Source organism: Equus przewalskii, chromosome 22, assembly GCF_037783145.1.
Source record: "Equus przewalskii isolate Varuska chromosome 22, EquPr2, whole genome shotgun sequence".
Lineage (NCBI taxonomy): Eukaryota > Metazoa > Chordata > Mammalia > Perissodactyla > Equidae > Equus > Equus przewalskii.
Genome location: NC_091852.1, coordinates 30,082,189 through 30,370,546, shown reverse-complemented (window position 1 = coordinate 30,370,546; position 288,358 = coordinate 30,082,189). Strand labels below are relative to the sequence as shown.

The window sequence follows — 288,358 nt, the reverse complement described above, 5'->3', positions numbered from 1 at the left end:
GCTTCAAGGCTGAGAATGATTTTCTATTGTCTCATGAGCTCCTTGAAAAAGAAAATTCTTTTAGAGAGTCTAAATATAGACACACTCTGCAAGCAACAACACAGATGCATCTGTGAAGACATCATTTACCACTACAGCAATCAAACCCTTCCCAGAAACAAAACATGTACTAGATGAATTGTCAAGCCATGTGCATAAAAATCACTCAGTTCTATGAGAGAGTGGCACACAGACTCTCCCTTCAAACTGCTCCACACCTTTGTCTTTGAATTTCATCAAAGCGTGTGTGTGTGGTGTATATGTGTGTGTGTGTGTGTGTGTGTGTGAGAGAGAGCGCGTGTATTGAGGGACAGGGAAGGCAGGCTGGAATGAAGGGAAAGAAAAGCTAAGGAAAATATTTTTTCTCTTCTATAAGTAGTGATGATGCACTCCAGGAAATAAAAGGAGTTATTATTAAAAACTACAAGATAAGCAATTTTGATAACAAGCAGCTGTGTAAATGTTTAATGCTTTTCATCGCTATGCAAGGTAGTTCAGACTGCTTGGAGCAGTCTGCTAGCAGACTGATGGCCCAGATTCACTGCCTTTGTTCTCAATCTGCAGCTCGCTGAGCCTTCCCGTGCTGGAGACACTAAGCTGACAAGAAGCTTTATATATATATATATATATAATTCTTATGCCAAAAGGCCAAGTGTATTATCCGTGGTCATGAGGGAGTGGTTCACCTTTGTGAAATAAAGGTGCAGCAGGATGCTTTCACGAAATAGCACTGTGAGAGCATGAAGTGCCGGCTAAACTGAGGCTTGTATTCTGCTTTTGTGAGAACTCAAATTATTAATGTTTTTGCTGGAGAAGTGCAACCTCAATAGAACAATGCCTTCTCCTGTGCAGTTTTGAAAGTGAGCGTTTCTTTTCTACAATAGTCTCAGAGGGTTTATTTTTCTAGCTAATTCAGAAGTTGCTTTTGACAAGGTTGAATTGTACCTGAGCCCTGGAAAGCAGCAATATTAAGAAATCCCCCCTCAAAAATTTTGTGTTCAGGAAACGACTTAATGCAAGGAACCCCCTTCGCTAGATGACTAAGATAAGATTCATGATGTCCCTCTTGTTTAACTGTGACAAGGCCAGACATAAACCATTCAAATTCCCATTCTCTGCTTCGTAAAAATCAGCTAAACTCTGTCACAGCTGATCAAGCTGAACAAACGCTTGTTAAGTGATTGACCAAGTCAGGCTTCTCTCCTCCCTGGACTCTGGGACTTTGACCTCATCTCAGCCTAAACCAGCATACAATCCTTCCTTAAGTGTCCCTCCTGAGAATCAGTTGACCTCAAAGAAAGACATTTGCTGATCAACTGTTGGATCACACTGCCATCTCATCCCGCCCCCTCACACCCCACTGTCTGTCCCAGTTTATTCCTCTTCATAAAAGAAAAGTGCCTGTCTACTTAACCTCTGGGATGTTTGCAAATCTCTCTGTTATAATAGTCTCCCTCCCCACATTACCATTGTCCCCAGCTCCTTATTGCAGTAATTCTTTCCAATGAAGTCTCTCCTTACCTAAGACCAGATTTGTTATCATTTGACACTTCACATATGTAATTATTTCATTGAAATTTAGAATCGTAGAAGGTCAGAGCATGAAGGAGCCTCAGAGCCACTGTAGTCTAGGTTTTTCATATTTTAATATGCATAAGAATCATTTAGGGGCATGTTAGGATCAGATTCCAGATCCTGATGCAACAGAACTAGTACATATGTTAGATAATACCAAAGTTTCAGATCCGTTGTTCATTGAGCACAGATTGGGAGACACTGATTCTCAAATGCCTTCCTTTTGCAAATGAAAAAAATGGAGATTACATGACTTAACCAAAGAACATGCAGCTAATTGGTAAGCCAGGCTTGGACTATGATGCTTTGATACCCAAACCAGTGTGTGTCCCATTATACAATACTGTCTCTGCAATGTAAAAGAAATCATAACAGCATCATTTTCGAATGGAAACATAAAAGTAAGCCTATATGACAGGCATTTTCTTGGGGTGTATGAAACAAAGGAGAGCCCTCTGGACATTTTGATCCCCTGGTATTAATTATTAAGTGCTAATTAGTAGCATCACACATTGAATACTGTAGTGGATTACCTTCAGATTGATTGTTGAATATGTTACTAAGCCTTGATTTACATTCTTGGGACACGTGAAGGTATCAGCCATCTTATCCTTACTGAGGAAAACATATAGCACTGCACTAATGGTTACTGTTCTTTTCAATTAGTTTTAGAACAATTTATTATTTGAAATAATGCAGAAGGCAAAACTAAATTTAAAAACTCGGTTTCAAGATAAAAATAAGGTTATGCCCGCTATTGAAGAACAAAAGTGATAAATCCCTGGGGTCCAATTAGACACACATAATAACATTAAAAGACAGAGGGCACTCCAGTAGCATGAAATAATGAAGAAAACTACTATTTCAATGCACTGGATTTTCTTTCCTTCCTTTTTTTTTTCTTTTTAGTGAAAATCTTCCATATTCTTGCCTGATTTTACTTCTCTATTTCCCATTTATCTTTACTGTTTTTCAAAGATCAAAATGGGATATTTCGGTGGTCTCAGCTTTCCAACAAAATACAGTAATTTGTGAAGGATGTGTTTTGCAAATTGGTGCTGGCCAATCATTCATTTCGCAGTTGCTGTACTCCTTCACGAAGTTGAGGACAAAGGAGTGTCCCAAGAGCAGTGAGTCTACAGATAGACAGCATTTCAAGGGATAAATCTCTTATCTGGAAACCAAATTTTTGTAGTTTCTATTGTAATGCTTATGTACAAATAAAACAGGATAAAATCCCAGATATTAGAAATATTTTTTTCTAATATTACTTTGTAACGTGTGTGAATAACACGTGACCTCTGAGAGCTGACTGTAGGAAGGTCCAATTCTTTACTACCTGTCAGTTACTTTGTAATTAACCAAGTGTCTGGGGGAAATTGCATGAAAGTACACATTGTTGAAATTTACCCCTTCTACTGTGTCACATCCTTATAAATTATAATTTGACTATATTGCTTCTGTTTTGCTTACATGGGCCTATGTTTTGTGTATAATTATGAAGGGTGAATTCTCTATCTTACTTTTGAAATACTGTCTCATTTTTCAATTTATTTTTGGGTACTTGTGAACAAATATGTGTGTCTATATCCAAACAGCTAATGAAATGTCAAGTTTAAATTAGCTTTTTGTTGTCTGATTCTGTGAGTTACCTACCTTTGGCAGCGTTATCAACATGAAAACATTTAAAGTGAAATCTGAATAGTATCAAGGGAAAACAATAACTTCCAAGCTTTTGATCTGCCATTCAGATACATATAGCTTGAGGCAAAAGAGAAGAATCAAGTAGAGAAAAGGAAAAACACTTCCAAATGAAATAGATACATACACACACATCTACACATACACAGGCAGGATTTCTAGGTAGTTCACTAATGCGTGAAATAAGAGAATACATGCATTCTAAGATTATGATGTATATAGATACAGTCATTTAAAAAGTAGACTATAATATGTGGGGACAATTACACACATATTATAGCATTAATAGGGATCCCATTTTTGGTTTATGTTCTCTCTGTATAACTTAATTGCTGATATTTTCACATTAATGACATTTCACTGTAGATATAATTTTGCAGCACAATTCAAATGCTAGCTGAGGACATGTTATAATCAACCAACTCATTTATATGAAAATTTCAAAGCTCTCATGATATCTGGTCTTCTCACTTTTGCCCACGTAAAAGGGAAATCTTTTTCAAGACTTCGAAAAAACACAAAGGTTATGGATTTTGTTTTTTAAAAAATCAAGATTTTATTTCCCCTTCTTGGAAATACTGCTTGTGAGACCATGAGCACATCCTTTTCTCTCTTGGAGCTACAGTTCCTTCATCTATAAGATAATAATTCATCATTTCATGGAGAACTGAGCACAATAGGCTATGTGAGTTCTCAGTAAATGCGTGTTGAGTTGTTTACTATGGAAAAGCCTGTTCCTCGCTATTGAATGCTATCATAGGCATTCATTGCCTTTAAGCATCCCCCAAATTGTAACAACTTACTCCATAAAAATGCCACACGACTTTTTAAAATCTACTACACAAAGCTGTGATTTAATTTTTCATACCTAAAAGATGTTTCCTCTATGTAGTATTATTTTGGCGTCTCTAATCAACCACTTTTATTCTACTTACAGTTCTTAAATTATCAATTCAGAGAACTAGCAGGACTGAAATTCCAGCAGATGGTTCAGCTCTACAATTTCATCTGAGTCTGAGATTTTTAGGTTCCTTGGCAGAGTAAAAGGTAGAGCGGTTTGCTCCAAATTTAAACAGAATAATCCAAACGAAGGAAGAGAGACATAATTGGAGTGATTCTAAGAAGCAATTATAAAATACATTAAGCATTAAGAATACTTGATAATTGTCAGAATTTGTAAGTAAAATCAATAAACTAATGAGAATGTAAAATGAAAGAAAACTTATAAATTTCCTGACGTTAAAACAGCAGATGCTAGCGTGTGATGATTTTCCTGAATTATCGTATGATTGTCTCTGATCAATATCAAGGGAGTATAATAAGGAATAAGTTGAATTGGTCTTTGCTGCTGGAGCTGCGTGAGGCAACCAAAAAGAATTTATCAATGGTAAGGTTATATTTAAGAATCCAAGAGTTGTTTAATTTCTTAACGCATAAAAATAGGTAGAAAGAAAAATAGATTTTGTCATACACTTAGATTGATCAAACTTAAACGTACATTCCTGAGAATATCTTGAAAAATTTTGTCTGAAATTTAATAACCGATTTTTATTTATAAGGATGCTTCTCTTCCTACTAAGCCAAAAAATGAATTATAAAATATTTAATTATCCTTGCTGTAGGTGTGCTTCGTTACTAGGGCTACGTCCAAGACAACCTGGTATGAGTGTGAGAGCATTCATAGGTCTCCTAGCCAACCACTTTCCTTCCAAGACAAGGTCTGCCAGTCACTCCTGTCACCCTGGTGACTGGCATCTCTTCCTTACCCTTCTGTAGGAATCTAGACAGATAACAAAGGGCCACCATACTGCCTTTTCTTTTTAAATAGAGTGCATTTGTAGGAAAATCAGAAGGATTATAGAGTCTCTGTTACAAGCAATGTATTAGAACATTTCACAATCATACAATCACTCTCAACTTCCAGTGAGGAAAAGACTGACTAATTAAGAGGAATTCTATGTGATTGAAATGGCTTCAGATTGAGACCTTTCCAAAAACTCTTATGAGTCACAGGCCCGGCAAGAGCCTTCCTCAAGAGCCGGAAGCAACTTAGGAGAGAGTTGACGCTTTCCCCTAGAAGCATGGCTACATTAATGTCATCATTGTTCAGCCGATACATTAATAACCGAACGTGTCATGTATAGTTTATATGAGGAGTCAAAGTAATATGTGTAAAAAGACTAGGCTCTATAAAAAAAAATCAGGACTAGGTTATTGTTTGAATAAAGACAGTTGCAAAAAATCTAACTGAATGCATGTTCAGAATACCTGTGTTTATGAGTAACATGTCAAGCCCTTCCTTGTATGTGGTGTAATTATTTTCTTTTGAATTCTACCTTTGGTAATACTTGGTTTTGGATTTTAAAAATTATGGATTTCTTGATCATTTAATTTATTTCTTCCATATATTTTCTATTTTCTCCTTTCTAAAAGGCATCACTTCTCATGCTCTTATCATATTATGTCAGGACTATTGCAATACCCCAAAATATGACTTTTTTGTTTGCTTTCATAGCAGACTGTAAAAAGAGTAGACTTCATAAAACTGATTGTGGCCAAGTTGATTTTATGTCTATCCTCATAGAGTTGGAATAAGGTACACCCTTTGAAGTGTAATTTTACATTTTAGTATACATATATAGCATGACAGAGTTAGGCCTTTTCATTATAGGGTTACAACTATAACTTTGGTCACATCGAGCAATGATGAGAGTTGCACATTCTTCTTTATTAATAAAAAGCATGACTATGCAATGGAGAACTATCTGAATATCGGCTTTTTAGTAAATTTCATGTGATAAATTCCTCAGCATTATTTTGGGTTCATATTGCAGATATGTGTGCAATCTGCATATGTGAGTGCCTAAGATGGGCACAGGGGTGTAGTAACATTTTTTAGTGTTCCTAAATTGCAATAAACAAAAAAAGAATTGCAATGAACATTACAAACATCATTATTTCTTTCATAATCCATTTTTGTTTGTTCATTAATTCTGTATTTTGGGAGCCCCACTGGGGCCAGTATGGGGGAGGTGCATAGAAGAGCAATGGGCAGATATAGTCTGGAAAAAAATAAATCTTATTATAAAATTTTTGACTGGTTGGCTCTGAAATGTACATTTCACTGAAAATTCTAAATATGTCTATATACTTATCCCTTTATAAAGGTAACTCAATTTTGTTTAAGTCAAACTTAAAATGTTTCCTTTCTGACCTCATTCCCCACCTCCACCAAATATTAAGAGAATGATAATGACAAAAGAAAGACATGTTTTTGTTTGCTTGTTTGTTTTCTATGTGTGGTAATGGAAAAAGAAACGAAAGAACTGAGGTAATGGATGTCAAATTTCCTCAATGGAGAAATGAAGACAAAACTACGGATTATGGGGGAAATACCTCTACACACATACATACACATAGGCACACACACCTCCTGTCAAAAAAAGGAAAAAAAAAGACAACACCAATAACTAGATTTGGCTACTTTTCAAGAAAAACAAGTTGACGGCCTAGTGGTCAGATCTATAAGATGCTTCACAATGTAGGTCTTATTAAATATTGGGCTAATGTAGGTTATGAGGTTAAAACATTTAAAATCCATTTCTCTGGAAAGGGCTCACAGTGATTATGTATTTCCAAAAAAATTAAACAGCTGTTCTTTTTTATTATTCATAGTAAAGAGGATAAGTAAAACTTCTTACTAATATAGCTGAAAATATCAAATGGTTTTTAAAAACAGACAAAATGTCTTTAATTTAGAAATTCTAGTTATCGGTCAGGGCTACTATCTGCTGAAAGAATTTGGTAATGTCCACTAGAATGAGGTAATGAGGAAATTGTAAGACATTGAACTCTTTTCAGACACCTCAGAATAACAATTCACAAATAAACGGTTCATACTTCTTGCAGAATTACAAGGCTCTAGAGAAAGAGGCTGGTATTTTAATTTATCCATAATAAATCATAATTTTCTATGCATTAGGCCAGATCATTACTAGGCAATACTTTGCCTGTCTTAGTCCAACTTACTGCATATAGTCGAATGTGAAAAACTACATTTTATTTTAAAATTCCTCACATTAAATATTGTACTCATAGCCACTTGTTGACTTCCTCAATAACTGAGTTGTGAAATTATAAATTTTTTAAAGATTTTATTTTTTCCTTTTTCTCCCCAAAGCCCCCTGGTACATAGTTGTATATTCTTCATTGTGGGTCCTTCTAGTTGTGGCATGTGCGACGCTGCCTCAGTGTGGTTTGACAAGCAGTGCCATGTCTGCGCCCAGAACTCGAACCAATGAAACACTGGGCCGCCTGCAGCAGAGTGCGCGAACTTAACCACTCGGCCACGGGGCCAGACCCATGAGTTGTGAAATTTTGCTGCATAAAAATGCATTTATATACGTAAGTTTAAGAGCAGCACTCATCTGCTGAATAGTTTAAAATCATGTATTTTTAACCCAGAATTAAACCCACACATAAATGTTCAGCTAATCTTCTGCAACGGAACAAAGGACACACAATGGAGAAAAGATAGTCTCTTCAATGAATGGTGTTGGGGGAAAAAGTGGATATCCATATGGGAAAGAATGAACATGTATCTTATCTTAACCCATATACAAAAATAAACTCAAAATGGATTAACATCTGGACTTGAACGTAAGACCTGAAACCATAAAACTCATAGACTAAAACATAGGAGAAAAGCTTGTTGACATTGACCTTAGCAATAATTTATTGGATATGACACCAAAAGCACAAGGAACAAAAGAAAAATAGACAAGTGGGACTACATCAAACTAAAAAGCTTCTGCACAACAAAGGAGACAATCAACAAAAGAGAAAGACAACTTATGGAATTGGAGAAAATATTTGGAAGTCATATATCTGATAAGGTATTAATTTCCAAAATATATAAGGTAAGGAACTCATAAAAGGCACTTCCAAAAGCAAACAAAACAAAACAAATAACCCAATTAAAAAGTGGGCAAAGGACTTGAATAGACATTTCTCCAAAGAAGACATACAAATGGCTAACAGGTACATGAAAAAATACTTAACATCACTAATCATTAGGGAAATGCAAATCAAAACCACAATGAGATATCACCTCACACCTGTTAGAATGATTGTTGCTAAAAAGAAAAGATAAGTATTGGTGAGGATGTAGAAAAACTGTAACCCTTTTTAATATTGGTGGGAATGTAAAGTGACATGGCTTCTATGGAAAACAATATGGATGTTTCTCAAAAAAATAAACATAGGACTATGATATGATCCAGCAATCCCACCTCTGGATATTCATCCAAAAGAACTGAAATCAGGGGGCTGGCTCCATGGCCTAGTGGTTAAGTTCACACACTCTGCTGCAGTGGCCCAGGGTTCGGATCCTGGGTGCGGACATGGCACTGCTCGTCAGGCCACGCTGAGGTGGCGTCCCACATCCCACAACTAGAAGGACCTGCAACTAAGATATACAACTGTGTACAGGAGGAGTTTGGGGAGATAAAGCAGAAAAAAAAAAAGAAAAGGAAAAAGATTGGCAACAGTTGTTAGCCCAGGTGCAAATCTTTAAAAAAAAAAAAAGAATTGAAATCAGGAGCTCAAAGAGATATCTGCACTCTTGTATTAATTGCAACACTAGTCACAACAGCCAAGTTATGAAAACAACTTAAATGTCCATTGATGGATGAATGGATAAAGAAAATGTGGTGTATATATATATACTATGGAATATTAGTCAACCTTTAAAAAGAAGAAAATTCAGCCCTTTGTGACAACATGGTTGAACTTGGAGGACATTATGCTAAGTGAAATAAGCGAGTCACAGAAACACAAACATTGCATGATTCCACTTATATGAGGAATCTAAGAGTCAGTCTCATAGAAACAGAGAGTAGAATGGTGGTTGCCAGTGCCAGAGGGGAGAGGGAAATGGGAGTTGTTATTCAGTTGGTATAAAGTTTCAGTTATGCAAGAAGAATTAGATCTAGATATCTTCGGTACAGCATAGCTCCCGTAGTCAACAACACCGTAATGTGCACTTAAAAATTTAAGACAGTGAATCTCATGTTGTGTTCTCACCACCAAAAAAAAAGAAAAAAAGGGGCAGAAGGAAACTTTTGGAGGTGATCAGACGTCTATTATCTTGACTATGGTGATGGTTTCATGGGTGTATGTGTATGTCCAAACTCCTCAAATTGTATACATTAAACGTGCAGTTTTTGTATATCAATTATATTTTAATAAAGTTGTCTTTTAAAAAGAAATTATTGCCATATATGTCATGGTTAGAGTTGATATATGACATAAGGAAAGCAAGTTGAAAACATAAAAACATCTAAAAGAGAGAGAAGATATGAAGAGAACCTATAGGATATCATGTTACTTTTTGTGTTATTTCTTTATAATAGAGTTTTAATATGAATAGGTATTTTTAGTTGAAAGAAATTAATAAAACTACACTATTCACATCATTTATTTTAAAACTACTTATTAATGATACATATACAGCGTTGATATTTATTAATTTAGCAAATATTATTTGATTGCTTACTCTTTGACAAGCACTGTGTTAGGCATTGGGAATGATACAAATGACCTGGATTAGGACCCTTGTGCTTAATAAGTCTAATGGAGGATCTCCTTCGTTAAATGAAAGATCTATGCCATAATGTGGATAACCAAGATAGCACTATAATTGCAAACATGATATGTGCCACAAAGGATGTCTATACAGACAGGGACTATAGAAATTCAGATGAGAATGAGACTACTAAGAGCAGAGGGATAAAAGAAGGATGTCACTAATGTACTGAGCTGTTTGTTAAAGGTTAGATAGAATTTGAATACATGGATATTTGGGATAAAAACATAACATGTGGGAGAAACATCATGAACAAAGACACAGTAAGAGATGCTGACAGCAAAGAGGATGGTTAACTTTATCAGTGTAGGGAGATGGAAGGGTGATAATGAAGAAGAATGGAAAAATACTTTTAGGGGCTAGGTTACAGAAAACAAGGAAGGCTAAGATAAAAATATTAGGTGATATGTTTTGAATAATCATGAACAATCATGAAAGATTTCTCAGGAAAGTACTATGATTCACAAAATTAACTTTTAAGAAGTTTTTAAGACAGACCAAGGAAGAAAAAAAGAAAGATGAGAACACTAATTAGGAGTCTATTGTCATCCCACTATTAAATAGTGAATCTTGGAAAAAACAATGAAAGTGAAGAGACAAGGTCAGAATCCTGGTTTACTTACATAGAGTATTAGAAGAATTGGAAACTCAACTGAAGTGGATAAATAAAAGAAAACAAACATTTTGAAACATGTGCCTTGAATTTTGTAGTGCTTTGATTAATACAACAAATTCTTTTTATTTTTTCTCCCCATAGCCCAAGTACATAGTTGTATCTTCTAATTGTAGATCATTCTATCTCTTCTATGTGAGATGCCGCCACAGCATGGCTTGATGAGTAGTGTGTAGGTCTGCGCCCAGGATCCAAATTGCAGAACTCTAGGTCGCAGAAGTGGAGCACAGGAACTTAACCACTCAGGCACAGGGCCTGCCCCAATAGAACAAATTCTTAAAGTGATATTCAAAATACACGATAACTGCTGTGACGTGAATACTGATCATGTGGAATGGTCACTGGTTTGTGGGTTATACCGTTGAGTGCCAGCTCTGAATTTAACACAGAGAGGAGAATGATTGAAAAGGAAGAAAATGTGCTAAGTGTTCAAGACTATCTAGGCTTGAGTTGCTCATAGGGTATCTATTTGGAGATGTCCTGAAGTCACACACAAATGGAGGATAGTACTCTACTATGATATATTTCATTTAGATCTTATGTGGGAAAATTCCATTCAGTGACAGAAAGGGACAATTTGAACTCTAAGTTACAAAATACCCTCAAGCAATAATCATTGCCAGTAAACATTCCAGAAGTTTTCTCTGCTTGTATACACTAAGGAAGATAGCAACTGGTAATTTTTGGTGGATGAATAAAACATACCGTGTCCTTGCTCCACTAAAGAATTCATGGTATCTTAGGTGAAGTGTTTCTGAATACACCCTTTCATTAAGACAAGGAATGTAATGCAGTGCTGTACAATGGGAGAAGCACAAAATTTTAATTTATATGCATTTTTTGTACAAATTTTTAGATGCATAAACTGAGGTGAGATAATTAATGTTTAACTTTTCTAAGACACTCTTTCCTCCCATACAAGATATGGAGAGGAATATCTTAGGGTTTGTGGTTAAGGTTTAAACGGATAATAAATGTGAGGTACTTAATCAATAGAAAGTGCCAGAGTAGTTTCCTCACAAAATCCGATGTTTACTGGGTCATGCAAAAGCAACTGGATAGATTTCCATCATGGTATAGTATATGCTTGAGGATAATCTGATTTAAAGTATATTTTATAACACATGATCAATATCAATTTTGGTGGCCTTTGGAGTGAGGAGTACATCTCAAAAGGCACTTTTCTACCTGAATGGCTGAAATCAAGATGGTCTATACAGTTGGCATGACTATCAACTGGAAAAACACAAAATAAATCCTAAAACAATGTGGACCCACTAATCAACAGTTGTTTCAAAATCACCAATACAAAAGTCACAAGGGCACATGCACTAAATTCTAGACTTTAAAAATATAGTCAAGAATGACTTACTCCTCATATATCCCAGGATATTTAAATTTATGTTAAGCAATATTCTTTTAGATGCAATAATGAAAGTATTCTCTTAGTATTTATGCTACTATTTCATAGAAGTTAAGGGCCATAGAAAGCTTTCTTCTTTTTGCAGACAATCACATATGGTACTGATTTATGTGAAAGTAGCTTGCTGGAAATAACTCACCTCTTAAGGCAATAATCTTAGTGTTAAGAGAACAATTGAAAATAACAATGGGCATATTGGGCTTAAACAGTAATAAATATCACTGTTCTATTGTCAAACCAACAAAAATGTGACTAACTCCCTATCAATTTGAATGGTTTCAGTGGGCAAAAATTCTCTCTTTTTTGGGAACATTTGTGATTCAAGCCAATTTTTTTCCACTCATGAACTAATCTCATTGAAACACACTTACGGCAGGGAATCTCTTGTGGGAAATGTTCTGAATTCCAGGCTTAATGAAAGACCTGCAAACTTCTATGACTGCTCTTTATTGAATAAAACCTATTCTAAGTTTCGTTCATTCAATTCTCACCTGTGGAGCATACCTGATTATTTTAAATATCCTCTAAGGGTTGAAATATTTCAATATTTCGTTAACGATAGTCATACTCAAACTTCTTTGTTAAAGACATTTTCCATGCTTTTCTTAAGGATTTTGAAGAAATCCATAACCAATGACAGTATAGCAGAAATAGATTCAAGAAACTACATGGAAGAACAAGATACTTCTAACCTATTTTAGAAAGAACTGAAAATAACTAAAAAGTAGTTTGATTTGGTAGGATAATTTACAATGGCATATCTCTTGACAGCTGGCAAGTCTTTGAGTATACAGTCGTATGCCACGTAAGTATGTTTCGGTCAACGACAGACCACATGTACAACAGTGGTCCCATACGATTGGTACCACAGCCCCATCAGTAAGCCGTGCATGACTGTGCTCTAGTTCTGTGGAAGTACTAAGTCGACAAGAGCCTTAAGGTCTAAGACCTTCACGTGATTGAGGTCATAACGGCAAGGAAAACTGTGTGGACCAGTGAGGTAGATCACTAATTTTAAAAGATTGCTGGCATTTTTGTTTATTTTTCTTAACGACAAATACGCTATTCTTCCTGATGCAGAACAAATAGATTCACAATTCATGACTTTTTGTAGTGAAAATTATTATCTGATTTGATTTTTAGCACTTTTGCCAACTCTGATACATTTTCGATGAATGCAATCACACTCATTTACACACAAGGAAGCAGCAGGTTGGGGCTGGAGGTGACAGAGGGCTTCCTGGTAGTCTTTGACACATTGAATTGATTTGCCTAAGATCATAGAAATAGATAGAAAATTAGGACAGGACACTAGGTCGCCAAAGTCCCAACCTACTACTCTTTCCTTTGACCGTGGTCTTCTGAAAATACAGTCTAACTCAAAAGCTTGTGGAAAGCCGCCTAATTTATTTTTCTAAAATTCAGAATATCCATTGAATCTAGTCATTTTTTATCCAAAATTATTGTAGTAAAGCATCACAGTGTTCTATGTGCATTCTGAGATTCCATGGCAAATTTCTCTTTTTCACATATCCCTCATAATCTCAGTTATCATCTCAGAATTCTAAAATTATCACATATTCATTGAAAAAAATATCTTTTCAAGTGGCACTGTGTTTAACAACCACAACTGTTAAGCATCATTTCATGGCTTACACTGGGCATCTTTTTCTTATGTTTTTCATATCTCACTTAGGTTTTTCAGAGATACTCACCATTAAGGACACAATTATCAATTATTGCTGATAACAAGCAAATGCAATCTTAAACAATTCATAGGGCTCTTGCATTCCTTAGGTCCAGATATGACCAGTGTGATGTGTAATAACGGTTATTTTTACTTTCCTTCGTGGATCTAGATATTGCTTTAAGAAAGTGAAAATTGTGATATATGATATGAAAATGGTGAGTTAAACATAAAATTAAAATATTTAAATTTGTGACAATAATTTATTGCATTGGACCCCGTATTAAGTTGTACCTCAGATGGCGATTCTTGTTCAAGTGATACATTGAGGGTTATTTTCCAGAGGAGGGAAACATGATGAGGCAGGAGGTAAAAAGTTAGTAAGAACATGGTCTCATAGCTCAGACAGCACCACAGATTTAGCCCCACCTTGTGACAAGGCATTGGTCGTTTGTACAACCCCTAGTCCGTTGGCTGGTGGGGTGATGGTGGGGGAGTGAGTGTGTCCACCCAGGCAAGGTAGCTATCATTCTGTCAAGGGCAATTCACCAGAGAAGGGAGCGCCTGAGTTGTTACCAGATAGGTACAAAAAGCAGAAAAGGGGATCTAGCTGGCGTCAACAGCATCTCAGACAGATTCTGCTACAATGTGCTAACATGATTGTAAATTTCATTTCGGCTTCTCGGTATTGCTTTAAAATGTAATTAATATCAGTTGTTCCCACCTAAGTAGAATGAAATTTCTCCAAATTGAAATAATTATTTAAAAAGTACTATGTGAAAACTAGAAAGAATCAAAAACATGTGGTTTAATTCAGCATTACTCACAGCAGAACATTAGTTATATTAAAACCTCAATTAAAGTTACATCATTAGTGATTTTGCTCAAATAATTGGATGAAATTTTAGGAAGTAAACATATAACAATTTGTGAGTTATGTTTGTCTCTATTTTATTGCTCATCCAATATCGCTGACCCATCTACAGAACAACGAGACACACACAATAACAGGTAAGTTTATTGCTCGGTTAATTGCTGAATTTCAGCCATATAAAAATAAGACTTTTACACATGCTTTTTCTTTTTTTTCTTATGAAGGTGTATTAGTTAGTGTTGAAGAAAAGATCATGTCGGTGTCGCAATCCAATGTACACATCAGGATAGAGGCAGAGAGGGCTGATGGCCACTCTGAGTTTATTATAACCAGCGTTTCAATACATACATAGCTTACATCTGTTAAACATACACAGGTATTCTGGGTGAAGTAATTAGCGAATGCCAAGAATTCTTAGTGATTTCTCAAGGAGCCCTCCCTCGGCCTCAGTTTTGATATTATAACGTTATTGCTGTGCTGGTATATTTTTATCTCGGAGCAGGCAAGTTCTCCTAGGCAACCACCCCTCCTGCTCCCGATATCGATATGGTGTCTCCATCTGTGCCCCCCAGGTGACCGCGCCTGTCTTAGGTTGCCCCGCCCTGGAGGTCTTACCCGTCATTGGCTGACCGGCCTTCTCACCTCTGGGTCACAGTTTGTTGGCAAGCCTTTTCCAGTGATTATTAACCCTTCCTGCATTAGGGGTGGCTACAGATCATATTTTATTTAACAGTTTATCTTAATTTAATAAATTTAAAATATTTAAATACATGTTATAGGTCCTCTTGCCCTGGGCTTCTCAAAGTTTAGTTCTGGGCCTACCCAAAAATACCACTTATAAAGCTTTCTAGTTCTGCATTATCTGGAAGGCAACTTTGTATCAGTAAAAAAAAAAAAAAAAAAGTTATTTTCTGTTTCTTAATTTATCAGTTTTAGGCAGAATGTATTCTAGCACCACATTTAAAGATATGATGCTTAACTTTCATATGGCATCCAAAATTTTCCTCCTGTATTTATTACTCTTCCAAGTTTTCTTAATTAGAAGTTTATTTTTAGTTATTCTATTTGCTATTTTCATTTCTATGAATTACTTAAATTTCTATTTCTTTAGGTATAAGGTCTAGGGCATACCTTTTTCTTTATGTAAGACTAGGACATTTATGTCCTTTACCAGACCCTACCTTACCTCTCCCACTGTTTAACCTATACTTGTTATATTGTCACAATCATAATGTCAATGTGTGGAATATATACATTAGGTTTTATAAATGCAGTTGAGCCATCTGTTATTGGTACTTAAAATGACTGAAAATATAAAATAAAAAAATTTGCTTGTAAGATGGTTGTTACGTTAATGTAATTGTGACTCCTTGTTCAATTCCTACTTTGGGTGATGCGTAATCTCCCTGGGATGTTATGGAAGGAGGAAAATCATTTTAACAGCCTAGATTACTTCCAGTGGTGACCAACTTACCCAGGGTACCAGGAGAGTGGCTTTTCATTTCACTTTTTATCAGACAGTGATTTCTTCAAGGAAGGAATTGAAACAAAATAAAGCAAATTAGGCACATAGGTAATTTATTCATTCTATGAGCCTGTTCACAGTTGTGAAGTGGATTTGGGGCATCCAGGAAATTTTCAAATATACTGGCTTAAGTCTATAGATTTACATAAAACCAAAATTTCTTCTCAGTTCCCTCTCTTACCTATATTGTCTCCTGTTCACAACTTTCCAAGGAGTTCTTACTATACCTGCAATACAGTACAGAACCATAATTGGCATTTACTTCTGCTTTTTAAAAATTATCTCATTTTAATAAGGGGCACATTCTGCTTCTTTTCCATTATATTTTGCTGGTAGATAGCATAATTATTTTAAATTTTTTTAATTATTCCCATACGATTGGTTTTTCTTCTTTTTAGAAGTCCTTTTCTCTTAAATTACATTTAATTTTTGTTCAAATGTTTTTAAAACCCTGTGAGATCTAATTTTAAAATAATCCTCATCAGTTATCAATTTCAGTATAAAATAGTATAATTGGATTGAGGGAGGTAAATATAATCATTGTCACTAAAACTTTGCCGTTCAAAGGGCAAGCTTTATCATTCCCAAGTCAGTCAAATGGATTCTACTCTCTTATGGCACAGAGGGGTTCAAGAACTTGTTGAAGGACACACAATCCAACAGGTTGGTGCCAGAGTCTGGCTGTTCCACATATTCTCTAGCATCCAGCGCTACTGATGATATCTGATGTCAGTAGAATTTATATTTCTTTTAAGATAAATGAATCTTTCTTCCTGAAAATTTTAAGAATTATATCTATGCTTTTGATGTAAGGAAATTCCACAAGAATATTTCCAGGTGTGCAATTCTTCCATTCTGCTTCACATTCAGTAGGCACACACCTCTATAATCTATTCAATTTTCAAAAGTTTTTACTATTATTTTTGTGTTTAGCTCCCCCTGCCTCTGTCTCACCACCATTTTCTCTATTCTTCTCTTCTAGAAGGTCTGTTGTTTGGATATAGGGTATCCTGGACTGATTCCCTATGTCGGCTAACTTTTCTGGTTATTCTGATCTCTTCAGTTTCTTTCTTTTCTCTACACTCTTGAAATACATTTTAAATTTATGAAACAGGCATTACTTTGATTCTATTCCTGAAAAATATGTATTTTTAATAAATTCTAAGATATCTTCTGCATTCCCTTGAAAGATGATTCAATTTCTTAAAGAGCAGATTTCATTTTTGAGCTTGATTTCCCAGGTAATACTACTAACAATTTCTCTATGTGCACCGGAATGGAAGACTAAGTAATCTGCACCTCCCTTCCATATATAATTCACAAATTATTTAACCTCGTTATTAAACCACAGTCAACTCCTGCTGTTTACATTGTCTGATTTAGGCCCTAATCATTCTCAGGGACCTGCCAATAAGAAAAGGCCTACTTTTGAGTTTCCCTTATTCAGTGTAAATTTTAGCTGCAACGTTCCTCTATTTTGGCTTATCCTCTTTCCTTTTCTCTCTCTCCTACTCTCTTCTTAAGAAATATATCTGCTGCTGCTCCCTAATAACCCAACTTCCCTTCAGTTATCAGTTCTGTTATATATTTATTCCCCTTTGTAGATAATTAACATTATTTCAGTGAGATATTTTGGAAGAGAGGAAATGCAAATGCATACAGTCCACATTTTAAGCCATAAATTTGATGCCTGAGAACTTTTTTTTGTTATAAAAGCTGTATTTTTAAATTTATTTGAAAGTTGTAAAACTCGATGGCTTCCAGTTACAGGAAATGTTTGATTCATGAATATTATTAATCCAGCCTCAAAGTTTTAACACTATTTCCCTGATCTCTTTTTCCTGTAAGATCTAGCAAATATATAACCACTCTTATTCCCTTTTGCAAAATGTCTGTTCTCCCCACTCCTTTTTTCTACTATAACTGTTAGAAAGTACGTCTTCTCTACTTGTTTTTTTGTGACAAGTTCACTAGCCTAGAGTTCTCTGTTATATTTTTTCATCTTTCATTTCCATGGTAAGCAATATATGCTACCTCGAGCAGTCTTTTAATGGCTTCCATCTTTCCTTCTCTTTTTCATTGATATCCTTGTGATTGAAATATTATCATCCACCTCCAGGCCACTCCAGAGCAGTCACAGCTCTCATTCATCTCAAAACTCCAATAATTGAAGCTCTTTACCTGCTCACATCTTTCTGTTAGATGTAAGATTTGCCTCTTGCAAGAAATTTCCATTTTGTTTCCAGATTACAGATAGATGCTCAAGTGTATACTACATGTAAGAATAAGCTCTTCTCCCAAGATTCTAGAAATTTCTTTTCTCCACCACTGATGAGCATGCCCTTCAGATTATAGAAGGTGAAAAGCAGGTCATCATGAATAAATAATTGATCGAATCCTCCCCTCAAAAGAAAAGATCATACAAAATTGTAACTGAAGTTTTCAAAATGTCTTCACTAGATTCACATCTAAAAAGGGAGAATGAAAAAATCCCTAAGGACACAATGTATTTATCAAGATTTTTTTTACCCCCTAGACCTTCTAGGGAATGTCAAGCTATATTGTTATCTCCTGTCTGAGTTTCTTCTCTCTCTAATCGTTCTTCTCCCACCCCTCCCTTCTCTACTTGTTCTCACATGGAGAACTGGAAGAATCTCATACGAGAAATCTCAGGTCCTTTGGGGAAACATCTGACATTTTGTACATTCTTTTAAAACTTTCTAAGGTCACTTTATTTTGCCTAAGTAGTATCAACTACTGCGGGACAGGCTAGCAATAGGAGGAACCGCTCTTAAAGTGAGAATCATTTGTTTATGGATTTTTTTTGACCCTTCTCTTCTCAGGAAAGTATTGAAAATTGATTAGCATCACTTCTCAGACTTAAAGTGTTTTGAACAAGACGTCAGTCTTCTGGCAAAGATAAATCAAGAGTCTCTTGGAGGTAAGGAAGTAAAAATAAAGTTAAATGTTTTCTTTATGTTTCCATGTTAGAACTTTTAAAGCTTATGTAACAACTTATAATTGATCTTCTACAGAGAGATTACCTTTTAAAGGTTTCTCTAGTGAAATAAACTGTATGATTATTGTCTACATCATCGGTTTTTCTTAAAGATAAACAAGATTGAAATGAACATTCTACTGTTGAAAAATAATGATCAGCCATGTCACAGAAACTCAATACCTTGACATTTTTATGGAGAGACTACTCCCCATTCAAGAACATTTACGATTAAATTCATCTCTATTCTGCTGAGTGAGGCAGAAATGCGATTGGATAGAGAGAATGGAGGTTTATAGCAAAACTCTTTCATTCACCCTGACAGGGTGTTTGTGGGAAATGACTGCTAAGAATATATTGTGGAGCGCGATGATGCAAAATTAATTGCTTCACCTAACAGCCTTTCTGAATCCTTCTGATCAGATTTCCCTGGTTCTTCTAAAAACAATAGAGATTCATTCAAAAGGTCAGAGAAATTTAAGAGTCAGAAAAACGCCTGCCTCCCTTCCAACACACAAACTTCCTTACATTAGCAGGCCAGAGAACTGTCCTATGGACATAAGGAAATTGTTGGGATTCAGAGTGCAACATCCAGAAAGGACACAGGGTTTTACGCATTTATCAAATGGAAAACTTAATTAAAATGTCAAAAATCTCTGTTTAATAATTAGGAGGGCAACCCTATACTTTGATAAAATTTGTTCAACATGTACTGAAGAAACTAGGAGCATGTATTTAGAAATAGATTCTTGTTAAACTAATAAAATAAATAATGTTTTAGTTGTCCTACAGTCCATACCCATTGGATACATTATATCCCTTTTCCCTGGCCCCAACTTCTTAAAAAAAAGTGAGAACAGATAATTGTTTAATAATAGCTTTTATTGTGTTATGTTTAAAAGTTCAACCTCTATAGTCATGCAATGTAGTTTCAAATTCCATCTCCAGCTGGTATGACTGTGTGATCTTGGATAAACAATTTAACTTTTACCTCAATTTTCTTATCTTTAAAATGGGAATAATATTTATATCTATCTTAGAGTAGTTTCAAGGATTAAGTGAGAAAAATCATGTAAAGCGTTATCAACTGGCACATCAGAATCACTCATTAAATGTTATTGTCATTAGCATCAACTTCCTCTGATCTGGCAATGTATTAGTCAAATCACGTGATGCCTCCCCCAGCCCTTAAACTGCCGCTATGGAGATTTCTGATATTGTGAATGTTTTTCTTTTCTTTCTTTTGCTACCTCAGGAAATGACCTGCAAGCCAACGGTACAAGTCCCTTCTTTCCTAATTATCACTGCTATTTTTTTCTTTTGATTTGTTGGTTGGTTTGGGATTTTCTGTTTTGTTTTATTTTGGGAGGCTGTGGTCACTGAAAGACTTAGAGAACAGAGTTATTTCTTAGCAGTTTCAGTGCTACCGTGGCTGCTCCAATGTGTGGATGTCTCATTCTAAAGTAGTGGGGTCATCCACGTTCAGTCTTGTTCTGAGGTCCTGTTATATTCCCTCTATCTTACCCCAGGAAATGGAAAGCACTTCCTCTTCCCCTAGGGAAAGAAATGACCTGGTTTCCACTCTGCCACTAGCTCTTCCAACCTGGAGCCCCTCCTACTCCACAGGCTGCTTGTAATTCAGATTCAGATACATTTCCTGAAGTGGATTTACATGTACTATCTGCAATTCTCCCTATTTCCAATACCCATATAAATAATACATAACACCATTTAAAACCTTGAGCTTAGATTTATTTTAGCAGTCATCCTGATAAGTTTTAGAACTACTACCTATATATTTTCTCTTATTTTCGACAACCAATGTCTCTTATATTGACAACCACTTTCTTGTCCAATTTAGACTTCAATGATAATTTAACTATTACTTTACTATCTTCAAAAATCAGTTATTTTTATTCTTTCACTGAATTTCAAAGGATTATGGTTAAGGAAATATATGTAAAAAATTCTTCTGTGAACAATTAATGGTATTTTGTTTTTTATTCCTCATTCAAGTCTTCTCTCAACATCACTTTAAAATAGAAAAGATATGTTGCAGATCCAAAGATATGAGTCAACGTGACACCTTTTTTCGAACACATATGACTTTCTATTGTCAATATGAACTATGAGTTGACACATTTGACTCATGATCTTTGATAAAAAAATTTTAAATTTCTGAAACATTGTAGAGGTTACCAATAGACATATTTTTTTTTAATCCAACACACCTATTTTCTCTAGGGAATTTCCCCCCTAGTCTCCACGGCTGTATCAGAAAAAAATACTGTGTCCATAAATGGCTCTACCAGTACATTCATGTAAAAATATGCTGGTGCATGTATACAAAGGTGCCCCAAGGTACATATGCAGAGTAGAACTTCTGGGTCTTAGAGCATATGCGACTTTGCCTTTAGAAGCTAACGCTAAACTGTTTCCTAAAGGGATTGCACCCAGCAGCAGTGGAGTATACATTCATGCTAACATGTATATTGTCAAAGTTTTTACTTTTTTCTATTCTCTCCTTAGGTTCGCAGTATCTCATTTTAGTTTTAATTACATTTCTAAGATATCTATTAAGATTGAGCATCTTTTCTTTTTGTTATTGGTCATTCCTATTTCTTCTAGGAAAGTTGGTCCGTGTTTTTTGGCCATTTTACTTTGATCTATTTGAGTTCATTCCATAGATATTTTGAAATCCTTTATTGCCAGATGGAAATCCTTTGTCTTTTATATATGGTGGAATTCTTTTCTTAACTTGTATTTCGACTTTCTTCAAGGTGACTGCTGATGGACAGAATTTCTTAATGTATTTTGGTTTATCAATTTCTTTATAATTTTGGTTATAACAATGGATAGTGTCCTTGTATCTTCTTAAAAATCCCATCCATGGTGCAAGTTCATAAAGATTCTTCTTTTTAACTTTTTAAAAATTTATGACTTTGTTTTCACGTTAATCCAGAATAAAAATTAGTGAAATAAAGATTGCTTTAACATTCCTCTCATCTGAACAAAACCAAACTTTAGATGAACTTCTTCCTGACTCTAGGTCCCTGACTGCCTTTTCTTAGAGTTTTTACTTTAGAAAACTTGTCATTGTAAATTCGTCCTCTGTCCCCTTTGAGATGGAAAACTGTTTAAAGGCTATCTGCCAGTTTTACCACCCAGGACTGTCTTTTTTCAAGGACCTGGGAACTATCTCTTTGAAATATAATCGTCAAGGATAACCTCCAGGTTTCTGTGAGAGGGGAGCAACCTAACTTCAGCTGGGACATTGTTCCATTATAATACTACCTCCTATCAAACACAGACAGTCCAGAGGGGACCCCTCACCCCAGATCTTAAAAATGTATAGTGCCTTTTGTTTCATTGGAGTCAAGTTCAGACTGCATTCTGATCTCTCTCTCCTATTGAAATAGCCTTGAACAAAGTCTTCCTTACCTGTTCCATTTTGTCCTGAGCAATTTTTGTTTTGACATTAGCTATCAGGCTAAAAGTAATTTTTTAAAATTAATCTTTTTTCTTTTAAGCTGTTATGAACATCTTATCTTGCGTATTCTTTGCTGTTTTGAGTTTCACTGTTATGAGTGAAGTAGAATCACTATCATGCCTTGCTTAACATGATAGGGATATGTTCTGAGAAATGCATCATGAGGTGATTTCATCACTGTCCAAACATCATAGAAGGTACTTACACAAACCTAGATGGAAGAGCCTGCCACACACCTAGGCTATATGGTACTGATCTTATTGGACCACCATTATAGATGCCGTCTGTCCTTGACTGAAACATCATTAGGGGCTGCATGACTGTAGTTTGCTAATGTCTTCTACTTAAATTAATTCATCGGGCTTCTGCTATTTGAGAACTTTTGGCTTTCCCTAGGTTTGGAAGCTTCTCGGTCGTTATCTCATTAACTATTTCTCCTCTCTCATTGTCACTCTTCTCTCACTCCATAACTCTGATTACATGTATTTTAGAAATTTTAAGTCTTTGTTTTCTTTTTCCATCTTTTTGTCTTGCAGTTCATTCAGCTGTGTAAAACTCTCATTTGGTCTGTTAACTTTTAATTAAGAGATTTCTGGTTCTATTTTATTATTTTCTAAACTTCTTTATTAATGGCTGCAATTCCTTTCTCCTCACTTACATTTTAATCCTGATTTTTATTTCTTTAAATATTTGACTCACACTTTACATTCTATGTCTTATAATTAAAATATCTGAGATCTTGTTGATCTGATACTGCTTTCTGTTAGTTTTCGTATTTTAATTTAGAGTATTTTTTATTTTTTGTGTTGTGATGTTTTTGAAAGTGATTTCATATTCATTGAGGGGTGGGTTGGTGAGATTTATTAATCTTTGGCAAAGATGATATTTCCTGAAGATGTTAAAATTAGCTTGTGCTTGCTATGTGCAAGCATTACTAATCTTGATTCTAATTTAAAATAGGCTTTTGGCTTCAAATATTTTTGAGGTGCTTGTAATACCAAGGTACTATGAATTAACATTACTAATTTGTGTGTTCAAATGATGAGTAAACTGTAGGGGAGGAAGACATTTCCTCTACCCGCTCTGGGTTTTTCTGGCTGGAGAACAAATTCAATTCACATGAGACAGAATAACAGGAGAAAATTAAACAAAGCTTTATAACATGTATACATGGGAGAGGCTCAGACAACCTGAGCAACTCGCCAAAATGGCCAAAGCCACCATCTTAAATATCGTCTTCAGCTAAAGAAAAAGGAGGATGTTGGGGGTGGGGGGAGTCAGTTCTGGGAGATTACCAGACAAGTGCAGTAAACAAGGGCAGGTTATATGCAGATTTAAGTCCTTGCCTTCTGCATTGATAAGAGTTTCTAGAGATAAGGTCATCCCCCTTCTTCCTGTACAGAGAGGGACACACCTTTGCACATGGAGATTTCCTTTACAATGTAAATGTCTCTTAACAAAAGATAAGTAAATTCTACTTTTCAGAGTTTCTTTCCTGTCTGTAGTTTTTTAAAAGTAACCAGCCAAAAATAATTCTCATGCCAAAGAGACATATCTTGGGGTGGCCAATTCCACTCCTCCACAATACATTTTTAGAAGGAAAAAAAAAAAAAAAAATATATATATATATATATATATATATATATATATATATATGCCCTCTTAAATATGGCACTAGATAGATGTGAAACTATCGTTGTTCTTTCTTCATGGTGAAGAGTGAGTGGTAATTTAACTTACTTTAAAATTAGTCTCAACTGAATGCATAGTCCTTTGGGGACTCCATTTTATACAGACGTTTCCCTGACTGGACCTTAAGTGGGATCACAGCTTAATCCTCCTATCTTCTTTGGTCCTTAGTGTGTGAAAATTTAGTCATGTTCACTAGGGTCAGGTAAATATGTTAAAGGTGAAAAATGGTTTCAGTGCTCTGATTAAATGTCTGGATTCCTGCTTTATTTTATTTTTTGGAGTCAAGATTTCTGACTACCTTGCCAGAATATACACATTTAAAATGTCACTGTTGTGTTTTGTTTGTTTTATCCATCATTCTTAGTTATTTTCAATGACAGTGTTGGTAAGGCTATCTAGTCACTGGAAACAGACTATTCAAAGGCATAACATGTCCTCCTATGAGGAAACTAGAAACTTCAGGAAAGTCAATCCCTTGTGTATGCTCACTTAAAGAGCCATCAAATAAATTTGTATAACAATTTGAAGTACCATTTGGCAGTTTCTAGTAAAATTGAAAGTTGCATATCATACATCAGCAAGTCTACTTCTAACTATATACTCTTTTAAAAATGTACATAAGAAGATTTAGTTGAAATTATTTATTGCCAGGTTATCTGAACTATTAATCACTAGAAAACCTAAATAAGTATTCATTCTGGAAAAAATAAAAAATAGGAATATACCTTAACATAATTAGATCTTAAAAGCAACTGATACAGGTGAAGAAATTAAGTTGGAAAATAACTTGTGCTAAGTTTACCATTTATATAATTTTAAAAACATAGAACGCAGGGGTGGGCCAGTGGCATATTGATTAAGTTCACACACTCCATTTCAGCAGCCCAGGGTTCATGGGTTCAGATCACAGGTGTGGACCTACACACTGCTTATGAAGCCGTGCTGTGGTGGTATCCCAAATACAAAATAGAGGAAGATTGGCACAGATGTTAACTCAACAACAATCTTCCTCAAGCTAAAAGAGGAAGATTGGCAACAGATATTAGCTCAGGGCCAAACTTCCTCACCAAAAAACCAAAACCAAAAGCCAAAAATATAGAAACCCATAATATATATTGTTTGTAGAAACATGTATATATACGAAAATGTAATTAAAAATCACAATTGGTGAAATGATGCAGTACATAGGAAGCTCAAGCTGCTTCAGAGGAAATGTTTGGAAATGAGATAGGGCACTGGTGGGGAAAATGAACGTATATATTCATCGATTTTAAAACATAAAGAGTTATTTTAGATTGTTAATTATAAAATGACTTGCACTTTTTATATCATCATTTCCTCACAAAAATACCTCAAGCCTCAAGGGAAAATAGAAAGTAGATTTATATAGTGTCCACAGTATGGTGAAAAACAGGACCAGAGCATTGAATTACATAATTATAGAAGTGTTAACTGATAAACTAAAATGTATCACTTTGCATTAACAGATCATGGACTACCTTAAAATAAGTTTTGGACAAGGTGACTTCAGTGCATGCTTAGTGTTATGGATCCTAATACTGTTTATTTTTCTTTGCTTATCACAAGGAATAATAAACTTATTACATATTAAAAGGCATATAATTCAAATTTCTTGGTAAATTAGCAACAAGCATTTTAATTTTATAGACATGTCCTATTTTTCTCTTTCATTTCTCTGATCATCAGTTCAGACTTGACCTCATAATTTTAAGAACATTTTAAAATCTTATATTCTTTAAACTTGCAATTTGTTTATCCCAAACTTTCTTCATATACCAGATGCCTGCCAGAAGCGCAAAGTATAAAGAAGAGCTTTCAGAAACTCTTCAATTTACATTCTGTTTGTTTAAAACTTTGTTCTATTTTCAAAATATTTTATTTCCATCTTTTAATTTTTTTCCATTGTCAAAAGTCAGAGTCAAAGGCTCCAGGTCCCTTCAGTAAATGAAGTCATATCCTCATGCCAGAGGTAACGTTGTTACTCACTTATGCATTGAATAATTTATGCACTATTTCAACGCCCTAAAAACTGTTAAGGTGGCACTCTTAGGTCTATGTAGCAGTTACTACAAAAAATGTAAGTTCCATTAATGATGACAGTGATTATAACCATAAAGCATAGGCAAATTAGTTACAATAAAATTATTGAGTTGTTTTAGTGGGAAAAAAATGTTCTAAAACACTATCTATGGTGCCACTTTCAAAAGTATTTGCCAAACCTTCTGAGTTTATTATAAAGTGTCCTTAAGAATAAAATTTAAGCCAGTCAGTAATAGATGTTAAAGTAATTCAGATCAATCTTCTTCCTGGAAAAATGAGAAATGTTATTAAAATGTGTGTGAATATAAATATATTTAAATATATACATTTAGATACATATTTAAATATATAAAATTATGCACATATATTATATGCATATGAAAATTTAAACATATACATACATAAATTTTACATGCATGTATCAAAATCCAAGAGAAGACAAAAATCAAGAGGTGAGGCTAGTGTTTAAAGTTGCTTTTGCTCTGGGCTAAGAGACTGAGAAGCAATTTTGAGAGCCTTGAGATGAAAAGCAAAAGTTGAAATCTGGGATCATTGAAAGGTTGAGAATCTGGTAAACAGTCCTCTGCTTAGACTTAATTATATGTGTTCCCTACATGGCACAGCTGCTCCTTAGGAGTAAACTTGAATCAAAATTAAGCTAGGTCTTGCAGACAGAAAATTCTGGCTTCATGTCATTTTGATGGTCCAGAAAATTTCAGCTTGTGAAATTAGTTTAGAGTGATTTTAGATTGCTGGTTCCCTCACATGGCTGTAGTAGCAAAAGAAGATTCTCTCTGAGAGAATGTAATATTCTTTAGTTCTCATATTATGTCACAAAAATTTCTAAAATAAATTGCCTAGTACACATCTAAGCTATTCTAGGCATAGAATAAGGCAAATCAGTGTGACTGAGAACCCACAGAAATTACTGACAACAGATACAAGCCACTGAAATTCCATGATTAGAAGGACATTCTTTCTTTAGGGAGGAAAGCTAATCTTAAAAATGTCACAAAGGAACTGAAAAGTATAAACAGGACATTGTGGATTTACAAAAGGACCAACTAGATATTCTAGAATTAGAATACACAATAACAAAGATTAAGAATTTAATAGGTAGGATTAACAGCAGTAATAGAATTTAAAAAAAGCTTTTTTTGTGAGGGAAGAGGGACGAGTCATGGGAAATGTAGTGAAAAAAATATATTTAATTGGAGTCAGTGGAGATGAGAAAAAATATGGTAGAAACAATATATTTTTTTAATCATGAGAATTTCCTCTAATTAATAAAAGAGACCATCTGCAGACTCAAGAAGCCAAATAAATCCCAAAGAGGTAAATAAAAAAATCCATATCCACATCATTTGAACCTAAAGAAAATAAAACATAAAAAGACATCTTAAAACATTACATTTAAGTTAGCAATAGCTAGCAACTATTAGGCTTATAGATGACTTTTAACAGCAAAATGGAAGCAAGATAGCAGGAGAATGATATCTTAATATGTAGATTCAAAGTAATTTCCAACCATAAATCCTAAATACTGCAAAAAATATTATTCAAGAATGAATATGGAAGAAAAGGCCTTTCTAGACAATTCCTGATAAGATCCATCATCAGCAAACAGGGCATAAAGTGAATACTTAGAGCTTTCTTCAGGAAGAAGAAAAACTATCTCAATTGTCAGTTTGGAGGTGCAGAAAGGAAGGGAGAGCAATAGGAATGAAAATGTACATTCACCAAGCAGACCAAATTCTGGGGCATAAAACACATCTCAACAAATTTAAAATAATGAAATCATACAATGTCTGCTCTCGGACTACAATGAAATTTTAACTAAAAATCAATAACAGGAAAAAAAACTGGAAATTCCCAAAATACATGGAGATTAAACAACATGCTACTAAATAAAACATGAGTCAAAGAAGCAATCATGAAAGAAATTTCGAAATATTTTGAACGAAATAAAAATGAAAACACAACTTATCAATATTTGTGAGATGCAGTGAAAGCAGTGCTAGAAGGAAATTTATAGCAATGAAAGCATATATTAGAAAAAAAGAAAGACCTGAAATCAAAAATAAGTTCCCACTTTAGGAAACTAGAAAAAGAAAAGCAAAGTAACTTCAAGATAAGCAGAAGAAAATACATAAGGAGAGCAGAAATCAATGAAATTGTAAACAGGAAATCAATAGAGAAGATCAACAAAACTAAAACATGGTCCTTTGAAAAGATCAATGAAATTAATATGCTCTAACTAAGAAAAAAAGAGAGACAACACAAATTACTAAGATCAGCAATGAAAGAGGGGACATTACTACAGATTCTATGGATATTAAAAGAATAATAAAGGAATACTATGAACAACTGCACACCCAGAAATTTTTAACCTAGAAGAAATGGACCAATTCCTTGAAAGATACAATCTGCTAAAATTCATCCAAAAAGAAATAGACAATTAGAATAGGCCTATATCTTAAAAATGTCAAATTACTAATTAATAACCTTCCCAAGCAGAAAGCACCAGGCCCAGATAGGTTCATTGCTGAATTTTATCAATGATTTAAGGAAAAAATATGCTAATTTTCTACAATTACTTTCAGAGGATAGAAGTGGAGGGCATTCTTCCTAACTCATCCCATGAGGCCAGCATTACTCTAATAGAAACCAGACAAAAGCATTACAAGAAAAGAAAACTACAGACCAATATTTTTCATGAATATAGATGCAAAAATTCTCAAGAAAATATTATTAAGTTGAATCTATCAATGTATATAAAGAATTATAAACCAGGTCCAAGTAGGATTTATCCCAGGCACGCAAGTCTTGTCCATATTTGAAAATCAATTAACGTAACCCATCACATCAAAAGGCTAAAAAAGAAAGCTCATGTGATCTTATCAATAGATATAGAAAAGACATTTGACAAAATCCAACATCCGTTCTTTATAAAAACTCTCAGTAAACTAGGAATAGAGGGGAACTCCCTCAAATTGATAAAGAATATCTAAAAAGTGTACAGCAAACTTTATACTTAATGGTGAAACTTAAAGCGTTCCCACTAAGATCAGGAGCAAAGCAAAGATGTCTCCGATAACCACTGTTTTTCAACATCATACTAGATGTCCTTGCTAATGAAGTAAGGCAAAAAGATGAAATAAAAAGTATACAGATTAGGAAAGAAGACCCAACACTGTCTCTGTTCACAGATGACACAATTATCTATAGAAAATCCAAAAGAATCCACAGAAAGACTCCTGGTACTAAAAAGTGATTGTAGCAAGGTTGCAGGATACAGATTTAATATACAAATGTCTGTCACTTCCTCTGTATCAGTAATGAACAAATGGAATTTGTATTAAAAATGAAATATTGTTTACATTAGCACCTCCCCCAAATTAAATACTTAGGTACAAATCTAACAAAATACATACCAGATGTATATGAGGAAAACTACAAAACTCTGATGAATGCAATCAAAGAAGAACTAAATAAACAGCAAGAGATTCCATGTTAATGGATATGAAGACTCAATATTGCCACGAAATCGATTTTGTCCAACTTGATCTATAGATTCAAAGCAGTCCCAGTCAAAATGCCAGCAAGTTATCTTGTGGATATTGACCAACTCATTCTAAAGTTTATATGGACAGGCAAAAGACCCAAAACATACAGCACAATATTGAAGGAGAAGAATAAAGTTGGAGGATAGACACTGCCTGACTTTAAGACTTGCCCCTAAAGCTACAGTAATCAAGACAGTGTGGTATTGGCAAAAGAATACACAAATTGATCAATGGAATAGATTAGAGAGCCCAAAAATAGACTTCCATAAGAGATCAACATACGTAGCATAAAGGTTTTTTAGGTCAGTGAAAATAGTCTGTATGATACCACAATGGAAGACACATGTCATTATGCATCTGTCCAGACTTTGAATGATTATGTTGTGTCAACGTAGGTTCTTCAGTCTTAGATAATGTACCATTCTGGTGGAGGATGTTGATAATGGGGAAAGCTATGCATGCATCAGGGCGGGGGGTATATGGGAAATCTCTATACCGTCCCCTTAATTTTGCTGTGAACCTTAAACTACTCTAAAAAAAAGAGTCTCAATTAGAAAAAAAAGGCATATGGGAAAATCTAAATGAACATTAGCTACACAACTATAACAGCAGCGCATTATAGGATTTAAAAAGGATTAGAATAAAAAATAGGACAACAGCATTTAAATTGAGGGGAGGCACAAAGCCAGTAATGCTTGTCTTCCATTCAATCTCCCTGGATCCTTTTTCCCCCATTTCTTGTAGCCGCCCTTCTCAACTCCCTGAAAGCCTTAGCCAAATCTCTTGGTCACTGGAGCATAAGATCCTGTTTCCTTTCCATAGGTCAGGGTGACATTGAGGCATTGCTTAAACTCCAGAGTTACCAGGAGAGACTTTTCCCTTCCTCTTCCTTTCTGTTTCCTACTCTTCTTTGCTGCTTCTCCTGGTAGCATTTTAATACATCACCAACAGATGATACCTAATCTTAGAATCTGCTTCTGTAGAAACTACCTAAGGTAGTTTCCAGTTTCCAGTTTAGATAAACAGTTGAACTCTTCTGAAGTGTTTAAAAATGCATGGGAGGAGGTAAAAGAGCCGAATGACACTGACTCTGATAAGTCAAGCTTGCATGGCATAGTCCTTAGCCTGAGGACCAAATAATACAAAAAAGTGTATAACTTCTAAACTAATGGGAAAAAATGAATAATAAAAATAATCAAATAAAAAAAAGCAAGAGAGGAGGAGAAAAGAATCATAAAACAGGCAGGACAAATGAAAAGCTTATTGTAAGATGGCAAATTTAAAATAAAATACAACACTGTTTACATTACTAATCCCTCAAACATAGTGTTTAACAAGAGGAACAAGACACATGCTGCACTATTCCATTAATATTCAACTCAGAAACAGTCACACCTAAATCATAGTGTTTAGGGATTTATACTTAGGTAGTAAAATTATAGCAAAGGAAAGCAAGCAATCACTTCCTGGAGAAACGAGGAAGAAATGTCAGCACAGTGATTGCCTTGAGTGTGGAGGGGAGAACTTGTGATTCTTAAGGAGCATGGTGTGTGATGGTTAATTTTATGTGTCAACTTGGCTAGGCTATGGTGCCCAGTTGTTTGGTCACACTACTCTAAATGTTGCTGTGATGGTATTTTGTAGATGTAATTAACATTTACAATTAGTCAACTTAAGTAAAGTAGATTATCTCCCATAACACTGGTGGATCTTATTCAATTAGCTGAAGGCCTTAAGAACAAAAATAGATTTCTTGGAGAAGAAAGATTTCTGCCTGAAGATTGTAATATGGAAATCTTGACTGAGTTTCCAGACTTCCGGCCTGCCCTGTAGATTCTGGACTGAAGACAGCACTATCAACTCTTACCAGAATTTTCAACCTATTGATTGGCCCTACCATATTCAAACTTGACAGCTCCCCCAATTGTGTGAGCCAATTCCTTCAAATAAATCTCAATTTCAACTTTTCTGTGTGCGTGTGTGTGTGTGTATACACACACACATTTATATGGTATATCCTATCTCAATGTATGTATCCTATTGGTTTGGTTTCTCTGGAGAATGCTGACTAATAGAGGGCTTCTGGGTTACAGGCTACAGTTTACTTTGTCATCTGTGTGATGGTTACATGGGTATTTATTTTTTAATAATTCATCAAGTGTTATATTTATGTTTATGCCCTTTTCCATATGTTTTTATATTTCACAATAGAAAATGAAGCAAAAATAAGAAGGAACAAAAGGGTGAGGGAACCCTCCCTAGAGAGAGTTAGATTTGATCTTCTATGAGAGAATTGCCAATTTATATACTAGACTTCATTGTTTGCCCACATTCAGACTTTAAACAGCATAAGAGGCTTGTGAGGAGAAATGGCAGTAATGCAGTAAAATACACAAGTCCTAGTACACTGAACTCCTCTTCTCTTCATCAGTAAACGTAAAGACTTTCTAATCATGTTTCTCACTGCAGCTGTTACTCTATACCCTTACCTCCCCAGCCTTGACCTGGACTGAGTTTATGTTTCCTTGAACCTGAGGTATTTTCTTTCACTTCCTTTTCCCTAGGAGCACAGACCAGGTTACAACAGTGAGTGGTCCCATGGTTTCCACAGACAGAGCTCTTCAAGTCAGTCAGCCAAACTGAAGAATATGATTTAACCAAAACAAAATGGAAACCAATCATTAAAATAGCTTTGAGCTATATAGAAATTTAGAGGTTATCAACAGTTTAACAAACTCATTTCATTTAAAATCCAAAATGAACCATAAGAGCTCAGTATGATTGTCTTCATTTTATAGTTGAGGAAACTGAAATTCATAGAGTGTATTTGATGTTTCCATGTCACTCAGCTACCAACATGAGAGAGACAGACTAGGAATCCTAGGCTTTGGTCTTTCAGATCCAGCTGATTGCACTATGTCAGTGGTGTAGGCTTCAAATGGAGGGAGCCTACTTAAACGACTTTCACGACTCCTAAGGTGCATAAGCAAGTGAAAATCCCCCATTAGAAGCATGCTTGTATGGCCATTTACACTTCCAAAGTGTTTTACATTTGTATTTTTAGCCAGGCTTCAAAGTCTAAATATTGGTATTAACATTGCCTTACTTTTACATATATTAATACTAACGTTTTCCAGATGAAAGCACTGAGGTTCAAAAAGATTCAGTGAATTGTCCAAAGGATAACTTGGGGCTTAAATTGACATCACTTGAATTCTAAGCCTGTGCTCAGCCCACTATATCACATTATCCCTATCCAATCATGTTGTTAGAAATATCTTTCTGAACTTTGTATGCACCTCTGAAAATCACATTATTATGCTTGCATAGTTACAAGAGTATCAATTGTAGAAGCAGTATGATTTTTTAACAAGTTTGCACAGTGGATGCACATGTATTGTAACTAAGCGTAAAGTCCTGAAAACTAATGCTATAAATTTGGATGGGGGAGGTAAAGTTAGGTTGATGTTTATCTTTAGTTATAATAGTGCACTTTTGTTAATTTGAATTTCACTAATTTACACTTCACAATAATTCATTTAGGGCAGTTACTAAACTGTAATAAAATGGCCTGAGCTTTGACTTATCTATAATGAAAGGCTTAATAGGAAAATTAATACTTGCCCAAAGAATATTGAAATGACTGAAAAGAATGTAAGGACCATTTTCAGGTGTCCAAGCACTCTAGAAATCATTTACATACAGGCAATTGATGAGCCAATTTCAACTCATTCTTATCTATTTATTGAAGCTAGTCAGCTTCAGAACTCTAGTGCTTTGTTAGTCTAATTCCAATTATAGTACATAACAGAATATTGAAAATGCATTTTGGAAAAAAAGAAAATGCATTAAAAAAAAACCCCTACAATTTAGACCTTTTACTAAGGGAAACTAATCCAGATGGGAAACCAGATTAATGAGTTTTCTTTATTTATGACTAAAAACTTTATTCTCTCTGATATATTATACAAAGGAGAAACCAGGATCTAGGTTATAGTTTCTATTCTCCGGATTAATTGCTTTTTTAATTAAAAATTTTTGCGTTGGTTATAACTTTAATTATCCAATGAATATATATTTGCATTTCCAGAAGTATATAGGAATTTAATAAAAAATAAAATTTTTATTTTAAAACTTGAGAGTGAGTCAAAGAATATATAAAGTACCAACCAAGCCAGGATGTTTGGTTAAGCATTTCAAATAATCTAAGGAAAAATGAGCGAATAGTAGTACAAGTAAAATCGTGGGATTGAAACTATGTCTGGAAGACCACTGATGTAGCAAATGTGTCAGGAGTTATTACCACAGAAAAAGACAATGAATCAACACACAAAGTATTTACTAGTTCATTGAAGCCCGCTTGAGGTAGGTAGAAAGTATATGAATCACACAAAAATTGTTATGAAAAATTATGGGATAGAGGCAAGAAAAACATCTGGCTCAAGTTCTAACACTGCCACTTAAAAACTGTATGGTTTTCTGCAAATTTACTTTGTGGCACTTCCATTTCTTTCTCAGTAAAAATATTGAGAAAAATGCGTGCATTTCCCAATCTTATAAAGTTGCTGTGAGGACGAAAAATATCAGTGTCTTTAAAAAAGTCACTCTCTATAAATATAAGGTATAAATTAGTTTTAGGAATAGCCTACTACATGACTAATTTGACCTAGAAAAATTCTGGGTTTGGTGGCTTTAAGCAAGTTAAAAAAGATCACTTCATTTCTCCCACACTAGTTGAGAGCTCATTGTCCTGCACCAACTGAAAATCTGTCAGATGTGAGACTCTGACCAAGAGTGCTGGAAAAATGCATGATGAAGTGACACTGAAAATAGCAGAGCCAGAGGCAACAACACGATTGTATTAATTGTCAGCCTGCAGGACCCTAAAAATGTATTGCAGCGCCGAAGAGACAATTGTTAATACATAAGACTCCCATCATCATGATATAAGAGTTTATACACGATGTCATCTCAAAATTAATTTTGATTTTATCATTGAGCTTGTATTCTCTATGGTTTAAAGTACATTTATTCAATCCCTTTTGTTCTAGACCAAGCTGAGTGTCTAAGCCCCAAGTAGAAGTAACATCGGTTTGTTCCTTTTATGCTTTTTCAATAGAAGCTAGACAAGTTCCAGGAATGACACTAAGATAAATTATAAAAAATTACCAATAAAAAGTACCGGTGTCACATGGTTGTAAGTTTTTCTGACAGCCCAAGGCAACAAGCAGCACACAATTTGTACAGGAATATTTCAGGAAGGCATCACTCTCCAAACTCAGAGCTGAAGTTTCCAGGGAATGTTACTCATTTAAGTGGGCTTAGGTCATGAAAATTGTTCATCTGAGAACTGCAGCTGGCCACACAAACTCAAGGTGTAAATTAGATAAGTTTCCACGGAATCAGCATCTATCTAATAATATAGAGAATAGTGAACTCGTGCTTATCTTTTGGAAACTTCATGGGATTTAGGTTTCTGAGAAAATTTAGCCCAGTGGAAACTTGAGTTTCCATTAGACTCGAGTTGGAGGATAAATATTCTAATTCCAGTTCCATTAGTAAGTAGATATTTAATCTGGAGCAAATACAACAAATTCTCTAAGCTTTATTTTCCTTATCTATGAATAAGAGAGCAGATAAAGGGAAAAGTATTATTTATCAAATGGCTTTGATAAGATAATCACATGAAGCCGTATATCCCAAATAGTCAGAAGCTACTCAAGACTAAACAATGTTCATTAAACAGGAATTCTAAAAATTGCATTGTATTATTTTTATAGGTGAGATTTTCTTCTATTTAATTTTTCACAGTTACTGTGCTTTTATGATGACTGTGTTTCACATTGTTTTAATGGCCCATCCCAAAAAGAACATGGAAGTATCCTCTGCGGCAATTTCCTGGACCCCGTTTTCTTCTTTTGCCCTTGCATTTCTCCTGTCAGTCTTTCATCTCTCATTGCTGCCTTCCACAATAAAACATGCTGGACAGGCCTCTTCCTGGATCAGCACCAGTGTTCTAACTGAGGGAGCTGTCATTTTCTTTGTCTACACTTGTTAAACTTTAGAGATTTAAGCAAATGCTTCCTGGCTCAACTTCCCTGAGTTCAGCAAATATGTTTCTACTGCCCTTGTTATTTCTGCTCCTAATTGCTGATAGCGGAAAAAAAAAAAAACATCTAGGCAGTAGAAACTGCAGAAGGTGCTACTTCACTAAAAAGGCTTCCTATAGTCTTTCCAGAAAAATTGAATTTCCTTTGTTCTGTGTTACCTGTGTGAGATAGAATTAAGGAATTAGTTAAAAGAGCGGGAATTAATATGTTGAGATGAATATCTGAGAGTGTTTTCCCCTTATTCAAAAAGTCCTTTCTTCTATGGTTGTCTGCCTGGGTTTAAATCCTGACGCTAACACAAATTATGATCTTGGACATATTACATGAATTTTGAGCCTCTCAGTTTTTCCTTCTGTAAAATGGGAATACAAATATCATATGCATCATAAGATATTAGTTAGGATTAAATGAGTTATGGTTGCAATGCTTCAGAACAGTGTTCAACATGGTAAAACTATTACACAATAGCCATTATTATTGTTACTCTAGCTTCTACAACATATCATGCCACTTAAAAGGAATTATACCATTCTTTAGGGGGTATACTTACTATTTAACTCCTTCATATCCACTAAACATACTCTGTTTTAATATATAATATTAAATACCTTAAATTAAATTAAATATTAAATATAAATAATACCCTCTCTATACACATATACAACCAAAATCACACACAAATAATCATTAATATTCTTCTAAATATTTTGGTCAGCTGTCTCAGTTTTTTCAATTTAATTGGTAATTGGCTGGACTAAAGAGAAGGAAACAAGTCAAGGAAACTCGGACAACATACCAGGTCAACAGGCACTCTTAATGCTGCTACGATCTTTCTTTTTCAATAACTATAGGAACAATGTTTTTTTCCTACTATCTTCTTAGTCACCTCCTGCAACTGAAGACTTCCTGCTCATGGGCTGCACCACATCCTTGTAAATGTTAGAAACGAGGGTGGCGGATAGAGAATACAGCAAGAAGTCTAATTTTTAAAATTACTCAATTATAAAACTTATATATAAAACTCTATACTTGAATATGTTTGTCTGTAAAATAATAAAACTCTATTCTTGACCAGTAACCATCACAACTTCCTTTTGAGATTTCCATTATTTTGATATCCTGAGATACACTGCAAAAAATGCAGCTAAAACTATGTAAACTATTTAACTAAATATAATTTTATTAGTATAATTTAGTACCACAATCTAGGGTTAAGTATGATGACACTGATGTCATTTCTGCGACTGCTCTCCTAACAGTTTGGAAAGAATTATAGAGTTCCAACACAAAGGTCAGAGAAATCTGTGTTTGACTTCTCTCAACACCACCTACTTATCTGTGAGACTGGAGGAAAATTATTAGCCTTTCTGAGCCTCCCTTTCTTTTTCTGTAAAATGAGGATTATAATGCCTTCTACCTCAGAAAGTTGTTCTTAGAGGAAATAAAAGACAAGATGCACCGTTCAGCTCTGCTGTCCAAGGAGAGTAACTGACCAATGCCCCCAGTGGCTGCCCCTCCGAATGCACATGGTGTTTGTGTGAGGTCATGATTCCTGAGAGCTGCCCCAGACAATTCTAAGAACAGTGTGTGTTCACACCAAGGTGATCTCAGTCCCAAGAAAAACAAGACTCCTTCAGTGGAGACACTGGCCAGGAGACTCTCATGGGCATGACCAAATCTTCTTAGCACTGTGCTGCAGTGGAAGATTCTTCATACCCAGGCTTCCTCCTTTCCTCTCTCCTCCATAGTGTCTAATCTGAGAAAACAAACAAAAACCTTTATCATCTGCTCCTCACTCTAACCCCTTACCCTTCTTATACATTCCCCACAATAAATCTGTTCCCCTTAATCATGTCTTGGCATCTGCTTTTCTGAAAATCCAAACCAACAAATCATAAAACATAGTACATGGCACACAGTAAGCATTTTATAAAACGTATTTAATAACATTATAGGAATAGACACCTCATGAAAGAAAAAATTCTACAGACACTGTATGAAGTGAATAGACAGGAGTTTTTTCTACTATACAAAATTTTTATATGCTTCTAAATAAAATCTAAAAATAGACTTACTTTATTTGACTTTGTAGCAAAATAATCAGCACATTGTACTTTATTTCTATACAGATTTTCCCTAACACCTTCTTTAGCAGCATATTTCAATAATTCTGACTGTATTTTTTTATGTAAAATAGAGAGTTAAAAAATTCAGAACTTAACCTTATTCTGTCTAGATTACTTTAAAGGTATGGAGATCACATGAAAGGGACTTCTGAGCAAGAAGGAAAGGAAATATCTAAAGGAGTTTGAGTTAAATGACAGAGGAAAACCTGAATTGATTACACTTTTCTTTCTCACAGGCAACATTTCCCATGGAGCAATGTGTGTGTGTATGTGGGCGGGGGTGGTGTCAGAGTGTGCTATGGAAGAAGAGTGGAAAAAAGTAGAAAAGAATAAGAAAGAAAAACAAGAGCATAAGAACTCACAAGAAACGGAGAAGATTTAATTTCTTCAAGAGATGAAGCAGCTCTTTCTTGTTTTGCATCATTTCTCCTCTCTTCCCTACACCTGCACACTGGAAAACAGAAGTTTCACCATTGTTGCCCCGTAACTCCTGGATACCCACCTTTGATTCTGGAGTTACAGGTGCTATCAAAAAAAAAATTGCATGCTTATGTAATATTTTAATTTTACACACTTTATTGTGAACTTATGTGCTAAAAACTGTTCAGAGGATTCAAAAATAAATACATTATGTTCGCTGCTTTCCAAGGACTCTGAATGGAAGCGAAAGCATTAAAGAAAGTCTAATGCACTGTGCAAATTGCTTTATTAGAGGTCTGCACCAGGTGCCCTGGAATGATCCAAGGGAGTGCTTTGCTCTGCCTTTAGGAGTGGAAATACTCCATAAAATGGTGAAATTGCAGAATCTTGAAGAATAGACCATCTCCAGTGAGATGGGGTCAAGAAACATCTTTGAGGCAGAGCGAATAATAGCATCAATAAATTCATGGAATACTGTAAGACTGCCAGAAGACTCCTTGTGATTGGAGCTACGTTGACATAGCTGGGAGACAGCATGACAAGAGATGAAGCTGGACTGGTTGGAAGAGGTCAGATTACGAGAGCACCAGTGTGCCATGCTTTTATGACGGGGAAAAGACTGTTAATATCAAACTATTAAGGAGACTTGTGGATGCCTCTTTGTTTATTTAAAACTTCATCCCTCATTCTTATTTCCCAATTGTTTCCCAGAGCAAAATTGTTTTCTTAGCACCATTTTGGAATATGTAGGAAGTGATTTTAGATATGTAATTCAGTAAGACAAAAATATTAAAACCCGTTTAGTCTCTCACTTGTCCTGCAGGTCAGCATTCTGCAACTAATTTGGTTTTTATAGTATGCTTTTCCTTCATTCCAACTATTGCTGAAAATTATTCCTTGAAAAGAACAAAGATATGCCCATGTTCAGTTAAATGTTTTACCTAAGGGATTTGAAATCTATGAATAAAAGTAATTCTAAGAAAATGTAGTTTTTCTCATTGGTCTACATGTAAAGAAAAAATATTCACAAAGTGAACTACTCTTTTGTTACAGTGCAATATTATCAGAGTATTCCTTGGCAGAACCATCTAAATTGATGCTGATGCCTGCAGGGAACAGAACAGTACTTAATCTTTGCTTCTATATTCTGTCCATCTGGTAACTATAGAGAGAACATTCTAGCTCCAGTCTATATAGGAAAAAGAAAGAGAGAGACAGAAATTCTGCATTCTTATTGCCATAATTTTATTGCAATACTTCTCTAACTATTACTTTTGGGTCAACGATAATTGCAAAGTTAAGGTCAATTGTACTTGGAAAATTTGAAATCTTGATATCATATTAACAGTTAGGGCACAGATTTAGTTAGTCATGCAAATTTATTTTTCATCAGTAAAACAACTTTCACAAACTTTCAAAGTTTCTTTCCAAGCCAAGTTGGTTTTGTGTGCAAATTTCTTTTCCTCACTTGAGTTACAGCTTTCTTTTATTCAATACTAGAGTCAGATCCCTATTATTGAAAAATTGCACTCCTTTAGGACCTTTAAGTGAGCAGGCATAGCCTGAAAACATTAACCATAAAAGAAATCTTCAATCTAGAAAGGGAGAGTACAGCGCATCTGCACCTCCTGATGTGGAATTGTTTCATAATGAATCGGGAAATTCAATCCCTTTAAAGTAGGTCATGAGGACATGCTTCAAAAGTCTAGATCACAGATTTCCCGTTAGTAATTTGGTAACTTCTAAAGGTGTAAAATATATTTGAGAGAAAAATATTTTGAGGAATATTTTCTTTTCAAATTATATTGAAGTTTTTTTTTTCAGATAGTACTTTAAGTAAAGATGTGGAATGACTCAGTTCTAAATGGACTCCATGAATTTTTTTCAACGTTGGTTGTTTTGGGGGGCTGATACAGGGTTATGATTAAAAAAATAGGTATAGTAACTACTAGTAATGTAAATATAATATTTAAAATATGTGAATAATTCATCAATTACCTATGCATTAGAATAAACCTACTTAATATTATATTATAGCATTTTAAATAGCATGAAGTTATTTGAAAAATATAGTAATTATCATTGGTATTGCTCTTTCTCAAATGCCTTTTACTCTAGGACACCTCCTGCACTGTATTTTCTCTTTTCTCTGTATATGTGTTCCAGCACTAAAAGACTAAGGTGAGAACAGTAAAATTTTCATGACATGAAGATTTCTGTATAAAAATGTCAATATTTCAAATTGTCGAAATCCACAGTAATATAGACATGATATACTTGCATAGAGATACTTTTTTAGAAGACATACTATCCTTAAAATTACATATAATGGAAAACCCTATGTAAACATATGTTTATTCTCATCCTAGATATATTATATGCTCTTTGCTTAAATTTACATTATTATCAGTCTTAGAGTGAAAGTCTGTAGAATTTTTGACTAAGACGTGAAGCTTAACTGAGATATCATATTTAGACAGAGTATCCTATGTGTTTCATTTACTATTAGTTTGTTTCTTGTTCCCCTTTCCAGCATCTCTTTTGTAATCAACTTATCAATTTCTGCAAATGTTAGCCAGCATTTTGAAAGGGATTGCATCAGATCTGTATATCAACTCAGGAAATGTTCTCATCTTAACAAGATTGAGTCTTCCAATTCATGAACCTGGGATATCATTCTCTTTATTTAGATCTTCAATTCCTTAATCACATCCAGTAGTTTCCAGTGTACAAGTCTTATACTTCTTTTGGTAAATGTATTTCTAAGTAGTTTTTAAAATTATATTGTAAATGGAGTTATTTTCAGATTGTTCAGATTGTACAGAAATACAACTGCTATTTTGTATATTGATCTGTATCCTGCAAACCTCTTTTATATTTAAGAGAAGTCTGCTGGACAGAGAATTCTTGGTTGATTGTCTTATTTTCAGCACTTTTAATACGTTATGCTAATGCCTTTTGGCCTCCGTGGTCTCTGATGAGGAGTCAGCTGTCAATTGTGTTGGGATTTGCTTGTTTATGATGTTCTTGCTGCTTTCAAGATTCTTTCTTTCTCTTTGATTTTTGACAGTTTGTCTATGATGATATAGTTATGATTGGATCTCTGAGTTTATTGTACTGGAGTTCATTAAGGTTTTTATATGTGTAAATTAATGTTTTTCTTCAAATTTGATTTGGCCATTATTTCTTCAAATATTCCTTTGTGTGTTTTTTCACTCCGATTTCTGATACATATATTTGATAGCACCTCACATGTCTCTGAGGTTCTGTTAATTTTTCTTAATTCTCCTTTCTCTTCTTCAGACAGGATTATCTCAACTGATCTATCTTCAAGTTAGCTGATTTTTTCTTTTACCAGTTCAAATGTGCTTTTGAATACCTCCAGTGAGTTTTTCATTTCAGTTATTGTAGTTTTCAATACTAGAATTTTCATTTGGTTCTTTTTTTAAAATAATTTCTTTATCTTTATTGATACTCTTTATTTTGTGAGACTTTCCTTTAGATTTAGAAATGTTTTCCTTTAGCTGTTGAACTCATTTATAACAACTGATTTCAAACCTTTGTCTTCTAATATCTAGGCTCCCTAAGGGACAATTTCTATTATTTGTTTGTTTCCTCCATACATACAGGGCATTAATTTCTTTTTTCTTTGCATGTCTCATATTTTTTATTTATATGGGACATTTTAAATATTAAAATGTGGCAAATCTAGAAATCAGCTCTCCCTTCTCTCTAGGGTCTCTTGTTGCTTTTGTTGTTGCAGTTTGTTGTGGTTCTTTTTTCTCCGTTTGTTTAGTGACTTTCCTGAATTAATTTCCTAAAATATGTTTTCTTTGCTGTGAACAGCTAGTATAAAGCCTCTGATTGGTTAACTGAGTGGTCAGATAATGTTTGGACAGGGGTTTTCTTAAATTCCTTGAACCAGTAAACCTTCCACACTTTGCTGAAGGACTGTGTATGTGTGTTGGGGAACACCTTTAATGTTCCTCCAATTTACAACTCTGCCTTAGCCTTCACTTCCTGGTTACACAGTCTCAAGGTCAGAGTTGAGAGATTAAAGTTTTTCACATTTTTCCTGGGCATTCACAAAGCTCTACATATGCACATGTGCTTTTAGATTCCCAGAAATACTCCTTCGAATATCAGGGATCCTCAAAGACCCTTACTGACAACTTTTTCTTCATATTTTCCTTTCATGCTTTTCAGCCAGCTTCTTGTTTGCTCCTGCCGGTTATTGCTGCTTCAGGCAGCTGTGATGTTAAATTGTTGCCACTGAGCTTTTGACAAACACTCTGAAAATAAGCCTTCCCCTACTGAAGGAATTCAGGTAAAATACAGACAAAGCCCTGTGAATCAGGCTCATCCACAGAATCAGCTGATGTGAAATAGTGACACTTTTTGAGAATGGGACTTTTTGAAGAGCTATGAATTAATTCTGTCCTCCCCTAGTGTCTGCTAGACTTCTGATTTTCATAGCTACTAGGGCTATGAGGTTGCCGATTTTTAAATCTACTGCAGGACAGGAAAGAGAGTTATGGGGACAAGACAAGATAAAATGTCACAAAGCTTACTATTCTTACTGAAATTCAGCAGTTTCATTGAAAAAATACTCCTTGATTGCTGTGATCATTGGTTAATTTTGAGAGTTCGAAAAGGTTGTTTTTGACAATCTTTTCAGTGTTCTTCTTGCTTTTACTGAGGAAGAGACTTTTAAAGGTTTTCTCCTCTCCACCATTTAGGAAGTGCTTTCCTCCTTCACTATGATTTTTATAAACAGAATAAATGAAAACCTTAAATATTTTTATAGCTACCCAGTTCTTTGTTAGCCAAATGAATGTGTAAAGCAAAGAAAGGCATTTAATTGTTATCATATTTTTGTGTGAAACTATATTGCTATTTCCGAATGACAAGTTGCCACTCAAAAGTAGACCTGCTGAATCCCAAATAATACTGAACTTTGTGTAAAACCTTCCTTTTTTTTGTTTTTTGCTGAGAAAGATCTACCCTGAGCTAACATTTATGCCAAGCTTACTCTGTTTTTTTGGTATGTGTGCTGCCGGCACAGTATGACTGCTAATAGAGTGGTATAGGTTTGCCTGGGAACTGAACCTGCATCACTGGAGCGGAGCATGCTGAACTTAACCACTAGGGGCTGGCCCTAAAAACTTCATTTTTTAAAGACACTTAATACTTTGGTCTCATTTCTATCTCTATATCTTATGACTCTCCTATCAATATCTAATGCTCCATCATGATTAAGCTATATGCTAATTAAATTTACTTATTTATCTATATACGTATGTTTAAAAATAGCATATAGCCTAATAATAACGATGTCTTAGGTATCTATCAAAGATTTTAAATGTGTGTCTATGCTTTGTTCTTTTTGTTAAGTCTACCAAATTGGAAGCTGCCTGCTTATACGCTGAATGTGCATGATTGGATGTGGCCATATTTAACTCTCTTGGTATCCTTGCCAGGTTTTTCCATAGTACCTCATAATTAGCAGGTGCTCAATATTATTTATGAATAAAATAGAATTGCTAGTCATTATCCAATATCTAAGGGATCTGCTACATAAATAATAATTTCTCACAAGTGAATAAATAATTAATGTTCACCTATGTGTTTACCTTTACTATTTAATATTAGAGTAGTATACACCCACATGTTCAACACACCCCCTTCTATGAATATAGCAATTGTATCTCTGATTCTGCACCAAAAGTTTTATGAATATATATGCCATATATGTCTCAGTAGATGTGTTATGAATGTCATCATTTGCACAATTGTCTTTTTTTTTTAATTTTAAGGAAGATTAGCCCTGAGCCAACATCTGCTGCCAATCCTCCTCTTTTTTGCTGAGGAAGACTGGCCCTGAGCTAACATCCATGCCCTCCTCCTCAATTTTATATGTGGGACATCTAGCACAGGATGGCTTGTCAAGCGGTACCATGTCCGCACCCAGGATTTGAACTGGTTAACCCTGGGCCGCTGAAGCAGAACATGCGCACTTAACCACTGCACCACTGGGCCAGCCCGCACAATTGTCTTTAAGTATAAGGATGAGAATACAAAGTTCATATATATGAGAGGCACATAGTCATTTCTGGAAAAATTAATCTGGATCTTGGTTCCTATGTACTCTTGTACTGACCATCTGTATATATCTCTCTCCCTGTTTTGTTTATTCATTCCTCATTCATGTTTTAGCTGTAAGTTTGAATTTATGCATCTTGCTTTTAACCCAAACTACTTTCTGATTTTTATGTTGCTCTATAATAACAATTTTTTAATGAATCTATTCAACCATGCCAAGGTTCTTCCTATACACTGATAATAACCTTTTATGTGTTTAGCATTGTGATTTTCCATGAGATTCCTAACTTGGACACTAGGTTTATTCAGGTTTCTGGTGTAAACACTATCTAATCTTTTCTTTCTCAATTGACTCTCATTCCTCTGTGTCAGTTAAGGGGAAAAAGTCATACCTCTGTGGCCAGCCTGGTGGCGCAGCAGTTAAGCCTGCATGTTCCGCTTTGGCGGCCCGGGGTCCGCCGGTTCGGATCCCAGGTGCGGACATGGCACGGCTTGGCAAGTCATGGCTATAGTAGGCGTCCCACATATAAAGTAGAGGAAGTTGGGCACGGATGTTACCTCAGGACCAGTCTTCCTCAGCAAAAACAGGAGGATTGGCAGCAGATTTAGCTCAGGGCTAATCTTCCTAAAAAAAAAAGTCTTACCTCTGATACTCCTCCTAATGAGAGGTGTAATATATATCTTCTCCCTTGAATCTGGGAAGTCTGGTGCTTACTTTGGCCAGTTTAGTATAGCATACCTGACACTATGTGACTTCCAAGAACAGGCCATAAAATGCTATGTGACTCCCTGGTTCTCTTGGAACATTTGCTTTTAGGATGCTCCCTTTCAGAACCTAGCTGCCACAATGTGAGTCACTCAAGTCACAAGGAGAGGCCATGTGTAGGCATGCCAGTTGACAGATCCAGTTGAAACCAGACTTAATGTCATCACAACCCATTTACCAGGCATATGAGTGAAATATTATTCAGATACTTTCACTCCCAAAAGTTCACATCATCCCCAGTTAATTGAATCCTCTCAGCTGAGGCCCCAAATAAGTGCAGCAGAGACAGGGCATCCCGTTTGGCCATGCCTGAATTCCTGAGCCTCAGAATCTGTAAGCATAATAAACTGATTGTTGTTTTATGCCACTAAGTTGGGTTTTTTTGTTTTAGATCAATAGGACTAACGGATCTGCTTTAATCCCAAGCCCTCTCTACTACACACATGCTGCTCAGTGAGGTCCTGGCAAGCGGAGTCTGAAAATTATCATATCAACCTTCCAAGGAGATTTGAGACCGCTGTTTCTTAGAAATTCGCTGGTGACATATATTTTCTTTCTCTCTCTCTAATGTCCCTTTCTTTTGGAGATGGTATCATGGTTCAAGGACATAAATCAAAACACATCTCTAGACCCTTGGCTTTCTCATCGTGACATTGTATACCCTATATGTCTTGGGAAATGCAGAAAGTGTCTAAAGAAAGACTGAAACTTGAGCCATCCTCACCATCTCATTACATCACAGTTTTCACTAAAACTGGGGCACTAACCATTTTGAAAACTTATTGAATGGCTGGCCCATGAACTGGTAATAAATGTTCAGAAAGAACATTGGTTTTAAATTGAATCTGTCACCTAGATCTATTTGTAGCAGTAAAATGTGTATAAAAGAGACTGCCTCCCCACAATCATTTCTGTGCCTGCCATTTAATGTTGTTATACATATGCTTTATGTCACTATATTAGTTTAACTGCAGTTTGATCCACTCCACTAATGGAAATCTGCTACAATAAGTGATGAAAAATCCAATCCAAATCTGTAGACTCTGGTTCTGAGCCATCAGCACAAGGTATTATATAATCCTGTGCTATACGAATGAAAATGGAACCTATTTGGCCATGGAACACAATGGTGGAAATAAGCAAGAAGAATAAGAGCAACAGTATATAAACTGAACACAAAGAAAGGCTTCCTACTATGCTAATTGAGAGAGGCGGCCTGCAAAATAACAGTAACCATTTCTGTACATTGATGAATTATGCATCTAGGGTACATAATAGAAACTAAGTAGCATCTTAGTAAGCTTAGCAAAAATTAATTGAAAATTTTTATTTCTTTGGTTTAACTTAAGAAAAAATTATAAATTTTATTAATTTTTTTCTCTTTGGAAAACTATTATAAACGTTTCTCCAAAATAATGAATCAATATTTCTGAGTGTTAATTTCTAAAGATATAGTTTATAATTGAGGCATTTTCTGTTTCCTGAGGTTATTTGTAGTTGAAGAAATAAATCAACCAGACTGCACATTAATTTAACATTTTTTTTACAAAAATAAGATATATTAAGCATCTATTCTGTGTAAGGCATATTAAGAGATGTATGGATGGAAAGAGAAAATTAAAAAGTAAATTAAAGGTCACAATTAGCAAATAAGACAATAAATAAAATATTACAAATGTAGAGAGAAGGAGATATTAATTGATATTTTCAAGATAAGGATGATGTATATGGTTCTTACATACATTTTTTTCCTAGGAATTTCACTAAAAATCTTATGAAATAGATTGGTCAAATTATATGTCTCTAAAATTATAGGAAATTGTAAAGGTAAAGTAGAAAATTAATTTTGGGGGGAAAGCAGGATTACAAGAGTCAAGGAAATATGAGGATAACTTTGGGAAATTTTTGAAACAAAGTGTACTGAGATAACTGAAAATGAAGAGATCCATTTTCATAATTTGTATATTTCTGTAACAGTGCTATGCAATAGGTTATGGATTTAACAAATCTAAAGAAAGTCTTTCCTTTTAATTTTAGCTTTGACCAGATTCAAGCATGACACAGCCTCCTAAAAATCAGATTGAGAAAAGAATTTTCTTTTTAGAAATTGCCTTTTAAAGATCTGTGTTTTAAAACTTGCTTAGTTTCAATCCTCGCAAGTACATGGGGTACTAGAATTAGGCAAACTGCAATGAAAATAAATGCCTTGGTTTCTTGTTGGGTTGAACAAACAAAATGACCTAGATGTGGCAATATTTGCAAGTAAATTGATTATAAAATAACTGAATTATTTAAGAATGCTTAAAATCAATCATAAAAGAATGCTTTTCTTATTAGTTAAAACTATCTGGGGCTAATACTATAATAGTCTACATATTCCGATGGATAATTTAATGTATAACTTTAGAAGAGCTCCCTATTGGAAACAATAGAGAATTCTAACTTCTTGCACTTCAAATTAGGTTTTATTTTATTTTCCAATCAGTTGACTACTCATTATGAAAATTCACAAATCTGTTCATTTCAATAAATTGAATTCATTTCAATTAGATTGAATTCATTTCAATAAATGTGTGAGTCAGACACATCGCTGGATACTTGGAATACTGGGATGAATAGAAAAGTAATCCATTCTGTCAAGAAACCTAATATGTATTAGAGTGCAGAGATATAGAAAGAAGTAAATTACAGAACAATGTCAGAAGCTTAATGATCAAAGAATGTATTAGGTACAGAGATCACAAGATGAAGGAGCTATCAATTCTATTTGGAGAGAGGTCAGGGATGTCTTCCCAGGAGAAATTCTTTCTAATTTGTTTTTGAGAAATAATTGCTTCACTTTGTGGACATGGAAGGAATAGTTATTACAACTAAAAGGAACAACAGTGAGGGCGATATCAGTAAGCGTAGTGTGAGTTATTTGAAAACACACACACAGACACACACACACACATACACACACACACCTGGACTGCATCTAGATGCTGTGTATCATATAAACTGGAAGAGCAGCATCCGTGTCCCTAAGAACGGTCTCACAGTTCTGCTGTGATAATTTAATGGCTCCATAGCTTTCTTTGAATCTGTTCTTAACATTGAATTTCCACTTCTAGCTCTCTATAATATGATGGCAACCATTTTAATAGTGCTTTAATTAGGATGGCCAAAAAAATATCATTCACAGTGCTTCACTTTTTTAAGTGAAAGTAAATAGTCATATTGGGACAACAGGCACCAAATGAGACTGTCACAGGTCAGTGAGTGTAAGTAGCAACACCACTTCTACCCTCCTTCGTCTGTCAATCCTGCTTACTTTCTCTTCTAAACTGACCAGCGTTTAGTAGAAACTAATTGGATCTTTATCACTTCGGGAAACTTTTAACAATTCTCCAGTATCTGTTCCACAAGGGGAGATGAGCTTTTACTGAGGATTTTTCCTTCATAGCCTCAATTAACCATTCCAGGTTCAGTTGTTACTAGCTCTCTGTGTCTACTTAACAAGAGTCAAGCTATGTGACTCATTATGACTTAATGCATGTGTCAGGAAAATATTTTCACATTAAATCATCTGTGTTGTTTTACAACACAATTCTTCCTGTCTTTATTCTTTGTTCTTCTTTTCTTCTGCCCCACTACTTTGATTTAAGGAGCCATGAGGGCTTTCTATATGCATTGCCTTCAGTGTGAGTTTGTTATTACAGAAAGATAGGGGAGAGGAAAAATGGATAGCTCTGTTTTGAATTTTGGTTGAATTCTCAGTTTTGAGGACCTAGGGTAAAGACCATACGTTTGAAAGAAAAGGGTTTTGGGGTCAGAAAGGCATGAGAACTCCAAGATTTATACTAGGAACAATACACTTCCAGTAGAATAGAGGAAGATACAGATTGCTGTCCCCTTAGAAGGAAATACAAGAAATCCTGGGGCTGTTGTGGGGAGGGACCCAGGGTATAAAGGGAGAGGTTAACTAAGATAAGAGAATTGGTCTAGAGGGACTAATGAGCAAGAACAGAGTCGACAATATGGTTCCAAGAAGAATGAGCACTGTCTTTTCTTGGCTCCAAGCAGCTGAGGTGGGAGCCAAGTTCACACTATTTGTTATTAGAAACAGGGAGGTATCTTGCCTATGTTGACTGCAATGTTATCTGTGCTTATTATGGTCAAGTAGTGATGATCTCTCTGCTGCAGTAGCCCAAATGTTGTTGATCAATAACCCACGAAGCACAACAAAGAAATTTGTCTTATGTGACCTAACTTGTCTGGACATCTCCCTTTAAACAACACGGTGAGGTCTTGAAGACCTTGAATGCAGGAGGGGTAAACATGAAAGGAAAGGGGAGCTGTTCCCACTCCTTTCCTATAATCTCCCATCTGCTTGTGAACCTGGATAGGTTGGACTCATAGTCACCCCAGCACCTCTCAAGTCCCCTCCGAGAAGCGAAAGCCACCCCTGGCCACCACTTTTTGTGAATTCCATCTTCTACTTCTACTCATACTACTTCTTTGCTTGAATTATTATCCCTGGACCTCTTTCTTGCCACCATATCCTATTCATCAGCAAAGATGGAATTCAGATACAGGACATTTGAAAACCTAATTGTTAACAGGCTTCATTCTAGAAGTTGCAGTTTGAAGCACTATTATCTTTCAATGTCCATTTCGATTTCTTTTTGGTGAAGAATTCCTTAATAAAGCCCACCATATCTAATTATTTCTTCCATTAAAATTGCACCCCACCTCTTGTTTATAATAATCCTGCAAAGCATAAGTCAGAAATTTTGGACATGGTAAACCTCCCTCTGGCCCAGCTGCTAGTACCTGAACTGATGGTTCCAATATAATTTCTTTTCGCAGAAGAGATTCAATTGTCTTTATAACACCAAGTGAAAGATAAAGGCCTTAAAATTTTCTTTCAGCTCCTTCCCATTTCCCATCACACAGTTTTCTAGGTGTTCTTCTGGAACTCTTAATCTTGTCAACATTCTCCAACAAAGATGCATTCATTCTTCTCTCTTCCTTCTGGTAATTATCAGCCTTAGGATTTGAATTATTTTACAATATTCTTTTTGAACCTAGCATCATGATATTGCTGAAATCATCTTTGCTGTCTTAGATTCCACCTGTAGTTTTCTCATCAGTGTTCCTACAGGGCAGGGATGGGCAAACTACTGTGCAGTGGATCTGATCTGGCCCATTGGCCTGTTTTTACATGCAAAGGTAACAGTTATGGATTTTATATTTTCATGGGTTGTATAAAAAAGAAGACAATGCAATAGAGACTGTGTAGGGCTTGCAAAACCCAATATAGTTATTTTACACATTGCTGTTAACAATTAAGCACTTTAGAGAAAAAGTATGCTGACCCCTACTATCAGGTCATAGCCATTACAACAAAATATCTAGGATCCCAGTTTAGGATTTGTAATCAGTTTCCCATACCAATAAGTACCAAATGAGGATTCTTAAAAGTTTTGGAAGGACCTTAACTGTAGTGTATTAATCTCTGTAAACTCTAGAATCCTCAACAATGTCTTGGTTTTGTTTCACTCAAAGGAGGCCTTACCTATGGTCAATGTGCAAATATAAGCTTAGTATAAGTAGCTAAATTAATGCTGTTTACTATCCAATTGACTGCAGTTGAGACATAGTTCAGATAAAGTCAACTGCTTTCTTGCATTTGTCTGCCTCTTATCTAAGAATATCATTGTTCAGAATTAAATATCTACTTAAGATCTTTTTCTGATAAATAATAATCTGCATGAAATATGAATTTTAAAGATTTATTCATATTTGTTTTCAAATATATATTCATGCCATGAATTAGAGCGATGATTTACTCATTAGGTACACATGGACAAATATGCTTTAGAATTTGAATCTTCCTCTTTATATCATAGTTTGTACCTATGCGTATTTTAAAAGATGGTAAAGTGCAAAGAAGGGAGACAATTTCAATTTCAACATCTTCAGTGCTACAAAACTAACTTCTCTTCTGAAACAAAGAATAAAGTATTTTTATTCAAGCATATCACACAGTTATATTAATAAAATTGCCTTGAAAAGAGTTTAAAATACATTTTTAAAAGAAAGGTAGTTGTTTTCCTAGAAAGATTGGGTGACTATTTCTATTCTCTGACAGTACGGGAGGTTCCGTTATTCCAAAGGTTACATTATACCTCTGCTGAGAGAGTGAAATAAACAAACAGTCAATTCGCTGAGAATGAGAGCGACAGGAAGGCAGCTGCATTCATTTAAATCCAGAAAATTTATAGAGAGCATTTATCTCAAGGTGCAGTATATGGTTCTGTTGTAAGAGTGCATATTATCCAATGTCATTGGCATGTCCAAACAAACAAACAAACAAAAAGGATTAGAAAGATTCAGGAAAATTCTCTTTTTTTTTACATTTGGCATGCAAGAAATATGAGCTTGGTTCTCTATTGTGCCCAGAAGATGATCGGGAGGGTATCCTTAACAATGCAAAAATTAAATGCTTTTACTAATACACTCCTCCCATATTCATCAGTGTGGCAAATAGAAATACTGAACAATGACACACCTGCCACCTCCAAATCAACATGCAGATGTTTATCATTCAAGCGGTGGTTTATCTCCCTAGTGTGGATATACTAAGTGCTATCTGAGCCAAATTGTTAAGGAAGCAGATACGCCATCATTACTATCTCCTTTTCCTTTTCCTTTTCTCTGTTCACAGGAGCCCATACTTATTACTCCACAGGAAACTGTTATCCTCAACCTTGGGATGCTAAGGGCCATTAATTTGGGTGTTTCCAGTAGGGATACCTATGTTACCACTAATTCATTTCTTCACTCCATTCTATTCCTACATCATATGTTACCTGCATGGTTTTCTCTTATTGTTTCTCTGAAGGAGCTTGAAGCTACCAATTTAAATGAATCATTGATAAAAGCAGAAATGAGGTACAAGCTCTCTTCAGTGACTTCCACCAAACTGATTTTACAGATTAATTAATGGCCTCAATTCAATTTGTAAAACATATTGACTAAGGCATATACCAGTAGGCTAGTCTTTATTACATCTGCACTGATTGTTGACTCACCAAGGGTTTATTAGATTCGCACTCAAACTAGTTTAATTTAGATGTAATATTTTACTTAATTACATAATTTACTTAAACATTATGTATACCAGTAAAATGCACATATTAAAAGGTGACTATTTTAGAGCAATTATTGAATGGCTTAGATATTGCAAAGAAAACCACCAACTTAATGAACACATGTGAAAATAAATTTTTCTTCAGCAATATTGCCCAGTGTTTTTTTAAAAAGAGCTAAAGTCGTTTATTGACAAAATTAGCTTGAGAAATAATGGTACAGTACAGAGTTAGCTTCCATGTTATCTACCAAAAAATAACTCAGAAAGCATTATGTGCATTACAAAATATATAAAAAAGCCAAAGGAGGAGTAATAGTAACGGCTTGCAACAAGACTAGTGGAATTTTCATTTCCAGGTTTTTGTTACAGGAAAATTGGATATTTTAAAACTGTAAAAATTACAAATAATTTTCTACATGCTTAACATGACATAAAAATCAGCATGGACAGACTTTGAAATAAATATTCCAGAGATATTTTTTAAACAGGAATTTCTCCTTTCTATATATTTGAAGGAAATAGAATCATATTTTCAAATACAAATTACTGGAAATTAAAGAATGTGATGTTTTGGCCAGTGAAATGTCATCTTTAATCGAGTCTATGAAACAAGTGGATTTGCATGATAAGTGCAAAATTCTTTGAATTCCATTTTGGAAAAAATGGCAGACAATAATATATGTCTTATGGAATTGTTAAAAATTAGCAATATCAAACATACAGTTTACAAAATAGTATTCACAAATAACAGAATTCCAAGTTCAGTAATCACTAAATCTTGAAGAAATAATGGCTTGAATTTTTGACACCACCACCCAAAATTCCTGCACTAAAAGAAAACTATGAAGAAAATGTTTTGTGATATAAAACTAACTGGAAATTTGACAATATAAGGAAGACAACATTAAATTATGATGATTTGTTAGAAAAATTATATATCATATGACATCAGAATTGCCCTTCATAAAGCAGATATATCTTCATATGGAAAGGATAAAATAGACAAGTAAAAATAAAATTATTTTTATTTTTGCAGCAGCAAAGTCATCCCTTGGTATGGTTTTTTATAATGGTTTCTCTTAATACTCAATAATGTTATGATCAGAAGAATGAAATTATTATGCTGTGAAACTTATTTTCATTTTATCAAATTACTGGTTTTATTTTTTAAAATGGGTTTTTAAAACTTTTTTGTTAGAATGATGTATTTATTAACTGTTTTTATGATCAGTAGCTTCACAAATTTTTTCAAATTATTACTAACTACATGTACCAAAACAATTGATAAGACATTATCCATCATAAGGGTTTACAGTGTTAATGAAGTTAACAAGAAGACATTCTTGAAGCTATCCTCTCTGCAGCCTTTTTTCTCTGAGAATTTTAATTCACCTTTTCCAGAGCTTCTTCCAATGTTCTACATGATGTCAGCCTGGTTTTTCTATCCATAGGACCTGCACACAGCCATTGACGGCTTCAGCGGTGAGTGGATCACCATCCATGTTTCCATGCTTCCTTTTCTAACCTCTTCATACCTGCTTTTCTGTCTATTTTCTCAAAAGCACCACTTATACAAATGATTGACACAAAATTCTCTATGTCCAAATTAAAATTTAATTTATTCTCCTCTCAAGTTAACTTTTCCTTCTTTACTTCTTATTTAAATAATGGCATCACTATCTTACCAATAACTTGGACAAAAACACTCGGAATCACAATAGACTACTCCATGGGGCTGCCTCTTCTTCTGCCAATAACTAACTAGTCATCAGCCTCTTAGGCTACAAGGCCTTGCTTTTCATTTTATTTCTCTAGCTGAATTCTTCACTACTTAACTTACAAACTACAATAATAAATTTCTAAACAATTGTGTAAAGAAAAATAAAGGAATGTGCCATTTTTTCTTTCAAAATTCTTTGATGATTCTCTAGTAAATACACAGACAATTACAAATTTCTTCATATATTACATAAAGCCACTAGCATTTCATCCATATATGAAATTTTCAGTAACATTCCCCATTCTCTCACTAGTTGCTACTTTAAAAATATTAATGTAGCCTCATATCTCAGAGATTGTCTATATATATTGTTTACTCACTATTAATCCTTTTTGCAAAAATATATCCATCATTTGAAGTCTGAGTTAGATTTCATTTCTACAATAAAATCTTCAAATCTTTTCATTGATAATGTGACATTTCCCGAAAAGGTGACAAATTTTCATAATTTCCTGTGGGTTTTAATTTCAGAAATAAAGTCACCCATCACTAAGCAAGCAGATAAAGTAGAAAACATTTAGTATCATTTTGGGAGGCATGACTGTACAATTTTTTAAATGTCCAATTTTTTCTGGCTGCATAATATATTAGATGTAGCGACAGATAGCTTTAAAATGGTAAATACAGTAAAGCCATGAAAGCCACATAGAACATGGAACAAATTCTAATATGCCTAATGTCTCTAGAAAGAGAAAGGAAGAGGAAGTGAGGGAAAAAGCAATGTTCAAAGACAGAGTGGCTAAACTTTTAAACTTTACAAAATAAAATCAAGCTGCAGAGTAACAGTAAAACTGATTAGATTACAAGCCAGTGGGAAAATCTTAAAAGAAGCTAACCAGAATCAACAACACATTAAAAGGAACACATACCACTATCAACTGAGATTTATCCCTTGAGTTCAAGGATGGTTAAACATATGCAAACCCATAAATGTCATACAGCTCATTAGCAGAATGAAAGGTAAAAATCATATACTCATCTCAATACATGCAGAGAAAGCATTTGACAAAATACAACATCCTTTCATGATAAAAATCCTCAACAACTTATGAATATCAGGAACATACCTCAACATAATAAGCGTCATTTATAAAAAACACACAGCTAACATACTACTCAACAATAAAAGATTAAAAGCCTTTCCTCTAAGATCAGGAACAAGATAAGTGTACCCACTATCACCACTCTTATTCAACATGATACTGGAAGTCTGAGTTAGAGCAATAAGGCAAGATAAAGAAATAAAAGGCATCCAAATAAAAAAGAAAGAAGTAAAATTGTCTTTGTTTTCAGATTATATGATCTTATATATAGAAAATCCTAAAGATTCAACCAAAAAACTGTTGGAACTAATCAATGAATTCAGTAAGGTTGCAGGATATAAAATCAACATACAGAAATTGGTTGTGTTATTATACTCTAACAACGAAATATCAGAAAAAGAAATAAAGCAACAATTCCAGTCACAATAGCATTAAAAACAATAAGATATTTAGGAATAAATTTAACCAAGGAAGTTAAAGATCTGTACAATGAAAACTAGAAGATTTTGGTGAAAGAAATTGAAGGTGATACAAACAAATAGAAAGATGTGTTCGTGGATTGGAAGAATTAATATTGTTAAAATGCTCATAATACCCAAAACCATTAGAGTCAATGCAATAGAAATAGAATAGAAAAATCAATCCTAAAATTTGTATGGATCCACAAAAGATTCCAAGTAGACATAGAAATCCTGAGAAAGAAGTTTAAAGCCGGAGGCATCACACTTCCTATAAACTAATTACAAAGCTATAGTAATCAAAACAGTATGGTACCCGTGTGAAAATAGACACATAGACCAATGGAAGAGAATAGAGAAGCAAGAAATAGGTCCTGACCTATACTGTCAACTAATATTTGAAAAGGGAGCCCAGAATTCTCAATGGGGAAAGTATAGTCTCTTCCATAAGTGGTGTTGATAAAATTAACAAAAAGTAACTCGAAATAGAATAAAGACTTAAACATAAGACCTTAAACCATAAAACTTCTAGAAGAAAACATAGGGAAAGAGCTACTTCACATTTTTCTGGGCATCAATTTTTTAGATATAACGCCAAAACCACAGCAACAAAAGCAAAAGTCAATAGGTGGGACTAGATTAAACTAGAAAGCATGGTATAAAAGAAACATGGCACGGCAGAAAATAAAAATATGAAAAAATGAAAAAATATCAACAAAATGAAAAGGCAACTTATCTGATACAAAGTTAATATTCAAAATATTTAAAGAACCTATATAACTCAACACCAAAAAGAAAAAAATACAATAAAAAATGGGAGGAGGGACTAAATAGACATTTTCCGAAGAAGACATATGAATGGGCAACAGGTACATGAGAAGATGCTAAACATCACTAATCATCAGGAAATGCAAATCAAAACCACAATGAGATATCACCACACACCTGTTAGGATGGCTATCACCAAAAAACCAAGAGATAAATGTTGGTGAGAACGTGCAGAAAAGAGAACCCTGTGCACTGTTGATAGGAATGTAAATTGTTACAGCCACTGTAGAAAATAATATGGAGGTTCCTCAAAAAAATTGAAGCTAGAACTACTGTGTGATCCAGCAATCCCACTTCTGGGTATTTATCCAAAAGAAATGAAAACAGGACGTCAAAGAGATACCTGCACTCTCATGTTTATTGCAGCATTAGTCAAAATAGCCAAGATATGCAAACAACCTCAGTGTCCGTCTATGAATAAAATGGGTAAAGATGTGATGTATATATTATATATCAGCCATAAGACAGAAGGAAATCCTGCCATTTGTGACAACATGAATGGACACCACGGAGGGCATAATGCTGAGTGAAATAAGTAAGATAGAGAAAAACAAATACTGCATGTGAATACTTATGTGTGGGATCTAAAAAAGCTGAACTCAGAGAAACAGAGAATAGAATAGTAGAAACTGTGGGCTAGGGATTGGGAGAAATGCGGTAATGTTAGGCAAAGGGTACAAACTTCCAGTTAGAAGATGAACAAGTTCTGGGGATCTATTGCATAGCATTGTGATTATAGATAACGATACTGTATTATATTCTTGAAAGTTGCTAAGAGAGTAGATTTTAAATGTTCTCATCACAAAAAAGAAGTGATTAGTATGTGACATGATGGAGGTGTTAGCTAATGTAATTGGCAATCATTTTGCAATATATGTGTAACAAATCAACATTAAACACCTTAAACTTACACAATGTTATATGTGAATTATATGTCAACAAAGCTGGAGGAAAAACACTAGATGTATTATATCAAATGTGTTGACCAATTGTATAGTATGCAATTAAGCATTTGGCACAGGCTATAAGGTTATACTCATTTTATTTCAAATCAAAACAATGCTTCATTTAAAGAAAGAGCATTGAAAAAAATGTTTTTCTCATATATTGTGCAGTAACAAAAGAGTAGAATGATAGAACTGTAAAAGCTTAATGTACTGATTGAAATCCATTAACTGGAAAACTGCCAGAAAGAGAAAATTAGCCGACTAGTATATGCTCAGAACAGCACATATGCAAATTGACTTTTATGTAATAAGGTAGAAAATAGTAATATCTTTTCCTGAGGTACCTGTTTGGCTAAATGATAGTCTTCATTGATATTTGGGCACATTTTGGTTAAACACATTTGGCAATTCACTTATTCAGCGAACTTGTACATGAAACCCTATAAGGTGTATATGTGTGTGTGGCGAGGGTGGAGGTGTTGCTTAGTAACAAGTTTTCTCCTTCATTGATACTTTATGGTTATAAGAAAAAATTTTGTAACATTTATCATTTTTTTTAAATCCTTCTGATACTTTCTTTTGTGAATAATTTGGCTTTTGTTTTTCTCCCACACAAAAGAACAACCTAACACAGGGACAAACTGTGATTTCTTACAAATAGAACTAACAGTTAAGAAACTAGTTTCATTAGATTATTTGAAATACTTACTACAATATGAAGATTTATCAGTAGTTATAAATAGTTCTTCTCTTTATCTCTAATACATTATTTATCTATTCTTTTGTGAGGAAGATTGGCCCTGAGCTAACATCTGTGCCAATCTTCCTCTATTTTATTTGGGATACTGCCACAGCATGGCTTGACGAGTGGTGCTAGGTCCGTGCCTGGGATCCCAAGCAGCAACCCCCAGGCTGCCAAAGTGGAGCACGTGACCTTAACCACTGTGCCACTGGGCCAGCTCCTACTTTATTTTTTTAATATGTAACAATATGATCTCTTTTGTGCCAATATAACGATGGTGACATTTTCTTATACTATACATTCCAGAATTTCACATTTCTCTCTCCCCCCATCTCTGTTACATACATACAAACCATACAGAAGCAGACAACACATACACACACATACATGCTACACATAAACATGTGTATTTGAATGCTGGCTTCACCACTTTTCCGTGTGAACTGAAGCAATTTATTTCATTCACTCTTTTGTTTCATTTTTCTCACCAATAAAATGAAAATTAGTATAACTGCTGCACTTTTATATAAACTTAAAACATATGTATTAGATGTTCATCAAATATGCATTCCTTCTATTCTTCTTTTGTATTCTCCTTTTTCCTTTTCTCTGTAAAAATTACAATCACATCCCATGCATTTACTTGACCATTTAAAACTGCCTCCTCCCTAAGCAAGGCCCATGAAGACAGATACTACTTTTTCATTCACGGATTTTGTCTAAGATAGTGTTTGACTCATAGTATAGGCAATCAAAATCTATTAGCTGTATTAACTAACTAGTTAATTATCTCATTAATCTACTAATATTCAAACTTACAGTAGGAAGACAGTACCTGTTAAGTCTCACCTATGTGATTGGGGCGAGCCTGGAGAAGCTGCTCCCAAAGTGTATGGGAAGAAGTGAATGACAGTGCTGCAGACGATGAGCCACGGTGGACACTGTAATGGGTTTCCCGGATCTCCCTTCAATGAAAAAGCTTCCTGCCCCACTGCTGGGAGCGCTATCAGACGACAAACTTCAACTGTATCCTCTTCAGGGGTTGGCTCAGCATGACAGAGCTGCCTAGCCACGGTTGTGCCCCTTTCTGCAGCCCATATTTAATATCGATTGATGTAGTGATATAAAATTTGGGCCATTGAGCCCAATTTTGGGACAATTTTGAAGAGCTGTTTAACCTCCAGAACTTCCCATGGAGTTAGCCGAGGCTGTTGTAGGTCTGCAACACAAATGGCTTGACTTCTTCCTGCTCAATCCTGCTGCCTTCCCCTTCCTTATACAGGTATTGGTCCCAACAGCACTTCTTAATCAACTGACTGCAACCAAACTCCATCTCAGAGACTCATTCTAAGTCTCTTAATTTTAAGTCTCATTCTAGGGCCCCTACTCTATGGCAGCATTTTTAACTAGAAACCTTTAGTTGTGCTAGTAAATCCTGACCAATCTTAGGATCTGTTATTAACCAGTCAATTTTTGTTGTCTGGTTCTTTGTGCCTTGTTTTCTTGTTTGTTCTATCACAGCATATTAGAATTTCTAAAGAGAACCAAGTGTCAGAAGGCTGCTTAACCAATAAAGCTTCAAGAACTCTTCTGATTGTACAATTATGTACAATCGCATGAGCTTTATTTTGATCCAATGCCTCTTTCAGTCATTGCTGATTACTTCTCACTAAATTGCTGTTCCCTAGCTGACATTCTTTGGTCATATTGTATCTGTTTATCTCACCAATTCTTTTAGCATTTATCTTTTGTTGATAAAACTTAGTTACTATCTCTACCCCCTCCATTTTAAAGATGAGGAAACTCAAGATAAGAGAGAGAAAGCTGTCTACCCACATTAGTGATAATGTCTGTCTGTTTTAACCTTCATATCATACCTGAGTTTTCACTCCATGTTATTTTGCTACAGGATTTACTGAGTAAAAGAGTCTTATGTCTTTTTTCTGTCCTCTATGTCTCATATGGGCTGCCCACTAAATTCTTATCTCATCAAACACACTATAAAATAATGCATCTTGATCTTAGATAATTCTGAATGTGAAAATAACCCAGTAAATAGTAGCTGTCTGCTTTCTGGCAGTGTTCTTTATAATGTTCTTTACCGCTGTAAAATGGGCAAATCTTTTTCTTAGGATATGAAATTAGATGTGGAAAATTCAACATGCAGATACTACTGAACACTGGATAAATTGGGACAAGATAGGTGGGGTGAAATTAGAAATCGTACATTAAGATTTCATAACCAAACTTGAATATATTTGTTAAGCTGATTAAATACAAATCAAAAGATTTAATATATGGTTTCATATTAATGAAAGCACTAAGCTCTGATATTTTCCTATAGTAATATTTTTTAATTATCTAACTTATCTTCCTCTACTAATTGACCCTGTGTCTGCATAAAAACTTAAAGTCTCTGTTTTCTCTCTCAATAAAAATACCTCAATTCCTATTTATTTAATTTACAGGATTAATATTTCTCTCCCTTTCTTCCTTCAAAGACAGATAAAATGTATTTAAAATGGAAAACAACGTTCAATGGTTATTAAACATAAGTATACTCGACTTTGAATCTGAGCTTCTTAATGACTTGTATGTTTTCTCTGATGATTTTTCAAATAGGGAATTCATGGTTTTGTTCTCAATTGTGTAAATATACCTAGAGGCTTTGTTTCAGTGTAGTCGATTGAAAAGGACAATCTTCAATCAATGTAGAGTGTTTAATAGAAGTATCTACTTTAAAAAGGAATATATTAATATAAATAATAAAATAGAATACCCAAGATTTAAAAACAATCTCTTGGTTACCATTCAACCGGTAGCTCTAGCTGTACACATCTAATAAAATTATAGCAGGAACCCAACTAAGCTATATTTCCTATAGATGTAACTTAGCAAAACAATAAAGCCATTTATTTGTGTTAAAATCATTTCAGATGATACGCAGGGAAATATATGAGAAAGCAGTGTATAAAACTGTGTCCAAGAAAATGCTACTTAGTAAACAATACCAGCCATGACCTGAACACATTTTGTACAAGGGAAAAAAACTTAAAGAATTTTAAAATTAGGCATGTTGAATATTTTGTGAGGCATGTTGAATATTATAACAAGTAATGTTACATAAAAGAATGACAAAAAAAACCCCAATATCTTAAGTATTCATAAGACTAACTGGTAAATTTTATTTTTTTAAATAAAGCAATAAAATAGTCGATATAAAATTCCGTATTTATCCTGTAGGAGAAAGAAAGAAAGGGAGGGGGAAGCTATAGAAAAGAGGCACACAGTGTTCTTCAAATATTTGGTAGACTTCTATTTCTTAAGAAACACAGATGTCTGGGTATTCACTTTTATCCTCTTCATTTACACTGAATGCATACTTCATATGTATACAATATTGATGTATGTTGATTTACTTTTAATATATATATAGTTAGTGTTTCATGTATTTCAAATTTTTTTAAAGGTTAAAAGTGGAAATGAGGTTCTTACTTGGCTAGAAAGTGGCCAAGATGTGTTTTACAACGGATTTCTCTAATCCCAAAGTGCACGTTTTAAATCACCATGATATATAGCCTTGAAAAGTAATCTCAGAACTACCGTCATTTCAGAGCAACTGTGCATGATAAAGGAAAGGGAGTCACTGTTTGTTGAAGTCCTCCCTAGAAACAGAGCTCCAGCCTAATTTTCATTAGTTAGGAAGGCAATTTACACATTTGCAGTTCTGCCTAAGGGAAGTAGGTGGGAGAACTAGGAAGTGATTACAGTCAGAGAGGGGAAGGCCAAGAAGGTTACGCGAAATTTCCCTGAAATTTATTTGGAGAATGTAAACGTTAATGCTTCAATTTAATACCTGAATACAGCAAGCAAATTTTTTTACAAGCAAATACAGAAAATAATTGAACATGAGGGATGCAAATAAAAAATATTCTAATTTAGATTAAAATGGTTAAGGTAAATTATTATTTCTCCCTACCAATTTATTTTGTATTTCTTTTTAAAAAATACTATCTACACCCCTTAACTTATTTTTATCATTCTCAATTAATCTTTTCTATGGCATCTTAGCTTCTCATTCCTTATATGAAGCACTCACTAATATTTGTTTCTCATATTAAAGTAAACATTATCATACATGAAAAAAATTGAAATCCAAGACTCATACCTAGAACTGAGTGTCTTACAGACTAGACAAAGCAGGCAATAGACTTCCCCATTTCTTTCCTGGCTCTGCCTCATAAGTATTATATGAACTTTGGTCTCTCTATGTCTCAGTTTCCTTGAATGTAAAATGACAACAATAAATTGCATTTCATAGGATTATTGTAAAGATTAAATGAGTTTATGCATATAAAAATCTTAGAACAGTGCATGGCACACATAAAAGTCTTGATAAATACTATATTCTATTGTTCAACCAACCTCTTTATATATAACAATGTACCATGTGACATACTGTATACGAGGTTGTTCAATATTAATTGGGTGAGATTTCAATAGTCAAATATGACAAGTGCGTGAATTCATGGGATGGGCATTGTGAGGACAGATATTTGATGTCCAACATGAGTGGTTAACAAAAGGCCTCACTGATACTAGGATAATAAGGAAGTGTAGACACTGGGACAATTGCCTCCAGAGCAAGAATGCAGACCTGGCAGTTGCAGAGTTGGGATACCTAAGAGCTGTGAGTTATGAAGAGGACATGTGCAATTGTGAGACTGAGCTAGCCAATCAGGTATGAATCCAAATGGTTAATATGCACATCAACTCAGAAGTAGTTTTCGTCATCATGTCAGTATGAGACAGGAGGAAAATATTCTAAAAATTATTTAAACTCTGTAAAACTTGTCTGCTAATTAAAATACCTGAGTCATTTGCTTCTACTGAATGTGTTTTCCCTTGATTTTTGGCCACATTCTCCTGATTCTTCATGTGTTTTTTATTTTTAAAATGCATTCCAGACATTAAGTAAAAGTGAACTGTGAAGCCTGAAGCATAATATTTTGTTTCACTGTAAATAATTATTTCTAGAAATGCCAAAGCTTTTTCATTGTGGTTGGTTAGGGTGAGGAGGTTATCGGAGTTTCAAATTAGAGCCAAGCTGAGCTAGAGAGAGGTCATCATTTTAAGCATATTGAATTTATCTTTGATTATTCCAATGCCCGGCATCCCAAACCACACCTTTTTCCTCATTATTCAGAGTGGTAAAAATTGGCAGCTATCTCAGGTAGTTTTGCTTCGCTTTTGGATCCTACTCCAGTAGAGTTCCAGAATCCAACTACCATGAGAATGTACAGAAATATATGATTTATATGTTACCAACCACTAATTCCCTGTTGCATTCTTGCAAAACTCGGAGGGGAGAAGATTAGGGTGAGAAATTGCTTGAGTGAGCCATCTGTGTTTGCATTGGTGCTCTTGTAGATTCTGATTAATCCCACTAATCTTTAGTGTTGTCCAAGGCTGGCTGTTTTCTTCTTATTTCTGCTAATTTCTCCATCTATCCATACCTATACTGTAAGCCCATCTCTATAGACAAAAGCTGCCAATGCTCTCTGCTCACATATGAACATCTCACTTTATTCTAGAGTATAATTTTATCAAGTCTTCCTTGCATCCAACTCTCTCCACAAGATCCCTATACAAATATGTGAAATTAATTTTAATAATATATTTAGCAAATCACATATATCCAAAATATTATCATTTCAACCTATACTCAACATAAAAATTATTAGATATTTTACATTATTTTTATACTAAATCTTTAAATCTAGTATGTACTTTTCTCTTATAGTACATCTCAACTTACATGCTAAATTTTCATTGGTAACTTTTGATCTATATGTATTTCATAAAATTTATAGTTGAAAAAGTAGCTTTACATAACTAAATTGTTCCAAATATAATGAAAGCTTCTTGAATAACTGAAGCAAATATGTTTTTATAATTAATTATAAATAAATTAAAAATTTAGATCTTCAGCTCCACTAGCCACATTTCATATGATCAATTGCCACATGTGGTTAAAGGCTGCCATATTGGTGAGCACAACTCCAGTGGTTCCCTTTGTCTTGAATTTCCTTCTCTCCAAACTCACTTTCCTAAGACTCTTGCCTTCTTGAAAAGTTTACCCAAACTTTGCTGTTTAAATGAGTCTCACTTCTCTACAATGTCTAATGCAGCTCCATGAATGCCTGCCTGTACTGACATTCCTCAGCTTTCTTATCCTGCTGTACATTTTCTTTTATTCCTCATCAGTTTCACCTCCAAATAATCTATATTGTTAATTAATTTATTAATTATATTTTATAGTCATCCCACCTCTACTAATATGTAGGCTTTACAAGGACAACAGTCTTTATTTTATTCATTGATATATCACAAACAGCGAAAAGAGTGCCCAACAGACAGTACGTGCTCAATTAAATATTATTGAATGAAAGGATTTTCCCAAAAATATATTGCAAAGCAGTCTGTTAAATTAGCTTGTCTCTTTTTCACATCTGTAGACAAACATACTGGTTTTGAATGTATCCTGATTTGAACTTTACAATAAAGTGAAGTGGGACATTGTTTCCCCTCTTTGTACTGTATTACAATAGGAAAAGAATAGAAGATCTGACAGAGAAGAGATGAAATTCTAGGTATGTTTGCCCCTGTCCTCCTCTGTCGTTGCTTTTTCCAAGAGTTGTTAGTTAGGGTAAGGTGTTTGACAGTCATTTTTTAAAATTTTTATTTATTTATTTATTTTTTGAGGAAGATTAACCCTGAGCTAACATCTGCTGCCAATCCTCCTCTTTTTGCTGAGGAAGACTGGCCCTGAGCTAACATTCGTACTCATCTTCCTCCACTTTAGATATGGGACACCTGCCACAGTATGGCTTGGCAAGTGGTGCGTAAGTCTGCATCCAGGATTCGAACTGGCGAGTCCTGCCACCGAAGCAGAACGTGCGAACTTAACTGCTGCACCACTGGGCCAGCCCGGCAGTTATTTTTTGATGTAAGCAGGTGTGAGAAGAGAACAGTTGCTTTCCGGAATGTATCGGAAATTACAACCAATTACAATAAGACAGCACCAATTCCGCTGTCCCTTACGTATAGATGTCCTGGTGATTTATTGTTAGTCTTACAAAGCCCCCTTCTCTTTATCTTTTCTATTGATTATCATAGTAAACACTGCCTTGAAATGTGTTTACATCAGGAACTTGCTATTTTATGCAAAACTACTTCAAGATTTTGATAGAAGAAACTAAGGAGGAAAACGCCTAGTCCAAATTTGTACAGCAAGCCCATGGCAAAAAAATTGAATCTCTCATTCCTTATATGAATTGGGAACTCCATGTGTTCACTATATTTGCATCATTGATCAAGACATTACTATGCTAACAGAATCCACAGAAGCAACATATGGATACATTTATTTTTATCTAAAAGATCAGCTGATATTTTAATGTCATTTTATTTTTAGTATCTTGCATCCATCACGCTTTGCATATTACTGGTATTTCTTAGGCCAAGTTTAAATTGGTCAGGAAAATCTCACAAAACCCCCAATCCTAACAGCACTAGAAGCTGGTTTCCTCCACCCCACCAAGTCTGCCTCCAGATTCCCATTAAAATTCTAAACTCACCATACCTATTTTGGATTTAGCTTTATTCGTTCTTACCATAGAGATTAAATTCTGTTCTCTATACTCAGGAGGCTTGATTTAAACAAAACCAGGGGCTTCGTCATTTTATTGTAGCTATCTTAAGTAGATCCAATTTGATTTTATTTGGTTTTGTGTTATTGATATACCAAAATGTCTGTTAGTAAAATTTGACAGTGCCTAGAGTATTGAATGATTAATTGATGGATATCCTAAACCTTCATTTTGTAACTTACAGATGAAACTATAACCCGCCCTTGTGAATCTTAACCCAGCTCTTTAGAAAATTCCTAAGCTCTAAGAAAGCTACAAAATAAATTCTCTTTGTGCTCTGTCAGTTATGTGTACAGTACTTGTTTGAAAGTGAGTCTTGGGGTAAAACAGTTGGAGTACAGAAGTGACAAGGGAAAATAACTTTTACCTTGTAGGATACAGATAGGCTAGTAATAACCACTAGCTATTAAATTGATCCGAATGATCAGGCAATTCTCAGTGAGAAGGCAATCAGGAGAAAACTATTGTATTAAAATACAACAATAAGTTGTTTATTATGTTTGCTTTTTACTTTGGGGGAGCCTTCCAGAATCTTAATCATCAACTCAGAAATATCATTTGCTAAAAAATGAATTTGAATTCAGTTAGGAGATAAAGATGTCCCTGTCGGAAACTGAAACCAATCATCTGCGTCTCATAAGCTTTTAGCCTTCAAATGCCTTGATGAAGAGCCTGCGGTATTCTATCATCATTCTGACTCTCAAACTGTAGCTGATGACCGAGGTTCCTGTCACACACAATGATCGTGCTATAATTATCTGCTTGGCGTGTGACTTTTAGATGTTAGCCATAATAACTTAAAGTATTAATTTTGCACTTGGGATATGTATTTCCTTTCTCCTTATGCCATTGGAACCACTTATCGCAATCGATCCTTAAGTCCTTGACAGCAGTTTTAGTGAAATGCAAAATTGAGTCCAATGTGGCTGAACTCAAGACAACAAAAGGAAGACACATTAAGTCATTTGTGCAGTCCACACTTTGTTTACCTGAATGCTCCTTCCCACTGCAGGTGTCTCCTCCTCAGGGGAGTAGCAATTATGGAACTGACCATGCCTTCTTTTTTGAGATCTGCTTTCCTAGGAAAACTAAGGCCAATAGCAGGACGCATACAGTATTAGACACTGATGCCCTGGAACCTTATGTAGGGCATTTTAATTGTCGCTACTTTCTGTTTTATAACTTACTTCTATTTTCAGCTTAGGAATTGGGTGTTTACTTGGAGGTATTTTGAGATTCAGCAAAAGGATAACACAGCATTTTCAATACATTAAATACTTGGATTATTTGCTGACTATTAGTCCAAATATGAAGAATAAGGGCTATGAACAAGGACTATAAAATCATAAATGGCATATTTAATTAGAACAACACTTTTCTCTTTTTAAAGTTTTTTTTCAAAGTTTGAAAGTGATATATTTATATGTATGAAATATTTTACGGAGTGGATAGGGAGTATACGGAGAGAAACTGCACACAAAGCTGTAATCAAAATCAGTACATTTTTATGCAAACGTTTAGATAAAATATTGGGTAAATATACTTACTGAGTTCCTGTGTGAATTGAGAATATTTGGACAGTACATCTTTAGACACTTTAGACTATGCAAGGCACAAGTGAAAAAATTTAAAAGACGTAAGTTATCTTTTGAGACAGTACATTTGATACAAGGAGTATTAGATTCTCTAGATCTGTGTTTTCTAATAGAAATGTAATGTGAGATAATATGCAATTTAAAATTTATAGTAGTCACATTAAAAATTTAAAAATAAGTAGAATTAATTTTAATAATATATTTAACACAATATATCAAAATATTTTAATATGTAACCAATAGAAAGGATTAATGAGATATTTCACGTACTTTTTTTCATACTAAATCTTCTAAATAAGTGGAGATTTTACACTTACAGTTCATCTCATTCAGATGCTACATTTTATTCTAAAATAAATTATCTATCTTGAACTCTAATAAAAGTTACAGTAGAAAAAAAGAGACACAATCAGAGTTTTTCCAAACAAAACTAAAATTCCCAATAAATACATTGAGGACCAAAAGATCATTTTCACTTAATATTTGATTCAACATGGACACAAATAGTTCATCTACTTGAGAATAACTTATTTCATCTTCAAACAAAAACATATCAACTTCAAAATTATATCTGTCCAAGTTAAGTAAATTACCTAACTCTGGGGTAAATTCAGTACTGTTAGTGCCAAATTCAAAAGTGTGATGGGTAAATGAAAATGCAACTTTAAATTTATCAATATCAAAAATGTTTTCTTAATTCTTTTAGTTTTTGCAGACAATGCTGTCAATAAGAATAAAAATCTCTATATTGATTAATGTAAGAAATGTCGAAAATCATCATTGTTGGTTTGTATTGTGTTAAAATGCATTTTCAACACAAATCCTTGTACCTGTCTAACTAGGTCACAAATAAGTTTTTCTATTCCTGTAACTCTAAATCGAACTCCTTCATTTGCAGTGCAATATCTGTAAGAGAATATAAACCACGGGCAGTTTTTTGTCTTTAATTAAATAGTTTTTTTATCAAGCATTCCTTTCAAGATAATCTTGAATTTCAGTTAATAACAGAGTAAATCTGTGTAAAACTTCCACTAAACAACAAATAAGCAGTGGCAAAAACTGTCATTAGATTCATCGTCTTCTAATTCTTTCATCAATTACATGAATTCTTCAGTACTGCACGATTTTAACAACTGCATCCATGACATTTTCCACAGAGTCTGCTTCAGAAAACTGAGCACAAATATTTTCAAGATTTAGCAGAGTGGAGCAAATCAATAAGGGAAAAATCAGTCTTTTGTTTTAAAATTCCAGTCAATGCAGATTATTAACTAACAAAGCCAGAGTACAGTCTATTGAGATAGTAATTAAATCTTTTCACATCTAGCTCATATTTGTCTATGATAAATGTAAATAAACAAAAAATGCACGAGAGTTCAATACTGTTGTTAATGAATTCAATAAAATGTTTACTAGTAAATTTGAAAGTCCTTTGAGATAAAACATGCAGAATGTCGTGGTAAAGCTAAAGAAAAGTACTTAACGTTTTCAAAATTTAACTACTACTGCTCAGTCATAAGAAATGATGAAATTCAGCCATTTGTGACAACATTGATGGACCTTGAGGGCATTATGCTAAGTGAAATAAGTCAGAGGGAGAAAGTCAAATACTGTACGATGTCACTTATAAGTAGAAGATAAAAACAATGACAAACAAACATATAGAAACAGAAATTGGATTGGTGGCTACCAGAAGGGAAGAGGGGAGGGAGGAAGGTGGAAGGCGCGGCTAGGCATATGTGTGTGGTGATGGATTATATTTAGTCTTTGGGTGGTAGACATATTGTAATCTACATAGAAATAAAAATATATAGCAATGTACACCTGAAATTTACATAATGTTATAAATCACTGTTACTGCAATACAAGAGAAAAAAAGGAAAAAGAAATAAATAAATTGATCTTTTATGTGGTTAGAAAGTTCTTCTATGAATTTGGATTTTTTTTAAATGTCTTATATTTTATAACTAATTGTTTGGTGGCTTAAGTGAAGAACTTTAATTTATTATAAAATATCTTTTTTAGTTTTTCATTTCATGAGTTTTTAAGAAAATTTCCGAAACAGAAATAACATAACTTGTACTTTCTCTGTCCATTATTTCTTCAAGAATTCATGTTGTTTTATAGCTTGCTAAACTTACAAGCTCAAATTCTATCAAAAATTGTTTGAAACATTTGGTGGATTTTTAATTCTGAGATTAAGTGATTAATTTCAAATATTATCTTTTGACTGTTTAGAGGAAATGTCTTATCAAATTTACTATGTATTTGTGGAAAAGGCCTCTTTATATTGTCCATTTTACCATCTTTAAAGCTTTTTATTCACACAAGTAACAAACAGCTTCTGTTTTGCTCTGTTGCAGAGTATGCGATTGCCATTCCTTCTATCATTTGGCACATAACTTGTTTCAATAAACTTTTATCTTTACTGTTCCAATCATAACTCTGTTTTCTGCATCTACACTAGACACTGCATCAGAAATATGCCTTAATTTTAAATTTTAAAAATTGCCCATACTGAATTTTAATGTAAAATAATTTATGTTAAAATTGTATTTCAAGTTAATTACCAATTAACATTTAAATAGGTATCGCTGTATCATGTTTTATCTGATAGCATATTCAAATAATACATTATAATGTTACATACATGTCTAGAAAAATCATTCAAACCAAATGAATCCAATGACATAGACTAGATGAAAGGTGTGTTTGTATGGAGTCCTTGAAATGATATATTCACCCAATAGCAAACTACAATAAAACAGTGTCTTACATGACACAACAAAGTGAAGGGTAATCTCACAAAACAATTAAGTTTATGTCAATAATAAATATTTTATGTTTCTTTTTAAAGTATAAATTGATTAAAATTAACATTAAAAACTCAGTTTCTAAGATGCATTAGCTGCATCACAAGTGTTCACTTTACACATGTGTCTAATGGGTACAAGATTGGACAGCACAAGTCTAGATTGAAATTATTAGCATGTGTGAAAAAGGAATTTTTTTGCAAGAGATGCTGTTTGGAGAAGCAAAATAAAGAGAATTAGTGGCACAAACCATGATATTGTCCATACAAACTCTATCAAGGCAGAGGATGCTTTAATCCAAAGAGGAGACTCTCAGGTGATAAACATATGCCAGTTGTCGAAATAGAAGCACTAGGCATTCAGAGCTTGATAACACTAATTTCTGCCATTGCAAATGCTAGTTCACCATGTACACTACTAATACGTAATTTGCATCCCTTTGGGTTTTCTGTAGATATCCTAGAATAACATAAAACCAATGTGAACATATATCTCCATTTGCAAACTTTTACATTAACGATGTGAACCATGATCTTTTGAATTTTGCGAATACAAGCAGGTTGAATTAACCTATCCAAGTCCAAACAATGCTGAAGCACTAATGTGCCATGCAAGCTAAGCAGTAAACTATGTGCCATTGTAAATAACCAAGGGAAGTGCTATATGATGTGTTCTTTTTTTTATGAATACTTGCCTTGGAGATGTTCCTATTTGTTTTAAAGTGCTGCATCATGTCCTTTGCTATTGTTTCAGTTTGTGGGAGGAATTATTCTATTACTCCTTTAATATGCATTTAATAAAGGTAAATTTTTTGATCTCTAATATTTCTTCTCTGTTCTTTAAAAGTATCTTTGTTCTGTCTTATAAGTTGGTAATTTCATTTTTCTTTTATACAAAATATGACTACAAATTTGTTCAGACAGTTGTAAATTCTTTTGAAAAGCTCAGCGTTTGTCCTCTGTCGGACTTAGGATCATCCCTCTGACCCACCTTTCACGGCTTGATCGTGCAGCTTTGTCTTTGATGGTCAATGTCTAATGTTAAATCACTCATTTCTTCATCTTTTGATGTCACAGCATTAGATCATATTTTACGTATTCTCTGTACAACATTCTGATTCTTAAAATAATGTTATAAAAACTTTAAGAATGAATGTTCTCAAGAAATAGCGATATTAGTTGCAGTCATCAAATAATAAATATTTTAACAACTAGTATGTAATCAATTAAAATGAAAAATATTTAAGCAAACCACAAGTGTTTATTTCTGGTATTTGTTAACTATTACAGAGTCTTTTGTTTTCCAGGTGAACTCTATGAAAATGTGTTTATTTCCAGGCAAATCGTGTTGTTTTAAGAATAATACTATGATATTTCGATTTATCCTGTATTTATCCCTCTTACTGAATTGTATAATTAAGTGTTGAATTTTCAGTTTATTGGTTGGAATTTTCTAAAGAGAAAACTTTATTTGTTAGGAATCAATTTGTCTGCAATTACCAGTGATTTGGGATTCCCTGACCACCCTCAGCTTCAGTGACTCACAAGAACGGCCCACAGGACACAGCGGCAGGAAAAGCTCATAGCTAAGTTTCATTATAGCAAAGGCTGCCGAGCAAAAGCAAAAGAAAAAATACACGCACTGAGCAAAGTTCACAGCGTTTAGGTGCACTCTATTGAGTCCTTGCCATGGGGTGGTGCAGAGGACGCGCGCTCTCTCTACCAGCAAATGTGCAATTTTCACTGCACAGGCCCTGCACTTCTTCTGTTAAATTTATTCATAAGTATTTTATTCATTTCAATGTTATTGTAAATGGATTTGTTTTCTTGATTTCATTTTGGATTGCTCATTGTTAATGTACAGAAATGCAACTGATCTTTGTACATTTGTCTTGCATTCTACAATCTTGCTGAAATCATTTATTATTGAGATTCTGTTTCAAAAGTTACTATAATAGCACAGTAATTAAGTGGTTTTGTGGATCCTTGAGGATTTTTTTTTCTTACAGGATCAAGTCATCTGTGAATATAGGTAATTTTACTTCTTCATTTGCAATCTCGGCCATTTTTTTTCTTGACATTGTACTAGCTAGCGTATGTTGTACAATGTTGAATGGAAGTTGTGAGCCTGGCTTGCTTGTGTTGTTCCTGATATCAGGAAGAAAGCTTGCAGTTTTCCACCATAATGTAGGTTGTTAGCTATGGGATTTACACAGACTTTCCTCATTAACTTGAGGAAATTCTGTGCTAATCTTAATTGTTGATGTATTTTTATCATGAAGAATGTTAGATCAAACACCCTTTATTTATATATTAAGATTGTCATATTTTTTTATCTTTATTCTATTAATATAATGCATTTCAGAGCCTTATTTTCACAAATTAAAGCACTCTTGCATTCCTGGGATAAATAGCACTAAATCATAGTGTACATTATATTTTATATGTTGCTGGGTTCAGTTTGGGTCTCTATAATTGTAATGCAATTACAGGTGTGTTAAAAGCATTCCATGTTCACACAAATCTTTTTTTTATCTTCTTTTTCCTGAGTATGATGATCCTGACCAGTAAGCATTCTCCAATAAGACCTACAAATTCTTTTGGTCTGAACTCTATCATTGCCCTACCTGGCTTCTCATTAAAAGGCTCATCATTTCTGTGCCTTCCTATGGAGTCCACATTCCATAAATTTTTCAAACATAATCCTTAGTCCACAGAAATTCTTCTTTTACCTTGATCAATCTATCCATCTATCTATCTGTCCATCCATCCACCCACCCACCCCTCAATCTATGGATATGTATAGATAGATTTAATTTTAATATTTAAATATATTTTATGTATTTAATAATTTAATGTGTGTATATATATATATTTAGATTTATCATCTTGTTTTCATTTTTCAAGGCTGTACAGACTTTCATTAACAGATTGGTAGCACTTCCAAACCTTCAAGGGCTATTTTTCTGATTGCTCTTATAATTAACTCTATTTGAAGCTCTACAAGAGAGACTTTTAATATTTTCCTTGGGTCTAGTTCCTTATGCAGAAGTAATTCCAGTGTGCATTCTTACTTTTTACCTTTATTTCTCTGTTGCATTTTATGGGTCTCACACTCTTGCTCATATGCTAACAATAGAAATATTGCTTCCCTTTCTATTACCTTTTTAAGAGCAGTCAGGTCTGTGAGGGAACCCTTATATTTTTCCTGGGGTTTAAAATGTAAAGTGATCCTTTCATATCTTTCCAGTATGTTGTGGTGATGGCCACAATTTGCTTAAAATAATCCTTCTCTTTCTTCAGTTTAAGCAATCAAATTTTATGATTTTTGTCTTTGTTCTCCCAGTACTCTCTCTTTGATGATAATTTTTGAAGCACATATTCCAACCATTCCAGTGTATACTTGATATTCTGAAGACACCATTACTAGAGATAGGGTGTTCCAAGCAGAGAGTTTTGAAATTGTCTACTTAGACAATTCACTATATTTATCTAAATATATGGATTATACTGACTTTGATTTTGATTTGTTTATTTATACAATCAATTGCTAATGCTCTGAGTGATGGAACCTCTGAAATATAAAGTTATTTTCAGAGTTTCTATAATTAGTCAGCTTGTATGCATTTTGTTTTGTAACGTATTTAATAAATCTCATAAGTTCAGGAGGTTAGCTACTCTGTAGTTCCCTCGTTTTGCCCTGAATATGGTTCAAAACATCATAAAGCAGAATAAAACATTCACAGCTAATTTAGTATGGTCTCTGTAGGTCTGAACATAATTTAAAGCTACAGCTTCACTAGTGTTTACAGAACAGATGGAACACACATTCAATGTTCTCAACTGCAAGTCTGGCTGAAGAACACAACAAAACAGAAAAAAATAAACAATCTTTCCCCTAATATCTAAAACAATAGAATGCCTGCTTCAGCCTCCCCTGCAGTACTTGGCCAACCTACAGCATTTAAGGTTCAAATGGCTCATTTGCTAAAGTGAGCTATAAATAGTGGTACCTGCATGCAGATGAAGACACCATAACGTGTAACGACCAAGATCAAAACTCAAAGGAACTTCAGATCAAGTGTACACCAGAGGTCTCATTTTTCACTTTCGAATTCTTATATATCTTTCAAGATTCCTCAACAATGCACCATATTGGAGTTTTTGAATATCATCTAATTAATATCCTCTCTTCTCAACCTTTTGACAATTTGTTAGACAAAGTAATCAGGCAAAGAGATAAAAATAGCCCATATCTTACTGAGAAAGCTATTTAGAGCGTGTGTTTTAGGTTTCGAGTGAAACCTCTAAGACCTCACTCTTGAAATAAACATCCTCAGCTACCAAGTTACTGGTACATTTGGAGAAACCTTTGGACTCTCCTTGTTTGCCACAGACAGACAAAGTCAAAGAAAGACAGACAGAGAGAGAATGCTCTGGAAACATGAGGAAAGTTTAAATGAATTCTTCATTGTTGATGTCCAGAAATGTTACTATAAAATTTCTAGGGTTGAATTTCTCATTATTCATCTTGCTTCTGGCTCTGAAATTCTTTTCAAGATGAACGTTTTTTTCCAGCTCTATAAAATTTTCTCCTACATTTAATGTTTTCACCTTCTCCGTTATGTCTGCCGCTCACTCTAGAATTCATTTTAGATATATGTTGCATCTTTCTGATATATTTTCCATGTCTCTTTGGTTTTTTCTCATACCTTATAAATGTATTAATTATATTATTCTAAATATTGCATTATTTATTTCATGATTAATTTTACATGTATTTTTTCTTTTAAATTTAGAGCATATTTCTCACTGTGAGTTTCTCCCTCACAAATTTTGTGAGTTTTTAGTTGAGTTGTCTGACTCCCATGGTCCTCAAGGAGGTAAAGATATGCCATCCAGCATGGCTCCTGAGAATCAGTAACAGCAGGTCTGGTACTACTCTGATGTCTTGTTCAGGCATTAACATTTCCTGCTGTAGCCTCCAGCAAAAGCGACAGAAAACCACAGAAAAACTTTCTACTGCCCACAGAAAACCACTACCTGCAGCTCCTCTATTATTCCTCTGCACGTGACCCTGGGTCCTGACTGCTTCCACCTTCTTAGTGGTCTTCTCTTGAATGTGTTTTGGGTTGTGATTTCCTCCAGTTGTGTTTCATCAGGCACCTGAGTTTGCCTACTTTCTATCTGTGGTGGTTAATTTTATGTGTTAACTTGAATAGACTATGAAGTTCCCAGGCATTTGGTGAAACATTACTCTGGGTGTTTCTCTGAGGGTGCTTTTGGACAAGTATAATACTGAAACTGATTGACTGAGTAAAGTAGATTTCCTTCCCGAATGTGGATCAGCCCCATCTCATCAGTTGAAGACCAGAATAGAACAAAAGGCTGACATTTCCCCAAATAAAAGGGAACTTTTCCTGTCTGGCTGCCTTCCAGTTGGGACATTCCTTTTTTCCAGCCTTTGGATTGAACTGAAGCATCGACTCTCCTTGGGTCTCAAACCCTCTAGCTTTCAGACTGGAACCACGCCATTGGCTCTCCTGGGCCTCCAACTTGCCAACTGCATATCATGGGACTTGTCAGCCTCCATAGTCTTATAAGCCAATTTCAATTCATTCATATATACAAACATGTACATATACATAATTTTTCCTATTGGTTCTGTTTCTTTGGAGAACTCTGACTGACTATACTATCTAATAAGAACTCTTCAAAATTTCTTTGTTAGGGAGAGCTCATATCCTTTTGTCTAATATGACTACAAATCGTCTCCTTATTCACTTTCCTCCTACGTGCCTGATTCTCTTTCTCTTTTCCTTTCTTTTTAAAAACATTTCATTATTTATTTTTAATATCATGATTTAGAGTAGGGGGAAGGTAAATTAGTATGTTCATCCTATCTTCTTGATCCAATCATTCCTTATTTCTTTCATCAAATTTCATGTTTTCTTCCTTTTCTTAAACATTCTATTTTAAAAAAAGCCTTAAGACTTTTTATCAATAAACAGTTTTCCTACATTTGTGCAACTTCAGATTTTTTTGAGACTTACTTTTGCTCCCTAATTTCCTTGTCCTCTGACTTTTCTTTTTTTTCTTTTGCCTCTTTCATTTTAGCGTTCTTTGCCATTCCTTCTTTCCTAAAGTTTTTCCTACTTTATATATATGTATACATGTATATATATTCTTTCCATGTTTTATAGTATTCTTCTAAATTTGAACCCTCTTGCTGTCATTCATTTAACATTCTTACTATTTTTCTGTCCCTCACAATAATCATCTTCAGGGGGTTGATGTATAGACTGGTCCTAGATTAATTTAAAAATGAAGCATTTCAAGGAATTTGAATCTCCAAATTTATATATTCAACATTTACTGAGAACCCACTCAGGTATACATACTTTATAGTTTGGTTGTGACACTTCTTTCCCTCGTCTACTCATCAATATTGCCTTCTTTATCCTGTTAACAGAAACAATGGTAGAAGTTGACAGGAAGATTTGAAAAAAATAAGGGAAGAGAAAGATTCTAAATTTTTTGTGGCAAATTTTGCCATCAAATTAAAAATGTCTAGTAATTTATGTCATTAACAGTTTATTAATAAATCCATTGATTTTTAATTTACTATTTTTATTCATTTATAGTATTATGAAAATTAAAGGAAACCTTTAGTTATTTCCATCATTATTCATATAGTTAGTATCTTCCAAGTATATTATTTCTGGTTTGTTTTTTCTTCTGACAATTGTGAATCTTATTCTTGAATTTATTTGTATTTTATGTATTTTAATTGAAATATTTGATTATCTATTGTAGCTTTTTATTACTAGCATGTGTACTTGTATTTGGTGTGGAATTATATATTCATCAGGCATTTTCCTAGTTGCTGAAATACAGAGACAATTAAGAAAAAATATCTGGCATCCTATAGTTCAGTGACTGTCAGTGACTGACTTAAAGTTTAGATTAATCTCATATCCTAAGTTATATTGTCTTACATTTTAAAGACACTCTAAATATCTTATTCCAGATCCCATCACAGGATAGAACCAATACCATGAGTTCATCTAAATATTTCAATTTCCTCCCCAGCATACAGAAAGCTTTCATTTTTTAGCCAAGGAAGAGTCACATGACCAAGGCTGCCCAATGAAATGGGGCTGAAAGCAATGTTTTCTGTTTCAAGGCCTGGTCCCCAAAATCTCTCCCATGATTTTCACAATCTGTCTTTGCCCTTGTTAGCTGGATACATGGAGAAGATCCAGTAGATAATTTTAAGAGGTGGCAGAGTCACTTTTAATGATTCTAGGTCTTTCAATGACTGCATGGAACAGAGGACACCTGCTATCACAACGCTAATTACCTGCAATTACCTGATGTGTAGGAGAGCAGTATTTATTTTGTTAAACTAGTGAAATTTTTGTCCTATCTGATACAACAGGTAGAATTTATTGCCCTGATCAATGTAAGCAGTAGTACCAAAAATAAGGAAAGACTACAAATATCATTGACCTAGCAGTTGGATGGCAAGGCAATTTGCACTGCAGGCAGGAACGTCATGCTGTGGAAACACATTTGTTAATACTGCCTCTTGTGAAATATTGAAGGGAAACCATAAACCTACTAAACAATTAGCAACTCTAGCTAGAGGAAGTGGTAGGAAAGAACCACGATGTTAGCTACTAGTTACTATCAACTGGATTTTGCAAAGTAATTAAGAAAAAGATGTGTTCAGAGAAGAAGTAGCCAGATGCAAGGGAACAGATAACGTCCAGAAATTTCAACCTTGAAAGGATAGAGAAATCAACCTCTTTTAGATCTCAATTAGCAGGTGGAAGGTAGGGGATTGAGAAATACTTTAGCTCAAAAGACTGCATTAAGAACCAACTTTGAGGGAAAGGTAATAATAAACCTTCATTTTTAAACCTTATATCTTCAAAATAGCCACCGTTAACTTGAAGAATGTGAGGAGACAGAGAGTGAGAGAAAGAGGGAGGAGAAATCAAAAGAATAAAAAGCCAGCCCTGATGGCCTAGCAGTGAAAGTTTGGTGCACTGTACTTCAGCGCCCAGGTTCAGTTCCTGGACATGGAACCACACCACTCGTCTGTCAGTAACCATGCTGTGGCAGTGGCCCACATAGAACCAGAAGAATTTACAAATGTACACCACTATGTACTGGGGCTTTGGAGGGGAAAAAAGTAGGAAGATTGGCAAGAAATGTTAACTTAGGGTAAATCTTCCCGTGGGGAAAATAAAAAAGAATAAAAGAAATTTGAGGACTATGATTGATAGATTGAACTACCATGCTGGTAACTACCACGTGGGACTAACTGGTAGCTAATAGTTCAGAAGCCTAGTAAGTTGTTTTTGAGAGAATTTATGTTGCCAAAGAAAACTATAAACCCAGCCTAAAGAGTTGGAGGTCTCAGACTTCTACAAATATGAATTACTGCACTTTTTTTTCCTATACAAGTATAGGGAAACTTCAATTGCCTGATGCAGAGAATTTTACATTGCCATGAACCATTTTGTTCTGTGACTGACATTCTTTTCTTTTATGAATGAGTTTTTCAAAAATTAAATTATATATAATGTGTGTGTAAGGATGGATGGAGAGATAACTTTATCATTTACAGGTTATAAGACCCAGAAGAATCTCATCTGAACCAGATACCACATGGCAAGGATTCCAGAACACTTGGAGATTCCATATTTAGGTTGGACAGAGTGACTCAATAAAATTTTATTTTAGTCTGGCTTGGGAAAGTAAGTGTATTCTATATGCGGGATGATGTAAGAAATAGATATTTGGTGACTAGAACAGAAATATGCAGACATGGTATGTGCCCATCAAACCATTTTTCTATTCCTAGGCAAATAAACTATATTTTTAAGTTCTCTTTCCTTCTTGGTTCTTGATGGGGTCATAAAATTAATTTTTAATCTTAAACATGAGCTGAAGTGATACAGTGACGTCTCCCCTCCAGGTCTCACTCTCTCTCTCTTTCTGTCTCATTTTCCCTTTCAGTTGACTGAAAAAGATTTGTGCTTGCTTTGCTCCAAATGTTTGATACAATGGAGCCATGCCATGGAAGGAGCCTTTGTCCTTTCGTCACTCCCTTAGAAAGGAGAAACTGAACTGCTTTGGCCTATGACATGAGCAAGAAATCCAGTGAGATTTTGAAATTGTTCATTAGAGCAGTTAGCTTACAGTGACAAAGCTTAAGTTCAAAATATATAATATTGGTATAGGTTCTTGCAGAAGGCAGTGCATAAAAAAGATAAAACAGGAAACAATACAAGAAGCCCACCCAGACATTGCCAAAGAATTTGGAGAAAATCACCTGTGGTAACTTGGATGTTAGACTACAAGACTACTGAGCTCGTATTTCTAAGGGAATAATTTGGAAAACAGAATTTTAGTAATGTGTGCTGGCTTTTATTGATTTCATTTGACAAGGTAAAACCAGAAAGATACAAGCTCCAGAATGTATTAGCCAGTTCTGCAAGAAGAAATTACGAAAAAAGAAGGTCTAGAATTTTGCAAGATCCAAATATTGGATGAACCAAATGTTTCTAGATCCCTGGGAGAGATAAGACAGAAAAACGCTTTCTGCGTTATAAGCCTGGTGAAATTTTTCAGCTGATTAAAGTGATTCAGCTTTCTGGCAAAGAACAGATCAAAGACATGGCCTTCTCACCTATTGTTCCATCTGGCCTCAGCCATTAAATATTCTTTCATATAGCCATTAAATGGAGAGAGAGGCAAGGGAGGCAGAAGCCAAAAGAATAGTGTAATTTTGAAAAACATCTAGTAAAGAACTTTAGCTGGAGTTGATGTCAGAGGGAAGTGAAACAAATAGATGAAAATAGAACATTTTGAAAAACTTGATTGCTGAGAAAGCACAAGCCCAGATTAAACAACGTGTGGTTATTTGGCAAGACTTAAAACACCCTTCAGGCAAAGAGAAGGCTTTGAAAACTATGCATCCTCTAAGGAGAGCAGACCTGAACACCCTATCAAAGACGAGGAGGGAGGATAGCAGTCAAGTAGAACTTCTCAGGGAGCAGAGTATCTGCCAAAGCTCTACTCTAACATCCAACATGGAGAGAGAGGGGAGAGGGAATTTTCTTTGTTTAGCTCATACTTCATTTCCAGACCATGCAGATATGCATCCAAAACTTATCAAAAGGACTACTCACATTATTTGCGAATATACCTATTTATCATCTAGCTAGCTAGCTGTCTGTCTGTTAATCTGTCTGACTCCCTGCCTGCCTGCATGAGTGTGTGTGTGTGTGTCTATCTATCCCCCCTGTTTAATATATGTATATATCTTTATCAATATTTATACCATTACTAAATCTGGTTTATCAGCCTTCACTCAGAAAAAACAAAGTAGGTGTAAATGATGCTTTTATAATCATGGTATAATTTTGGCTGTTATCTCTTCCATAATTGGCTAGTGGAGCTGAGAACAAGAAACGTCACTCACAGTAGTCTCATAAATAGAAAATTCATTCAAAAAAGTCTTTATAAATTACTTTAATCAACTATTATTTGGATAAAATTCAATTACTTCAGAGATGAATTAGTCCTAATTAAGAAAATTATTAACAAAAACACCAGGCAGGCATTTCAATAACCCACAAATATATTTAAAATATCTATTCTCTCCTGTCTACTGAGACTTTGTTTTTCCCATTGAGCATGCATAGAGAAATCAACTGCTGTCCGCAATTGGGCTCACAGTTACTAATATACAATGCTGCAATCCAATATTCTATGTGGACATAAATTTGAATTCTTGTCCACATATCTCATTGTTTAAGCTTCTATTCACTATGTGCTGCCTATCTTCATAAACATGATGTTTTCCTCTTTCAGTTTTTCTCTTCCATAGTTTTCATATTTGGCTTCCTCAATATATTCCTATTTAGGCCTTCCATAAGGCCCCAACTAAGGGCATTGATGAATGGTGCCATTGAGATATTAATACTTCAAGATATTTCACTAAGCAAGTTTTGCAATTGCTACAAACAAGTAGCAAAAGACAACATTTAGAGAGCAAGAATCACCTAAAAACTGCAAAGAATTTTCTTTTCCGGAGAGAACTTCCAAGCTCTCCCTCATCTTCTCTCCTCTCCCCTCTTCTCCTTCCTTCAAAGTCCTTTTTACTCTACTTCTGGATTAAAAGAGTGCACAACATATAATTTTTCTGTTATGAAATAGCATTTTAACAATGTGCCCTCTTTTTGGACTTCTTCCATGTAGAAATAAAGCTTGATTTCTACCCATTTTTAATTCATTGTCTTCGGTAAGCTTCAGAAAGAATTATGACACTACCAAAAGCCCATCTCTTACAGCCCACTTCTCATACTTGTATGTACTTTATGACCAACATAGAGTCCACTTAATTCTGACCATGTTATATATTTTGAAGAACTTTAAGCCACATCGCGGTTATGACTCCACACTTTAGCCAAAGCACTTAGGTTCCCTGATCTCAGACCTTAATTGGATATTGTCAATATCCATCTAAATTTTGCATATTGACATCAACTTCATTATATATACCTTTGTAGCTAAAAGTCTTACATTTATTTAGCACCATAAATGGCCGTTTATTTCCTTGTTTTTACATAGAGGAAGGAATATGTTCAAATATGTCATTTGTGCAAACTACACTAGTAATTTATGCATACAGGAGAGCAGATATATAAACATTACACAAAATATATAATATTTGAAAAATAAAAGGAATGTCTTCATATTTTCTATGTGCAGAAACTCTCCCCTGAGGTAAAAATATAAATTACGTTTGTTTCAGCTTCTTCAGAAACAATTTCCATTTTCACGTGCTGTATTGACAAGTATTAGAAAATTTGAAAGAAAGAACAGAGAAATTTGTTTTTATATTAGATAAAAGTTAAGTATTAATGAATAACATAAACCCAAGTGGAGAGAGGGATGCATCTTAGAATTTAAAACAATAAATATATGAAATATTGTCAAACATATAAAGCTTTGATTGAATCCTTTCCTGAGGATATCCTTTCAAAGGACTGGTAAAAGTATGCTAGTATTTATCTTCCAATATGTGATCAATATGACATGTTATTGCTAAAAGACTAGCAGAGACTGAACACCCATCCCACATACAGCATTCTCAATTTCTCTCTCTCTCTCTGTTTCTCTCTTTCAGGAAAATATCTCTGGTGTGCTTCATGTTGATAAATGACTTTCCATAGGACAGATAATCATGAAAACCCTCTGCCACCACTGCTAGATGTTTTCTGACAGGATTTCCTTCCTATGTGTTTCCCTGTAAAAGTCCTAGATTGATGCTAAGACCTATGACATAGAACCCGGGTTTATTCTGAAGAGGTGCTTTGAGTGCTGTGTCCCTCTCTGTTTCCAATACTTTTTCATATTGATGTCAATCCTAAATGATGAGTGGATCAAGGTGGGTTTCTTAAGTTACACTGACATAATCTGAATTAAATTGGGTAGAATGTCTGCAGAGAAGGAGAATTTAGTATTTTAAATCAATCTTTTTCCTAAATGAAAAATATTTTTCTACATCAGGGAAGATTTCTCTTCTTACCATTTACATTTTTATTTTCTCTGATTTAATTTTGATTCTATAGAACTTAAAATATATGCCTAACTAAAGGTTCAAATTACTTAAATTTAAATACATATATAATGTGCTTATCAACTTCATTGAAGTTTAAAATATCGTCATTAATGGTTAAACCTAGCAGGGCTCTTAGACACGATTTGCATCAATCCCCCTTTTTCTTATCCAAAAGAGATTACATGATTTGCCATTGAACCATCTCCTAGTCTAGTACTTTGCTCTGAACAGCATTTATCCAATTACACCTTTTAATATCTACTTGACAAGATATGGATAGCCGGAATATTTTCTAATATATGAAGATAATTTCAATTTTACTCTTTAAATGTGTATTAAAGCAGGTATATGTCTGCATTGAAACCACAATGACAAAGTCGCTATGAATTCTAGATTTAATTAATAAAAGTCTGTGAGAATATAGCCATATACTTACATTTTTGCAGCATGAAGTGACTAAGTGAAAGAGACTTGTGTAATATCATGATGTAAGTACATTTTAATGCCTATTGTAGGAAAAGTATATTAGATTGATGAAAAATGCACTAGTTAAAGATATTATCATCATTTGAAAGTGCCAAAGATGAATTCTACATTCAATAGGCATTTTTTCATGAAATAAGCATAACAGAAAATTGAAAATCTTTAGCAATTATGTAATGTTAATTTATAGGGAAATTCAATCATAATTTGTAATTCTGAGAAAGTCTACTGCAAAGAAATTGAAAAAGAATTCAATAGGAGAAGTTTAACAAACTTAACAATAACTCACATGAACAGGAGAACTTTTGCTTATCCTGAAATAAAGCATCCTGCCCTTCAATACACACACAATTTAACAAAATAAAAGTATGCAAATCGGAGGCAATATATTTATCTTGAGAAAGGTAAAGTTTTAAAATATAATCAAGCTGAAATATTATAAAATGAGTTCTACTGCAACAATATTTTAGGATAATAGCAGAGATGTCAGTAAGCAATTTGCAAATCATATATTTCCCTGCTGTGTTTGCCAAGATTACCTTGTGAATCATCAGGATCCATAACTCTAAAGGCTTTTGATTTACATTTGCCTGAAATGCAAGGCCAGAAAGGACATTGCAGATAAGACAAACAACATGATGATCTAGTAGCTACAATACCAATAAAAAATAAACAAATAGGTCTCTTCCTCCAAAAGGCTGAAGCAGACACTCACTTTCCTCTTGCAACCAATAATTCTCTGCAAATATATAGACTCTTTATATAGATTACATTGGAACAGCATTTTTACTGAGGCTTGTTCATGAATTTTATATCCAAAGTGATATTTGAGGCTAAAGGTGGGATAAGAAGGCTTCTTTATCTGTGACATTTTCCAGAATCTTTATAATCTTCCATTCCCGTATTTTTGGCCACACTCTATTTTCCTTTGCTCTCTTAATCAAATAGAATTTTATTTTCTTTGTTTTCAGACTATATTCTCACTGGTGTTACTTCCATTACTTTCCTTATCATCTCTTGTACTTTTACCCAGCATGCCTACTTTCGCCTGATAAAAATAGGTAACTAATATCTACCCAGTGCTTTATAGAAGCCAAAAACTTTTCTGAGTGATTTTAGATGTATCACTCATTGGTCCCAAAATTAAATCTAGAAAAAATATACATAAATATGTGATTTATAATATGAATAAATATATATATATATTTACAAATGAGAAAACAGTTACTGAGGGGTTCAACAACCCTCTCAAGGTCATTTGCTTGTAATTAACAGCGGTGGAATTAAAACTATCCCGTCTGGCTGGTCTTGCATGTCTGCCCTCCTTACAAGTTCCCTCCTCCCCCTTTTTGTCCATAATGGTTCAGGCTTAACCATCTATGTGGCCTCCAGTAGCTATGATAGAACACGATAAGCTCAGTCTCCCAAGTCACACTTGATTAAACCTGTGTGGATGTCTGCCACAAGCTGATTTTCTCTATTGTGTAAAGGAGGCTTGCGTGTATGTGTATGTACAAGGGTGCATATATGCGTGTGGGTTGGGTGATGTGTGTGAGGTGGAGAAAGACATTCACAATGTACTTGCAAAATTGCAGAGAGTAAATCTAAACAGAGACAGTAAAACTGATACACAAACAGAACTAGAGATAAGAAGGTAAGAAAAGCCAGCTGTATTACCCATGTTTTGTCAGTTCTAGAAGCATCACTGTCCCCTTCTAACCTCCCCTACCTGCAACAGACTTGCCTCCCTCCCTCCCTCTCTCTCCACTCACACACACACACACACACACATACGCAATTTAACCTGAAGCAAGTATATCTGTACTATTGTGAAGCTTCAGACTGCAATTTGGGCTTGCCCAGTTATTTATATTCTATAAATGTCTATAAAACATAATTGTAGGGGTTGGGACTTACGTACTCTATGATATGGACTAAGTAGAGAAAGTAAGTTTAAAAAGATGGAGAAACAAAGATTAAAAAGCACGCAAATAGGATCAAGCAGATGAGATCCAGAGAACACTGATGGCTCTTCAATTCTTTTTTCATCTTCCTTCATGTTTTCGTCTTAAGCTTCTTCATGGGTCACAACTACTTTACTACATTTGGGTTCTGTTGACAAATAATAGTATGAAAATTTTGATAATCCTTATTTGTTTTGCTTAATATAGATTAATCTGATTATATCCAAGAAACATATAACTAATATATTCTCTTTAGTAATATGTTTGATTTCTTTCCTCTTATTTGTTTATTTATTATAGGTGTCTGGTTTGCGATTACATTGAGGTTCATATATAATGTTCTACGTATATAACAATTTATAGAGTTGATAGTCTCTTTAGTTAGACTTCTTTCTAAAAGCTCTACTCTTTTACTCCCTTCCTCCTACATTTTATGTTTTTGAAACCATATAGAATCTCATATTTTGTGTGTGTGTATCCATTACCCTCTTGTCACTGAAATAGGTAATTTTAGTACTTTTGTCTTTTAACCTTAATATCATCTTCATAAATGTTTGTTCTGCTACCTTTCCTGTATTTTTGCCTTTACCAGTGGTTTTATTGCTTGTTTTTTTCTTTGGATAATATTCTTATCCCTATTTGTGGACTTCTCTTTCCCACTTAAATAAGTCCTTCAGCATTTCTTGTAGAAATGGTTTCTTGGTGACAAACTCCTTTAATTTATGCTTGTCTGGGAAACTCTTTATCTCTCCTTCCATTCTGAATGATAACCTTGCTGGGTAGAGCATCCTTGGCTGTAGATTTTTTCCATTCAGCATATTAAATAAATCAAGCCACTCTCTACTAGCCTATAGGGTTTCAGCTGAGAAGTCCAGTGATAGCCTTATGGGCTTTCCTTTGTATGTCACTCGTTGCCTTCTTCTTGCAGCTTTTAGGATTCTCTATCTTTAATTTTGGACATTTCAATTATAATGTGTCTTGATGTGGGCCTCTTTGGGTTTATCTTGTTTGGTGTTCTTTGTGTTTCCTGTATTTGGATGTCTGTTTCCTTCGTTAGGTTAGGAAAGTTTTCAGCTATAATTTCTTCAAATAGATTCTCTGCCCCTTTATCTCTCTCTTCTCTTCCTGGGACATCTATAATGTTAGTGTGCTTGATATTGTCCCAGAGTTGCCTTAGACTGTTCCCATTCTTTTCCATTCTTTTTTCTTTTGTCTGTTCAGCTTGGGTGATTTCCTCTAGTCTTTTGTCCAGCTCGCTGATCTGTTCTTCTGTATCACCTACTCTGTTATTGAGTCCCTCTAGTGAATTTTTCATTTGCAGTGTTGTATTCCTCATTTATGATTGGTTCTTTTTTATATTTTCCAATTATTTGTTGACATTCTCACTGTGTTCATCCAGTCCTCTCCCAATATAAGTGAACATCCTTATGAGATTTTCTTTGAACTCTTTGTCAGGTAGATTGCTTATTTCTGTTTTATTTAGTTCTTTTTCTGGGGTTTTGTCCTGTTCCTTTGCTTGGAATATATTCCTTTGCCTCCTCATTATGCGTCTTTCTCTGTGCTTATATCTATGTATTAGGTGAGTCAGCTATATCTCCTCTTCTTGGAGAAGTGGCCTTATGTAAGAGATGCCTTTTGAGGCTCAGCAGTGTGCTTCCCTCTCATCATGAGTCCAAATGTTCCAGGGGTGACTCCTGTGTGGGCTACTTGTGCCCTGCTATGGCTGGCTGTTTGTAAATTAGGTTTGGGGAGCCCCAGCACCATTGGCTACAAGGTTTAATAGCACAATCCTGTTGCAGTTTTCCTGTTAAAGAGTAGACATCCAGTGTACCTGGTTGCTAGGCTCAGGGCTTACAGTTGCAAGGCTGTTGTCACCTCTTTTAGTATTGCAGCAGAGTGGGGCTGGCCCCAGGCAAGAAAGTACCCAATTGTTTTAGGCTTTGATAGGTGAGGCCAATCCCCTTTGTGGCTTTTGTGAAGCACAGATCTTCTGCCACTGATAAGCTCCATCCCCCACAGATCCACAGATACCATCAACACAGTCCTGGGCCTGCACACTTCCTAACCCCCTGGAGTGTACCCAGTCACCCCACAGCAGAGGACCCCACATCTCCAACAGTGCTCCCCACAGTTCACCTGGTGCTCACACAGGCCCTGCCCCACAGAGGCAGACATACTTGCCTGCCTGTACAAGATCTAGGCACCCAGTCTATGAAGGCTGAAAAGTTAACCAAGGGCTTGCTGTTGGGTGGGGTTAGTCCCTAGTGCAGGCTGCCTTCCCTGGCTGAACTGGCTTAAATCTGTCCTCTAGTGGGTGTGGCAGAACCCTGGGCTAAAAGGCCAAGGGAAGAACTCCAATGGAATCTGCTAGTGTCTGTGTCAGCATCCTGTACTAAGTCACAACAATGGCTACTAGCAATGTCTCAGTCTCCAGAGAGGTCTCACCTCTCACCAAGATGCACCCAGAGCATACCAAGGGAGTCTCTTTTCACCAAAGGACTGTGCGTCTTTCTTTCTGGTGATTTTAGGTTGCTCTCTGAGACAGGTGAATTTGTGTGTGGGCCCTTTAACAGCTGGCTTTATTCTTCTTATGTCAATAGCTTTTCTAGGAGTATTCCCCATTGCAGTTAACCAGAAAACTCAGATAGTAGTGATGTGGATTAAGGCTGCCCCAGGTAGAGAAGCCCAAGGTGACCTGGCCTACATGCCAAACTATATGACCCAGTGGATTTTTATGGTATGAATTAGGGCTGCCCCAGGGAGAGAAGCCCAGGGCATCCTCACCTACATGCCGATCTATATGACCAGATTCATGTCTAAAGTTATATGACCGCACAATAACCAGACCCCATCTGCACTGAAATCATTTAATGACTTTTTACATCATCTTTTCTTTTTCCAGTAAAAATAAGTCACATACCTGTGCCTTATAAATTTAGCCCTAACCCTCAACTCGGAGCAGCAGCAGGAGCTCTGACTGCCCATGGGTCCTGTCCCCATGCTATTCTGTACTATTCTCTAAATAAAAGAGCACCATTGCCAGACCTTGAGAGTCCAAGAAATCTTTCTTTCGACTCCTCGGCTCACTGACCCTGCATCAGTAGGACACTTGTCTCAGTTGTGCTGAGTCTGAAGGATGCTTATAGTGGTAACATGCCCCCACTTAGGTCCCCACTTCTCCAGGGAGGGATGACTACCTTAGGGTGGCTCCTGTTCAGCAGGTTGCGAAGTTCCACCACTTGTGGAGGTGGCTTTCTTCTCTCCAGAAGGAATGTCTGCTTCTTCCGCCTCAGTCAGGATTGTCCCTTGTGGGGGTTCTTTTTATACAGTTTTCAGTTCTCTCTCCAGGGTAATTTTTCCAAGAATGGTTGTAACCTACTTGCATTCATGGGAGGAGGTGAATTCAGAGTCCACCTACACCACGATCTTGACAAGATCCCTAAATTAATGTATTCTCATCTGCAAGATAAGAATAATATTAGCTTTCTCAAAGGATTTTGTGGGAATATGATAAATGAGATAAAGGAATAAAATGCTTAGCAAAAGTAAGGATTTATAATATATCTCTTGCCCCATATTTGACTCTTTTACCCTATTTCTTTCCTTCCCAATTTTATTTGTTAGTCTGAATTCTTACCACTTATGGTTTATACAATAATTTTTTAAATATTTTTTTCTTTCTTAACTTTATAAATTGAAAGAATTTCACAATTTCAAAAATTTGAATGTAGTTGAATAAAAAAAGTAAGTGAAAAAAAATTACAAAAATAGTATGAAGACTTCCTGTGTGCCTTCAAGCAAATTCTTCAAACATTAACATCTTACATAATCATACTACAATTAGAAAAAACATGAAATTAATTTTGCTACAATGTTATTAACTAATTTATAGACCTTATCTAAATTCACCAGTTGTCCTGCTAAGGTCATTTCTCTGGTCTAAGATCTAATCCAGGATCCCTCATCACATTTTAATTGTTAGGTTTCTTCAATGTTACTAAAGATTTAGTAATCTGTAGTAATCTTTTATTTAGTAATAAAAATTACTAAATATTTGGTAAATATTTTGGGGGAAGATATTTAAAGATTCTGCAATTATCTTGTATCTTATTTTACTTTGCCCCATTAATATTAGCATGCACCATGATTCTTGCCCATGGAAGTTATTACTAGTGATTGCCAAAAATGATTTTCTATTTTCTCTAATTGCTCCACTTTTTATTGGAATTCTACTGTAAGAAAAAGCAATCTCTTCTACCCAATATATTCATTCATTCAATTGTTTGTTATGAAACCTTGTATTTATTTTATTCTGTGGTCAATATTTTTTTTAATTGCTAAAATTGTCATATATTTGGCCTGTGGCAGATTTTTCAAGTTAGCTTCTGTCTTTAGACATTTCAGGATCATATTTTGAAGATGAAGGGCCTTACTTTTGGCACTACTAAACATTCCAGGTACATCTTGCTCTGGCATCAACATTTTTTCAAAGAGCTCCAGTTTATTTCATTGGAAGAATGGTATTTAGAGCACCATGTAGGTTCTAGGCACGTTCGTTGCTTACTAGGTTGCCACTGTTCTAGGATGTCTCAGTAAACAAAGTTATGTATGTATAAACATGTGTGGATATACATATGTGTGTATGTGTATATACATATGACACATCTATGTCTATTTCTGTATGTCTCCATTGGTGTGAATTTTAAAAACTATTAGTTCATGCAGATATCTCAGATTCGAACCCAACACTGAAGGGTTCATTCTATCCTTCCGCTAGTCTATTTGCAACTCCTGTCTCAGATAGTGATTAACCTGGTTCCTATTATCCACAATAAATTTACCTATCTACTCAATCCAAGACCACACATAAACTAGTTTCAGAATTATCAATCCACACCCTTGTGAAAAACAAATTTGCTAACTACAGTATCCACACACAATGTTTTTTCTATAGCCTTATAGGATATCAAAATATAATGCTCGCTTAAGTTACTAATATTAGTTTTTTTCTTCTTCCCACCCGTCAATGTGGTTATGTTATTTATTCGTGGTGCACGTATGTACATTTATTACTATTTGGACTGTGGGTTCCCCACATAGCTAGGATTATTTTAACATTTTATTATTGAGGGATGTAAAACAATGCCACAATTATGAAAGTCAAACTATACAAAAAAGTATGATCAGAGAAATATCCTTCCTCTCCTTAACTATTGCATCCCATTCTTATTCGTCCATTCATTACCTCTCTGTGAGAGGCGAGTACTTGTTATTTAATGGGGTTTTTATTATTATTATTATTTTAAAGATTTTTTTTCCTTATTCTCCCCAAATCCTCCCGGTACATAGTTGTATATTCTTCGTTGTGGGTCCTTCTAGTTGTGGCATGTGGGACACCATCTCAGCGTGGCTTGATGAGTGGTACCATGTCCGTGCCCAGGTTTTGAACTGTTGAGACACTGGGCCGCCTGCAGCAGAGCATGCGAACTTAACTACTCAGTCACGGGGCTGGCCCCAATGGGGTTTTTTAAAAATGATATTCAAGAATGTTTGTATACTATTCTACATACACCTTTCTTAATTCCTGTAGTACCCCATTTCTGTATTTATCCTTTCGCTATCTGCATTGTCAGTTTTCAATGATTTCCTTTAACTCCTAGCTATTTCCTTGTCAACCATCAACGAAAATATTGTATTATCCTCTCCTCTTTTGGTTGCATTAGCTCTACCTTGACAAAATATATGTTACATATTAGTCTTTTGCCTTTACTCCTATCTCTTGTTAATGTCCTAGAACTCCATTTTTTATATACTAAAATGTTCACCATCACTTTTTGCGTGTGTTTTTCCTATCCTCTACAAAATTCTTCAAAAGAGCTCAGAGATGCTGAATTTCCTAAGTTCTCATATATTGGAAATTATTTCAGATGGCCTTGACATTTGAAGGAGAACTTAGCTAGATGCTTAAGTTTTTTCAAAAATACTTCTTCATTGTTGCCTTCCATTGTGTGTTGTTTTGAAAAAAGTCTGGTGCTTTTGCCTTTGCAACTTATTTGGTTGCTATTGTTGTGTTATTCCTCTTTTCTCTCTTCTCTCACAGTATTTTCTTAGCCTGTTGTTGCTGCTGTTGTTTTTTTTCATACCGCAGAGGTACATTTGTTACAGCTGATGAACCTACATTGACACATCATTACCCAAAGTCCATAGTTCACATTAGAGTTCTGTCTTGGGTTATTTACGTTATATTCTATGGATTTGACAAATGTATAAAGACATGTATCCACCATTATAGTATGGTTTCATTGCCCTAAAAATCCTCCAGGGTCTGCCTATTCATCTTTCCCTCCCTCCATCCCCTAACAACCACTAATCTGTTTACTAAATCATAGTTATGCCTTTTCAAAAATGTAACATAGTAGGAATCATACAGTAAATAGCCTTTTAGATTGGCTTATATCAGTTTGTAATATGCATTTAAATTTTCTCTATGTCTTTTCATGGCTTGATAGCTCATTTCTTTTTAGCACTGAATAATATTCCATCGTCTGGATGTACCAGTTTATTTATCTATTCACCTACTGAAGGACATCTTGGTTACTTCTAAGTCTTGGTAATCTTGAAGAAAGTAGCTATAAACATCCATGTGAGACTTTTGCATGGACATGGGTTTTCAGTTCATATGGGTAAATATCAAGGAGTGCAATTTCTAGATTGTATGATAAAAGTATATTTAGTTTTACAAGAAAATGCCAAATTGTCCTCTAAAGTGGCTGTAGCTTTTTGCATTCCCACTAGCAATGAATGAGAGTTCCTGTCATTCCACATCCTCGACAGCATTTGGTGTAGTTAGTGTTCAGAATTTTCACATTTCTAATTGGTTACTATGATTGTTTTGGTTTGTTGTGATGACTTCAATTTTCTCTTTCGTGACCTTGAGAAAAGATATCAGGTGGTAGTCAGGTTGTTGTGTGTAGTTGAATGGATTATTGTTGTTACTTAATACAAAGATTTTGAAATAAGCATTCATACTGCAAAAATAAGTCCAAAAATTTCTCTGAATTGTTCACTTAGTGGAGAAGGACATTTAACACCTTGGAAACAATTTTCTCCTCGTCTCTTATCTCTTTCACCACTATTTCTTTGTCATTCTCTTGATATTTTTGTGAAAACTGTTCATTGATATTCACTAATGTTTCATTGGTGTATTAATGTGCACTCATTAAATAGGTATTTTTAAGAAATCATTCAACACAAAGCACTGAACAAGGAAAAGAATAATGAATAAAACATGCCCCTTCTCTCAAAAGCTTGGAATTTGGTGGAAGGATATAAATAAACATAATATACATGCATATTTATAGTTACAGATGCTGCAAAAACTGTCTTTAAAGAGGACCACTGTCAAGTTCTTCCTTTCTTGTATCTAAATGCTGCTTCCTACAAACAGAGGTGAACTGTGTTTCCTCACAGTTTGAATCTAGTCTGGATTTGGTGACTTTCTAGACCAAAAGAACATGGGAGAGTTCACATTCTGAGACTTCTGAGTCGAAGTATAAGATACATTCCACCTTCTACCTGGGTATCTGAGAGAAGGCAGCTACTAGGTAAGAAGCCAACTTTTGACGGCAACGTTTTGCCTAAGTCCAAAATAGCCCTGTGGAGAGGTCTTATGAAAAGAGACAATGCTAACCAGCCAGCCCACAGCTTTCCAGTCATCTCAGCTGAAGAACTTGATATGTGAGTGAAGACCCCCAGCACAACTGAACCTTCAGATGATTCCAAGTCCAGCAACTACTGACTGTAGCAGGCATGGGGAACACCAATGAAGATCATGGGTCTGAGCCCTGTTAACATACAGAGCCATGAACCATAATAATATTTATTTTCAATCACTAAGTTTTGGGATGGTTTGTTATGTAAAAAATACATAAATAGAAATGATGTGTTTATATTTACATATATATATTATATATAAGATATATAACAGAAATAATAGGCACTATATTAATATGCATATGTCTGTATGTCTGTATATATGAAACACAGACAAAAAGGCCTTAGTCGACCAAATATGGAGAAATAGGATTGGATTGATGGAGAAAACTCAGAGAGAAAGGGCTGTAGAGAAGCCGTTCTCTGATAATATACGAATGCTTCAAACTTGAATGCAACACGTAATTGTGTCAAACTCTACCAGCTGATAAACAAGCTCATTTCCTCCTCTTCCAGTTCTTCTTGGCCTTCCTTGCAGTTTAGATAGGGTCACATGATGGCATTTCAGCAAATAAGAGTGGAAACGTGTGTGTAAACTTCAAAATGTAAACTATATCCTTTTTTTCTTTCTTCCTCACTTTGTTTCCTTCCTTCTTTCCTTCATTTATTCCCTTTTTATCTTCTTTCTTTCTATTCTTCATTTGCTTTTCTAAACAGTCATGCACTTTGAAAAATATGTTATATTTTATCATGTATTCCTCTGATTTTCTAGTCTAAACTCCTTCCTGTGGAATAAAGTCTTTATAAATATCTCTTTCTTAAATCTACAATCTTATTTCTTTTCATTCTTCTTTCCCATTTCTGTCTTTCAACACTATAGGAACTCAAGAAAATATTCTAATGATCTGAGCTTCTCTCATGCGATCCTCTCTGCCTCTGTACTCACTGATAGCTTGGTTTCCTCCTTTTCATCTTTCAAATCTTATTTCAGGGCCACTCCTCTGAGAACCTCTCCTGACTTGCCTATTCAACAATTCATTATACATTCTCAAAGCACCCTGCTCTGTTCCTTTGCCAAATGGACACATTTTGCGCTATATATTTATTTGTGTAATATCCATATTCTCTATTAAAATGTATATTCTGTGAGGCCAGAGACAGTAATTTCTTTCCCCTGACTATATGCTGAATGGTTAGCATAGTCCCAAGAACATGGTAGATAACATATTTATTCTCATAAATAAAAGAGCATTTTATATTTATCCAATTAAATGCAATTTAATTTGGTTTCTGTTATTTACTATTAGCTAACCATATTTCATCCAATTGAATAAGATTACATTTCAGGTTTGTGTTGATATGATAGCAAAACATTCTTTAACTTCTTTTCACAATTATATTTATTCCAGTCACTATAAATTAACATACAAAAAAGTTAAGTAGAATTTTCAGCATACTTTAAAAAAGTCCATGATAGGTTCAAAAGTACATGTGATGAATTTCTTAATTTCTGGGTACTTCTGAAGAAATCTTAGAAACTATTTTTATTGCTTTCAAAGCAACCACGCATAACATATGAACCAGGTATAGCTGAGAAAAATAATAAGAAATATTATTAATCATTGGTTGAAGTCTATTTGCATTGTTTATCCTGAATATGTAGTCCTAAATGCCCAAGGACAACGTATGAAAGTATTCCTTTTCACTTTCTCATGAACCTGGCATGATGAGAAAAAAAAGACCAGTTTACTTGACAAATTTTCAGCCAGAAATTCTACAATCTTTTTTAAATATCAAGTGAAAAAGAGAAATTATAAATTTATATTAACCTCAATATCTAAAATGGGTATCAATATGTTATTTTTCATTGACTTTGAAGATGTACTTTTCCCATTAACTTTAAATTTTGACTTGGAGTTTAAAAATGTTAACCCTTTCTCAGGGTTGCTTATAAAATGATCCCTTGCAGATCAGTGTGTATGCAAGGGGAGAATGGGAAGTAGATTGTGCATTTGATTATTTAGGGGCTACATAAAAGATATTTTATGCCTTTATTTAAATGTAGAAATTATATATACACACATGCAGACATGTGTGTACACATATACATACGCAAGTACATGTATGTGTATATGTACTTATCTTTGCTACTGGCACAGATGTAACAGATCAACAGAAAAGAAAGGGAGATCTGCTACGTTTTACTTTTGAAATTTATTCATTTTTCTTTCTATTTTTAAAACTTTTTTCCACCTTTATTGAGATATAATTGACATATAACATTGTGTAACTTTAAAGTGTACAATATGTTGATTTGGCACACTTATATATTGCAAAATGATTACCACCAGAGCGTCAGCTAACACCTTCATCACATCACATATCTACCACTTCCTTTTTGTGGTGAGAACATTCAAAATCTATTCTCTTAGTAAGTTCAAGTATATAAGACAGTATTATTAACTATAATCACCATGTTGTACATCACATCCCCAGATCTTATTTGTCTTATAACTGGATGTTTTTTTGCTTTGACCAACATCTCCTGATTTCCCCCACCCCCTGGCAACCACCATTCTATTCTCCGTCTCTACAAGTTTGGCTTTTTTAGATTCACGTATAAATGAGATCATAGTGTCTTTCTCTGTCTGATTTATTTTGCCTAGCATAACGCTCTCCAGGTCCACTCATATTGTTATTGCAAATGGCAGGAATTCCTTTTTTCTTAGAGATGAATAATATTCCATTATACACACACAGACAGACAGGCATCCCATATTTTCTCTTGGAAGATGTGGATCAAAGATATATTCATCTGTTGACAGATATTTAGGTAGTTTCCATATCTTGGCTATTGTGAATAATGCTGTAATGAACATGGGAGGGAAGATATCACATCAAGATCCTGTTTTCATTTTCTTTGGATACATACGCAGAAGTGGGATTACTAGATCATATAGTAGTTCTATTTTTAATTTTTTGAGGAATTTTTGTATTTCAGTCATATCTGTTCTAATGTCTCCTCTTTCATTTCTGATTTTATTTATTTGAATCCTCTCTCTCTTTTTGGGGGGTAGTCTATTTAAAGGCCTGTCAATTTCGTTTACCTTTTTAAAAACCAGCTCTTAGTTTCACTGATCTTTTTATTGTTTTTTGAGTCTCTATTTCATTTATTTCTTCTCTGATCTTTGTTATTTCCTTTCTTCTGTTGACTTTGGGCTTATTTTGCTCTTTTTTTCTGAGTTCCTTATAGTGTAAAGTTACTTTATTTGAGATCATTCTTTTTTTTTAATGTATGCATTTATTCCTAAAAACTTCCTGCTTAGACTGTCTTTGCAGCATCCTATAGGTTTTGTTATGTTGTTTTCATTTTCATTTGTTTCAAGACTCTCTTTTTATTTCTTTTCAGATTTCTTCTTTGACTCATTGGATGGTCAGGAGTGTATTGTTTAATTTCCGCATATTTGTGAATTTTCAAGCTTTCCTCCTTTTATTGATTCCTATTTTCATACCACTTTGATTGGAAAAGATACTTGCTATGATTTCAATCTTCTTATATCAGCTAAGACTTATTTTATGATCCAACATATGATCTATGCTAGAGAATGTCCCATGTGCTCTTGAGAGGAATTTGTACTCTGTTGTTGTTGGGTGGAATGCTCTGTGTATGTCTTTTAGACTCATTTGGTCTAAAAGTTTGGTTCAAGTCCAATGTTTCCTTTTTGATTTTCTGTCTAGCTGATATAGCCATTGTTGAAAATGGGGTATTGAAGTCTCCTACAATTTTGTATTGTTGTCTATTTCTCCCTTCATATCTGTTAGAATTTGTTTAATATATTTATGTGCTCTGATGTTGTGTGCACATATATTTATGATTTTTACACATACCTTCTTGATGGATTGATCCATTTATCATTATATGACAACCTTTCTTTGTCTCTTGTTATTGTGTTTTGCTGAAAGTTTTTTGTGTCTGATGTAAGTATAGCTACTTCCAGTCCCTTTTGTTTTCTATCTGCAAGGGTTATCTTTTTCTATCCCTTTGCTTTGAGCCTAAGTGTGCCCTTAAAGCTGGAGTGAGTGTCTTGTAGGCAGCATATAGTTGGGTCTCGTTATTCATCCAGTGACGGGATGTCTTCTGTTTGGAGAATTTAAGCCATTTACAATTAGAGTAATTATTGATAGGTAGGGGCTTACTAATGCCACCTTATTATCTGTTTTCTGGCTGTTTTGTACTTCCCTTGTTCATGTTTTGTCCTATCTTACTGCCTTCTTTTGTGAATTGATGATTTTCCCTAGAGACATACTTTGGTTCCCTTTTCTTTATTGTTTGTGAATCTACTGTAGGTTTTTGCTTTGTGGTTACCAAGAAGATTACATAATTATATCTTACAGATATACAAGTTTATTTCTGGCTGATAACAACTTAACTTCAATCACATACAAAAACTTTACACTTTTATTCTCCTTTTATGTTTTTAGCATCACAATTTACCTCTTTTTTATTGTATATTCATTAACAAATTATTGTTGCCATATTTTTAATACTCTTGTCCTTTAACCTTTATACTAGGGTTAAGTGGATGGCACTCCACTCTATTACAATATTAGAGTATTCTGAATCTGAGTATATACTTATTGTTACCAGTGGGTAGTATATATTCATGTTACTAATTAATATTCTTTTATTTCAGCTTGAAGAACTCCTTTTAGGATTTCTTGTAAGGTAGATCTAGTGGTGATGAATTCCCTCAAGCTTTTGTTTGTCTGGGAAAGTCCTTATCTCCCCTTAATTTCTAAAGGATAACTTTTCTGGATATAGCATTATTTGTTGGCAGTTTTTCTCTATCAGCACTTTGAATATATCATCAACTTTCTCCTGACTTGCAGGGTTTCTGCTGAAAAATCTTCTGATAGCCTTATATGGATTCTCTTGTAAGTTATAAGCTTTTATACTCTTTCTATATTTAAGATTCTGACTTTCTCTTTGTTTTTTGACAGTTTTTTTTATAATGTGCCTTTCAATAAGATCTCCTTGATTTGATTTTGTTTGGTGACCTATGAGCTTCATGAACTCCCCAAATGTCTTCCCAGATTTGGGAAGTTCTTGGTCATTATTTCTTTAAATAAGCTTTCTGCCCCCTTTCTCATTCTCTTCTTCTTGTGTATCACCAGTGATGCATAAATTGGTCCTTTTGATGATATACCATAGCTCATGTAGGCTTTCTTCATTATTTTTCATCCTTTTTCTTTTTTCTCCTCTGACTGGGTAATTTCAAAGTTCTTCATTCTCTCTGATTCTTTTTCTGCCGGATCAAGTCTGCTGTTAATACCTCTATTGCATTTATTATTTCATTCATTATATGATTCGGCTCGAAAATTTCTGTTTGGTTCTTTTTTATGATTTCTATCTCTTTGTTAAACTTGTTATTTTATTTTTTTCCTGATTTCATTGAATTGTCTTTTTTGTGGGTTTTTTGTTTGTTTTTTGTAGCTCGAGTTTCCTCAAAACAGCTATTTTGATTTCTTAGAGATCTCTATACCTTTGGGTTCAGTTACCAGGTGACTATTGTGATACTTTGGTGGCATCATATTTCCTTTTTTCCCATTGCTTGTAGTTTTGTGTTGCTGTCTTCACATTTGAAGTAGCAGTCACCTCCTCCAATCTTTACTAACTGCCTCTGGGGGAGAAATACTTTCTGTCAGCATTGCTAGAGATTCTGAGGCTTTCTCAGACCTTTTACACAAGCAACTGCTCCACACTTCTTGCTTCCTCTCATGGCAGAATTTTTAAGCTTGTGAGCCTTCTCTGGATCCTGCAACACACCAGATTCTTCCAACTTCCTGTCCAGGCTCACTAGCTGTCTGCCAAAGCTCACTTGTACCATCATCAAGGACATGCACAGGGAGCTGACCACAGGGTAGTGGGGGATGGGGTGTGTGGGTGAGGGACATGGAGCACTGAGAGTTCCTGGGACCAGTTGAGGGATCCACCAGTGAGACATTTTCAGCAGCTCATGGGTGGGCTTCTTGATGAAATCTGCAATACAGTTAGAATCCACGTCTCTTTAATGTCCTCTGAGATTCCTAGCTGCTACTCTCCCGGACTCTTTCTGACCCCCAGTAATGGAGATTCCAATTTTGTATTCTGGATGTGGTGAGAGCAAAATGAGCCCCTTTGGCAGTGTCCCATACAGCTGGGGAAAGCAGATACTCACTTACACGCTCTCTCTTTCCCCTTGTGGGACAAATCACAGGCCAGGGAAATCTTTTCTTCACTCTAAGCTGTGTCTCCTTGGAGGATAGTTGACATTCATGAAGTCAAATTGTTACATTTACCCACTTCAGTGCATCCAAATTCATATATATATATTTTGTTTAACAGAATGTTGAAACTTCTTTAGAAACCTAGCCTTCCACAAAACCTCTCTTGTCTCTGAGTGATTGTGTAAGCCAGTGTTCTCCAGGGTCTCTCATACTGTGGCAGAGAGATTGGAGCTGGTTCATGGGCCACTGAAGGGACCACAGCCCAGACTGAGGTGTGTCTCTACCTATTATCTGATGCATGGGTGGGTGAGACTTCCCCTAAGTCCCTTGGTATATGATGCTGGATCCCACAGATTCCTCAGAGGCACTTCAGCCTGTGGATGATGCTGAATTATTGTTGTCGGGAAGGGGACAAAAACGAGAGAGGTCTTTTGCTGCCATGATGCCAACAGCATTCTTCTTACTTTCTCTTTGATAAATACACTCAAACTGGATGGGCCTATTCCTATAAAAAGGATAATATATGCACGTATTTCATCATTTTTTTTTCCATTGCATCAACATGAGAAATATTTTTAATTCATTCTATTTAAAAAACTTTTTGATTTAATATATTTTATTGCATTTCACTTACAAACCAGCATTTGCAAGTAAATTTATTTTTCGGGCATCTCAAGAAAATTTTGATGGCTTACATATGCTATTCCCTCTTTCTCGTCCTTTTAGAGTATAGGGATTTGATAACAGTATTGAGAGAAAGCAAAGAGAACCACTATTCCTGAATGACATTTCAGTGCTATGTAAACACCGATTGTTATGGTTTATTCCAAAGAGAATGGTTGAGATCCTGCTCTTCTCTACATTAACCTCGAAGGTCATACTTCTCTTGCCAAAATCCAGAAAAGTAAAGCATCATGGAAGCAAAAATTACATTCTAAAGCATATATACTCAAGGGCTCCCTCCACCCCTGACTCCCAGACTCTCTGGCAGATATAAAAGGTTTTAGCACAATACATGATAAATCACAATTTTACCCTTTGCAAGTACAGGTAGCAATTTGGTTCTGATTTTGGGGAATTCTCATCTGGGAGTTTGGGACTCACTGATGGTATTGATCAAAATAGATCTTGCGTTCAGAAGGCAAGTTTCTGCAGATTTGACTCACCTCTCTAATCCTGAAGCAGGGAGCTCCTTTTCTGGGGACTTTGGGGCATTCTCAGATGTTGTATTATTTAAAGACCATTTCTTCACCTTGATTTACTGAGAGTAAGTTCTTTTTTCATATTTTAAGCACATCCACACCATTCAATTATTATAGGTTTTAAATCTTTCAGGAAAATGCTTTAAGCAACAAATTATACACCTGCAATGATTGCATCATATTAAAAAGCATTTCACTCAAATATATAACTTGTGTCCACGTGTAACTTAAATGATGTCTTCAAAATTATTTACTAAAGTCTGGTCAATTGAAATAATCAGAAATCAAGCAACTGTGAAAATATTTTCTCCCTTTTCATCCCTGGAGCAAACATTATTTGAAGGGGATTTTCCTGTTCTACCCAGTCAATATAGCTGAACAGCATCTCTAACAGGAAAATGTTTGTAGACATGGTCTCAGTTTTTCTTTTTTCTTTTCTTTTGTTTTGATGTAAAGACTGATCTATGGTATATATATTCCACATATTATTTTGCATGCCTGCTAAAAATGGCCATAATTTGTCCAAGTTGGCAGGCACAGAAATGACCGTTATTCTCTAAAACCACTGACCCAAAACCTTAGTTGTCTTTCAATACTTTGTGGGCTCGATTCACATTCTTGTGAGTTGGTTCTTGTGTGTCTCTGCATTGAGAGTAATTTTCTTGCTTCTAATAGTAACTTGGACGTAAGCCAAATATGGACTATGGATTATCTTGACAAGTTTCTCCTGCTTTAGAAAGCGCATGAGTCCGGAGAAGCGAATGAGTCAACAGTAAGAGGCACAGTGCCCCTTTTTCTCACATTTGAGCTTGCAGCGGGAGCAAATATCCTGAATTAAAGTTATCATGAGAAAGATCATTTTTTTCTGGTCATACTGACCTGACCAAAGCACCAGGAACTGTGAGAGAACGTATAAGATTTTAAGCCTGAGAATTCATTACCCAAATCACTGAAGGTCACTTTCTTTTTTTAAGAATTGAACTTTTAAAAGTTTACAGGCTTAACTATAGCTACTGTAAATGAATCTTAAGGCCAAAGCAGGACAGAAATCAAAGACAAAGTGACATCATGTCACTAAATTAGGCTAAATTTGTCCTTATCCATGTTTTTATTTTTTTCTTCTTCATATCATAGCACCCACATGCTAAGAAAAGCAGCCTTTTACAGGGACCTGGAAAAGAAAGATTGTAGGTCTTGATGCAGGGCTCATACTGATGTGCTTAAGAAAGATTTCTTAACACCTATTCACCCTTCCTCAAGCTTACATCACTGGGGGATATTGTGCTTTTATAAAGACCCAAATCATTCTCACAGCTGAATGGAAATCATCTCTTTAAAGCCTGCTGCCTCTGCATTTGCGTTACCCTGGGTCTCTCCGCTCTTCATCACTGAGATGACTTCTGCACTCAGCAACATCTGTCACAACATGGTCACTGTTTCACACCAGTGCTATCCATATGTTTGATCAAAGAAATAAACCTGCTCAAAGAAGAGATTTATTGTACACTAGAGAGATGAACTAAGGGTTCTCTAAACTCTTGGGAGCATTCTATATTTTCTAGTTACTTAGCTCACCTTTTAGAAACAAATAAGAAATGCCATTGACTAGCCTTCTCCTCAACAACTACTCCTCTCGATTCAGTCAAGCTTAAAGTACTAAATCCATTTTTCAAAGGTCAGCATATATTACAGACTAAGAAGAGTGGGTAGTGTCTTTATTTTACATATAAATATGCTGTAATTTAACAAGGAATTTGGAAGAATAAAGATTCACTTATAATTTAAAAAGAAATAAAATCCTTTGAAAGTAGTTAAGAGAAATTAAGTATCATTGTATAATGGGGAAAATTTAGATTCAGTTTTAAGTTGTAATATATGATCACTTATAAGCTTTCTTGCATAACAGTAATTGGGGTATATTTGTAGGACAGAGAGAAAATTCTACTTTATTTCATAATTAAAATATATTAAAATGACTTTTTCTTTGAAAATAATATTTCTGCTTTAGTAAATATAAATGAAATTCCAGCAATAATATACACATATACACACATTTTTGAGCAATACGGTAATATATGTTTAATCATTTTCCATGCTCTACCAAAGCTTCCTATCTAAGTGTAGTAATAAATATTTCATTTAGTATAACCAAGGAAGTAATAATTTCCTGTTTAAAGAATTTACCAAATAACTTCAACTTACCTTAAAATTTACCCTGTTAAAGTACAGAACTTAAAAACAAATATGCAAAACAAAAATAATAAAAAATAAGAATATAAGTAAATGAAAATAAATAAAAGTGAAAAAAAATATATGTATATATAGTAGAGATCATTATACCTGGCACTTAAAGTTAATTCCTATATTCTGTTTATTGCCAGCTATGTTTTTCAGAAGTAATTTTTCCTTACTTTAAGTTAGTGTCTTGAATTTTTATGTGCTATTATTAGTTACTTAGAATCTTTTCTTGAATAAGACTGTCTAAAACACACACACACAAAACAATTGTTTGACATAGAATAAACACACAAAACAATTATGTGACATAGAAAAACATTACTTTTATTTCTTAAAAAATATGCTGAACTTGTCTAAATATTTCTGTGTGACTGAGCGTTATAACATTACCATTAATAATATTATTATGCTTCTGTGTAGTGACACCCTCAAGGAGCTCTGAGAGCTTTAAAATTATTTGACTCTAGGATAAAAGATATTATACCAATCTAATTCCTGCTATTCTGTTTTTTCCTTCGTTATCAGCTATGCTATTTCTTGGTGTGTGAGTTTGTGCTTGTGTGTGTGTGTGTGTGTGTATGTACGTATGTACAAATATCCATATACATCTATGTATGTATAATACAATTACCGAGTGGCCCTCTAAGGAAGAAGTTTGTTTACAAACATGAAAATGCCTTTGGAAAATTTATTACAGCTTGGGGACTCTTAAAATAAACCTAGTACTTTCCAGTTCTTAGATGAATGTATAGCAGATAATTCATTCTTCATGAATATGGAGTATATTAATGTAAGACAAGCAATGAAACGATTACAGCACTATTAAAATCATGAGTCAGAGAAGCACTGGTTAGGCTTCGAAATCAGAAAGCCAAATAAAAATAATTTATAATCAAAATTAACCCTGACATTTGCTTAATGCATCACAATGGAGACTGGCATTCTTGCTCTTAACAAGTTTAACTAAAACCATTTCTTCTGTGAGTGCTACAATTAATTGTTGTTGTTTATTTAGTTAAGGACAAAATAAAGTGATTTGTATGCAACTTGGGGCAATAAAAAAATGGCAACCTTTGTGGTAGACTAGTATTCTGTGAAAAACTTCTTACAATATTAAAAAGCAGAAAAAAGCAATTTGGATATAACCACTCGAACAATTTTAAATATAGTTTATTAAAATTTCTTCTTTCTTTATAGTTTTTCTTTTGTCAAGCATATAAGCACCCATGGTTCAATTTTAATAATTCCAGTCTGTATACAAACACACACATACAAATATAATGGTGCCCACTGTATGGTCCTTGCAGAAGTTTAAGAGTTCAAAACCACTTTATGGTGAATTTAGTCTAGTATTTTGTCCTGTGGTCTCTTCCAGTTATTAAATGATAATTTTCTGCTTTTATTACACTTTTCATTGTCTATAATAAGTCTAATTCCATAGTGCCTCAAGCATTTGTTACTAATATGAAACTCTACTTTAAAAAATAAATTTTCAGTCCTCCACTTCAGGGAAGATGGAGTAGCTGTATTTTCCTGTATTCGTCCCATTAAATGACTTTATAAACTGTAGGCATTATTTATGAAACACACATAAGAAAACTTCTGAAAGGCAAAGAAGGGCAGAAACTTGTGAAAAGACAAAGAAGAAAGACTAGTTAGGAACCTGAGGATCCAGAGAAAGACGTTTGTGGATTCCCCGGATTTTCTTTCTGCCTCTTATAGCCTAGACTTGGATCTAAAGAAGCTGAAAACTGGGTATGCCAACAAGCACAGGAGAAAAAAAGCCCCACAAAGCCTCCCCTCTCTAGCAAAAGAACCAGGAAAGCAGGAGACTAGAAGTAAAAGCTTTAAAGAATAACTGGTCTACTCCAACCACACACACACCCACACCCACACACACCCAATCTGGGGACTTAACCCCAACTCCAAATTACCAAGTTTGCTTGGAGATCTGAGGCTTCCACCTTTGCCAGGCAGTAATGAGTGTATTTTACTTCTCTCCATTGGGGTAGTATCAGAGAAGGCCTAGTGAAGAGTGAGAACTTTCACTTTTGCACAGAAGTAATGAGGCCAAACTTCCTCTCCCCCTCCATGAGGAGTGAGTGAGTGGAGAACATGTGGAGAGAGGTAATGAGCCTCTGCTACTTTTCCAAGTCAGAGAGTTAGCAGTGCAGGTCTAGTGGGAAGCTGGAACTGCAATCTTCACACACCAGTAATAAGAGACACTCTAGGGTGTCAGCTTAAGCCAAGGGGGAACTTGGACTTCTACTTCAACCCAGCAGTCATGAGGCAATAACCACCTCCACACCAAATCAATGTCAGAAGAAGCCAGCCAAAACAGAAGGTTTAAATAAGATTGAGAGTCTCATAATATAAGGTCCAAAATGTCGAGAATTTAATTAAAAATCACTTAAAGTATCAAGAACTAAAATAATCTCAAATTGAAGGGAAAAGATAATGAATAGATGCCAACAGAGAGATGTCAGGGATGTTAGAATTATCTGACAAATATTTTAAAGCAGTCATCATTAAATTGCTGCAACAAAAAATTGTGAACAGACTTCAAAAAAAAAAAAATAATCTCAAAAAAGACAGAAAAAGTCTCAGCAAAGAAATAGAAGATATACAGCAGAATCAAATGTAAATTTTAAAACTGAAAAAGTAAAATATGCTTTCCCCACAGAAAAACAAAGAATAGCTCAATTAAAAAAACAAGGAATGACCTCACAGCAGAACGGAGGAGATAGAGGAAAGAATCATTGAACTTGAAAATAGAACAAAGGAAATTATCCAATATGATTAGGGAGAAAATGAACTGAAAAATAAAATGAACACAGCCTTGGCGACCAACTGGTGGCAGTACACTACTGGTAGAAATATAAAATTATGCAGCCATTATGGAAAACACTATAAAGATACCCCTCAAAAATTAAAAGTAGAACTAGCATATGATTCAGCAATCCTACTTCTAGGTAATTAGCCAAAAGAATTGAAATCAGAATCTTAAAGAGATAACTTCCTTACCATGTTCATTGTATCATTTCTCATAATAGCCAAAATGTGGAAATGATCTAAATGTCCATCAACAGATGAATAGATAGAGAATATGTGCTATATACATACAATGGAATGTTATTCAGCTCTAAAAAAGAAGGAAATCCTACCATGTGTGACAACAAAGATGAACATTGAGGACCTTATAGTAAGTGAAATGTCAGTCACAAAAGGACAAATGCTCCATGATTTCACTTTTATGAAGTATATAAAATAGTCAAACACATTGGAGCAGAGAGTAGAATGGTGGTTACCAGATTTCAGGAGCAGGAAGAAATAGGAGTTGTTATTAAATGGGTAAAAGTTTCTGTTGGAAAGATGATTAAGTTCTAGAGATTTGCTGTACATCCTCATGCCTGTAGTTAATGATACTATATTGTAGAAATATAAATTTGTTAAGAGGGTAGATCTCATGTCAAGTTTTCTTACCACAATAAAAAAACAAAAATAATGAATGACCTGCCAAAAAGAAACCATCAGGCCCAGATGGTTTCACTGGTGTATTCTTACAAATGTTAAGGATAGGTAACCAATTGTTTAAAATCTCTTTCAAAAAAGTAGAAGCAGAGGAAATACTTCCTAACTCATTCTACGATGTTAGCATTATCCTAATATCAATACCAAATAAAAATATTACAAGAATGGAAAACTACTTACCTATATCTCTTATGAATAGATGCAAAAATCCTCAAGAAAATCTTAGCAAATCAAATCCAAAAATATATCAAAAGAATCATACGCCATGATCAAGTGGGATTTATTTCATATATATAAGGCTCGTTCAACATTCAAAAATCAATTAATATAGGGGACGGCTTTGTGGCTCAGTGGCTGGGTTGGCACTTCCAATTCGGCAGCCCGGTGTTCGCTGCTTTGGATCCCAGGTGTGGACATGGCACTGCTTGGCACGCCATGCTGTGGTAGGCATCCCACCTATAAAGTGGAGGAGGATGGGCACGGATGTCAGCTCAGGGCCAGTCTTCCTCAGCAAAAAGAAGAGGACTGGCAGCAGATGTCAGCTCATGGCTAATTCTTCCTCAAAAAAAAAAAAAAAATCAACTAATATAATCTCTCACATCATTAGGTTTAAGAAAAATCACAGATCATATCAACAGATTTTCTTTTTAAAAAAGTTTTTAACAAATTCCAATATCTATTCATGATAAAAACATTCAACAAACAAGAAAGAGAAGGGGACTTCCTCAAATTGATAGGGAACACCTACAAAAAACCCACAGCTAAGGGGCTGGCCCCGTGGCTGAGTGGTTAAGTTCTCGCGCTCCGCTGCAGGCGGCCCAGTGTTTCGTTGGTTTGAATCCTGGGTGCGGACATGGCACTGCTCATCAGACCACGCTGAGGCAGCGTCCCACATGCCACAACTAGAAGGACCCACAACGAAGAATATACAACTATGTACGGGGGGCTTTGGGGAGAAAAAGGAAAAAATAAAATCTTTAAAAAAAAAAACAAAACAAACCCATAGCTAACATTTTACTTAATGGTGAGAAACTAGATGCTTTTTCATTAAGATTCGGAGCAGGCAAGGAGGTCCCCTCTCACCACCCTTTTTTTTTAAATGTCATACTGTAATTGTTAGCTAAAGCAGTTAGACAAGAAAAGCAAATAGAAAATACACAGACTGAAAAGTAAAAATAAAACTTTCTTTGTTCACAGATGACATGAATGTCCATAAAGAAATCCTAAAGTATCAACAAAAAATCTCCTAAAGCTAACAAGTGATTATAGCAAATTTGCAATCTACAAAATTATTGGACAAAATTCAATTGCTTTCCTATGTATCGGTAATTAACAATTGGAATTTGAAAATAAGAGACAATATCATTTAAGGTTACACATAAAATGAAATAAGTATGAATACAAAAAACTATATGCATCTCTCTTTAGATCTATTTTTAGAAAAATACAAAATTCTGATGAAAGAAACAAAATAAGATCTAAATAAATGGATGGATATTCTGTACTCATGTATTGGAAAACAGTATCTGTAAGAAGTCAAATCTTCCAATTTTGATGTATAGATTCAATGCTATCTCAGTCAAAATCCCAGCATGGTACTTTGTAGATTTCTATAAACTGATTCTCAAGTTTATATGGAAAAGCAAAAGACCAGATTAGCCAATACAAAACCAAAGTAGACAAGGAAAGTCAACGGACTCACACAACTCAACTTCAAGGTTTACTATAAAGCTACAATAATCAAGACAGAATAGTATTGCTAAGAGAATGGACACATAGTTAAATGGAACAGAAAAACATCCTGGAGACACACCAAGGCAAATATAGTCAACCAACGTTTTACAAAGAAGCAAAGGCAATTTAATAGAGACAGGATACTCTTTTCGACAAATGATGCTGGAAGTATTGAACTGTTATATGCAAAAAAAGAATGTAGATATAGGTCTACACCTTTCATAATATTAACTCAAAACTATTGACCATTGACCTAAATGCAAAACAACACAGAACCTTCCAGAAGAAAACACAGGAGGATATCTTCATGACCGTGGTTTTGGTAGTGACTTTTTAGATACAAAACCAAAATCACGATCCATGAAAAAAAAAGTTATACTTTATGAAATGAAACACGTCTCCCCCACAAAATACAATGTTAAGATAATAAAAAGACAAGCAACAGACTGAAGGGAAAATTTTGCAAAAAAAAGAAGCATACTTGATGAAGGACTTACAGCCAAAATATGCAAAGAACCCTTAAAATTAAACAAGAGAAAAACAAAAAATCCAACTTAAGAATGAGAAAAAGATCTGAAAAGTCACACCATCAAAGATACATAGATGAAAAGGGAGTATATGAAGATATGCTCACCAGTATTTTTCATTAGGAAAATGCAATATTAAATATGATACCACTGCACGTCTATTAGAATTGCTAAACTCCCAATACTGACAATAACTGCTGGGAAAGATGTAAAGCAGAAAGAACTCTCATGCAGTTGCTGGCGGGAATCAAAAATGGGACAGTGATTTTGGAAGAATGGCAGTTTCTTACAAAATGAAGCAGATTCTTGGCATAGAATCTACTAATTATATTCCTAGGTACTTATCCAACTGATTTGAAACCTATGTTCAAAGAAAGACCTGCTTGCAAAATCTTATAGTAACTTTTTTCATAATCACCAAGAACTGGAGGCAATCAAAGTGATCTTCAATAGGTGAATGGAGAAACAAGTTGCATTAATCTATACAACTGAAAATTATTCTGTGATAAAAAGAAAAATATGAGCTATAAATTTACAAAAATTATATAAAGGAAGCTTAAATGCATATTGCTAAGTGAAATAAGGCAGTCAGAAAATCCTGCATGTTGTATTATTCTAATTTATGAATTCTAGAAAAGGCAAGATTATAGACTGTAAAAGGATAGTGGTTGCCAGAAGTAGCAGAGGGTGCCAGGGAGAGGACTGAATAGATAAAGGATGGGATTTTTAGGGCTATGAAGTTATTTTGTATAACGTTGTACTGGTGGATACATGACATTTTGAATTTATCAAAATTTATGGAAAATGAAAATACAAAGAATGGACCTTAATGGGTGCAAATTAAAAAACAATAATTATTTAGGAGAGCAGAGGATCCAAAGAAGGAATGTAGGAAAAAACTATCTGCTTTTGAGATGTCTAAATCAATCTCTTTATAGAGAATTGGGGGAAAATGCAGACATAAGTACCTTTGGTAATGTGTGAAGTGTATAAGATGCAGGCAAAAGAAACTGTGCATGAACACTATGCACTAGCTGATAAAGTTGTTTTCCAACAGCGCTAACAATTACGACACAGCTATACACATCTTCCATGTTACATTTTGTTTTGTTACATATCTCATTTTTTCTTCTTTTCCTCTTGCAATACATTATTTTGCCTTAAGTGAGTATATCTAAAGTAACGATGTCATTCCTTTAAGGATTTTTTCACTATATATTTTTTACTTAATATCTTAGTGTTTGCTGTAGTGCTCACAATATACAACTCATTTTACCAAAATCTACTTCTGATTTATGCTGATTTAATTACAGTAAAATGTGTAATTGTCAATTTTTAACTTTATTCCCTCTTGCCTCCCTTTTCTGTGCTATTGTTATATATAACATATTTATATATGCTACAAATGCAACAATAAATTGTTTTCCTCATTACTTTATTTCGTCTTTTCCATATAGCTTATGTCTTTTTTGTTCCACAGTTCCTCCATTATCGGCTTCTTTTGTGTTAAATAGGTATCTTATAACGTGCCACTTAAATTTTTTATTTGTTTTGTTATATATTTAGAGTTATTTCCTAAATGGCTGCACTGAAAGTTACCATTAATATCTTAATTTACAAGATTCTAGTTCATGTTAATAATAATTTAATTTCCATAGTATATAAAAACTTTCATTTTACATACTCTGTTTCACCCTTCATGTCACAAATTATATCTTTATACATTGTATTTCCATCAGAAAGACTTATTATTACTACCTTTTGTGGTTGCCTTTTGAGTCTCATAGGATAAAAAAGGGAGTTCAAAGAAAAATACATTTATACTGTCCTTTTTAAGATACTATTATCAACATACAGTTAATATACTGTTCAATTCACCCATATAAAGTGATTAATTCAAAAGTTTTTACTATAGTCACAGATATGTGCACCATTATTACAGTCAATTTTAGACCTTTTTTGTTAATTTATTATTTTTTTATTGCAGTAACATTTGTTTATAGCATTATACAAATTTCAGGTGTACATCGTAATATATTTCAAATTCTGTATAGACTACACCATGTTCACCATTCAAAGACTAATTAAAATTCATCACCACACATATGTGCCTAATCACACCTTTTGCCCTCCTCTGTCTCTTCTTCCCTTCTGGTAACCACCAATCCAATCTCTATTGCTGTGTATGTGTTTGTCATTGTTTTTATATTCTACTTAGGAGTGAGATCATATAGTATTTGACTTTCTTCCTCTGGCTTATTTCACTTAGCAAAATACCCTCAAGTTCCACCCATGCTGTCACAAATGGCTGGATTTCATCATTTCTTATGGCTGAGTAGTATTCCATTGTGTATATATACCACATCTTGTTTATCCATTTGTCCCTTGACTCAGGCTGCTTCCAAGTCTTGGCTGTTGTGAATAATGCTTGTGATGAACATAGGGGTGCATATATCTTTATGCATTTGTATTTTCAAGTTCTTTGGCTAATTACCCAGCAGTGGAATAGCTGGATCTTATGGTAAATCTACACTTAACTTTCTGTGGAAACTGCATACTATTTTCTATAGAGGCTGCACCAGTTTGCCCTCCCACCAGCAGTGTATGAGGGTTCCCTTCTCTCCACATCCTCTCCAACACTTATTGTTTCCTGTCTTGTTAATTATTGCCATTCTGATGTGAGTGAGGTGATATCTCATTGTAGTTTTGCTTTGCATTTCCCTGATAATTAATGATGTTGAACATTGTTTCATCTGCCTTTGGCATTCTGTATATCTTCTTTGGAGAAATCTCTGTTCAGATCTTTTGCCCATCTTTTAATTGGGTTGTTAGTTTTTTTGTTGTTGAGATGTGTGAGTTCTTTGTATATTTTGGATATTAACCCCTTATCTGATATGTGGTTTGCAAATATTTCTCCCAATTTTTAGATGGTCTTTTTGTTTTGTTGATGGTTTCCTTTGCTGTGCAGAAGTTTTTTGTTTGATTTTGTCCCATTTGTTTATTTTTTCTATTGTTTTCCTTGCACAGTCAGACATGGTACTGGAAATAATGCTACTAAGAGAAATGTCAAAGAGCGTACTGCCTAGTTTTCTTCTGGGAGCTTAAGGGTTTCAGATCTTACATTCAAGTCTTTAATCCATTTTGAGTTGATTTGGGGGCATTGTGGAACATATGGTCTACTTTCATTCTTTTCTCCATTGCGTGTTCTTGTCTCCCTCATCAAAACTTAGTTGTCCATATATGTGTGGACTTATTTCTGGGCTCTCAATTCTGTTCCGTTGATTTATGTGTCTGTTTTTGTGCCAGTACCATGCTGTTTTGGTTACTATGGCTTTGTTGTATATTTTGAAACAAAAGAGTGTGATATCTCCAGCTTTGTTCTTTTTTCTCAGGATTCCTTTGGCTATTTGGGGTCTTTTGTTCTTCCATATAAATTTTAGAATTCTTTGTTCTGTTTCTGTGAAAAACGTTGTTGGAACTTTGATTGGGATTGTGTTGAATCTATAGATTGCTTTAGGAAGTATGGACATTTTAACTATGCTAATTCTTCCAATCCAGTAGCATGGAATATCTCTCCATTTCTTTGTGTCTTCTTCAATTTCTTTCAACGATATTTTATAGATTTCAGTGTACAGGTCTTTTAGCTCTTTGGTTAAGTTTATTCCTAGGTATTTTATTCTTTTGGTCACAGTTGTAAGTGGGATTATATTCTTAATTTCTCTTTCTGCTACTTCGTTGTTGGTGTATAGAAATGCAACTGATTTTTGTATGTTGATTTTGTATCCTGCAACTTAACTGTATTCATTTATTATTTCTAAAAGTTTTTAGTGGATTCTTTAGGGTTTTCTATATATAAAATCATGTCATCTGCAAGTAGTGACAGTTTCACTTCTTCCTTTCCAATTTAGATCCCTTTTATTTATTTTTCTTGCCTGATTGCTCCAGCTAGGACTTCCAATTCTATGTTAAATAAGAGTGGTGAAAGTGGGCATCCTTGTCTGGTTCCTGTTCTTAGAGGGATGGATTTCAGTTTTCGTCCACTGACAATGATGTTAGCTGTGGAATGGTCATATATGGCCTTTATTATGTTGAGGTACTTTCCTTCTATACCCATTTTATTTAGAGTTTTTATCATAAACAGATGCTGTATCTTGTCAAATGTTTTCTCTGCATCTATTGAGATGATCATGTGATTTTTATTCTTGATTTTGTTAATGTGGTATATGATGTTGATTGATTTGCAGATGTTGAACCATCCCTGCATCCCTGGGATAAATCCCACTTGATCATGCTGTATAATCTTTTTCATGTATTATTTTATTCAATTTGCTAGTTTTTTGTTGAGGATTTTTGCATTGATGTTCATTAGTGATATTGGCCTGTAATTTCCTTTTTTTGTGCTGTCCCCATCTGGTTTTGTTATCAGGGTATTGTTGACTTTGTAGAATGAGTTAGGAAGCTTCCCTTCCTCTTCAGTTTTTTGGAAGAGTTTGAGAAGGACAAGTATTAATTCTTTGAATGTTTGGTAGAATTCACAAGGGAAGCCATCTGGTTAGACCATTTTTGATGCCAACCCTGATATCAGTTCACTAACATTTAACCCAGCATATATGGGATTAAAAGCAAAAGCACCCATCCCCTTTCCTTGCTTCTTTAGTTACATTCATATGTAAATATCAGTTTCTTTAAGCTTCCTTTTCCTGAGCTTCACAAGTCAAATAGAAATTACAAATTGTTAAAAGCACAGGTGGCCTGATGCTGGGCTCACACTAAAGTTTTGGCTAATTATAGATCTTTGAAGTTTATTATAGGGAAACTGATATCTAGAAAATATCAAGAAGCTGAAGTTTCCCAGACCCCAACTCCTCTGTGTCCTGGCACCAGACTACACCATCCATCACAGAGGCAGACAACCAAGAACATCTACCTGCAGATTGCCTTATCTTGCCATCCCCCTCTCTGAAAGCAGCCTCACAAGGCCAAATGGAAACTGACGGGAAGGTGCCAACCATCAAGGCCACATGCTCCTCTTCCCTACAAGCAGCCACATTCCCCCCAATCTTTAAAAACCCTTGCCTCCCATCTTTAGAGAAGATGAATTTGAGGGCTTACTCTTGTCTCCCAGCTGACGTCACCCAAAATAAACCCCTTTCTTTGCCATAAGCCTGAAAGTCTAGTTTTCATTTTGGCCCCTCTTGTGTGGTGGGTAAAAGAACCTGTGTTTGTGTCCAGTAACATTTTCATCACCTCAAAAAGAAACCATAGACTTCTAGTTTCCATTTCTGCTTGTAAGGAGTTTGGAAGTCACCATTCCATTCTAACAAGAAGTAAAAAGCTAAGCAGATTGAAAAAACAACAACTCTTCTTGGATCCACTGGAGAGAGGAGGACACAGGGCAAACTACTAATCCCAAGATTGGAGAGACAGGCATGCTAATAACAAAGAACCAGGACTTGTCTGGGCACAGATTTATGAGTAGAAACTAACCCTGAAACCAGTGCTGGGGAAGGAAAACCTGAACTGTTTCAGGGTTTTTCAAATTGCTGAAGGCTCAGTGTGGACAACTCTGAGAGTTAAAAACTCCAGGGGACCCAGTCATAGGGAGGACCTCACAATATTATGAGATTTACCCCCAAGAGCTCCACCAGGTTCCCACAGTAAATATCTCAGAAAAATCCCCTCCTGCTTCCGGCAGAAGGAAGAGAATGGGAACCATTTTGAAATATCCCAAAGCTATCTATTCTTCTTAACAAGCCTGCCCACAGGAGAAAGTCGTTAACTAAAGCCTAATCACCTGGGGTATTATCAGAGCCTATCTGAACTGGGGAAAGGAAATACCCAATCCAGCTGGCTCCAGTCTTCCATGTAGAAGGGAAATACCCAAATACAGCCCAGTGTAACCATCCTGTCTCACATAATGCAAGAGAAAAAAACTGAGAAACACTTTCAAAATTCAAAGACAGAGGCATAGACTCACAAAAAGACTGAGATCCAATCATAGAACTAGAGACTTCTCCTTCCCCAACACCTCACCACCACATTACTGAAGACCCATTTCCAGCAATTCCTTTTACTGATACCTCATGTCCAGCTATCAACAGATTGAAATCCTAAAAACAAAAACAAAAACAAAAACAACATGCTGGCATGGTCATGAGGCCACACCTGTCTCTAACTTAACACCATTAACATTAGAATTGTTTAACTCAGCCCACTATATACTCATGGGCAAAGAAGTATAGAAAATGGCCTCTGATTTAAAGCAATTTATGGACTACCTAAGGGAAATGAGCTTTAGTAAACAAACAAACAAAAAACGAATATATAATAGTTGATGTTAACAAGATAAGAGATGTTGTAAAGCAGCACGAGATTAATTACCTAATAGATGACACAAATATTAGGATTTTTAGGCACTCGGGAGGAAATGATGATAGAAAATAGGAAGAGAAAAGCTTCACAGAGGAGGGAGAATTTTTATTAGGTTGACTATCAGGGCATCTACTGTAAAGTACAGTTATGGACCTTGTAACCAGTTTTCAATATTTCTGTCTATAAATGCATGTTCTTTTTTATTTTTGTATTCTGTATCTGATTTTACTTTATAGTGAACTTCTCAATCCAATTAATCTTTTCTTCCTCACTTGTCTCTCTAATCATAACGTTGACAGTGGAAAATTTCACCCTTTTTATGTGAATTCCCTAGTAAGTGATAATTAAACACTGCAAGTGAGGGAACAGGAATTCCCAACTTAGGAGTTGACAAGGAGCTTTTAACAAACGTTGCCCAATGCATGTTTATATCTAAAGCAAGCTCTTTCATATTCACCACAATTATCAATTTGGATATGTGTCAATACTGTTTTTTTCAGCTGCTGTATTATGATGCAGGCATGTCATAATCAGCTTTGAGATGTGTTACAAATTATTTATTAGTAATAATTGATCACTAAAATCCAGTATTGTGCTTTGCTAATAATTGCCTCATTATCCCTAGTTTGAATCACTACATAGTCTCTTGAATGGAAAATAATAGAATAAAACCATAACTGTCATGGAGAGAATCATGCACAACACAGCATGTGGTCATTAGAGTCTATCATGAGAGGTGGTGTGAGTATGTATTGTGAGTATGTGGTCATGAGACTGCTATCAGTAATACACATTATGTTGGGAAATATACATAACTGACTCCTTTAAAGAATTGTTAGCAAAGGAGAGGTGAACAAAAACTGTTAAGACTAAATTTAACATGGAAGCAAAAATAAATGTGGAGCTTCAGTATAATCTTTCTAAAATGTGTTTTAAAATTGTTGTATTGAACCATTTCTTGAAAATGTAGATTTTTAAAATATCAATTTTTTAGAAAAATTTTATGTTGAAGCATCAATTGCTTATGTAAAATAGTTTTTTCTTTTTGAGGAAGATTAGCCCAGAGCTAACTGCTGCCAATCCTCCTCTTTTTGCTGAGGAAGACTTGCCCTAAGCTAACACTCATGCCCATCTTCCTCTACTTTATACTTGAGATGCCTACCACAGCATGGCGCGTCAAGCAGTGCCATGTCTGCACCCAGGATCCGAACTGGCGAACCTCAGGCCACCAAATCAGACTGTGCACATTTAACCACTGGGCTTCTGGGCTGGCCCCTAAAATAGTTTTTAAAATATCTAAATATGCCAATGATACCATGTCCAAGGTATAGCTCTCAAACAGTATTCTTATACTTAAGAATATACTTAAGAGTATATGAATATATGAGTTTTGCTTATACCAAGAGTTTGTAGGGTAAAGAAAAATTATTTCTATTAACTGAATAATCTGATAAATTCCCCCACAATAATGTTTCATCATTGTATTTGTTTAATTTATCCAGCAAGGGATTATATTTGCTTGCATTAAACTTTAGCAGAAATTTTAGAAAATGACTGCTTCATCCTTCTGAAAAATGGTTATTTTTGCTACCCTGAGTGACTGACAGATATTTAATTAATAATATCATGCCCATCTTTTATCTAGGAAGCTCAAAATACAACTTTCAAATGAAAGATTTTATGAAAGAAGACTTGAAAAGGAGTAAAACTGGAAGAAAATATCAGACAGACAGAAGTGCTCAGACATCAGATGGGAGGTTTTAATTTTTTTTGAGTATCATTGAGGAGATTGAAGGCAACATCAGTAATTATGTGTGTCTTCTTTTATTGGTTCATGAGATAGTCTAGGCCATTTCTTCAGGTATTATATTTTCAAACCTCTATACTAATCCCTGTCCTCCAAAGGAATACTGCTTTCAAACACCTGATGAATGGAGGCATCCATCGGTAGCTACATAAATGACAAGTAGATAGCTTGACAAGAGAAACACATAAAGCAGCATTATCTAAAAGCTGACCCATTCAGTATGGCTTTCCCAGCCAGTAATAATTAGATGTTACAGTTCAGGGCTGTGCAGCATTGTTCAGTTCCCAGGTGTGTTTCTCCCTGAAAACATACCAGATGGGTATCTCCAATGTATCTAAAAATCATTGTACTTATTTATCTTGGTGTAAAAGAAGTAAACACATCCCAAAACAAGGGAGGATAGATGGTATCTCAAATCCATGGAAGAAAAGTCTAGTGCTTTTCCTGCACATGTTTTATTCAATAACAAGTTTCTTATTATTATCTATTCACCAAATATTTAGACCTGGAAAGATTGCCAAAGAATATTTTGGAAGTTTTATCTCTTTCTTTCCTTTTGTAACTGTAATCTTTTTGGCCCAGTGCTTCCTCCATGAGGGACAGTCCTACACAGACACAAGCACACCACACATGCACACACACAAGCACTCATGCATGCATACATGCTCACTCGTCAATTACAAACCCTGCCAAGTGCAAATACCAGCTTATGGCAGTTATTCAAGTGTTGAAAAGAGAAGTGAGATAAAGATATACAAGCAGAACAGCTAAAATACTCCACTGAAAATGATATATCTTCAACTCAACAATTAATTACACTCGTGAGCATTTTTCCCAGAGAAATGAAGATCTATGTTCAAGCAAAACCTATACACAAATGTTTACAAAAGCTTTATTCACAACAGGAAAAAACTGGAAACATCCCTGATTTTATTTCTCTCAATTGTAAATGAGATATCTGCAATGCCCCTAGCAGCATCCACACCGTAGTCTTAATTGAAGTATTTGGGTAGATTCAGAGTCATCAGTGGATCCTTTTGGTTAGTTGCTTATGTCTACATATGAACTTGAAAATTCATTCTACATCTTGATTAGAACTTCATGCATTTTCCATGTTGTCTCTGCCATCTGAAGTGTCCTTATTTGCCTCAAGACAACGGTAAACTTCCACTCATCTTCTAACACCCAACTCAAACATTTCCTCCTTCAAGAATGTTTTCTTTCACATCATTTACGCTATCTATACCAATATAGTTATGTGTTCCCTTCATTTTATCACTAATACTTCTTAAATATGTTGCTAGTAAAATGCAAATTAACGTCGATTGAACATGTCTATTTATGTGTAAGTTATGCGTTCAGTAACTATATAATTTATCACCCAAATTGGAACACTTTTCAAAGTAAAATGTGATGCTATTAGTAATAATGACAAGCTAACTAATATAAATCCAGACAATAACTTAGGACCTAGGATGAAACTCACTACTAAATAATAATCCTGTGGAGCCTGAGGACCATATATTATACTTACTTATATATGAGGAGATTAGCAATTTCCTTTTCATGTAATCAATGTATATTAATATTCATGGCACCTGAATACACAAATGAATCCATAAATGACTCTGTGCATATGTACTCTGGCCAATGATCTCTGCTGACTCCTTTGGTACCAGTTATATCTCTCAATAATCTGTTTTATGACGCTGGGAATGGGGACTCTACACACCACATTTTTGTTCTGCAAAACTTGCTCCCTTTCAGGCTCTGCCGATGATGGACTTGAGAGAGACTGAGAGGCTGGAGGTGGAAGGCAGGCCTTGTTTCCTTTCTGCCTCCTGTCCCTTTAGCAACCTTGCTTCTTCACCCTAGCAGCAGCAGTTGCTTCCAATAGCAGCAGTTGATTCTAATTTGCAGCTTTATACAAAAGTTACAAAAACAGCATCAATGTTCCTCTTCAGAAATACCAACACCTTGATCTGGCACCTCATCTTTAGAAGTCTGGTTCTCTTTGAGTTCAGAGATCACGTAGCTGCTGGACTGAACCTACCTCCTCGGAGGTCAGAGGTTTAGTTGTGCTGGACCCTTTCTCCAAAATTTTAATGATCCAAACCACTTCCTTTCTCCCATCAACCCTAAGGGTGGCAGGTATTTCATGAGATTGTTACCTCCATGATACTTTAGTATTCTCTCTGTGCCTTTCCAATTATGTATTTGACACTGTCGAGCCTAATTAAGAATTATTTGCATTAGGTTATCTTGTTAAGAAACTGAACTGTGCAAGCACTTTCTACAGGAATAATATGGCTACGTACTCCACAGAATATGAATTTTTCTCCCTATGGGTTCATGTTCTTGCACCATACATTACTAATTAGCTACCAGCCACCAAAAGCATAAAATCAATAATCAGGCTTAAGTGGAAAATGTGATATTGGCATTGCTTATGACCACATTGTGCCTTCTTGTAGCTCCATATCTGAAAACTTCAATGGAAAATATTAATATCATCACTTCTCATTTTTCCTGACTGCAAAATCTCGTTTTTTTCACCTTCGTTGTTTTGGTAGCCTCTTTACAAACCACTCCCTGATCATTTATACCCTCTTTGAAGTCTTAATCATAAACAAACACATAATCCCAGAAAAGGAGCTCCCATTGGCAGAAGCTTAGCTTTATCTTCAATATCCATCTTCCTAATATTCAATATTTATTTTCTTTCTATTTTTGCTCATCATGCACAATATAACAATTGCAATGGTAATTTAATATAAAAAATATACAGAACTGTAAGGTATTAAGTGCACTCATCTTATGGTTAATTCCAAGAGACCTTCTTATTTTAATTGGTGTAGTGCATTATTTCATTCAGCTCTTTTGCTTATCAAAAAGAACTATCCATGTTCATATGACTCTTCACAATGACCATTTATATGGCTAAAATATATTCCACTAATTTGGCATGTAAATATTTATGAAGCCATACTTCAGCTTCTGGACAGTTAGTTTGGTTTCAGATTTTTGCCAACACCACACCATGCCACAATGAATATGCTTGCATACATATTTATAACTATTTTCCCTTTGGAATATGTCCCTAGTAAAAATATCTATTTTTGGAAACACTAATTCTGAGATAATGAAATCATGTGTCTGTTATAAAGCAAGACAGAAACTGCTACCCTGATGGTTCATCTCCAGGCTCATCCACGACAGAGGAAATCACAGCAGTCTTTTCCAATGTAGCCAAAAGATACTGAATCAAAATTGGTACTAAGAAATTGGGGACTATATTTTTCATGGAAAGCTTATTTGCTTGCACTGGGTTTTTTGGGTATTTGTTAAGTGGGAAAGAAAGGGACCAGTCATATTGGCTTTCAATAATCTAATAAGCTCTCTTTTTGACTCTCAATCTGCAAGTGAAATGAGGTTGATAAGATGAGAGAAAGTTGAAGATTCTTAAAAATACTTTAAGATTACAATTCAGACTTAGACTTTATAGTTCATTAAGACAGGGTGCATTATTAAGAGTGGTGTCGCCGACACTCATCTTCTGAATACATTAGTGGTTTGCTCTTCTCACTCCCTTTGAAGTTAAGTGTGGCTCTCCATCTTGCTTTTCACCCATGAAATATAAGCAGAAACGATAAGTTCGATAACTTAGGTCAGAACAGAAGAGGATAAGGATGTGCCCGGCACATGAAGAGAAATTAGGAGTAAAAACATGAAGGTTTAAGGAAGAGTAATTCAGAAGAAAGCAGTAGTTAACAGAATTAAGTCCTGACGAAGGAGCAAGGAAAGATCAGAACCAAAAGCTACACTCTTAGAAAATTAATAGAAAAGAGACCATTGGTAATCTATGGAAGAGAATTTTCAGTGGTGTGATGTGAATGAGAACTAGATTGGAGTGGATTAAAGAGTGAATAGAAGTTGCGAACACAGCCATAGACGATGGGGCTGCTTCTTCCAGAAGTTTGTCCATAAAGAAAAATTAATAAAAAAAGTGATAATTGGAAGGACTAGCAAAATCAATAGGGGATTTAGATTTTTTATTTTTTGTATTCAAAATAAAATGACTTCTGTATAAATGTTGATGGGACAACAGTATGTAGGTGATAATTTTCATATTTGCAAAGTTTTTCAGAACATCATACATCAGACATTCATACAAACAACTGGTAAAATTGGTAGGGAAAACGGAAGTCAAACACAGATACAGATGCAGGGAGCTGAATAAATGGTTTTGTTGTATGAGTAAATTTTGGGCTGAAGCTATAGAGTTTTAGGTCATGAATATGTAGATAGTAGTAGCAATAATGGAGGCAGATAATACTCCCAAATTAGTGTACAAAGTAACAAGAGAAGGGAAGGGAAAGGAAGAGAAAGAAAGAGAAGGAGAAATCAGGGAGCCTTCAGAAATACCCTAGAGATGGTTAAGGAACAGAATGCTTTTGTTTGTGAATGGATATATTTTTCATGTAACTTTTCAGTTGTCATTATCGACAGTCTATATATCTTTACCTATACCTATATCTATATCAATATGTGTCTTTTTATGTATCTAAATATCTATACTCTGGAACCTATAAATATAGGAAAATAGGAAAGCTTCTTTCTCTTTACACACCCACTTTTTGACAAATAAGATGCAAAATACATTTATACAATTTTGGAAATATATTTCTCATTGTGTGCTATTTTTCAAATTTATTTCAGTACTTTTCTTAAATATAGACTTTTCAGTATTCAAAATGTATGTTCACTAAGATTAATAAACAGAACAATATTTGAAAATTATATCTTTAACTGTTTTTTTTTGAGGAAGATTAGCCCTGAGCTAACTATTGCCAATCCTCCTCTTTTTGCTGAGGAAGACTGTCCCTGAGCTAACATCCACGCCCATCTTCTCTGCTTTATACGTGGGACACCTATCACAGCATGGCTTTTGCCAAGCAGTGCCACGTCCACACCCGGGATCCAAACTGGCAAACCCTGGGCCGCCAAGAAACAGAACATTCGAACTTAACCACTGCGCCACCGGGCCAGCCCCTATGCCTTTAACTTTTATGGGGAGCAGAAAACTAAATTTAGCCAATAATAATATGATATTGAGATATTTATTCTGCCAAAGTAGGCTAGAGAAATATAGCTCTTGATTTTTGTTAGGTATAAAATTGTTGCTTAATTGTGATACATTATGAGAATCAAAATAAATTTATGTGTGTTAGTTGTATTTTTTACTAATTTTATTAATAATTTTGAGCATTTTAAAATTAGAGCTTTGGATAATCAGGTTTTTTTTTTTTTTTAAGATTGGCACCTGAGCTAACAGCTGTTGCCAATCTTCTTTTTTTTTTTTCCCTTCTTTTTTTTTCTCCCTAAATCCCCCCAGTACATAGTTGTATATTTTAGTTGTGGGTCCTTCTAGTTGTGGCATGTGGTACACCACCTCAGCATGGCCTGATGAGTGGTGCCATGTCCGTGCTCAGAATCCAAACCCTGGGCCGCCAAAGCGGAGCGTGTGAACTTAACCACTGGGCCACGGGGCCAGCCCCTGTATAATCAGTTTTTTTCCATCAAAATTACTTGGAGTGGCTGTTATCCCTACCCCATGATATAACAAAACAAAATCCATGGGAATGAGGCAAAGGAATCCTCATATTTAACAAGCACTTCAGAAAATCACTGTTTTAGGCAGCTTCTCAAATGATCCCCACCTCCTTGTAGTTCAACCTTTGTCCAATCATTTTCCTTTGAATGTAGACTAGATCTAACGATTTCCTTCTAATAAACAGAATACTCCCATGCAATGGAATATCCTTCAAGATTAGGTTATAAATCACTGTGACTTCTTTCTTGTCCACATTCACTTTCTCTCAATTGTTCACTCCCACTTGCTCAAATTGATGAAGCCAGTTGCCATGTTGTAAGCTGTCTTATGGAGAGCCCCAAATTACAGGGAATTGAGGACAGCCTCTGGCAAATAACCAGCAAGGAACTGAAGCCCCCAGTCCAACAGCCTAGAAGGAACTGAATGCTGCCAACAACCACCAATTGAGCTTGAGTGGATCCTGGATCCCATTGATATCAAATATTGAGAGAATCCTGGATCACATCAATACCAAATATTGATATGACTGCATCCTGGATAACACTTTTTGCTTGCAGGCTTGTGAGAGAACCTGAGTCTGCCAACGCAGCTAAGCCACATGTAGATTTCTGCCCCACAAATATTATAAAATAATAAATATGTGCTGTTATAAAATTCTAATTTTTGGACATTTTGCAGCAATAGATAACTGCTAGGATAATACTGCACACTAAGACCTAGAACCATCATTAGAAAAAAAAATGCGATAAAATCAATGAGAAAGAAGGCAAAGATTTTCTGCTTGAAGCCCTTAAAATTAACTCTTACGTCTTGAATGTTCGAATATTATATATACACCAAAAAATATTCAGGAGAAACATACTCTGGGAATCACTTACCTGATACAACAAAGAGATTTCAAAATATAATATCCTAAATAAGACAGATTTTTTTTACTTTAACGTAACTTCTTAAAATAACCAAATTATCCAGAGCTGAAACTCAGGTCAGTATAAGTGGTAACAACAGGCCCCAGCTACACCTATCTTGTTCTTCTGCTATCACCTGGGGTGCTGACTTAATCCACATGGTTAAAACTGGATTACCACCATTACATCCACAGTTTTCACTGTTGGAAGCGGGGAGAGGATATAGAAAGTAAGGAGTGTTTTTTTTTTTTAAAGTCACAGCACTGAAATTGTATACATTTTTTCTGTTCACATCCTCCTAGCAAGAACTAAGTTACGTAGCACACTATACTTCAAAGGAAGCTGGGAAAACTAGTTTTTAGCAGGAAAGCCATCTGTCCAATAAAACTCTGAAAGCAAACATGCATTTTATTTTATTTTATTTTTATTTTTATTTTTTAAAAGATTTTATTTTTTTCCTTTTTCTCCCCAAAGCCCCCCAGTACATAGTTGTATATTCTTCCTTGTGGGTCCTTCTAGTTGTGGCATGTGGGACGCTGCCTCAGCGTGGTCTGATGAGCAGTGCCATGTCCGCGCCCAGGATTCGAACCAATGAAACACTGGGCCGCCTGCAGCGGAGCATCCGAACTTAATCGCTCAGCCACGGGGCCAGCCCCAACAAACATGGATTTTAGAGGGCATGAGCAATATCTGCTATAGAAATCAATTTGGCATTTTAAAAATGGATATTCTTAAAGAAATAATAACATAGCAAATTAGGCAAATGAAAAATACAGGCAAAAAACAAGGTATGATAGAAGTTGGCATTTTCAAAAGGTAGACAATGATACATTGTGGCTTCTATGCAGGGTTCTGGAGGGATCTGAATGAGCTGATCGAAAAACATGAATCCAGAAAGATGGCCTGGCGCCTTGGCAGAGGGTTTGAAAGTCCTACAAGGGAATTTTTTTTTCCAAAACAGAGTGGAAACATTTACTCATTTTGAGCAAGAGAGTAAAGGAATGAAGTTAAGAAGTATCTCAGGAAGCAGAGATTAGGGTAGGCTTGACGTGAAGGTAGTTTTAAGCCATGTAATGATTTGTAGTTCAATTTTAAGGCACGTTAGAAATAGAGGCATGGAAGTGAGAAAGAAGAGATGAGATTTTAAAGCATACACTTGAAATAGAATAGACTAAGATAGGGTAGAAAAGAACAATAGAACAAAACAGAGTAGACTAGAACACACACAACACATCGCATCATATTACGTCACATCAATTCACATACAAATTGATTACAAGTTGAATGTAGGGAATGAACCAGAGGGAAAATTTGACTATGATTCCAAAGTTCCCAGGTTAAAATTCTCTCTGCACAGCAGCTCTTCTGGGAAGAAGTAGTACAATATAAAAGATTGGGTTTTCTTTTTTAAAAGAGATAATGAGTTTTGCCCTGCATATGTAGAGTCTCAAGTACCTATGGGTCGATCTGATAGAAATTTGAGACTAAAATCATAAATTCTGTTTTAGTTTGCCCAGGTTTATTCCCTTGGCTTTATTTTAGAACACAATGCCTGTATTGTACTGAGTTGATTGATCTGGTAGTCTGTCACCAGGCCAGTATTTCCAGAACCTATTACCCAGTTAATGCCTTTTACTCGCTCTTTTTCTCTCCATCAGCATGTGTTGGGCAATGAAGCACAAAAATTGCATATGGTGCCTTAATTTTAATACACAAATATATACTGCTTTACTGTTGGATTCATTGTCTTTCTTTTCCTGAAAGCTTATTTGATTGAAATTTTTGGCTCTAATTGAGAAGACTGAAGTAAAACAGTTTTCACCACGAATAATGATTTTCCATTACTTGCTCTTCTTAAAGAATATGAACTATATACCTAACCAGACAGAAATCAAATTTCTTTGGGAGATTCTGAACAATATTGTTAGGATTTATTTCTTTTAAATAATAACTTTAAATGCTGGTAAAGAGAAAAAAAGAAAACCAAAAGAAAAGAGTATATTGCAATAATAATGAGTTTTCTAAGAAATTACTTCAAATTCAAGACTTCTTCATTTATTCTATCAATGAACTAATATACTGCCCTGTTAGACAAGGTCTTTAAACCAATTATCTAAGGTTAATTGTATAAATTAGCATACTAATACGATAGCAACAGCACTAAGCAGGTGAATAATGAATATTATCTAACTGAATGCATTTAATTCGTCTCTGTTCATCTACTAATAAAAGCAATAACCTTTTAAACATTAAATGAAATAACCATTATTTACAAGTATTTAGTTTTTTAGAGAATGAGAGAAATATAGATGAATCATACTATTTGCTTTTTGTTTCCAATTTTGCCTGCTTTAATGATGTTCTCATAGATCACAATACTTGAATATATCTCAAAAATAAAATCACTATGCAGTGATTAAACAGAGATGCAGAATGTAGGTCTAAAGGATAGCAAACAATATTTAGAATTCTGTTTATATATTCTGTTCTTAACAAAGGCTTGCTCGAGTTTTGCAAACCCAAAACAACCGTATTGTAATCTGTCAAACACTGTAAGAGGACATTCAAGATATTTCCCAGTTGGTCTCCAAAATCGTCTCCATTCTATATCCTTTGTGGTCCAGCCACAGGTACTTCTCATTGCTTGAAAATGCCACATTCTCTCATGACTATGAATTTGCTGATTTTCTCACCCCATCCTGCATTGCCATATCTCTCCTTTCTCTATTTTGAGTTCTTATCTCCTCCTCCTTTTCCATGCCATCTTTCTACTAACTCTTCTTCATTTTTTTTCTTTTCCCTTTCATCCTTCTCCTCCTCCTTATCTTACCAGAGTTATTATCTCTTTGGATACCCAATTCATTTCCTAACAGACCACCTCATTATAAATAATTCTACACCTCTCTGTGCAAATCTGATATTTTTATTTTTCTTAAGCTATCAATCACTGTCTCCCTTGGGCCATGATTTCTTGTATAGACGTGTGCTTCTTGCCCAAGAAATGAAGATTTGAAAGAGATTGGATGTGTTTCTTTCACATTTTTCTTCCTTAGTAAATACCTCTGAAACTTTCCCACATTTAGTCTTTAATAAATACCTGCTCAAATACATTGAATATGCATGGTAGTTACTGGTAGGGTGAATTAAAAATTAGTACTCTTTTAATAAAATAAATAAAGTTGAACCTTTCAATTTATAAAGAAAAGGGACTAAACAGGAAAATGGTAATCTAGCTAAACTTACGTTTCTGCAATGGACTCTAGTTAACACTAATAGCTAGGGGGATTGAGGTGAATCAAATTCTTTGCTCTGACAAAGTGAGTTCAGAAGAACCCCAAGGGGAGAAAAAAAAATGTTACTATTTGGATCAAAAAGAAACAGTGCAATTATTGGTGGAGATGGGAGGACCAAAAAAAAGAACAGTGGAGGGGAAGATCACAGTAGAAGATTACAAGTGAGAGGCAGAATGATTGTGTTGATAAAGGAAATCATAATGGCTACAGGTAAAAGGGTAACATGAAATGACAGCACAAGCAACAGAAAGCAAATTAAAAAGCACAAAACGAATGATACATTGTTTTTAGTGCAATATAAATTAATAGAAACTGAAATGAGGCAAAATTACAAATGTCCAATAATTTATTTTTGTTCTTTTATTCTATAATAAAGACTGCCTAATATAAGAGCAATAAGAGCATAAATGGGAAGAAATAACATTCACAATTATACGACGTTTTAAATTTTTAATCTTGGTTGAAACATTAGAAATTGTGTGAATAGAAGATTACCAGCCTCCTATTATCATTTGACACATCACCATTCACTTAATGTATTGTATTTCCTTGCCCTGACTCTGATTTCCAACTCACTCCACCCAAAATACTCTTCTGCTGTACATCTTGGAAGTGTTACCCCATAAGCAGCAAACTCTATTTTATCCTAAAACTTTTTTGAAACAATATGAGCACTTCAACGTCATAAGAGGTGACAAATAGAAATGGCAAGCAATAGGATATATTGGAGCATATGAGGAAGCCATTTGGTGTAAACCTAATTCGGCCTGACCTTGTTTATCCAAAAGTGCCTGACTGAGGCCATTGAGCATGCATTGTATATCTGCTTTAGACATTCCTTATGGCAAGAACAAAGGCCCTGGAGATAAAGGTGCAACTTCCCTCCCGCTCCCAACGTTGGCATTTCCTTAAGAATTAAGCATCTTTCCTTAGGCTAGGAATTTATTGCTGCGCTCACCTGTGACCACCCAGCTTGAGACAACAGACTTGCTTCCTGCTGCGCACTCCAACATAGCCGACCCACTACCTGCTGTGTCCATCAAACGCTGTGCCGACAGGGCGATCTTGTGACTACTGAAAGAGGGACATTTCAATCATAGTAAAGCATCCTCTTTGCAGGTATATAACCACTCTGTATACCTCACTTCTCCGGTGCCCTTTCTTCCTTCGGGAAGAAAGGCCCTGGGCCATCGTCCTCAGATTTTAGCTCAGAATAAACTCTCCCAAATTTTCATTTATAGATTGGTTATGGATTATTTTCGTCGACAGAGGAAACAAGGTGTTCTCTGAACCCACCATCTCCATGTTTTCCTGTTAAATGGCAACATTTATTATCCAATACTTTATATATTTCAGAGTTAAACAGAGGTGCCCTTGCACCCCATTGCTTTTATAATTTATTTTCCACCCTTTTGTTGAAAATAATTTTGGTTTCTTTGATGTCCATGCCCATCCCTTTGATGCTCATTTGGCTATACCAAACTTCCCTCTCCTAACAATTATTTGTCAATATCTTCATTACTCTCATTTATCAAAACCTTCACATCTGACTTTTACTTTTCAATTCAACTTTTCACTTCTCAATTCAAGCTATGTTTTTATCCTGGATGCATTCAATGGCCTTGTGGATGACTATCCAATATTCTGCTTATTGGATTATTTATCTCCTTAGTCTGAAGGATCTTTTCCAGGTAGAAGATATGCTTTGATCTTTTAATAGACATTGCTGGAATCCTAAACAATGACTTCCCTTTGATGTCTTCAGTTAAATGGATCACAAGATCATACCTAACAGCAATGAAACCATAAGAAAGGAGTAATTTTAATTGGGAACATCATCATGCTGAAAAAACTGAGAATCTTGTTGTGTAGAAGAAGAGAACAGATACTGAATAAGTAAGTAACCAGCAGAGTTTGCACCATCATCTACTTTCACATCTCAAAGAGTGTAGGTTACTGACATTCTTTCTCTCTTAGATATACCTCAGCTATCCAACTGAGTCTTCTCTTTGTCTTTTAAATATTCTCACATTTGTCCCATTTGTATAAGATAAATCCCACACTCAAGCACTTATGCTTCTGAAGCTACATTTCTTGCCTCCATTTGCTTTCAAACATTCCTGACTCTGTGTCTCTGTTTCTTTGGCTCTCATTTATTCACAAGCCTAATTCAATTAGGTTTTACACCCACAGTAATGCAGCAGCTCTCACTGAATTTATTAGTGATATCTATGTCACAAAGTTACACATGACATTTCATTAATCCTCTTTCTTGAACCACTTTTACCTCTTGACACAAGTGACCACTATGTGCTTGAAATAACCTCTTCCCTCAGCTTCCTTAACAAAACAATTCTCCGAGTTTTCAACCCACCTCTCTGGCTTCTGTTTCTCTTTTTTAGAAGCTGTTACTCTTCTACACAACCCTTACATTTTGTTTTTCTTCAAGATCACACTTTATTATATTTCCAGTTATATTATCTTCCTCGGCCAATTAGTACATTCACTTTTCATTCCACAAATATGTACTTTACTACCTATTCTATGCCAAACGCTCTTTCAGGTGCCAAAGATTAAACAAAGCCTGCAAATTCTATGACCTCATGAAGTTACATTGTAGTGCGAGAAAAGGCTAATACACACAAAAATTAAATGAAATATATATTATATTACAAAGTAACAAGGACCAAGGAACACATAGAAAGCAGGGATGTGGAATAGGCTCACTGTCAGAACGGAAGGACAAAATTTTTAGATAGAGTAAAGAAAACGCCTCACAGAAAAGGTGATATTTGAGAAATTTGAAGGAGATAAAAGAATTAAGTTATGTGAATATCTAGGAGGAGATCATTCTGAAGAGAGAAACCACGAGGACATATTAAAGGAACAATATATAGAGCTTCAATTATGTTCCACAGAGAGGTATTAATTTCTTGAATGAATAAATCTCCATGATTACTATTCTTCATTAGAAGAGACATATATCAAATATTACATAATTGGTGAAATATATTTTATTTAGATTATTTACATTCCTTCATTTCTAACAATTTTTCTCCTTTCATACTATAAGTTAAATCTAAGATATAATGAATAAATGTATTAATATAAAATATAAATATATATTAAAGTATAAATATAAATATGGAATAAATATAAAATATATTAACACATAATTAATGGTTCAGTTTATTAGCACTCTTCTAGATCCTGAGATTAAAAGGACAAAACTATCTAGGAAGATCATAGCTGCTTATAAGGCGGTTTTTTTTTTAGGAAGATTAGCTCTGAGCTAACATCTGCCACCAATCCTCCTCCTTTTGCTGAGGAAGACTGGCCCTGAGCTAACATCTGTGCCCATCTTCCTCTATTTTATGTGGGACACCTGCCACAGCATGGCTTGACAAGTGGTGCATGTGTCCGCACCCAGGGTCCGAACCGGCAAACCCCAGGCCCCCAATGTGGAACATGCACATTCAACCACTGTGCCACCAGGCTGGCCCCTAGGGTGGGTTTTACATAATACATCAAGTCATGCAAATATGCTCTAAAAAATTAGAAATGTCACTTTGAATTCTTATTGTGGTCTACCCACTCTGTTCTCTCTGCTCTCTCTCTTTACTCTCTTGTAAGTATGTTTTGGTGACCATGAAAATAACCCTAGCTTTTAAACCAAAACACTTCAGAAGATATTTCTGTAAGAATGAGGTTGTTGGTTTCTCAGATGCTCTGCTCTTAAGTAATTTTAATCTCAACTTTCTATGCTGTTGATGATTTCAGCCAATGCTGAGGCTGCAGCATGATGAACCAGACATATCTTGCTCCCTGAAGTTCAAGCAATAGCTTAGTTTCTCACTCCTCCCAACTTGCTAAATTCCAGAGGATCAGTTGTGACCTGGTTAGTCAGTCAATGGCCTGGGTTATTTTTGTGGGAAGTGTCTGCTTCTATAAAGGCTGTAAAACTGAACAAAGCAATGAGACCCACCAGCTGGAAATCAGTCTGGCCTTGCCCTTCTATTGGCACATCCTCCACGTCTGATCATTGCTCCAAATGACAGGATAGTGGTAAGAGAACAGATTTACCAGAGACTGAAGATCCACTGAGACCAAGGCTGAGATCCTCATCTGACATGTAATTTTGTTTTTTCAGCTTAAAGTAAAATATATCCACTTTTTTAAATGTAAGGTTTTGGTGATTTTGCCTATAGTTTTCAGGAAAAACAGAAGAGATGGTGGTAATGGATTAAATATATAAAACCATAGAAGCTTGATAGGACTTACGGGAGTTATAAATGTATTTATTTATACACTAAATAAAGACCACTTACAGGTGTCAAAAAGAATACTGAGAAAGGTATGTAGGAATGCTGCCCCCTCACAGTTACTTTCCAGGCTGAGAAGGCCACCAGATCTGTACCGTAGTTCATCTCGTCTCCTGCCCTGCGCATTCACGTTTTTTTTAACCACAGCCTTACATTGGGATCAGGAAATAATTCTTGCCCCCATTAAAGGATTTTAAAATGCTTTTAAACTCTTATGTTTCAACACTCAGGTGAAGTTATTTCTATTTCTGTTAGTTCTGACCTTCTGGTACATCTTCCTGAATGCCATGCTCACTTTCCTAGAATATTCCCTCTTATGTGCCATAAGAGACTTGGATATATTGATTTTTACAAGGGTTTTGTTGCTTGTACTCACTGATCCTAGTAACACATGGTCCCACTTCTCTCAATTCTTCTCCATATGACATAGTTTTAATTCCCCTTTCCATAATTCTCATGCCAATCTCTTCTACTTTGCCTTCTTCTATTAATTATCCTGCATGATAGATGCTACTATTTAGTAACTACCAAAATGCTAGAAACATCTTGAAACAAGAAACATGACACATTGTAGACTGTAAGAAATACTGGTTTTTTGAAAATTACCACTATTTGGCTAACAACTAAGTTGCAAAAATAATGGGTTTGGAATCTGAAATTCAAATTAGATCTTTCTCGTTCCAAAGTCAATTACGTTTCCACAATATCTCTGACCTTGTGCTTTTTATCCTCTATTTTCACTTCCCTTTACTCAACTAGTTTCCTGAAGGTGACATAACAAATTTATCATAAACTTGGGAACTTAAAATAACAGAAATTTATTCTCTCACAATTTGGGAAGCCAGAAGTCTGAAATCAGTATCACTGGGCCAAAACAAAGGGTTGACAGGGCCACACGCCCTCCAGAAGCCCTACAGGAGAATCCATTCTTTGCCTCTTTCAGATGTTGGTGGCTGCCAACATTCTTTGGTTTGTCATTACGCAACTCCAATCTCTGCTTCTGTGATCACGTGGCTGTATTCTCTTCTGCTTGTGTCAAATCTCCCTTTGCCTCCCTTTTATAATAATGCATCTAAAAACATTTAGTTCTCACCTTGTCATGCAGGATAATTTCTCCATTTCAAGATTTTTAACTTAATCTCATCTGTAAAGTCCTTTGTCCGATACGGTAACATCTGCAGATTCCAGGATTTAGGTCGTGGGTATCTTTTGGGGGGAAAGCATTATTTAGCCTACCACACCCTCTATCCTTCTCCACTCTGCTCATTTCCCAGGTTCTGGTGACCGTGCCTTCTCCTCATTCCTTCTGCTCTGCAGGGAACTACAGCTCCTTCTTATTAAGCTTGTGGTTTAGCACTATTCCCGGCACTTTCACTCACCTATAGCTTTGTAAATAGCCCCTTTATTGAATTCTTGAATTATCCTAATTTGTGTCTGTCATCTATGTCCTGTATGGATCTTTAAAATATCTAAGGCATAAAATATAATTTGGGACATCAGCAAGATAGGGAGTAGGAAGTCCTGAAATCTCCTTCCCCCGATGGACACGCTGATTTAGTGATAACACATAAAATAGTTTCCTTTGTGAGACATCTAGAAACTAATTGGGAGGCTCCTGCATGCTGAGTGAGCACATAACCAGACACATCAAAGCTGGTAGGAATATTTGAGACAATCTTTCTCCATAAGCCCTACCCCTGGCGTAGCACCATACTATTGGAAGGAAATTCTTAGCTCCCAGATTCTTCTTGGGGAACAAAGGAAAAGAGAAAACCATAGGTCCAAAGTTTTGATTTTGTTGGGGGCTTCCTGAAGCACTGACTTTAGTCTCACTTGTCTCAGAAATCTGAGACAAGAGTATTCTGATTCCTTGGGGGCCACTGAGAACAAAGACTACTGTTTGAACTAGCAAACTAATACAAGACACAACCCCATCACCCAGCTCAGCACAAAGCAAGCAGGCAAAAACCCCCACAGGTCCCAGCTTCTCCCAGGGAGGGAAAAAAATTGGACCAACACATGCAATGCTCTTATTTTTCTGGCAATTTTATAAAGCACTGGATTTTGTTTCAACAGTCTCAGCACTGATGGGAATCCAGCATACTCTAGATGCTTAGGGGCCACTGAGAACATGATGGCAGTTTCCACTCACTTGAACGTTTGAAAGGCTGCCTAGAATCTCTGACTGGGCTGATGTGTGTGGGTATTAACTTACACAAGACTAGTGCATGAAGACTGAGAAAGGGGGCTGTATTGTCTAATGCGCAGACACAAACACAAAAAATCAAGGAAATTTTTTTAAAAAGGAAGTATGTTCTAAACGAAAAAACACAATAAATCTCTAGAAATTGACTGTAATGAAATGGAGATATAAGATTTACCTGAAAGAAAATTCAAAATAGCCATCATAATGGTACCCAAAAAGGTCAAGAGAACAATGTATGAACAAACTGAGAATTTTAACAGAGATAGAAAATAATAAATAGTATCAAACAGATATCATAAAGTTGAAGAATATAATAAGTGAAATGAAAAATCACTAAAGGAGTTGAACAGAAGACTAGATCAAGTACAAAAAAGGATCAGTGAACTCAAAGACAAATTATTAGAAATTAGTAAGAGGAGCAAAATGAAAAAGAATAAAAAAGAATGAAGAAAGCTAAAGCAACTTATGGGACACCATAAAAGGACCAATAGAGAAAGATGTAGCAGGCTATTCAAAGAGATAATGGCCCCAAATTTCCCAAATCTGGGTAAGGAAATAGACATCTAGGTTTGGGAAGACCAATGGCTACCAATAAGTGGAACTCAAAGAGGGCCACACCAAGACACATTATAATAAAATGACCATCAAAGACAAAGAAGAATTATGAAAGCAAGAAGAAAAGTGAAATGTCACATACCAGGGAACCTCCTCAAGACTATCGGAGGGATTCTCACCAGAAACACTGTAGTCTGGGGAGGGATGGAAAGGCTAATGTATTCAAAGGGCTGAAAGAAAAATACTGCCAGTGAAGAACACGATACCCAGGAAAACTGGACTTCTAAAATGAAGATACAAAGACTTTCCCAGACAAGCAAAAGCTGAGAGAGTTCATCACTATTACACTTGACTTATAAGAAATGCTAAAGGGAATTCTAAATTGAAAAAAAAAACCCTGAAAAACAGCATACAAAAGCATATAAAAGTATAAAATTGTCTAGTAAAAGTAAATATATATCAAATACAGAATACTGTAATACTTTATTGGTGGTAGATAAATCACTTTTAATTTTAGTATAAAAATTAAAATACTATAAGTACTATAATATATTATAAAAATAACTATAACTATAAAAATATGTTAATGGATATATGATATAAATCAATGTGAATTGTGTCATCAACAACATAAATTGGAAGAAAGAAGGAAAAGTATAGAGTTTTTCTATGTTATTGAAGTTAAGCAGTTATCAGCTTAAAACACTGTTATAACTATAAGCTGATTTATGTAAACCCCATTATAACCACAAAGAGAATACCTATAGAAGTTACACAAAAGAAAAAGAGAAAGAAATCAAAGCATATCAATACAAAGAAAAAAATCAGTGAACACAAGGAAAATAGCAGGAGAGAAAAAGAGGGACAAAAAACCATAAGGTGGGCCAGTCCAGTGGTGTAGTGGTTAAGTTTGTGCACTCCGCTTTGGCGAGCCAGTGTTCCTGGGTTTGGATGCCCAGCGCACACCTACACACTGCTCATCAAGCCATACTGTGGCAGCGTCCCACATACAAAATAGATGAAGATTGTTACAGATGTTAGCTCAGCAACAATTTTCTTCAAGCAAAAAGAAGATTGGCAACAGATGTTAGCTCGGGCCAATCTTCCTCACCAAAAACAAAACAAAACAAAAATGATAAGGCAAAGAGAAAATGATTAACAAAACGGCAATAGCAAGGAATTCCCTGTCAGTAATTACTTTAAATGTAAATGGATTAAACACCCCAAACCAAAGACATAGAATACCTGAAAGGCTTAAAAAAAGAACAAAAAAAACCCAAGATCCAACTATATGCAGTTTAAGGAGACTCACTTTAGATATGAAAATACATATGGACTGAAATTGAAGGGATGGAAAAAGATATCCATGCAAATGGGAATCGAAAGAAAACAGGGCTGGTATTACTTATATCAGACAAAATAGACTTTGAGTCCAACACTGTCACAAGAGACAAAGAAGGACATTATATAATGATAAAGGGTCAATTCACCATGAAGATATAACAATTAAAAATATATTTGCACCCAACATCAGAACATCTAAATATTCAAAACATTTTGACAGAACTGAAGGGAGAAAGAGACAATACAATAATAATAAGAGACTTCAATATCTTTCAGTAATGGATATAACATCTAGACAAAAAGGTCATTAAGGCAATAGCAGGCCTCAACAGCACAATAGACAAATGGACCTAACCAGCATATACAGAACATCTGCCCAACAGCAGTAGAATATGCATTCTTCACATGCACACATCAAACTTTCTCCAGGGTAGATCACATGCTAGTTCACAAAATAAACCTTTAAAAATTTAAGAAGATTGAAATCATCACAAGTATCTTTTCTGACCACAAGGGTATGAAACTAGAAGTAAACTGCAAGAGGAAAACTGGTAAACTCACAAATATATGGATATTAAATAACTCACTCTTGAGCAACCAATGGGTGGAAGAAAAAAATCAAAAGAGAAATTAGAAAATATCTTGAGACAAACTAAAAAGAAAACACAACATACTAAAACTTAGAATATGTAACATATGTAATTCTAAGGAGGAATTGCATAGTGACAAATGCCTACATTAAAAAAAAAGATCTCACATAAATAACCTAATTTTACACCTCCAGGAAAAACAACAAACTAGAACAAAAAGAACAAATTAAGTCCAAAGTTACAAAAATGAAGGAAATAATAAAGATTAGATCTGAAATAAATCAAATAGAACTAGAATGACAATAGAAAAGATCAATGAAAGTAAGAGTTTTTTGAGAAGATAAAATTGACAAAACTTTAGCTAGATCAACCAAGAAAAAACGTCAGAGTCCTCACTTGATCAGCACATAGACTAAAACTGGAATGATAAAGAAAAGTTTAGTATAGCCGCTGCACAAGGATGACACACAAATTCATGAAGTATTACATATTAAAGAGAAGAAGAAAAAAGAAAGAAGACGCCAATAAACAAAATCAGGAATGAAAGATTTTACAATTGCCGCCACAGACATTAAAAAATCATGAGGCAACTATGAAAATTTACACCAACAAACTATATAAGTTAGAAGAAATGGATAGTCTGAATCATGAATAGAAAATCTTAACAGATCAATAAGAAATAAGGAGACTGAATCAGTAATCATGACCTCCCAACAATGAAAAGCTCAGGACTGGAAGGTTTCATTTGTGACTTCCAGTAATTATTTTAAAAAGAATTAAGACCAATCCTTATTAAACTCTTCCAAACAAATTGAAGAAGAAGGAACACTTTCAAACTCATTCTATGAGGCCAGCATTACCCACTACCAAAGCCACAAAAGAGACTACTAGAAAAGAGAACTAGATGCCAAGTCGATAAAGATGCAAAAATACACAAGAAAATAACTAGCAAACTGAATTCAGCAGAATTTTAAAAAGATCATATAGCATGATCTAATGGGATTTATTCCTGAGAGGTAAAGATGGTTCAATGTAATGAACCTGACAGATCAATGTAAGTCCCTGACAGATAAAGATGCAAAAATACACAAGAAAATAACTAGCAAACTGAATTCAGCAGAATTTTAAGAAGATCATATAGCATGATCTAATGGGATTTATACCTGAGAGGTAAAGATGGTTCAGAAATCAATTAAAGTGGTACACCACATTAACAGGAAGAAGGATAAATAGCATAAGATCATCTCAATAGATGCATAAAAAGTATTTTACAAAATTCAACATCTTTTCATAATAAATACTCTCAAGAAACTTGTTATAGAAGGAGTTTACTTCAACATGATAAAAGCCCAGAGCTAACATCATACTCAATGGTGAAAAACTGAAAGTCTTTCCCTCCAAAATCAGGAACAAGGCAAGAATGCCCACTCTCAGCAATTTCATTTGACACAGTACTAGAATTCTTAGTCAAAGAGATTTGGCAATAAAAAGCGTCCAACTTCGAAAGGAAAAAGTAAAGTTACCTCTCTTTGCCAATGACATGGTATAGAAAACCCTAAAGACACTACAAAAAATACTCTTAGGATTGACAAAGTGCCTTAGAGTGAAAATACCAGCCTTGGAGCTAAGAATAATCATGTGGAAATCTATCCACACATCACAGCACCTCAGTTATACTTCATTACAGTGTTATCAGGTTCCATATGTTAATTTAAACCCAAAGTTATTCGTAAGTGTGCCACACACAAAATGACAGCAGAAACAAGTGACCCATAAAATATTGTTGAAGAGTATGTTAGATGGACCACGGAAATTTATTGTTCTCTCCTAATAGAGGATATTTTACATGTTCTAAAGTGAATCAAAATACCAAAAAATATCAAAATATTACTCTAGAGTTAGTTTTCAAATAATTGGGAATGGGAGCCTATTTCTAAAACTCAGAAGATAATATTACAATTTTCTGTAAACTAAATTATATATAATTTGTAATCAAAATGTGTGTCTTACCCAAAGCTACCTCACTGTAACGTTTTAAGAACATGTTATGATTATATGTAATAACTATCATGGAAGAATCATCAGAGATTATCTGTATATATGAATTACAAAACAGCTACTTGTTTATTAAACACAATTCTTCTGATAATTCATGTTTGATATCCATAAATATAGGCACTATAGAGCTCTATAAATTGACCCAAAGTTTGTTCTGGCCCAATATTCAGAAAACCGAAAAAGAATGAAAGCAAGCTAAATCAGAAATTTCTGAGTAAAGAATAATTTAACTAATATTTAATTTAATATCCTTTAATTAGAGCTGATTGGCTCTATTTCATTTTTTTCCAGAAAATGCTTACAAAGATATTTTTCAGACTGTGTTCCGATTTGTGCTGAATTTGCTGTTAATCCCAAATAGCACTGTTATCTTTGAGATCTCTCTCCCTGGTTAAATAATAAGTGAGCTGCTGTCCGTTAATCTAAGTAGAATGTAACTTTGAAGTTTCCATCTTGGGGAAAAGATTTACCCAATAATGTAGATTTGAGTAGACGGTTATGCATTTTCAATTGAAAAGTGAATAATCATTACATTCACATTTCTGATGTCAGGGCGAATAAATTGGCACTGTTGACCTTCAAGGTGTGAACAGAAAAGATTCTTCAGATAGTAAAATGGAAAAAAAAAAAAAACCCCTAGCTACGGGTGCCTCAACTTTATTGTGAGGAAATCGTAATAATAGAATGGAACATATACAATATACATGATTATTGATTTTGAAAGTATCCCCTTTAGAACAGCCTGTGGGGTGATTTTCTAATCCAATTAAAAAATGGAAATGTAACTGGAAAATGTACTAACAAAATTAGCCTCTCTTAACAGAAATATATGAAATATATGAACAGAAATATATGAACAGAAACAAATATATTGACTGTTCCTGAGGCTATTTTATATGTGACTTACTGATCAATGAAATATTTCTTGGAAACAAGACAATTTTAGAAACAGAGGGCAGAAAGGAAACCTGGAGGTTGTCTTGTCTACCTGAACTCCCTAGAAGCCGAGCCTTATGTCAAGCAGAAAGGAAGTATTCCGAGTGAAGAAACCTGGCTTTGCCTTATTAAACTGTTACTGCTCATGTGGACAAATGTCTGCGCAAAAGTCAATGACAAACGTGCAACCATTTATCTGGAACGTATGCTCTTCCACACCTAATAGTTTAATTACTTTTAAATACATTTCTTAATTTTATGGGTCATTTTAGCCTGTAAACATATATTGTAAAGGGCTTAACTTGTCTTTTAAGGTAAAGCCAAAATTTGTAAGCTACAGGGTTAATATTTGAACTTAACATCTCGGTCAACGTTAGCAACTAAATTATAAATAGGTAATTGCACCCAATCATCTTCCCAAATGAGAAAGCTGTGACTCAGCTGTATTAGCCAAATCATTCTCACAACTCTTTCTGTTTCCTATTAACTCCAACTCAACTTCCAGGATTATATAAAAATCTCCTTCCCTGACATGTGATTTCTGTGCTAGACTTGCTCAAGGTCAGCATTTCCTCATTACTTTATCCTATTTGTAGGCCCACCAACCTGTATCTCATATCAGATTATTACACATCTATTAATTGCACTCTGAGAACTCTAGGTGTTTCTACATAGTCGTATGTTGCCCTGGGCATAATAGAGTCTAATTATTATTTGAGATCCTTTCTAATGATATTTTTGTATGATTTTTTGGGACATGTATACATATTAAAATAAATTTTATAATAAAAGTAATATGGGTTAAATTATAACATTCAAATGGATCAGAAGGCTATAGAGTGAAAATAGACCCCTCCCAGCATCCAAGCTTCTTCCTCAGTCTCCAGAAATAATCACTATTAACTGTATCTAATATGTTTTACTAAAAATGGTCTACATATACATAGGTGTAAGTGTGGTTGTACTATCATGAAACTTTCTTTTTCACTTAACAATATATATTGGAAAGCTTTTCCTCTGTTAGGACATATTACTTGATCTCATATTTGAATAGTTAAAAATAATTCTATCATATAGATGTGAGATTTCATTTGAAGCTGTATCCTACTGGTAGACATTGATGTTTTAGTTTGTATACAATGGCAAGCAATTCTGCATAGCACTCCTTCATACTGATTCTGCCTTCTACAACCTTGTGATTATACAAGATATCTTCCTACAAATGGAACTGTTTAATCAGAAGTAATGTGAATTTGTTTTATAACATATTTGCAAATATCCTTCAAAAACTGCAACAATTTGGGGCCAGCATGGTGGTGTAGTGGTTAAGTTTGCGTGCTCTGCTTTGGTGGCCTGAAGTTCATAGGTTTGAATCCCAGGCATGGACCTACACACTGCTCATCAAGCCATGCTGATTGTGTACCTGGGTGGTATCCCACATACAGAATGGGGGAATATTGGCACAGATGTTAGCTCAGGGACAATCTTCCTCAAGCAAAAAGAGGATTGACAACAGATGGTAGCTCAGGGACAATCTTCCTCACCAAAAAAAAAAAAGAGGCAACAATTTACAAAAATATCAATAGTATGTGACAACTGTTTTCCCAGAATCTTGACAAGCTTATTATTAATCATTTTAATATTTGACAATTTAATTGGTAATTAATATAGTAATAAATAATATATATATTATATATATATAAATATATGTGAAGCCCAAAATATTTTCATATGTATAACATCTATTTTTATTTCTTTCTCTGTGAATTCTCAGTTCATTTCTCTTTACCCTCTTTTTCTTCTTATCTTTTCCCTTAATTATTTTAGAGATATTAAAGAAGGTATTTATTTGTTTTCTATGAATTTTACAACCCAATATTTTTACTTGGTATTATCTATTATTAATCTAACCTTATATTTCTTGAATTAATTCCATCTGATAATGTAGAATGATTTTTATAATAGTTTTCAAATACTTTATGATATCTGCATCACAATTCATAGTAAAATTGACTTTTATCTTGTTTATTTTTATTTTTTTGTTGTGCTAGATGGAACTCTCCACACGGATGCAGTAAAAATCAAAGCTAAAGCAGAGAAGATGTGATTCAGAACACAATAAACATCTGAAACAGCAAAACCCTTACCGTTGAGATCATTTGTGCCCCATTATGTCTACTCTGTGACTGAATTTTCAGTGTGCTACTACAACTGGTCCTGTGTCTGTAACTGATTTCATTGGTTGACTGATCTTCGTTATCTCCCTACCCCACAACCCTTTCTAGGTTCCCCCTCATTTCTAGTCAATTCTTCAGCTAGTCTAGGGTGCTGACCTGATACAGTGATCCAGGACTTTCATCCCAAAAGGGTCTGAGACTTTGTTTTTCTTGATCTTTGACAGGTAGTGGTTCCATCAAGTACATTCAAGAGTGTCACAGAGCATGAAAACACCAAAAGATTTCCTAGTGAAACCTGAGTTCTAGGCATACTTATAGGTCCTTTTATGCAACACCATACCAAGCTCCTCATAACAATATGAATTTATTACCCATGCCAGTATTATAACTCATTTCTCTACTTTCTAACATACCAGCTTACAATACTCAAAGTGACCAGCAAAAAGTCATTACTTTAAGTTTAGTGTAATCGTTATCATATTCCTTGGAGGAAGGGTTCTGCCTAGAAAGCAGGACATTTAATCCATCAGAACTTAGAGTACCAAGGATGGAAAGCACATATTTAAGAGGACAGTCAGTGTGAGTGACAGGGAGGCCAATTCTACTTTCATTCCACCCTCCCCCCGACAAACATACCTATTGAAGTTAAAACATTATACATCTACACTTGACTAAGTATATTTACTACAATTCTGAGACACAGTCCCAATCTCTCAAGGTTTTTTCCCTGAGGTGACAATTTAGCTGAGCCTTCAATTGGCCACTCCATCACTCTCTTAGTCTGGTTGCTTCTAGTGATGTTATATGGTAGGAATAGTCATCCATAGCCATGTGCCAATTATGGCACTACCTTTGCCATTAAATAAGCACCTTGATCTGAGACAATATTATGTGACCTTCTATGTCAATAAATGTAATTTTCTATCAGCTCTTTAGACATGGTTGTTGGCAAGGACACTGCAGACAAGAAAGGCAAACCCAGACTTGGATTAGTTGTCAGCGCTGGTGAGTACAAATCACTGCCTTTGCCAAGGTGGAAGGGATATAATTGAATTAAATTGAAACCAAGTAACTCTGATCATCTGGAAGGAGGGTACAAATGGAGAATTTGTATAAATCTCTTCCAGTGCACATACCATATATGGCAAAGCAGCTGGAAATACCACTTGACTAAGTTAGCCATGCTCCATCTTTGATCTTTTTATTTTTTTCAGGGAGGGATGACAAACAGGTGAAATAAAAGGATTATAATGGAGACCACAAGCCTCTGCATTCTTTAAAGTCATGGATTGCATTTAAAATTTCAACAGTTTCCCTCACGATGAAACATTATTTATGATTTACTAACTTGGCAGGGAGAGATGGGGAACAGTTCTGGGAGCTTGAACTTGGCCTTTTCTGACATCATCTTTGTACATCTCAGGTCAGGAAACCACTGTGAGGACTCTTCCACCAGCTCAATATGTCCTTCTAATTATGCACTAAAGGCAAAGTAAATAAGCAAAAACTGGGCCTGTGTACCTATTGTATCCAATGTGAGATGTTTGTGCCGGAACTCCCTGTATTATCTCATCCCATAGACTCCCTCTAACAAGGAGGCCCTGATAGCAATTCAGGACATCCCGTATCAGTGCTAGTGAGACTGCATATAACAGACTTAAAATATCTGGTATTCCTCTTTTCCCAAGGGTCTCCTTTGAGAAAGGACCCAAGGGCATTGCAATGTTCTTCCTCACGGAACTCAGCCCCCACTGAACCAGTGTGCTTTGGATCTGATAACAGAGTTGGATTTAAAAAGTGAATGAAAGATTGCAATTGTTCCCCTGTTGCAGCTGGCTCAGCCTTCTTTTCACCACCTCTATTCTTTTAATTTTTTAATCAAACAAATGAAGCAACATCCTAGATGACAGCCTATCTTGCCTGTGGCTCTTGAGTCTATTAACCCTGCTCTTTGTGCTCCTAAATAACCCTTGATTTACTTGGCTAATTTCCAATAAAAATTTAAAATTGAACTCCCCAATTTTGCCTCTTCTATTTTCTCACCCACTCTAGCACAAAATATTTCATCATGTAATCCTTTTAGGTACTTAGGAAAGGATTCACTTGAAGGCCCCAAATAAACACACAACAAATTTGTCAGCACATCTTACCTGCTTCCAATTTTCTGCAGTTTTATTCTAACCTAAAGTTTACACTATTCTGCTTGAAGATAAGGCTCATACTACTGCTTCACAATGATATTCAGATAAAGCATTCGACTAAAAAAGTATAAAATTTCATTTGGAACAGCAAATAGTCATTTAAAGTATATTCATATTTTACTCTTGTAGATAATATGTAGAGTAATCCAATTCAGAACTGAGAGAATTTAGATGAAATTGTTTGTTTCTTAAATATCCAAGTGACAAATCATTTTAAATACACAATTATGATAAATCATCATATATACAATTATGATGGCAAGTAGTTAATTTAAAACACTTAGTTTTTAAAGTAAATTATCCCTTTAGTAGAATATATTAGTGTGTGGCATAGATATTTAAGTAATTCTCTTTACATATTAGGTTCATATCCATTCTTTTTTTTTGCCTTATTTTAATAATGCTTCTTTTATTTCCCACTTCTTTAGCAAGTTCCTTCCATATGTTCACTCCCTATGATTGATAAAAAGTCATAGAAAAATATAAAACTCTGGCTTAAGTTGAATATCTTTTACATTCTAGGCTAGAAACACATTCTAGATTAAGCACAACTGCTTGAGTTTTAATGTATACTTAGAGAAATATGGTCCACTTATTTAATATTATCTACTGAGAATGAAAACTTCTGCTGGAGGTCTTCAGCTACATGAAAGGTATCAAAGTTCCCACGTTTAGTGTAATCAGTCATCACTTCCTGCAAGCTGAGGAAGCCATACAGAGCCCCTCCAGCCATTGAAAAAAATTCATTGTTCACACTGTATCAGTATATCAAAAATATACTGATTGTGATTTTATTTCAGTTCTTAAAAGAACCTGTGGGATGTCTTCTGCATTATCCTCTGGCCTTAGGCAACTGTTGTCTGTTTTACTTTCTTATATATTTAAAACAGAAAACTAAGAGACAGCCAAGTGAGGCAGAGTATATTTTTTCATATCAGATGTTTCTTAGAAGTATGCAATGTGCAAGGAATCATCTGTAACACTTTACTTAATCTTAAGTATCAAGCTGCAGCCTACTTTTTTCTCTAATACCCTTAAAACCATATGGTTGTTTCTGTTTTCGGTGTCATTTCGGTTGGGTGGCCAATACTTAGGCACAACATAAGACATTTTCATTGATTCTTAAAAGGTCTTTATTCACACTTGAGCTAAAGCAGCTGGTGGAGGGTTAGAGAGCACTCGAGTCACCAAATCTCTGGATATTGCTTTCTGCTGCACCATCTGTGTCCCGTTAAATATTCCTGATTTTTGCCAAGTTTGGGCCAATTTATATGTTAAATCAGTTACTGAAATCAGGATCCAAGAAGCTTCAGGGACAAAAAAATGATATTAAACTGCACAACTCTTATACATTAATCATTAGTATTGGAATGGAAAGTTCAAGTACCGCCACTCAAAAGAGCTCGTGATAAATCAGGCTCCCTGAATTTCGGAGGATTGAGAATGTGAACGTTTTTTCAGAAGCATTCACCCCAGAGGTAGGTACCCCATCCTAATCTTTTAAGATAGTGACTGAATTTTGCATGGGATGCTACAGAGCAGCTGCAGACTCAATTCTGTTCACAAATGCTTTTTAATCTTCTAGGCACCATAGCCTAGTACGACTTAACACAGTGGCTAATTACTTTGGTAGCCTAACAATTTTACTGTCTTGTACCTGACAACAGCTTCGAGTGACATAGATTAGCCAGTATGTAACTTCTCACTTTAAGAAGTATAACATTCTAAATTGTCACATGGATCAAGAGCTCAAATTAGGAAGGTTACTGGCCTGCCTTTGAGATATTGATTTTCAACAGTGAACAAGACTGCCTTGTTATTTCAAAATTAAAAGGAAGTCTTAGGATATAAAAGTCAAATTACATTACATTTTTAGATGCCTTTGATTAAACTATATCTAAAGTTTCACTGAGACCAATAGCTAAGAATGGAAAACATGAAGATTTGAGTCTGGAAATTTTAGAGAGTTAATAAAAGAAAGAAGAAAGACCAATGGATGGTTAAGAAATAACAGGAGAAAAAAAGCATGTAAACACATTTCTCCCAAATATTTAGCAAATCTATATAACATTGAAACAATACTTAATCTAATTTGCTAAATGAAATTTGTTTAATGGAAGATCAACATATTCTAATATGACTAACAAGACTGATAACAACTAATACTTGCCGATTATCTTCTAGGTGTCCATGCTCTGCCAAACATATTGATTCATTATCTTATCCAGTCCATACAAATCATACAAGTATATATATTGTAAGTATACATTTAAAACCATATAAGTCATTTCAATGTCTTATACACAGGAGGTAGCAAGGAAATATTTATATTATTTATTTATTTTTTGGTGAGGAAGATTGGCCCTGAGCTAACATCTGTCATCAATCTCCCTCTTTTTGCTTGAGGAAGATTGCTGCTGAGCTGACATCTGTGCCAGCCTTCCTCTATTTTGTATGTGGGATGCTGCCACAGCATGGCTTGATGAGCGGTGTGTAGGTCCATGCCCAGGATCTGAACCTGCAAACCTTGGGCCACCAAAGCAGAGCATGCAAACTTTACCAGTACACCACTGGGCCAGTCCCAGAAATATTTATTGACATCAAAGCCACTTTCAGTTCACTGAATGCCAAAAATGTCTGTTAAATCATATACAAATGTCTTAATCATGGGTTCAACAATTGCCTCACATTTTCTAATTAAGACTACAACCTCTGACACCCCATATTATAAAGGACCAAGACTACGTCTTATTTTTTCTTTGTGTTGCCTTGAAATGAATAATAACATATTCTGCGAAGAGATAGTATCCAGTACATTGCCCACATGAAAACAAAGATAAAAACGATGGCCTACTGCCAAAATATCAAAGCAAATTGGCAAAGCATATCTTTAGAATTATTTGAAGATCTGCCAAGTTTTCACTGCTTACAGCTAAAACAACAATATTCTCCAAGATTAAACGTTTACTTTTGTTTGCCACAAGTAAAGCTAGGAATCACTTAGTTCTATTGGGATGTTCAGGCATAAGTGTCATGATTGCCAAGATTCACATAGTACTACCAAGTACTAGGAATTCTGGGAAACAGGGAGATTGTGTTAAGCCAAACCCAAATAAGCCAAAAAGATTGGGTTTTTACATTTTTTTTTAATTCCAGAAAGAGAAACATACATATTTATTACAGGAAGTTATTGTAACTTCAAAAAATCAATATGGTCTAAAAGTTCCTAGGAACACTGTAAATAATGTTAAAATTTGTAAATTTTACCAAGTTTTTATAATTCCTCCAGGCTAGAATACTAAACTATAATGTAAAATTTTAAAAAACATGAAGTATTCCACATGTGATTTTTATTTAAAAGTAGAATTTTCCCAATTTCTTTGACTGATAAGAAGGATAGCGAAGGTGGAGAGTAATGAATATTTTTCACTAAAGCCTCAAGTATAGAATTACCCAAATAGTTTTCTATAAGGCAATCACAGTCAGTAGTCAGTATGCCCTTCAAGCAGGAAGGCAAGATCTAAATGGATGACAATAATTCATCAGTAAAAGTCACCCCTCTGAACCAAGGTGGGTGTATCAAAGCTTATAGTATGGTGTGATGATTATTTTCCATAATATATCCTAGTATCATTTCACACTTTAATAAGGATTCATGAAGTACTCTCTATGAAAATCATATCAAAATTTCAAACACTAGAAATTTACAGTTTGATATTATACTATTGAAGGATAATTAATGGACAATGTCTATAATATTCACTGATGTTAGATGAATACAAAGGGACTTTCAGTTTGGCTCTATGTCATTATATAGGCAGCCACTAGACAATATGAAAAGATAATCAATGCCATTAATACTTTACAACCTATGTTTATGAACCTATGTTTCTATATATTAGTTATAAAAATTTAGATAAGTAACACAAAATTTATTCCATTTTATCCAGCTATGGTTTTCAAAATCTAGACATTGAAATCCAGGCCAATAACGGAAACGTGTTAGGTAAGCTTTGTTCACGTACACATATATATTATATAACTGATCCAAAATTAAAACACGTTTGAATATTTGAACTGAAAAAAAAGGTTACGTATAAAAAGTCAAACTTCCTTTTCCCTCTTCACCTTCTAACTATTCCTTTCTTTTTCTCTATTCTCCTAGCTGGCTTTTTTTTTAAAAAAAAAATTCTCTCTGCTTATTTCTTCCCTCTCACTTCCTATATTCTATCTCCAAAGGCTAAGTTACATTACTTAAAATATAAAACTTGGAATAACTCTCCAAATAGTCTATATCTAAAAAAGGGCTCAAAATGGCCTATATTCTGATCATTAAGATAACAAATTTAATGAGATTTCCATAGAGCTTTTTATTTATATGTCAGTATATCAATATTCATCACAATCTTTTTGGATTTATCTATCTCATGTCATTTTGAACATAACTTTAGAATATCATTTTGATGTTTTAAGACTCTCATTGTTGTCTTAAAATTACAGAATAAGTCTTCAACGATTTTGAAAAAAAATGATTGCTAATATTTAAAATGTTCTCTAAAAATAGGAATAAATATTGAGATTTAAGTAAAATGAAACATTGACAGAATGGTTGATAATCTTTTGCATAACTTAAAAATGTAGAATTTGAGAAAATTTGACTAAATCTAGGATTATGATTTTTTCTGTATTACATGAAATTTGGAGTATTTATCAAGGAAAATAATTTTGATCAATATTACAATATTTAAGGCATTGCTTTCTTTGCTGTTTTTGTGTAGAATTAACTTTTAGAAAAAGGAAAACATGTCACAACTATTGTGGATGTAAAATTCCCAAAAATAATGGTCACATTGTCCCAAAAGGACATTGTGATACAGAGAAGTGAATTGATCAGTGCCATAATTTAATACTAATATCTGGGTATTATGAATCATCATTTCTTAAAGAGATAAAAATAATTCTTTGGAATCACAAGATCTAACAGTAGGAGAAAACTGGCACATCTACATAGTAATTTCCACATCGGTTATAGATACTGACAAAGGTGGTAAGGTGTAATAGATTTGTTTAATATTGACTTTTTAGATTCACAAGAAAAAGAAGCTAATAGCTCAAAATAAAACTTTAGGCCACTTCAAAACCAATGCCTTTCCTAAAATAACCAACTTAGAGAAGAACAATAAATTGATGTTCTCCATTCTACATTACTTTGAAGTAAGTAATCTTCACCTTGATTTAAATAAATGAACATAAGTGTTTAGGAATATAGATTGATGTTTACTTTTCCATAGTGGTTAATATTCTCACTAATATCTGAAACACAGCAAAGCTGATAATGATAAGAGTTTGTTTCAAAAGATAAATTATTAAAGATCTCTTGGTCTGAAGTAATGGCTAGCCTTTCTGCTAAAACATGGTGCAAATTTTAAGTAAATTAACTTCTATGCAATTTAAATCGGAGCAAGCTTACCATTTTTTAATAATAAAACTTTCTGTTTTGTTAAAACAATTTCAGAGCAAAGAAGTATTTTGAAGAAATAAAGGCAAGTTCATTATTTCCAGGGTATTCAAAAATACTGTCATGTTTTGCATTTAGCAAAACCAACACATAAAATATTTCCAATCACATTCATACTTCTAAACATCACCAAGATTAAAATTAAAATGAAAGTTTCATGACTCAACTACTGAAGAAGTTCAGACATCTAAAGAGTGTTACTCAAACAAACAAGCAAACAAAGTACACTTTTCCTAAATATAAACCCACATGAGCCTTGAAAATGCTTTTTTTTTAAGGTATGCTTTTTGGTAAGCAAGATTGGCCCTGAGCTAACATTTGTTGCCAATCTTCCTCTTTCTTTTTTTTTTTCCTCCCAAATGCCCCAGTACACAGTTATTCATCCTGGTTGTAAGTCCTTCTAGTTCTTCTTTGTGGGATGTCACCACAACACGCCCTGGAGTGGTGTGGAGGTCCATGCCCAGGATCTGAACTGGCAAACCCTGGGCCACCAAAGCAGAGCTCATCAACTTAAACACCATGCCACCAGGCCGTCCTCTAAAATGCTTTTTAAATTTTTCTAAAGACGCATAATATGTCCTTGCAAATAAGGTAAATGAACACCTAATAAAAAGAGAGGAAGAATATTTTAGGATGCATAATGTAAACTTATATTGTACCAAGTGGAGTATTGGAAAGAAAGATGAAGAATAAAATGTGACTCACAGGTCTCTCTTCAGCATAGTTAGAAGGAAAATGTGAACATCACCTGAGTTAGGTAAAACTGGATAAAAGCAGTTTTTCCTGAAAGAACATTAGTATGATTAATACGAGGAAATGAAAATTTAGATGCAAAATGTGGAAGTGGCATTTGGATAAGAGATACAGATTTAAGAGAAATCAGAGTGTCTGAAGGCAATGTAGTGATGTGGAAAGAATTAAAGAAAAAGTTTCAAAAGGATGAGTTTTTAGTTATTGCCTTTTCTTATATTTCTTTCTTCCAAATTTGCCTTATGAAGTGGCAGCAACCCTTCTGCCACATTTTATAGAAAACTAAGGATCAGAACAGTGAATTCAATGTCTCAAGTTCATGCAGATAGTAAGAACAAATCAACATTTAAGACTGTAAGGCTTCAGTCGTTTAAACACATTGTTACCCTATGACTTGTTTAAAAGGGAGGAAAGGAACGAGGGAAAATATTGTTATTGAAAGGGATGGTAATTAGTCTTTGGGAGGTGAACAAGATGTAGTCAACAGAGAAGTCGAAATACAATGAGGTGAACCTGAAGTTTATGTACTGTTATAAACCAGTGTTACCTCAACAACAAAAAAACAAAAGGTTCAATAAATGTTACTCAAATAATTTGAAAGAGCAAAGAAGTGATATAGTTTAATGAGTTACTACCTTAAAGACTAGACAAAAATATCCAGATCTTATAAATAATATGATTTGCAGGGAGACAAGAAGGTCATCAATATATATCTACACAAGTGTTTAGAAACGAAAACATATAGATAGAGATTCAAAAATTAATGAAAATCTGATTTATATTTTGGAAAGAGTGAATTAAAAGTTGATATATGGCCATTTAACACAGCTACAGATGATGGCTTATTTGTACAGTTGGATCTTGATGGAAATTTCCAAGAAGGTTGTTATTGAATACAAGGTCACTAAACTGCTGTGAGCAGACAAGAAGCCTGTCTCCAAGTTTGCACGTAAAACCCTCTTGACAAGAGTCAAGGCTTGTCCATACCTCAGTTATGTGGGAGGGTCCTGGCGCAAAGGAGTTTAATTTGCTTATGCCCTTAGAAAGATGAATTTATAACAAGAAAGGATACTTTTTTGCTTTTAGTTACCAGCTTTTTAACAGGATGTTATTATTTCATAGTGAGCTGGTGATGTCAGGAACTGTATGTAAGATCACAGTTTGACGTTGACAACTGGTCTGCTTGTCTGCAGAGTGTGGAAAACGTATTTGCTTTGATGCGTGCTGCATCTGAAGCGGTTCAGCCCCCTCCTCCACGCCCTCTCTCCCCGGCTTTGGAAATCTAGACCTGCATTTGGACGCACGGAAATGTTCTTCCTACATGATTCACTAGCCTGACAATGGGTAATAAAAACCTGATGGCAATGTGTTATTAGACAACAGAAGTACAGTAACTAGAGCTAAATTAGAAAAAGGAAAATAAGCTCCACATACTTAAATATATTGTGCATGTTTGTGGAAGAGTGAGAGGGAGAGCAGTTGCTTTGAAGGAGTAATGAAGGCAGGCGATGAATTTCATCATTAGGATACATACTTAGTGTAAGTTTAGCCAATACAAAGCAGATATTTTTACTGTACAGTCACAGTCTAATAAAAACAATACAGCAAAGAAAACAACAGGAACAAGAAAACCAGCAGATTTTGAAATTAAAAACTTAAAAGTTCCTAAGAATTAAGGAAAAAAACAAGCTCTTTAATTTTTATATGTAATTAGAAACTGAGGTCATAAAAACGTTTAAGAATAAATGAAATTCTGAATGTAGTCCATAAGACTTCAGAAACTTATAAATGTGTTTAATTTAAAAAAATCATAAAAGCCCTTTTTGAATTATGGGTCAAAGTCTCTATTAAGGAGTATTAAAATGTGTTTTAAGAGAGGCCAAGGACTCTTGGTAGAATAAAATAAAATTACTAAAACCCACAAACATCAGCACAAAAGCTGGATCTTCTCCAAGAAACCTTGGCAGGACAAAGCAGATCAATTTATAAACTGCATCTACTCTGCTAGAACGCCAGCCAATTAGACCTAACATTTTCTTGAATATACATTACAGATGTAAAGTTAAAATGTGAAGCATTTATTTTATCAAGCTAGTTGAGAAATTTTTCTTGAAAATCTGATTAACAGCTACTAAAAGAACATTTTGAAGTTTTCTAACCTATAAGATACTGGGATTTATAGGAATTACATTGGGTCATTTCCCGTCCCCTATTCTACAAATATCAATGCATTTAACAAAGTTAACTCTTATTCAATACGTTTTCACATCAATGATTTGGAAAGTAACGTTTTCTTAAATATTAAAATTTGACCTAAAATCTCTAATTAATAGCTTTGAGAAAAATATAACATGCTAAAAAACCCCCACAAACATTAAATATGACCAAATTGAAGCCAAAGGCCAGTCAGGAAAGTGTTTGTTATTCCCATTCAATTCAGTTAGTTATTGAGGACCTTCTATGTGTTAGGAACAAACAGAATTACAATGAGGAATAAGACCATATTTATTGTTTCTAATTGAATTTTTGTTCCAAACATCTGTTTTTGGATTAGTAATTTTTTGGTAACTGGAAGCAAAGTTTACATAACTTCCACCTTTTTCTCTTATTTTATTAAATCTGAGGAATTAACTCCTTTTTGAAATTTTGCATCTTTTTATTATGAAAGTTTCCAAAAATACATAACAGGTTAAAATTACAAAATTATCATGCAGATTCAGTAATTAATATTTTTCACGTTCATTTTAACATCCATCACCATCTATCTAATTTCTCTATATCTTCTTTTTCATCCTTCCGTCTTCATCGTTTTTGTTTTATTGAATCATTTGCAAGTAAGTAGTCCATATTCAAATTTTTGAACCATTCTTCACTCAAACATCACATATTATGTTTGGCTGTTAAATGTATTTAGATTCTTTAAATGTAATATAAACAGTTCCACACTATTGATTTTTTGAAAATATCAAGATAGTTGTTTTATAGACTATTCTGAAGTCTGGAGTTGTCTCTTTTTATCTTTGTAATGTTGTTCCATTTCTTCCTTCATACACTGTATTCTTTATGAACTGGAATGTTGGTCTAAAGACAGAATCACGTTCAGGTTACACATCTTTGGGCAAAAAATACATCCTAGTTGATTGGCTAGTTCATTGAACCTCATGAGGAACCATTTACTGTCAAGTTGTCCTACTGCTAATCACGCTCAGTTGGATCACTCGATTTTGTTGGAGACTGTGAAACCTTTTCATTGTGAAGGTACGGTAGGGACCTGAAATTAGCCACCCCAAGATATGTCTCTTTGGCATCAGGATTATTTGAGGCTGATTGCTTTTGATAAACTGGGACAGGGAAGGAGGCTCTGAGGAATGGAACTCGCCCTTTGTTAAGACACTTACATTTGTAAGGTAAATCTCTATCTGTAAAAGGTGCCCCTCTCTTTGTACTAAGAAGAAGAAAGGCGATGACCTTCTCTCTAGAAACTCTTAATCAATACCAAAGGCAAGGACTTAAGTCTGCATTTTATTGTGCCTGTTTCTGGTAACCTGTGGGTGACTTCCCTCCCCCTCCCAACTTTGGCATTTCTTTAAGGATTAAGGATCTTTCCTTAGGCTAGGAACTGATTGCTGAGCTCACCTGTGACCCCCCAGCTCCAGACAATCGACTTGCCTCCTGCTACGCCCACCGAGATAGCAGACCACTACCTGCTGTGTCCATCAAGCACTGTGCCCGACAGGGCAATCTTGCGACTACTGTGGGAGGGATATTTCAATCACATGTGAAACACCCTGTTTGGGGGTATATAACCACTATGTGCACCCCACTTCTTCGGTGCCCTTTCTTCCTTCAGGAAGAAAGGCCCCGGGCCATGGTTCCTCATAAAGCTTTGTTTAATTTTCTCCTGCTATTCTGTCTCATGTGAATTTAATTTGTTCTCCGGCCAGACGACCCCACATTTGGGAAGAGGAAATGTCTTTCTCCCCTACAGTTTATTGTCCCCTCCGATATTAATAAGTAACATTTAGGATGATGCCTAACCTATTAATGATAGGTGCCTGAATAATTATTGCCTTGAGGATTAAATCATACAAATTTTCTTATTTTATCTTGTTTTTCCTCTCTATTAATGGGTGATCTTTACAAAGGAGTAGAGCCTATCTCATCAATTATGATAAACTACAATGTTTCCTTTTAAAGTAAGATAAAAGCTTGATTCTTTTTCTTTACCTTTTCTTTGGTAAGGATTTGTATGAGTTATTTATTTTCATTTTATTTCTTTATAAGCACCAATATGTACTTACATGTATTTATATATTTAGTGTATTATAATCAATCACAGTAATATTCTTTTTAGTGCTTAAATTGCTCCAAATTTGGCCAGGGAGCTCCTTTGATTTGGCATCTGTGTCTTTTGACATGCCCCAAATTAGTCTTTAAAAGCTTCTTTGCTTTTTGATGAGAGAAGATACACCATATTTTTCTGGTAGTTTCCCTGCCTTACATGTAGAAATATCCATTTCTCCAAGGGACCCTATACCTTATTAGTGAGGAATGACGCTTAGAATCTAAGATTTGCTGTTTAGGAGTACTCATTGCTAATGGTCTTTCAGTATATAGAGCTCAGAAATGAATTTTCAAAATTAGTTTGCATAGACATACCCAATTTAAATTTAATGTTAGATTTTTTCTTAATTTGTTTGATACTATATTTCTATTTATCTGTTTATCAATTTAAAACCTTGGTTCTAAAATTTTTCACTTTTATGTCTTTGTTTATACTGTAATAAAAATTAAATACTTTCAATATTATTAGTAATATTACTATAATATATTAATATAATAATATTATACTTGTGTTATATTTGTGAGGGAAGATTATGATTTCTTTGTGGTTCCTTTTTTTTCCCCTGGGTTATATACCAGTAATAATTTACAGAATTCTGTGTTAAAAAACCATGTACAGGGTGTCAGGATTTTTTTGTCTTCCTTAATAAGTGTTTGCATTTGTTTTGGCAAATGAATAAACTCCTTACATTTCATCTTGGTGCTTTGAAGGTTTGTTTGAAAGTTTTGTAAGGGTGGATCTAAAGTTGTCTTTACTATAGCTAATTGAGCCCTACTGATAAAGCATGACTAACTAACTTTCCCATGTTTTCCCTACTGGGGCTGAATAAACTCAAATGTCACTCAGCATGATTGCAGCTCTTGGAATTCTTTAGCTTACATCTTTGTTTTTTGTTGCTCTTGTTGTGTGTGCATATGTGTATGTTCATGCTCTTGACATTGTTTGTTACAGTTTTTTTTAGTGCCTAGACTCATAAATCTTCACCCACATACACAGCCTAACATTGAGCCTGAAATTCCAAGAAGCCTCTAATGCATACACCTGGAGCGCCTTCTCTGGGTATCTTCCTTCTCTCTGGTACTCAGCTGTAAGTTTTCACTGTCCTGGTCCTTTCAAATTTCAATCTCTCTCTCATCAACTCAGGGAGACAAAAGAACAACTTGTATTTTTGGACGCCCTTCCCATGCCATGATACAGATAGTGCATGTGGGCATAAAGTCAGGCCAATCATAGGCTCCGTCTCATTCATTTGTTTTCTCTAAGGGAAAAAAGTCCCATTTTGCCTGTTGTCCCGTATCTATAACTGTTATTTTCATCTTTCGTTCAGCTTTTTGATTATTTACTTTGGAATGTGAGTCCAATATGAGACATTTTTTCATAGATAATAATGGAAATCCTTCATATTCATTTCTCATATGCATAATAGATAATACTAGCTCAGTGAGGGACAGGCCTTAGTATTTTTACTAGGATTTCATTAAATATATCAGCTAATTTAGATAAAATTGTCATCTGTAAAATGTCCAGTCCTCTTATCCAAAAACAAATGAGAGTTTCCCCTTCATTTGTCTACTTTTGTGTCTTTCATCTGTGTTTTAAACTTTTCTTCAATTTATTTGTATAACTTTTAAAATTTATCACTATTTTATCATTTTTCTTGCTATTATAAATATAATTTGTTTCATTATATTTTCTAATTGTTTTTTTTGAGAAATGAGCTATTTATTGTATATTAAATTTATATCCCATCTTTTTAAATTAATTTTTTATTGATTTTATCAATCATTCTTGGATTTTCCAGTTATCCAATCATATGATTCACAAAGAGAAAAAGTTTTATTACTTCTTTTTCAATTTGCATTATTTCAGTTTTTTCTTTCCTGTCTAATTATATTGTCTGATATTTTCAATAAAATGTTAAATAGCACAGAAGGCAGTGGTCATCAACTCTGCCCTTTTCTTTTTCATGGTGGAAATACTTCAGTTTTCCCCAGTAAGAAAAATGATAGTCCAGAATAAAGCACATATGCTTTGTCATGGTGAGAAAGATGTCATCATTTACTATATTACCCTCTGTGTGTGTGTGTGAGTGTGTTTTAACTAGAAATGGATACTGAAATTTGATGAAAGTCTTTGCAGCATCTATGAAGATAATCATAATACTTTCCTTGGGCCACTAACATGAAAACATTAATAGTTTATTCCTCTGTTTCCTCAGTTGTAAAACACCATTATTGTGTAATTAGGTTATTTTTAAACAATAGCTTTTGGGACAAAAGACAAGTAAATACCTGTATCACTCTTATAAATATAAAAAATGAATCTGATAGAATAAATATATTATGACATTTTGTGTTTAACAAATAAAATCTATCAAGTTGGACCTCATTTATAAGTCATATTGAACCAATTTTCTGAATAAAATAGATCTAGTTTCATTTGTATTTAGCAGACATGGATGCGAAAGCATCATTTTATATTACTAAGAAGCCATTCCCTTTCATTTGACTATTGTTCTGTACTTTGGGCTTCTGATTCTCAGTTCACAAATTTATATTTACTAGACTCTTAAAAATTTAAGACTGTCTAAAGTTATAGAAAAACAAACTGAGACTAAATATAAGAATCTGACTATATCTACAAAAATGTTACATGTATCTATCTCTTAGCAAGTCCACTTAAAAAAGCTATTAAATATAATCTTACAAGTGTCCAAAAATATATGGGCCGTTATATCATTATAACTTGTTTTCAAGTAAAACAAATGAATATGATCATGGAAATATGATGAGAATCAATACATTCATCCAGGACTGCTTATGTAATTTATAGTATCTATACAATGAAATACCATTAAATTGTTAAAAAAGAGAGGGAAAATTAGTATGTGTTGACGTGGAAGGATTTTAAAAATATGGTAAAAATGGAAGGAATTTAAAAATATGTATATATGATCCCTTATGAAAATTCACATGTGTCCAGGGAATTTCTGAGAAAACATGCAAAACATTTTACCTCAGGAAGAACTTAAGTCAACGAGAAGGAGGTCTTTTTTAAATTTTTGGAATATTTTCAGCATATCCACATAGCTTTCATAATAAGCAGTTTAAGTAAAAAAAAATGTGCAAAAGTACATTGTTAAATGTATCTAAACAAAAAAAGAAACAAATCATGTAAAGAAAATCCATGATTCAGTTTTTATACTCAAAGTTTTATTGATTTTTGTCCTAACAACTAGATTCAAGCACAAATTTCCAACTTAGATAAGCTTTAGAAATTTTTGATATCAAACAGCCACTTCATTTTTTTTTGTCTTTTGCATGTTATTTCTCAGAATCAGACAATTCAAAGTTAAATATATTGGGCAGTTTTGGAATGCACCACACAGAGGGGAACTTCGTTTGTCTCTCCATCATTCTTGTTTCCGTATGAAATTTATTGTTCCAGGCAGCCAAGCAGAGGAACTAAGAGGCCCTAGTTATGTTTCCTCTGTACGTTATGGGTACATAGTAATCAGAGGTGTCATTGAAATCCTATTGGCCAAAAAATGTTAGATTCTATATCTGAACATCCAGACTTTTCCAGCACATTTCAGAATGATGACTTACCAAAGAGCCAAATTAGGCCATGAGAAGCCAATTCAAAATTCAGAGGCAGCATATACACATCTAGAAAACGCTGAATCCCAAAATAACTGCATTACAGATCCCAAAAGTAAAATGAAGTTAATAAAAAATGTCCTCTGGCAGTAAACTTTCATTAGCTACTCTGGCTCTCAGACTTTTGAAAAATGCCAGTCTCTTGTTCTTTCCTTTCCTCCCAGTACAGAAGTCTCTAACCAAGTAGTATCTTTTTTTACCTGAAAAAGTAAGTTGATCTCATAAACGCCCTTTAGTATCTAATTATTGGACACGCACAGTCGGAATCGCTTTTAAATAACTTTTATATTTGCAGGTCCAAGGTAGGTGAAACAAGAGCATGTTATCAAGGTTAGACTGAGATGAGACCTTGTGGAAACAGATAGTTTTTGTGTGATGTAAGAATACCCTCAATCTAAAGAAAGGCAAGTTTGCTTAGATGGGCAGTATTAGAGGAACACTAATTTGGCTGAATATCTAGGCTGTAATGTATTTTTGCCCTTAGATGGTATATTCCGGCATCTTAAAAATGTAAACTCTTCGTTTGGAAACGGGCTTTAGAGGTCACAGAGTACTAGTCCAACTTTCCTTCTAAGTACCACTTATTCCTGGAGTATGCTGGAAAAAACGAGAATTTATTTTGGACATGAATATTTTCAGTGAGAACTTTACCATTTACAAGATTGGCTTTATGAATAGAAACATCTTCTTTAAGCTAAATTACATGTTCATTTATCTTTACCCAATAGTCTTTGGTTTGCCCTCTAAAGGACACAGAACCAAGTCTCTCAATTTCATAATACAACTCATTAAATAGCTGAATATTTCTACCCTATCTCCACTTCTCTGCTACAAGTAAATCGTCCTCTGTCTCTTAAATCACTCTCCCTTAAACATGATATCCAAACACTTCAATGCTTGTGTAGAACTTTCTTTTAAACCTCCTTTCTTTTGTTTTTCAAACTCCTGGCCAATCTTAAGAATCAAGAGATAACATATGTTACTTGCTCTGTTATAATAATCACTTTAAAATACCAATTTTTGTCCACTCTAGCACCATACAAATTTCAGAACATCAAGAATTCTGTATCCAATTTAAAATTCATGCTTCACATGAAGTTTTCTTCACTGTTGCACAAATATTCAACAACAGTTGTTCTCAGTTTAGTTCACAGATCTATGAGTATCCCTGAGACACTTTCAGGGGATTTGCAATGTCAAAATTATTTTGAAAATAATACTAAGATCTTATTTGCCTTTCACTGTATTGGCATTTGCATTTCTAGTAAAAAAAAAAAAAATATGGGTATATAAATATGCTGGCACCTTTCCATGAATCATAGTAGTGGCATCAAACTATATAGTCATTTTATTTTTCACCACCATATTCCCAAAATTAAACAAGGGATGCTTAAAGAGTATCCTTATGAAGCAGTAAAAATTATTTTATTAAATCTCAATCTTTATTGTTGTATGTGATAAAAGGAAATTATATATAACCATGAAATGATAAAAACATAATAGACATAATCAATTCCAAGATGTGACCATGAGAGAGATGAGGTGGAGAAAAATATAACTGAAGTCAGTAGCTCAAGAAGCTGAGGATGCGAAATGTTTGTGGATTCTGATATGGATGCTGAAGTCATTGAGGTGATGACGGAAGTAGAGATAGAGAAGAAAAAAATGAGGTAGAATACAAAATATCCTTCAGCGATTGAGAAGGGTTATATAGATACCTATGGGGTTGGTAAATGACAAATTAGAAGGAGGGCTAATGCTTTTGTTTTAGTATCTGGGTGCCATGAGGTTCAAAGAAGTTGACATTTTGAAGGCATACCTAAGATAAATGGTTTGTATTTTAGAGTGAAATGCAGGAAAACACCTACACTACTTATAACTAGAGGCTAGTTAGAAGGAATAAAAGGGATGAAATGTCTTCCACCAGAGAAGCCCACAAAGGAAATTGCTTCATCAAGAAACAAGAGAATTCCAGTTCTCACTAAGAGTGAGAAAATTGAGGAAACATCAAGAAAAATTCTTGAGGTTAGTGAGGACTTTTTTTTTTTTTTGATGAGGAAGATTGGCCCCTGAGCTAATACCTACTGCCAATTTTCCTCTTTTTGCTTGAAGAAGATTGTTGCTAAGCTAACATTTGTGCCAGTCTTCTTCCATTTTGTATGTGGGATGTCACTACAGCATGGCTTGATGAGTGGCGTGTAGGTTTGCACCCAGGATCCCAACCCGTGAACCCCTGGCTACTGAAGTAGAGTGTGCAAACTTAAACACCACACCATGGTTCTGGCCCCTAGAAAGAACTTTCTAAAATCACATGTCTAAAGAGTTTGGGAGGATGAGAGGAGTAGCACATTAGGTTTATGGGAAGATGAGTGCAGCAGTACGGTGATGAGTGCCCCCTGGATAACTGATGGACTGAGATGAACAGGGATAAAAGGAGTGATGACGTATGTCCTGATCAATTTCTTGCTTTAAAGTAAGCAGCTCAGTCAATTCGAAACGTGGTCCTGAACACTTAGCATGGGAGCTCATTGTAATTTCTCCCTCTTGAAGCTACTGAAGATATGTCTGTGAGGGTGCAACAGTGAAATAGCTCTTTTGTTGAGGCCCCAGGGATGACAATTTTCTTTCCTGTATCTTGTGTCTCACCATCATGTACTAGTGAAATACCACAACGTGACAAGTGTTCTCTTGGTTTCAAATATTTTGCTGCTCCCGGTGGTGACAAGGCCCTTGATGTGTTATAAGAGTGGTTGACAAGGAGAGAAGTCTTTATGGCTCAGATCAATGTGGTAAATGAACACAGTTGGAAAAACAGGGCCAAGATGTGCTTGATTGGGGCCTGAAACTTGGTGTTACTCTGTGGTAGCTTACTTGAGAGATGCTGACTAAGAAGGATGAAGTTGAAAGCAATGAAGTGATATTTAACAAGCATGGGAGCATGACTCAATGAGGAGTAGAAATCAATGAGGCAGAAACAGGCTCCTCTTGAAAACAAATGAGGCAAAGATGGACCAACTCCCAGCCCTTTTCAGGATCCTTTTTTTTGTTTGCAACTAAGTCAGCCAAGCTGAGTTCTAGTCATATTTCTTCCTGCTCTGAATTGCCTATATTTATGTCCAGTTATAGACATGAAAAATAGCCCACTAGAAGCATAATTGCCCATCCTCCTTACTCCTCGCCAGAATTGCTGTGGATGCTGCACTGGTTCTAACTCACATTGTGCTTAAATGTCATCACTCAGTCAGTGTCCAGCTTAAACCAAATACATCACCCCATTTCTCTTTTCAGAATATTGGGTTTGGCGTAAACAAGGACATTAGAGAGGACATTGTGCTAATGGATAGCAGTAGAATTCACGCAAAAATATCAGAATCCAAAGGAAATCTTCAGACCAAAAGTGATGTTGTGTTCCCAGAAACACTTTTGCAATTTCATAAGGCTGCTGAGAACGATATTTGTAGTTTGGTTCAGTGTTAAGGAGCTATCCCCAAAAATATTTGAAAAACCCAGGATGAATTCACTGTTTTGTAGCAAATATTCAAGCAAGGAGGTGTGGAGAAGGAGTTAGTGTCTTTAAAAACAAAGTATGGAATTTGGAAGGAGGCAAGAAAATTCCTCCTAAGGTTCAGGGCAAAAGTTCAAATTCTCTATCCTGGTTTTTGAGGCTTTCTATGATCCACTGCCTACTTCCTCACCACATATTTCACATGACAGGACAAGCCATATAGAGATAGAGTACACTCCCTTTTGCAACTTTTCTCATGCTGTTCTCAGCATGGAATGCAAAATTTCAATGCTCAGGATATGAAAACCTTAGTCTCCAAAGCTCGCCTCAAATATTACCTCTCTGTTCTTCGGTCCTTCAAAGATCGTAAATCACTTGGGGGAAAAAGCTGAACCTTTCTCTTCTATTTGTTTGCCTCCACATTGGGTCTAGCACGGTGTTTGGAATTAACATATATTGAGCACCTTCTGTGTACTCTGAGATGACATGTAACATGGTGAAAAAAAATCTTAAATTGTGCACTTGGGGACACAGATCTGATATTTAATTCTGCCTCAACTATAAACAAACTCTGACACCTTAGAAAAGTCTAGATTCTCTGTGTTGACAACGATAGCAGGTCAAATGAAATATAGCATATATAAGGCTGTACGACAATCTAACACTAAATGATCAACTAATGTTAACCCTTTTATTTTTCAGGCTAAAATCATACCTCAAATAAAGTAAAAGAGAGGAATTCAGGTCTTTGAAAATAGACACCAAATTCAGCTAAGCTTTGAGACAAAGTTGTAGAGATAGCAGACCTCTGAGAAGAAGGGAATTTTTTATTCTTCCACAACTTTTTTTCCCTAGCATTGCAATAGGAAAAAGAAAAGCTGAATAGAGTATTTCCCATTAATATTTTGTATGTTGTGCCCAAGGCCTACATTATGCATTCAACTTGGGACAAAGACTTGGCATGCCACCACCTAGGCCTCAGTTTTTTTTAACTTTGAATGAGGAATGTAATGATATGTCCTATAGTCCCTTAAAGGACGCAGAATACTTTTCTTTACAACCACAACCTGTCTCATGACTGTGAGTCAGGGTCAGTGAGCAAAGACTATTGAGGCAGCTTATAGAATCAGTTATGGAGTTGTAGAAGCAGATGTAGTGATGACATTTCTTAGTATCTTCAAATGTTATTACTTAAAGGACGGCTACTTTTAACGCAGGTATATCTTTAAGGGTATTTCATATGATTATAACTGAGAATGAACCAGTTTAGAGCTCAGAAGCAGATACAAAGTAGGAAAGGGAGCAGCACTGCATTTTGCTACTTAGGTCCTCATTGATTTTAACAGAGATTAATTTTGCCTGATTATTTGAAACACTAATTAAATTATTTTATCTGAGGTGAATCAAAGTTCATCAAACAATCTTCATGTTTAATTTTGATGGATAATCAAAATATGGCATCATCATTCTCTCTAATCTGAATACGCAGAATTCTAACAACAGCTCACCTTGACCTATGTGGTAGTCATAATGCTTTCTACTGATAGTTACAATTCTCCGCTATCTTGACACAAGATAGGATTGCACTGCCTGGAACCTTGAAGTTAAGTGTAATCATGTAACTTATTTGGATAATTAAATGAGTGGAAATGACATACATTGCTTCTAGGCAGAAGTCCTTTAAAGTAGATAAGTAACTGTTGGGATTCCCTCTTCCTGCTACTATAAGCAGTAAGCATGTATGAGTGAGGAGAATACAAAATATAGCGTTCAGTTTACACAGGATGGACTTGCTCTATGAGTAAAAAGTAAAGCTTCTTTTTAAGCCACTCAAACAGTAAGTTTATTTTCAATGGCAGCATTAGACCATCCTCAGTGATCAAGAAACTGAAACCAGAAGTTGAGTGTCTTCATAACAAAAATAAGATATGTTGCATGGGCTTAATGGTTAGGTGGCTGACAGCAAGGGACCTGTGATCCAGAGTCTGAGAGATAACCATCCATGTCAGACAGCAGCAAATTTTTTGGTAATACTGTTGCCTTTGTTTATTAAACATGCAGTCTGGGGGAAGAAGCCAGAAAACAGAATATTAGCTGTGTATATTGTTTGTTGAAGACTGTCACTGGTAAGGTATCTCAGGAAAGAGATGACCTCAGGAATAAGTGGGCAATTTGAAAGCAGGAATGAAAAGGATTAGAGAATATCTAACATTGGAATCTTTTTGGCTTGTAAGAGACAACTTATTCTCAATTTGGCATAATGAAATTATAAACAAAAATGGCTTAAAACAATAAAGACTTATTAAGGCTGTCAGCAAAAGCCACTAGTCCATTGTGAAAACCTCTGAATAAACTAAAGTATGTGAGAGTAAACATCCAACCAAGAGTGTCTTGCAAGTGGAACATTACCATTGCAAATGGTAAACATGGTGCAGAAAATTAACTAAGAAGCTGTGTTTTCTACCATCACATATTGGGCTCAAGACATAGTTACCTTAAAAGAGAAACAGATATGGGGATAAGAAAGAAAAAACAAATACAGTAAATACGAGAATTATAACTCAAAGGATACTTCGATTGTGGATATTGGCACGTGGAGTTGTTTGGAATCAGATAAGAAGTTCACTCAATTTTTGAAAGAGATATAAGTCTAATAGAAGCATCAGTCTGAACCTAAAATTATTTTAAGGCTAAAAATGACCATTCAGTTGCCAACTATTTGGATAGTAGTTTGGCTGAGAAATCAGCTGAGCTTTTAGTAAGGACAAATTTATCACCACCTACTTGAGGATAACATAAAAGGGAAAGTCTCTCAAGAGTCAGTGCCAGAGTTATGAGAAGTAATGGACAGGGATGCAATTAATGAGAGAAGCAGCATAATTAAACATCACCTCTCCCAGGATAGGAAGGGAATTTCTCAGAATATCTGTTCACAGAGATAGCAGAATTCCTACAGACCAAGAACCAAGGACAAATATTTGTCTCTCCCTTTTTTTTCCTTTCCAAGAGGGGGTATTTATTGCAGTTATTCCTTCTCCTCTGCCATTGAATATTGAAGGGTGGGAGTATATATCTCCTCTTTTTTTAAAAAAAAAATAGATGTATATGTCTCCAGACCATGTAAAATCACATCTAGAACTCTAGAACCAGTTTAGGACTACTTTACAGCATGCCAATTCAGAGAGTGCCATGAGCTCTCAGAGATTCTGTTCTTGGGTATGAATATAGTGACCCACATAGGACTTTGAATTTCCCTCTTGAGAAGGGGGAATGTTTTGTTCTGGTAAGAAAGAACTGAATACTTGGTGACTAGAAGGAGATTATGGTAGTCACTCACGTGTTTACCATTACATCCAGTTCTCTGAGAATGTAGTTGGTTTGCACACAGTTATAATCAGGTGAGGCCATGACACCTGTCTCAAAAAAAAAAAAAGTGGATAGAAACTATATGTGTCACTTTCAGACTGAAGACTTTAAGAGCAGGTGGATAATTTACCATACTTGCTTTTCTATGATACAGCAACTAGTCATGTTCCAGATGGTGAAGGCTACGTTAGGCTGTGTATCTGAAAGAGGAAAGTATGGAGCAGAGCCGCAACTAAATGGTAATATCCACATGTCACACGAACATTAAGTGAACCTGGAGTTATTTATTACTGCAATATATCCTAACCTATTCTAACTTAAAGTTTGAAAGTTTAAAAAAAAAAAGTCTATTTCCTTTAAATCTCTTCAAATTTAAATCACTGCACTGTATGTATGATGTGCTAAAAAGCTAGATACAGCCCTGTATTCACTATATGAAAATCTTGGAAGTCAGAAGAGAAATTGGGCTAGGTTTGAATATATGTTTGCTTTAATCCTGAGTCTTCTAGTCCATAATTATAGATAAATTGAACAAATTATTTAACTCTATCCCTTTGTTAGAAAATAAGGGGTGTTTACTAAGTGTAATTCCAAGATCCCATGAATCTTAAATGTAAAATGAAGTAGAAAAACTTTAATGAATTTTAACATTTTGTTTGATACCCATTTTCACTTTCCAAAACTCAGAGGCTCACCAATATCATCTGTCTTGAGATCACCAAGATCTTTATGCCAGTCAGCAAAATAAACCCCAGACTCCCAGGTCACCTCTCATCTTCTACATTAAATTTCCCATACAGCTCTAGATGGTCTTACTTTATTCCAGTATTACTCTCTCTCCCCAAATCCTGAAACTCCTCAGCCTATCACTTTCAACATCATGGCTCACCATCAACAAAGTCTTTTATATCTTGAACTTCTTGTATTAGTCAGAGTTCTCCAGAGAAACAAAACCAACAGGAGAGCAGATTTATTATAGGAATTGTCTCACTCTATTATCGAGGCCTAGAAGTCCCATGATCTGCTATCTGCAAGCTGGAGACCCAGGAAAACCCGTGGAGTAACTGAGGCAGAGTCCAGAGGCCTGGGAATGGGGGGTAGAGTGGGTGGCAATAGTGAAAGTCTTGATCCGAATCAGAGGCTTGAGAGCCAGGAGCACTGGTGTCCAAAGGCAGGAAAAGCTGGATGTCTCAGCTTAAGCACAGAGTGAATTTGGCCTTTCTCAGCCTTTTTGTTCTATTCAGGCCCTCAGTGGATTAGATGATGCCCAGCCACACTGGTGAGGGTGACCTTTACTCAATCTACTGATTCAAATGCTAATCTCTTCTGGAGACACCCTCACAGACACACCCAGAAATAATGTTCTACAAGCTATCCAGGTAGCCCTTAGCCTAGTCAAACTGACATAAAAAATTAACCATTATACTCCTTATTCTGCATTCTCTAAATGTCCTTATCTAAATATTAATCTGGATCTGCTCAAGGACACAGCTTCCCTGGCATACTTCACTGGTGATGATTTTTCTCTCCAACGGTCCTTATACCAAGGTTTCAGACGTAAACTAAGTATCATTGTCCTCACTATGGTTTCTAGACAGACAATTCTTTCTCTCTCCTCAGGTAACTCATCACTATTTTTTGGATAATGTGGCTTCTGCAGCACAGTCAGTCTTCTAAAATTCTTTGTCTTCATTTTAGTAAATTCAAAATAAATGTTCTGGTAAAATGACTACACAAAAGTTGTAGATTTGAACTAGGTTTCTTGTTTTCTGATACCTTTTTAAAAATGGTCTAAATGATTTAAATGATTTCTCTTAGATACTGTATTATCAGCTAGCATTCAAGGGCATCATTAGAAAAAGTAATAGGTCACTAAATATCATATTAATTGATAAGATACAGACTAAAATATTTACAATATCATATAGACCTCCTTTAAGGCCATACTTTCCAAAACAACTGCTCTGCTTTTCATTATGAACAGAATAACTTTATTAATGTTTATAATTCTCTCTTTGTTTTGCTAACAAGTTCAAAGCCCATTTGGAATGTACCTCTACTATTATATTTTATTACATGGAGCCTTTGTTCCAGTTTCTTCTTACTTTACAGCATTATTTTTCTTATGCTCTAGTCAGTTCATCTGTTTGCTTTATTTTACAGTAGTATGGCTTTTTTTTTCTGTAACTTGACTTATGTCTTCCTTGAACTGAGGCAGAATAGCAATCAGTTAATCAATTTAAAAACAACAGCAACAATGTCTGGCACATTGATTATAGGTCTCAAAGGAAACTTTATATGGCATCAGACATAACAGAAAGATTATCAAAACAGACCCAAGCACTAAGGAAAAGTGATTGAATCTTCAGAAATCAGGTTCATGATATAGGGACTCATCAGGATTTAGGGAACATTCTATTTTTCAGGAAAATGGAGTGCAGCTATTTATTTATTTTTATTTATTTATTTATTTGAGGAAGACTAACCCTGAGCTAACATCTGCCGCCAATCCTCTTTTTGCTGAGGAAGACTAGCCCTGAGCTAACATCCATGCCCATCTTCCTCTACTTTATATGTGGGATGCCTACCACAGCATGGCTTGCCAAGCTGTGCCATGTCTGCACCCAGGATCCAAACTGGTGAACCCCAGGCCGCCAAAGCAGAGTGTGTGAACTTAACTGCGGCACCACCAGGCCAGGCCCTGGAATGCAGCTATTTAAATCAATGCTATCTAAGGTGAGGGTCCTCGAGAAGGGACAGTTTGAGACATTTAGATGGGGCAGACAGTGCTGAGAGGATTGTTGATGGAACTCAAGGCAAGAGGAAGGAAAACCTTTCATAAGTTGAAGTTTCTTTCCTAGGTGAGTTTTTGAAGGACATATTATAAGTTAAAACCCTCTTCCTGAACCTAAGCCTAAAGTAAACCACCCTGAAACTGATAACAGTTCTTTCTGCGTTTGTTTCCCTTAACCATAGTCCCAAGGTTATATAATTAACTGTAATTTCATGAAGAGATAATTCCAGAATTTAAGTGGATTTTACTCTCTGTCTGATTACTGCACTTTCACAAATAAGGAAACTCAATGCACACTTCATATGTGCACTCATTTATTCAAACATACATTCAAAATGCACAATTTAGCTATGTTCAGCAAGCATAGGGCATTTGCCATGATGTATGTTGAAGATTGAGACTATTTATATCTACGTAGCTTAATTATTGGGACTAAGAATTAAAACTACCTCTTTCAACACAAGTTGATGATTTACTCCAAAAGTATTTCTCAGGAAGATGAAGCTATAAATGAGCAAATAATTTCATTTCTTGGTTTTGGAAAATCTTGCAAATCAATTTACCCAGACATAATTTGCTCACATGAGCAAATAGCTTGCTGACCAAATAACGCTTTACTTATCAAGGTTAACTTCAACAATCTCTCCTTACTGGGTCCATGAATTCTAAATAATTACATTATTAAATTTTCCCAGTTAATACCCAATAACACACTAAATTGGCCCCCTTCATAAAAGATGCAACTTAAGCTGCTTGAATCCGGACCCCAAAGCCTATGTATAAATACACTTCCTTGACCCTGCCTTTACAGACACTACTAAAATTTTTTCAAGATTATGTTCACTTCAGCTGTTGTAATGAACTTAGATATCCTTGACTCGTATTTTTCTTAGTGGCCTGTGGTGAAAGGCTGACAGCTGACTATGTAATGCCAAAAAGCATTGTATCCTTGCATAAATACCAGAAGGCAATGCCTGTAATTTTATGACTAACACAAGAGGAAGGATAGCTAGAAGTTCATGGACTTCGGCATACAACAGGCTTGGTTTGAAGTCTATATTGTCCACTAAGTATCTATTATATCATATGCATGATGTATACAGTGTATATTATCACTGTATACACTGCTGGCATGTAAATCCAGAAGTTTGACTTAAATATAAAAACAGGTTCCAATTAGAAGAATGAAACAAGGAATAGGTACCTAAGAAAATGCTAAGTCTAACAGGCAGCAAAAGCCAGTGTCTAGGGGATAAAGTAGAACACAGAATTTAGCCAAATTGATAGTAAACATCAAAACCCACCACCCAGAAGAAAAGTAACAGCTACAAGTAGGAGTGGTGGCAACAATCACCTTGAACGTGAGCCAACCTCTTCTCAGAAGAGGACCTTTGTAGCTTTCCATGCAGAGACAGAACTTGTGATAATAAACTTGCTGTAGAAAACTACTTATATTCTCAAGAGGAGTTCAGAAGCAGAAAGCTAAGGGGGTTCTGACAAATGTCCTAACGACATCCAGCTAAATATTAGAACAAATGAGTCCTCTTCATTAACATCATCTAATTTGACATAGACCCAGCAAAGAAACTGTGGCTGAGAATGTATAATGATTTGCTCCTTTCCTTCAGAATATTTTACCAAATTGCATGAGAAGGCGGAAACTTTTATAGCTTTTCTAGGTAATCTTTAATCCTCTCTGTGAGGGGATTCAAGGTAGATTGTTTTCTTTTTTCGCATCTTTACTTGCCTGGGCAAGTTAAACATTTCGCATGACTGACATATCTGACAGACATTACATCAATGAGAAGGTACTTCTCCAAAACATTATGGTGAATTTCTATTATGCCAGTTATCATTTGAAGATACAACGCCTTCTTTTCCTTCAACCCAGCTGTCAGCTTTTTTCTTTCATTTCATTTCCACAAAGGTAATGGGCATCACTGACAATTTCCATTCGGAATGTTGAATAGGAGCTATTTATGCTTCTCAGCTGAGAAGCGTTAGTGCTGTGGAGCTCCTGTTTCATCTTATCACCTTTTGTCAATGGCTTGAGACCATTTTTATTTGGAAAATTTACACATTTCTAAAACGAACAAGCAGAAACAGCTTGTTTTATTAATAAATTCTTAATAGTTGCCATCCTCAAAGGATTTCTATTCTGAATAATAATTTTCCATTTTAGCACATGTTCTTATTGAAATACAGTTTATTTGTCCCAATTACAATTTTAATGTTTTTTAAGGCAAAAATTAAAAATATAGAGCCAGAGCTGAGATGTTTCATTTGCTCCAGTTAACCTTACAGACGACATTCATTTAACCATAAAATACAAAATATTAAAAATATATGAAGAATCAAAATGCAACTTTAAGCAAAACTTTATATTTCTTATGTAAAAATGAATATTTACCTCTTAAATTATTTAGCAGGTTTGAACTTTTAAAAATTTTTTCCACCGATTATGTTTGTAAAAGTTGATCTTAGGGCTTTTGTACAAGCTATTTCCATTCCTTGGAACACATTTTCTCCTATTCATCACTTAAGTCCTATTCACGCCTCAATTCTCATTTTTTCTTTTTTAACTAAAAGCCTCTCCTTGAACCTAATCTACATTAGGGCCCCTGTTATGCTTTCATACATAGCTCACACATTCACTCTCCTCGTGTGATTACTTCTTAACATTTGCCTCTAGTACTCTTACGTAGACCGCATAAAGGCGGACTACACAGTGATACCCGTGAGTGTGTGTGCATGTCTCTGTGTTATCTTGTTTCTGATATTAAATTTGAATACTTTGTAATTTAGTATGTCCTAGCCTAATCAAGTATTTATCTCCTGAATATGTTTAATTTATCTTTCATCATTCACTTAGTCTTTTATTCACTCTCTTGGTAACTTATATTGAGTGCCTACTATGTGCTAGATATGGTGCTGAGTAATAGAAACTTAGTGTGTGAGATTAACTCAGCACTTGAAAGCTACCAGATTCAGGTGTGAGGAGATAAAATAGAAAACACAACATATCGATAGTACACTAATTGTTATGTTAGAGGTAAGCAAAAAGAAGGAGAACTTACATCAGGTAATATAATTCAAGTTAGTACTTTTCACAGGAGGTCATATATTAAATTTTAAATAGAAATTAGCCAATTTGAGAAAGATTCCAGGGGACACAGAAAGTGATGGGATGGTTAAAATATTTCAGATAGAGGATTTGAATTAGGCAGTAGCTGAGCATGCCCTTGGGCCTTTAACCTTCGTTGTTTTCTCTATCAGAAACACTACTCTAGTAGATGGACAAATGGTTAACTTCTTGAAGTTTTTTAATGCAAATTTTACTTCAATAAGTCTTCTTTGGCCAATCTATTTAAAATTGCAGTTTTGCAGATGTCTCAATGTCCCTTGCCCTGCTCTGGTATTAACATATTTTTAAAATTCTATTCATTTATAAATTTTTTGAGGAAGTTACATATCTATGACTTGCTTTTATTCATTTGTTATTATGTCACTAATTTTCTTTTTTTTTTTTTTCTGCTTTACCTCCCCAAACCCCCCGTACACAGCTGTATATCTTAGCTGCAGGTCCTTCTAGTTGTGGGATGTGGGACGCCGCCTCAACGTGGCCTGACAAGCGGTGCCATTTCCGCTCCCAGGATCCGAACCCTGGGCCGCCGCAGCGGAGCGCGTGAACTTAACCACTCGGCCACGGAGCCGGCCCCAATATCACTAATTTTCATACAGTCTATTACATGAAGCTATTGTTCATTCATTTTCACTGCTAAATATGATTTTCCATTTGATAAATATACACAATTAATTTTTTTGTTTTCCTTTCAATGGGCCTTTGCACTGTTTCCAGATTTGTGCTATTATGAAGAGAGATGCTACATATAATCCTTTTTATATCTTCAGATCCACATGGGTCAGAGTAAACTTTTCTGATTCTAGGAGCAGAATTGTTGAGTCATATGGTAGGGGGAAGTTCTGCCTTTAAATGATGCTAAATTGTTTAACTAAATGTTTGTAACAATTTACACATCCATCAGTAATATGTAAAATCTTTGTTTCTGTTCTCAAGTCTTCTCTTTAAGTCATTTCTCAGCCTAATCTAAGAACATAATCTGGGAACACGCTCAATCCAGATATGTACCTCTGACATGTGGTAGGGTACTGAGTTTCTGATGAGGTTTAATTTCCATACGTGTCAGATTTTCTTGAACTTATGATTTGGTGGTCACTCATCAAATGATGTGATGTGACTGCAACCGTGCAGCAACATTTGATACTCTGCAAATCACATATATAAGCACTGCAATAGAGACAAATATTAAGAGAAGGATTCTGAGTATAGTTGGTAGCTCACCTTTAAGCCAGATCACAGTGCACCCAAATAAAAGCTAGAATCTAGATCTTATTTCCAAACTAAAACCCTCAGAACTAGATATGGGTATTAGATGGCCAAGAAAATAAAGAATAAGAGAATGAAGATTAAAACTGATGATTTGTGTTGGTAGATTTTGTTCCATTGGATTTAGGAAGAAGCTAACTTCACTCCGGAATCTATTAGATCTGGAATGACTGGATCTGAAACATCATTGGTGGAAAATTTCTCTTCCTGAAAATCATCTGATACTTTAAGCTTGAAGTCTCTGGCTAGAATAGTTTTCCAGTATTCCACGAATTCTTGAAAAATACGCATCTGAGATTCATGGCCTTGTAATTTTATAGCTGTGTTTGCTTTGATAGTACCCGATAATATCCTGTATGGGGGTTCAAGGGCTATCTTTCTTTGATGTCTCTTCCGGAAAACAGTATCTGGATTTTAGGTAACACAGAGGTTCTTTAGGGGGATTTTGAGGAAAATCTACCTTTATCAATTGATGATAACAGAGTGTGAATTTCATAAGCCACTTGCAGTATTTTGCCAAGTCCGCTTGCAGCAGAGCAGAGTCTAGTGTCAAAGCTGGTATTACTACATGCATGAGCAACTTGTTACAAATTCATAAAGACAGGAAAAAATCAGACAGTGGTAGTCGATTTCATTTCACAGAAAGCCTTTGGCACGGCTTTTTGCACATGGAAGTTTGAGAGTTTTTGAATGTTTTCTATTTTTAATTCAGAATTCCATTTGTTCTATTTTTTCAGAAGGTTGCTGTAATAGGAACAGCAACGTTTCTTAGTAAATGTCAAGGCTTTTTAAAGATTTTAAGTGAAACTCCCAGTAAAATGGGAACACAGTTCCTGGAGAAAAAGGTTGGAATTCTCCAGGACAAGAACACAAATCAAGCAATTTGGTTTTGGTTGTTACTATCAGAGTCACGAGTTTCCAGCAAGGAAGAGCTCCAATCATTTTGGGAACAAGGATGCAATGAACAAAATATATTAAAATCCAATGCATGGGTATAGTTCTATAAAATCTGCTTGGAAATATTCAAACGAACCCTGAGCTGAGGTGGGTTTTCTAAGTCCAGCCTTTACAGTTTTACAATGATTATATGGGTAACGCACAGGATATGAATTAAAGAGAGTATCAGCTCTTTGAGTAAAGTTAAACCAATAATGTTGGTGAGCTGCATTGGTTGCCTTTTCTGTGGTGAGTGATTTTATGCACAATTTTTGCAAGGTTTCTTGTGAGACCATTGGCACCATATAAGGTGCCTGAAAGCACCATCCTGAAAGCACCAGAGATGATTATCAAGTAATATACAAAAGTAATCGTTTCTAATTATGGAGTCAGAATGATTGGCATTCCATCACAGCCTCTGTGAACTTCTTCACAGATTTTGTTCTTGGGGTAATGTGGGGGTAGGACTGAGTCTTAGTTATAAACCTAGTTGATAAACTAGAGTATGTGCTTTAGCCTCCATGTTACTACTTTATGATGGTACTTTCTTACAGAGAAATAGAGCACTTAGAAATTCTTTAATCTGATGATGTTTCCAAATTGGGGTATCTACTGAGGTCAAGAACACACAGTCTTTTCAAAATGATGTATTATTAAAGGCACACTTGTTCTCACTGAACCTGCTTATTTGGAGTTGAAAATCTCTAGTAAGTGTTTCTTACCTGGTATTGCCTCTAGAAAGGCATTTTTTTTTGATGGGTAAGGCAACTGCCTCTGGAAAGGCAATATTTTTGATGGGTAAGTTGAGGCCTTTTGTAATGTATATAGCCTGAGAGTTTACTATTTCAGTCATAAACAAACAGAATATATTTGGATTTTGTAGAGGTTGTGTAATGATCTCAGGAATTTGGGTAATTCCCAGACAGAATCTAGTCAAGAATAAGGCTGTTGTTCCTCCAACAGTGGAGGGAATGGAGCATGGTTTAGATTTTTACAAAGATGGATGGAAATGTGAAACAGGAAGCAATATAATTTAACAAACGGTCATCCTAATTGCTGAGAAATTGTACTTTTTGTTGAGCAATAATTAGTATACAACTTGAAGGAGCATCAAATTTGAGGGAGACCCTAAAATCATGTCAGTAGAGACATTCATTAATTTAACTACAGCTTCTATTTCCCTGAGACAAGATGTACAGGCTCTTGCTCCTAATTAAGAGAAATGTCATGACAGTCTACCTATTTCTAATCATTTCCATGAAGTTGAATCAGAACACCAAAGACTGTCCGCATCATTCATGTAAAATAGGAAGAAAGGTTTATGATAGTTAAGGCCTAGGATAGCAAGTGGTCAAAGTGTTCATTTTTTTAAAAATTGCCTGTTCGTCTTTAGGTTGCAAAGGAAGAGTACTGGATACTGAAGAGTTGGTCACATCATATGGCATGGCAATTTCAGGGAAGTTGGAAATTCACAATCTGCAATACTAAGAAAGTCACAGGAATCTTAGTTGACAGCAGCCTGCCTGGAAAGTATTTGAATGGCTTGTAGTATTCCAGAAATGAGGGATTTATCATTTCAAGACAAGAACAGACAGAGAGGCAAATAGTTAACAACCAGGAAGATTTTTACCAAGAAAAAGAGATTTTTACATATGCACAGTCATTTGAAAGCATCCCTTATAGACTGGTCTTCCTTTATAGGAGGCAGAACAAACTCAGCATTTGGGAAGCCAATGGAAATGAAACACAACTTGGATGCAGCCTAGGACCTACCTCACTGTCATGAACACAGAGTCCTGAGAAGGAGGCTCCTGGGACCTCAAGGGAGTATGCCCTTCTGGCATCGAGGGTCGTGACATATGGAAATGAGGTAGTCTTGACTGGCACTTCATGAGACTCAAGGATTGTCAAAACTCCCACAAACACAACCAGAAAAATGGCTCTTTTAGTAAAATTAAGGCTATTAAGTTTACCTCAACAAGCAAAAACACTACCATGAGTCTTGTAGTGTGTCAAGATTATTTTCCCTAATATCTGAAAATTGATACTCCTTTAAAAATGTGTTTTTTCATTGCCCCTTCACCATTACTTTTATTAATTATTTCTAACACAATATATAAAAATAATAAATCATGTAAAATAAATAACATAACAGCATTAGAGCTGATATTAACTGAGCACCTAATATGTGCTGGGCGATATGTAAAATGTTTTGCATATTTGTTTTTCTTTTATTTCTCATAAAACCCCATGATGTAAGATATAGTACAGAGAAGAAAATTCAGATACAGAGATCAAATTGCTATAAATGTTAGAACGAAGGTCGGAGTCAGATCAAATACCTGTTAGGTAGCGAGCACTGCTCCAAGCACCAGGGATTCATCAGCTAACAGAAAGACGAAAATACTTTCTCTGTAGAGCTTATATTCTACTGAATAGAGAAAGAAAACTTAAAAATAAGAAGGGAAAGAGAAGGTGATAGTCACAATGGTGAAAAATAAAGAAGCAAAGAGGATAGAGTAGGAAGGGGAGAGTAGGCAAGTTCAATAAGATGGTCAGAGAAGGCCTATTGACAGGAGACGTTTGTGCAAAGAGAGGGATGAGTCGAAGGGGTAAGCCATGGGGATATCTGAGTGAAGGGAATTACAGCACAGTTGGACAGCAAATAGAAAGGTCCCAAGAGAGGGCATTCCTGACTCATTCCAGAAATAGTGCTGAGACCAATATGGCTGTTGGAGAGAGAAATCAAGGAAGAGTTAATGGGAGGTCAGATCATAAGGTCTGTGGAAGCAGTTTTGTTCTTATTTTAGAGACATTGTCTTTTATTCTGAAAGGCCTTGGGAGACATCAAAGGATAGTGACACAACCTGACTTCCATTTTGATAATCTCTTTCTGGCAACTGTGTTCAGAATCGTTTGTAGGCGCACAAGTGAAAGCAGGGAAACTATAGAGCAATGATGGTTCTTAGGCTATTCCCAGTATAAATCCATTCTTCCCTTTATGCAGCATGGTTTGGGCCTAGGGCTCTCTAAACTTGCTGGCTTCCAATTAGTTGTGCCAATAGTGGTGTTACAGGTCCTCTGGAAGCCAAGGAAGAAACGAATGACACTTTTCTTCCCCTTTGCTTCTAGCCCCCTCAACCAGACCCCAGCAGTTCAGTAACAGTTAGTTTAGTAGTGCTAATTGATTCCAGTTTGTAGTTTCTTCAAAGCTCCAAGAACCTGCCTTCTTGTGCCTTCTCAGGGCTCCAGTATTGACACCTTGGTGGTCTGAGTCCCAGACCTATTAGTACCTTCCTTTGAGTTCTTGGGCTATCTGGATTTTGTCTAAAGCACCAGTGAGAGCTCATGAAACGCATACACAAGCCCTAAAACTGAAAAGAAAAGTAAGAGAGTGGTTACTATAAATGTGAGAACAATTTTTGTACTCCACAAAGGACAGGAGGATCCAGAAGGGGAATGTTGGGAGGAGGGAGCTTCTGTTGTGATTTAAACTTTATTGATATGGGTGATGGTTTCACGCTTATTTGTGATTACTCACTATGCTGTATATTTCTGTTTTATACACTATCCTGTGTATATGTTATATTTCACAATAAAAACCATTGAAAAATATCAATGTGAATTTTAGAATTATTCTGTCAAGATGTAAACAATATCAATTAATTGCTTAACAGATCTAAAAATTGTCAAAACAAAAGCAAATCTGGGAAAACCTGGTGAATCTTTGGGTTAACCAAGTTCTCTCTTCATTCAAATTTGTATGTGATGGTTTCATATACTTGTTGTGAATTTTTTCCAGTCTTTTTCTGGTGCTATTGAGGTATGTGTATGATGTTTTTCTCCTTTAATTTGTCATTTCAATGAATTACATCTATAGAACTTGTAATGTTACATAAATCTTCCCTTCTCGGATTAAACACAATTTGTTCATCAGGGTTTGAGATTTAAGTTGAAGGAAGACTATCAAATACAAAATATCAATTGAATGTTAATAAGATTACTCAGACATCACTTTTTCATAATTCAGTTGATAAGTAATTTTACTGAAATTTTTAAATTCTTGTTTTGATTTATTCATATAAAGTACTGTATTTTAGTTTTTTAATATTTAATCTCATATTACATTGTAAATATATTATATGTGCATTCTACCTTTTTCTCTTTATCACTATCAAAGTTGTTTATTAATATTATTCTTTTAAAATGAAACTTTGCTAATCCTTTATGTCTTGTAATATTATTTTCCCATTCTAGCTTTTATTCTGTGATTCCTTTTCTAACTTCTTACCTGTGTGTGTAAAGCATTAATTTTCAGCTTTTCTTGTCTTCAAAGAACCATTCTTTAAAATACCACATTAGGAGTATTACTCGCTTCCGTATGTAGCATTTTTAATTTCATTGCCTTCTCAATCGGTTTTAAAATTTCATTTTTGGATTTTATATTTATAAATGTACAGTTTTTTAAGTTGGCTTTTGCTTACTTTTTAGCATAATTACATTGCGTGTAGTGGAGGCTGCCTCTGTGTTGCAATTATTTGAAATTTGTTAGTACTTGTTTCAGGATTTTATTTATTGTGATTTTTTGCAAATGTTTCAGTGTTCTTGAGAAGAATGTGTATTCTGTAATTGTTTGGTGCAGTATCCTATATGTGTGGTTGTTAATTGTGCATTTGAATATATTATAGCTTAATTATCCAAAATTGGGATATTTGTCTTGACAGCTCTCATAAGATAAAAATTTGTCAGTTTCCCTTTGAACTTCCATCAATTTTCATTTTATATATATTGAGACTCTCTTATTACACACAGATGAGTATAAAATTGTTATTGCTTTCTGAGCACTTGAACTCTTCATCATTGTATAGTGAATTGCACATGATGCTTTTGTATTAAAATCTATTTTGTATCAAATTAACATAGTTTTATTTTGCTTAACACTTTATGGGTTTTTTCCCCCACTAATTGACTTTCAAGCATTTAGCATTTAAGCTTTTTGGCTCCTATCTTGCACAAAGCCTGTAGTCTATTTTTGCATTTTCATCCAGACTGACCATTATTGTTGTTGTTTTAGTCTAGTCTGTTTAATTTGTTTGCATATGGCATTGTTACTGACATTTTGCACTTATTGCTATATATTGCGTCCATCTAAATTACCTCTTTTTTATCCTTCTTTTCTTCCCTTCAATTACCATATTACAAACTGATTAAGGTTGCCTCACGCATACCATTTTATTTCTTGATATCAATTAGGATGCTTTGAATTTTTAAAAACCTCTTTTAGTGTTTACCTTAATATTTTTACCTTGCATATTTATTTTTAACAATTCTAGAATACATCAATATTTTAATCTTCTCAAATAATACCAGGTCTTAAAAGATTTAACACCTCTTGTCTCCAAAGTTACATAATTTTAGTTCTGTTTTGTCTTTTTACTGTCAAATGCGTAAGTGATGTGTTCTGTAGCCTTAGAGTTTATTGATTGTTTTGCATCAATATTTTTAGACAAAAGTTAGATATTTTTAGAAATTTATGAAATTTAGGCTAAGATTTTATTAGAAAATAGCCTAAGTTAAAATTTATTTTATATTTGAGAAACATAATTTTATTCTGAATTATGTACCTTTTTATGAGCTGCCATGCATATGTTTCTCATATCTTGTTTCCCAGTAGAATCATCTAGGAGTATTTTAGATCATAACATTCTCAGTCTCCATCTTCAGATAATGTTATTTAATTGGTCTAATTGAAACCTGAGCATCCGTATTTTAAAGACAATCTCCCCCTCAGGTGACTACAAAGCAGCCAGGTTTAAAATAACAGGTCAAGCTGAATTGTGGGCTCTTTTAAATCTGAACAATAGCTTGCTATTCTTTGTATTCCTAGTACTTTACACAGTACATCAAATATAGTGGCTACAGGTTGGATAAATAAGTGAATAGCCACATATCATAATGATATTCAGAGCTTACAGAGTACCAAAATCCAGCATGTTGACACAGTCCTTCAACTTCAGAGAAGTTAAAAATTAAAAACAGAAGTAAACAACAACATCTGTTCACTTCTTGAAATAGTTTTATTTTTAGGTTATTTCAATGGTTTTATTTACTTTTTCAGAAGAGACTCATGTCCATCATAGTTTTCGATCGCCTTATTTTATCAATCATTTGAAACTGTTAGCCATTGTTAGTTTTTTACAATGCACCAGTTTATCTTCATTATATAAAAATCAGACAATTATTTGCTGATTATAACTGAACAAGTTTAAAGTGAGCGATATTTTTAAATGGAGGCAGCAGTTTTGACTTTTAGCTTATTCCACACGACAGCTGTGAACTAAGGTTTTTCAGAACCACTAGATCTCTGGTGAGGTGGGTAGGCTTAATTAATGCCAAATGATGCTCACACCAGGCAAGAGACTTCTTGCAGTGTGGGAGGAAGCAACACATTTAATCTGTTATTACTAAAGGAAATGTGATACCAGGACTGGATGATGTTGAAGGCACAAGGGCCTAGCTCTGGCAGACTGTCAGTTTAGGCTCATTTGCATTCAATTGATAACAAAGACATATTTAAATAAATTAAATACAAGCTTCATTTTGTGTTGGATCGATTGCTCTTAATTTTAGTTTCTAGCATTTTTTGAAAGTCAAATTCAATGTGAAGAGCTTCAGGGGAAATGTCATTCAGTAACAGCTCACCATTAGTTTAGATTATTTTGAATCTTCCTTGATTGTAAGCTTAAGTATGAAACCTTCTATTTTTTTCATTAATTCATGTTCCCAGTTGAGCATACATAAGCATGTATAATAAACAGAGTGCATATATATTTGTATATGTGTGTATAATTCTCATATATATAACTCAATTTTTAATTTCTCTAGACATATCTTTTCTGATATATCTGCCTAACTATAAATGAGGCTTGCAGAAATCTACTAATAAAATTGAAATTTTTATCAAGATTTCCTTGCAATTCTAACCTTTAATTTAATTCTACAACCTTTACTTTAGTCTTTAATTGCTTTGTTATTTGATACCTACAATTTTATAATTATTGTGTTTTCTTCATAAATTATGTACTTTATTGAGACCCAGTGTCCTTTGATGCTTCTCAGTGATTTGTACTTTAAAGGTCATCTTTTCTGTTATTTTTGCTATTATTTTAGTAGGCTTGACATTTGTTAGGTACTGTTCTTTGGACAACACCTGTAGAAAGGTGAGAAGACAGTATGGTATAGAAAGAGACATCTACCCACAGGACAGGCCCCACAGCACCAGCTCTCCCTATCAGGAGCTCTGAAGCTGAAATGACCCATCAGCTTTCTTTCACATTAACAAATGGCTAGGCCTTTATACCTCCACCTCCAGCAATCATTACATGTAAATAATGTGTCTGAGGTGCCCCAGAAGATGCTGTCAACTGAAAGCTGAAGGCTACAGTGCTTCTGCAGGGTGGCATGTCACCATGTCAACCACAAAGATTATTTCTGTAAAGTAATACCACTACCATTTTCTTTGTTTTTCATCTCTTGTTGAAGAACCACATTTCCATATGCTGTCATTGCTGTGTAGCCTCAAGAACATCCCTTAATATTTCTTCTAGCGCCAGTTTGCTGGTGAAACATTTCTTGTATTCCTTCCACGAGAAGTGATTTTTTTCTTTTTCATTCTTGAAGTATATTTCAGTTGGATGCAGAATTCTTGGTGGACAGTTTTTGTTTGTTTTGTTTCCTTTCAGCATGCTACAGCTGCTGCACAATTTTATAGCCTCCATAGTCTCTGATGAGGAGCCAGTGGTCAACCAAGTCGCTGTCCCCTCTATCTAATGTGTCTTCATTCTTTCACTGTTTTCAGGATTTTCTCTTTATCTTTGGATTTCATTAATTGTACTATGATAAGCCTAGGTGTGGTTTCATGTATATCCTGCTTTGACCTCACTGAGCTTATTGAAAATCTAAGTTTATTTCTTTCAACAAACTCAAGAAAATTCTGTCATTATTTCTTAAAATTCCTTTCCTGCTCCATTCTCTCACTCCTCTCCTGAGACTCTTATTACAAGCATGTTAGGATTTTTTATATTGTTCCACAGTCCCCTGAAGTTGTTCATGTGTTTTCACAATTTTTTTCCCTCTGTTTTTCAAATAAGGACAATTTCAGTTGATCTATCTCCACGTTAATTTACACTTTCTTCTGTCTTCTCCATTCTACTCTTTAGCACATCTAACCAGTTTTTAATTTCAGATATTATATCATTCAATTTAAGAGTTTTCCACTTAGTTTTCTTGTTCATATTTTAAATATCCTACAAAAATGTTCTAGCTTTTTTCCACTGTGCTCATGTTTTATTATACATCTTTTACAGTGTTTATAATTGTTGCTTTAAATTATTGTCTGATAACTCCAACATCTGTGTCATCTTTGCTTTGGAGAATTAAACACATTTTCCATATGGAGACTTATTTTGGATTGAATCCTGGCCATTGCGAGTGTTATATCGTAGAGACTCTGTACTCTGTTATATGCCTCAGAAGAGTGTGGAGTTGTTGTCATTGATGTTGTTGTTATAATAAAAAATTAATTTTGTTGCATTCAAACTGCAGTTAGCTAACTTGGATTCAGATCTGGTTGTTGGAATTATGTTCAAAGGTAGGAACCCACAAGTGGGAAGAAGCTAGAAAGTCTCTACTTCTGTGGACCTGGCATGCAGAGGCAAGCTTACTATGGAACCTCTGCTGATGGTTTTTCTGTTAGCACACATAGAGAAGGGCTCCTTTCTGCACTCCTTACACTTTCAGATGTAGGTAAGAATCAGCCTCCATAAAAAATTTCTTTTGTTTTTGGAAATCAGAGTATACCTCAATTCACCGTGAATGAACAAAAAGGGACTGATTCCCACAACGATCCCAGTAGTCAGAGATCTCTGAAAGCGGAACTCTGCTAATTTCCTTACACCTAAACTCTAATGCACTTCTCCTGATATTTTAACAGGTAATGAGGGAGAAAGCTCTGTCTTCTCTGCCAGTTTTATCTGCCAGGATCATAAGAGTGCTTCACTTCATTATAAAACGCTGCTGTGCAGATCCTAGAAATCTTTTGACTTTGGATAGGCAAATAACTTGAAGATGAGCATGGTGAAAATTCAACCGTATTCAGATCAGCATAATTTTAGAACCCACAGATTTTGCCTATATTCCCTACGCTGAGACTACATACAAAATTTGATCAGTAGGTTTCCATGGTTGCATGATTCTAATTGTTTGCATTTTTCTGGCACACCATGGCTAACTGTTCTGCTTCTGTAGTTGACCAGTTTTTACTTACATCTATCAAGCTGTACCCTGACCTTGGTCCTAGCACACTATAACTCACTCCACTGTATCTGACATTAAGTTTCTTGATAAATAAGAGTAAAACATTTCTATCTGCTCACTAAATACAAAAGGATCTACCTTTCTGGTCTATTATACACATACAGAGAAAAACGATAAACATTTACTTAAAAACTTCCAAATTCTTCTAAAACTATAAACATTTTGTTCTTTTCAAGTACAAAAATTAGTAACAGTTTTCCAAAAAATTTTTCGTTAACATTCATTATTCAAGGAGATGTGCCTAGGGCTTTCACGTCTTCCAGTGCATTGCTACTCGAAATGTTGTCCACTGGTCAGAGCCAGTCTGAGAACTGTTAGCTGCTGCTCTGTCACAAAGTAAGCACAGACATTGAGAGCTTTTCAACACATTTTTATAGAAATTTGTTGGAGCCATTCTTATCTGTAGAATGTGAAGATAATAAAAAGTGACAGTATATGAGTTTCTCTCATTTATTTTCTAGTAATTCCTTTTTATTATGTTTTATGAAGTTATTTGTCTGCCATAGATTGGAAATTTTTAAAAAATTAGCATTGTCTTTAACCAAAGACAAATGTCTTTAGCACTGCCTTAGCAACTGAGGACATGGCTGAAGTAGAAGCATATCGAGAGAAGCGTGCCTGCACCTGCTGGAGAATAACCAAAGAACTTCAGTATAGGAAGGATTTGAGACAGCAGAATTTAAGAGGATCATTGTACTGTCAAAGTGAACGCTGCCTGAAGACAAGAAAACCCACTGCAAAGACTAGTGTGTGACGTGGGAGATGAGAGCCTGGTACAAAATGATAGTGCAGTAGAAAAAGTGGAAATAAGACTTGAGAGATCTTATTAATAAAAAAATGTCAGGGCCGGCCTGGTGGTGCAGCAGTTAAGTTCGCACATTCTGCTTCAGCAGCCCAGGGCTCGCCAGTTCAGATCCAGAGTGTGGACCTACGCATTGCATATCAAGTCATGCTGTGACAGGCATCCCTCATATAAAGCAGTGGAAGATGGGCAGGGATGTTAGCTCAGGGCCAATCTTCCTCAGCAAAAAGAGGATTGGTGGTAGATGTTAGCTCAGGGCTAATCTTCCTCAAAAAAAAAAACACATAGGCCTGGACCCATTTTTCTTAAGGTGCATCGTCATACTATTAAATAAATCAAACAATACAAATCAGTTTCCTGTAGAATAAAACAAACTTTATAACTGTTTTGTAGTCAAGTCTTCAGTGAAATAAAATGAATAAACTCTACGTGTGTATGTTTAAAGACCCATAATCTCAATAGTATAATAATTTAAAAACCCAAAATGTATAACTTCGCTCTTCTTATAAGTTTTCTCAGGAAAAAAATTTGAGTACATATTTTACGAGACATTTCTACTTTGCACATCATTTTTAGAGAAGGAATAGAAACAGAGGAAAAAAGTTTTGTTTTATGTCTGAGGGAAAAAAATTGATGAAGGGTAGTTGTACAGAAATGTCAATTTTAGTCTTTATTTTCTTCTGTTGATAACAATCTACCAGTAATTACAAAAGCTATGAAATATTTTAGGATCATATTTTTATATATCTAACCTAGCTGATTTTTTAAATAAACCCAATGAAATCATTTACCAATAATGATTGTCTTTCCCGCAATCTGTTAGCACGTGTTTAGCACAGATAAATTCCAAAGATAATTAAGTTCAGAACAAATATCTCAAAATCTAAATTAATGCAATTATTCCAATACAGTAAGAGGATATGAGATGATAATTCTCATAAATAGTATTTGTGAATCTATTTATTTGAAATTATCTACAAGTTTATGAGCTAATGGTCACGTAAGTAAAATTCTTCAATGGATACACTGAAAGTCAGAATCAACTGCATTGTTTCTTTCTACATCCTTTTATAGATGCTACATTTGAATAAAACAGATTGCTAGTCTTCATAAATTAGTGGAACTTGATTAGGATAAATAGAAATATGTTGTAGTGATTTCAGGTATTTTCAGAGAAGACTATTACAGATGATTTCATTGCTGGAAGACACAGATACTTTGAGATATAAAGAGGATCTTCATGAAAAAAAGTAGATATGATGAAAATGGTAGCAACAGAATCATAGTTTGAATTATCATACAACTATTTGGGTTCATTGTTTATATAGAGTGTTTTATTTCTGACTTTCATATAATCTTACATATTAAGGTAGATTATATGGACTTATACCAAATTTAGCGAAGTGGAGATCGTATTACTGTGTGAGTGAGTGTCTGTGTGTGTGTGGGTGTGTTTAACACCATTTTTTATGCATAGTAATGTCAGCTAATTTCATTAATACCATAAGCCTAGTTTGAATGACATATGCCTTTAATGTTTATTGTAATAAAAGTCAGTTCCTATAGTTTTGACCCCAAAACGTAAAAACAAAGTAAAAGAGCACAGCTCCAGTAATTCACTTAAATTCATTTCCTCATGTAAACTAACCCACCCATATAAGGTTCAAATATGTTTGGGTACTTAAATAATTGTTCTGTAAATTTTACAACTTGTCTCTTATTGCCTAAATTCCTCAGTCAGCATGACCTCCATCCATTTGAAATGTTCTAATAATACTGAATCCCAAAAGAGAACTGGTCAATCTCTTTTTCTTCTAGGAAGCTCTTTACTCCTCTACTGATGAACCCACAAGTAACTTTGCATGGAAAAGAGTTTTGGGAGAGATTGTTTTTGAAAGGGTGTATAAAACAATCTGCGACACCTTTCTCCTCTTATAAAACAATGAGCATTACTTGTCTTATATTTACATGACTTACAGGGGCCCGTAATGGGTTCTACTCCAAAAAAGCTAACTGAATGTCTAGAACTCTACACGCAAGTTGTAGTTAAAAGCTGGTGACAATCCAGAAGCAGAGCATTTTAAAATTAATAAATGAAATAAAATTTTAAATTTCCCCCCATCGGAACACCTAGCTACATCTTACTTCCCCACAGAGAAAGTCAAATTTTGAAGACTGGGCTTAAGGTTCAACTGTCAATTACACCAATTTCAGATTATTTATTTTGTTTTTAGGTCTGATATGTCTTTTAATTCTGATGATGGAAAATGACCTTTATCAATAAAAAGCCATAGATATTTAGGTAGATGTGTGTGTGGGGGGGGCAGATATGAGTAAGAGAAACCTGTGTGAATCAGTTCACATTGTTCATTATATAATGATATTTGATTTTTAGGCCATACACTGGTGGGATTTGCTTGTGCTAGAGTAGTTTCTGACACAGTGCCTCTTAAATTATTGGGCTACAGTCAACAAATGCGTATTTTCTTTTCTCTGTATTATATCTAAGCCATTTATATATTTCGCTCCCCAGTAGAGAGGAAGTTAACAGCAATAAGCTCTATTCTGTAAATAAATCCCTGCCAAAAGAATTAAGGAATCATTAAGTATGATATCTCTTCATGCAGTGACCCAAACTCCATAAAAGGAACAAAGAAACAAATCTAAAATCACGAAAGGCAAAAAAAAAAAAAAACCCAAAACAATAATCTATTAGAATTTTTACATCCTAATTGCCAACACAATAGCTGGATAAAGAAAGATTCTCTTGGACAGAAGCAACAATGCTCTTTGTTCTCAGCGGAATGAAAATTTTTGCTATTTATGCTACCTTTGACTAAAACAGATTGCTAGTCTTCACAAAATTACACTTGGGACAAGCTTTGAATCAAATGTTTTTACTTTTTTTCTTCCTTTGTTTAAATAGCAACTGTCCCAGCGATTTTGATATTAATTCATTTCTATGGTCCCTGTCTACGATATGATATGTGTGGCTTACTTTGCTTATCTTAGCTTGACACCTTCTTATTATTATGGCATCTTGTCCTTTTCTTTTCTCTTACTTGCCATAAACAGATAATCATTCCTCTAGCCTTAGGTGTTAAGTTTTTCTAAGATGTCTTGGGACTGGTTTGTCCTATTACTTAACATACTCACACTTTTCACAGTTGAATCTTTTGCAGTAGTGGCTGATAGAATTCTTCGAGTAAGAGACAAAACTTTCTGGACTTCTTCCTTAGTACTTGAGCATTAGCAAGCCTTCCAAGACCATATGGTGCAGATGGCCATCCCATTTCATCTCGCACCTTCCCAAATTCACTTCAGATTTAACACCAAATTATTCAAAGTCAACTAACTGAAAATAGTTGATCTGCCTTCTTTTTAGCAACAACTGGTATGCGGCTATAGATAAATTGAGAAATGTGATTATTAAGTGAACTGAAAGATGCATACATTTTTTGTTCTATCTGAAGTAATATATTAATATTTTTGAAATTATCATATTAGAAGTTATTATAATATCAAGGAGTTGTTTTTTCCTTTTTAGGAAGGAATGTTCATAATCACAAACTAAAACTATAGAGCTTCACATTAAAGTTAAGTATCTAAAATCTTTAATAAAAATATACAAAATAATACTTGATAAAGCCCATGGTAAACACTGACTTGTTTGTGAAACATTATAATATTGGAAAAGTAATTGCAGGATGAAATTCTCAGATAAAATGAAGCATGTTCTATTTTCATTCATATTTTGATGAACTTAACGATCACTATCTTTAATAAATTACTAATAAAAAGGTAAATATTTATCTGAGGTTAAATTCCTAAACTGTTAACAAACTTTGAAAATTTAATAGATATTGATTAAACACCTAATATGTTCAAAGAATTGTGCTAGATCTGGAAATACCATAATGACAAAAAAAATTTCATCTTTAAGAACTTCACAGTCTAATGGAGAACATAGATGGATAAATGAGTAATGGCAATACAATCCAATATACTGGGTGCTATAATAAATAGCTTTTATTTCTGTTTAAGAGAGTGAGGGAAGGCCTGACAAGAGGGAAGATAAGAGCTAGTTTTCATTGAATCCAAATGTCCTAACTGCCAAGAACATTAAATGGGGAAGAAAAGGTACAAAGAAATATGAACAGATGATAACATCTGGCTCATAGGTTAGCCAAAGTGTAGTAGAAATCTAATGTTGGTAAGTATCATAGTGCCAAGAGTTTAGCCAAGGAACTTCATGGTATTGCTACCTTGGCATCCATTTTGTTTGGCCAAGTGGCCTGCTGGGGGCCTTAAACTGACATTAGCCCCTCATCAAAGTGCATGTCCTAGATAACAGCCCTCAGAGTCACATGTAAATATAAGTTCCTTACGTGACCTCACCAATGGCTCTTGTTATCAACAGTCTCCCTCACATGCCAGGGCATTCTCCTCGTGCACCTCTTAGATAAGACCCCTGCAGAGCTCACCAAAACCTGACTTTTCCTTGTTTGAATTGACCCATCTGGCCTTAGCCTGGGAATCCTGAAGAACTTCACCTACAGACCCTAATAAAGGAATGTGCCCCAGCTCCTGCGGTTCTCTCTCTGCCTGCAGCCTGCCTGGACCTCCCCTTGTGGCCTCTTGAAGCATGTCTTGTATTTCCTCCAGGGCCTGAGAATAATCAACCTCTCTATTTCAATTCCCTTGTGGTCTTTTGTCGAACCTTGTCTCACCATCCCACACTCCAGCTCTACCTCACACGTGTTAATTTAACAACACAAAAAAGGGGAAGATTGGGACATTTGTGAAAGATCTTTTATCTTATAGTGGAGGGTTTATGTTTTATCTTTAAAAACAGTAAATGAGTGAGGTTATGAAACAGGAACATAGCATGATGAACTCCATTTTTAACAAGAAAACTTTGGTAGTTCTGTGGAAGAGGAAAAGAAGACAGAAGGGACACTTAGCAGGACAAAGTAAGATATTGGTATAACAGAAAATGTTAGTGAAGTAGAGAAATGATGCAAAATTAAAAATAAAGATGAAGAGAAATATTTAAGAGCTCCCCTCCTCACCTTTGGTAAAAGACAGACTACGTGGTGCTTGTTGCATGTGGAAAGAGAAAAAGCAAGCATCTACGTCATCCAGGTTGGGAGTGATTAGTGATGGAATTTACACTGGGGACCTCCTTGACTTTTCTTTTTACTGAACTGGATAACATAAAATATTTTTCTCTTACATTATTCTGTTTAAAATAATGGTAAATTAAACTCTTATTTTCCATAAAACTTATTTTGTTGTCACTGTCAGATAACTAGCCTTTTAGTACCTTAGGTTCTATCATATATCTGATCAGAAGTTAATTTGCAAAATATATAAGGAACTTCTACAGCTCAATAACAAATAATAAGAAAAAATGGGTTAAAACATAGACAAAGGACTTCAATGAACACTTCTCCAAAGAAGACATACAAATGGCCAATAGGTATATGAAAAGATTAACATCACTAACCATGGGGAAGTACAAATCAAAACCACAATGAGATATCACCTCACTCCTGTTAGGATGGCAATTATCAAAAACAAAATAAACAAACAAAAAAAAACCAAAATGATAAAAAAAGCGTTGATAAGAATATGGAGAAAGTGGAACCCTTGCATACCACTGATGGAAATGTAAATTGGTATAGCCATTATGGAAAACAGTATAGAGGTTCCTTAAAAAATTAAAAGTAGAACTACCATATTATTCAGCAATCCCACTTCTGGATATTCACCTAAAACAACAGAAATTAGGATCTCAAAGAGATATCAGCATTCCCATGTTCATTGCAGCATTGCTTATGATAGCCAAGATGTAGAAACAACCTACATGTTCATCGATGGATGAATGGATAAAGAAAATGTGACATATACATACAATGGCATACTATTGAGCCTTAAAAAAGAAGGAAATCCTACAATATGCAACAATGTGAATGAACTGGTAGGACATTATATTAAGTGAAATAAGCCAAGCAGAGGAGTACAAATACTGTTCGATTCCACCCATATAAGATATCAAAAATAGCCAAATTCGTAGAAGCATAGAGTAGAATGGCAGTGCCAGGGGCTGAGGGCAGGGGGTGTTGCTAATTAATGGGTATAAAATTTCAGTTATGCAAGATGATTAAGTTCTAGAGACCTGCTGTACAACATTATTGTACTACAGTACACCAGTTAACAATATTGTCCTATACACTTAAAAATGTATTAAAAGGGTTAATCTCATGTTAAATGTTCTTACTACAACAAAAATGGCATTTTCTATTTTTGCTTATAACATTTGTCTTATAACGATACAGAGTTAGGACTTTGTTCTTTAGTATGAGTAAACTAAATTTCATAAAAAATATGATGCACATAATTCAGCATGTAAAACTATTAGAGAGCTATGCATTCTTAAACATACCACATCTTGAAATATGTGAACTTTAAGATAGTAGGTATTTTAAATTTCCTTCCTTCAATATATATTTTCTGTTTGTCAGAGAGAAAACACTTAAAACTTTTTATCATCTTAAGTGGCTTTCCCCTACAACCCTCAGTCAACACACTACTCAGTAGGGAATGGCACCTCTGATTTGAAGTAATAATTTAAAGGTGAATCTTTCAGTCTTGACAGAATCAATTAAAATTTTTCTGGAACATGTGAAAGAATAACATCTCTACCTAGCTGTGCCAAAGTTAGTAATTACAGTCTTCACAATTTCTTTATATTGAAACTTAGACCCTAAGTGTTAAGAACTTGCATTGCCTTTGTTCTGGGTTGGATTCTTTCAATATTTCACTTATAACATATAAATATGGCATCTCTCTCTCTTTCTCTGCTTACATCATCCCTAATATCCAAAGATAACCCTGCTAGCCTAATGCTAATTGTGCAATGATATTAATTTGGTCTTATTCATTGTAATTATTGGCCATCACCTAAACTATTATTACATATGAAGGTAAATCTGGCATCTACCATTATAAAAAAGAGATCCAAAAGGGAGGAAATAAATTCACTGAATTTTGACTAAACTAACTTCTCTTCTACGTTCAATTGAACTTTTGTTTGAAAGAGAGAAAGAATGGTGGAGGGGAGAGAAAATGCTACATTTTCCCATTCTAAATGTAATATTTGAAAAAATATTATGGCTTTTATAAACTCCACACTGATTATTAATAAAGAAATATCTATTGTTTCTTGTGTTTTTCATTCCTAAGAGGCAGAAAGCTTATTACAAAAGAAGATAATTTTTAAAGCCAGTGTAAAAAAGTTTTGGCTCATATAGACCTTCTGTAAAATTTAAATGTAGAAATATGAAGTGTTGTGAATAATATTGATTTCATATGGTTCCAGAAGTTTACAACAGACATCAATGCTTGAGCTTTGTTTACAGTATATTTTAATTAAAAAAATTCTTTTTTATCATATTCACATCCCTTAGGCACAATTCCTACCCAAAAAGATTTTTTTCTTTTTTCTTGTTTTTGCCTAGGAAGATTCACCCTGAGCTAACATCCGCTGCCAAACCTCCCCCTCTTTTTTTTGTACATGAACTGCCACTACAGCATGGTCACTGACAGATGAGTGGTGTGGGTCCATGCCCAGGAACTGAACCCAGGCTGCTGAAGCGGAGCACTCAAAGTCCACCACACTTAACGATTAGGCCACCAGGGCTGGCCTTCTACCCAAATAGATTTTAAAATCAAAACTAATTAGTGCCATAGCAGCAGTGCTGTTGCATCAGCATCAGCATTTCTATACACTAATAACAAACTAGCAGAAAGAGAAGTCAAGAACACAGTCCCATATACAACTGCAACAAAAAGAATAAAATCCCTAAAAATAAATTACACCAAGGAGGTGAAACACTTAAACACTGAAAACCATAAGACATTATTGGAAGAAATTGAAAGACATAAAGAAATGGAAAGATATTCTGTGTTCATGGATTGGAAGAATTAACGTAGTTAAAATGTCCATACTACCTAAAGCAATCTACAGATTCAATGCAATCCCAATCAGAATCCTAGTGACAGAAAGAGAACAAAGAATCCTAAAATTTATATGGAACACAGAGGACCCCAAATAGCCAAAGCAATCCTGAGGAAAAAAGAACAAAGCTGGAGGTATCACAATCCCTGAATTCAAAATATAGTACAAAGCTATAGTAATCAAAACATCATGGTACCTGTACAAAAACAGACACACAGATCAAGAAAAGAGAATAGAGAGCCCGGAATTAAAGCCACATATCTATGGACAGCTAATCTTCAACAAAGAAGTGAAGAACACACAATGGAGAAAGGAAAGTCTTTTCAATAACTGGTGTTGGGAAAACTGGACACCCATCTGCAAAAGAATGAAAGTAGACCATTCTCTTACACAATACACAAAAATTAACTCAAAGTGGTTTAAAGACTTGAATGTAAGACCTGAAACCATAAAAATTCTAGAATAAAATGTACGCAGTATGCTCTTTGACATCGGTCTTAGCAGTACTTTTTTAACTATATCTTCTCAGGCAGGGAAACAAAAGCAAAAATAAACAAATGGGACTACATTAAACTAAAAAAATTTGGAAATTTTTTTCACAGCACAGCAAAGAAACCATCAACAAAATGAAAAGACAACCCACCAACTGGGAGAAAATATTTGCAAATTATATTAAGTAAAAGCACATAAAAACTATAATGAGATATCATCTCACACCCATCAGAATGGCTATTATTAAAAAGACAAGAAATAACAAGAGTTGTCAAGGATGTGGAGAAAGGGAACACTTGTGCACTCTTGGTGAGAATGTAAATTGGTGCAGACATTGTGGAAAACAGTATGGAGATTTCTCAAAAAATTAAAAATAATACTACTATATGATCAAGCTATTCCACTTCTGGATATCTATCCAAAGAACACGAAAACACTAATTCAAAAAGATATATGCACCCCTATGCTCATTGCAGCATTATTCACAACAGTCAAGACTTGTAAGCAACCCAAGTGCCCATAAACAGATGAACAGATAAAGAAGGTGTGCTATACAAGTATAGCACACACACACATATATATACAATGGAATACTACTCAGCCATAAAAAGACAAAATTGTGCCATTTGTGACAACATGAATGGAGCTTGAGGGTAGTATGTTAAGCGAAATATACGAGACAGAAAAAGACAAATACCGTATGATTTCAATCACATGTGGGAGATAAACAAACAAACGTGGATAAGGAGAGCAGATTGGTAGTTGCGAGAAGGGAAGGAGGTGGGAGGAGGGCAAAAGGGTGAAGGGGCATGTATGGGTATGTACGGTGATGGATAAAAACTAGACTATTGGCGGTGAACATGATGCAGTCTATACAGAAGCTGAAATACAACAATGTACACCTGAAGTTTACACGATGTTATAAACCAACATGACCTCAATAAAATAATTTTTGAAAAAGTCATTCCCAAACATGCAGCTAGGATCACTATTTCCTCGTCTTGTGTAAGCACTGTATGAACTGAATGACTTTACCTCTGTTTTCACCTCACAGCTGACCACACAGGAAACCCACACTGCTGACAGCCAGATGGCAGGGGCTTTGATTCTTCCCGCTGTTGTGTCTTGGGTACATGTTTTATTGTCCTGCTAAAAATAATGGAAGATTGCCTCTTAATATCATTGTTATCAGGATAACCAAACAAAACAATCACAAAGGCAACAACATCAATAACGCCTCGACATGCTCAAAATAAGAAAAATCAGCTAAGTGAAAGACAATAAGTACAAGACACATTTATACATTTAAATAAACGTTTATAATTTGGTTTTAGCACAATATTATCTTTTATGTTCAGCTGAGGATGTTATTAAGAAAATCATGGTTTTTGATTTGTGTTTTCTTTGTAAATTTTTTTGTTATTCAAAAAATTAAAACTAATGAACTATAAGCTGCAACGTGAACTATAAGCTCAAATAAAGCATATGTAACTCTACGTTTGTGCATATTTGTTATACGATAAGAAAATTAATTACATAAGGAATATATACAAGAATAGTTTTTATTAAAAGGTTGAGAAACGTTTATTTAAAAAAAATTCCTTTAATGGCCGATGTTCCTCAAGGCCATAGCATCAGTTTTCTTTTTCTCTTACTCTCCTAAGGTGATACTCCCAAGGTTTCAATTATAATCTTTATGAATTACCCGTATTACTGTTATATTATGAAAATTGATGCACTTTATAATGGAGCCCTTTTGAGAAACTTCATGTGCAATGCACATACTCTTGGTGTGATTTATAATTTATTGGATGATATTATTAATACATATATTTATATTTATTCACACAATACATACATACAGAAATGGCAGGATAGATTTCATGGATAGCTATATTAAATTAACCTGCAATGCTTATTTAGGGCTTCTTTTGGAGAACACTTTATACAAGGAGGTTTTTAAATTGGTAAATGTAGTATTAAAAAATTAGTGATAATAAGAATAGTTACCATTTAAACTAAAGCAAAAATTGTGCTAAGTTTCCATATATTCTAAAAGGAAGACTAAATGCTATCAAATTCACATTTTTTAAGAAAGGAGATAGGAATTCCTGCCATGGTTTGTAAGTTTAGCTACAAAACTGAAGCTCTTCAAAACCATATTCTAATTGTATCCTTGGAAAGGTCAGTGTGGGGAGAGCCAGGGACCCATAGCAAGACTTTCCTGGCAGGGTGGGAAAATTCTGCTCTTAGGGGATGAAAAGTGGTGCAGGATATTCCTGAGAGCATATGCTCAGAACTCTGTTTTGTCTAGTAGTTCAAAGTGTAATTGTGTGTATGTATTTACACATATATATATATGCATATGATCTTGATAGTGCATGTGCTAAGAACTCTAGTTTGAACTAGAGTATGGCAATTAAGCAAAAAGTTGACGTTAAATAAATGCAGTACAAGGTAGTGAGGAATCTCTATCAAGGAAGGGCAAGAAGGAATTCAGGGAATACTCAAACTGTAAATATTCGGGAAGTCTTGCAGTAGGTAGCAAAGCACCATCCAAAAGCTTTCTAGTTCCAGAGGAGACTCCTAGAAATCATAAGTTCTATCCAAGGAAGAACATACTAAGTCATGCAATAAACTAAGACTTTGAACCTAGTGGCAAAAGACTGTTCATCAAAAATGAAGCTATACTAAGTGAAATAAGCCAGACAGAGAAACACAAATACCACAGGGTATCAGTTATACATGGAATCTAAAAAAAAAGTCAAACTCATAGATACAGAGAGTATAAAAGTGGTTGCCTAGGGTTGCGGGTGGGGGAAACAGGGAGAGGTTTGTAAAAGGGTATAAACTTTCAGTTACAAGATGAAGAAGGTCTGAGGAGTTAATGTATAAGAAGGGTACTACAGTTGATAACATTGTATTGCATAAGTGAGATTGCTAAGAGTGTAGGACATAAATGTTCTTACCAAAAAGAAGAAAAAAAATACCTGAAAACAAATTAAAACCAAAAGGTAAATATGTAAGGTGATGGATGTGTAATTAACTCAACATGGGGGAATCCTTTCATAATGTCTATGTACATCAAATCATCACATTGTACACTTTAAATATCTTACAATTTATTTGCCAGTTATACCTCCATACAATTGGAAAAAATGAAGCTGGACTGGATTATTATAAAATTATATTTCCTAGAACTCATTATCTATTGCTGCATAAACAAAAAATTACTCAAAATTTAGTGGCTATGGCAACAACAATTATTAGCTCAGTTTCTTTGGGTCAAGAATCCCGGCATGATTAGCTGGGTCTTCTAGCCCAGGGTTTCTCATATGCTGAGATCAAGGTGTCAGCTGGCACTGTAGTTCTCTCAGGGGTAGGATCAACCGGTGGAGGATGTGTTTCAAAGCTCACTCCCGTGGTTGCAGGTGTACATCTGTACGAACACGTGTATATGCTTAACGCTGACAATCTGTACTTAAGTAAATGTTTCTGCAGTCATTAATAGAGAATAGTTTGTCTAATAGTTTAATCAGAAAATGTTCAAAGGAAAAATATTACCTACGTTATTTTATGTTCATTATAGTTTGTGCTCTTTCTTTGAATGTCAGTTTGGTTTTATATGAAATTCTAGATTGACATTTTTTTCTTTAAGTAAGTATCATATATGTTAATTATTGTTTACTGGCCTAAAGCATATTTGTTGAAAAGCCTGATTTTTTAACATACCTTCCTTTATTCAAAATAATTTTAGAAAACAATTTTAAAATTTAGGTGAAATAGTTGAAAATAGGTTTCAAAAAGAAGGAGAACAGATGAAGTCTAATGCTATGAATATAAGAAAACAGGTTTTTGTTTTGTTTTGTCGTTTTATTGTATTGTATTAAAAACACAACATGAGATCTACCCTCAATAAATGTTTAAGTGCACAAAAACTATATGTTTTTAAGTTGTAATAATTGAAACACACATGTAACACAAAATAACTAAAACGAGAGATTTAGTGTGTATAAAATAATTCCAAATATAATAAAACATGAATAGGAAAATTGGTTCTTAGAATTGAAATAGTATAACTGAATATTTGAGAAACATTAAGAGTAAAAGCTTGGTTTCTATGATAGTATGTTTCATCTGTTTTTAGGTTAAATGCATGAAATTTAACTATAAAGAGATACCAACCCATACATGAAATGTAAAATAAATGAAATTCTGTTACATAAAAAGCAAAGTCATAGGCTTCAAGTGTAATGTTTAGAATCTGAGAAAATTAAAGCATTATTATAAAATAAATTTGGAGGGATAGTTAACTATATAATGGTCCAATATTTTTTTCAAATAAATAGCTTTTATTCCATCTCTAACTCTTTCCCCTCCCTAATTTCTGAGACAATACTTAATGACTTTGAACCTCACAATAATAAAACTTAAAACAGTAACATTACACTTCTGGAGTCATTGTGAAAACTAAATATAGTTATCGGTTATTTTTGATGGTAGTGTTGTTACTAATTAGTAGCATTAATATTTGATGAATAATAGGCAAACACTAGACAGGCATTTTATTACATTTTAACCAATAATAAATTATACAAGACTATTAAAATCATATACATGTAAGTACATATACACAAATACATATGTATGCATATTTAAAATGGAAGAAAATTCATCAAAATTAGAATAATTCTAGGTGCTCTGATTTTAGGTGATTGTCTAATTTTTATAAATTTCTGAGAGACATATATATATGCATAGGTGTCGTATTACATTCATCTAAATTACATATTTATTAAATATAATTTAACTTGTGTATGTTATAAATAGTAATTTTATTCTCCTGTAATATACATAGGGCCATATGTGTTAAATTCTAACATGTATAATATAAAATATCATAACAGTAATAAAAGCAGATTTCCCTTTTGTAGACAAACCCTTTTCCCACCCCAGCCCATGCCAACCACTGATCTGTGTTCTGCCCCTCTAGTTTTACCCTTTCCAGAAGGCCATATAAACGTTTCATGCACTTGAAATCATTTTGAGCCTGACTTCTTTCACTTAGAATAATGCATTCGTAATTCATCGAGGTTATGTGAATCACTAGTTTGTTCCTTTGTATTATTAAGTAGCATTTCTTTATTTATATGCTCAATAGTTTGTTTTCCTTTTTCCATTTGAGGGCTGTTTGAGTTGCTTCTAGCTTTTACAAGCAAAGCTGTAATCGCATTTGCATACAAGAATAAGCAGAAGTTTTTATTTTACATGGCAAATACCTAGGTGAGAGATTGCAGAGTGATCTGATAAGTTTAACTTGCTAAGAAACTGGCAACTGTTTTTCAAAGTTGCTTTACCAGTTTGTATTCCTACCAGAAAATGTGAGAGTTCCAGTTGCTCAGCATCCTCACCAGTAATTGTTAGTTTTTTTCAGAAAGATCTATTCATTCTGGTAGTTGTGTAATGGTACTTCAACGTACTTTTAATTTGCATCTCTCTGTAGTGTCTATGTCAATTATTCACTCATTTTTAAAATCTGGATGTCTGCTTTCCAATAACAGTTTCCAGAGTAAGTTACATATTCTAGTTACAAATATTTTATCAGATGTGATATTTTCTCCCAAGCTGTGACTTTTTATTCCCTTAACAACTTTTGAAAAGCAGAAATTCTTAATTTTCGTTAAATCCAATTTATCAAATTTTTATTTTATTCATTGTGCTTTTGGCATCATATCCACAGAAGTTTTACCTAACCTAAGTTCTCAAAGATTTTCTCCCGTGTTTCTTTTTAGCTATTTTATAGTTTTCTTGTTTTATATTTGAGTGATCCATTTCGAGAAACTTTTTGTATATGTTGCAATGTATGGATCAAGGTTACTTTTTAAAAGTATCTATGTCCAATTATTCCAGCGTTTGTTGAAAAGTCTATCTATCTTTCTTTGACTGAAATGTCTCGGCATTACTTCTGAAAATTGCTTAGCTATTTTTGTGGACCTGTAGTTTTTGGACTCTTTATTCTGTTGCATTGATATATGTATCTAGCTTTTAGTCAATAGCATAAGGCTTTTATTCCAAAGCAGAGTGTGAAGTTCTGTTTTAAGTACTGAAATCAAATAGTGTGAGTCCTCCAACTTTGTTCTTTCTCATAATCATTTTGGCTTTCTTTTGTTTTTTTTTTTTTGCTTTTCCATAAAAAATTTAGAATTAGCTTGTCACTTTCTACAGACATCCTACTGCTATGCTGACTGAAATTTGGGAGTTTTTAGAGAAGAACTGACATCTTAACAATATTCATTATTCTATGATATATTTCTCCATTTATTTAGGTACTTTTTGATATCTTTCATTAAGATGTTTTGCAGTTTTCAGCAACCAGACATTCCAAATGTTTTGCTAAACCTATGACCAAGTAGCTCATTGATTGAGAACTACTGTAAAATGATTTTTATTTGAATTTCTAACTGTCCATTGCAATTCTTTAGAAATTTGATGAATTTTTGTATATTTAATATGTATCCTACAACACTACTAAAGTCACTAATTATGTCTGGCAGCTTCTTGGTAGACTATTTTGATTTCTAAAGAGAAAATAACGTCATCTGCATACAGAGTCCTTTATTCTTATTTTTTATTGTATTTTTTATACCTTATTGTACTGCTTAGTACCTCTAGTAGGAAGAGGAATGTTAAGAGAAGAAATACTTGCCTCCCGAAATAAGAATGAAATATTCCGTCATTTATCATTAAGGATAATGTTACAAGTACCTTTTTTGTTTTATTTTGTAAAAGCTCTTTATCTGGTTGAGGAAGTTCAACTTCAATAGCTGTTTGCAGAGATTTCCTTAAATCATGAGTTTGTATGTGAGAGTGTGTGTTAACCATGGATGTTGAATGGATACTGAATTTTGTCAAATGTTTTTCTGCATCTATTAAGCTTATCATTTTGTTTTTTCTTTAATGAAATGTTGAATTAAATAGATCACTTTTCAAACAATGATCCAGTCCTGCATTCAGAGGAAAAATTTCACTTTGTCATTCTGTACTATCTTTTATATGTATTGCATAATTCAAATGATTATTGTGTGAGAATGTTTGCATCTATATTCAGGAGGAATATTGTGTTGTAAATTTGTTTTTCTTATATTGACTTTTCTGACTTGGGGTCTAGGTAATCCATGCCTTATGAGTTGGGATGTGTTACTGCCTCTCCAATTTTTTGAAGAAAATTGTGTAGAATTAGTATTAGTTTTTTAAATAGTTTACTGAGATATAATTCACATACCATAAAACTCACTCTTTTAAAGTATACAAATTGGGAGTTTTTCAGTATATTTACAGAAGTGTGCAGTCATCTTCTTTATCTATTTACAGAACATTTTCATCACCACTACCAGCAAATCCGTACTAACCCTGCATACATAAGATAAATCTAACTTGTTCATGGATACAAGGAGCTTCATATATTGTTGGTTTCTATTTGCTAGTTTGGTATTCTTATGACTTTTGCATTCACCTATAAGAGATATTTGTCTGTAGTTTACTTTTCTTGTGATGTTTAGTTTTCAATTTAGGGTAATATGGCCTCAGAGAATGAGTTGGTAAATGTTGCCTCCATTTTTCCTTTTTTGGAAGAGTTTGAAAAAATTTTGTGTTAACATTTTATTTAACTATTTGGCAGAATTCAACAGGGAAGCCATCTGGGCCAGGGCTTTTGCTGTGGGAAGTTTCTTTACTAATTCAATCTCTTTACTCATTATAGATCTACAGTATTTTGTCTATTTTATCAGTATTTCCTTATACACCTTTTAATCCTTTACTACCTTTTAGTCATTAGCAATGTTTTCTCTATGCATGATACTATAAATTTGAGTGTTCTCTTTTTGCTTTTTGAGGTCTAATTGTTTATCTTTTCATAGAACTAAATTGTGATTGTATTAGCTTTCTTTATTGTTTCTATTCCATTTATTTTTCCTCAACTCTTTAATATTTCCTTACTTCTACTTGTTTAGGGTTTAGTTTGCTCTTCTTTATCTACTTTCTTAAGGGTAAAGTTTAGGCTATTGATTTGAAATCTTTCTTCCTCTTTAGTACTGATATTTACAGCTCTAAATTTCCCTCTATATACTGCTTTAATTGTATCTTATAATTTTTGGCATGGTGTGTGTTTCAACCATCTGAGAAAGTTTTCCAAATTCCCCTTCTACTTTATCTGATGGTCTATTGGTTATTTAGGAAAATGTGATTTAATTCCTACAAATTTTTGAATTTCTCAAATTGCCTTCTGTTATTGTTTTCTAATTTCATTCCAATACTGATGAATATATTTTGTATTATTTCAATTATTTGACATTTATTCAGACTTGTTTTATGGCCTAACATGTGGTTTATCCCGGAGAATTTTCAACGTGCACTTTAAACGAATGTATATTCTTTTGTTGTTCTATGGAGTGCTGTATAGGTGTCTGTTAAGTCTTGTTGGTTTAGAGTGTTACTCAAGCCTTCTGTTTCCTTGTTGATTTATGCCTCGTTCTTATATCCATTAATGAAAGTGGAACAATGAAGCCTCCAATTGTTACGGAATTGTCCCTCTCTCCCTTCAATTCTGTCCATTACTGTTTCATAAATTTTGTGGCTCTCGTTAGGTATATATTATTTATAACTGCTTAATCTTCCTGATGGATTGACCTTTTAAACTAAAGTATATCCTTCTGTCTCTAATAATTGATATCTTGGAGTCTATTTTTCTGATATTAATACAGCCACTGCTGCTCTCATGGTTACTCTCTGAAAGTATATCCATTTTTATCATTTTACTTTCAACTACTTGTGCCTTTGAATCTAAGTTATGACTCTTAAAGATAGTACAGAGTTGGATCATGCTTCTGTTTTTACCCCTTCTGCCAATCTCTGCTATTTTATTGGAGTGTTATTCAATTTACATTTAATATGATTGGTAATTAGTAATGATTAGTAATCATTTAATATGATTACTAAGGTAGGATTTACGTCTGCATTTTGCTATTTGTTTTCTATATATCTTACGTCTTTCTCTATTCCTCCATTATAGCCTTCTTTCATATTAAAAAGATATTTTCAAGTGTATCATTTTAGTTTTTTCTTTTGCAACATATTTTTTGGTTATGTTCCTAGTGTTTTCCCAAGGAGTTAAAATTATCAACAGTCTAATTCAGATTATTACCAATTTAATCTGAATAGTACACAACAACTTTGCTCGAAAGTAGTTCTATTTTCACTCTCTCTTTTACGTCATTATTGTCAGATAAATTACATCTTTATGTATTATAAATTACATCTTTATATATTATAAACTCATCAAAACAGTTTTATAACCATTACATATGTGCTTGCCTCTCTTGTTAGTTCTAGGAAATTTTGGAGGGCAGATTCCTTGAGATCTTGAGATCACTATGTACAAAATCATGCTATCTTCAAATAGGGATATGTTTACCTATTCCTTTCAAATGTGGATGACTTTTTATCTTTTTTTTTTCCTTATTGCAATGGGTTGCACCTCCAGCACAGTATTAAATAAGAATGTTGAAAATGGACATGCTTTTTTTGTCTGGTCTCCTGGGGAGAGCAGTCTTTCGCTATTAAGCATAATGTTAATTGTTGATTTTTTTGTGGATTCTGCTTATCAAATACAAGAATTCTCTATTCCCAGTTTTCTCAGAGGGTTTTCTTTCAGCGTATTTTTCTTTCCATTGTTCAGAGTTGTTCACTTCTGTTGCTTTATCTTTCAAGTTCACTGATTTCCTCTATGCCTTCCAATCTACTGCTGAACCCAAAGACTCAGCTTTTTAAAAATTTTAGTTATTTCAATTTTCAGTTATAAAATTTCACTTGCTTCTCTTTTACATTCTCTATTTCTTTGCTTAGAATTTCTATTGGCTTTGAATTGAAACCAGAACACTTTCCTATTATGTTGTGATACTGTAGACAGTATTTGAACTTTTTAAATTTGAGCCAGTGTCTTTTTTTTTACTGAGGTTATGATAGTTTACAACATTGTCCAAATTCAGTTGTACATTATTATTTGTCAGTCACCCTAAAGGTTCGCCCATTCGCTATTTGTGCCCATCCTCCACCTCCTTTCCCCCTGGTAACTGCTAAATAGTTCTCTTTGTCCATGTGTTTATCTTCCACATATGAGTGAAATCATACAGTGTTTGTCTTTCTTTCTCTGGCTTATTTCACTTAACACAACTCTGAAGGTCCATCCATGTTGCTGCAAATGGAACAATTTTGTCTTTTTTAATTTGTTGAGTAGTATTCCATTGTATATATATATATATATATATATATATATACCATATCTGCTTTATCTAATCATCCGTTGATGGGCACTTGGGTTGCTTCCATGTACTGGCTATTGTGAATAATGCTGCAATGAGCATAGGGGTGCATAAGTCTCCTTGAATTGTTGATTTCAAGAACTTTGGATAGACACCCAGTAGTGGGATAGCTCGGTGATATAGTTTTTTTTTATTTTGTTTTTTGAAAAATCTCTGTACTGTTTTCCATAGTGGCTGCAACAAGTTTGCATTCTCACCAGCAGTGTATGAGAGCTCCCTTTTCTCCTCAACCTCTCCAACACTTGTTATTTTTTGTCTTGGTTATTACAGCCATTCTAATGGGTAAGAGGACATCTTAGTATAGTTTTGATTTGCATTTCCCTTATGATCAGTGATGTTGAGCACCTTTTCATGTGCCTATTGGTCATCTGTATATCTTCTTTGGAGAAATGTCTGTTCGTATCCTCCACCCATTTTTTGATTGGATTGTTTGATTTTTTGTTGTTGAGTTGTGTGAGATCTTTATATATTATGAAAATTAACCTCTTCTCAGATATATGATTTGCAAATACTTTTTCCCAGTTGGTGGGTTGACTTTTCATTTCTATCCTGGTTCCTTTGCCTTCCAGGAGCTCTTTAGTCTGATGAAGTCTCACAAGTTTATTTTTTCTTTTGTTTCCCTTGTCCAAGAAGACATGGTGTTTGAAAAGATCCTTTTAAGACTGATGTCAAAGAGTGTACTGCCTATATTTTCTTCTAGAAGTTTTATGGCTTCAGGTCTTAGCTTCAAGTCTTTGATCCATTTTGAGTTTATTTTTGTGTATGGTGTAAGAGAATGGTCTTCTTTCATTCTTTTGCATGTGGCTGTCCAGTTTTCCCAACACCATTTATTGAAGAGGCTTCCTCTTCTCCATTGTATGTTCTTACCTCTTTTGTCGAAGACTTGCTGTCCGTAGGTGTGCAGTTTTATTTCTGGGCTTTCAATTCTGTTCCATTGATCTGGATGCCTATTTTTGTACCAGTTCTATGCTGTTTTGATTAATATAGCTTTGTAGTATATTTTGAAGTCAGGCATTGTGATGCTTCCAGCTTTGTTCTTTTTTCTCAGGATTGCTTTAGCAATTCAGGGTCTTTTTTTGCCCCACATGAATTTTAAGATTCCTTGTTCTATTTCTGTGAAAAGTGTCTTTGGGATTCTGATCAGGATTGCATTGAATCTGTAGATTGCTTTAGGTAGTACGGACATTTTAACTATGTTTATTCCTTAAATCCAGGTGCATGGAATGTCTTTACATTTCTTTGTGTTGTCATCAATTTCTTTCAGTAAATTCTTACAGTTTTCATTGTATAGATCTTTCACTTCCTTGGTTAAAATTATTCCAAGATATTTTATTCTTTTTGTTTCAGTTGTGAATGGGATTTTGTTCTTGAGTTCTCTTTAGCTAGTTCATTATTCGAGTATAAAAATGCAACTGACTTTTGTAAGTAGATTTTGTACCCTGAGACTTTGCTGTAACTGTTGATTATTTCTAGTAGCTTTCTGATGGATTTTTTTATGGTTTCTATATATAAAATCATGTCATCTGCAAACAGTGAGAGTTTCACTTCTTCATTGCCTATTTGGATTCCTTTTATTTCTTTTTCTTACCTAATTGGTCTGGCCAAAACATTCAGTACTATGTTGAATAAGAGTGGTGAGAGTTGGCACCCTTGTCTTGTTCCAGTTCTCAGAGGGATGGCTTTCAGTCTTTCCCCATTGAGTATGATGTTGGCTGTGGGTTTGTCATATAGGGCCTTTGTTATGTCGAGGTACTTTCCTTCTATGCCTACTTTATTGACAGTTTTTATCATAAATGGATGTCGGATCTTGTCAAATGCTTTCTCTGCATCTATTGAGATGATTACATGGTTTTTCTTCCTCATTTTGTTAATGTGGTGTATCACATTGATTGATTTGCGGATATTAAACCATCCCTGTGTCCCAGGTATAAATCCCACTGGATCATGGTGTATGATCTTTTTAAAGTATTTCTGTATTGTTTGCCAATATTTTGTTCAGGATTTTTGCCTCTATGTACATCAGTGATATTGGCCTGTAATTTTCCTTGTGTTGTCCATGTCTGGCTTTTGTATCAGGGTGATGTTTCAGCAGCTGTCTCTTACATTGCCCCAGAAGGGAAAGGGAGGGCCCTGTCTTATAACTTCTAATTAAAGATAGAAGTACAGGTTCCTGATTCAGCCTCCAGTAACAGCTGAGTGAGTGGGGCATCTGGGTAGAGGTGGAAGTTCCAGACCAACACATGGTGTCCCTTGACACAGTGGTGTGGGTGGTGACTTCTGGGCAATGATGAAAGTGCTGACTTCATTAGGTCTCCTCTGAGAGCACCACAGCGGAGAGGGCTAGGAGTGCCTCCTTATGCTCGGTGCCAGTGGAATTTCAGGCTTCCCTTGTAGTCTCCAGTGAAACTATGCTGGGTGGAGTCTTTGTTACCACTGGCAAGGTTGAACATTTAGCCTCCTTACTTGGCCTTCTCTGACAGCATCCTGGAGGGTTGTGGAGAGACTCACTATAGCCTCATGAGTGTCTAAGTCCATCCTCCTCAATAAGGTTTTTCTCATGTCGATGAAGGTGTGGCTATAATATTTCCTGTGGTGTTTGGTTAGAGAAGAATGGTTATTGTCTAAAATATTTCTGTCTTGCTAGATTCCCACTTTTCTTGGTCATCTGGCTAGAAAGAGAAGGCTTTGGTTGGAGATTTATTTTTTTTTAAAGATTTCACTTTTTTCCTTTTTCTCCCTAAAGCCCCCTGGTACATAGTTGTATATTCTTCACTGTGGGTCCTTCATAGGTGTGGCATGTGGGACGCTGCCTCAGCATGGTTTGATAAGCAGTGCCATGTCTGCGCCCAGGATTCAAACCAACGAAACACTGGGCCTCCTGCAGCGGAGCACGTGAACTTAACCACCTGGCCACGGGGCCAGCCCCTGGAGATTTATTTTTGTCTGCAGCCATAGGCACTTCCATTTTGCCAGCTTTCTCAGATCCAAATGTGACATACGTGGGGCAAAAATAAAACCCAGGAATTCACTTTATTCCTTGCTCCTACGTTCCTATCTTGTCTACCTTCTTCTTTCTACCTCTCAGAGTCTTCTTGTGTTTGTTTTTTATATATAACACTCTTGGTTTTTAGTTACACTTAGTGAGAGGACAGGGGAAAGTACAGCTGTTCATCTTCGCAGAAGTGGAAGAAGCTCTTCATCGTCGAAAGACAGTTTTTCTCGATAAAAAGTCTAAGTTAACATTCTTTCTTTTCCTTTCAGTGCTTTGAATGTCATCCTTTTCAAAATTCTCTGTTTTCCTTGGTTTTAGATAATTTGATTATGATGTGGCTAGAAGTGGATATCTTCAAGTTTATGCTGTCTGGAGTTTGCTGAGCTTACTGCATGCATAGATTAATGTTTTTCATAAAAATTGAGAAATTTGGCAATTATTTCTTCAAATATTTTTCTGCCCCTTTGCTGATATTTTCTATTTGTTGAGACATTCTTCTCATACTTTAATTTTCTAGACATGATTTCCTTTAGTTCTTTGAATATATTTTTAATAGCTGATTTAAAGTCTCTGTCTAGTAAGTCAATGTCTGGGCATTTTCAGGAAGAGATTCTACTATCTTTCTTCCCCTTTTCTGATTTCTTTACATGTCTTATAATTTTTTGTTGAAAACTGAAAATTTTAAATAATGTAATGCAGCAACTCAGGAAATCAGAACTCTTACATTCCCCAGGATTACTGTGGTTGCTGTTGCGTCTACTGCTTGATTATGAATTTCTTTAATTAATACTGTAATGTGTATTATTTGTTGTGTATGACCAGTGAGGTATCTGCTTGATTATATTAGTAGTGAGATAATGATTGAACATAGGTTTTTCTTAAATGCTTTGAACTAATAAGTCTCTGACCATTTGCCAATAAATTTTGTGTGTACTTTGGAGAACACATTCAATGCTCTTGCAATTTAATATTCTACCTTCACTTTACTTTCTGCTTACATATACACAAAAGATTAGTCTTAGATTATATACTGGTTGGGGCCTAATCAGGTCTCTTCTGGGCTTGTGTATAGACCTCCATGTGAATCTGGCTTTTCAGATTCCCAGGAACACGTTGAAGCTTTTCAAATACCCCTATTGACATCTCATTCTCAGCTTTTCATTTTGCTTTTTGGTCGGTTTCTAGTTTGCCCCAATGATTACTGCTTTCTCAAACAGCTGCAATGATAATTGCCACTGATTGTTTTGATAAGGGTTCCAGAGAAAAGGTTGTTTGCACTGAGTGAGCTCTGAGTCAAGTCAAATAAAGACAAGCAATGCCAGTGGCAAGACAAGGAACTGTCAGGCAGGTCAAACAATAAAAATTATCCGGTGTTGGGACTTTGGGGGAGCTTGAAACACATTCTTCTCCTCTAGTGACTACTAGTCTCGCAGGTTTCATGACTACCATAATTGCATGACTCTTGGCTTTCAAGGTTGGAGTTGGGGTACAGGGATGGAATAGGGAAAACTAAAATGCCATAAATCTCAACATCCTTAACAAGATTCAGCTATTTTTCTTAAATAAATATTCCTCACATTGTTGCAAGTCTTTGGTTAATTTCCTGAAGTCTAAAAAGTTGATTCTGACAAATTTTGCCAATATTCTTGTGCTCTTACAGAGCAGCAGGCTTTCTGAGGTTTTTTACTCCATTACTGCAGAAATCTTCCTCTACATTATTTCCTAAAAGTTTGGTAGAATTTGCTAGAGAAATTTTCTGGGCTAGGAATATTTTTTTCCTGTATATTTTTATTATAAATTCAATTTCTTTTTTTTTTAAGTGCTTTTTCTCCACAAATCCCCCCAGTACATAGTTGTATATTTTTCGTTGTGACTCCTTCTAGTTGTGGCATGTGGGACAGTGCCTCAACATGGCCTGATGAGTAGTGCCATGTCCGTGCCCAGGATCCAAACTGGCAAAGCCCTGGTCCACCGAAGCGGAGTGTGCGAACTTAACCACTCAGCCACAGGGCCAGCCCCAAATTCAATTTCTTTAATCCATACAGAACTACTCATATTCTCTGTTTCCTTTTGAGTACACATTCACAGGTTATGTTTTAATTCTTTGCAGTAATCTTTCATTATTTTTAAACCATCTTTATAGTCTGCAGCAATGTTTCCTCTTTCATTTCTGACAACTGTGATTTGTGTATTCATTATCACTATCTTTTTCCTCCCTGGTCAGTCTAACTATAGGATTTCCATCTTATTGATGTTTACAAATAAGGAAATATTCATTCATTTTCACCATTTTCTCCATTGTTTTCCCAGTCTCAATTTCATTGATTTTGCTCTTATGTTTATTATTACCTTCTTGCTGTGTTTTTGAAGAGTAATTAGTCATTTTTTCTAGTTTTTTATAAGGAAGCTTAAATCACTTATGCTTTAAATTTCCATAAAGCAATGCTTTAACAGCATTCCTCTAATTTTGGTACGTGTAGTATTCATTTTCATTCAATTCACTGTATTTCCCAGTTTCCTTTGTCATTTCCTCTTTGACCTCATGGGTTATTTAGAAAAAATGTTTAATTTACAAATATGTGGAAATATTCTGAAGTCTTTTACTTAACAAAAACGTTAAAACAGTTCTAATAACTGTACTCAATATGTTCAAAAATATGTTAAAAAATAAATGTACCCAATAAGTGAAAAAAATATGCGCAGATGAATAAAATGTATAAAAAAGAATGAAATCTAATTTCTAAAAATAAAAACTAAAAAATATACACTGAATGAGATTAAGGGCACACTAGATATTGCAGGAAAAAAGTCAGTAAACTTGAGAAGATAGTAATACAAAATATCGAAAACAAAACACAAAAGAAAAAGATATCAGAGAATGCATAGAGCAACAGCAGCATGCATGACAACATCAGGAGGCCTAATATAAGTATAATTGGAGTCCTGAGAAATGAGGAGAGAGATGGAATTAGAGAATAAATCTTTGAAGAAACAAAGCCTGAATATTTTTGGAATTGATAATATTTTTGTGTAATATTATCTACTTAAAATTTTAACATATTGAATACAATTGTTGTAACTGTTTTAACCTCTTTGTGGGTAATTCAAACATCTGCTTCAGTCTGGGTTGATGTTAATGGATTGACTTTTCATCTCATTATAGGTAATATTTCCCTGCTCCCCTGCACATCTGATTTTTTACCGGATCCACACATTGTGAATTTTACCTTGGTGAGTGATGGATATTTTTGTATTCTTATGATCGTTTTTGAGATTAGTTCTGAGACAGAGTGAAGTTACATGGGAACAGTTTCATCTTTCAGGTCTTATTTTTAAAAATTTTTTGGGCAGTACCAGAGTACTGTTTCATCTAGGGCTAAAAATTCCCCACTTCTGAGGCAAAACCCTTCTGGTTACTCTATCCAATGGTCCATAAATTGTGAGTTTTCCAATCTGTCTGGTGGGAACAGGCTCTATTCCTGGCTCTAAGTGTAAGATATTATTCTCTTTTATCACTTCAGTGGTTCCTTTTTCATTCTCAAGTAATTTCCTTCTTGCCTGCACTCAGGTGTATCCTGCTGACTACTCCAGTGGGAGTCTCTGCAGATCTCCGTAGTTCTTTCTGTATGCAGTTCTGTTATATATACTCTGTCCTGCAAATTCTAGCCACTTTTATCTTCCCAAGATTCTTAGCTCCCTCTTCTTAAATCAAATAGTAGGCTGGGCTCTGCCTGAGTTCTCTCTCCCTGTGCTATACTTGCATTATATTTCTTCTTGCAGGTGCCTCTTTCCCCTTATATTTCAACTTAGTTGACTGCTGTGCAACTTCAACTCTGATGGTTCAAGAAAAGTTGCAATTTTTCTTTTCTGTAGTAAACGAGGTAGCTATCTTCCAGTTCTCTCCATCTTATGTGAAAGCTTATACTTAAACTTTTGAGCATTTCTCTTCTCTTTTAGGGACGGAGGTTAGAAATGGCAGTTTAAAAAAAGGAAAAGCAATTATAAAACTTCCTAACAAGCCTCCACTTTGTCTTTAGTATTTGTATTGCTTTGCTAGGGTTGCCATAACAAAATACTGTAGACCTGGGGGCATAAACAATAGAGGTTTATTTTGTCACAGTTCTGGAGGTTAGAAGTCTAAAATCAAGGTACAACAGGTGTGGTTTATTCTGAGGCCTCTCTCCTTGCTTGTAGATGGCCACCTTCTCACTGTGTTCTTATAAGGTCTTCCTTCCATTGGTCTGTCTGTCCTAATCTCCTCTTATAAACACACGAGTTGTACTGGATTAGGGCCTACCATATGACCTCATTTTATCTTAATTATTTCTTCAAAGGCCCTATCTCCAAATACAGTCACATTTTGAATACTGGAGGTTAAGATTTCAACATGAATCTGGGAGAAGATACAATTCAGCCCACAACAATATTTAAAGCATCAATTTTCCAACTTAGACTTAATTTTTAATGTTGTATATTTATAGTAATTTATAAACCACTTTTTAAAACATTTGAATTTAAAAGACAGCAAGCTACTTTTGAATGTTTGAGTCAATTCTCATATACAAGTGCAAAACCAGAAAAATACGAAGGAAATAAACTATAATTGTGAAATAAATATTAGCTTTTTAAGTACATTATCCACTTAGCTCCTAATTCAGCATGTACATATGCAGTCAGTTCTGAGATAAACAATATTTCAACTCCATAATTCCAACTGTTACCTTTATATTGGAAGATGACATCCCTTTAGATTAGAATGTTTTTAAATAAATTTTAAAGATGATAAAATTTGCCAATTCAGTATTTGTAACTATGGAGAATGTATATGTTACAGAAAGAATTTCTGTAGATCAGCAGAATCATATAAATTAGAACCATAAAAACCCAAGGCCTCAGAGATAACTTAGATCTGCCAGTGATGGTTTCTTTCTTACATTACTGTCAATGACATTTGATTCAATTTAAAATGGAATATAGCTGTTCCCTGCAAAGTAGCTTAAAATGTTTTTTGTTTCACATTATTATTCTAGTTATTATACTTAAATTATTTTATTGTCTTTTTTATTTGACTTTTACCTGTATCAGCTGTTAGTTTACATATTTTACATGTGTACACACACATACAAACACGTATACATTGTGTACATACACACACACACACACACACATCCCCCATATAGTCTCCCTTAGCTATCTCAATTGTGGTGCATGAATGTATTCTCTGAGTTTTTGTCCCTCCCTGATCAGAGGTATGCGGGTTGGGAAACACTGACATATCCAATTCCAGTCCTTAATGCCATAATGAAATTCACTACAGTTTAGAGCTTCTTCAGGCTTATTTTAAATCAGTCTTCTAATATTACACTCCACATTTCTCTCTTTCCTGTATGCTTTCTCCTCACAGATTTTTCAATATTTCTTTAAGGCTCAACCCATGACAGCTACTTAAATTTTATACTCAAAGCAAAAGTTTCAGGAAATTTCCCCAACCCTTTAATTTCTTAGACTCTATTTCTGTGTGATTTGTAGCACCTCTCTTAATAAGCAGGTTAGGGAAGAAGAAGGAAAACTGTAGTCAAAAATACTGGGTTAAGTTAATCCAACGAGAAGATCTCTTGCACTCTTTCAAAGTATGAAAATAAACAATAGCTTTGCGTCTGCTGCACATCTGATTTTGACTCTGTCCCAATAGCCATTGAAGTTAAAGAAGTCACACCTCTGCCCCTTTTTCCAGCAGGTAATAGCTGTTTTTCATTTCTTTGGTAATATTAGATCAAGATCACGTACACAGGTGAACAAAGTAGAAACCATTTATATTAACTAGTAATAGCTGAAACTTGCATGTATTTACAAAGAACTGATAGCAAATATATCTATATGCAGTCCTATAAATAACATTAAAGCCATATATTAAGGAATGAAAAACATGAGAAATTCTCAAAACTGCTTTAAAAGTGAACATCAGAAGTCTTGTTTTCCCTCAAAACAAAAAGATTTAAACTTGTTGATTCTCATATGGAGTGACCTTCTAGGTCAGTCAGATATATATTCCTGTATTCACAGGGAAGTCAGCAATATATATTTAAAAGAGCAAGCCAGATTAATATTAGAATATATATTTTAATATATATTCAAGACATTACACTCACCTAAATCCTAGCTTTCACTAACAAACAATGGACGAGTGGTAAAGATCACAGAGATGCTGATAACATACAAAAATAATGGAAAGCAGCTATACTCCAAGAAACACCTTTGGAATAAAAACAAAGGAACAAAATAACAGAGCCATATTTTCTATGGCATAGTACTGCAGGTTAACTGACAGCCACTAAAAGCCCCTTACTCTGTAATTTCTCTTGCCCTCAAAAGCCATTAGGTGAACAATGACCCATATATAATTGTTTCCCTTGTGTTTCTTTACATGATTTTAATATGTGGCCCTGCTCTCCAGGAACATTCTCACTAGATGTGGAAACACCACACATACACACTTGAAACATTTAAATAACAACAGAAAGTAGTTTATGGATGAGCCTACCTGAAAGGTTTGAACAAAATCACCGTTGCATTTAGTATGTTGGTGATAAGAATGGCAAATTTATGGACTAACATACAGGCCTCTGCATCTCCTCAAAGCGCAGAGCTTACCGAAGACTTCAGAGTTACAGTTATAACTGGTGGGAATGGGAATGGAAACCAGAGCTACAAGAAAAAGGAGCAACGGGGAAATCTGGAGTTGAGCACAGGAAGACTGTTGCTAGTGACAGCACAAGACCAGGACCCTGGCTCTATTCTAACCATCTGGGTGACCCTGGACAAGGAATTTCATCTCTCTAGGTCTCAGTTTTCCCATGAGTAAAATGGAAGATTCACTCACACCAGCCATGTTCACATTATATTTATAGGGCTTTGGATCCAGACCGAGTGTCAGGTAGAGGACACAAGTGTAGTTCAAGACCTGCGACGCGCTAACACCTGTAAACAAGCCCTATTGTCGTCTGTCATTTGTAACAAAATAGACATCTGTTTGAGGATCAAAATATAATTATGTTTGAAAATGTTATTTTAAAAAAAAGATTGAGAACAACTTGCTTCATTTATCCCTTCCAGCTATGATGTTTTATGAAATGTTGTTAAAAAAACTCACTGATTATGGCAAGGTTGTATTCTTCACAGCACTAGAAAATACTGGAAAGAAATTAACTGTAGATCCACATTAATAGTTTGTACTCCCAATAATAAAGCCCAAGTCATATTCTCACCCATGTCAGCAAATAGCCTTCATGACCATAAGGAAGCTGTGCCAGACAAAGGTATATAATTTAGCTGAAACCTTTGAAAGGAAGAAAAGCACGTCTCTCTCGCGCGTGCCCTCTTTTCCTCACTCTTAGCTCCTGGTTTTAAGCCTCTACCTGTTGGCAACACATGCATCCTCAAATGGTCTTTAAATTCTTCTCCTATACTGTGGCTTATGATGCTAACTCTGAGGTGTGATTCTGACACCTATTGGCTCTCCTTATGTCACTGTTGCCAATGGTCAAAAGTCAGCCAAAGTTTGTCTTGATGCTCAAGAACATTTTCTCACCAAGTTAAACACATTTTAAGCCCTAAATTAAGGCAGACTTGCACTGTTAAAGCCTCTATTTTTCTAGTTATTCTTTTTTTTTTAATTTTTTTAAATTTGGCACAAGATTCTTTGATGCTAGATAAGATGATAACACAAACACCCATACATGGGCTAACATCTGAAATTTTCTTTCTTCAGTACTGAGTCAATGAGCGCAACTTTAAAATTCTCAAATTTCAAGAAAAATTCTTATTAACACACTGTGGTAGATACAGAATGGGCTGTGTAGCTAAAAAGTCCTGGGTTCATAGGGTAATTTTTAATTTTCTCACTATAACCTAGGGAAATTACTGAATGACTTACAGTGTCCTCATCTGTGAAATGGTGATTTAATTTTGTTTCACAAGATGATGTGATAACTACTTCATTAGTGAGATGCTGGGAACATGGTAGGAATCAACAAGTTGAAATTCCCCCCATGTCTTCCCCTGCCAACACATTAATTTTCAGTTTTAGAGGCCATGTATGTGCTTCCAATTTCCTTCAGTGTGTCTAGCCAAGGTGCATTCTGGTCATTGTGGAGCCCTGCAGGCCCTAGGGGACCTTATGCAAATTTCTGTGGTAGGCATAGAAAAAGCCCCCTGTGGCACCCTGGATACACTTTCCTTAAGGCCTGACTTGTAATATCTCTCAAGTGAACATATGACCTTTTCATATACAGATTTAATTCTATTCCCAGAAAACATTTTGGAGTTTCTAAAGTCATCTTGCTCCTACTGGTATAAATACTATTTCCAATTGTCTGTAGCACACTTCTTCTCAGCCTGCTATTCCAAGCTTCCCTAACACTACTGTCAATCTCTTTACTAGCCCAGGCATACAGGAAAGTTGGCCTTGGGTTTTTGAAGGGAGCTGAGCATTGTCTACTTATTCATTCTTCCAGTACGTATGTGTGGAGTATTTCCTACGTGCCAGGGACAATTCTAAGCACCTGGGATACAGTGCTGAAAATGGTAGGGTAGGGGTCTCTTATCAAAGAAGGGGTACTGAGGATAAACAAACCATTAAATAACATAAATTAGGGCTCTTGGATGAACACTGCTTAGGTGTCAGAGGTGATAAAGGGCTTCCTGAGAATCTGATTCTTCAACTGAAAGCTGGATACTGAAAAAGAGCTGACTCAGCAAAGACCTAGATGAAGACTATTGCATAGAACCAGTAAGAAGTTCTAAAACAGTTTGTAGCTATATCGTTAACTTGACAGGCAGGCCTACTACCCTTTAAAAATTTAGGAATTTTTATATCAAAATGTTAATTACTATTTTGCTTTTTCTATGCTATTTATGCTTTCCTTATAAAAGAACGTTTGAGCAAGGTTTTAATTTTTGTTAGTTTTAATTTGGAGGAATATATTTTGTGTGGTTTAATACTCAATATTTTATCTACATTTATGTTTATTTTTATATATTCTCAATATTATAATTTTTAAGAAAATTAGTAGAATCATAACTTATTTGTTATGGTTCTGTTGCACTTTTCTAATATCCCCATATATTCAAATATAAAATCTACGTCAGTTGGAGTAAATTATTTTCCCAAGGAAAAAATACATTCCATGTTCATTTACTCTGTGTTGTCATATATCGAATCTCTTCTCAAAATTATTATTTCATCTTTTAAGCCACAGTATATCCAGCAATATGGTACTGGAAAAAAATTAAGTATAATTAAAGTCAAGTGGTTTAAAATTTGTTGGTAGAATTGATTTTCCTCTCCAGTCTTAGGTATCTAAAAACTAGTATGCTTTCCTGGAACTGGAAAGGATGTTCTTGACCTATGCTTCTCTTCATTAATAAAGGCCGGAATGTTTGGTACACAATGCAGGAGAGTTTACTTTAAGTTTCCTTGAATTTGTACAGGGTCTAATGGGGAGCAAATTTTTCAGTTTAAACCACTTTTGTTGTTTTTTATTTTGATTTATTTTAGTCTGAAGTGACAAAGATGGAAAAGAAATTATCTGGTTTTAATAATACAAAGCTCTCTTGTTACACAGAAAGATGTCACTGTCAAAAAGATAAAAATTAGAAAATTTAGCAGGGGCAAAAGAAACAATTCAGATACATCAACTAACTCTACTATGGAGTGAAATTCATAGGTCTATAACAGCAATCCCCAATGTATCAACTACTGGATCCTTGAAGGTTCTTAAGACACTTTCTAGGGGACTGCGAGGGCCAAAGAATTTTCATAATAATTTTATCAGTTTTTGTATTGCTGCCATAACAAATTACCATCAACTTTGCAGCCTAAAACAACATAAATTAACTAACGGTTTTGTAGATCGAAGTCTGACAGGGGTCTCACCAAACAGAAAACAAAATGGTTGGCGTGTCTATGATCCTTTCTGGAGCTCTGTGGGAAAACTGTTTCCTTACTAATTGAGGTTATTTGTAGAATTTAATTCCTGGCAGTTGTAGGACTGAAGTTCCATTTTCTTACTGGCTGTCAGCCAAGGGCCATTTTCAGTTTCCAGAGACTATGCACATTCCTTGGCTCTTGGCCTTCTCACTCAGTGCCGAAAGTCAGTAATACTGAGGTGAGTGTCTCTCTCACAATGCAAATCGCTCCTGACTTTTTCTGTCATTGAGCTCTCTCTCTTTCTCTCACTGCAGCTAGGTAAGGTTCTCTGCTTTTAAGAGTTTCGGTGATCATATTGGGTCAACCCAATAACCTCGGATAATCTCCCAACTCAACGTCCATAAACTGATTCACATTTACAAAGTCCCTGTTGTCATGTAAGGTCACATATGCACAGGTTCTAGCGATTAGGACATAGATGTCTTTGGGTGGCATTATTCTGTCTCCTACACTAATTCTAAGACTTTATCCTTATAACTCTGTTGACATTCGCACTGAGGGTGCAAAAGCAATAGTGTCTAAACTGTTAGTAGTTTAGCACAACCATTCACTGCCACCAAAGTTACTGTATTTTTCACCTCCATGTAATTGTAGTAAGATAAGAAATAAAGAAAATCCAGAATGTCCTTGATGAAACATTAAAATTATTAATTTTAATAATTATAATTCTTAACTACACCTCTTGGTAATATTCTATGTCATAAAAGAGAACTATTCGTAAATATTTCTGTTGTATTCTGACGTATGATAGTTAACTTGAGGAAAAAACACCTGTGCAACTGTTTGAATTATATACCTACTTAGACTTTTGTCATGAAACTGCATTTTTGCTTGAATAAATAAAAGACAAATTACGTTTGTTTAGACTTGTGTATCTGGCTGATATAGGTTTGAAAACTGAAGTTGACAACGTAACTAACTTTGGTGGTAATAATAACAAATGTTATCTTTTAAACACGTTTTACAATAAATGTGGCACCACTTGGGATATCTGCATAACTCAATGAACCAGTATTTTTCAAATTACAAAGCTTGATGTAACAAAATCATGAATAGGTAAAAAAAAAAATCCACTCAAGGAGCAGGATAAACCAATGGATTTTAGTATTCACTAATATAGTTTCAGATTTTAATGTTCATTGAGACGATTTCAGATTCCACACTGCAACTAACCTTTTAGAAACTACCACTTATCTGAAAAGAATATCAAATTACTTTCCCTTTAAATATATACCCTTGTGAAGCTGTATTTTCTTCATATACTTCAACTAAATCAATATAGCAACAAAATAAATGTAGAGGCATATTGTAAATCCATATTGTAAATATATAAAGCATATTTCATTAATCCATAGTTTAAAAAGATTTACAAAATCGTAAAATAATGCCACTGTAGTCACTAATTATTTTTGGGGGGGAATACAGTTATTTTTTATAAACATTTTACTAATGTAAATGTGTGAAGGTAATATAATCTTGATATCAAATGTTTTAAGAACTACAGAATTGATCGATAATATTTCATTTTAGTAACATGTTTATTATTAATGCCATTGTTAGATATTAAGGATAAAAAAGTAAATCTTTGTTGTTCCATGATTAAAATATATAAGTAATATATAAGCAGAAGTTATTGGTTGCTTTTAAAGATATAGTCTCATTTTATATATATTTGGAAACGTTATTTTTGCTTTGTTAGCAAAAATAAAATATATGAAACGAATAGATTTAAGAGTACATATCTCTCTCTATTTTCAGTTCTATCAGTGTTTTCCTCATGTATTCTGAATTTCTGTGTGGTTTTAATTACACACATATTTGGAATCATTATACTTCTTGGAGACTTAACTCGTTTATCATTATGTAATGGCCCTCTTTAATCCTGACAATCTTTGTTTAGACTCTTTTCTCGGAAATTAATATAGCTCTTTCAGCTTTCTTTTGATTAATCTTATTATGGTGTATCTATCCCTGTACCTTCACTTTTAACCTGTGTCATTATAAAGTCAGTTTCTTACAGACAACATATAGTTGCCTTTGTATCCATTCCAACAGTCGCTGGTGTATTTAAATAATCCATACAGTTAGAGTGATTATTGAGATAGTTGGATTAATATTTATCACATTTTCAACTGTTCATGTAATGACTATTCATTATATAATTATATATATCACATATATAATATAATGCAATGCATTATAATTAAGGGTTTAGTGGAAAGGGTTTAGTGAAAAGACCCAAATAAATCTACCTTTATTAGACCATGAATAGGAGTATTAAAATTTGGTTTATAGGACCTACTCAATGGAAAACAATTATTTTGTATAGCCATTAAAATAGATACAAAATTCTAATTTGGGGCTATTACTAATTTTGTTTATGAATATTTAAGTCTGTATCAGGAATTCATATTGACAAATAACTGTACATGAAAAATAAAAGAGTATATGTGCTAATAGACATTCTTTCTCAATTATTGCATCATAAATTTGAAATATTAAGTTTACACATGTGTACATTTCTGACTTGATTGGAAACAGCTCTATTTGTTTTTAAAAAATTTCTGATGTCCACAGGAATCAAGATAGTATCAGATTATAAAAGAAATTTAATTGGTTCTTCATTTCAAACAAACATGGCTGTTTATCGAATTTTGATGCTGAGTTGCTTGCTTTCAAGGCTAGAGAGAAATATCTCAATTATAACCTATATTCTAATCATAATACCTAATTGCCAACACAGAGTCCTAATTTATTCTATTCTGTGTCAGTAGTACTATAAGCAAAAACAACTTGTCAAAATAGAAAGATTGTATTATTTAAGATCAATTACTCAGCAAAATGCTATTTCCAGCAACTGTCAGCCATGCAGTTAGAATATGTAGAGATTTCTGTGTCTATATCATGTAGGCAGTACAGTCTCATGGTTAAAATGCAGTTTTAGAATCAAAATGGTGAAGACTGAATTTTTTTTTTTTCAGGAACATTAGCCTGAGCTAACTGCTGCCAATCCTCTACTTTTTGCTGAGGAAGACTGTCCCTGAGCTAACATCCGTGCCCATCTTCTTCCACTTTATATGTGGGACGCCTACTACACCATGGCATGCCAAGCAGTGCCATGTCTGCATCCGGGATCCGAACCAGTAAACCCCGGGCCACTGAGAAGCAGAAAGCATGCACTTAACCACTGCACCACCGGCCCCTGAAGACTGAATTTTAATGGTGCATATCTTTACTATGGGACTTGGATACATCACACGTTTAATGCTTAGGTTTCTCGTCTGCTTAAATTGGAATAATATTTACTATTGAGTTGCTTTAATGGTTAAATGCAAGAATCTGTGTAAATGACTTGTCAGATTTGCTGTCACATAGTAAATTCCCTAATAAGTATTAGCTATATTTAATGTATGATTGCTATGTACCTGGAAAATTGTTGCCAAATAATTATTTCTCTGTCAGTGTCTTAAAGTTCACAATTATCATAAGAGAAGTTTATGAGTTGGAGGGGGCGTGAGAGGTCAGAAGGACACTGTTTGACTTATGTTGTAAAGCTCTCACAAGACAGCTTGTGGTTAGAAATAAATGCTTTTGTATTCTTCCCATGGGGAGCTTATCCTAAAATGTAAATACTCCAGGGAAGAGTAATTTCTTGAATTGATTCTCACAAAGTGATTAGTTGCTGAGGACAGAAACTATCTTTCATGGGAAGGCACATTTGCATAGCAGTTTTAAGAACACAGGACGTGAAGTTGAATAGTGGTTCTAATAATTACGACTAACTTGGGAAAATTATTTGATTTTCCTTTGTCTCAGTTTCCTATTTGCAAAATGTGGACAAAAATTTTACCTACCTTGGGGCTGCCTGATGGCATAATGGTTAAGTTTGGCACTCTCCACTTCAGCAGCCTGGGTTCTCAGGTTTGGATCTTGGGCACAGACCTATACCACTCATCAGCCACACTGTGGTGATGAACCACATATAAAGTGGAGGAAGAGTGGCACAGATGTTAGCTCAGGGCTAATTTTCCTCAAGGAAAAAAAAACATTACCTACCTCATAGGATTGCAGTTAGGATTTAAAAAGTTAATATTTCTAAAGCACTGAGAATACTGCCGAGGATATAAGATATAAGAACTACACAAAAGCCTTTTATTATTATATTATTATTCCAAGACATATATAAGTATAAAGAGGTACTACAGAGAAAACCACCTTTAAAGGATTATAGATTAGCCACAAATCATCTCATTTGTTGAAATTTGAACAAGGTGGTCCCAAATTACTAGCAATCGCAGTTACCAGGCAGAAAAATATGTAAATCCTCTTTGGAAGAAAATAACATTACCCCTAGGCTCAAAATATTTCCACAATTAATATTATAAACACAGTCTTAGACAAAATAAAATAAGTATAAATGTGAGGAGAGATGATAAAATAAAGAAAAATTAACACAGATGACAGACAAGAGAAACACCCACAAAGGTTAAAATTATTCTTGCTAAAAGACACAGACTTTAATATATGTATGTTGAATGATATAAACAAAACTGAAAACTTTAATAGAAAACTAGGAATTATATAACTAAAATACACAATGTAGAAATTAAAAAATCAATAGGTGAGTTGAACAGGAGATTAGAAAGAACTGAAGAGAGAATTAGTGTACTTGAAGACAAATTGCAATAAGTATCTAGAATGAAGCATGGAGGGAGAGAATATAAAACAATATCAAAGAGAGGGAAGAGGCATAAAGTAAATAAAGAGATTAGTTAACATATTTTAATTGCAGTCCCAAAAGAAAAAGAGAGAGAGAGAAGTTACTTTTTGAAAAGAATGAACTGAGAACTTTCTGAACTGATAAAAGATATCAAAATATAGATTAAATACACTCTCAAAGCCACAAACAGTATAAATAAAAAGAAACTCACAATTGGACACGCATAATGATTTTTACAGAAAAGCAAAGAAAGAGAAGAATCTTAAAAGGAGCCAGAAAAATAAGGCAGATTACCTTCAAAGGATCAAAAGTTAAACTGACAGCTAACTTATAAATAACAGTAATGGAAGCTAATTATATCTCCAAAGTATTCATACAAAATGACATCCAAACCAGAATTTGATTGGATAATTTATCCTAATTTAAGACAAAAAATACTCTTAAAAAAAGACGATGAAATACTGACATTCTCAAACAAATAAAAAAATAATTCTATCTATTATAAATACTGTAGGATAGTATAAGCTATTTTCCAGCCAGAAGAAAAATGATCATAAATGGAAAACTGAGATGGAGAGCAAAAAGATTTCAAAATGAGTGTACGATTTTTTTTTTTTAAAGTTACATTTTTTTTTTTTTAAAGATTTTATTTTTTTTCCTTTTTCTCCCCAAAGCCCCCCGGTACATAGTTGTGTATTCTTCGTTGTGGGTTCCTCTAGTCGTGGCATGTGGGACGCTGCCTCAGCGTAAAGCCCCCCGGTACATAGTTGTGTATTCTTCGTTGTGGGTTCCTCTAGTCGTGGCATGTGGGACGCTGCCTCAGCGTTGTCTGACGAGCAGTGCCATGTCCGCGCCCAGGATTCGAACCGACGAAACACTGGGCCGCCTGCAGCGGAGCGCGCGAACTTAACCACTCGGCCACGGGGCCAGCCCTGAATGAGTGTACGATTTTACACTGAAACAAAGTTTTAAGTTCTATTTGCTCCACGTGATGTAGAATATTTGGCGTTTAAATTGTTTTCATTTTAGCTATTTTAGTGGTTACATAATAGTATCATTTTTTTTTATATTTATTTTTATTTACTTGCTGACTAATGATGCTGAGAATTTTTAATATATTTATTGGATTTTTCTGTATCTTCTTTTAGGAAGTGTCTGTTCAAGTATTTTGCCAATTTTTATTGGTGTATTCACCTGTTTGTTACTAAGGTCTAGATTTTTATTTTTAAAAATATATTGTGGATATAATTCTTTCTCAGTCATATATATGACTTACAAATATTTTCTACTAGATACCTTATTGATTATGTTTTTTGAGGACCACGGGTTTTTGATTTTTATAAATTTCAACTTATCAATGTTTTATCTTATGGTTCATGCATTCTGTGTCCTCTCTAAGAAATTTAACCTAACTCAAAATTTTGAACATATACTCCTGTTTTCTTCTATTGTCTATTCTGATTTTTTATTTTAAGTTTAGGTCTATGGTCTATTTCAAAATGATTTTTGTGTAAGCCACGAGATACGAGCCAAGGGCAGCAGCTAACGCTTCTCTCTTTCTCCCTCTCTCTCTCCCCCTTTTTCTTCTCCTCCTTCTTCTCCCTTCTCTTCCTCCTCCTTCCCCTCCTTCTTCTCCTCCTCCCATCTGCACGTCTTTCTCCTCTTCCTTCACTATTCACAGCCAACACTTAAGAAATAGTGCGTTACGATCCCTTTCCTTGAGGACAGAGCATCTACATGAATTATTTAAAATTCTCCATGGGAGATTTGTTTATCCTCCTCCGTTTTTTAATTCATTCACTAGTTTATTTATATCAGGATGGACTCACAGTCATTTATTTTATACACTGGGTTATAATCCAGTACTACTTGATTTATTTTGTTTCTCACATTGTTTTGAGTTTTGAGAGAAGACAAAATATTTGGTGGCTTTGTATTGCAAAGTTATTAAAGGCTAACTTTTAAACAATTTGCTAGATCAGAAAAAAAAGTAGTAAAGTGGCTTTAAATGAGACAGAGAACCCTTTGTGCAAATGAGGTAGTCTAAAAATTAATTCATGAATATAGCACTTGGCATTAAGGAGCTAAGTTCAATCATTAATGCCTTCTCATATAATAATCAGAATTTGTCCAAGCATAAATTCTTCAAACAAATATTACAGGTGAAAATAACACACTTGAAAAGAGGAGTAAAAATACCTGCCTGTGCTTTGTGGAAACTATATTCTAACATTCAAAATCACATTAAAAAACAGATTTAAGATAATGACTAACTCCGGGCCAGCTCTGTGGCTGAGTGGCTAAGTTTGTGCACTCAGCTTCTGCGGCCCAGGGTTTCACTGGTTCGGATCCTGGGCGCCGACATGGCACTGTTCGTCAGGCCAAATTGAGGCGGCATCTCACATGCCACAACTAGAAGGACCCACAAGTAAAAATATACAGCTATGAACTGGGGGGCTTTGGAGAAAAGAAGGAAAAATACACAAAATAAAATAATTCAAAGTTTTTTAAAAAAAGGTAATTCTCTGAACTGAGAATTAAATAAATGTTGGCTTTTTATGGATGGTTGAAGGAAATACCAACAACGAAAAAGAAGCATGCACTTCATATGATATGTATCATACTTTTATAAAATAAAAAATATTTCATTCTGTGAGACTATAATAAAACATTAGACGTAACAGAAGCATGTTTGGCTCTAATCTTAAAAACACTATTGTCTACATTGGATTATGGACATAATACAAACTTCATGAAGTTGTTTACAAAAGTCTGCAATGTTTAAAGGGTCCATAAGTCAGTAAAAGAGGGCTTATTGTTAAAATGTTCTTACAAATTCTATGTGACACGAATAGATGTTTGATGTACACTGAAAATAAAACAATTATTTGTTTAAAAATGTTCTAAATTTTCTCCAAGGAGTGATGTTAAATAACCCTTATGTACAGTGAGAAACTAATACAGGAAACAAGAACATTTAGGAGACTTTCCAAATAACATCATTATATTTAGGAACTAAGGGGGTAGTGTCGACGTTTTGTGTTTTATTTGCGTTTTCTATAATATCATAATACAAATTCTAAATGCAACTGTGAATTTGAAGAATCACCTGCACTACCGCCACAGACTTTAAATAAGTTCTTTAACTACACAAAGATATTTCCGATGTGACACACAGAAACAGCATAATTAGAGTAATTTTTGACTTAGATTTTCAAAATCAAAATCTTTTTTCCCATATCTGCAGGGAAAAAGCTGTCACAATTAGCCCCACAAATTAGTTCATTTTATAGGTTAGAACATTAGTGCTCAAAAAGTATTAATGATCTCTCCAGCTTTTCATAGCAGCAGAATCAAAATGAAAACTCAAGACCCTTCCCTTACTCACACTTTTATTTTTCTATTCAGAAGTAAAGTACACATTTTAAAGAACTAGAGTATTTATATATTTTTAAAATGTGAATTTAATAATATTCTAAAGTCATCACAAATATTCAAAATCATTGTGTCTGGGAGTTGTCCAAATTTTCCTCCAGTTATTACAGAAAAAATTAGAATTTTCATCCCTGTGTGTACGTATAAACAAAGTAAACAAATACATTGATAATTTGGTGATATATTCATATTAAGAGAAAAACACTGTTCCATGCAATTTTGCCTGGTATTTCTTTCTTACACATTCTGATTTTTAAGTAAAAACGTTACTTTCTTAAAAGCTACATCAGAACTATGATTTTCAATGATATTTACAAAATTCAGTTAACCTGCTTGTATAAGTTGGAGTGAAATTTCTCAAATGTATATTAAGAAAATTAAGTAGAATCACTAAGACTTGTGTAATACAGGTTATGCATTCTGGACTTAAGCAGCTTTAGTATATAAAAGAAAATTATAAAAATACCTGAAATTTAGATTCTATATATTTTGTTTTTTGTAAGGGCATTCAATAATTCTCTCTTAATGGCATGCTGTCCCTAGCGTGAAATGCTTTAAAACATTATTTAACAATGCACTTATATAACTTGATTTTAGATGAATCTGAACAAATACTGTTTTAAATTATAGGTAGATGCTTATTATTCCTATAAATAGAAACTTTCTTGAACTTAAAAGACATACAAATCCTTAAGAAATGGGGAAAAAAGTCATAACTAATAAAACTGGATTCTTCATAATTATATACCATTAAGTTCAGGGGAAATGATATTAGTCGTTTCTATCAATGCATTTCTGTCTTCCTATTTTAATTATGTTTTCTTTTGTATATCTCTACGCTCACTTATTCAAAGGAAAAATGTACAACAATGCACACTGACAGATCTAATCCTTTAATCAAATTTTATAAAAGCTTGGGGAATATTTAGTTTTATATGGCTGTCTGATTTTAAAGAGGTGCTGTGCATTAGTTGTCAAGGGAGTTCTGAATGTCTCTCTAATAATGCAAAAGCAATGCTGAAACATCAAGGCAGAACAACAAACATTTGTCATCTAATTACATAAAGATGAACAGAAGTATCTTTCAACATCATTCATAGGACCCATTAGAGGTACAAGGTAACAATTGAGTTGAAAATACATGGAATTTATTTTCTAGAAATAGAAACGCTTTTTGTTATATGTAAAATGTAAGTTTGATAAATGACTCTGGTTATTTTAATAAAACTTTATAATACTTTCATGTCCCACAGAAAATATACCTAACCACTATTTGTTAAATCATTTAAATTATGGTCAACATGCAAACTGATTTTTTTTTTTTTAATATCCTTACAATGAAACCAGAGAAGACCAAGAAATAATATTTACTACCAATTTGATTTGGCCAGGTCATATATTATAAGGTTCTTTGGGAGATATCAGGCAAACCTCATTTTATTGTGCTTCATTTTACTGTGCTGCACAGATACTGCATTTCTGTACAAGACCCTCCACCAGTACAACCGTTAGGACTCACTGAAGGCTCAGATGATGATTAGCATTTTTTAGCAATAAAGTATTTTTTAATTATGCACATTTTTTTAGACATAATGCTGGTGCACACTTACCAGACTACAGTATAGTGTAAACATAACTTTTATATGCACCGTGAAACTAAATAATTTGTGTGACTTGCTTTATTGCTGCCATATTCACTCTATTGTGGTAGTCAGAACCAAACCTCCAATATCTCTGAAGAATGCCTGTATGTATTGAGTGAAAACCCAGTTTTATTTCTTCATTGATTTTCCTTAACAAATTGTGCTTTTCTTGATCCTGAAACTGACTACTTATTCTGAGATATCATCCTCACCCTAACCACTTCTAAGTACCTTTAGGAGTAAGGATGGGGGAAAAAAAAGAATTTCCCAGACTTCCTTACAGCTAGCATAGCGAGTCAACAACAAGATACACAGGCTTGAGATACTGAAGCATAGGACATCCTCTAGCTGCTGTTGGTGAGGAGCTAGTTTACAGAAGTAGGCGTGTTGCTGGATTCTGCAGTCTAGTGTTCAAGAGACAGAGCAGCAGTGGTTAAAAATAGTGTTTGCTGTCCTTATTTCTAGTAGTCACCAGTTCTGTTGGTGTGAATGGTAACTGGGAGGACACTAGCTATGAGAGAAACAATAGTAACTTTCTTATTTCTCATTGGTGGTTACAGTGTTAACTCTTGAAATCTATTGTCCAGTTTTACCTCCACTTACTTCCAATCCCCCAACCTTTCCAAAAAGGTTTGAAGCACATGATTCCATTGACTAGTCTATTTTTGACTTAAAATATCTGTGCTAAACCCTCAAAAATTATATCAATAAACCTCAAAGGATAAATACGTCATTACATGACTAAGTCTAAAGTAAGTCCACTCCGTTATTTTTGGTAGGGCAAAAACAAGCACACCATTGAAACTCTCGTTGAATCATTAGAGCAAAATGAAGCAACTACTGTGTGATCCTCAAATTATAATTAGTAATTATAACTCATGTTAAAGAATTTCATATGTTGTAGATTTTGCATTTTATAATGTTTGAGTCATGTCTGAGGTTACAAAAGCTGAAGTACTCAAAACTGAAGTACTCAAAGAATACTCCAACCTTTTTCTTCCTTCCCACTACACTTTAGAGGTGAGAAAAGACAAATAAATAATTTTTCAACCTCCTTTGAGATTGAGATGACCGTGTGACTCAGGTTTCATCAACGAAGTATAAGGATAAACCAGCAAATTTATCAGGGAACTAATGTGAAATTTATTTCTGATTTAAAAATATGTAATGGAATATCTCACTAGCAGTTCTTTTTCACTATTCTTTCTTCATTGAATGGTGATATAATGTTTAGAGCTTTTGAAGTCACATCGTATCCATAGGCAATAAGCCCAAAGAACCAACGCCACCACATACAATAATGGCTGAGCAAAAGGAAGGAGAACATGAACTTCATAATATCAACGAGCTGCTAAAGAAATCTTAGAACCTCCTATCTCCAGATTTGTCACTAACTAAAGGGTCATTTTACTTGTGGTGTAAGACACTGATTAGCAAGTGTTCTGTTATTTGTGGGTAAATATATCACTTACTATTTTCTTGAGCTAATGCCTTCTCTAAGATTCCAGCAATCATACATAAAATTGAGACGTATTTTCAAAGGCATGGATTACATTTAAACAGAAGTGAAATCATACATAGAGAATACCATGCTTAAACAAATGCAACCTACAGACTCAATTTTTCAAGTAAGAATTGAGTTCATTATGGGGGCCAGCCCAGTGCTATAGTCGTTAAGTTCACTCATTCTGCTTTGGTGGCCCAGGGTTTGCTGGTCTGGGTCCTGGGCACAGACATACACACCGCTCATCAAGCCACGCTCTAGTGGCATCTCACATACAAAATAGAGGAAGACTGGCAGATGTTTGTTAACTCAGGGACAATCTTCCTCAAGCAAAAAGAAGAAGATTGCCAACAGATGTTAGCTCAGGGCCAATCTTCCTCACCAAAAAAAAGAAAAAAAGAAAAGAATTGAGTTTATTATGGGTGTATATAACTTCGGGGCCAGGGATAGCATTTCTTTCTTTCTGTGCTTCTAGACTTACAAATAAACATTGAAGGAAGGCTTCTGACCTCAGAGTTAAATTAGAATTTGAGAAATTAATCATGTTGAGCATAAAGAATATCAGAATAGTATATGGGAAAAGTATCACTGGCTTCCATAACTTTAAAGAACTGAAGATTGCTCTAGAGCATACATTCAATTCTTAGTGTCAATCTCAAGAAAATTTAAGTATTCATCCAGTAGCACACGGTATATAAATAAGCAAAAATTCTTAGGCATCATGTTGCTGGATAAGCAATAATTCAAACATGCAAGTGAATATGTCTTTATAAGTGTAAAAAAGTATGCAGAGGTTAATAATCTAGTTTTTTTCCCTAAAATACAAGCATAAAAGAGTTTAAAGGTTTCTTTTAAATAAGTAGGAATATTTCAACTTTGGGTGCCATTTTGTAAGAGATTCTTAATTGACTGACATCAAGTAATATTCTCCCTCTTAAGACACTTGTGATAGCTTTAGTACCCATGCCTGGCAACGATGATTGAAAGAGAACTTTCAAATCAAACCTATAAAGATAATAAAGTACTAATTTGGAATAACTAGACTCACTGAAGAGAACACAGCTTGCATGTAACATTTAACATAAGCATAATTATATTCTTATGCCTGTGTTTAATACAATCTATCCACCCATGTAGGATGCTACTGACTCATATTGCTGTAAAGTGGATATTTTTGGTTTTAATGCTCTTTTCCTGGGATTCAATTAGATTCCATCCATTCAATGTATAACAGCAGCGAACATAGGTCCTAGTTCATGTGTGATTATTCTAAACAGATCAGTTCACTCTTTAAGGTTTTTAAACTAATTGCAGTGATAGCCCGATCACTCACTCTTCAATTTACCAATACTTTCTTCTTGGGGTATTGGGTTTTTTTTTTTTTTTTTTTGCTGCTTTCATCATTTTTCTTTTGATATTCCCTTCCTAATTAATAACAGTAAAATTTATTGCACATTGCTTTGTTCTGGGCCTACTCCTACATTTGGAGGCCTTTTTAGAAAGTATCTTTTTCTTTTTAGGTGAGAATGACTTTATCTTGTTAGTTGAATGATGTCTGGTAGCTCAAACACTCTGGTTTTTGTTTTTTTCTTTGGAGGAAGATTAGCCCTGAGCTCACATCTGCTACCAATCCTCCTCTTTTTGCTGAGGAAGACTGGCCCTGAGCTAACATGCCCATCTTTCCTCTACTTTATATATGGGATGCCTGCCACAACATGGCTTGACAAGCGGTACGTAGTTCCACACCCGGGATCCAAACTGGCAAATCCTGGGCCACCAAAGCGGAACGTGCTAACTTAACCACGACACCGGGCCTGCCCTCAAACTCTCTTTTGTCTGTTGTTTTCTCTCACTCAAAATCTTTCTCTTACCCTCTGCCATTTCATTGACTGTAGATAATGTGCACGTACTGCTGCCAAAATGATATAAAAATGGTGATATAATGCTTATGCACTGCAGCATGTGTTACGGCTGATCATATATATGTACAGAACTGACAGACTTATACCCTGAGTTACAGTTGAAATGTTCTGAGTGTTTTAAAATGTTGCTTCTTTCTTTAAAATATAATTTAAAAGCAGTTTAAAAACAGTAGGCTGGGGGCTGGCTCTGTGGTTGAGTGGTTAAGTTCGCGCTCTGCTATGGCAGCCTGGGGTTTTGCCAGTTGGGATCCTGGGTGCAGACACGGCACCTCTCGTGAGGCCACGCTGAGGCAGCATCCCACATGCCACAACTAGAAGGACGCACAACTAAAATATACACCTATGCACTGGGGGGACTTGGGGAGAAAAAGCAGAAAAGAAAAAAATTAAAAAACAAACAAACAAAAAACAGTATGATGACAAGAGTATAAAAGATTGCAAAGTTAGTAAGGTCTCAGATAAGGATAACAATTCCAGCCAATACAGGTAGATGTGTGGCCTTGAGCAAGTCATTTTGCATGCGAGTCCTTATTACCCAATCTCTAAATAGGGATAATAATAAATAACTAAGGGATGGTTTGAGTAAGGTAACAAATGTACACAAAACAAAAGCCTGGGGCACAGGAGCCATACAGTGTTTATGTACTTAAACTACATATTGTCATAAATCAATATTGATGTCCAGACACATGCAAAAGGCTATTTACCTATCATCATGTTCTCTCTGTTCCTTTTGTTTCCTGATGATGTTGATGATGATTAGTGATAGATACAATAATGATTAATAATAATAGTATTATAACTAAATCAATTTCCACATGGTAATTTTACTTGAAGAAATATTTTCACTATGTGTTTAGGTAAAAGGTTAATAGATAGGAAATTACTTTTCTCATATATGACTTTAGAATGTCTTAGTGTCTGCTAAAAGGGGTTGGAAAAAATAAAGCTGGCTTTGTTTACAAATATAGAACTATCTAAAGCAGATTTCAGTTTGAGAAACAAATTCTTCAATATTATTCATAGGCTAAGTGGCCTTAGAGTCAATATGATGCCAGTGTTGGGGTAAAGATGATGAAAATATATATCCTTTTAATTGAAAGTGTTTAGGTCAAAATTTGATGCTGGTATACATTTCAAAGTATCATATTATCAATTAAAACTCCATAATGGTCTGCCTTGAAACCAGAATAAATAGGCAGATATCCTTGACTGAAAACACTTATTATTTTCGTAAACTTATTTGTATTTTACAAAGGACTAAAAATGACTGCTAGAATTGAGTACAGCCAAGCGCCACATAATGACACTTTAGTCAATTATGAACCGCATATACGACAGTATTCCCATAAGATTAACACCATACAGCTTAGGTGTGTAGTAGGCTATACCATCTAGGTTTGTGTAAGTACACTCTGTGATGTTCACACGATGAAACCACTTGACAAAGCACTTCTCAGAATGTATCCCCGTCATCAAGCAACGCATGACTGTAGTTTTTGCTTGTGCTTTTTCCAATCCTGACAATTAATGTGGTCACAAAAATATACATATATCCATGAGGCTAACCTAAAACATAAGTGCCTTATTTTAACAAAGAATAGCAACCAAAAAAATCCTAAATAATCAATATGGACAGAAAAAGACCACAATGGGTAAACCATAGCCTACATATATGTGGAGAGGAAAAACATTTATTATACTGTTAGATGTCCATTTTATAAAGCTTGTGAACAGAGAGCAGATTTGAATAATAAGAAATCCCTTCACTAGCAGGAAAGAATATTATGATTTGAGGTTGAATTCTTTTGAAGAGGGCTCTTGATACAAACCTAGAAGTATAGGCAAAGGTTGCTTTGAAGGTTATTCAAGTTTTGTTTGCTTGTATGCTTGGCTGCTTGCTTGCCTGCTTGATCAAGAGCACTACTCATTATATCTGAAGTCCCTCAGACTACCATGAACCATCTTGAGAACAGAGGCAAAAATGGTAAGGTTTGAAGGCTAATGGAACAGCAGCACGTTGCACCAATCCATACCGGAACACAGGGTGTTGACTGTATTCATCTGGCCTGCTCCTAATCAAGACACTGACCGAAACCTAGGAGGAATGAGCAGGCTCGCGGTGTTTTCACTTCTGAGAAACAAAAGGCAATAAACATATGTTCCTGTTCACACTAACACAAAAGTCCCATTTTTGTTATTAATACTGAAAATACTCAGAGTGAGTTAAACCATTAATTATTGTGACAACATTCATTCTCCCAGTGGCTTACATATGATTAGCCATAACATATGTTGCACTGCTTTAAAAAAAAAAAAAAAGAAGGATCAGTGAAGAAAAATTGCAATTTTTCTGGAGACATGATAAAAAGCACACCTGTACTCTCTCCATTTGTCTCCTTTCCTCTAGCCTCTTGCTCATCTCTTAATTTGTGTGTCAAAAAGGTTTGAAAAGAGCTACAACTGCTTCTGCTTCAAAATACAACTTACATTTTAGCCAGTAAGCTTTGACATTTGACAACTGAGGAACAAAAGAAATACGTTGAATTCAGGTATCGGTTTAAATCTGAGAGGCAGCACATTCATCAGAAAAATAAAGGGGCAACATTTTGCTTTAGGGAAGTTTTGTTTACATTCTTCAAGGGGTGATGCTTTGTTTGCATCCTTTTAAATATCGACGCAGTGTACTTAATATATGATTTAGTTTATCTAATAAAATCAACCTATAGATCATTATTCACAGGAAAAATATTAGGGTAAAGTGCAAGTTGAGGAAATAGGAAAAGCACGCACATATCTTAACCTACACGCTGTAGTTTCTACTAATATCCTGGGCTTCTCCAATTACTAGTTTGCCAAGGCAACTTGTGACTTTTGTGAGTTGCCTGTAGAAACAGACCTCAGTTGGAAACGACTCCTCTTTTTTATGAGACCCATTTTATATAATAACATGTACAAAGCAAGGAACTATGGCAAAACTGGGGAGAGAAGGGATGCTTTTGTATAATTTTCATAGGACTTTTGTTGCTCTGAAGATATATCCTGTGATTACTAATGGGCAAACAATGAGGTTGCTGACCTATTTTGGCAGATTTTAAGTTGCTTCCTTCTGACTCTGCTAATTGCATCTGGTGAATACTGGAACAGAAACTGCTGGGCTGGAAGGCATTGCTGTCATACAGCCAATCAGGTGCACACGCAGCCAATGGGAGTTCTCCTCACACAGCCCCCAGCCCTGAGGTGGTTCCAAGCAGCTGGTGCCCTACCAGATCCATGTGTCACGTGGCTCGGCACGCAGCGATTCCCTGCAGTATGCAGGGCTTCCCTGCAGCTTTCTTATTTCTGTGCAAAATACCCCTTTCTTATGGAGAAAGTGCCGCTAAATGTCTATGACTGCAAAGCTATTGAGAATTGAGGAAGCAGAGAAAAATTGCCCTTACTTCCTGGTACCCTGAACTTTGAGCAATGTTAATGGGAGTTATGTGAGCATAAAAGAAATACAAGGGCAGCAGGACTGCACCCTCAGTGGTTTCCGAAGAGCAGCCTGCGCCGCAAGACACATTACAAGTAGGTTGAGCGGTATCAGAGGCTATTTCAGGGCCGAATACATTTACCATGTGGCTCCTCACTTACACCAGCTGTCTCCATAGTTCCACTACTCTGAAGTGAAGCTATTTTTTGTTCTTTAAAATAGCTCCCCTTCACTCCAAAAGGAGTCTTATACTATGATAAGCATTTGTTCTTTCTGGATTATTGTGCCACGATGAAAAGAGTATACTTTCTGCTAACTATTTTTTCTTCAAGAGACAAACGCAGTATGCTGCAACAGACTACATGAGAACTGGAGCCATAGAGCCTGCCATTAATTATGTGTCTTCTGAGAAAATCATTTAACCCTTCTGAATATATTTCTTCCTCTTTAAATATAAGGTAATACCAAATAACTCTATAAAATTATTTTTAAGATCTTAAAAATAAAAAGTATTTTGTAACTAATGAAATATTATCTATTATCATTAGCTTAGTCACTTTCAAACCAACCACAACAAAAGCATAGTTAGACACTATTTTGTTGGAAGATTAATTTATGTTTATCTTGTATGTTCAATATAAGTCCTAAGGAGCTGGCCATCGTAAATTTTGGTTTCTTCTAGGTTTTTCAGTTACTTAACACAATACAAAATGGATTCTTACAATCCAAGATTTCATAAATAAACACAAGGACTAGAAAGGAAAAAGGGAAATCCACATCATCCTTTATAAATCTCAGATTACTAGGGTAATTCACACACAGAGCAGATTATGAAAGTTTTCAGGACATGGGTATGTGTGGCTGTGGTGCTTACAAGCAGCGTTCCTACACGAGTACATTGGTAAGGTGCCAGAGAGCAGACATCCAGATTCCCTCCTCTCGTTAACTGGTCTGTTTGACCTCTGCGGTGCCGTCTGCGTTTCTGTTGCTCACAGCGCCAGTTATTCTCTTACACTTACCGACAACTCTCTGACTTGCCAGTCGATCCAACTTCAGTCTCCTTCAGCATTCTGAATTTCAAACTTGGTATGATATTTCCTAGCTCTTTCTCTTTCTAGTTACATTAGGAAATCCAAGTATATGCTATATAGTCAGAAGGCACTATTCTCTTTAACAATAACTTTTCTCTGAAAATACTTTCTACAGATTGCCTCGAATAAAATAAAATGACTCCCTGAGAATCAATAAAATGACGTGCACGTCTGTGAACCTACCTAGGTGTAGACACAGACGTGGAGGGAGCGGCGGACGTGACGCAGACCAATACGTAGACTTAGACGTGACGTGACGTATACATGAGGTAGACGTAGACGCGATGTGACGTGACGTAGACGTAAATCTAGGCATTCCGCCGTTATTGTTCCTCCAATGAGTTTTGTCTTCTTCTTTGTTCTCCGCCACTTTGGGAGAGCTCATCCGTGCATAGATGTGTTGTATATTAACCCGATCAAGCAGGGGCACAGGCACAGGAGTTTCTTCCAGCTCTTCTTCTGTGTAGCTTTGTGAAACTGGGTAAATTACTTAAAGTCCCTAAGCCTCATTTCTCCAACCTTTTAAGAACATAATTATAAATAATTAATTGAAAATAGATTATATTCAAACGGCGCAAGGGACCACCTTCACATGGTAATTTTAGCAGTTGTTGTTTTTGTTATATTCCTGCTATTAAGGTAATGCCTCCGATGCAACAGCTGGGGTTAAAGAGACTGCTGCCTCATTGGTATTTTGCTGTTTACTGCTTAGTGCACGTTTTACAGATGAGTCTATATCTTCACAGAAAGACACCTTGTGAAAATCTAATGCTAAACTTTAGTCCACATTTAGTGGTTATAACCCCCTATTTCTAAACTAGATTTTATCATGTATATTATAGAGTTTATTGTTGAAATACTAGTTTTAAAAAAGAAACATCCTTATGTTTAGGTACTAGGTTTGCGTTGTTTGAATTTTTGATAAAGAGTAGATGACAAATGCTAAGGTTAGTGAATGATTAATGTTAGGCTAAATTTGGATGTAGGAAATGTCACTTTTCTCCAGAAACTTAAAGGTTCTGCCTGAGTCTTCATCCATAGAAGTGCCCAAGGTAGTGAACATCAGTAATAGATGATGCACATAGAGTATGGACGTTCGATTTTTCATCCAAGTATATTTGGATTTCCATGTTAGGTTTCCTCCTCCGCTTCCTCATCCTCTCATAGAACAATTTTGGTGAAATTATGTCCCACCATTTTCCGTCCTTCTCATATGCTGTTAATGTATTAAGTAGTAAATAATACATGAATAGCATAAATAAGATTCCGACTTTTCAGGGATAGTCAAATGACAACTGAGTAGTAGCTAATTATGTATCATCTTCAGAAATGTGACTTATTTGTGTCACTGTTCTTTTTAAATGCACTAAACTGCCACTTGCCCTGCTGCTTATCAGGCCAGGAAAACTCCAAATAGGGGGTTATTGTAAAAGTTAATGGAGATACCAATTATGATATGTCCATAAAATGTCTCTAAAGAAAGCATTGATATACTTCTCATACATGATATAGCAAGTGCCTGTTGCCATTTGAGTTTTCCAACAGCAGAGATTGAGATGGAGTTTGGCATGAAAAATATTTATTACAGATCAACATCTCTAGCTTGCAACTATGTTGTGGGATAACCCTGCAGGGAGCTCTGGTATATAATGGCTCATCAGAGTATTCAACATGACTTTTGCTGAGTTGTCTGATGAAAGTATGCCACATGTATAAACCTGGGCCCCTAGCACTATGGAGACAGAATTGTAAGGACCCAGGTATTCTTCCTGTTGGGCATACAGCAGCATATAAAGATTTTGATGCAGTGTATATGTTGCGCATGGTGACTAATCCTTGTATAATGCCATTGTCAACTTGATACTTCAACTGCATATTCAGGAGACCACACCAATGCTCTATCAATCTGGCAAAAAATGTGTGGTATGATATTTGGTATAACTAGTACATCCTATGTAACTTGGCTCACTGTCATACCTCCTTTCTATAAATAGGTTCCCCTGGTCTGATACAATATTGCATGGGGTTTTATGCCAATAAATAAATCAACCCATAAACCCTCAGACCATGATGCTGGCTAAGGCCAGGCAGTTGGGAAAACCCATACCTTTAGTATTTGTCTCTTCCTGTTAGAACAAATGTTTGGCCTTTCCAAGATCAAAGGACTACAATGTATTATATTCCACCAAGTGGCCAGTTGATCTCCTTGAGGTATAGTGTCATATCGGGGACTAAGCTTTAGTCTCTTTTGCTGGTAGATTTAACATTTAGTATCAGAAGTATATAAAATGATCCTCAGTACGTGGGAGCCCATGTTGTTGGTCCCTTGAGTAGTCTGCATCTCTCCTAGTGTGACCACTCTGTTTATGTATCCAATATGCCAACACTAGTGTGGCTGATGACTAAGGCTGCCTGACATTAACTAGCTGAGTCTTTCTGACTACTTGTTACTTAGTATCTCTTCTGTGGTGCATACTTTATGGTGTGCATTGATACAAAGATCTTCACACTTTGTGCCCATTCCTTATGTCTGCCATATGTACAGACTGTAGACTCATTCCAAACTTTCTTTTCCCAGGGTCCTGACCAGCCAGCCAGGCCTTTTGTGACTGCCCATTAGACCATATATATTCTAGCCTTAGGCCACTTTTCTTTATTTACAACAAAATGGATGGCCAGATGGACAGCATGAAGCTGTCCACTGGGAGAATTTTCCTTCATCATTAATTTTCAAGTTCATTTCTGAGGATGGCTGTAGTGAAGATGCTGCCCATCTTTGGCACATCTATCAAGAAAGCTTCAGTTTTTACTTCCTCAATCACTCTTCAAGCAGGATCCTTTATATACCAGAGGTATGACCTGAGAGAGGAGTACTCGTGAAACAGCCGTGGGTGATTTGTGGATCTGGGCTATCTGCTCATGCAACTTCCTTGCACGTTTAATATGATGGATTGCTGATGGATGGACCCTAAAATCTTAAGACTTGGCCCATAGAACAGGACTCAGCTCATGGAGATCATTCAGTCTTACGGTCCCTTGCTATCCCATCATCAGGCATTCCTTCTCCACTGGAAGCATGCCAGAAATTTTTTCTCAAAAAGCCTATAATTCATGTTGCAGATAGAATGGCCTTGCCTAAGAACCCCAGAGGCCTTTGTTGTGATTCTCCCACTAGCACTTTCCATAAGTTCCATGGGATATTTTATCCTATCCCCGCTACCACCTGCAATACTATAAAGTCTCCAGAGTGTATGACAGAGCTCCTTACATCCCAGCCTGGATCTGCAAAGTCCTTTCCTAGTCTGGGCCCCACTCAAAGCTAGTAGAATGTTGTATCACGCAGTATATGGGCCTGCTCAGTATTCCCAGATGTGGAGTGTCCTCCTCTAGAACCTGTAGAGGCTGACTAGGTGATGTAGTTCCTTCATCATGCTGGGAGGTACAAGCCACAATTATTTGTCTTTTACTTTGGAACGTATGTTCTGGTATGCCAGTGATCACTAAATCCCTAAACATTTTACTGACATGGAAGACCCCTGAATCTTTGCAGGATCTCTCCCCATCTGTTGAAGTGCATGTCTTAACAAGACTTCCAATGAACCAGCCATTTTTGGCTCAGATGGCCCAATTTGGCTATTGAATTAAATAGAAATCGCTACTCTTGTATATTTTAGATCCTTAAGAATGGAGTCAATTTTTCCCGTCCCTTTGGGATATTATATAATTTTTGAATTATTATCTTGGCTGGGATAGGGGTGGTTTTAATGGTTGCCATCTGGCCTTCTGCATAATAGCTGTTACCCTGCAGGTCTAGGACCCAGTGTGTGGCTTGCACAAACTATCATGCATGCCAAATCCAATTATACATTTGAGGAACAGGAAAATTAAAATTAGATAGGTCTGTGGACTCATTGGAACCAAAATAATCTGGATCTGAACCAGAACTCCATTTTTTACTGGCCCATCATATGCTCCCACTTTCATGGCAGGGCAGGGAGGGGTAAGGAGAGAGGCATGATGCTGTATTAAATGAATGGGTATCAATGTCAACCATTTGTTGTTGTTGTTGAGGAAGATTACCCCTGAGCTAACAACTATTGCCAATCTTCCTCTTTATTTTGCTTGAGGAAGATTAGCCTGGAACTAACATCTGTGCCAATCTTCTATTTTTTATATGTGGTCGCTGCCACAACATGGCTGTGGTGTAGGTTCACGCCTGGGATCTGAATCTGTGAACCTGGGCTACTGAAGCAGAGCGCACCAAACCTAACCACTAGGCCATGGAGCTGACCCCTCAATGTCAACCTTTTATCTAATATTCCTTAATGTGTTTGGATATTCTCCATTCACCAGTTTACATTTGTCTAAGTAGGTGACTGTAGGAACCTTTGGGGAAGCACTTATAGAATTATTATCAAAGTACTTTCTGTGGTGTTGCAGGGTCCTTACTCCACGGGTCCCAGCTGAATCTTCAGGCAGTGAGTTCTGTGTCTGAAAACTGGCAAGAGTTTGTGACCTTTTTTTTTTTTCTGAGAGGAAGTTATCTTGTCATCAAACCTTGATTATTTTCTGTCGGCACAAGCTGAGTAGAGTCCTTGTTGGCTAATGGTTTCTGTTTTTCCCTGGGGACGCTAAGTTCTATTAACCACCTCCGTAATTCTCTGTAAGTCAGCCCTCCTTGTCTGCAATTTAAACCTGTTTCTCCTTATGAAATCTTAGTCTACTTGTCGTCTGGCACTTCAACATTGTACTTTGCCTTTATTCTTTTGGGATCCTGTTGTGCCCATTCTTATCAGCTAGTCTAATTCTGTAATAACCTTTCTTTCCCTCTGAGGGAGGAGCGCCACCATTGACTTTTGCATTATGCCAGTGTGCCGCTCACCAGCACATTCTTAAGGTTTCAGTAAATAGTGCATCATAGGCCATCTCATGGACACAGTTCTGTGGTGTGTCTTCCACTGAGCCTTTTAATCCTTCTAAACCATCAGCCATGGAAATTCTGGCATTTTAACTCCCATAGAATGAACCACCTTTTTTTCCATGCTTCTCAGAGCTTTCTTGGGGTCCTTGCCAGGCTGTTAAATCCTGTAATTTGGAATAGTACTCCCAAATCAATAATCTCTCCCTTATCCCAATTTTATGTTCCAACTGCCTTGATCAGGCATTCTCAGAATCCAGTCTGTACATCATGCTCCTTCACTTCCTGTTGGTGCATGTGAGTTAGGACTTGCAGCTCCATTGGAGTATAGTGCTGTTCCTCCCTTATCAGGCCCAGCATGTCCCAAATGGGTTATGTTGCAACTTAACCTTAGTTATAGGTCCAATAGCCAGAAGGAGAGGTGATGGAAGATCTTAAGGGGGCACGTGTCTAGGAGGAGAGAGTCTTGTCTATTGTATTCAGTCGTTTTGGAGTGCTAGCTCTTAATAAAGAGGCTCAAAGTGAACAGAGAAGTAAAGTATTTCGAAATGTGAGGAATCCTCCCAGTTGTCTTCATAATAAATCCCAGGGTCCCTGTTTGTCCTAACTGGGACTTAATAGACAATGCCTTGGTTGTGTCCACTCTTCTTGGGAGTTCACCCTTTCTGACTATTAAGTCCTTGTCCTAGTTTTCAGCTTCCTTTGCCTTTCAGCTACAGAAGATAAAAGCCTCTTTGTAGTCTGCCAGGGAGGTCTTTTGGCTTTCAAAATTGACTTTCAGTTGTCTGTTAATGGCTAGCAGCTTTATGTTACCTTTTTCTTGGATATCAGTGGCATTTAGCCATCCAATTCCATGGCCTTATAGTTATTATTTCCCTGTAATTCTCAAACATCTGATATAAAGCACCAACTAGTACAGGCCCTCCGATCTGCTATCACAATTTACCACTGGTGAGGATTTTAAGAATTGGAACTCATGCCAGGAGCTTTCAGAAGTTCACTGATTACTAGTGATAGGATCTTCACTTCCTGCCAGGTAAAAAGTGCTACCTGCTCCAAAACCCCATCTTATGGCTTGCTTTCTCAGACCACTCCTGGTAACAACTATTGCAGTTGTGTTTTCCATAAGGAAAAGATAAGATGGAATTTGGTATGCAGGCTATTAATTAGGGATCAACATCTGTGTAAAGGAGAGGAGGGAAGAAGTATTGAGTATATTCAAAATTCTTACAGCACTGTAGGTTCCACAAGCTTCAGCCATCACCAAGGAGGAACACACATGATCCATTAGGTATCCTGTATTAGGCCAGATGGCCAGGCCTTTATACCAACAGCTTCCTGAGTCATTGGTAAAGGCCACGCTCTGAAGAGTATGCCCTTGGGTGGGGCAGCTCACTGTGGTGACACGAACTCTCAAGGAGGTGTTAGCTGGAGGCTTTCTGCTTATAGCTGGGCAGCAATTACTTTCATGAAGACAGATCTGTGTCTACTACACTGCACATAAATCATTCAGCAAATAGTTATCAATTATGTACTGGGGATCATTAACTGTACCAGACACAGGGGTTAACAAAAAATGAAGAAAACAGATGTAGGCCCCAGTTATAAAGGTCTTAAAATCTAATGTGGGAGATTGATAAGTAAACCAGTGCTTATAACATTGTAACAGCTTCTAAAGAGAGCAGTGAAAGAGATATGCTTTGGTATTCTGGGAGTATCAAGAATGGGCATCTCACTTAGACTGTGAAGAACAGTGAAAGTTTCCTGAAAATAGAGTATTTGAAATAAACATTGAGGTAGGTATTAAAGTAGGTAAGAATTTGATAGAGCATTCAACGGAAGGCATAATCTTATGGAAAAGAATCTGATCTATTTGAGGAAATATTTCAGCGTAGTTGGTGCATAATATGACAATGGGAAAATGGTCAGAGGTAAAACTGAAGAGGTAGGGAGGTTTGGATAATAAGGGAACATGCCTGACGTGCAAGGGAATATAGTCTGTAGGCAATACAGAGCCACCGGAAAGTTTTGTTCTAGGGAATGAAATGATCAGAAATATACTTTAGAATATTTGCTCTAGCAACAATACCTGGAATGAGTTGTAGTAAAAGTTACTCTAGTAAGGCTAGTGAGAGAAAATGGAGACTTAAAATGATGGCATCTTTTACTACCCAGTAGATTTAAAAACTGTTATGTTAAGATTAAATAGCATATAATGTGGGATGTATGCATATTCCCAAAACTACTAATGCCTCAGGGAAGATTGCTACAAGAAGCTGGTAACGTCCTGACTGGTGAATGAAGGTGAGAAGGGGAAGGGAGCTGGTTTATTTAGGTCATCAGTGTCAAACTGTCACCCTTATCGAATGTCTCTGAGTTGTTTCATAAATATTTCCCATGGCTAGAAGACCCCATAGGGAAACTCCTTTCTTCTCTGTGTCTATTCAGGTCAGGCAAATTTTGTATCCCCTGCGATCTACATTATTTTGAAATTCTTTCAAAAGATTGCTCTTCCTTACTCTTTTTTAACTCTTCTCATCATCTGATATACTCTCTCTGGACTGTCACATGATTCCTTTTTTAGCCAAAATGATCAAGTTCAACTATAAAACACTGCTTTTCACAAATAAGATATACCCATTCTGTTCCCTGCTTGTGAAATCATTTGCTGCCTTATCTTTGTCTATCTTGAGTTATCCCAAGTCTGTAAGTGTGCCCTGCTTGTTTTAAGTTGGTGCTGGGCCCCAAGAGCCTCTTCAGAGGTCACTAGATGAAAGGGACCTTTGGAGAAATGTTTTAAAGGATCAATATACTGCATTTTAAGCAAATACTTGATTGAAAATGCTCCTTTTTCTAAGTACAGCAAGGTTAGAGATGTCAAGCTTTTTCTAGTGTATTGCCACCAAATTCACATATTGATCTCTGATATTCCATGTTTTAGTTTTCTCAATGGTTAGCACAGGAATCATGCAGTATCTTTAGAAGGTAGCTATAGATCTTTATGTAAGTGTCTGTGAGACATTTAGATTTGAGCTGCACCTCATAACTTTTTACTCTAAGCATGCATAAAGAATTCATTCTCTAGTCTACTTTGTAGTTGGTGTGACGTCATGACTGTATTCAAATCAATGGAAGTCATCTGTACCAATTCCTGGTTGGATATTTTAGGAGAGTAAGTGTGTCTCTTTCGTCTTCTCTTTCTGCTTATACCAGCTGGATGCAGAAGAAAACAGGGCCTCAGAAGATGGCAGAACCCCAAGATGGAAAGAGCCTAAGACTCTACATGATGGTTTGGAGGAGAACTGCCCTGTTGACCTAAACTCCCACCTGGGCATGTTGTGTGAGCAAAAAATAAAATTCTGGGGGCTTTAATCCACTGAATTTTTGAGGCCCCTTTATTCTTTTGGCTTAGCTGATCAATATAGTATTTAAGCACATTTTTGGCTGTAGCATACTTCTGTAACACTTCACTCCCATCTCGCCACTTGAAACTTCAGTGGTCCAAGAATAAAGCCCAAATTTCCTAGCCTGATCCCCAAAGGCCTGCAGAAACTGGTTTCAGCCTGTCTTTGCAACATCATCTTTCTCTACTGTTTCCTCCCGATAATAAATTCTTTTCTCCTCCCTGGAAGTATCATAGGCCTTACAAGTTTCTTTGTTCTTGGCACACATTGTTCCCTCTGAATTAAAGATCTTCCTCTCTACTTGCTTAGGAAATTCCCACTTCTCCTTCAAGACCCTCCTCTGATGTGAGTGGTCCATTGATATTTCAGTACTGCTTTAGTTGCTCTTTACTAGGTGCTTCCGAGTCCTACATGTGCATCATTACTGCGACACTTAGAACTTTTTATTGTAATCATTTGCTTATGTATCTGTTTTTTATTCTGTACAATGAATTGCTCAAGAATAGGAACCATTCCATATTCATTTCTGTATCCAATGTATATTAAAAAGATAAATTAGCAGTGTCTATTTAAAAGAATGGATGACCTACAAATTAATCATTTAAATTCTCTTTAATGGGAATGTTTAATTTAATTGACCTGAAACTGCTTATTTTTAAACTTTACCTCTGTAAGCCCTTTATAGGCTGTCTACTCAGAGAGTCCATAGAGAGTAACAAATAAACTTATATTCTGCAAGTTTCACCTACTCAACTTGTGAAATATGATTTTCCTCTCACCATTTAAAAAATTCTTAACAGAGAAATACTTCTAAGCTGGGTAATGCAAATGTAACTGATACATCCTTCAACTCAATAACCACAAACCCTCCAGCTACTTAAGGCTATCCAGTGATTTAAGATTTAGTTAAAATTGGCTTGGCTTGTACTCTTCATATGGTGGAAAACACAGCAATCCTTTCAATATCTCTAGGGGATACTGTGGACAGTGGACAGAAAACAGCATTTCTCTTAAGAATTTTTATCTCAAAGTCTATGATAAGATTCTAAATGTCTACTTTCCTTTTTACCTCAGATATATTCTGTCTCTTTTCTGTATTATGACAGCCTGTTGGACATCACTCTGATCCCTTCTCTCCTCAAAATATGACTCAAATCGAGGCTAGCTTTGAAGATTTCAAAATAGAACGATATGATGTTGCTGCATAAAACTTTAATCTGAAAATTAGACATACTGTTTTGAAAGTTTCTTAATCATTTCTGCCTCTGGAGTTAAAATTGGTCACTTCTTCTATACAAATTTCAGGCCCCTAATATACTTTTGGGCCATGCCCTTCCTTTTTGACTTTCTTTCTTTTGCTATCTAGATACTTGCCCCTAATTCAAACCCCCAAATTCCAGCTTTTGATTTTTTTTCCAGAAAATTGAGATCCACTATTCCACAAAATAAGATTAAAAGTTTGGTGATGCATTGTATCTCTCATCTGCCATATTAGCATGAAGTCTGATATCCCTTACTTAAGATGGTTAACTCCCTACAAAATGGCTAAGAAATCATAGCTCTCTTAAATCAAAGGACTGCCAGTTCAGTTCACTTCTGAAGATAGTCATGGAAGGCTGTTTCTTGAAGCCACATGGATTTATTACTTAAGCTTAGCCCTAGGCAGTCAGTGGACACTTCTTCACTCTGAATAATGTCAGGCTCAAATCCGTGTCAAAGCTCAAAGGAAACTCATGCTTAGGTTCTAAGAATATATCACTTTTATGCTCACTCAGATTCACTGTTGTTCCTCAAAGCAGTTTACTGTGCCAGAGTGTCTAGGTATCTATAGATTTTGAGATCGACATAGGACAAACCAAGCCAGAACCAGCTGTAGTCCACATTTATTAGTCATAGATCCATTGTTCAGTAATTAAACTCCCTCTTTCCTGAGTTAATATCATTTAGGGACCTAATTACATTTCGTTACCGTTTGACCTTTGCCATCTCCAGTATGTTGGAATCTTTCAAGAGTTAATTTGTTTGTTTGGGTTTTCTTTTCCAAAACTTTTCTGGCCTTGTTACACAATTGCCCATATTTCCTGCCCAGTGACAGGATTGGATATTATCTCGCAGTCCTACACCTTGAGGAAGCTCTAACCTGTCTAATGAGGCCAAGGAACTTAGAGAGAAATTAGTTGCTTCAAAAATCACTAGTAACCCAAGTCAATTCACAAACTTCAGTAGAATGGCCCCTTAATTCCAAAGTTTGCTTCATTTGATGCTGCCAGAATATACAATGCAATGAATGAGAAGTTTATTTCCTCTGATCTCAAATTTCACACACAGGGAATTTTATTTTATCCTCAAATCAAACACGTTTTCACTGTGCTCTGTACAAGCACCTCTTAAATGCCATCTCTCTGCTTCCTTCATTCTTATGCAGCCAGATTGTCAAAACTGGACACTTTCCCCCTTGTTATCATTCCAGTGTATTAAAAGAACCAGCTGATGCAGTCGTGTTCTTGGACTAAATCATGTTAATCTAAGTTTAATCATTGAATTAAATTCTAAATGTGTCCCAGATTTTTACATATTACACTTCCTCTAAGGATGATTTACACGTACACACACCCAAATGCATTGATCAATAGTTTATTTTTGATTTAATCAATTTCCTCCTAATCACTACTTTAGTTAGCTTATTAAATAGCAAACCTGATCACATGCTCAGTTCTGAAGATCAGGCTACCTATTGACCCTAACTTTGAATAACCAAGTGAGGCCCTGGACTGATTCTTAATAAGATGTTGATTACACTTGACCTGTGGTTTCCACCCCTAAACAGAAACTCCCACCCTCCCCAAAAGAGAGAGAAAAGAAAAAACAATTCCTAGAGTTGGACAACAGTCATCTTTTATTACAGGTAGCACTCCCCTTCCTACCCAAAAGAGAGAGAAAAGAAAAGAAAAATTCGTAGAGTTAGACAATGGTGATCTTTTTTTGCTGGCACCAAAATCTGCCAGGGGCTGGACTTTCCACCATATTTATTCATGTACAATTAACAAATCACTCTGTGTGGATACCATCTCTAATAGTCAAGGTGGTAGGAAGCTCGTACCACCTCTAGGCCTGAAAGGACAAGAGCAGAGAGGGTTTGATTGATTATTAGAGAGAAAGGCTGTTGGAGAGGGCTGCCTAATAATAACTGTTGCCTTTGCTAGTGGAAATCGCAGACCTACAGTAGCCTTACAGGGAGGAAGCAAGAGAGAGTAACACCCCAACCACTATCTCCTCCAGCTCTCCATTCTCCTGACAATGACTTCATTGGCTAAACCAACTTAAAGTGGGAAATCTATGGAAGCCATTATAGTTGTCCACGTGGGTCAGCCTCATGGGCTCAAAAGCACCAGTGAGGACTGTTACTGAATTTTGTATCATTGAAAATTTCCAAGTGTAGTTTCTGCCTATTCATGAGGTCATCATCTTTTTCCAGCAGTAACAAGAGTTTGCTGTCCCATCTCAGTCTCCAGTCATGCCTTCTGCATCCTTCGAATGCCTTCCCCCATGACTCTGGTTCCCAACTCTCGGGAAGAGTTGCTTTTCAGTTTAAACTCCTCTGATGTTTTATTTTGGGATACCAAGCACAAGCAATGGCATACGTTGCTTATTTTTAGAAGATCAAAAGTGAAAAAAGACCATATATTGCCTCTTTTTAGAGGACCAAAAGTGAAAGCAAAAATTGCTTTGTTCCTCTTGCCATCTTCTATAATCTATGTATTCTGCCTCTCCTGCTTCTGCTGCTTTGTCCCTGTTTTTCTAGGTTTTTGCTACAGGGGATTGGAAGGATCTGCTCTGTTAACTGAACCTCTCTACCTCTGTGGCCAGGGCAGCTCCTTTCTCAAGTCCTTCTCTCATTGCCAGAGTACTGTTTATAAAAACAAACAACAACAAAATATATATAGGTGTATATGAAAAACACATATAGATTACTTTACCTCTGGGATGGAAATTACTCAATCTAATATTAGAAACTGTGGACACTCCTTTCAGCACAGTGTTCTGTGTTAAGAGGTAAGGTAACTGACAAAGCTATGTCCTAAGGCCAGAGCTTGAGTCTCAGTGGTCTTTTTGAAATCAGACTCTTTTCCCTCTTTTAGGAACTGGGTTTCCTCTTCCCAAAATTTCTTTACAGATACAGGGAAAATTTATGCTATTTCCTAAAGTTGAAAGCTTCACCAAAATTCTTTATTAGGAGTGTCTCTATGAAATATGTCATGAAACAGCCTGATTAGCATCACCCCACCACTTTGGAAACTTTTGTTCTGTGACTTTCTGGAGCGAAATCTCCATTTTCTCACAGAGAATATAACTAAAAAGAAATGTACATTTGGCAATCACATTTGGATGATTCTTCAAGATTTTCATCATTAGCATTGTATATCCTCATTAAGAACCACAATAATTGCCATCAGTTGATTCTGCTGTCAGAGTCTGTTGCTTTGAAGAATATCAGTGGACTGCAATTATTCTTGTCTTAAAATATTTACAAACTTTATTTTTTAATGAGGGAAGATACATGTGTATATATAAAGTATATGACTAGCTCTAGTTTGAATACATTGTTCTCTTGTAAGTATTTTCTTTTTTTTTTTTTTTTAAAGATTTTACTTTTTGCTTTTTCTCCCCAAAGCCCCCCGGTACATAGTTGTGTATTCTTCGTTGTGGGTTCTTCTAGTTGTGGCATGTGGGACGCTGCCTCAGCGTGGTCTGATGAGCAGTGCCATGTCCGCGCCCAGGATTCGAACTAACGAAACACTGGGCCGCCTGCAGCGGAGCGCGCGAACTTAACCACTCGGCCACGGGGCCAGCCCCCTCTTGTAAGTATTTTCTTAAGTCACAGCACAAATTCCCCTGACATCGAGGAGACAGAAGAGGAGACAGGAAACAGAAGACGAGTGTTCTGTTTCACAAGGTACAGCAAGCAAACATTTTGTCAAATACTTTGTCACTTCTAAGCAAGGTTTACTTATTTCTCAGCCTGGGGTTGTGGGGTACACACTATCTAATTCCTTACCTCCCCAGTCAGATAATTCACATTTTAGCTTCTGTCACTTGTGACATCCACTTCTGCTATAAAAATATCTATTAGCATTTTATGTTCTGCAGGTAACATAAAATCTTACTGTAGTGGCTTAAAGAGATAGAAGTCTATTTGTTTCACACAGTAAGTTATAGAGGGGTAAGCAATCCAATATTACCAGGGAACAAAGGTCCTTCCATCTTCTTGTCTCTGATTCTTCATATGGAGACCTTCCTCTCATGTTTGCCATATTATGATCACATAGGAGAAACCATGCCTTTGACACTTTTTTCTTATTCCTGAGAGAAAGAAGAACATTGAGTAAAATACAGAGGGCAAATTGGTAAAAAGTGAATGGTCAAAAAAAAGGATACCTTTTCCTTGTAAGGACTTCTGGTTATATATTATAGACCAAAACTGTCACCCAAGGCTGGCCCAATAGTGAGAGACAATGACGAGAAGGAGTTGTGAGTATTATGAACAAGTTTTTTTTAGCCAACCTAGAGCGTTTCTCTCAGGAATGAAATTGAAAATTTTATTAAAGAAATTAATTTCAAAGCAATTCCAATGATAATGTAAATAAGTTATAGGATATGCAGGGTGATTTTTAATACCCTGTCCCTTAAGCACTGAATTTCTTTAAAAATTAAGAAGCAGAATTTTTGTACATCCTGATAATTTAATGACACTTTTATCTGAGTTTGTAAGAATCATATGATATCAAGAACATACTTATAGCCCAGTCCTGTGCACATCACTAATAAATGGGTTAAATTTTTCAGAAAATAATGAAGCACTGTTCAGCCTGTGGTGGAGGATGATAAATTATGAGAAGTTGGAGTTATTTTGTGAGAAGCAGAGCTCAGATCCAGGAGATAGACATTCACATATTTGGGTTACAACTATTAGTGGGTTATGAAACCAACTTAGTGGCTCTTAACTAGAATAACCAAATTTATTACACAACATGAGATAATTTTGAGAGAAAAATGATTTGCTACTAATAATTACACTTTGTCAACAGATGTAAACCAGAATTTTCCTGGGAAAACTGGTATTTATGGTCACTGTAGTCATGACCAATATTTTCAAATGAGATAGAAAAAAGAATAGAATAGAATATGCATTATTAAAATTTTTACACATAGTATGGACATTGTTTCATTATTTATTATTACTTTTTACTATTATTTTTGTATCTACTGACTATATTGAGGAAGTCACAGACAAAATTTTTGAAAGAAATTTCAGAGAAAGAAAAGTGATGAAAACTTCTTAGAGACCCAGTCACTGGGGCTCTTATTTTTCTCAAATAAAAACAAACTATTGGCCATGATTGACTCTTAAGTAGTTTTTTATTTTTTTTTTAAGGATTGGCACCTGGGCTAACAACTGTTGCCAATGTTTTTTTCTGCTTTATTTCCCAAACCACCCCCCTCCCGTACATAGTTGTATATCTTAGTTGCAGGTCCTTGTAGTTGTGGGATGTGGGACGCCGCCTCAATGTGGCCTGATTAGCGGTGCCATGTCCACGCCCAGGATCCGAACCCTGGGCCAGCGCAGCGGAGTGCGCGAACTTAACCACTTGGCCGTGGAGCTGGCCCCATTAAGTAGTTTTGAAGAGACTATTGAGAATGTTAAAAATTGGGGGAGCTCATCAGCCGGGTTTTTTTGTTTTTTCGGTTCTTGTTAGTTAACGAATTCATCACCTCATGTATTTATCTTGTTTTTCTTTTTTGGTGAGGACATGTAAGTTCTACTCTCTTAGCAAAGACAACTCATGGATCAAAGAAGAAATCAAAAGAGAAGTCAGGTTTTTGAACATCTTCCAGAAGGTTGGAGAAAAGGTGATGGCAAAAGTGATGAATCTAAACAACATCATTATGGATCCTCAGACAAGACGGCACAATCTTGAGGAGCAGACGTCAGGCCCATTTAGATTCTGTGTAGGCAGGACAGATTTCATTGTTATTCATCGAACCACCAAAAGTAACTTACCTTTTTCCAGCTACCAAAAAATATTGAAGAAAAGGAGTGGAAGAAAAGTGATTGCTCACCAGCTATAAGGAAGAGAAGTCAGACAGAGAAGAGACAATCTTGCACAGTCTTAGAACCTGCTGGAGAAGGTAGAAGAGGACTTAGAAACTTAAAATCCTTTTCTACCAGAGTAGCTGAGACTTAATTTAGTCCAACCACCTTTCCCTTGGAGTCAAATCTAAGTGTTGGAGGACTTTAGATCCAAGGCATGGGTGTAGGGTGCACCGGTCTCTGATTGTCTCATGTCCATGTCTGCATGTGTTGAGCCATCCATTACCTGTCCTGGCCTTAAGCATTGATCAACCAAGACCACTCTGGGTTTGCTGTCTCCACTAGACACTTCTGTGTGATGTTTGAGGGAAATGAAGTAATTCAGCTTCTTTCTCTACTGCTCTGAGTCATTGAAATCTCTCTGCCTGGACACTCTCCATGAAGCTAGGAAAAGAACAAAGAATGCAAAGCACGGGAACTCTAGGATACATTCCCTGACATCTACATTCTCAGCAATTCCCTGCTAGTTCTCCTCTCTTCTCCAAACCTAGGAAAACTTTTACTAGCTTTGAGAGATGAGAATGGAAACTGAATCTTTGCCTCCTGAAACCTGAGATTTTTTGACTCAATAACGGAGCCCTATGATGTTTTACTTTGGACTCTGAAATCAGGAAAATTGCTTTGTTTCTTTGCACACTGTCATATCACTCCTTTGAGGTGATGAAAAGAGGGGAGATTAAAAAAAGGAGAAAATGGCTAAAGTAGGACATACTAATTTATATTTCAGAAATTTTATATACATATTTAGAATATATATTTTTGTAAAATAAGATTATATATCATGTGCTATATATTTTAAAAGCAGATTTATAAAATGAGAATATATTATGTTATATATTTATAAAGATAGACTATAATATATAACTTGCATTTCAACTTTTTAATTTAACAATATTTTATCATTTTCTATAAGAAATATAGAAATTACTAACATGTGGTACTCAATTGAAGAGTATGAAATACTTTACTTTATATATGCCTAATATTTCTAAAGAAAAAGTAGATTTTCAATAAATATTTGTTAAATCAATAAATGCCTGCATGATGGGCCTTTGGTTAGGTTTCTCTAGCAATTTCGTAAACTCTGCTACTGCAAAAATTATGCTTTAACATTTCCTCTTTCACACCTCTCCAAAATAATTAACCTAAAATGGAGGTGAGGAACTTTTGCTTTTATTTCACTTTTCTCTTCATCTTATGATGAAGAGCAATCTGAATCATAGTGGATTCCTCATTAAATAATTGCTGGATATCTATTTTTAAAAACCAGCTGTATTCCTGTTTTAATTATTCTAAGGTTTTGTTAAAATCTTTTTATCATTTATTGTTTAATGTGTTGGTGATTCAAAATTAAAAGTAATTAGATTATATTTATAATCTCCAAAATTCAGAATTGTTTATGGAAGGTTAGTTGAGAAATAATTACATTGTAGCACAATATGTGACAACAGAGATTATGAGAAAGTCCAGAATCTCAGGCTTGCTTTCTCTCTCCAAAATGCTGCTGCTGAGCTGCAACTATTTTCAGTGGTCTGCTGTTTGGTGCTTACTCCTGTCACTGAATTCTGAATAGCTATGATAGATATAGGTCATGTAATCTTTTAGTCTGGGTTTTAATTTTATGCATGGCTTCTTAAAGACAATCCGATTATATTTCCTTTTCCTGCCAGAAGTCTGGCAGCTGTACCAAAGCTGCCAAATTAGGTGCCTCATTCCCAATACTTAAGCTTTATAATGTAGCCTACATGTGGCAAGTTCGTCTCCAACTGTATCACTTGATGTACGTTGCCCATGAACTTCTTTCTTGCTAGTGGTTGAGAGTGGTGGTTGGTGGTAGCATGGGGCAGGAAGGTCTATACAAAAATTGGCAAAAAATATATAATAGAATTTATCTTAACTTCTCTTTTCCTGTATTGTGTCATCAAGGGGATATAGAAGATAATGGGACAGAGACATGACAGTGACTTAGAAGTGCAGGTGAAGTGGATGACTACCTTAATAGAGGAATTCATCATCTTAGATGTATCTCTGATAGGAAAATGTCAGCTCTCATATACAAGACATTTAGAATGGCTCCCATCCTAATAGAAAACTGCAAAATGCTATAGTGCAAAGAAGGAGGGGATGGCTATCTTATGCTGTCAGGGAAGATTTCTCAGAACTGGGTTTTAAAGAGTAAATAGCAATTCACCGTTTTTAAGCCTGGAAAGACTTATGAATGTGGAAGCAACATATGCACAAATACATGGAATTATGAAAGTGGATAAAGTGTTGGTTGTTTCCGAACATGACTTTGTGAAAGACTGTGTGAGAAGAGAGAATGGGGGTAAGAGATCAAGCCAAATAGTAGACTGGCTGCAGATTGTGAAGGACGCTAAAGTTTTAGGACTTGATTCTAGCCGCAGCGTTAAGAACTCAACAATTGTTAAGCTTGTTCTTTCTAATTTCAGTGAAAACAAGCATAGAAAGAGTTTTTCAAATGATAAATTGGAGATCCTCTGTGATTGCTTCTAATTTAACCCCTGGCAATGTTTCAACAATAATTGCTATTTAGATCACTGTTGAGCAGTTCTCACAACTGACAGAATTTGTTTCAAAATAAGCCTTCGGGGTTCATCTTCAGAGAGTTATGCCAAGAGTTGTATCAGTTGGCTTCATTCTTTGTTTAACATCTATGTAAATCTATGGAAAGTCCTAAGGATATAGAATATTAAGAGCTTACATCATTATCATTAAGATTCTCTTTTACATTTCAAGTCCTCATTCAGTATGTACATCCTTTCAGGACATAAAAGAAATAACCTTGCTATTTCCCTGCTGTGTGACCTACAGTAAAAGTTTTTGTAAGCTTTTAATTTGCAGCAAGTGTTAGATGAATGGATTAGAGACAAATGTGTGATCAGGCTATACTTTCACTGCAGCTCCATTTAACTTACCTGTGTTTCACTGCACATCCTGACACGTTAGCAGAGTTTCGTACCATGGTATTAACTGTTTTCACTCTTCTAATAAGACATTTCATATTGAATTACCTACAGATGTAGCCATGAACTATGAGAAGAGTTTTCTTGGGATCCAAATGTCAGTCGTTTTCCACTTTGCAAATTAAGTCCCAAAGATTGCAATAATGATGTTATTGTGAAGTTTACCCATACAAGTAACTATGCCATAGTAAATAGCTAAATACCTAATGCCGTCGTAGAGTTGGACAAGCAGAATGCATTAATGAGAGTCTTCCTGGGCAGCAGACACACTTCTACTACCATCTCTACCTGATGACGTTCCTGAAAATAGCCTGTCAAAAATAAGACAAAGAGTTGGGGAAACTTTATGGCAAATTTAACTGAGAAATAACTGTTTTCTCCATCAAGAGAATTGCCTGATAAATGTTTTGTAGAACTTAGAAGTCATTCCAAAATTACTTTGAAAGAACTGACTGCAAATGACAGTCCCCAAATGTGTTTTCTCCTTCTTCTTTTTCTCCCTGTCATTGCCAACTCAGAGCATTAAGAAAATCTAACACTGAAAGGACTACTCCTGTGAGATGTGAAAATAATTATATGTTCTGCCTGAACTGATAGGCAGAGAGACATTCTGTCTCAGATTCTGTAAAGCATGTCAATTTCAAGTTTGCATGTCTTCTGTTTCTACTACCACCAGTTGGAGAAGCAGTGATTGGAAAACAAAAGCATTATCCCTATAGCAGGGACCCTTGAAAATTGGATAGATGACATACTTTTCCAATTTTAGTGTAAAATAAGTGAAAAGTGATGTTTTTTTCACGCTGTAGGTTTTTGGGTAGATAATAGAAACTGTTTTGCAAATCTGAGCCTCAATAATTTTACTATAACGAGTTCTGTTGCATTAAGAATAGAGTATTAAGAATGCATATTTATGAAGTCAATGTGATTTAGAAAAATTGTCTCTAGAGTGGAATTGCATGAAATGATCTAGTTTTTCATCAACTTTAATTTTAAAATCCAAGTTTATTTCCTATTTGAAAGAAACACCCAATAGAATAAATTAGAAACATTTGAAAATGAATGAACTTTTAAAAATTGTTGGGTGCTCTAATACTAGTAGTGATTTTGTAAAATATCCATTATTTTGCAACATTCCAACATCTCATTCTCTGGCATTGCCAGTTCCCAGGCCCCACTCTGGTTTTTATCATATCTGGTAGACCAAAGACTTCTTTTGCCGACCTGAAATCAACTCCTCTTCTCCTACGTTCTTTTCTTCTCTTCTCTTCTTTTTAGGTCTTGTACAGCTTCAGTAACACTGAAAGTAAAAAAATAAATAAAACAAGTGTTAGCAAAACAAGTTTGTCCCTTGGTGTGGTATGAGAATGTATTGATCCTTGGTGACATCAACATCATGTTAGAGTGAGCTCTTCCCCCAGACTCTCCCTTCTAAAATACAACCAAAAGGACATTAAAACACCAAAAGAGACATACACACAACACAGGAGACACCTGGGAGACCCAAACAGCCATGTGTCTGAAGGTGATGGTGGATCTGGATCCTCCAGAGGAAGGTGAAGCTGATCAGCAGGAGCTCCATGGAGAGAGAGGGGCTATGGCTGGGGTAGGTGAATGGCTGAGGAGAGGCGCCTTATCCTGGTCTGGTGCTCCGGCCCCATGTTCGCCAGGAAAGCAGCACAGTGAGAGAGGGGGCTAGCTGGGGGAGGTGCACAGCTGGGGAGAGGTGCCTTGCTCCTATCCAGTGCTCCAGCCCCACACTTGCCAGGAGAGTGGTGGCACAGTGAGAGAGGGCCAGCAGGGGGAGGTGCACAACTGGGGAGAGGTGCCCCGTTCCTGCCTGGCACTCCAGCCCTGCACTCTAGCCCCACGTTTGCCAGAACAGTGGCACAGTGAGAGAGGGGACCAACTTGGGGAGGTGCTCCCTTCCTGCCCCGTGCTCCAGCCCTGCACTGCACCCCCACATTTGCCATAAGAGTGGCACACTGAAAGAGGGGGCTGGCTGGGGGAGGTGCATAGCTGGGGAGAGGCACCCTCTTCTCACCCAGTGCTCCAGCCTTGCACTCCAAACCCACATTCCAGCCCCATGTTTGCCAGGAGAATGGCACAGTGAAAGAGGGGGTGGGCTAGGGGAGGTGCACAGCTAGGGAGAGGCACCCCCTTCCTGCCTGGCGCTCCAGACCCACATTTCAGCCCCATGCTCAGTGGGAGAGTGGTAAGGTGAGAGAGGGGGCTGTCTGGGGGAGGTACACAGGCTGGGGAGAGTCACCCAGTCTCCACCCAGCACTCCAGCCCCCATGATTGCTTGGAGTGTCACACAGTGAGGTGGGGGCCCGGCTGGGTGGGGTGCACAGCTGGGGAGAGGCTCCCTTTTCCTGCTTGGTGCTCCAGCCCCACAATCACTGGGAAAGTGGCACAGTGAGAGAGGGGCTGACTGGGGGAGGTACACAACTGGGGAGGGGAGCCCCATTCTCACCTGGTGCTCCAACCCCATGCTCCAGACCCACAATTGCTGGGAGCAGAGCACAGAGAGAGAAGTGGCAGCTGGTGGAGCCCCATGAGTGCTCAGAGCACCACACAGAGAGAGAGACAGTGGTTGCGGAGGGAAGGCAGGTATTAGAAAGTACTCCTTCCCCTGCCTGGCAATCCAGTCCTGCAATCTCCCAGAGCTCCACACAGAGTGAGAAGCAGAGGCTGGGGGAGGCATGGGGGAAGGAGAGCACCCTTTTCCTGCTCCAGATCTGCCATTGGCCAGAGCATCACACAGTGAGAAAAGCAGTCAGTGGCCGGAGGTAGGGAGCCCTGGATCTTGCTGGGTCCAGAATACACAGCACCTGATCCTCACCCAGTGGAGGCACATAGCAGCAACAACCAGATAATAATACCATGCGAAGGCAAAAACCCACACCATCAAGCAGATGAGAAAGTATATTAAATCACCTGACCAGAAGGAAAATGACAAGTACCCAGAAACCAACCCTGAAGACACAGAAATCCATAACCTAAATGACGTAGAATTCAAAATAGCTATCAGGAAAAACTCAATGAGTTACAAGAAAATAGAAAGACAAATTAACAAATTCAGGAGCTTCTTCACAAAAGAGATTGAAACTTTAAAGAAGAACCAATCAGAATTGTTGGAGATGGAACACATAATACATGAGATTTTAAAAAATCTGGACTCCCTAAACAACAAAACTGACAATATGGAAGAACGAAATAGCAATTTAGAAGACAATGCTATAGGAATGCTTCAGAGGGAGGAGAAGAGAGAGCTAAGACTAAAAAGAAATGAAGAGGCTCTCAGAGAAATATCTGACTCAATTAGAAAATGCAACATAAGGATTATAGATATTCTAGAGGGGGTAGAGAAGGAGAATGGAGCAAAAAACCTTGCTCAAAGAAATAATATCAGAGAATTTCCCAAACCTGGAGAAAGAGGTGGAAATCCATGTGAAGGAGACTGCCAGGACTCCCAACTATGTGAATGTAAAAAGGCCTACTGCAAGGCATATAGAAGTAAAGCTGGCAAAAATCAACAACAAAGAAAAAATATTAAGGGCAGCAAGGTGGAAGAAAATAAGTTACAAAAGAACCCCTATTAGGCTTTCAGCAGATTTCTCAGAATAAACCTTACAGTCTCAGAGAGAGTGGAATGATATAGTCAAAATCCTGAATGACAAAAACTTCCAGCTGAGAATACTCTATCCAGTAAAAATCTCCTTCAGATATGATGGAGAAATAAAAACTTTCCCAGATAAACAAAAGCTAAGGGAGCTCATTACCACAAGAGCCCCCCTATAAGAAACCCCCAAGAAGGCCCTCATACTTGAAAGGGGGAAAAAAAAGAAAGGGGCTACAAAGCCCTGAGCAAGGAGATGAATAGGGAGGCAATAATCAGCAAAGGGCAGCTCTCTATTAGATCAGGTTGGTAAACACCTAACTCTTACATAAAGGATAAAGAAGATGAAAACACCAAAATAAAAATTATTTCATTACCTTAACCACAAACTCACAACAAAAGATGGAATAAGATATGACAAAAATAATGCAGAAGGGGGAGAGGAAAGGGATGGAATCTGTATAGTGGAAACAAGAAGCAATCAGAAAATGGACTATCTCATCTACAAGACTTTTTATATGAACCTAATAGTAACCACTAAACAAATAATTAGAACAGAGATATATATATATGGCAAACAACGAGAAAGTGAAGAAAACCTACACAGAAAACTACCTAATCAAACTGGTAGCCCGATATACACTGGACAAGAAACAAAGGATATGCAGAAGAACTGGAAAATGTGTGATAAGATGACAGTATTAAGTCCTCATGTATCAATCATCACTCTAAATGTAAATGGACTGAATTCTCCAAACAAAAGACACAGAGTGGCAGGATGGATTAAAGAACAACACCAAACAATATGCTGCCTGCAGGAAACACATCTCAGCTCTAAAGGCAAACATAGTCTTAGAGTGAAGGGATGGAAGAAGATACTCCAAGCTAATGGCAAGCAAAAGAAAGTGGATGTTTCCATACTTATATCAGACAGAGTAGAGGTGCAGTATATAATGATGAAAAGGATTCTCCACCAAGAAGACATAGCACTCATATATGCCCCAACACGGGAGTGCCAAAGTACAGAAAACAACTATTAACAAACCTAAAAGGAGATATTACCAACAACACAATAATGGTAGGGGACCTCGACACCCCACTTACTTCAATGGATAGATCATACAGACAAAAAGTCAATAAGGAGACAGCAGAATTAACTGAAAAACTAGACCAGATGAACTTAATAGATATATAGAGAGTACTCCATTCAAAAACAGCAGAGTATACATTCTTCTCAAGTGCACATGGAACATTCTCTAAGATAGACCATATATTGGGAAACAAGACAAACCTCAATAAATTTAAGAAGATTGAAATCACATCTACTATCTTCTCCAACCATAATGCTATGAAAGTAGAAATCAACTACAAGAAAAAAGCAGGGAAACAACAAAAATGTGGAGACTAAACAACATGCTACTGGACATCCAGTGGGTCATCAAAGAAATAAAAGGAGAAATCAGAAAGTATTTGGAGACAAATGAGAATGAAAACACACAATACCAACTCATATGAGATGCAGCAAAAGTGGTTCTAAGAGGGCAATTTATAGTGACACAGGCCCAGGTTAACAAACAAGAAAAAGCTAAAATAAACAATCTTAAATGGCCCCTAACAGAGTTAGAAAAAGAAGAACAAACAAAGCCCCCACTCAGCAGAATGAGGGAGCTAATAAAAATTAGAGCAAAAATAAATGAAATGGAAACAAAAATGACTGTAGAAAGGATCAATGAAACAAGGAACTGGTTCTTTGAGAAGATAAACATAATTGACAACCCCTTAGCTAGACTCAGTAAGAAAAAAAGAGAGAACACTCAGATAAATAAAATTAGAAATGAAAGATAAATTACTACAAATACCACAGAAATACAAAAGATTATAATATTATGAAAAACTGTATGCCAACAAACTGGAAAATCTAGAAGAAATGGATAAATTCTTAGACTCTTACAACCTCCCAAAACTGAATCAAGAAGAAAGAGAAAAGCTGAATAGACCAATCAGAAGTAAAGAGTTCAAAACAGTTATCAAAAACTCCCCCAAAATAAAAGCCCAGGACCAGATGGCATCTCAGGAAAATTCTACCAAACATTCAAATATTTATTACCTATTCTTCTCAAACTACTCCAAAAAAATTGAGGAAGATGGAAATATTCCTAATACATTCTACAAGGCCAGCATTACCCTGATACCAAAGCCAGATAAGGACAACACAAAGAAGGAAAATTACAGGCCAATATCACTGATGAACATAGATGCAAAGATCTGAACAAAATATTGGCAAACCAAATACAGCAGTACATTAAAAAGATCATACACCATGATCAAATGGGATTCACACTACGGACACAGAGATGGTTCAGTATCCACAAATCAAGGAATGTCATGCACCACATTAACACAAAATGAGGAACAAGAACTATAATCTCCGTAGATGCAGAGAAAGCATTTGACAAGATCCAACATCCATTCATGATAAAAACTCTCAATAAAATGGGTATACAAGGAAAGTACCTCAACATGATAAAGGCCATATATGACAAACCCACAGCCAACACCACACTCAATGGGGAAAAACTGAAAGCCATCCCTCTGAGAACAGGAACAAGACAAGAGTGCCCACTCTCACCACTTTTACTCAACGTAAGTACTAGAGGTTTTGGCCAGAGCAATTAGGCAAGAAAAATAAATAAAAGGAATCCAAATAGGCACTGAAAAAGTGAAATTCTCAGTGTTTGCAGATGACATGGTTTTATGCATAGAAAATCCTAAAGAATCCTTCAGACAATTGTTAGAATTAATCAACTACAGGAAAGTTGCAGGGTACGAAGCCAACGTAAAAAATCAGTAGCATTTCTATGCTCTAATAATGAACTAACAGAACAAGAATTCAAGAATACAATCCCATTTACAATCGCAAAATAAGAAAATATCTAGGAGTAAATTTAACCAAGGAGGTGAAAATATATACAAAGAAAACTATAAGACTTTTTTGAAATAAATCTATAAGGACATAAAGAAATGGAAAGATATTCCATGCACATGGATTGGAAGAATAAACGTAGTTAAAATGTCCATACTGCATAAAGAAATCTACAGATTCAACACAATCCCAATCAGAACCCCAATGACATTCTTCACAGTAATACAACAAAGAATCTTAAAATTCATATGGGGCAACAAAAGACCCTGAATAGCCAAAGCAATCCTGAGAAACAAGAACAAAATTGGTGGCATCGCAAGCCCTGACTAAAAAATATATTAGAAAGCTACAGTAATCAAAACAGCATGATACTGGTAGCAGCATGGTACTAGTACAAGAACAGACAAACAGATCAATGGAAGAGAATTGAAAGCCCAGAAATAAAACCACACATCTCTGAACAGCTAATCTTCCACAAAGGAGCCTAGAACATACAATGAAGAAAGGAAAGCCTCTTCAATAAATGGTGCTGGGAAAACTGGACGGCCACATGCAAAAGAATGAAAGTAGACTATTATCTTTCCCATGCACAAAAATAGACTCAAAATGGATCAAAGACTTCAAGGTAAGACCTGAAACCATAAAACTTCTGGAAGAGAATATAGGCAGTACACTCTTTGGCATCAGACTTAAAAGTATGTTTTCGAATACCATGTCTACTCAGACAAGGGAAACAAAAGAAAAAATAAACAAGTGGGACTTCATCAGACTAAAGAGCTTCTGGAAGGCAAGAGAAACCAGGTTCAAAATGATAAAACAACCCACCACTTGGAAGAAAATATTTACAAATCATATATCAGATAAAGGGCTAATCTCCATAATATATAAAGAACTCACAAGTGAACTACAAAAAAAATAAACAGCCCAATCAAAAAGTGGACAGAAGATATGAACAGACATTTTTCCAAAGAAGATATACAGATGGCCAATAGGCACATGAAAAGATGCTCAACATCACTAATCATCAGGGAAATGCAAGTCAAAACTATACTTAGATATCATATTATACCCTTTAGAATGGTTATAATCACCAAGACAAAAAACAACAAATGTTGGAGAGGTTGTGGAGAAAAGGGCACCCTAATCCATTGCTGGTGGGAATGCAAACTCGTGCAGCCACTGTGGAAAACAGTAGGGACATTTCTCAAAAAGTTAAAATTAGAAATGCTATCTGACCCTCCTATCTCACTGCTGGGTATTTACCCAAAGAACTTGAAATGAACAATTCAAAGAGACTTATGCACCCTTATGGTCATTGCAGCATTATTCACAACAGCCAAGATGTGGAAGCAACCCAAGTGCCCCTCAACTGACGATTGGATAAAGAAGATGTGGTATATATATACACAATGGAATACTACTTAACTGTAAAAAAGACAAAACCATTCCATTTGCAACCACATGGATGGACCTTGAGGGCATCATATTAAGTGAAATAAGCCAGACAGAGAAAGACAAACACCATATGATTTCACTCGTATGTGGAATACAAACAAACTTACGGACAAAGAGAACAAATCAGTGCTCACCGGGGGAAGCAGGGGTGGAGGGTAGGCACAAGGGATGAAGGGGCATACTTATATGGTGAATGACCAATAATAATGTACAACTGAAATCTCACTATGTTATAAGCTATTATGACCACAATGAAGAAGCAAAAAGGTGGTTATAATATTAAAAAAATATATATTGATGGATGTGATTTTTTAATAACATTTTCTCATTATAACAGAAATACACCTATTCTATAGAAAAAAATTAGGAAAATACAGGAAGGCATTAAAGATTCTTCTAATAATGCCTCTTATTAACGTTTTTATACATTTTTAAGAGTCTTTTGGAAAAAATAAGGTGCTGTTTGCTCAACTTATTGGATAAAATTTCATGTGCAACTTTTTTCCCACTGGTGATTTTTTTAAGCTTTTCTTATGTTATTAACTAGATACAAATGCATGAATGCTTATTACTGCAACATAAAGACGTAATCAATTTTACAATTTTCAGATATTTCCATGTTTAGATTGTTTTTCAAATTTTTATTAGCATAAGGGAAATACAGATGACTCCGGATTCCACATATATGTTAGAAAAAAATTAACAAACAACAAAAAATAAAGATATCCTAAGTCTCTATCTCAAATACTGTGAGAAGTACAATGCCCTTCTCAAGATTTTTGTTTATCTGTGGGGACTTACACTGACATTTTCTCACACTCTAGTTTCTTTTCCCCTCTAGTCTCTCACTGTTACTGACATCTCATCTTCAGTGACTGAGATTTTCCCCTCCACATGTATGCCCAAATCTGGAGAAAGTAGTCTCATTCTTCATAGCATCATTGTTCTAGCACAAGATTGTTCTATTTTGTTAATTTTTTTTGTTAAATTTTTTTGTTTTGATTTTTTGTTAAAGGGGTAGGGAAATGGGGAGGATGAGGATTACATGATCAGGGAGCAAATTGTTTAAAATTTTCACATAAAATTTCTGAGGAACTCTCATAGCAAGGACTTACCCACCTGTCAACAGTTTTTCTCGGGCTCCCTGGCATGGCACCAGAGGACTGAATATTCTTTCTTTCTCCCTATTCCCCTCAACCCCCGCTTTCCAGCCCTTTACTCCTTCACTCTTCTCTTCCACTTTTTTATCACCAGCTATGTTATCTTTCTCTCACTATGCCTAACACTTTGAACACCTCACATTTTATTACACAGGGCAGTTGAGCCATACCTATATGCCATTTATGCACAGGACTCTTCATAACCAAAAGGCTCATCAAAGTCCATTAAAGTATTGTGTTTTGTTTTGTTTTATTTGAAAGAACCATTTATTCTACCAGAGAGATTAATTGTATTACTATCCAGAAGGTAGAAATAGCCAGAGTCAGCTATTTATTTAATAACATTTATTTTCACAGTATAGGTGAGGCAAAATGGCTTTATCAACACAGAAAGAAATGACAGAATCTCCAATTACTTCCCTAGGAGAGATGAGCATAAGTGAAATTATTGCATCAAAATACAAAAGAGATTCTGTACATCAAATAATTTTGTCAGAAATTGTAATATTTATGTTTCTACAAGTAGTATATAGTTGATTAATTATAAAATGTTACTGTTAAAATAGTTTATCAATTTGATAGGCTAAAAAAGAAATGATCCATAAATTTACATATCTGTTTCACTACTAAGGAGCATAAATGTATGTGCTTATTGTCTCTGCTGTGAAATTTTCAACTGTGTCTAATACTTGTGTGTTCATTGAGAATGACATTACTACTCAGTACCTTATTTCAGTTACTCTGAATTTGATTAGAAATATTCTTTTTTTTTTTTTTGGTCAGGAAGATTGTCCTTGAGCTTGCCATGTCTGTGGCAGTCTTTCTCTATTTTGTATGTGGAACAGTGCCACAGCATGGTTTGATGAGCAGTGTGTAGGTCCATGCCCGGGATCTGAACCAGGGATCCCCAGGACACTGAAACAAAGCACACAAACTTAACCACTACACCACCAGGGCGCCGCCTGATTAGACATGTTCTTAGAGGAACACTGAACTGGAAAGGGATGTCCTATCTTGTGGATAAACTGAATCTAAGTATTACTGCACTGCCTCGTCATTAATTTCTCCATTTTCCTTTACCTTTGCAGTGCTAGTCTTTCTCCCTGAGAATGCAAATAAGGGAAACTCCAACAAATCTATTCCTCCTGCCAACTCTGTGCATGGACAGTATGATTAACCTGAGACTCCTGTCCATGGAGGCAAAGTCTGAGTTAAGACCAGTAATATATGGGCAAGGGGGGAATTGTGGAAAATAAGGGAAGACACATGAATAGATAATAATGACAATGGGAAATATATTATCACTCTTTTTCCAAAGAGCGTTTCAATTCAAAAGAATAATACTTTTAGCTATTTCTCTCAGGAAATACTAGGAAAGCATGCAGATACCTTGTCCCTCAAGAAAGTAAATTGGATTGCAGTTAAAGTACAAGTTTTACCAGGGTATTTTACCGGTGTGTTTTGGAGAACAAAGAACAATAAATAGCATCACTTGATGAGCTGACTGCATAACAGTGCCTTGGAACTCTCATTTATGTCACATTATACTGCTTACGTGTATCATTTTGGTTCTTTTATATGCTTGAGAAAAATCTCATTTTTAACTGTACAGAATATACTGTTGAGAGGCAGGCAGCAACTGATAGACTGAGTACTTTCAACCAGGAGGAAATTCTTTTAACACAACTTCTTGGATATGAAGGGCAATACATTGCCCCTATCTGCAGAAGCCTACTTTGCTGTTTTGACTACAGCAGATATGAATGTGAATCGAATATTCTATAAAGAGGCATTCATAGAATCAGAATAATGCCAGTATGAATATTAGCATCATACAATATTGCCACATCGCATCACTGATGATTTTCTCCTAGAACTTGAGAAAGGCCATTTTGGATAAGCTTCGTTCTTGCTTAGACTGAACTGCAACCAGGAGTTGAATATGCTCACCCGAGACTTGTCCTGGGGGGGTGCTTTGATTTCCAGGTGGATACAATGTACTCAAATTGCATCCATGTCACATGTGATCAATGGCAGTCATGCTTGTGATGACTTAACTTACACTGACCCCTGATTGGGGGCAATGTAACTAGCAGGTACAAAAGCTGAAGGATTCCAAGGGGATGCGTGAGCTGAAGTGATCCATAACTACTCAGCATCATACCTGTGGCCAAACGTGTCCTGAGTACAGAGATAAAGCATTTTGTAAAACTTTACTATTACCATCTAGGCAAAGATTATTTTCTCCATCTTCATATTTTAGCCAGAGCATCTCTTCTCCAACTTTCGTAAATATGTTTTCATTAAACACACATATGTGATTTGTTTGATATGCAAGAAACTTCTTTAAGTACTTTACAAATATTAACATGTATTTAATCCTCACGGAAACCCTAAGAAATAGACTCTTTTATCATCCCCATTTTACACTTGATGAAACTAAGTCATGTTATAAAACAAAATTCAACTGAGTAAACTTTAAAGATCTTACTGCCTTTATTCAACAAGTCATTAACGGGACAGCATCCAATCTAGCGGATGGAAAGGAGCTCCAAGGAGCTCTACAAAACAGAAGACTTTTATAGGCAGAAGGGAGCAGGAAAAAGAAAGTTATACTAAATGAAAAAGCTGGTTGGTTATTGCAAGGTCACTTTCTTTTAGGGGATAACAGGGACCTCTCAGGCAGATGACCCAGCTAGTGCTGTTAGGCGGTTCCTAACTGACTGATTTAAGATTGAATTTCTGGGAGAGGTAATTAAGTCTGAATTTGTGAACATGAGTCTTAGCGTAAGTGACTCCATTTTGGGCCTGTTCTATTTTTTTTTTTTTAAAGATTGGCAGCTGAGCTAACTGAGCTAACAACTGTTGCCAATCTTCTTTTCCTTTTTTATTTTTTTGCCTTTTCTCCTCAAATCCCCCCAGTGCATAGTTGTATATTTCAGTTGTGGGTCCCTCTGGTTGTGGCATGTGAGATGCCGCCTCAGCATGGCCTGATGAGTGGTGCCATGTCTGTACCCATGATCCGAACTGGGGTTAAACCCTGGGCCGCCAAAGTGGAGCATGCAAACTTAACCACTTGACCATGGCGCCGGCCCCGTGTTGTATTATTTTTAACAAACACAAAGAAGTTAAAGACTGTGCCTAAGGTTTTCCACTAGTGAGTAGTTAGTCCAGCTTTAAACCCAGGACATTTGCTTCCAGAATCTGCTTTCAGTCACTGTCTTCACATCAACTGTTTATCTACTTTTCTCCTCATTAATGTCGTCTCCATTTAGCTTCTCATACAGTACTCATTGCTAAATTCGTATATTTCTTCTTTTAACATTCCACTTTGAACATGCATGACATTGTATCTATTTGCCTAAAGTAAAAGATAATTTCACTTCACAACTACATGTCTGATCCTCCAGCCAAAGGAGTGGTTTGGTATGAAAAAACACGTAAACCAGGGCATAAAAAAATCCACACTGAGATATAAATTGATGTGGAGGTTGTCTTAGAGTAGTAAGATTGTTATTTTTTCTACAAGAATGGAAGCTATGTATTCTTGCCAGAACACTTGCCCCAGGTGCTATAACTGCACCATAACTCTACGTGACAGGCAGTGAAGTCTGTTTACAATTGCAAATGTAGTCCAGAAGGATGGGTAGTGGTCCTTCCTCAAACACATAAGTTTTCTGATATTTGAACACCTGCTAACATTACATATAAGTTTGAAAGTTTGGACAGACCTTTATGTGCTTAAACTTCACTCCTAGAATATCTCTTAAACATCATTGCAATAATGAATAATTTTTTCCAGGGCCAATAACTGAAAGTAAAGTTGGAGGATGCAGTTATGAACATGGTACTGTTCTTTCACAGAATCAACCTCCAACTAACACCAGCTATAGCTCTGTGATACATTAAACAGCTTTTTTACTTTCTGAGCCTACCAACTACTCCTTCGATTAGTGTGTAAAAGACCTTGAAATGTCCCCATTTACTCTCTACCACCTAAGTACCAAAAAAATATATGAATCTTGCAGTAGGGAAACACATTTGCTGCAAAACCTCCTGTGATAAATCCTTTTTAAGAATCTTATATCCTTAGCCACTTGGAACACCCCTCTCTCTTTCAGAACAGCGATGGCTTATAAAGCAAAGTTTCATATCCTTCTTGCTCCTGCCAATATTCTGGCAGCCAGCCAGTAATCTAAGGAATTGTAGAACCCCTGAGAGAATATCCAGGATACTCTTTCATACTATATAAAGCAGCAGTGTGAGAAAAATGATAGCCAATGGGAAGAACCACAGGAAGATATATTCACTGGGAAATGTAGTTTTGCTCAAGTTTCAATGTATCATTCCCACAGATGGGATAATTAAAGAATTAGTGCCCGGGCTCCTTCAAAGTAATGGCATAGTCAACCTGATGGTTCTTTTCCCTGCTTTCTAGAGAGTCACCCCTTGTCGTCACTTCCAATAACTCCAAGCCTGCCCCTCTCCATGTGTATTTTTCCTATTTCCACATTGTCACATCCAGTCTGTGTAGATGCTTCCTGCTGCCCATGACCCCCCCCCCCCCCAATGACTAAGAACAAGTATGTTAAGTGTGGTGTAGAAGAAATTCATATCCCTCATATCATTCTGTAGCACCTGAGCGGGATATCAACCAGGAGAGCAAGCATTTGTTTATACATATCAGGTCAGGAAAGTAATGGAGCACACCAAGGCCTATGAAAAGAATATATAAACCCAAATCTCACCATAGTGGTGCTGGTTTGGGGTAGAATCTATTTAAAAAAAACTAGATTATTTTTTTTTTAATTTGCAAACAATGGTATTTTTTTTTTAATTGCAGTAACATTGGATTATATCATTATATAGCTTTCGGATGTACATCATAATATATTCCGAATTCTGTGTAGATTACATCATGCTCACCACCCAAAAACTAATTGTAGTCCATCCCTCACATGTGAGCCTAATCACCCCTTTTGCCCTCCCCCCCACCATGGTAACCACCAACCCATTCTCTGTTGCTATGTGTTTCATTGTCGTTGTTTTTGTCTTCCACTTATGAGTGAGATCATACAGTATTTGACTTTCTCTCTCTGACTTATTTCACTCAGCATAATACCCTCAAGGTGATACCTTTGTCATTGGAGATCAGGTAGGCCACCACCTATTCCGAACCATTCTCCGTTTTTCTCCTTTTATCTGGCTCATTATTTTCCCTCTTCTTAATTTTGAGGACACATCTTACATATGTACTTAAAACCTTTTAAATAAGAAATTAACAAACAAAAAACTATACTTCCTCTCCGATTCCGTGAACTGAAGGCATGAAAAAGAGACTCTGCCAAAAAAGCAGATTGAACAGGTTTAATTGACCCTGCAGGGCGGGCTTAGATGGAGAGGCGTTATCAGGGGGCCTGGCTGGATTGTAGCAGGGCTGGGATTACCAGGTCACGAGTCAGATAGCCAGGCGCTAAAATGGAAAAAAAAATAGCAGGTCACTGGAATTTTTGAAAACTACGAGAATCAACTTCCATTGTCATTTTAGGGGAAGACTAAGTGTGCATGCATAAAATAAAATGAAATTTTTCTATCATTATTTTTCTCCCTTTTAGAAGGCCATGTGATCAGTACAGAGGCAAAGGATGCGTGTTATTATGTATAACGATATCATAGTGGTGTATTTTACTTTCATTTTCTCTTTCTTTAATCCTCTCATAATATATTTTATGGTTAATGCCCTCACGTTAAAAATGAAAATGAAATTCTCAGGCACAAGTAATAAACTCCTTTCACAATTTTAAACTCTAGATGTCATCTTTGGATCTTGAACTCAGATATTCTGGCTCCAGAACCGCTGTTCTTTCTTCTGTGGAACATTTGCTTCAACTCTAAGTGTACTGAGTGCTACATCTTGCTTTCTTATTCATCGTGTCTGAATATTACAAAGCTTATTTTTTGTATATATTCAATTCATCTTGGCTGATTTAATTTAAATTAAGGCAAAGAAGAGTTTGATTAAAACAGGTGTATAAAGTCTTAGAAGTGTTACTTAGCATCATTTATTAATGTGCTGTAGTGTAATTTGAAAATCTTGTAATGTCTAAAGATGTTTATAAAATATATATTTTTTGATTATGAAAGCACTGGGTTGGACTGTTTATCCAGCTAAATTTAGAATTAGAAACAAGAATTTCTTCCATATTATAAATGAGAACTGTAACCTGTAGTAAAATATTAGCTTGTCTAAATTTGGGCATACTAGAATTTGGATTTCTTAAAATTCATAATACAGAGACTTATGTCCCATACCATAGACTACAGTCCAGAAAAATATGATTTCAGTGTAATCAGATGTCTCTCCTTTGCCATCCCAATAGTCACTTTTTACTATTTTTGTGTAATGTGAGAAAAATATCAGTGTTTTCCTGGTGCCACTTTTCTGGCCATCTGTAATGTTTCCTAAATTCATTTCAAGTGAAGTAGCCTGCTTGAGCTTTCGGAATCAAATATCTTTGTTATTGCTTTCTTTTTTTTTTTCCTGTCACAGTCCCATCACTGTTTCATACCTTGCTCATTCACTCTTAATATTTTACCTTCTTTCCTTAAACAAAAGATTTTTTAAAAAGATATCGTCTAGGTTTACTTGTCAGTTTTACCTTATTGCCAAAAGTTTACAATATTTTTCCTTATTTTACCTGACTTCACTTAGGATTCTTCTAGCACCTTTAAAAATATCCATCATCTTCTCTTGCCAGGGATTAAGTTTGTAAGTGAAGATGAATCCTATTCCACTACACTCTAAAAATCAACCTGAAAAATTCTGATCATAGGAGAGAGCAAAGTAAACACTACTGCAATCCTCATTTGGTCATTGCAAAGCAAAACATTTGGAGGAAGATTGACTCCTTGATTTGGTCTCCCTCTGCATTTTATCCAGGGCTTAAGAAGACTTGACGTGCTTGTGCTATTGATTCAAACCTGTAGTCCCCATGACCTCATTATCTGAAAAAAAGTTCTTCAAATATAATATACCAGACAGCTTTTTCCCTCTTAAAACACACACACAAAACTGAAGACAGGGTTTGAAATATTCCTTGAAGAAAGAAAAAAAAACCCAACAACTAGATATTGTTAGGAGTCCAAAGTTCTTTTAGTACTTTTCATTGGTAAGTTTAGAAAAAGGAGATTTTCAAGGGCATACGCCGTAGGGCTCCAATTAAGACATAAGCTATTTACAGAGGATGTAAATCTCTGCTTCTTGGAGTTATTGAGAACATTGGAGGTCTGAATCTCTGAATGCATTTTTCTAAGCAAAATGATGATGCATTGTTTAAAAGTAACCACATTTGTAAATGGACCTTCAAAGCGTGGCTTAAAGAAAAAAAACAAATGTTTAAATCAGTAAAGAAAGCTTACACAATTATAGTGTCATCCTTACTCTTAAAACTAGGAGATTTTAACACATCAGCAATAAAACTAATGGACCAAAGACGTTAGACAGATGAATTACTTCAATAACAAACCTTAGTAGTTTCAAATTACATTTCTTAACAAGTCTTGTTAATTTCTGCCCCTAAACTAGCTCCTTCTCCTTCAAAGTCACCTTTTTTCCTCTGTCCTTCAGATTGGAAATTAGTAGTCTTCTTTCTATCTTGTTTTTTTCCTTCAGCCTTTTTATACTAGCAAAATTCTGGACAATTTTATCTTGAACATGCGTCTCTCATTCATCTTTTTATTCCCTACATGGTCTGCCATTTTCTCTCTCTAGGCCTCTCACCATCCCAAAGGTGAGTTCTGAGTGTGAACTAACACTCATGTACCGTGCACTGAAGCCAGCCCTCAGCTTACTCCCAGCCAAGCCTTCTAAAGATGCTGTTACCACATGCTGCTCTCCTGACTAGGACTCTTTAATCCCTGGCTGACTCATGTGTCTTATCAAGTACATATTTTCTTTCTTTTCTTGGAGATGTCCCAAAGCCTCATGCACGCTACGTGTCAGGAACTGTGCTAAGCAGGGGAGGACAAGACACAACCCTTGCAATATTTGATTTTACAGTCTGGTAGAGAAGACAGCCAATGAGCAAGTAATTAGTAGACCTTGAGTTTTATCAAGGAAGAGCGCAGCAAGCCATGTGAACATTTAAAAGGGGCCTTATTATTTTTATTCCACTTTATGTACTCTTCCTCCCACTACACTTTTCCCTAGCATGGGCGTTTCCTTGCAGTCAGGTCTGCTCAACTACTTAACATTCACTAAACACATCACACTATTTTGTAACTGTGTTATTCTACACCTGTCTGCTATACCAAATCCTTGTGCTATACCAAATCCTAAAAAAGCCGGGGAAGACAGCACCCCAGATACAACACTTCTTTCTATGGTTCCTGTGTATCCTTTGCATACTTCTATGATGATGCTTATCGCATTATATTTTTAGATATTATAGTTTTATGTTTCTGACTCCTCTCCTATGTTGTTAGTATCTTGAGGGCAAGAACTATGTTTTACACAATTTTATACCATTCCAGCATCTAGAATGATGCTCGTCATTTTGTTAATCACTTAATAAAGTGTGTGCTGGATTGCATCGCATTATTTTTCAATTTAGTTGTTTTCTATTCTCTTTCAAGCAGATTAGCAGGTAATTCAGTAAAAAGAATTGCTATAACTCATGCTTTCTGTGGTTCCACTCCAGTGAACCTGGCCCATGTCCATGGCTACCATATTTCTGACCTACACTAAAATCCCTTTACCCTACCAAGCCCAGTTTTGCCCCCATGACCTTGTTCATACCATTTACTTCCTGTATTGTGTTGTTTTATGCCCCTTAAACTGGTGTGCATATGCCTGTAATTTTGGAAGTACAAAGCTCTGTGTAATTAGTGGATAAAGTGACAGAATAAACATAGTGTAACTTTTGAGAGTATTAATTTATCTTTAATATTTGAAGAGAAATAAGTAATTTAACATGTAAGTAATTTTGAATATTTTTTAAAACAACTGCAGATGTTATCATAGAGTATAGTACAAAATTTAAATCATTTCCAAGGTGAAACATGAGACTTGCATAAAATTTTAAAGTTACAGGGAGCTATTTGAGCTAAACTTTGACATCTTTGCATGATTAAGGTACTTTGGTGAAAGATTGCAAAGAGCTCTGAAATTTAGTGGAATGAGCATGGACTTTGAAGGTATCCAGGTCTTTATACAAATCAAGGGTCTATTTCTTACTAGCTATGAGTCCTCAAAAAATTAATTTACCTCTTTGAACTTTAGTTTCTTCACCTATAAAATGGAGATAATAATTACTTCAGCAGGTTACTCTGAGTATGAAATGAGATGATGAATATAAAGTGGTTGGTACGTAGTAGACAAAGTATGACCGGGTCTCAATAAATAATTTATAGAGAGTGTCAAAGTAACATCTAAAGAAATTGAGAATATCGTGTCATTAGTAATATATTATAATTATCTCTAAATTAGAACTTTCATACCCATAGGTTTTCTTTGGGCAAATATTAAGAGAATTTGTAAAGGAGAACCATATGTATATAAGGAAATGTGCTATGGAATAGTTCGCTTCCATGTATAAGTTTAAACTCAATTTTATTTCAACTAAAAGAACTACCATCTGGTCAGTGTCCAAGGTCCCTTGAAAATGAATTGGAGGTTTCAGGCCAATGCTTAAGGGACACAAATAGCCATAATAGGATAAACCAGAGGCTACTGCCAGATTTAGCACTCTTGTCAAATGCTCTAGTGGAAAGGCCAGGGTTCAAGTGGCACAGAACAAAACTCTTCTCACATTAAGTACTTGTCTCTTAAGCAAGGCCTTTGACAGCATTTCAGTTCCTCAGAAAAGAGTATTGCAAATCTTCCTACAATTACCATAAGAGCCAACAGGAATGTCAAGTGATGAAACTGGTAAACAAACGGAATAAAATTAGATGGCTCAAGGCGAAAGAGGCTGTTCTGCCTTACCATTTCCGACAAAAATTAATACTAATATGGTCTAATCAGCCCTCCTCCCTTCTCCTGGGAAAAAAAAGCTGGCTAGGATGCCAAAATAATTCTTACAGCATGTATGAAAATGTCTTTTTTTTAAATTAGAGAATTTTCCATTTTAAGTATTTCCATAAAAACAAAATATAAACCTTAGTGGTTTCAATTTATTAGTTTCTTAAATTACTTCTCCTGTAAAATTGGCATGATTCTGGACAGGCAATTATACGTACATTTAAAACCATAATTAATCCTCCTATCATTGCTTCTCATAGAACTTAGAGAAACCATTGTCTTTACTGCTTGGTAGTAGGAATCATAAGAAAATCACTGGAAACACAGCATTTGTTTTTTGAGTGTGTTTATTTCTTGAACACGCATTTTAAATGGAGACTTCACTGTGTATAACAGTGACATTCACTGGTGATGTGGAGCAAACGGATTTCCCCGCAATCATTTAACCAACTGAACTATAATTGCAAATGCAGTCCATTTACCTCAAGGGCTTAAATTCCTTCTTCTATCATGTTTTCCACAAGGGAAGTGTGTGAAATTGTCTTACTAAACAACTGTTGAAAAAGATTGTTGCCAGGTATAAGAATTTTCCATTCATTGTGGGCATATTCTGAACCAGATTTTCATGAAACTGTAGTTGAGGAAAGAACGCTACTGGGAGAATATTGGATAATTTATTTTTTAATCTCAGTAAAGCCAGAGTTACGTTTATTCTTTCCAGGATAAAGAGATGCTTGGGCATATTTTCTTTAAAAATGGTACAAATAAATATACTGTGGTACATCCAGACAAGGTGATATTATTCAGTGCTAAAAAGAAATGAGCTATTAAGACATAAAAAGACGTGGAGGAACCTTAAATGCAAATTACCAGTGAAGGAAGACAATTTGAAAACGCTATTACTATGTGATTCCAAGCCTATGACACTCTGGAAAAAGCAAAACTATGGAGAGAGTAAAAAGGACTAGTGGTTGCCAGGCGTTAGGGGTGGGCAGGGGTGAATAGGTAGAACACATAGGATTTTGGGGCCAGTGAAAATACTCTGTATGATACTTTAATTGTGGTTGTATGTCATTTTACATTTGTTCAAACCCATAGAATGTACACCACCAAGAATGAACCATAATGTAAACTATGGACCTTAGGTGATTATGGTGTGTCAGTGTAGGTTCATCAATTGTAACCAAAGTACCATTCTGGTGCAGGGTGTTGATAATCAAGATTATACATGTATAGGGGCAGGGAGTATGTGGGAAATGCCTTCCCTTCAGTTTTGCTGTACACCTAAAACTGGTCTAAACAACTAAAGTCTTAATAAAAAGAATTTTAAAATCCTAAATACGGAAAAGTATTTTTTTTAACTAAAAAACAATTGTACAAATATATTTTTCAGAACAGCTTTGTGGCAATACCCCAAGTTTCATATAACATCCCCATGAGTAGCTATTATCTGGATTTTGATGAACATACTTATCAACACCCTGCACCAGAATGGTACTTTGTTTACAATTGATGAAGCTACACTGACACACCATAATCACCTAAGGTCCATAGTTTACATTATGGTTCATTCTTGGTGGTGTACATTCTATGGGTTTGAACAAATGTAAAATGACACACAACCACAATTAAATTAAATTAAATTAAATCTGGATTTTGATGAACTGTTTGAATTTTCATCAAAAGTAACTGCTTTTACAAAGTCTAGATGTATTTTGAATTTTTCTCAATATTTTCTTCCTTCATTATTGCTAAATCTCAGATAATGTGGTTGCTTTATCACCAAATTCTGATCACTTTTTTTCCTAAAATTAAGTCAGAGGTAACAATTGCATTCTTTACTCATAGAATTCTTTACTTTTCCACCCATGAAACTTCACATGAAATATTATTTAATAAATGCATTTAGCAGAATGAGCTTTCAAAAAGATGCTGAGTTAATTGTGGTTCTCCGTTTCTAAAACTTGGTCCTTAGTCACTTTTACAGTCTACATTGACAAAACATTTTCCATATTCTCTTTTTAATTATGTATTCTGAAAAATATTTACATGAATATATAATTTATCTCTTTTTATCTTATTCCACATGCTCTTCACTGTATTTTTATAGATAAATGTAACTGATCACATGATGTTCCAAGCTATCCTTATTATAATTCCAATATTTTCTTAAACCAGGATATGTCCATCTAGTCCTATATTCTGATCATAATTCTAATGCCTATAAGTCCATAAGACCACATAGATTTGTTAATACTAAATGTTTAGTTCACCCTATTTCTTGATCATAATGTGTAATATAGTACATAGACATCTAAAGCTATGCGTAGTGCCAGGATTCTTTTCTTATGTTCTTCTGAGAATTACTGTTATCTACGTGATGTCCTTTCTCTTTTCTTTTATTTTTTTTGTTGCTGAGGAAGATTCACCCTGAACTAACATCCATTGCCAGTCTTCCTCTTTTTTTTTTGCTTGAGGAAGATTAGCCCTGAGCTAATATCTGTGCTGGTCTTCCTTTATTTTTTACTTTTTTTTTTTGCAGGACACTGCCACAGCATGGCTTGTGAGTGGAATAGGTCTGCATCCAGGATCTGAACCCACGAACCCTGGCTGCCGAAGTGGAGGGCACATGGAACTTGAACCACACAACCATGAGACCAGGTCCCTATATGACGTCACTTTTGGTCTTCTTTTCAGGGGATTTATGACATCTAGATTGCTCAAGTTTAGTTTTACCTGGGATGTTTACTGCTTTACTGTTAATCCTAGTTTAAAATCTTTGGATTAGGATTAAATGTTTTTTACTAAACATTTTCTTTGGGTTTTTATGGAATGCACTTTGTCATTGATGAAGCACCTATTAATCTGATAACATGACTCATGATTCATGAATTCATGTATCCAAAACTGCGGTTTATCTTCTGTTTACTATTGGCTGATGTTAAGGCCAGGTTTCCTGACCTCTGAAGGGTATTTTAACACAGGTTAAGTGTGAGTAAAAATTTCAGACAACAGCTTGCTTAACTTTGGAGGTTAGCTGACAAAGATACAGGTTCCATTTCTATAATGTAGAATTATTGCTGAAGCTAGATGCCCATGCTGACTTTGCATCTTCCACCACTCTGCCTCTTAGTGGGGCTAACTTGATTGGTTTTAGTGACTAGAATATGAGTAGAAGAGATGGTCCTGGACTGAGATGGTTGGATATGCAATATGCTTTCTACATTCATTATTTTTGCAAGCTTTGACATCTTGAAAGTCATGTGCTGAAGATGATAGAATCTCAAGATCCATGGATCATTCCTTGAAAGAGAGAAGCCCAGGAGAGTCACTCAACCAGAAAGATCTTCATTGTACCTTATATGAGGGAAAAGTAAAATATTATTGTTTTAGGTAATCTAATGAGATTTGAGGTGGAAATTTAGGTCATTGATATGACAACTTTCTTATTTTCTAATGTAGGCAATTATTACTTAATGGAAAATATGTGAGCTCTCTAAACTTATAGAGCTCTCTAGTCCCTGCTTTATTTGCATTCAACAAATTTTGGTCATGGTACTTTGCTTGTTGGGATTACCCAAGCCTTCATTTCTAAAGGGTCTGGACCATTAGCAGTACTGACTGAATTGAGTTGTTGTAGTTTTCCATTGACTTCATTCATAGGACATGGTAGTGCTAAGAGAAGCCTTAAGGGATCTCCTGTGTTCCAGACAAATTTTTCCTTACATCCATTGTATAGTAGCATTCTGTTTTCCCCCAGGTAATCAGAATCAATCACACCAATCAGTACAATAACTCCTTTCATTTCCAGTTAATTCAGGGACAAGAGAGGCTTCATGTGTATAGGTGGCAGTCTTAAATTCTAGTTTAATGGAATCATTGCTGTGTCTCCTAGTGGAAGCGTTCTTCCCTTTTGATCTAAGACATCTAGACCAGAAGAGTCTATGGTCACAGAGACAGGAAGTATAAATTTTTCTACTCTTTAGGAGTAATTGCTATTACCCCTAGTGATTGTACCTTGATTCCTGGACCTAAGAATCCTCATAATGATATTGGACACAGATTTAGTGCATGTACAGCCTCCTGGAGGACATTGTCCCATGCCTGCAAGATATTCCACATAGAAACCACTGTATTTGAGTTTTCAAAAGATCTTTCCACAATTCTATCAAGCCAACTGTTTCAGGATGATGGAAAACATGGTAATACCAGTGAATCCCGTGGGTCTGAGCCTATTGTCACACTTCACATTAAGCAGAATATGCGGTGTCTTGCAAGGCAGCTACCTCAGGGGAGGCCATCACAGGCAAGGTAGGGTCACCCTCTTCAGATGGGTGGAAGCTCTTCTTCTACTGGCGAAGAAGACTCAGCAGAATTAGAGATTCAGTGTCCTCAGCTTCATGGTATTTTTCCATATATCCCCATTCCAATTTTGGGGGATTCCCTCCCTTCCCAACGAATGCCTTCCTTTAATGAAGGATTCTTTGTGAAGGTGGGAATTCAATTTGCATTGTATTTGGCCTTCTTCAGGGTGATTTGGTTTTCAGAAATCTGAGCCATGTGGCTACAGGAGGTAAAGTTGTCTTTCAGGGTGTGTGTAGACATTTTCAGGTTATTTATGTAGAGCTTGAGATATGGATTTAAATGCTGAACTCATCCTTTTCTTTCCCCACATTCTCCAGTACAGTCAAGATCAGCCGGCCAATCTCATTTTGCTTCTTAGTTTGACTAGAATGTTCTAAGACATCAAAAACATAGGTCATACAGAATCTTACCTTTTATAAGTATTTGATTAGAAGTATCCAGTGGTGACATTGTGCATATCTCTATTGTCACATCGTGCCGTGAACTACCAGTATTCTCTTTACCACTGGAAATAAGAGTCTTTAATACCTTTAAGTCAAATCAGATTACAGAATCAATTCCAAAAAAAAGAAAAACAGAACCAATGCAGAAAATTCATCCTTAAGATTCTGTTCCTCTAAAATCTTTCCCTCGGTATGAAAATCTGTATTAGGATTCTACCAGAAAAACAGAATCAGTAGAAAATGTATGTGTATGTAAAGAGATTTATTGAAAGCTATTGTATCATGTGATCGTGTGGACTGATAGGAAGTCCAAAATCTATAAGTCAGGCCTGCAGGTTGGAAACTTTTGGGCGGAAGCTAACTCTACGGTACACAGGCAGAATTTTTTCTTTCTCAGGAAACCTCGCTTATGCCCTTGAGGCTTTTCACCTAATTGGATGAATGCCTTCAGTAAACTGAGATTATTGAACATAATCTCCTGTATTTAAAGTCAACTGATTGTAGATGTCTATCAAATCCACAAAATACCTTCACAGCAACAACTAGACAACTAGATTAGTGTTTGTTTGAATAACTGTGGATGTGTTTTAGCCAAGTTGCCACATAAACTAACTATCACTGTATCCTGCGACTAAGATAGTTTCCTTGTTCTCACCAAGGAATAGAGAGTTGCTTTTGACCTTCTCTCCTCTACAACATACTTTGTTTCTGCCCTGACAGAGAAGGGGGAGTTGCAGTTTTTGCTTCCCCTTTTCCAGCTGTTAAAGGCTTTTGCTGTCTGGGAGATAAGGATCCAGAGAAAGTGGCAAGTAATAGGCACCGTCCTTCACATAGCTGATCGACTCCTTTGAGAGAATTTGTTTTCACTCCCCCAGCCATTTTAATTCTTTTCTTGTGAACGAAGGGCTTTAGGAAGTGTGCACTTTTTGTCTCTACTCCCCACATTTAGTTGACCACCTGCTGCCTACCTGATCCAGTAAGTATACTCTTTCTGGGCTCTTACTCTACATTCCATATTTCTCAAGAATACCTGTAAGAGTCCCATAGAAAAGACTCTTATGAGAGGATCAGACTCTCCTTGTGTCTGGAGCCCACAAATAGTCCAGATTGACATGCTAGGCCATCCTTAACCCTTAGCTGTTCATTACCATTTTAGCTGTTTTCTTTATCTGCTTCAGTGGATGCTGGTGCCTCTTCCTCCTATAATCTGTCACAGGTGAGATGGCAGTATGTCCCTTTTCTCCTTAGAGGAGCTTCTGTCTCTTTGGAAACCATATTACATGGTTGTTTTCTGACCACTGCTTAGTAATGGCTAGAGAAAACTTATGATTTTGTAGTTTATGTAGCTTTTTGTCATTTTTAGGATTACCCTGACCTTCTTTGCAGCTTTCTACATCATAAGTGGAAGCAGAAGTCTATACATACAGTCGCTGATTAAAAGTATATTCATGATGTATGTAAAAGTGTATGTTCTGCTCCTATCACTCAGTTAATTTTCAGTTATTCTTTTTGAAAAGAAATAAAAATTTAAAATGGTTTTAAATCTGTCAACTCAAGCTTCTTATAAAGTCCAAATTATAGTCAACAAAGAGTGTAAGTGAATTGTTAATATGCTACAAGAACATGAGAAAACTTATGCAGGAACTAGAGTGTGCTTCGTTGTCTTTTTAGATCAATGCACACAACTCACTGGTTATTACAAATATTCAGTTTGATCATTTGTGTGCTATTGATTTCTATCCTATATTGCTGTTGCAAAGGATGTGAAACTGTACTAATCCAGATGAAAAACTCTATTTCATGAAGGCCTTGACCAAGGGTTACGAGTATAGGCTGTATAGCATGGATTAATCTTTGCTGGTACAGACTGACCACATGTTTAGCTCCGGGCCTTCTTGGAGTATGATGTTGATCCTTGTCTAATTCCATAGAATATAATTAATCAAAGAGAAATTATTTTCTATAATCTTGGTCAGTAAGTTATTTCAGAGAGGTGTACAATTCTAGATTTTTTATTTTGGAGAATCCTAGTGGACTTTGATGTTTAAGGTAGGTCAGGTAAGTGGAAAGTGCTTAATTGACAAGCTTACCGCGAGAAATCTCTACCTCCAGTAGACTTTTGGTCTCCTGGTACTTAGATGCTTCACACACGCATCAATGGTAGTTTAAGACCTGGAAGCAAGTTGCATCCCATATGATCCACAGAGGAAGGACAAAGATAGATAACCCCTTGAAATCCCCAAACCCCTTTTGATAAAAATCCCTCTTCTGCTATTGCCGTATGCATCCTGTGCTTAATAAAGCTCTCCTGTGAGGATAGACCCCTTGAGTCTTATTTGTTCTTTTAGCAATAGATATTTAAGGTAATTGATGTGCAAATATCACACTATATTAATAATGGGGTATGTATCCTTACATCACTTCCTTTAATATAAACATATGCACATAAGTTTTCCCTTTATGTAATATATAAAGGTAACTTCATCGTATATACATTACTTTGAAATTTGAGTTTTTTGTTAAACTCTATCATTGCTTTTATCCCATTTCCATACATACAGAAATATCTCATTCTTTCCAATAAATAACATTCTACATGAAAATATGCTCAACATCACTAATCATCATAGAAATGCAACTCAAAACCACAAGATATCACCTCACACCTGTCAGAATGGTTATCATCAAAAAAGGCCACAAATAACAAGTGCTGGCAAGGATGTGGAGAAAAGGGAATCCTTGTGCACTGTTGGTGAGAACATAAATTGGTGCAGCCACTTTGGAAAACAGCATGGAGGTGCCTCAAAAAGTTAAAAATATAACCTCCATACAATCTAGCAATTCCACTTCTGTATGTTTATCTGAAGAAAACAAAAACACTAATTTGAAAAGATACATGCACCCCATGTTCACTGCAGCATTATTTACAATAACCAAGATATAGAAACAACCTACATGTCCATCAATAGATGAATGGATAAAGAAGATGTGGTGTATGTATATATATAGACAGATAGATAGATATAGATATAGATATCTATAATGGAATATCACTTGCCATAAAAAATGAAATCTTCCCATTTGCAGCAACATGGAGGGACCTAGAGTATATTATACTAAGTGAAATGTCAGACAGAGAAAGACAAATACTGTATGATTTCACTTATATGTGAAATCTAAAGAACAAAACAAATTAACAAACAACACAGAAATAGACTCATAGATACAGAGAACAAGCTCAGGGTTGCCAGAAGGGAGGTGGTGGGGGCTTAGTGAAATAGGTGAAGGGAATTAAGAAGTACAAACTTCCAGTTATAAAATAAGTAAGACACAGAGATGTAATGTACATCATAGGAAATATAGTCAATAATATTGTAATAACTTTGTATGGTGACTTATGATTGTGATCATTTATAATGTATATCATGTATATAAATGTCAAATCACTATGTTGTACACCTGAAACTAACAATATTGTATGTCAACTATACTTCAAAAAAAAAAAACAACATTCTATCTTAAATAAACACTTAAGTATCTGATTCCTAATGAACGTTGTGTGAAAATTGCCATCGCTTTAAAAATCTCAATTTTTCATCTACTTGTAAATCCTAAACATGACATGAAAAGAGCATGATCTGTAAACGATCTACTGTTAATGATCTGACTGACTTAATCATGGAGAATTAACATAATAATGTATTCATTCATCTAAGTTTTAAAAAACATAAAACAGATACATATATTATAGCAAAAATAAATCCTATAGGAATATAAGGAAGATATAGTATAACCTGAAATATGACTGCCAAGGATATCGCTATTAAGGTTTGGGTGCATAGTGGAACTTTGTCATTCACCAGAGATATATTCCAGGGTATTCTGAAATACGTAATTGTGTAAAACTACATCATATGATTTTTATTTTTATTTTTGTGGCTTTGAAGATTAAATGTATTTATATCTTAATTGAGAAACAACCCATAGTGTGATGTACATGCTAGGTGGTTGTTAAGTATCGAGGAGAGAAAGTTTTGACTATATTGTTAGAGCAGAGGTGCAAAGTAAAAGTTGAGTTATAAAGTAAGATTTGTATCCTGTATACATTTTTCTTCTTAAATCATGCAAATTTCTAAGAAGATGCCAATACTTGGCTTCATCTTGAGGATTTAGAATGTGGCGTTTTATTTTCATTATTTTAGAAATTATTAGATATGCTTCAGTGGGTTTTTCTTTTTTTTTTTGAGGAAGATTAGCCCTGAGCTAACTGCCAATCCTCCTCTTTTTGCTGAGGAAGACTGGCGCTGAGCTAACATCCGGGCCCATCTTCCTCTACTTTATATGTGGGACGCCTACCACAGCATGGCGTGCCAAGCTGTGCCGTGTCTGCACCGGGGATCCAAACCGGTGAACCCCGGGCCACCGAAGCAGAACGTGTGAATTTAATCACTGCACCACCAGGCCAGCCCCTGCTTCAGTGTTTTTATATATAATATACCTATGTGATATACAGTAGCATATATATAAACATATGTGCATACATGTCAATATTTTGCATACAATTCAAGATTTCCGTTTGTTTTACATCAATTGCATTTTTTTTTATAGATTGATAGCCGTGTGGTAAAGTTGCTTATTGCTGTGTTTTTTGTCCATTGTGTGAAGACAACTCTAGAATGATCAAAGAGGCCTTGTAGAGGAGGTACAAGAGTTACAATGGCCGTTAGCCTCAGCGTTTCTTCTCGTCAGATCTTATAATTCCTCAGCCTTATCTTCGTTTTCTCGTCAATATTTTAAAAGGATTTTGTTTTATGTATATTTTGACTCTGTGCTGTTGTCATGTAAAAGTTTATGCCTGATATACCTCTAATGTGGTTGTTCATGAGATTTAATAATATGAAATGGATCTCTCTGATCTATGTAATTATTTTTCTTAAATATACTGTGGAAATAATTTGCCATTTTCTTTCTCTTTATCTGCATCCCCCTGTTGTATTAATGTCCACCAGTTATTTCTAAGCTTTCTGTGTTGTCTTGGTTTTGCCAAGTCTCTTATGTAAGCAACCTTTACTTAGATTTCTTTAAAAATGTTTTACTATGCAAATAAGACACATTAATTTCAGATAAATGGATGCGCAACAAAGGATGTTGCATAATTACCTCACACCGGAGGGTAACACTCTTTACATATCGGCGTATTCTTTCATACCTTTTATGTATGTCTACTTATTGCTTATTATAGCAAATCTGAAATAATTTTGGTACTGCCCTGACTTTAACAAAAATGACTATAATATTTCACTAGTAAATAAAAAAATCTTTGGTGGCCATTTATCAGAGTTGGTGCTTATTATACTTTTAATTTTATCAAATGAATTTTAATATCAATTTTAGTGATTTCTTTTTGTTTATATTTTGTACTTTTGAACTGTAACTGCAATGGATTTTATTAATTGATTACCTACTGCTGAATTTATTTTATGATTTTGGATTAAAACCTACTTGTTTAATTTTACATAATTATTTGAATATCTGCCCTATCAACTTGTTAAAATGTATTTGGTACTTTTGGATCTAAGTTCATTGCTAAGATTGGTCTTTAATTAGTGTGGTATTTTTTCCCTAGGTTTTTATGTCAGAGGGGTTTTGTTGTTGAGGTTTTGTTTTTTCCTCTATAAAAAAGAGTTGAGATGATTTCTGTCTTTAATATGAATGTGATAAAATTTAAATAGCTTAGGTGTTTTTGGATATTCTGAGAATAGGCTCCCTTGAGAATTTTCAAATTATGGCCTGAGGATTCCTACCGTCTCTGAGAAACTTTCGGGGGTACACAGAGTCCTTCCTTCCCAGTGACATATCTGAGTGAGTCCAAATTTTCTTTGTATATTAAATCAAATCAACATAATATAGTAGGTTGAATGCCGAAGCAAATATGAAAATCCAGCTTCTTCTCTTCAGCCAGATATTAATTTAGAAAAATGTAAAATCACATCACGATTCTCACTACATTATTTGCTTTTGGAATGTATCACCATTTATCATAAAAAAGTGGATCAAGTTAACATTTAATGAATTATTTATTATATTTTAAAATAAATATATTCATAGTTCAGTTTTAATTTCTCATATTATAGCTATCTATAGATATAACCCACCTAAACGAGAGTCTTTGGGAATCCTCAAAAAATGTTTTAACTCATGAGGGATTCCTTGGACCAAAATATTGAGAATCATTCCACTAGCTCATTAACATCAGCTTTCTCTTTTTCTTTGCTGTAGAAGCTTTTTCTTGTATGGAAGAATACATATCATGGATTGTCATGGATTTAGATTTTTAGATTTGATGTATGTCACATCAATAAGATGAATATACAGGTGATTTGGAAGGTAGAAATAAAGTGTTATGAGAAGGAGACCATTCCTTTGCTGACTCTGGCCTTTCTGCTAACAAGTGTGGTCAGAGAGCCTTTAGATTTCACTGTTGAGCTGTATCAGAGTTGCTTTTGTCAAACCTCCAGCCTCACCACGGCTGAGAGAAAAATGCAGAGCACCCATTTCATGGTGCAGAGCATGGAGGAAGAGGCATAATCCTAGAACCAATACTGCAGAGGAAGATTCTTGACTGAGCACTCTCCTGATTACCTCGGAGCAGCAAATCCTAGGCTGTGCGATCATGCTCTGGGAGTTGTTCCTAAAGCTAATTCTTTAGTTTTTGCAACAATTCTATAATTCCATAAATCAACTCAACAATTCTATGATACAGTATGATTTATTACTCCCATGTGAATAGCTGGCATAGATTCTGTTCTCTGCAACTGAATCCATCAGATACTATTACTACTCCTTGAAATATGCTAAGTCTTGCTCTTAAATCTGTCAAGCCCACAGCATATTTTGAGGAATAAATTTAGCCAATGTCTTCATTGATTTATAGCTATCTTTATATTTTGTAACTCTTCTTGATAGATTTTAATGATATGTATATTTCTAGAAAATTACCCAATATTAGGAAATTTTGAAATCCAATTATTATAGAGTGGTGCTAATTCTGAGTATCTGTGATTGAATCCTACATGGATAGTGTTGTCCTTTATTTTACTCTCTTTTTATTTGTTTTTGAGATACACTTTGAAAGTTCTCTATTCTTGGTCAGCTCAAGAAATTATCTCTTGGGACTGTTAGTCAATTCAGATTTTTTTTTTTGTCTTCAAATTTACTTATTTCTGCTTTAACTTTCTTAAATACTTTTGCTTTGATCATGATTTTTTTATCAGACTCATTATATGAATGATTAATTTATGACTTTTTATGAGTTTTTTGAAATAAATTTAGATGTATTATTTGTATGTGTGTCTATATATATATATATATATATATATATGTGTGTGTTAATTTTCTCTTTCCTTGCTTAATAACTGAAAACATTGTGTAGGCAACCTGTTGTTATTGTCTGGATTTCAATTTACTGGAATAGATTATATTTTACAAATTTTTGCATAAAGTTGTAGTGTATAAATATTCTTAACATATAGAGCTTGCTAATAGTTTGCTTTATCAATATTAATTTTTTTTCGGTTAATTGCATTGCTTTCCTGCATTTCTGTGTCTAGCTACCTATTTATGTATATATGTGTGTGAGCATCATATACAAACATACCACTTTCTTACTTATTGGATTCTACAATAAAAAAAAAGAATTACTTTGTGTCCCTAGGTGTACCTGTTGTAAAAAATGTAAAAGAAAAGACAGTATTATTTTGTTTAATATTATAACATGTACAACAATAATTGTATTGTTTTACCCAGCTATGTTGTTGAAAGCCATGACTTTCATACCATTATTTTATTTTGCAATTCTTGAGTTCTCACTTTTTTTTCTATTCTAAAATATCCATTTTTTAAATTATTTTATTGAGGTCACATTGGTTTATGACACTGTGTAAATTTCAGGTGTACATCATTATATTTTGGCTTCTGTATAGACTGCATTGTGTTCACCAACGACAAAAACCTAGTTTCCATCCATCACTACACATATCTGCCCCTTTAGCCCCTTTGCCATCCCCCAATCCCCTTGCTTCCTGGTAAACAATAATCTATTCTCCTTCTCTATGTGTTTGTTTTTTTGTTTATCTTCCACATATGAGTGAAATCATACTGTATTTGTCTTTCTCTGTCTGACTTATTTCAGTTAGCATAATACCCTCAAGGTTCATCCATGTTGTCACAAATGGCATGATTTTGTCTTTTTTGTGGCTGACTAGTATTCCATTGTATACATATTTACCACATCTTCTTTATCCATTCATCTGTTCATGGGCACTTGGGTTGCTTCCAAGTCTTGACTATTGTGAATAACCCTGCAATGCACATAGGGATGCATGTATCTTTTGTAATTAATGTTTTCACATTCTTTTGATAAATACTCAGAAGCAGAGTAGGTAGATCATATATTTTTTCCAGCTGTATTGAGGTGTAATTGACAAATTATAGTCTCTTCAATAAATGGTGTTAGGAAAACTGGATATCCATATGCAAAAGAATGAAACTGTACCACTGTCTTACACCATACACAAATATTAACTCAAAGTGGATTAAAGATATGAAGGTAAGATCTGAAACCATAAAACTCCTAGAAGAAAATGTAGGTGGTAATCTACTTGATGTCAGTCTGAGCAATGATTTTTTGGATCTGACATCAAAAGCAAAGACAGCAAAAGCAAAAATAAACTAATGGGACTGCATCAAACTAAAAAGCTTCTGCACAGCAAAGGATACCATCAACAAAATGAAAAGGCAACCTACTGAATGGGAGAAAATATTTGGAAATCATATATCTGATAAGGGGTTAATATTCAAAACATATAAAGGACTTATACAACTCAATAGCATAAAAACCAAAAAACCTCGTTAAAAAATGGGCAGAGGATCTGAGCAGATGTTTTTCCAAAGAAGATATTCAGATGGCCAACAGGTACATGAGAAGATGCTCAATATCACTAATCAAGAGGGAAATGCAAATCAAAACCACAATGAGATATCACCTCACATCTGTTAGAATGTTATTATCAAAAAGGCAAGAAATCACGAGTGTTGGCAAGAATGTGGAGAAAAGGAAACCCTTGTGCACTGTTGATGGGAATGTAAATTGGTGCAGCCACTATGGAAAACAGTACAGAGGTTCCCCAAAAATTAAAAATAGAACTGTCCTATGATCCAGTTATTCCACTTCTGGGTATTTATCTGAAGAAAATGAAAACACTAACTTGAAAAGATAGATTCACTTCCCTTTCCTTGTATCTTGGCTTTAAAAAAAAAAAAATATGGCACATTTATTTTCTGCCCCATTGGATATTAATATTGGAATATTAATATGTTTTTATCCAATTATTTGAACTCCATGCATGTAGGATATTAGCTTTTTGTGTTCTTCGGGTGTTTTTTATAACTTTTCCTTTTATTGATTTACAATGGTTATATATATATATACATACACACTCATATATATAAATAAGTGTATGTGTTATAAATAAGCTATATATATGTGTGTGTGTATGTATATAGTCTTACTTATTAAAATTCATAAATATTTTGGTCAATGATTTTGCCCGCAACTTATGCAATTGATCCATGTTTGCATTTTTTCATTCAAAATATATTTTTTGGATAACTATTGTATGATAGCAACTGTGAATATAAAATAAAAAAGAGACAAAATAATCTCTGCCCTCATGGAGTTTACATTCTAAATTAAGGAGACAAATATTATGCAATATAAATAAAATATGCAGTATATTGAAAGGTATCTAACAAAAGGCTTGGGTAATCACCACACATTTCGCTTGCTATGGAGTGTGACTTACAGCCACACTGTTGCCAGTGAAATGACAAATAGATTCCTGAAGACTTTTGTTGTGTTACGGAAAAGCGTACATCAGTCAGACTTGGCATTATGCAGATTGAGTTGTGTTCCAGCAGAGCGACTTCCCTCCTCTGCTGTTCCACATTTAATAAGGACTCTAGGGGACAGGTGGATTCCAAACACGTAGTTTAGGGATTTTATAATCATCCCTGGCTCTGCCAGGGAAGATCAAACAATCTTCCGCTGAAATCAGATGCCCAAAAGAGTTACTCCCTGTGCGGATAAACTGGAGGCTTTCATGGAGGTTAAGGCTAGGAGTAAGGCAGGTGTGTGTGTCCGGGGTTGGGGGCTAGTCTCCTTAGTCTCAGCTATATGTTGCCAGGCAACCAGACGAAGCTGCTGAAACATTCAGCGGGCAGCAGAAAGGGGAGATAAAAAGTATCTGAAGACTGGGGAAGTTTGCTATTTTGAAAAGAGTGCCCAGGAAAGCTTCATTTAGATGCCAAAATTTAAGTAAAAGCTTGAAGTAGGTGAAGGAGTGAGTCACATGGATATTTGGTTAAAAAGCATTCCAGGTGATGGAACAGCAGGGGCAAGGGCCCTGACCTTGTCAGTAGTTCTAAGGACTTTGGCATTTACTCAGAATAAGTAGAAGAGCTATGGGGGGATGCAATATAAAAGTAATATTCTGAATACATTTTTAAAGATCATTCTGGCTGTTGAAAATACTCTGTTGGGGAATAAGAATATAAAGAGCGAGATCACTTAGGATATTATTTAAATAATCCTGGTGTGTTATTCCAGGTCTCCTGAGAAGTAGTTGCCAAGACAGGATTCCATGTACAACAGATTTATGAAAGGAAACACCCGTGAGGGAAAATGGGTGGAGGCTAGAGGAGGCTGGGAGAGCAGAAAGACTGAAGTGAGGCTCTGACCCCTGTGAAAGATAGGGGGAGAAAAGGAAGGAAGGAAGGAAAGAAGAGAGGAAGAGAGACAGGGAGGAGGGGAAACACTGCTGAAAGAAAGGTTCTTCTTGGATTGCACTGTGCTCTTAAAGTTTTGGCAAGACCAACAGGGAACTCTAGAATCCATGTCACCTGTCGCGTGAACCTCACATCTCTCAGGAATGTGTCTGCCTTAGATCCCTGCTGTGTTCAGTCATTGGCTGGGAGCAGCCCTTGGAAAGCATGTCTTCAGGAATGTAGATTTTGGGTTTCAGAGTGCAGCAGATGGAGGCATTTCAGTCAGCTTCCTGCAGTGGGAGTTTGGAGTGGCATATTTTCCTGGGTGCCACATCAGGTTAGCATGGTGGCTTGGAGCAGGGTACTACAAGTAGAGGTCATAAGGAAGGAATCTAAATATGTTTGGAAGATAGAGCAAACAATATTTGACGAAGGATGGTTTGTATGATGAGAGAGAAGTAAGGGAGTGATCTATAAAGAATTTAAAATACTAGCACAAATTAGTCTGTAGGAAAGTGGTAATTCTGACATTTCGGATGAATTTATTACCTTTCTTCTTTAATGCATTGTTCTTCTTTACACTTTAGAACTCCCTAATTTTTATCCCATCTGAAGTAGTTTTGCTAGGTACTCTCACTGATACCAGATGTGCTGTCTTTTTAAAAAAATTATTAGTCTCCAGAACATGCATATATGCAATGTAGATGGTTTTTCCATTTAAAATCAAAGTTTTCAAACTAGGATTTTTATAAACAGTAGATGCTGAATTTCTTTAAATTTTCATTTGCTAGAGGCGAAGATGTTACTTTATCTTTGTATCTTTGGAACCTAGGAAAGACCCTGGAGATGAGACTAAGTAAATATTTTACACCTGTATTGAATTTAAGATACTTTTCAGGGTTTACGAAAGTAGAATAAAGACTTTAAGAGATGTATTTTTACAAATGCTTAAAGTCCATAAAAATTATATTTTGTATGAAGTAAATTTAAATATTCATTGTAAAATACATATATGTCAGTATGCACATGCACACATCAGTAATTCTCAGGTTTGCTGATATTCTTCCTATAACATCAATATTCTGAGAGCTGTGAGTCAAAGTTGGAGAAATGTCTTCTCATCTGAGTAACTGACTTTGGGTGAAACATACCCAGTGACATCTGAAGTACAAACTTGCCAACCAATTGAAATGATTGAGCATATTTTATATTTTGTTTCTCTTCTCTGAAAGCTGTGTTGTAGCTCCAGCACTCTCAAAAGGAAATACTTTTTTTCTCTACAGAGTGATTTTTTATTATAAACTCAAGTACTTTTCAATTTAGCATGTTACTTATTTCTCCAGGTAGTATGTTCCGTTACCTAATAAGTTTTTTTCACTACCGTAGGCTGTCAGAATTCAGTAATTTGTATTTTTTGTACTTCAAAATAATTTAAGTAACATAACAATCTTTGTATTCAACAGTCCATTAGAGAAAGTATGAAAATTGCCATAACCCAAATGAACTGGTTACTTTTGGTCTTGTGTTTTTACTGCAATTTGAGGAGAAATGTGCCCCTCCCTCATATTCCTTTCCATAAAATTTCTTAGCTGCAGCATCAAATGGTACATCTGATTGCCGACAAAGCTGAAAAATTAAAAAGAAATGCAACCTGTGTGTCATTAAGTTAGAATTTAGGAAAATAGTGGAGATTAATGCATGTAATCAACCCAGTGCTTTAATCACCTTGATTTGTCTGCAATAATTTATAGGTAGATTTTCTTTACACTTTGTCTTGCCTAAAACTTTAGAAACATCTATAAAAATTGTACTGCGTTTGTTCTAAATGCTATCATCTAGCAAATAATGGCAGAATCACCTGCTGATTTACTACTTAGCGTTATCAGAAATCTCAGCTGAAGTTTTCCGATTGTGACTCTAAAGCCTTATTCAGTGTTTGTACAATAGACAAAAATCCTGAATGATGGCCTCATATATCTTTTATCACTAGGTCAATGAATGCTATTTATGTCTTCTCTAAGTCACATAAATAAATTATATGTGCACAAACATTGAAAGTTAAAAATTAATAAAATGGTATAAGTATTTAATATGTGTCAATTACTGTGCTATACAGCAGTTCTCAGTTGAGATAATTTTGTCCCTCAGGGGACATTTGGCAATGTCTGGAGAAATTTTTGGTTGTCAAAATTGGGAGTTGCTGCTGGCATCTAGTGGATTGAGAACAGGGATGTTTATAAGCATCCTACAATGCAAGGACAGTGCCCCCATAACAAAGAATTATCTTACTCAGAGTGTCAATAGTATCAGGGTTAAGACCCTATTCTAGAAGTACAATCATAAGCAAGACAGAATTGCTCTTCTCTCACATAAAGTTTACGTGTTAACAAAAGGGTATGCATGCTAGCAAGCATTAGTTCATGTAATAGTCACTCATAATATTGAAAAGTGAGCTTATGTTAAAATCATGGTTAAAATTTATATTTTGATAGGTTTAAAAGGGTCCAATAAAAAATACCTCTTTTCCTCATTTGAGTTTGGGACCAATTAAGATGTAGAGCTGGAGAAGAAATCATCAGTTTTACCACTTGCAAATGTTAGGATGGAGGACTTTCCTTAAATATGTAACAACTCAATCTTCCTGCTTATTCAGCTTATCTTCTTGTATTTTCTCCGCTCCGTTGTAAGAACACTGTCATTTGTGTAAACCCTTTCCAAGCTTCTATAGAAAAAATCTTAGTATAATGATTAAAATTACAACT

General features: G+C 35.2%; 1 long non-coding RNA gene and 1 other non-coding gene across 2 annotated transcripts; one reads left to right on the top strand and one right to left on the bottom strand.

Annotated features, from left to right (window-relative positions):
* Positions 1-106,837: 106,837 nt before the first annotated feature.
* LOC139078545 (uncharacterized) lies at positions 106,838-232,688 on the bottom strand. The gene is made up of 3 exons (XR_011531555.1): positions 232,259-232,688; positions 192,223-192,336; positions 106,838-107,026 (listed from the first exon to the last, which is right to left on the bottom strand). It is a non-coding gene; the product is annotated as an uncharacterized lncRNA (long non-coding RNA).
* Positions 136,231-136,337, top strand: LOC139078802 (U6 spliceosomal RNA). The gene has a single exon (XR_011531916.1). It is a non-coding gene; the product is annotated as a U6 spliceosomal RNA (small nuclear RNA).
* Positions 232,689-288,358: the final 55,670 nt, after the last annotated feature.